This window comes from Eutrigla gurnardus (assembly GCF_963514095.1).
Source record: "Eutrigla gurnardus genome assembly, chromosome: 14".
NCBI classification, from domain to species: domain Eukaryota; kingdom Metazoa; phylum Chordata; class Actinopteri; order Perciformes; family Triglidae; genus Eutrigla; species Eutrigla gurnardus.
The window spans coordinates 16,965,367-17,203,203 of NC_139937.1; the positions used below are offsets into that span (position 1 = coordinate 16,965,367).

At 41.9% G+C, this 237,837-nt stretch overlaps 5 protein-coding genes across 7 annotated transcripts; 2 read left to right on the forward strand and 3 right to left on the reverse strand.

Annotated features, from left to right (window-relative positions):
• Positions 1 to 7,143: 7,143 nt before the first annotated feature.
• LOC311025148 (neural-cadherin) lies at positions 7,144 to 104,367 on the reverse strand (the record flags this gene model as incomplete). The annotated part of the gene is made up of 34 exons (XM_084027896.1): positions 7,144 to 8,439; positions 9,330 to 9,487; positions 10,675 to 10,925; positions 11,004 to 11,184; positions 11,394 to 11,658; positions 11,874 to 12,040; positions 12,828 to 13,008; positions 14,342 to 14,453; positions 14,614 to 14,744; positions 14,929 to 15,056; positions 17,016 to 17,230; positions 18,601 to 18,878; positions 21,998 to 22,233; positions 22,382 to 22,566; positions 24,943 to 25,036; positions 25,936 to 26,932; positions 27,027 to 27,656; positions 29,494 to 29,777; positions 36,458 to 36,601; positions 36,917 to 37,103; positions 37,181 to 37,308; positions 39,048 to 39,297; positions 45,250 to 45,417; positions 46,258 to 46,430; positions 48,742 to 48,912; positions 48,991 to 49,159; positions 49,245 to 49,417; positions 51,001 to 51,143; positions 51,515 to 51,764; positions 52,429 to 52,540; positions 55,659 to 55,863; positions 58,576 to 58,801; positions 60,198 to 60,386; positions 103,410 to 104,367. 34 exons carry the CDS (start codon positions 104,365 to 104,367, stop codon positions 7,780 to 7,782), a joined length of 8,799 nt encoding a protein of 2,932 aa, XP_083884022.1. The 3' UTR covers positions 7,144 to 7,779.
• Positions 104,368 to 116,755: 12,388 nt separating this feature from the next.
• LOC311025150 (atrial natriuretic peptide receptor 1-like) lies at positions 116,756 to 237,419 on the reverse strand. 2 transcript variants are annotated; one of them, XR_014598365.1, is made up of 23 exons: positions 236,759 to 237,419; positions 233,795 to 234,602; positions 211,800 to 211,987; positions 207,416 to 207,529; positions 203,553 to 203,688; positions 191,346 to 191,440; positions 190,648 to 190,783; positions 190,401 to 190,485; positions 189,960 to 190,077; positions 188,817 to 188,891; positions 188,281 to 188,358; positions 187,976 to 188,080; positions 187,723 to 187,794; positions 187,474 to 187,636; positions 187,199 to 187,354; positions 182,912 to 183,080; positions 182,529 to 182,675; positions 181,448 to 181,571; positions 181,277 to 181,345; positions 180,787 to 180,961; positions 180,550 to 180,648; positions 179,485 to 180,470; positions 116,756 to 116,771 (listed from the first exon to the last, which is right to left on the reverse strand). XR_014598365.1 is itself a non-coding variant. In XM_084027912.1 (22 exons), the coding sequence occupies exons 2-22, from the start codon at positions 234,543 to 234,545 to the stop codon at positions 180,325 to 180,327; spliced, it is 3,201 nt and encodes a 1,066-aa protein (XP_083884038.1). In that variant the 5' UTR covers positions 234,546 to 234,602; positions 236,759 to 237,419; the 3' UTR covers positions 179,193 to 180,324. The 2 variants fall into 2 exon arrangements, 1 of the variants encoding a protein (XP_083884038.1); XM_084027912.1 differs by lacking the exon at positions 116,756 to 116,771 and having other exon boundaries at positions 179,193 to 180,470.
• Positions 149,521 to 151,325, forward strand: gbp (glycogen synthase kinase binding protein). The gene has a single exon (XM_084027919.1). It carries the CDS (start codon positions 149,645 to 149,647, stop codon positions 150,158 to 150,160), a length of 516 nt encoding a protein of 171 aa, XP_083884045.1. The 5' UTR covers positions 149,521 to 149,644; the 3' UTR covers positions 150,161 to 151,325.
• kcnv1 (potassium voltage-gated channel modifier subfamily V member 1) lies at positions 162,696 to 169,532 on the reverse strand. The gene is made up of 4 exons (XM_084026549.1): positions 169,401 to 169,532; positions 165,857 to 166,177; positions 164,210 to 164,877; positions 162,696 to 163,269 (listed from the first exon to the last, which is right to left on the reverse strand). Exons 2-4 carry the CDS (start codon positions 166,156 to 166,158, stop codon positions 162,743 to 162,745), a joined length of 1,497 nt encoding a protein of 498 aa, XP_083882675.1. The 5' UTR covers positions 166,159 to 166,177; positions 169,401 to 169,532; the 3' UTR covers positions 162,696 to 162,742.
• Positions 171,536 to 178,495, forward strand: dek (DEK proto-oncogene). 2 transcript variants are annotated; one of them, XM_084026359.1, is made up of 12 exons: positions 171,536 to 171,599; positions 172,699 to 172,836; positions 173,711 to 173,809; positions 173,926 to 174,035; positions 174,326 to 174,420; positions 174,587 to 174,716; positions 175,200 to 175,526; positions 175,824 to 175,988; positions 176,207 to 176,297; positions 176,767 to 176,909; positions 177,422 to 177,490; positions 178,067 to 178,495. In XM_084026359.1, exons 2-12 carry the CDS (start codon positions 172,722 to 172,724, stop codon positions 178,076 to 178,078), a joined length of 1,356 nt encoding a protein of 451 aa, XP_083882485.1. In that variant the 5' UTR covers positions 171,536 to 171,599; positions 172,699 to 172,721; the 3' UTR covers positions 178,079 to 178,495. The 2 variants fall into 2 exon arrangements, with proteins under 2 accessions (XP_083882485.1, XP_083882486.1); XM_084026360.1 differs by having other exon boundaries at positions 176,770 to 176,909.
• Positions 237,420 to 237,837: the final 418 nt, after the last annotated feature.

Consider the following 237,837-nt stretch of genomic DNA (forward strand, 5'->3'; position numbering starts at 1 on the left):
AGGTGTGTCAGGGCATGCAGCGCTCCACCAGCCTGCCGCCCATGTGCGGCCATGTAAATTTCATGACAAGAAACCATCAAGCTAACTAGTTATGCATTTAAAAAAAAATTTTTACGCCCAATTCTGTTCGAAGCACAGACACATGTGCATTCACACACGCTATTCCCTCTTTGTGCTTCCCATCGCCGTATCGTGTTTCTCTTTAGCTCACCAGCTGTCTAAAGCCAAAGGTTCACTACAGCTCTCTATTTTACCCCCTCCTCTCCAGCTCGTTCACCCTGTTGGCCCAGCGTATCTGCCTTGCCTCTGATGTGTTGCTTCTCTGAACCCAGATCCGCTCTCTGGGGCAGGGCTGTCAAGGTGAACTGAGCCCTTGCTCTGCTTCGTTCTGCCTGAGAAAGCTGGAAACTCACTGAACACAGCAAGCCGGCTGAAAAGTCTTCCAACATGATTACTATAATGGATAGTCAATTTTCACTCTTTATTTACACGTTTTTAATCAGCTTCACGTCTTGACTATGAGAATAATTAATTAGTTGGCTTATCAGTGGTACATTGATATGGTACACATTGCTGGAGGCTTTTCGGCTGATTCAACATACAAGGCTGTCTTTATCTCATGCGTTCATTCCAGTATAGAATATTTTCTTAAAGACATGGGCATCTAGAAGGCAGCTAAGTGGTGAGCATTGTGAAAATGGCAGGCAAACACTGCTTTGTTATATCATAACAATGCAGGTTTTCCTTTTTCAATGACTAGGGACTGCTGCCACCTGCATGACAGGACTTTTTCTACATACTAGAAATTTTTGACATACTATACTGTGAAGTTTTTTGATATTTTTTTATGGCTTTTTCCCACAAACTATGATTCTTTATGACTTTTTTGTCAAACTAACTGACTTTTTGGAACTTTTTTCAACAAACTGACATTTTTCGACAAATTGACTTTTTATGACTTTTTTCGACAAACGTACAGAATTTTTTATTACTTTTTTTGACGAACTAAATGACTTTTTTATGACTTTTTTTGACAAACTGACATTTTTGAAGCTTTTTTTTTGACAAATGATACTACAACTTTTTTGTAACTTTGTTTCGACAAACTATGACTTTTTTTAAGCAAACTGACGTTTTTATGATTTTTTCGACAAACTATGACTTTTTATTACTTTTTTTTTGACAAACTATGACTTTTTTCAACAAACTATGACTTTTTTATTACTTTTTTTCCGACAAACTAACTGACTTTTTGTGACTTTTTTTCCGACAAACTAACTGACTTTTTGTGACTTTTTTTCTACAAATAATACTACAACTTTTTTGTAACTTTGTTTCGACAAACTATGACTTTTTTTGGCAAACTAACTGACGTTTTTATGATTTTTTTCGACAAACAATGACTTTTTATTACTTTTTTTGACGAACTAACTGACTTTTTTGTGACTTTTTTTCAACAAATTATGACTTTTTTATTACTTTTTTTCGACAAACTAACTGACTTTTTATGACTTTTTTTCGACAAACTGACTTTTTTTATGACATTTTTTGACAAACTGACTTTTTTATAACTTTTTTTTGACAAACTGACATTTTGTAGCTTTTTTTTGACAAATGATACTACAACTTTTTTGTAACTTTGTTTCGACAAACTATGACTTTTTGGCAAATTAACTGACGTTTTTATGATTTTTTTGACAAACTATGACTTTTTATTACTTTTTTTTGACAAACTATGACTTTTTTCAACAAACTATGACATTTTTATGACTGTTTTTGATAAACTATGAATTTTTAAGACTTTTTTCGACAAACCAAATGACTTTTTGTAACTTTTTTTCAACAAACTGATTTTTTTTTTAAAATGACAAACTAACTGACTTTTTAGTAACTTTTTTTCAACAAACTGACTTTTTTTTCCCGACAAACTGACTTAAAAAAAAAATTCGACAAACTTTACTTTTTGTAACTTTTTTTCAACAAACTATGACTTTTTTTCTTATAAACAATGACTTTTTTATTACTTTTTTAACAACAAAATAACTGACTTTTTTGTAACTTTATTTCAACAAACTGACTTTTTTTCTTCGATAAACTGACTTTTTTTTAATTACTTTTTTAAGAACAAAATAACTGACTTTTTTGTAACTTTTTTCAACAAACTAACTGACTTTTTTTTCTGCAAAAATCACCTTGTCAAATTATTGTATAATGATGAAGATCTTCATATTTCATGCTGGTTTACATTTAGGACAAATTTGAGGGAACATTATTGTGTTTTTTTGTTAATTTTGCACATTGAAACTTTTGTTAAAACTGAGCCAAAGCAATTTGCAATACAATGAATAACAAACTGTCACTGAGTGAAACAGAAAAGCATCAAGTCAGTTCCATCTCACAGTTCACCACATGGTGGCAGTGTCTTCTCATAAATATAAACCTTGACAAGCATATCCCAATTCAATATGATAAAGTAGTTGTATACAGTAAAGTCTCTATATGTACTATTTCTTCAAACATTTTGAGTATGTTCTTGACTGCTGTTTATATTAAAATAGTCTACATAATCATTAAGTCTGATGCTGGATGAGGTTTTGTGGGGTCAGAGGTCACAGTCTGGCTCTCAGAGCAGTTGTCGTTTTCCTCCATTGTTGATTCAATATTTGATTAATAATTCATCATCAATCATAATTCTTGTCAGGGTGAGGGGAAAATGCATAGGAGATTTGAGGAAGTCACCGTGTCAAATTATTGTTGAATCATTACTTATTCTGATGGACATTTTCATATTGCATGCTGGTTGACATTTGTCAAAACTGAGCCAAAGCGATTTTAAATACACTGAAGAACAAATAGTGAGTGGAACAGTCAGTGTCATCTCACAGTAAACCACACGATGGCAGTGTTTCCTTAAAAGGAAATATAAACCTCCTCAATTGTGTCCCCAATTCAATACTATAATCTAGTTGTATACAGTTTGTACTAAAAAGTATCACTTTCATTGACTATCACTTATCATTAATACTTTTTTTTTTCAACTGTGGTTTCCAATGTCAAGAAGGAACTTGCAATCGCACATTTATTAGGCAAACGTTGGATATTTGAACATCTACGTCACCATGGTAACTGGGAAAACTATCTGCTGAGGACATTATTTTGTCATCGTTAATTATATAACAAAAATATTTAAATTATATATTTAATACTTGTTTTTATTGTACTGGCTGCTGCCATTTGTTTTGTTTTGTTGAGTGCAATGCATTGTGAGAAAATAGCATCCATCAGTATCCGTGGGGTGGCCGTCTCTCAGAGGTAGAACGAGTTGTCCTCCAATCAGAAGACTGTGGGTGTACTGAACCCTGTGTCCTCTGCCATCAGTGTGTGATTGTGCGTGAAGGAATTAGATTAGATCCTGATGGGCAGGTGAAACCTTGCATGGCAGCCTCTGTGTGAACAGGTGAATGTTGACATGTAATGTGTAGAGCTTTGAGTTGTTGAAAAGACCAGAAAAGCGCTACATTAATGCAGGTCCAGTAGTACACTCAAACAAAACTTGTCATAGAGGTAATATTTTTCACACACAAATGAAATTTCTTAAAATCTATATTTTATGCCTTCCTAAATTAGATAAACCAACAGATTTGTAAAGTGTAAAACGATAAAAGCCTGTTATTATTTTCATGAATATGTACTTTTTGTTTATTTATTTAGTCCTGTGTGACGACCCCACCACTCCACTAGGGGCCTCTGTGTTCTTTGCTGCTTTGCTCTCCCTTTGCAGGTTCCAGGTCGTGGGAGGGTCATCTTCTTGATGAGACACCTGGCTGGTGTGCTGTCTATATAATGCTCACCCTTCTGCAGATCTGGGCTGGCTCTTGCTGCTGCAGCCATTGCTTTGTTCTATTTGTTTGCCACACACTCACACACATGCTTACACTACTGATTACTGACATTTATATATGTTCTGTTGTTTATGGTCTTGGTTGGTTGTGAATAAATGTTAAGTTAATTTCACTCGATAGTCTGGTCTCCCATCTTTGCCACAGTCAAGAGCTGGGCTGTGACATCCTGTAATTTCCTTTTTGTTTGTTGTTACCACTCTCTGTTTTTCTATTATTAAATAAATAAAACACAAATTATCTTGAATATGACATATTGCCTTTTGCATTAACAGCAACACCTTTACTGCAGTAAAGAATGTAAACCACTGTACTTTTTAAAAAAAATATAAACAAACTCCAAACCTGCCTATAGTTAACATGTAGTTCTTACTTTTCACATTTCTTTTGCTCTTCCTCTGTGAATCAGAAACCTAACCTGAATTAAAGAGCACCAAAACACAGATCAATATTTTTTGGGGAAAAGTCATTTTTTTATTAAAAGTCATATACAAAAGGAATATTCCATGTCAGGTTGCTATAAAACGTCCATATGTACATCATATCACAAATTATAACACTGCTCAGTGCTAAATGACACTTTACACTCCCAGTCGAATAAACACGCACACATACACACACACACACACACACACACACACACTCTAAAAACACTGTATTTACATAAACAACAGATGTGTCACACGTCAAAACTTCACAAGTTTAGAAAAAGACACCTGTGTTATTCCATTTGGATGCATAGCTTTGAGTACAATTCTTTGAGGGCTCACTTGCTTTTTTTATATTCGGATACCAGAAGAGAAATGAAAATTATACGATTGACTGATTGAAAAAAAAAAAAAATACAATCCCAGTAATCCCAATCCAAGAGTTCTGACTTCTTTCATTCCTGTTCTACGAATGTATTCTGGGAAACACTCCAGAACCTTCAACACATCTGGATTTCTTCGTCTGTGTTGCCATTTTTGGCGGCTGAGGATTGAGTTACGCACTTCTCCGGTAGAGACTGGCTTTCATCAAATAACAAGAGTTTATAATAAACTCCCTGATTGTACTCTCTGCCTGCTCAGACTCGCTACACGCACATATAAAACTACATTCATCAGGCGGCGTAACGACGACAGACGTAGCCGAGAGGTAGGCTGGGAAAGAACCGTCGCAACAAACTGCTGCTTCGCATTTTCTTTCTATAATTAAAAAACGTGGTTGTTTGGAAAACGGCAGGAGAAAGTAAGTAAGTAAATGTGCCCAGGTGGGGGGTCGAAACGCATCCTTTTGGTCCTCATCTCATTTTCAGGGAGACTTTTAAGAAACAAAATCAAACTGGATGCTTTTACGCAAAGAAGTGCATTTCATGAAAAGATCTTCTCGTCTATTGACAAAAAGTAGCCATTACCCTGTCAGTTAGCCTGTGAATCACTTATGCTTATGCACGGCAAAATCCAACTGCAGTTGCTGGGTTTTATAAGGAGAGGGCAGTCACTATGCATATTCATAACACAATATGTAGCATAAAGGTTTGGGTTTAGTTTCTCTTTAGCGGATCTCTACATATATTTGGCCTCCGCTGGTCTGCAGTGCTGAAAGCCGACTGAACTCATCTCAAATTGCGCTCAATTAACGTCCGAATGCGACCAAAATAACAAAAACACTCAAAGTGCCGCCACCCAACAAGTTAACACATTAACACTGCCGACTGCAAGTGGGATGGAGCTTTTGGGAGGTTTCTACAAGGGAGTATAAAAATAATCTCTCATCTGAAAACTATCATCTTATTTTACATGTTGAAAACACAGACAGGTTTAAAAGTGTTTCACCCAGAAAGCTCATTAGGACTTTTATTTCTTATTTTTACTAGCGAACAGACTCGTCTGAATCCTCCACTAGTGCAACGGGAAGGTAGATGAGAAGAAATAAAAGCAGGATATTGTGATTGTTGGAGGTTAATCTGTGGAAACGCCGACAGCAGCGACATGAAGGTTGGGAGATTTTCTTTGTGAGGATGGGTTGTGTGGTCGGGTCAGAGATCAGACTGGGAGGTGGAGATAGAAAGATTAAAATGGCCTTAAAGAAGCTGTCTTTGTAAGACTCACATCGAGGCCATGATGTTCTGAATAAGAATCACTCCCACAGTCACCCAAGACATTTATGTGACACAGTGTGATCGTAATATTCCTCCAGAAAACATTAGAAGTTTTGATCTGAAAGTCCACATTTTCAAGAATAAAAGACAGCAACCCGCAAACTGAATGAGATGAACTGAAATTATATAAATGCTGCTTTAAATAAATAAATACAGACTAATAAAGACAATGTTCTTGTGTAAAGCTGGTACATGAACCCTGAACAAGTTCTGGCTGGGCTTTTGTTATTTCAAGCCACTGACCTCAGACCTCTAAATTCTTTGTCCTGCAGCTGGTTTTCAAACCCGAAGAAATGTCCAGATTACATAACGAACCTTTAGCCTTGAGGGCATGGCTGCTCTCGCCGCCATCGCCTATAGCCATCGATCGGACAGAGGGAGCAGAGCTGCTGCGTTCACGTCGCATACACCTCTGAGAGAGAAAATTGTTGGCCGTATTTGTTGTTTGGGATATGGCAGCTTGCCAAACACAAAAAAGGAGACAATCTGTTTCTTTGCCTGCAGGATTTGAACACGTTTGACTGGAACAGTTTGTTCATTTGTTGGGAAAATATTTTGTTATTCCATAAATTCTTCAAGTCATATTTCAAGCGATAATACTTCTAGATTGGAAGGACTTGGTGCTTTTCTTTGTGGGACTTTTGGGATCTGCATTTTTCTCCAACTTCTGAAGTTCGAGTGACAAATTATAGAAACGATACTTGGAAGATTAATGAGAATTTAGCTTGTGGTGTACCAAAACGTTTTCTCACACATTTACACCACCAAAACTGTGCAAACTGGTTAAAATCCCATATTTATGAAATGCATTCTGAATAAATACATAAATAATTACACCAGAAATAAGGACTTGAGACTTGAGACAGTTTGTCTTCTAAGAATAAACCTAATTTTCCTATGAACTACTCTCCCAACCATCAGATTATTTTGAGCCAGATAATGGATTTGAGCAGCTAATTAGATATCAAGCTGATTGGTCTTCAGGGCTGTGTGGGCGGGACTTTTATTTTCGCATTATAGCACATTATTTCCAAACTGTGTACACGTTTTGTGAATTCAAACCTACAAACCAAACCTAATAGACACCAACTAGTTTCTGTGAAGAAGGAACTAAAGTCCACATTTGTTGCATTTTGTGTTTTTTCTTCCTTAATTTCTTCTCCTAGTTTTATACTGAATAAACTGTTTCTCTCATGTCTCTGAACTCCCTGAATACGAACTTCAAATCTGATGTTTAATCAACCAAAAGACCAGAACGTGCTTGGGACGATGTAGGCAGACTTTCAGGATTGACCTTTTCAAAACGTCACAAACTGTAAATTAAAAAGTTATCCTATTCAGGTTTATTTGAAAGCTGCCGAGGACAAGCAGAATATCAGCGAAGAGTGCCCTTCGTTGTTTCCTCACTTTTCATATCTGTTCTGTAAAAATGTCCAACGTTCATATTCATAAATATAGTATGTGTGGAAAAGAATTACCTCCCAAAAAATAAATTACTCCAGGGAGTCCTTGTGGGTAAATGTGGCTTTGACAATGAAGCGGTTTTTGATTAAAAGTCTAGCGTTCAAATTAAATTGAAAAAAAAAAAGCATAACACAAGAGCACAGTTTCTTTTCACTGAGCATCAAGTATATACATGTATTTTTTTTAAAATCTTGTCATGTTTCCTGTTTTGGCCTTTTTTCAGATTGGACATAAATGCGGCAGGCCATATGAACTGGGGTTGTGTGGCGCCCCCTAGTGGTGTTGAGGCAACATATCGTGGCTGTGGCTCCTCTCTATGTAGGCCATGGCGTCCCTGTATGTGAGGCCCAGCTGGGGCCGGTCGTACATCTCGCTCAGAGCCTGGAACTTGGGGCCCCACCGGGACAGCCTGTCGCGAACAAACCCTCCTTCGTCGTCGTCCTCCTCCTCAACAGGGGCGGAGACAATGTTTCTGTGTGACGTCACTGACCCCAGTGAGCTGAGGCTTCCTGCCGATGACCCCGAGCCTTCAACGCACCATACATGGTACGCGTCCGACGGCAGGGCCTCACCGTCGTTGTCCGCCTCCCAGATGATTCGCGCCACGTAGCTTTTAAAGTCCACGCAAGAGCGAGACACCGCCGGGGCGTCCACGTTACCGTCACTCGCCTCCGTGTCTCCGCCTACCTGGGTGGTGTAGTTAGCATAGGTGGCGTCGCTAGGGTAGCAGTTGGCAGTGGCGTGCTGATAGTGGTGGTGGTGGTGATGGGGGATGCTGAGGTAGGGAGCGCCTGAGCTGCAGGAGGAGCCGGAAGGGTGAACTTCCTCCTGGGAGCCGGGTGAAGATTTGATGAGGGGGGCGGTGGTGCAGGACGAGGACTGGGACAAACTGGAGCACAGCGGACGCTTCAACTCTGTGATGTCATATCCATTCTGGAAGGAAGGGAAGGAATGAGTTTGTGGAATTGAATCCTCAGTAGTTTTCTTCGAGACAGAAATCTTCAATTCAAACAGATATCATGAAGATACTTTTTACGATACTGTGTGTGAATGAAAAGCTCATAACCTAATTATTAGACCAACTATGTTTCTATCAAAGACTACAACTCATTTCTCTACTAGATGTCAATGATGGCTCAACAATCCTTTTGGTTTCTGTTAAGTTTCTGCTGGTGAAAATAAAAAAATCCTGATTTTTATTACTAAATAATAACTTTGAAATAACAAAATAACAATGGACTTAATTGTGGAAAATTTATAAAAAAAATGTGTTTTGTCAGCGAGTTTAAGTTTATATAAATATATAATATAAATATTGGACCAAACCAGGACTTAATATTGGAGCAAACCAAAATGAAAAAAATCAACACCACTTTTATGATTTTTATAAGCATGAATGTAATCTGAAGAAGTAAAAAGCTAATGTTATGTTTATAAAGTAACTACTACAGTGCCATTACTTCCCATGACATCACCACTATGCTATCATCTAATTTCAGCACTTAAGCATAAAGCTTCATAATTCACTAGAGGGGAATAGAACAAAACATTTAAATCTCTTCAGCTTGTGTTAAACACAGACCTTATTTCAGGTACCTCAACAACAATACATTAAAAAAACTTTAAGATGAGTGCAAAAATGCTGACTCATTCCCTGGTTTTAGGACTCATTCCTGCAGGAAAAACCTACTTGGGCATGAGCCTGATTCTGATCAAGAAAATGTGCTCGTTTCAAGCTTCTGACAGTGTGCAAGTAAGCTGTTACATAAACATCGTGCCCATCGTGTGTGTGTGTGTGTGTGTGTGTGTGTGTGTGTGTGTACCTGGTCCTGCTCCCCTCCTCCCTCCTCGTTGTAGTTGAGGATGTTTTCTCGGATGTCCTCCCAGCTCTCGTGTTCAGCAGGGATGTGGTAAACTCCTCGCTTCCTGAACTTGTTACGGCTGCCTTTCTGGTTCCACACCGTCACTGCCACCAGCACCGCTGCACACACACACACACACACACGCACACACACACACACACACACACACACACACACACACACACACACACACACACACACACACACAGCCGTGTTAATATACAGCTGGGCATAAATGTGCTTCTGCACCACCGGGACAGATTTCACTTCCTTCCTGCTCATTAAAGCTGCTCTGTGGAGTCATTTAGCCCCAACATATTAGTATTATGTTGTTCAGAAACGTCAGTGTAATTATCATAAACAGGTGAACAACAAACGAGCCCATTAGACGGGAGACGATCTTTAACATCGTTCACTCCTTGAGCCAAATATATCTAAAAATAAACCTCCTTTATAATAATTGTTCTCTTCGGGGGAGAACAGGAAACAAGAGGGCTGATGGGACATGAAGTATTATTAGCATGCTACTTATACTCCATTTACTGTACATACTGACTATGGAGAAGTACCTCCTATAACTCCACCACAACACATCACAACTATCCCTTTATTCATGAGAAGTATTGACTGTTTGTGATCTTTACGTAACTGAAATCTCTCCACCGTGGGCTGTAGGTCCATGATCGATGCTAATGGAAAACCGATGAATCTGTTCAGCACACTAGTTACACAAGTTTGGAACAAAAGGTCTTTAGAGGAGACGTTTGATTTTTCCATCACAAGTGTGGGTTTTTTTCGTTTAGGGTCTGCACTGGTCAAAAATATCAATACGTGTATTAATCTAAAATGCTTGTTGAAAATTATTTTTCCCAATGTTAAAGGTATTTTGATGATGTCATATGTTGTATAGATTTTAAAGTGATATTGGGCTATATAAATAAAATTGAATTGAAGCTTAATTCCTGGATGTGAAATCTTAATTTCCATTTTCTCTAGTCTTCCATGACGTGGTAATATTTGAAGTGTCATATCATGTGACATGGTTAAGCTATGTTAAGACCGCCAATACTCATATACTAAACGGACTGTAAAAAAAAAAAAGATTCTGCTTGGAAAATCGTATTCACACAAAGGTAGATCTCCTTGCTTGTTGCTTGATTGCTTGTAAAGCAAATTAATTATAAAATAAATTAATTATTTATCCACTTGCACACTTCTAAGAGTAGTAGTTGGATTTCACGGTTGGTTTTATGTACTAGAGACGCTTATGTATTCTCTTTAAATGTATAATGAATAATTGTCTTACCGAAGAAGACGAGCAGACACATGCTGATGGCCAGGATGGAGCTGGGGCTGAGGGCGGCCAGCCGGTGACCTTTGACCTGCCCCAGCTCACAGCGCTGACCCCTGAACCCCTCCTGACACCGGCACCGGTAGCTTTCGGGCGACAGTGCCTGGCAGACGCCGCCATTACGGCAGGAAGAAGGTCCGCAGGGTGACGGCACGCAACGCTGCTGACCGGAGTCGTCTGTCACTGTCACCTGACCCCCGGGGCACCTGGGAGAGATATGAGTTCATGACATCGGGATAAAGCCAAACATCTGTGTGTATGTGCGGCATGTGTGTCTCTCTTACTTGCACTGGTGCTTCCTCCACAGGTCGATGCAGCGCAGCGGGCTGCGGCATGGTTGGTTGCTGCAGGCGTCGCTGGAGCACCCCAAGGTGACGCCCCGCCTCTCCAGCACCGTCACCAAGTCCCGGCTCTGCCCGTCCAGAGGCAGGACCTGAGCGTTAAAACGAACGTCCCGCAGACAGCCTGTGGGAGGAAACGTTGGGTTTACTTTGGTTTGGTTTTTATCAGTGTGAGACAGTTAATCCTGGATCTGTCATGACGTGATGATGAAAAAAAAAAAAACACAGGTTGGTTCCCCATTAGAATCCATTTTAATTTCCAGGAAGGGTCAGAGCAGTAATTTAAGAAACAGACATGTGAGCAGTCAAATCCAGATCAGATCCTGGTCTCACCCTGAAAGTCGGCCTTGTCTCCAGCGTTCGGGCCGTTGCCGACCATCAAGCTGGCAGGGTGAACCACAATCTCCCGACGGCTCCCTAGCCGTGCCTGGACCTCCCGCGAGCCCCCACCCTGCTCCAGCCGCAGGGTGAACAGGTTGTCATGGCGACTGAGACTGACCAGGACCCACTGCCCGATGTCCACCCGATGGCTGGGGAGTCGCAGAGCGTGGGCACCGTCGCCCAGGTTGGCTCGAACGGAGAGGTGACCCTCCATGATCTAAAAGAAAGAAAACGATAAGCAACATCTTCTCAAAAGTCTATTTGGATTTGGAATGAGCTTCCCATAATGCAGCATGTTCGTGCTCCGGTTTAAAGATGTGGGTCTAAAAAGAGAACCGAGCCCCCAGTTGTGATTTGTGAATGCTGCTGAAGCTGTGGTAAAGCATCCCGTGTGTGATGTCAAAGGTCAGTTGATGGGACAGCTGGACTGACCTCCAGGACGATGTACTCGCTGGCCTCCCGGGACGTCATGGACAGCAGGGTCCCCGAGGTGGATCTGGTTCGGAGGAGCAGCTGGACGTTCGTGCGCCGAGAGCTGCCGCCTCCTCTGAGCTGATAGCGCACGACGCTGCCTGAGTCGAAGGAGAACTCTGGGATGGCTGAGGGAGAGAGGAACTCATGTTGACTCAGATTTACCAGCAGCTAACACCTTAAACAAACTAACAAATTAGTTCTAACTAGTTTGAACCGTAAAAGTATGTTCGTGAGGAATATAAATTCTTAATTTTATTAAAGCCTTTAAGAAACAAAATGGAGTATTTTTCTGGCTGTTTCTGGCTGTGTTCAGACTGCGTTAAAAGAAAAGTTACCATGGTAACAATAATTTTAACATCCATCTTAATGATTGGAGGTTAACACATACAGTATACGTCATAAAGTATCCATATAATCTGATACTTGATTGGCCGACAGTTTGTTCACCGATAATGTTGTCGTCGTACATTGCAGTTAAGAGTATGAAAGTATCAAATAGGGCAATAAAAGGTGTGTGTGTGTGCGTGTGTGTGTGTGTGTGTGTGTGTGTGTGTGAGTGTCTGTGTGTGTGAGAGAGAGAGAGAGAGAGAAAGCGTGAATCAATGCAAACACATAAATGTCCACAATATGGAGTTTGCCGGAGCAGGATGTGAGATTAGCCGTGGACAGACACACAGATGCACAGTCAGACTCATTATCTCCTGGCATAGACACAAACGTCCCCTGCATTTTGATGATGATGTTTAGATTGTATTCCATAAGACTGACAGGATTTTTTTTTGTTCAAACTTAAAGTCACAACAAAGACACAAGTCTCCATATAGTTTCACACCATGATCACAAAACTGTAAATTTGCTACACTAATAAAAGAAGACACACACACACACACACACACTTTCAGACTCCCTCACCTGTGTCACACTTGTGTCCGGTGTATCCCGGCTGGCACTCGCAGCTGAAGGAGCCCCAGTCGGCGAGGCAGGAGGCCCGAACGCCGCAGGAGGGGCCGGCCACCGTCACACACACCCCGTCCGTCAGCCTGCACCCTGGGGAGCTGTCCACGCTCTCACCTGGAGACGCCAAGTCATACACCTGGGGGAAATACGGAGGTGTGACAAACGTTATAATCTGTAAAGATTATTTTTCTCTCATTTATAAGCATCTTCATCAGTGAAAATCACTTTCCTGCTGCCCAGAGTCATGCGAGTGTGATTAGAGATGGGTTTTTTTTATATAGTTTTCATCCTTTCTGACTAAATTCGACATGCAACAAATGTCTGAACATGCCCATTGTTTTCAGCTGACAGCCGTAAAGTGCTTTCATTTTGTGGTGTGGAAAACTACCTTAGCCGCAAACTGCAAAATGTGTTTTAGATTTCTGAAGGAAACAAGAAACCGGCTCTGATTACAGAGAGTACAGAAACATGTTATGGTGGATTATGTTTTTCTTTCTTTCAGCACAAAACATTTTGCCAAATGAAGTTAATGACATTCCTAAAATTGAAAGTTTCAATCCTCTGGGGAGCAGGACCATTTTGGTTGTTCAAGTCACAGCGAGTCCAGGCGATGGCGAGCTGAAAGTGTGGTTAAAAAAACTGTTGTAGTAGCAGCGTGCAGTTCAGTCTCGAAAAGCATGTAAAAAAAACTAAAATTTGACATACATTTGACAACACATCTGGCAACAAGAAAAGGTGACGATGCCTTCAGGGTCCTCACTACTCTAACCAATTTTATCAAATCAAAATATACCACAATTTAAATGTACAAATTGTAAAAATGAATTGCTTTGCTTGTTTCTAACTCAACAGAAACTCCTTCAACGTTTTTGAAAAGGTGAGTTTTTTGTTTTGTTTGAAACCACTTGAAAGCCCAACACATTGAGTGCTCCGACCTCCATTTGAAAGCGACATGAGTCTCAATCGTCACAGCTGCGGTGAAGCTCATAAGGAGTGAGGATGCGATCCCGACCTCCCGATTTAGTTATGGAAACAACCACCAAAACACAAGGGATTGTGGGTAGAAGGAGGCAGATGAAGTCTTTCCTTCATTTTGAGGACTTGGCTGAGCGGCAGGACGAACCGCATCAGCTCATTCAGTTTCAGGAGGAGGCTGCTTTTTTATATTTTAGACTGTGATGTTGGCCTTGGCTCAAAACCCCATCTGTCCAACCCACACACACACACACACACACACTATATCCACCGAGGAGTACAGGGGAATAACAGTGAATACATTCATGTGCCGATTCAGACTTACTAACATTAATACTGCATTTAAAAACAGGAAACACACACGGAGGAGATGCTAATAATCTATGGGATGGAAACACACGCACGCACACACACACACACACACACACACACACACACACACACACACACACACACACACACACACACACACACACACACACACACTCACACACCTGACTGTCCACGGCCAGGTTACGGATGCAGCCGGTGAAACTGCGGTAGCTTCGATGAGGAGATGTTTCTTTCACTCCTCCCAACTGAAGAGGCTGGAAGACATTCAGATACCTGAGGAGGAGGAGGAGGAGGAGGAAAGGGAGATCATGTCAAATACAGGAGAGGAGACAAACACAGGAAGGAAGAGAAGGGTATAATAGATTAAAGTATCTTTATTAAAACACGTTTATTATATGATGTGGACCTTCAGTGTCTCCCGGCTTGTTCTCACCTCTGGTTTCCTGGCGTCTCTCCTGCAGCTCTGCAGCCGGACTCGTCTCCCGTCTCCTGAGTGTCTCCCACGACACCCTCTATCTCATTTACTGGCACCCCCCCACACTGGTCCAGGATCAGCTGGACAGCCTGGGGCAATGAGACCCACACACAACACCGTCAACAACGTCCACTGAATTTACAGGACAACGTGTCCTTGAATCATACCACTAAAAGAAATTATCAAGGATATGAAACAAAGTGATAGGTATCCACATGTACTAAATATTCAATTTATTATCCGTCCAACCATCCATCCATCATTCTGTCCTACCTTTCCGTCACTGATGATGTCGAGGCGATGCCAGCGTCGGTCGGTGATGGTGGATTTAGGCGGGAGCTGCAAGGTCAGTGTTCCTGATCCGTGGTTTATACTCAGAGCTGGAACCCCGTTCCTCAACTCTGGATGGGAGGACGAGAATCTTAATTTTCTTGTTCCCCACAGTGAAACTACACGAGTGGCCACAGAAGATGTTGATTCTCCCTGCTTTGTTAAGGTTACTCTCAGTCTGTGGAGCCTGTCGACGTCAAGCCAACACACAGAAATATGTATAACAAGTGAGAGGATATGTCAGCTACCTGAACATCATACAATGTCCGTAGCTAAGCCTATGAAAATACTGCACTGTAATAATCCACATAATCAATTCATAATGTTATCCACTTAATTGGGAGCCAGAACAGGTGATGCAATATCAAGAACTTTAAAGTCCACATAGTGTGCAAAACCAGATGCATATTTGTGTGTGTAATTATTTTGACTCAAATGTTGACTTATTTACCACTAACACCACTTCCCCACTCATTTAAACCCAAACCACAATCTTTTCCTAAACCCAAAACACTTTCACCCAGGAGACTACTATTCATGTCCCGTGTGAAACCAGAAGTCATGGTTGACTCATTGTTACGTGACTTTTGTATTTAAGTCATTCTGTAGTTATTTAAATACAAAACACAATCTTTTCCTGAACCCAAAACTCAGGACTTTCACCCAGCAGACTACTGTTCATGTCCCATGTGAAAACCAGAAGTCATGGTTGACTTACTTACTGTACTGTAAAGCGCTTTGAATAAAAGCTCTATATAAATGAGGACCATAGTGTTGTTGCTGAAACACTGAGGTTCTTCCAGAAGTGTTCCATAGTGTTGCTGAACATTTGTAGGAAATTGCATAGAAAATAACAAAGTCTTTCTTAAGTTATAATATGAACTGTATGATGACACATTGACCTGAAACATGATATCATCGAGTGAAAACCTTTTGAAAATCGGTATGCTAATTACCTTTGGGAACAGCAAATGATGAAGAAAGCATATATATATTCAACTGAAAGGGCAATCACTCCTGTGTATCGCTGTGTAAGCTGCTGACTCCAAGCAACAACTGCAGGAATCCACTCAGTCAATTTTGTGTGTGTTTTCCGATAACCCCTCAACTGCTGTGCATATGAGATGGGAGCATGACCCGATCAACCTCACCGCCATGTTATTGAACATGTAAGTGAAAAATGCTCCACAGCGATCAATGACCCGGACTGCACATAGCAACAGTGAGGCCTCAATAATTACATAACTGTAATGCCACAAGATTATGCAAGAAGCGTTGCAAAAATCCATCTGCAGGCTAATCCGTCAACACCACATCGGGCCCGCTGGGAGCTGACATTAAAGTGCATGAAGATTTTTGTCCACTGAGGAACTGTCTTTACGGCGGCGGATTGATTTGCGCTTTGTGTTTGTTGAAAAGGACAAGCGGCAGCACGTTCCCACCAGCACTGTGAGATTAGAGCGCTTAGAAGTTAAAATTAATGTTTAAACTTTTAGCAAAGGGGTGCCGCGTTTCAAACAGAGTTTTCAGCGTTGTCACGGCAGCAGAGGAGCATCCTATAGTAGAAGGCAGCGCGGGTTATAAATGTAGCATGGTGGTTGTGACAGCTTGGGGGTCACTCTTTGTTTGTCCAATCATTTGAACGCTGATAGGCGTTACATATTTCATCCATTCATATCTTTAATTGATGAAAATGTTGCTTTGTGATGAGTGTGAACACCATTAGACACCCGCATTGTCATTTTTATCAGGGACATCCTACATTACCCAGATGAAGATGTCGTCTCCAGTTTGAAAACATTGACTATCCTGTAGTTGCATTGCATTCTGGTCTATTTTCTGCTGGCGTCTGAATTTGTCTCCGTTTTTTGCTTTTTGCTGTACTATTGATGTAAAACAGTATTTTGGAGATGTTGTGCACCGACTGGAATTCTATATGTCCATGTTAGTGCAGTTAGCTGAACGGCGATGAACAGATACCTGAACGTCATTAATGAAGAATATCTTCTGCACCTCAGCAGTAAACTCACCTATGGCGATGAAGTCCTCCTGCTCCCCGGAGTGGGCGGGGCCAAGCGGCCCGTTGTAGAGGAGCAGCCCATTCACCGACTCCGCCAGGAACTCCAGGGAGATGTGGCTCTGGAAGCAAGGCATGATGGGAGGGAACCAGGCGTAGCCGTGACCACCGAAGCTGTGTTTGGTCTGCTGGCACTCGGGCCCGTCGAACATGGGAGGACATTTACATCTGAGAGACAAGAAGAGTTTATTCTGTTATCAAAAGAGTTAATCTAATATGTTGAAATGATTAATAAATCATCTCAAATCTTGTAACCACGATTTAAAAAATATTGAGGTCATTCATGTATACCTTCCGTCAATGACAAAGAATGCTTTCTCCCCACTTTTCATTCACTGAATACATATAATACTGTCTATTATTCTATATCTCTGTGGCAGAAGTTTTTATCAGGCGTTCATTTAAAATTACCTGAGAGACGTACAGAAACCAAATCCAAACAACCTTGACAGAAACGCTGGTAATTGAAAGTAACTGTAGCGTATATTTGTCTGTGTTAATAGGATTTTTCAAGAGCGGAAGAAAGAGAAAAGAAAGCACAGGGAGGAGAAGCATCTGCCTGATTTAGCAGCTGAGGTGTTGCATTCAATATTTAAACCATTAAATGATGTGACAATTCAAAGTCAACCAACGGTACACGCAGCCGAAAATTAGGCTTTGGATGGTTAGAACTCCAGGAGATATTTCCCCTCTTTTCATAAATCTTCAAAATGTTTGACAGATTCACTAATCACTTCACTTATTTTGCCAGCTTCGTACAGGAACGCTAATGGTTGAGGACTTGAATCTGCTGCAGAAGACTAATGGGCTATGTAAAATTAGAGCTTTAACAGTGACAAATGTCAACTTTTTTACTTTTTGAAAATTGTATGTCACTCAAGCTGATCCCGACGATGGCGTATTAGGGCCACTGTAGGAGAAAAAAGAAAAAAAGAAAAAAAGAGTCGAGAGAGGTGGGCAATATTCAGAGAAAAAAAGCGACTTAAATTTTTTTTTAAAGATTATTTGTTTGGCTACAGCGCTGTTCAAGCCTTTTATTACCTTTTCAGACAGTGTGGAAATGGGGAGAGAGAGAGGGGGATGACATGCGGCTGCCCTAACCACTGCGCCACCGGCTGCACCAAATTTGCTACTTTAAAAGCAAATTTGCTAGTTTTAATGTCGCAAATTTACTACTTTATTACGATCACTTTATTACGCAAATATATGCTAAAAGGAAACGGAGAATAACGAATAAATGAATAATGTGACATTCATGGGAAGTGAGCTAGCATAAATGCTATTGTTAGCATCATAATAAAGTAGCAAACTTGCTAGTTTAAAACTAGCAAATTTGCTACTTTCTAAAATCACAAATTTGCTAGTTTTAAACTAGCAATTGTTTTTCTCTGAATATTGCCCACCTATTTCGGCTCCGTCCCCCCCCCTACAGTGGCCCTAATACCCCGTTGTAGATCCCATCTGCATTAGTGGAATATTAAAATAGACTAAGAGAGAACCTGCGAGAGAACGTTCCCGAGACCCCACCCTGCATCTACCTGTATCCCAAGGGCCCGTCCTGGCAGGTGCCCCCGTTGAGGCAGGGGTTGTTGGTGTGGGCGGAGCAGGGCAGGTGGACCGCCTCTCGGCCCCTGCAACCGCATCGCGCCGTTGAGGAGGCCGACACCGACACCAGGGAGGTGTTGCCGGTGCTGAGGGCCACTGGAGCCTGGCTGAATGAAACATCGCTGCTGCAGCCTCCGGACTGACTGCAGTCTGTGTGGGGACATTCGTCAACGCCCACCTGAGAGATGGACACGCCCAACATGGCCTCCAACTGCAAGGGGGTCAAATCAGACAGAAAAACAAGTGTAAAAAAAGATGAAAACGTTTTTACAACAATCTAGTAGGATACATAACTAACTCCAATAAATGTATCCTGAAACTAAAACTAACAATAATTAAAGTAGAAACTAAAGTATAGGAATAAACGAATAAACAGAGTCCTGAACTAAGAGTTCATTTAAAGTGGGATTACAATTAAAGGAAACAGAACACTAAAAACAGACAATAAGACAAGGATTGAACTAAAAGAAACAGTAACTGAAATAAAGTTAAAGTAACAGAGGCTAATTGAAACTTAAACCAGGTTTTAACTGAAAAAACCCCCCAAAAAACAGAGGCCTAAATTAAGAGTTCTAAATTAAAAGAAAGATTTGACGAGTAAAATTAAGCCTTAAAGTAAAAGAGACAGAAGCTAAGACTGGGATTAAACTAAAATGAGCAATAGAAACGAACTGAAATTAAAATTAGGATTACATTTAAAGAAACACACAAATTGAAATGACAATCAAGGTTAAACTAACCACCAAAAATAAGTAGCAACTCGAATAACACTTACATAAAACTGCATTAAAAACTTAATCTGGGATGAAAATAAGATATGAATAAATATAAATCTATGTGAAACTAACACAAATGCAAACTAACAAGTTGGCCTATTACTGACGTTGTGAGCTCTGTTTAAACATAATTGAGAATGACAGCAGCTCTCTTTGATCTGATGTCTACCTGCATTAATGCCATTTGAATTTCACTCTTTGCCTTTATGTTATTTATGCACTTTGGTGTTTCTGTCATTTCCCCCTCGTTAAAGTTTTGCTGTCATTTGTTCTCTGTTGCCAAATTCACCCGTTTCCCCGCTTGTCATTTTGATTCTTTTCTCTCGTTTTGTCTTTATGGGTGAGAGGTTTTCATCAGAGTCCCTCAGGGTTTCCTGTCTCTCCAACTGTGTGTATTTCTTTTTGTGGAGTTCAGTTATTCAGCTGACACTCTTATCTACAGTGACTTCCTCTCCCCAGGCAGGGCTTCAGCTTTTGGGCTCCTGAGCCACTTTCAGCTTATTCTGTATTTATCTGACATTCTTGTTCTAAATCAGCCGAGACGATTTTTTTCATTTGAACCTGTGATAATTAAACACACCTTTCTTGTTCGGGTTATTTTTAATCATACTGTCTGTGCTTCATATTGGTATTTTATTACTTTATAGTGTTCTGATTGTCTTTTTTATGCAATTTTTAAATAAGGTGCATCACAGAATGACGTGCTTTACTGATGTGACGGCTGCAGGAAGTGAACTTTGCATCGTTTTAATAATCACTTTATTTGGCAGATTTCAGTGTTTTAGCAAAGGACATATACTAAGGTAGATATTAAACATAATGGGTAGATAGATTTAAATTCATTGATGGCTTTGTCCGTAAAATGCAACCAGCAAACAATGTGAGCAAAACACAGATATTTAATTTAAAAAAAGCTGGAAACAACAACAATATTTAGCAATTTTGGCATGTTACATTTGTCTTTTATTACCTACCTTTACCAGTAAGACTGCCCATTAACCACACACCAGTTTAATTTTAGCCTTTTGGCAACAACTGGAAATGGATCCAAAATGGTGCCAGAACAAAACCTACTCAATAAAAAAAGCCCATCTGATGCAGAATTCTTCTATCTGATAGAAAATCCAATCATCAGTTAAACGACAATAAACAGTTAGTTTTCTCATCTGTGTGTCTTTATTCTTTAATTAGCTTAGTTTATTTTTATTTGTGCTTGACTGTTTCTTTCGTCTCTTCTCTTTCATGAATCCTTTGGCAATTTTCAGTTTTTATAGTCTCGTTAACAAACAATAATCAGCTGCGAGTTTAGATATTACTTGCATGTGTGTGCGTGTGTGTGTGTGTGTGTGTGTGTGTGTGTGTTGTGTGTTTACATGGTTGACTAACTGTCATCAGCTTCCTGCCTCTCACAGTTTGACCTCAGGTCAGCAGCTGCTCTCATGCTTTTAATAGATGTTAAATATTCATACACGTGTATACAGTGAGTGTATCATATGAGCGGCAGCCTACTGTATGTGACATGTCCTCATTTTAATGTTTAACCGTGGTATTTGACCTCGCGTCGCATGAGGCTTCACATGAGAGTGAAATGGAGCGTTGTATCTCTAAGTGCCGGCTGAAAGGCACGTACCAATGTGTGAATGTTATGTTTAATTAATGTGTAATTAATGTATTATTAAGAATCTCTGTGTGCAGTCAGTTCACCTACTGTCTGCTTTCATAATTCAATCAGCTGCTGAGTATTTAAAGAAAGCCTTTTATTGAGACGCATAACTATGTTGTGCCACTGTAGGAAGAGAGAGGTGGGCAATATTCAGGGAAAAAAAGTCATACATTTGCTACTTCATTACGATGCTAACAACCGGCATTTATGCTAGCTAACTTCCCATGAATGTCGCATTTATTTTTCTAATGAAAACATCACAATGTGTGACAATGCTTTGCCATAGGGTGATGGCTGTTGATGGTTATTGTTGTATAATTTCAAATGGCCCAAATTGTCATCTTAAAGGTGTTTATTGATCGGGCAGTTGGGGTAAATGCTAGCGGTAGCTTTCACTTGTTAACTAACCTAGCATGAACCTAGCATGTGGATAACCCAAACACAACCCTTTAAAATTAAACTAACTGAATGTATGAAACTGAACTAGCAGTTCTGGCTTTAAGTTATCTGATGTTTGGCATGTTGGGTTTTTCTATCATCTACTAGATAACTCTTATACATTATATCTTTGGACATATGCAAAAACAAAAAAAAATGAGTTCAAACAATGTTCTCATGCAAAATGTGTTGTGATTTAATTGCAGATGAGACGAGGTTAAGAGGTCAATACAATTGAATTAAGGCTGTTTTAAAAGTAAATAAATATAGAGCCGAACGTTGCCAAAGGCAGTTTTTGTCTGAACAGTGCTGACGTTCTGGTTTAAAATAAATAGCAGATTGCCCTCCAAACCATGAATGCATTAAAGAAAGCTCGCCATACAAGTTGAAAAGCCCTATTAACCGTAATCATACGATTTCCAGACCTTTTTCAGGTGAAAGCTCTCTCCTCACCTTGGCTTTGTTTGCTGCCACGTAGCCGTGCAGCTTCTCTGCTTTGTAGTACGGTGAGCCGTGAGCAGCGAACCATACGTTTAGCATCTTCTCTCCCCGCTGGCCGGCGTCGCCCACAGAGAAAATCTGAACGTTTGCCGGTAAAGTCTGCAGAAGTTCAGCCAACATTTGACCCAGACGGGAGAACCGACTCTCCTCACCTCGTCTACTGCTAAAGAACTCCTCCATCGTCAGGTCTGGAAGAAGAGAAGGAGGGTTCATTTTATAAACCTTCAGGAGAAATCATCAGCAGGACAAATAGAGACAGATATGCAGCATCGTGGCCCCATCAAAAAAACAGTTACCGTGCCAACCACTGGGGCGTGTAACTTTCAAAAGACTCACTGTTCAGGCGAAGGGAGGCAGCGTTTTTCAGGGCGTCCTGCTGCAGTTCCCTGACGTCCACCTGAGCCGTGGAGGTGACGTCGGGCCAGGTTTGGTCCGACACACGTACCTGCAGGCGGTACGAGCCCAGAGGGGCCCCCTCCCTGATACTGAGCTGACCTGAGCTCTGGTTCAGACTGAACAACCTGAGAGAGAGAGAGAGAGAGAGAGAGAGAGAGAGAGAGAGAGAGAGAGAGAGAAGCTTGTATCAGTTCACATTTCTAGACCTCCTATTTAGTGTATTTCTAACACTGAACTGACGCTGCACATAGATAACGTTGTAATGACTTGTAATTCCAAGGTGGAACCGTATGGTTACCATCTTACCTGGGTCCATTTTTAAACCTGCTGTAATTAGAAGCTATAGTAAAGAGGTTCATATATCATATTGTTTCAGCTAAGTGATTAAAGCTCGCTTTTTGTTTACTTTCACCTACCCTGTCTATAAAAACTATAAAAAAATTTGGAGAGAACAAATCTACAGATTGTATGTGGTTTGCCACACATCAAAATCTGATTTGAGAACATTGGGGAAAGCCAAATGAATTGGTGGAATGTAACTGATAGGCAGAAGTTCTTTCTGCTCAGTAAAAAAACGTATTCATCTGTTTTTCCATGCGATCATTAATTCTTTCCCAGATTGTATTCCTCCGATCTAACTCTGATCCAATTGAGGTCTGCGGTTCAACGTGGACTTTCTGCTCTGCGGCAGAGGGAGTGGATCCCAGGCGCCGTGGCTCGGGTCCAAACCTGGTCCTGAACGTGTAACTGTTCAAACTAAGCTCCGGGCCAGACGGACTAATTGACTGCGACTGATTCAATGCCGCTGCTGCTGCAGGCAAAGCCGTTACGTACCGTCTCCTGGATTTATGTCACACTTTAAAAGATTTCAAACCGTGCAGCACTTCACCCACAGGAAACAAAAGAGAAGGTTAGAATAAATCATTTCTCCTCCTATATGCAACATGTTGCTTTCCTGTGAGGTGACCTGGTGTTTCTGGCTTTACCTCACCTTCTTACTTTCTTACGTTTCTATCACTCCTACATGTAAATAAGTCACAACCTAACCCCCGATCCTGCACTGTGAACAAATTGCCATCTGGAGTGATGACGGTTCAGGATGGTAATTCTCTGGCGATCCCTTTGTTCTCTGCCCGTTTCTAGTCGTCTACTCTCGTCCCTCCTTAAAGGTTCCTCGTTAAAAGAGAAGGTGGCAGGGAGCGCAATCAGGCTCGCCTTTCAACGCGTCCGCATGAGGCCTCGCCTCATCAAACAAAACGAGCGTGCCCTCGCCGTGCTTCACTGGGAATTTTCAATACCGCTAGTTATGAAGTATTAATAGCACTGTTCCCTGACAAGTCAGATCCCCTTTTCTATCTCTGTCTCTCCTTCTGCCCTTTCATTCTCTTTCACTCTTTCTTTTCTTACTCCCTTCAAACTGCCTGTTTCTCTGTCCCAATTTTCCCTTTCTCCTCGTTGTCGCACCGCACCTTTGTACTGTCTCTTCCTCTCTACTTTAAATCTGTCAGCTCTTTTTATTCCCTCTCTTTGTCTCCGTGCGCGTCTTGCTGCGTGTCACATGAGAGGGGACACGTTGAGAGGGAAATCTTTTTTGCTTTAGCTCCGACGCGTCCTGTATCGTCTTCACATCTGCCATTCTCTGGATGCTTTAATCCAAAACTCCTCAGAGCATGAAGAGAACAGGAGAACGTACATTTAAAGTGAAGATGGTCAAGCGTCCTGTCTTGTCTCGCTGCCCTCAGTAAACTCCTAATACAGACTCAGTTTGTGAGATCGTCCAAAAATGTAATTCTAGTGATTCGTGTACGAATATTCCTTTTTGTAGTTTCCTTTAATGATAAGTATCGTTCGTGCCTGCGCCACATCTTTTTATTTTTTTACTGTCAGTCAGGACGACACTTGTTTAGTTTCAGACATTAGATTAGGTTTAGGCATTAAAAGAATTAAGAATTAAGAGAATTAAGTCCAGGCAACAAGACAAACCTGTTTCAGCAACAAACCACTTACTACACAAACGTGTCACTTAACAAGAACTACCAAAAAGAAGTATTTTTCAATATTTAATACTACGTCACTAGCTCTGACTGTTACATAGTCACGTGGATGCTTTGAATTTGTGTCCACCACAGAAAAGGACCCTAGATAACTTTCCATAGTGAAACTGTGTTGACAGTTTCTCAAACAAAGCAGCAGTCAAGTTTTCTATTTGACAAAATAAAGTATGTGTACTGAGAATCTTCTTGCTCTTTGTCTCCAGCATCTAGTCCTCATTACCTCTGTGACTCTCTGTGGAATGTCATCTCTTGACATATCTCTACTTCTATACCCCCCCTTTCTCCTTCTTGTTGTCTTTGCATTGTTGCGTCTCTACCGTATCACCTTGTGGCCTTGCTCTCCTTCAAAGCCTCCCTTTCCCTCAACACCTACATGCCTGACTACTCCCACGTTCATTCTCTTTTTGCATGTCACCTCAGAGTTTTAACTACATGAGATCAAAGTACCTGGATGGTTTGCCTTCGAACCGGTACACCTTCTCGCTCCAGTCATCAAGGTCGGGGGATTGAACTCGTCCGAGCGCCGTCGTCGGGAGAATACCTGTCAGAAGGCAGGAAGAGAAAAGACACGGGGAAAAAAAGTTAAAAAAAAACGTGTCGGCTCTGAAAGGAATTAGTTTTGAGTGCAGGGGATCCCTGCGGTAGAAGCCAAATATTAAGAGTGAAGTGGAGATAAGGTGGCGGTCATGGTTTGACAGCACAGCAGGAAGATGTGCACGTATTAGAATTGCTCGCACAGTGTTTTCCAAAAAAAGCCGAACACGGCGCTGTAATCTCTTTAGCTGTGAAATCAGCCTTCCTTTTTAAAAACGGCTCCTGTTTATGTGCTCGTCAAACCTGGGACTTGAGCTGGAGTTAATTGTTTGCTTCATGGCATGTTGTTGAGCTACGTGATGGATTCGTATTAGCTGGTTAATGTACTTTCATGTGGAAAAGGCCCCGGAGAGGGAATGCACTAAAAATACATTATGGAAAACCTTAGTTTTGCCAGCAAATTACAGGAGGCTGACAGATGGTATGAAACGCTAAATAAGTGATGTGGGCTGGAGCGGGAGGCTGCGAGCAGTCGACTGTGACAAGTAGAGTCTTAACAAACTCGAGCATGGAGCACTTGGGAGGTGGTGGGAGGGAGAACCAGGAGACCTGAAGGTTGGAGGAGTCAGTGTGCAACCAGATACACACACGGTTGAATCCGTCAGACCAGCTGCCGGGACAGCGGATCGTCATCTACAACTTCCACAATGGAGTAGAACGTAGTAGGTTGTACCTTGAGGCTCTCAGGTGTGACATGAAAAGCAGCAAGTGCACTCAGCAAGACCTGGATTCATGAAGGTTTAAAAGTAACCAGAAGCCATGTGCGCATGCAAATGAAAACACAAAATTCTACACTGGGGCCGCTAAATGTTTAATATGAAGGTAACAAAAACCAGAAAAACATACCCTCGTAACTGTAGACGATGAAGTTGGTATGACCTGGTGAGTGAGGATGGTCATTCCTGTCACCGATGACGACCGTCAGTGTGCTGGTGGAGCTCATTGGAGGGGAGCCACTGTCAATCATGAGAATCGGGAGTCGGTACTCCTTCTGCCGCTCACGGTCGAAGGTCCTGAGGGCGGTGATGGCCGCACTGCCGTTGCGAAAGTCCGTCAAATTAAAGTTGGTGACATCTGAGGTGAGCATGAGGAGACGTATGGAGAACGGCCCCCCGTTGGTGGAGGTGTCCCGGTCGGTGGCGTGGAGGAGGAGGGAGGTCTCGTTCATTCGAACTGCCTGGGGCGCCACCATGTTCTCCCAAACAACAGGCTTATAGGAGACCTCGAACTCCGGCCCGTTGTCATTAATGTCAAGTACGGTTACCATGACAATGGCAGTGCCCGTCATTGGTGGACTCCCAGCATCTGTGGCGAGGACCATGATCCTGTGCTGAGAGATTTTCTCCCTGTCGAGAGAATCGGCCACTACGACCCAACCGGACTGGTCCACCAGAAACTGACTGTAGGGGTCCGACTCTTTTGAAATACTGTAAGAAAAGCGTCCGTTTTGGCCAGAGTCCAGATCCGAAGCTGTAACCTGAGCAACAATTGTCCCCACGGGAACGTCTTCAGACATAGCTGGTGACTCGTAGAATTGGGGGAAAAACACGGGGGCATGGTCATTGGAGTCTTCCACCTGAACCAGACAGTAGGCCAGGCTGAAGAAATCAGCATCTTCAGCTTTCAGCGTCAGATTGAAAGTCCTCTCACGGGGCTTCTCGAAGTCTACCTTCTTTTTAAGTTTTACCACGCCACGCCGGTTCACTTTGTCTGTTTCCACGAAGAACTTCCTGTCCTCGTCACCTCCAACGATGCTGAAGGTAACCACGGCGTTCTCACCCTTGTCTCCGTCTGTGGCGGAAACTACGAGAACCTCGCTGTTCACCTCCAGGTCCTCCGTCACCTGATTGCAAAAGAGGTACATCATGTATCGTTGCCTTATTGTTACAAGGTAGCCTACTGTAAAAAATAACCTGGTCTCACCATTGTAGACTCACCTGAGTGGTATAGATCCTCTGGGTGAAGACGGGTGGGTGATCGTTGACGTCTGAAATCATGATGGTGGCTGTCCCTGTTCCCACCAGACCCCCTCCATCCCTGGCCTCCACCACAACCAGATAGCGCTCCTCCACCTCCCGGTCCAGGGAACGTAGAACCGTGTATATGGTACCCGTGCTGGCGTTGATGGAGAACAGGTTGAGGTTAATCTCGTTGCGGACGTTCTTAACGATGCTGTAAGTCAGCACAGCGTTCTTGCCCTCGTTGGGGTCGTCCAGGTCCATGGCACGCATCTCCATGACGGAGGTGTCGGCAGGTGAATTTTCAGGCACCTGGCCAACAAAACATCCGTCTACTTCCAGTGCCGGACACGGGAAGAAGGGCGGATTGTCATTGACGTCTCTGACCTCTAAAAGCACATCGGCAAATCCTGTGAGTCCCGCACCTCCCTCATCTGTGGCAAGGACAAGGAATCTCCAGGCTGGGCGCTCTTCGCGGTCCAGGCGCCGTTGGGCGTAGATTTTTCCAGTTCGCTCATCAATGGTGAACTCTCCACCAGCGCCCTGGCCATGGAGGGAGTAGCGAAGAGCGGTCTGGTCAGCCTCCTGGTCTGGATCTGTGGCCGACACCTGCACATGATGGGCAAGGAAAACGTAAGCCACCAATTTTGGTACTTTTTCTGGATCCAGGAGGTCTACCATCAGGAGTTTGCCTTTAAAACCAGATTTAAAACACATATGCTTTCCATTGATTTTTGCCAAAATTTTAAGTTCTGGTTTTAGGCTAATTTGGGCAACTCCTTTCCATGGTTACAGAAAGTAAGATTTAAGGTTTAAGTACTCATCAAAATGTATTTCTTTTTGGTGTGATGTATTTATAACTTAATGTCCAAAGTCAATTGCTTTTGTGAAATGGTTCCTGATTGTTCTCCACTAAAAACAGTAAATCCCACCTTTACAATGTTTATAGGACTGACGTGTACGAAATGATGTGTAACCTGTGTTTGGTTTTATTTGTATGTGCTTGTGTTAAGTGTTGCTCATCATTTCATTTTGTTTCAATTTATTTTTATAGATACTTTCATGCTGCATTGATTGAATTTAATTGCAAGGGAAAACTCTCAGTCAAGGTCGAAATACCTTTGGTTGTAAATATGTGTTAAGAGAAAACAAAATAATGCATGAGGTAAACAAAAAAAAAAAACACCACCTTCTCTTGGTAATGAAAACACGGTCGCGGACTGTCACATTTTAGCGAACCGGTCAAAGCAGCAACATTGACTTTTAACTTCAATTAAATAACATTCTTCCTCTTTAAAGGAACTATTGCTTTTTGTTCTTTATTTGTTTTTCTTATAAAAAAAATAGTTGAATTGCTTTTTTCCATTATGTACAAATGTCAATGTCAAGCCCAGCGAATGGGACACGAGGCAGGGAGCTGATTGCACACAGGAATAAACATTTCTCTGTTGCTTTGTCCTGTTTGCTTAATTAACCTTCCTGCTATCTCTCTCTGACGCCGGCTCTCAAGTCTGTCGCCCCGACACACAATGCAATTAAAAGTTAATAGACGGCAACAAAAGCAAGAAAAAGAAGTACACTTCTACCCTTTCTTCTGCTCTTTTCTCACCGGAGGGTTTGTTTACAGAAGCCTTTGAAGATTGCCCCCCCCCCCACCACCACCATCCCTCCCCCGTCCTCCCGGCGCTGCCACCTCCCCTCCCTGTTGCATTCCCTGACAACGTGACGCAGGTAGACAATATTGAAGATGAGCAGTCGCGGTGCCACAGAGGAGAGCTGCCGCGCAGGTGAAGTCAAAAAATATTCATTTCAAATTGGATTTTCCCCTCCGTTCGCTATCTGCTGAATTGTATTAACACGCGGGGCTCAAAGCGTTCAGGGAGGAACCATTGAGAGGAACCGAGCGCACATCAAATCAATTCCAGCAGGCGAGGGGGAAGCAGGACTCGGTGACACGCGAGGATTACTCCCCCTGCCCTCTCCGACGCACTTCCACCTTTCTGATCTGATTTAGCTCGGCGGCACATGCACATTACTGTGAATTACCAGCGATGGGTGTGACGAAAAGGCGCATGAAAGCCACAGCAGAAGAAGAAGGGGCGACTAACTTTCTGAGGCCAACTTTTCACTTCCTGGTTCCTCGCTGTCAGGAGGTTGAATTTGATATTGTGTTTAAACAGTGTCACACACATGTGATGTGTTAGTTATGTGGACACTGGATCTGTGCTGAGGTGTCGCTCCGGGCTGATTCACCTCCACGTTGGAAGCGTGACCAATACTGTTAGATGTGTCTGTATTAAACCTGATACTTTTTCCACTTCTACTTCACGTAAACTGACATTTTCAGAGAGGTGCTACTTTCTCGTGTTTACATTTTTTAACAGTTTCATCTGCTTTCATTTAAGCCGAACAGATATAATAGCCATTGACAGGATGACTGACTGACCTCCAGCATGACGACGGGCAGCTGGGTGAGCTCCTCGGTCACGACGGCGTGGTACTCCGTCTGGCTGAAGACGGGCGCCTCGTCGTTGCGGTTGACCACCTGAACCACCACCAGCGTCTCGTTTTCCCACTTCCCGTCGGAGGCGACCAGCCGGAGCTCGAACCGCTGTTCCATCTCGTAGTCCAGCGGCTGAGCCACGAAGATGGTGCCCACCTCGGGCTCCACGTCGAAGGTGCCCATGGTGTTGCCCGAGGTGATCTGATAGCGGAGCTTGGCATTGGCACCTGGAGGAGGAAGTGGAGATCAGTTTACTATATCCTACAGTGTTGGATTAAAGCCACGAGGAGCAACAATCATTTTGTGTAGATTTGGGCGGCCCCTGTGGACAAAAGCGGTAGTGTATTTCCAAGCACCAGTTCCCTTCATCTCTCATTTTAGGTTATGGTTCTCCGTGACTCCCTTTACTCCAGAGGGCCTGGCGAGCATTAAGAAGATATTATATATATATACGAAATAGCCAGCCTTCTCTCTGATGGTCTGGTTATGTAGGTCATATACTGTAGAGGCATCAGTATTAAACTGAGACTGTTTAATAAAAGTCATTTTAAATTATCCATTGGTGTTGAATATCTGGAGGTGAAGGCAGGAGAGTGAAATTTTCTCATTTCAGCATTTAAATCAATCACCTGAAGAGTTGATTATTCCCACCTTTGAGTATAAACACTTACTTCTTTGTCTCCAGTGCACATCACCTTGGTGACCGTTTTTGAATTTAAAACATAAATGAGTTATTAATTTAAAAAAAGATTGAAGCTATATGTTACAGAGACATTTGAATATTTTACTTTAAGAAATGTTTTTTTGCATTTGATCAAATCGAAGCTCAGAATAATCTTCTTATTCCCAAGAAATTACTTTTAACATACAAAAAACAACACAACATCAATTACATTCTCATGTATTTTCAACCAATATACCACAGCATGTGCAAACATTGAGCTGTCCATCATGTGGCAACAGTGGATTATTATTATTATTATTGTGAAAATAAACTTTTTGAGTGATATTGGAGCAGATTTCCATGCAGAAAAAAGAAAGTGTTTGATTGGCAGCAGACACACACACACACACACACACACACACACACACACACACACACACACACACGCACACACGCACACACAGACACACACTGTGATGACCCATGTGGACAGCAGTAGATATCAAATATTTCGGAGGAAAACATGCGTCTCTCACAGTGGAGCTCATTAGATGCCTTCCTCCACACTCCCTCTCTCTAACACACACACACACACACACACACACACACGGACAGACTCAAATCTGTTTCTCTACATTTTCTTTTCCTCGCTTCTCTCTTCCCAATCTCAGCTTCTTATATGGTTACATCTATGCTTCAGAAATAATGAAGGTTCTGTTCAGTTTTTAAGAATGCACTGCCAAAAAAAACATGTAAGTATCATTTGTTTGCCACAGCGATTATTTTTTGCAATAATCCAAAATCACATTGAAGAATCCCATTGGCTGTTTACCCTGACAGAGGAGGTTACATAAAAGCAAAGTCTCATTCTCACACCACAAAACTGCGTTGTGAAATTTGTTTCAAAGGAAACACATTTTGTCGTGGATGACGTTTGCTTTAAGTGAAAGTCCTCCACTTTCAGGACTTTCACCCAGGAGGCTGCTGTTCCTGTCCTGTGTGAACCTAGAAGTTTCTATTTTGCTTCAATTTCACAGTTATTTTAAGCCAAACCATGATATATATATATTTTTACAAAACTGACTAAAGTCCTTTTGTAGAGGTTTTTCTTTCAATTTGAGAAACTACATTTTCCTGGAAACGTACTTGACGGTGCAGTTTAGTTGTACAGGAACCATTTTTGTAATCCTTTCTGCTTATCTCCTTTCCCTTAAGTCTTTTATTATCGTTTTCGTTCCTCAACAGCTTCTCTTGACATTTGTCCCTTGGACTTCCCCTTTTCTCCTCCTATCCTTCCTTTTATTACCCCCTCCCCTTCTTCTATTCTTTTAATTTTTTTGGCCTAAATCTTCCTTTTCTCCCTTTGTTTCTCCTCTTCCTTCTTGTCCTCTCATCATTTATTTTCCTCCTAACCTTAATGCCTCTTTTGTCCAATAGTCTCTTGCACACTCTCATTAATTCCTCCTCCTTGTGTCCTCCCCTCCTCCTCCTTTCTGCTCCTCTCATTTCCTCTGTATTTCCTCTCATCTTCCATCCTCCCCTGCAGCTTTCCTTCTTCATTTCATCTCTTTTTGCTTCTCTCTTATCCCTCCTTCCCTCTGACCTTATCTCCTTGCATCCTCCTTCCCTTCCCACCCCTTCCTCCCTCTGCTCTCCTTCCTCCCTGATGAAGTGAAGAAATGCCGACACACACCAACACATACAGATGCATGTTCAGAGCCCAGAGGCAGGTCTGTCAGGCTCTCTGTTTACCGGCACCAAGGAGACTTTAGGAGACAAACACCATCTGTAGAGACATGTAGGACCTTCATTAGGACACCGTAGAGAGAGAGAGTGTGTGTGTGTGTGTGTGTGTGTTAAGTGCACCGGTCCGTCACAGCCTCTGAGCACGATCGGTCATGACACTGGGCGAGCGGTTGTGCGTGTGTAAATGTGTGTAAATGTGTGTGAGGGGAGCAGCTCCAGTGGTTTTGTGCCTCCGGCTGCCTCCCTAATGATCAGACTGGCCATATGGTGTTGCCCTCTTAACACACACACACACACACACACACACACACACACACACACACTGGGGGATAGGGCTGATTTAATTCGAATCCGAGCAGGAGGCCCAAAATTTTGAGATTAAGGTCAGATCTCTGCTCCTCGTGAGGTGGACCGGAGGGGAAATTCGTCCCTGAGCGCTGACTGCAGGTCGACAATCTGAAGGACTTAAACTCATCACTGGGGGAAAGTTTTGATTTCGATTTAAAACTGCATTACAAAATACATCAAATGTTTTGGCCTAAGATGGCTGTGGGAGATACTGCAGCTTGTTGAAATTCAGTTGGCTGCTCTTCCCAGAAATCCTGTGTGGCGGGTATTTACAACAAAGTGAAGAGAAACAGACACGTGTGCCCTTATGAATAATAAGATGTGCCTTTAGGACAATAAGATGTCCGTCAAAATGTTATACACAACAACTGCAAGCTGAAGGAAGGTTTATCATATTTAAAAAAGGTAAAATGTGTCTAAACATCCTTTATACTGCAATCCAATGACAGGACATCTAATCCTAATTCCCACTCAGATTTTTCCTCTGAAATACCTGACTAAATAAATTAACTCATGTTTACACAGGCACCACCCTCTGGTTCTGAAAAGTTTAATGTCTGAACTTGCATTATCTCTACTGGCCATCAGGGGGCGACTCCTCTCCTCCTCTGATTGGAAGTCTATAAGAAAATTACCCAAATTCTCATTTTATTTATTTAATTTATTATCTCAGTAAACATTCTAAACATGAGTTTATGGTCTGAATCTCTATTCTTCTAAACAGCATGATGTTAATTTAGTAAATTATGGTCCATTTAGAGTCAAATAAAGGAGGGTATGCTTTAGGGCGGGGCTACCTTGTGATTGACAGGACACTATCGTCGCTACCAATGTAATTAGCTACCAAGATGACTTTGACACGTAGCTGTAAAGTTGACCTTGAATAACGAAGCTAACTTTGATAACAACTTCTCACCAGAAGCCAGATGGAGCCAGATGCAGTGAGGTTGGAAAGAGGCCAAAAACCATGACATGGACTCAGAGGTTTGAGTCGTTCAGGACGACGCTATCAGCTGTAAACGCTGTATGACAGCAATGAAAAGTGGCATCCGTGAGCTAGTCATTGGTGTACAGTCACACAGCTCTTTGACCAGTTGCTGGGGCAAAAACAACACTTATTATATATTTAAAATATATTGTTTGACAACGTCTGTTGTAAAAAAGTCCCTAAGGAAACAACGTAACGTGAAAAACCTGTCACAAACGCAGCTTTAAAAACAAGTCATGGACACCGGTCTTGCATTTTTACATCCCGTGTTCATTTGTCCCCTGCATTTATTTGTTAAACGTGCAACAATTTCAGATGGACTTTGTGTGCGAAGACGTTTTTAGTATTGGTAATGTGACATTATGCTGCAGAGACGAACACCAACGTCTTCAGCTTCTGTCCTCACAGTAACATCACGGCTGTTCACTGTAAGATGTCATGTGAAATGAGCAACCCTCATTATCACTCCACTTCACTACAGCAATGTGTGTGTGTGTGTGTGTGTGTGTGTGTGTGTGTGCTCTCACTAAACCCCACGGCGACACTAAACTGAAACACCAAACTCAGCGGAATTATAAAAACGCCTCTTGATCTCATTACCAGACGTACTTTGTTCGGCAAATTTTCCACTCGGAGGACCAAACGGGATCCAAAAAACACGGCGGGCGACAAAAGCTGCTGCACCTAATCAGCTTTAGGACGAGGTAATCTAAACCAACCCAACCCTCTCTCTCTCTCTCACACACACACAAACCGCACACCTTTGATTATTCCAACAAACACCAAATACAATGCAGGAATGTGTGTGTGTGTCTATGTGTGTGTCCAGTTTCTATCAGGACAGAAGGTCATTTGTGCTTTAACACCTGTCAGCTGTGGTCCTGACATACCACACACACACACACACACACACACACACACACACACACACACACACACACACACACACACACACACACACACACACAGCAGGATAACAACTTCAGTTGAGTTTACAGCGACAAACCGCGGATTGGAGCTTTAACTCTTTCAGGAGTTTCTGTCAACAACATATTCTATAATATTAATCAAATGAATGTTTGTTTTTCTTTGTTGGTTTGGTTGGTCTGATTATGGGGCCCCGAGATCTATATGTTAAGAATATGCATTTCTTGTAAAAGAGACACAGACATGTTTAATGCTCCTGCATTACACTCCTAGTGCTGACTCAGCAGGGATCAGGTCTAATGTCTATGCAGGATGGTTTGCTGGGGGGGTACCCCCCAGTGGTTTGGGGTCGGGGGTGTTTGTTAATTACCACAGGGAGTCCCTGACGAGGCACAAACTGGGGATGAAGCGTCTACATTTGGGAGGGAATCATCAGCAGTTTGCTATCTTAGCATTTCTTAATCCTGCGTTCGGCGTCTTCCTGAACCTCACAGGGATCAGTCTGAAGGGAATAAACACTAAATCTGTTTCCGACCACAAACAATAAAATATAGCAACAAAGCACACTCTGGTTTAGTCTGAACCTGTAATACAAATACAAATATGAAGCATTTATAAACGTTGTTGCTATTTGAAGACTTTTTCTGCAAATTATCACAAAAAGGATCAAACGGCATCACCGTCACTGAATTTGTGGTTTGCACTGTTTTGTTTTTTTTACAACAATCAAACCACTTAAGCCATTTTAGCTAATAATTTGAACTCTGTAAGAGGAACATTCTCCAGTTGATACATTGGTGTTTTTGCTTATTATGATCGAATTTCTTATCGTATCTTCAAATATTTCAAATCCCTAAACTTTGTACAACTTAATCTAAAAGATGAAGGTATTGTATATTATAATTGTGTCATAAAAAAAAACCTCTGGGTTCATAACATCATCCAGAAGATGATTTAACAGCGATAAACAGATGAAAATGATGATGAAATAAGTACATAATAATGATGGTTTGTTTTCTTTTTTTCATGAGTGAGAGAAACCTTTTGTGCACTTAAGCTCATGTTGTGACTGTCATGAATCACATCATCTGAGTCATTATTTATCTTTAACTCTCCTACATCTACATGGAGTGGAACAAAGTCTTTGGCCGAAGTTGATTCTGCTCCTTGGTTTTCTAGCCTGACGTCTCGTTAGAGAAGCCTTCACTTAGTCTGGTCCTCACTTCTATTTTTAACACATACAGTAAATGGCGAGACTCCAAAAATCTGATCTGGCCATGAAAGAGAAGTTTGGAGGAAGGAAAGGAGCGACGGGGAAGTTTGTGGACCTCCTGAGGGAACCACAACCAGTCTGGAATATGAATGTGGAGAACAGAACAAATAAAGGTTCAAGGTTTTTTTTTTTTTTTTTTTTTTTTTAAAAGGAAAGTAAATAACCAAACGTCACTCTACTTTCCTTCAGTCAGGGTAAAGAAAACCCCCGAGGCTTGCAGCCGACGCCAGCAGCCGTCATTAACACAGAGAGAGAGAGAGAGGCGCTCGTTTTGTTGTTGTTTTCACTGTTTTTTTGCCTCCTGCTGCTTATTGGTTGGAGCAGAGGAGGAAGAGGAGCGAGGGACAAACAAAGAAAGAGACAAACATCAACAGAGCCGACCTCAAGGGACAGACAGCACTCGCTAACAAGCTGCGACAACAAGAGAGGAGGAGAGGAGGAGATGAGGAGGGGGGAGAGGAGGAGGAAGAGAGGGAGAGGAGAGAAAGGAGGAGGAGAGGGAGAGTAGAGAAAGGAGGAGGGAGGAGATGAGAGAGAAGATGAGAAGAGGAGAGGAGAGAAAGGAGGAGGGAGGAGATGAGGAGGAGGGAGGAGATGAGAGAGAAGAGGAGAAGAGGAGAGGAATAGGAGGGGGAGAGGAGAGAGGAGAAAAGGATGATGAGGAAGAGAGAAAGAGGAGGAGAGGAGGAAGAGGGGAGAGAAAGGAGGAGGAGAGAGTAGAGGAGGAGATGAGAGTAGGAGAGGAGTGAAAAGAGGAGGAGAGGATAGAAAGGAGGAGGTGAGCAGAGGAGAAGAGAGAGAAGATGAGGAGAGGAGGAATGAAAGGAGGAGAATAGTGAAAGAAGCAGGAGAGCAGAAGAAGAAGAAGAAGAAGAAGAAGTAGAAGAAAGGGACGAGGGACAAAGAGAACAGAGAAGGACTGGCGACATCTGTAGGCACACGAAGCGTTGGACAGACTCACCTTCGTCTTCGTCGTTGGCGGTGACGGTGATGAGGACGAAGCCCACCTCCTTGTCTTCCTCCACACTCACCTCGTACACCGGCTGAGCGAACGCCGGGGCGTTGTCGTTGACGTCGGTGACAAAGATCCTGACGTACGCCGTGTCTTGAGATTCACACAATAATGAGGGAAAAATAAGTTTTCTTCAAGAATTCAAGGTAACAAGAAGTGAGTGATTAATATAAAAATTGTCATTTTGGGGGGGGGGCATAATAAATGAATCTCCCTGCAGATGTTGCAATATAGAGCTAAATAAATCAAATCTGTTTGCATCTTTTCATACAAAATGTTCAGAAATATTCTTTATATAATGTATAATATTGTATTTTACCCCTCAGAGTGACTAAAAAATGACCTTTTTCAAGACATGAAGCATCATATTTATCATTCACTTTGAAAAATTATGTGTGTGAATGTTACCAGTGTTGGGTTGGCCCTGCTGGCCCGGTCTGGACGACTCAGAGCCGTCCTGCGACTGGACCTCGATCAGGTACGAGGCTTTCTGCTCGCGGTCGAAAGACGCTCGAGTGACAATGACGCCGCTGCGTGGGTCGATGCTGAAGAACTGAGAGTCTCCGCTCTCATCCTTCAGGATCACATAGTGGACCTGAAGAAGAAGAAAGAAGATGCTAAAGCTGAAGAACAGGAAAACTAATGGCCGTGTGAGTTTAGGCGTTCACTCACCATCCCATGCAGACCAGAGTCCAGATCTGTGGCTGACACCTGAGCCACCGACGTGCCGATCTCTGCCCCTTCAGGGACCGTTGCTTCGTAGGTGGACGACAGGAAGAAAGGAACGTTGTCGTTCACGTCTGAAGGAAAGAGAAGGCAGAAATATTTCTTTCTAAATGTATCTCGTTTTGTTGTTGCAGGATCTGGCAGGAAAACACAGTCTGTCACGTCCATGAAAGCTGATTAAATTGGATTAAAAATGGACAGAGAAAAGGCAAGAAAGACAGGGAAATGAAGCAGCGAACAGCAGGAAAGAAAGCCGATAGAAAGTTTGTGGGTTTTGCAACATTCACACCAGTGGGGAAGATTAAAAAGCAAAGAAATAACAGACAGACAAAAAGAGAGAAAGAGCACTGAAGTCCATCAGAAAGTGAAGTCGGACTCTGTCTCCCTTCGCTAATGAAAAAAACGACTTATTAGTGAGAAATTATCCTCCAAACACCGTGAAGAGTCCACAAAGCAGCTTGTCAGCTCACTTTCAAGCTCCGCTAAGCCAATTACAGCGTCCGATGTGGGTTTGTTCAAAGCCAATCAAAGTCAGGAAGTGTTTTCTCTTCTTCCCTGCTCTCCACACCCGCCTACAGATGCTGACTGGGAAATGACTCACTGTTTAAGTGAGGCGACGTGGAGCTCTTCCACTGCCAGAGACGGCCAGGGATACGAACGACACTTCATTATTCCTCCCCATCACTCATTACGGAGCTTCAGTTGTTCCCTGAACGCCTCTTTCCCTCTGTTGGTCACATCTGAACAATGACTTCTTTCACTGTAGCAAATGGGCTCCCAATTTTAAAACACGTCAAAGGAGGAAAGAAATACTGGACAATTTCAGTTACTTTAGCGCTTTTCTCGTTTCATCCACTGTTACTCTTTTAGGAGAGTTGAAGAGGAACTAAAGCTTAGAGTTTTAGATGTGTCTTTAGATTACAGTGAATTGTTCAGTTTGACTCAATTAGTAGCTAGCCAGTTAGCTAGCTAGCTTAATAATCTTAAATGTCCAGAACATAAAAGGCAACCCATGCTGCTAGACTTGGTCTATATTACTTGAACTTGTAGCTGGACACCGTTTTTAACTTACCGTCAATGATGGCCCTTTCAATAAGCTAATGCTTGCGCCTCCATTTACACCTGACTCCAGATCAGCTAATAGCAACAATCAATTGCAGAAGCTGGGTTTCAACAATATGTAGAATTCAAATACTTTGCCCTTCTATATATTGGACCTGAATCCAGGCACTAAAAACTAGGAGTATAAAAATACACAGATATAACAATGTATGTATAAAAATACATAGATAGGTTTTCAGCCTATGTATGTGGTTGGGGTTCAGGATCTCTTACAGTACAATCAGATCTGACCGTCGTTTACCTGTTTACATGTTGGTTTGGTCACTAATTCACTTGTTGACTCCTCATTACAGCCGGTGTTTGCATTGTGTTGCGCAAAGAGTCACCTCTTAATATTCACAATAAACTGCAACAAAGAGCTGATGTTTGAGGAGCATTAGAATGGATATTGTTCTCTCTGTAAGCCCACACACTTCTGCCGTCTAGACGCACGTCAGCGTGGGTTGACACGAGTCAACGCTGAGTCTGGAGCTCCTCAATAAAAGCAGCCACATTATCACATTTGCTGCCTGAGTCCCCGTTACTGTACCTTTAGAACTTCTCTACAGTTCAGCTGGTGTGTGTTTCACTTGACAGCCGGTTCACACCAAAGTCATGTTTAGTCATCATTCATTCTTCACTCTCCAGGTGTAAAACGTACAAAAATAAAAGGTAGAAGAGCACACACACACACACACACTCCTTCTCTCACCCGTCAAGTTGACGTAGACAGTGGTGAACGATGCCAGCGGCACGGCGGCGACGTTCTGGACTCGCACTCGGAGTGTGAAGAACCGCGTCGTCTCGTAGTCCAGGTTCTCGGCCACCAGGATGGACGCCGAGCTGTCCGCCCGGTTGGGCTTGATGTAGAACCGCACTGGCATGTTGGTCTCCGGCACCTGACCCTCTTCCAGGTTGTAGGTCACCCGGGGGTCGCCGAGCGGGGACGTAGCCTTGATGGTCTGATGGGAGAGAGACAGAGGCGAGGTCAGGTGATTTGTGACTCCGGGTTTCAGGAAGGAGAGGGAAAGCAAATCAAAAGGAATGTGCCACGGGGACAAATACTGGAGTCAAGCAGACACCTGGGGACGGCCCGGTGAGCCGGCCAATGAGATCTCACAGACACGGCGACTTAAATTGACACGCTTCACTCTGAACTTCCTGCTCCTGAGTATCCAGGGTGAGGCGGATATGATTTCAACTCTCTGGGTATGAAACTTTCTTTAAAAAAAAAAAAACTTGCAATGTATTTTTATTTATTGTATTTTAAGTCCTGCTTTTCTATCCGCAAGATAACAAACAACTTTTAAAATGCTTGTTTTCTGAATGGAGTCTGGATTGATGGGTGCTCGGCTACTCTATGCATATAGCTGCTCCATCAACACTCCAAATAAGGTCAAGTTGACATAAATACAGCAGTGACCTTGTTGTTTGTACCATCTACGGTCTCTGGTTTCTCCACATAGCCTGGTTCTGGACTAACATGAGCTACCATCGTAGAGCTCTAGAGGACTCAGGAGACAACATTTGTGAAAGAATGCTTGCCTGCCACAGTGATGTGTAAATAGTGTGTGAAAAACTCAGCAGTAACGCAACAAGAGTGCTCGTTCCAGGAGCATCTTTTAAAAAGACTTTGTGTTTTAATTATTGGGTAGCTCATACACAGGTAACCGCAGCTCCTCAAACCTCTTTGCATTCCTCTAAGGCTTCAAGTTTATAGCTTTAATTCTACAAATCAGATTTATCTCCACGTGTGTAACAATAACTCCCTACGTCTCATTACAATCCATCACGGAACGGAGCCAAAGAAGAAGAAGACTCCCTGTCCTGGTTCACAAGCACATCATGTCAGCACGCAGCTGTTTGCCGTCGACGGCGAGGTCGTTCGTCTTCATAACGGTTGCGTCGGCTTTAACGTCTCCCAGATCCATAAACCATAACACTCGCTAAAAATATGACACGGTAGGATACACAACTGCGTTGCGAAGAATGCATCGTTCCAACGGTCAAAGCCGGCGTTCAGTCCTTCTATGGAGAAAGAAGCAGCCGAGGAGAAAACTAGCACCTAAAAAGGGTTTCAGTTTGTGCTTTGTTGATGCTCTTTGTGTGAATTTGCTAGAAAACGTGTGTGTGTGTGTGTGTGTGTGTGAGTGTGCGTGCATGTGTGTGTGTGTGAGTGTGCGTGCATGTGTGTGTGTGTTGTCCTGACCTGTGCATCCACCAGCAGCATTTAAGACTCGTGTTATTCTCTTGGCTGCAGATTGAGCTGACCTTAGAGAGCGTTTGAGCTTTTAACTCGCAACCTTGCCGGAGAGAGCTGACTGATGCCACCTCGCTTTACAAACACACACACATATATATATATATATATATATAGTATATATATATTGTATATATTCCTGAACCCATGCGTTTTACTGATTCATGCAACTTCACAGCCACAGATAATTAGATTTCTCTCATTTCCAGGATCATCTAACCAGTTATTATCACAATCCACCCTGTTGTTTCTGATTGCTTATTGTGGATATTTTCCACCAGATGCTATGTTACACCCTGAGTAAGAAACGCTGTCCTTAACTGCAAACACTGAAACCCTCTCAGCCTCCTCTCTCTCTCTCTTCCCGTGACCAGAGAACGCCCCCGATTTCATGTCTTCACCAGCCACTTAGCATGATGGGAAGGCGACACACGCACACACATAAACACACATGAACACAGGGGAATACAAAGACACACCACCATCAAAGTTCAATCCATCCATTTGTGTTGCTTATCGTCACTTAACACATTTTTGGCTTGAAAGTCTTTCTAATAAGATAGTTGCACAATCTTCCCACTTAAACAAATGCAATTTCAAAATGATCTTCATCATATCTGTAATTCATATCACAATTAAATTAGGATCAAACAATTGTATGTCTCATACATATTTTTCTCAGGTCAAATAGTGGTCCACTGGAAGGGGCGGGACTTTCTCTATACATTGCAACATTTTCCAGCTCCTCCTGGGGGACAACAGTTCCTCAAAGTGCTCTTTCCAAAGCTCAACAATATGATGTTGCAGCTTCTCACCACTAACGGCTGTTTGACCACAATTCCAGAGCAGCCAACTCCACATGTCCCACTTAGATTAAAGTCAAATTAAAAAAATATTTTTGGAAGCAATGTGATTCTAACGATTATTTGTACTGAACTGTTTTGGTACAGGAAGTTCGGTTTCATGAGGGACGTTTTTCGGTACGCCCTGTGACCCAATTAGCTGTTTATGCTCATGTTTACTCCATGCACATGCCGAAACTCTCGATGTACCAATTTTACCCAGAAAGCTTTGGCATCCCACCATTGTTATCAGCTTCAGCATGCTAATTGTATTAACCTGGTTTATTAAACTCAACAGACCTGATGGAGGTTTACACCATCATACATACTTTATTGATCCCCGGCATAAATTTGGATAATTTTTTTATGATAATAATTATTTATTTTAGCTATTTTTATTGATAATATAATTTTGGAAATCATTTTAAAAATAAATGAACAAAAAGTAATTTTCTGCATTTTCATTTTTGACCCCAAAACCGAAGAACATACTATACTTCTGAAATGTTACACCCCGAGTTTCTATGATCTACCATTTAAGATTTACCATGTGTTGTTTGTACATTCTGTAATTGATTAATATTGACAAATAATTAAATAAAAATGTCTCAGTTTATTCTAAACACGCCAAAGAGGCTCAGTGGTAACCGTCCAGTTTCCAGGTTAGGAGTTGAGTCAGGACACGTTGGTCCTCCTCGGGAGGCGGAGCGTTGGCTCTGCCTCGCAGCGTGCCGAGGCAGCAGAGCGGATCGAAATCATCACTAATGAGAAATCATTTCATTAGACATGAGTGCAGTGTGCTGAAACTAAGCTGATCAGCGTCTGCCATCTTCGCCCACTCAGAGTAACGCCTGTGGAGATGTGGCAGCAGATCGCTCTCAACTGGTGCTGCTGGTGCCGAGTGTGATTCAGCAGCTGGAATACAGATCATCCAATCAGCTTCAAATTCTAACAGTCAGCTGAGGGGGGGGGTCACTGAGGTCAACCACAACAGAGCAGTTGTTTTGAAACTGATGGTTCTCATATTGGGTTTCTTTCATTTTTAGGACATTTTTTAAGAAATTGATTGATGATTGATTGACTGATATTTCTACACTGAGCTGTGACTGACCTGGGGATTGTATAAAGATATGTGAGCATCAGCTGTTTGCATGCAGCTTTTTAAATGCGATACTTGAGCTGCTACTGAAACGCGTTCAACAGAAGTCAAACTCACTAAGCAGGCAGCAAATTCTTCAATGCGAACTTGTTAGCGAACACACAACATGCTGTAACGCTACATGAGCAGGAGGTGACGGCAGCAGATTGAAATGAAGATTTAACACATGCAGGCAGCAGCTTCCACCTCTGCAGAGTCTGCCTCCCTCTACCTCGTTAACAATGTCATCAACAAACCTTATTAACGCTGCTAAATTTAAAACAACAGCTCCTCCTCGGTGCAATTAACACAGCGGAGGAGAGGAGGAAGGAGAGGGATTGAAGTGTTAATCCATGGCATCGCACCAGAATTCTGCCTGTATAAAACAAACCCTTCCCACTAGTTCTTATCAGTTCAGGTGACACTTATGTTGTTTGGTAAGTTGAAACTCTTGGCGTGACCGTCTCTCTTCCCGGCTGCCTCTTCTTCGTAGCTACGTGACTCCGCCCCTCCCCACCTCCCTCACCCCAGCATACAGTCGATGTCGGGTTAAACACAGTAATTAAGCCTCTGTTTTTTCCTGGGGGGGGAATAGGAGTCCATTGTGATGCTCCGGCAGCTCTCTGTTCCCTGTCAATCATCTCAGACGGATGGAGCTGTGGGTGGGACAACCTCCAATCATCATCATCATCATCCCCATCATCATTACAATCAGTCTTTCTGTCTTTTCAGTGATGATGTGGGGTCCAAGAGAAAGAGGACAGATTAAATACAGCACAGGTACACACACACCTCTACACACACACACACACACACACACACACGCCCTAGAACTGTTTGAGAACTGACTAACCTCCGTGAAATCGAGCAGCTGGAGGGAAAAAAACTCCTCCACCTTCTAAACCCAGCGGCTTAGGAAAGGAGAGCAAATTAGGATGGAGAGATCAAAAGATGTAAAAAATCACCAAAGTTATTGAGGCAAACTGTGTGTGTGTGTGTGTGTGTGTGTGTGTGTGTGTGTGTGTGTGTGTCAGTTAGAGGGAATCAGGTGAGACAGATTCGGGGTGGTTTTGTTGTTTGCTCGGCAGGAAATATTTGGAAGCGCTCGGCTAAACGTGCTGACACCGAGAGAGAGGGAGAAAGATGGATGGAAGGGAGGAGAAGAGAGAGGGATGAAGAAGAAGAAGGAGAAGAAGAAGAAGATGAAGAAGAAGAGAGTATTTGAAGTGTCCTCGGGGTGTGAAGGAGGATGTAAACGAGAGAGAGAACACTTCTACTCCTGCAGGAGGTTTAAATATTCCTCTTTTCCACGTGGTCTCGTGTCACACTCGTCCTCTCTAGATCTGAGAGCTGCTACCAGGATCAGAGGAGCAGGACAGGCTTCAGTCGCTTGATCAGCGACCGATTGGAGGCAGCCGACGGTAGGACACTGCAGTAAAAGCCCTAATGCCATGCAGTGGAAATGCTCCACCGCAAGTTAAAATTCTGCGAATTGGATTATTTAGTAAAGCACCTTTCAGAGAACATGATTTAAAAAAGTGTTTTAAAAGTTTAAAACAGAATTTAAAAAATTTAACGATAAAAACAATAATGAAAATATAGGGCAAGTTTAAATAAATAATTGTAGTGAACATTGTTACGGCCTCTCTTCTCTGCCTGTTTGAGTCTTTCTCTACTGCTTTACTGGCAGGTAGAGAGCCTTAATTGATTAACCACACCTTCTTTAGGCGTGGCCTCCAGAAGGCATAAGAGGCCTGCCAGCTGGGAGCTCTCTCTCTCACTCTCTGACTCAGGCCTGCTGCAGCACCACCACCAGTTTCTCCTTTGTTTGGTTTGATGCACCTTTCAACATGCCTACACCATCTTTCCACTCATCCACACACTGCTAACACAACTGATATCATACACTATCATACTCCACGCCTACTAATAGTTAATTCGGTTAATTTTGGTTTAATAAATTACTTGTTGAAAAGTTGTTGTCTGTGTGGCCTCCCTTTTTGTTGCCATCTTTGAGCCAGATGGTAACAATATGTATAAAGTTATGCAAGTCATTTGATTCACTGACTCATTGACTAATGATTTTGGTTAAATTCATAAAAAAAAATACATGAGCGACTTGAGCTAGAAACGTACTGAAGTAGAAGTATAATGTGCAGGAAAAGAAAATACTACCTCAAATTTGTACTATATAGTCCACTAAATAGTCCTCTATATATTCCTCTACATAGTCCTCTCTCTCTTTATATATGCCTCTACATAGTCCTCTATATAGTCCTCTGTTTAATCCTCTATATAGTCCTCTACATGAACCTCTACATAGACCTCTATATACAGTACCCCTCCATTTAATTCTTTACATAGACCTCTATACAGATCTCTAATTAGACCTCCGTGGATAGTGATTAGAAAGGAGTCAGGAGTTGTTTTCAGAAACAATCTTATTGCCTGTAGGGACTAAAACACTGGATCTTAATTCTAAATGCTGTGTTTGTTTGAAAGGTGAGTCTGTAAATAAAATGTTGATTTGTGAGATTCACATACTTTGTCTTAAGTGGTTGAATAGCTGAGTTAATCCCGGAAAGGTATTTAATTTGATTACAGCGCCTCACTTTAAAACCAACAGCTTTAATGTGGATCTCCGGTCTAGTTTGTTTTCCCTGACGTCACTCACCACTATCTTGGCATCTCGCACCGTGTTCTCGGGCACGGTGACCCAGTACTCGGGCTGCTCCCAGTGCGGCGGCTGGTTGTGGACGTTTGTGATGATGACGGTCAGCTCCACAGAGCTGCTGCGGTTCCCTCCATCCGACGCCACGATCTGCTGGTTGATCCTGGACGTCTGCAGGGAGATGCACAGGGGTCTCTTTATTATTTACTGCTTCAGGTTTAAAGCTCACAGCTTGAGAATATTTCTGCAGGAACCTTTCATGACTTTTATATAAATAAAAAAAACTGCAGGAACAAATTTAAGGAGGACTTTTCTTAAAGTTTCTGTCATCAAAGTCAGATTCCAATGATCATGCAGTTTGACAGCTCTTGTAAACTAAGCAAATATTAAAGCAGAGACGAGGAAAATGAAGGAAGAGGAACGGCTGAACCTGCCTGTGCTGAATTATTGACTGAGGTGTCATTGAAAAAAATCAGTGGCAGTGAGAGGCAGAGAAGAAGAACAGAGAGGAGATGACAGCAGCAGAAGAAGAACAGACGGCATCATTCATGTCTGACGTGACAGATTCGCTTCATTGTGGATTTTCAAACAAGTGACTTTGTGATATTTCACAAAGCAGAAGACATACACACAATCACAACAACGTTTCATCCTCTCACGGTGGAAACAACAAAAACATCATCTCCAACATGTGACCATGTGACCTGATGACATCACGTTACAGATCATTCACAGTTGGGATTACAAACGCAAAATAGACACACATTTGCGGCAGGTGTCCCAAATTACGCAAATCTTGTGTGTTCTCGTGGAAATATTCAAGCGAGAAATTTCTGCAACACTTTACTGCGAAAGTCTATCAATTACTGACTAGGTGCGTCTTTCAGCCATATAGGACCTACACTTGTGCGTAGTTCTTCCTCTGTCGGGACTACATTTGGAGTTTCACACCGTGAGAATGTGGACATTTACTAAAAAATGGTTTTCTGGGACGTTTGGTGGGTCTCTGACCTGTGAGATGGGATGGTTGACGTAAATCCAGCCGGTACTGGGGTTGATGTGCAGGTAAGCTGGCTTCTGATTGGACAGGGAGTAGGTGATGGCAGCGTTGCTCCCCTGGTCGTCATCGTGTGCCGCCGCTCGCAGGAAACTAGTTCCTACTGGAGTGTCTTCACGCAGGAAGTCTGAGAGGACAAGAGATTAGCTGTCAGGGAGGGGATGAAATACCACTGGTACTACTATTAGTACTTCTGGCACTACTACTGATATTTCTGACTCCAGGTACTACTATTGTTACTGATAATATAGGCACTATTTATGGTTCTACTGGCACTACCGGTACTTCTGGTATTATAACTGGTACTACTGGCACTACTACTGATATCTCTGATAGTACTTCTGGCACTACTACTGATTTCTGACCCCAGGTACTACTATTGTTACTGGTACTATAGGCACTATTTATGGTTCTACTGGCACTACCGGTACTTCTGGTATTATAACTGGTACTACTGGCACCACTACTATTGCTAATGGTAGTCACTACTGTTACTACAATCCCTAGTAACAAGACTCTTTTACTAGTACTAGTGGTACTGTCATTACTGTTACTACCATCCCTAATAATATGACTCTTTTACCTGTACTAGTATTAGTGCGCTGCCACTATTGTTACTAATTATTTTGCTACTGCAAACACCACTATTTTTTACTTACTTGTTACTTTAAGTTTTGTCTCTGGTTTGCTATTTATTCCAGTGTATCACATGTAAACCAACATCCATCCCACTGTCACATGACACGCGTGCGTCCGACATCCAACGAAGCGGCTACGACTACCATCAGAATCTGACTGAAGCTCGTGTCTAAAGCCCGTAAACACTGGAGCGCATTAAATGCCACGATGAGACCTCATGTTCTGTGATGGTAAGCAGATATTATAATAATGGGAGTGCGGCGTTGTGTGGTGTCAGCAGCGTGTCACCTCATTTTGTCATTTCTGGGTCTCGCTCTGCACCGTCAACAGATGCATTTTTAAATTTATGAATATAACCTCCAATCCTGCTGACTGTGATGAGCGTCACTGCTGATCAGACAACAAAAAAAAAAAAAAAACAACGAACAGAAGGGGAGCTCCGCCGCACATTTCCCTCTGTAATACTGCATTTCAAGCATTATGTCAATAATAATGTCCTTTTGACGTTTGTGGGTCTCAGAATACATTTTAACTGAATATCCCGTCAGATTCTGCTGAGTCTAATGAGTGTCACAGAAAAACAACCAAGGAGAGCAAACACAGAATTGAACTGCCTTCCCTACTTTACTTCTACAGATTTTCTTCCATTGCTTAATTTAACTCAACAACTTTTTTGTCTTTTGGTAATGAGCCTTTGTTAAGATTGAGGATCTCTTTCACAAAGGTGACCTGTCCAAGAAGGCAACAGCACCAGTCAGAACCAGTATCCAAAGACAAGAAGACACAAGATTAAATACACAGACAAGACAAGAGATAAAAACAAATCCAAATGATTTAAATTCAAGGTCCTTCAAGATCGTATCAAAGTCATTTTTTGGGATCAAGTCTAGCAACGGTACATTAAGCAGTTCAGCCTGCAGTTAATGGAGTCTATCATAAACAAATTCATCCATAGTGAACATCTGACATGAACTCAATCAGTATACTTAGGGTTGTTTTTCTGGGTAGCAGTAACAGAAAGAACAGTCAGTAAATCCCAGTTTTCCTTTTTCGAAAATATGGATTTGTATGTTGATACCAAGAGATAAACAGCAGGCAGGCTAAACAGAGGTGGTTTCCAGCTCACTTCCCCCGTCAGTGCAGGAAATCCCCCAACACACACAGACCAATGGTTAATGAATGCACGTCCCAGAAACATTTCAATCTGCCTGTTAAATAGTTAATAAGCCACTGTGCGTTTCCCTAATCTGACGAGGAGAACTTCTGACACGACGCTTATCAAAACACATATTTGCACACATAGTAAACAAACACGGACCCAGGGGAGCCGGCGGCGAATATTTCATCAGTCTTAAGAGCTTTCCAGGATTAGAACGAGGCAGATTCATGGACGACGACAAACAGACGGTTTCCACATTTCACCTGTTTCCAACAAACACACACACCAGCTTTCCTGTTGTACATTAAGAGGACCATGAGAGTGCACAGATGTTAGCAGGTCCACTCCAGAAGTGAAGAAACATTTTATCCCTCTTAACTTTTAGTTAAGTAAAAATAGTCTTAACACGATGGCAGCATTAGTAGTATAACAAAGAGTAGCAGCAGTAGTAGTAGTAGCAGTAGCCGAAGTGATGTTAGGAACAGCAGCAGCTGTGATAGGAGTTGTGCTACAGGAGAAGTAGTAGCAGTATCAATAGCAGTACTTATAACAGTACTAATAGCAATAGCAGTAATTGTAGCAGTAGTATTAATAGCAGTCGCAATAGTACCAATCATTGCAGAACGAAGCAGAAACTCACACTGGTAGCGGCTGTTTTCAAACTTGGGGTCGTTGTCGTTCTGGTCGCCGACGACGACGGTGATCTGACAGATCCCAATGAGCGGCTCTTCAGCCTGATCCGTGGCCGTCACCGAGAGCGTGTACTCCCTCTGACGCTCCCGGTCGAAACTCACCGTTGTGCCGATCACGCCTGACAAACGCAGGGTACCATTTTAATTCATATACAACAATACTTGCAATACTGGCCATTTGTGATTCGAAAACTTACCAGTATCGGGATCGATGTCAAACCCGGACGACACGCCGTCTCGGTGCATGATGCCGTATTTGACCTCTCCGTTGACCCCCATGTCGGCGTCATGGGCCTGGACGCGCAGGACAAATGTCCCTGGCGGTTGGTTCTCCGGGACCACCGCATTCTGACTGTAGTTCTGACACTGAGAGCACAAACAGAACAATTTAACTTTACAAACTTGGTCTTTGATCCTCAACCTGACTGGAAAGCACAGACGTGACAGTCACCTCCTGGAAGAGCGGCTTGTTGTTGTTGATGTCGTTGATTCCTACGATGACCTGGGCAGAGCTGCTGAGCGGGTACGGCCCACCGGACGCGTTGTCATCGGTGGCGGTGATGTTGAGAACGTACTGCGGCCCCCTGAGCCTCGGAGGAGGGCTCCTCCGCAGCTGGATGATGCCTGCACACACAAAAACACTGTTAACACAAGTACAAGTACTTTGTTTGAAGCAGAGGGAGGTCGTCTGCAGAGTTCATGTTTTCTGAAATACAAACAGGTTTAAATTACTTTTCAAGTTCACAGGCACTAAAGAGTTGTGTTTTCTTGCTGCCAGAGGACAGTTTACGGTAAACAGACACCTCTGGAGGAAATATGTTTGAGGAAATAGAAAATAAAGAGAAATGCTCGGGAAGAAAAACACCTGAGAGCTGCTGATTATGCAGAATCCCTCAAAGTCATGGCAAAGACAAACTGCAGCATGGAACTACACACTCTTTGCTCTCCATTTATTTCTGCAAAGTGGTTTTTACTTGGATTTTTAAGATTGTCTCATATACAAGAGACACGATTGTTTCAATTGTTGCAGGTCATTTTTTTTCAGAAGTGGATTCGACCCCATTTTTAACTGTCGTCTCAACGTCTCATATCAAGATAAAGTCCAAACGAACGGAGGTTTTGATTAGCCAGATAGCTAATCTGACTGCATCTGTCAGATAATCTTCCAAAGCCATTCAAATTTGAACATTTTTTTGCTTAAAATACACTCAAACAATTTTTGCCGTTAATTGACTAATTGATTTAATGTGTCTAAAGTTTTCTAGCCTCAATTACAGTGTAAATACATTGCAGATGTTTGCCGCTGCGTGGGTCACCAGCAGATATATCATTCAGCCACATTATTCTAAAACAAACGTCAGATTTTTTTCCGAGCAAACAATCACTTCCACATTAGCATAACAGAGCAGCGGAGCAAGCAAGCAAGCAAACAAACAAACAAACAAATAAGCAGCTTTGGTAGCAACATGAATAGAGACACGGAGGCTGAGAGGGAGCGAACGCATCTACATGAAAATACTTCACAACGCTTTGAAGTGACAAAGCAGAACAGCCGAGCAAGCCAAAGGCCATCTGCTGCCTCTGTGTGTGTGTGTGTGTTTGTGTGTGTGTGTGTGTGTGTGTGTGTGTGTGAGTCTTTATATATAATTTATGTGCAAATTCTCATGTTTCTATCAGTTTGTTTGTGTGTGTGTGTGTTAGAGCAGTGCATGGTGGGTGATAAGGTGACAGAGAGGATTAGACACACACACACACACACACACACACACTCACACATGCAGAGATAAACATGCAAAACATGACTGTGCATCACACTGCTGCACATGAAGTTTATCTTCAAACACACACACACACACACACACATTCACATGTTGATAAAGGTGTGAGTGTGTGTGCGTGTGTGTGTGTGTGTGTGCGTGCGTGTGTGTTTGCTCATATTTAAATTATTTTACTAGAAACACTGGTTTGTGAGCTGTAGTGATGATAAATGTGTGTTTTTTATTTATTTGTGTGTGTGTGGTCACCGGCCTTGTGTGTGTGTGTGTGTGTGTGTGTGTGTGTGTGTGTGTGTGTGTGTGTATGCAGCATGGCGATCGTGTGTCTTGCCGGCAGTGGTTTACAGGTGAGTTATGTTACCCAGCAGCCTGCATCCAGTGCCATTGCTGCTTTAGTTTCTGTTTCTACTAAATACACTTGTGTTTTCTCACCTTTCTGGTTGTCCAGCAGGAAGTTGCTGTCCTCATTGCCGCCGGTAATGGCGTAAGAGACGGCATCTCCGTCCGGGTCGTTGGCGTGAACGATGGCGACCAGCGTGTCTGGACCCGCGTCCTCGCTGAGGAAGGTCTTATAACTGACAGGGAAGGGGAGAGAGGGAGGAAGAGGTTAATCCCAGAAAAGTAGAGAGAGGACAGGAAAGAGACAAGGAGGAAGAAAAGACAGAAGGAGAAGGAATAGGAAGTTAAAAAACACATAACAAAGTGAAGAAAAAGTAAGAAGGTGTGATGGAGTCAGGCGGGGAGAGGAGAGGTGTAGACAGAGTAAAACAGATGGAGATTAAAAATAGATTTGAAATTAAAAACAGCTTAATGAGCAGACTGACTCTGTGGGCGAGAGACAGACAGCAACACAAAGAGAGAGAGAGAGAGAGAGAGAGACTGCCGATGAATGTGGTGAAAAGTTCAGCAGGAAACTTCTAGAAACAAAGAGAAAAGTGACTCCTACGCGCTCTGGGAGAAGACGGGCGCCTCATCGTTGCTATTGGAGACCCGGATGCGGACAGAGGCGGTGCCCGTGCGGGGGGACGTCCCCGCGTCCACGGCGACCACCACAAACTCGTAGATGTGATTGGGTCGCTCGTAGTCCAGGCGACGGGCGGGGCTGACCACGCCCCCTGATGTGATGTCAAAGTCGCCTCCGTGAACAAAGTAGGAGAGCTCCGAGTTCACACCGGAGTCACAGTCCCGGGCCAGAACTGAGGAGGAGCAAAAGAAAGAGAGGATATGAGGGTGTGGAGGGAAGGAGGGAAAGGTGCAGTAGGAGGTGAGGAGAAGAAATGAGGAAAGAGTTGAAGGGGAGGAGGAGGTGGAAAGAAGATAGAGATGGAGAACAGAGGGGATGAAGAGGAGAAGAAATTTGATACATTAGTTTGTACACTGTAGAGTGTGTCTGTCTATGTGTGTGTGTGTGTGTGTGTGTGTGTGTGTGTGTGTGTGTCTCTTGCTGGCTGTCAGCCTAATAAGAGCAAAGCCTCGTTGAAGTCGGACTGTTTGATCTCAACCAGTCACCAGCAGCTACAACAGATGGCTGCAACAAACACACACACACACAAACACACACACACACACACACACACACACACACACACACACACACACACACACACACACGTGATGTGCTGGTGTTGCGTTCACTGACCGAGGGCAAATACCTTACCAGCTCCACAGATCAGCCCATAGAGCGATAGCTATTTTTATTTGTATCTATTCATGGTCAGCTGTCTACGGACATGTGTTGTCACCATAACAACTAACAACAATCACTGTTTTTCCTTTTTGGGGGTCAAACGACCGCTGAAAGCAGCTCGATGTCTGTTCTATACTATTCTATTTCTATGTGCCAGGCTTTGTGTGTGTTACCTTGAAGCAGGGAGGTTCCAGGTGCGACGCTCTCAGGTACGTTGTCCCTGGTGTAGATGGAGTGGAGGAACTCCGGCGTGCAGTCGTTTACATCCGCTATGTGGACGACAACCTGTAGGATGCATCTTTAACGTTACTACTTGATATCTAACACTTTTTCAACTATTTCCACTAATTAACTTCCTCACACATTCAAACCTTTTCAGCATCGAGCATTCACTGTCATTTCTTCAGAAACTGCTATTCTACCTGATAATATGAGCAAGGAATATCTTGGCAATGCTGCTCGCCGCTTCTCAAAAGTTTTGGTTGGAACGATTTTTAGTGCTTCAGCGTTCCTGTTTTCCAAAACAACTCATGCAAACCAGATGAAGACAAATGTCTCCTGCCGGAGGAGAGAAACTCGTTTCCTACGTGTTTCTTTCTCTCTTCTCTCCATCACATAAATCCTGAGCTCCGGCGGCGCCGCTCCCTTCCAGCTCAACCACTATCCCGAGCCACTGGAGCTCAAACCAGAAACATTATTTTCCATTCCCAAAAAGGCTGATTTAACCGGGGAGGCTGCCGACCCGACCACCTGAGCACAGATTTCCTACGCAGCCCTGAACCTTCGACACATCACCTGCTCAGTAATAACGGCACGCCGAGGAGATTTAGATGCACGGCTGCTTCTGCAAACATGGACTGAATATTTAGAGGTTGGAACTGGAGGCAGACTGTTTATTATTGTCACTGTAGACCCAACTGGTAAATATGAATGTTGTTTTTTGTATATCAATGTCAAGAAAGAAAAAAATACATATAACCTGAAGTTATTAATTATGAATCAATCTGCTTTTTCCAGCTGTTTCTGAAAATTATTTTATAATTTATATATTTTTTGGTTTGATGGGATCTGCAGAGTTCAAGTCTTGATGGCATGAAATCAGATAATATACTGTGTACATCGTCAACCATCATCATCATCATCATCACGCTGTAGCATTGGAATACATTCAAATCAACAGTCGTGGTTCGTTTCATTTTTGAAAGCTGTATGGAGCAAAATTTGATGAAACTTTCTAAAATTACACAAAAATGATTTCCGCTCGCTTAAGTTGGTTTTTGCTTTTGTTGAAAAATACTTGATGTAAATGGATTATTGAAACACAATTGCCGAAAAGCAAGGTTAAGCTCCGCCCCTTCTGGTGGACGGTATGACTGTTGAAGTATGAATATGTGTTCACACCAAACACACAGCAAATTTTCAATGCAAAAACACAAATATATACAACACGCAAAAAGTTTTTGTCATGCTGTGATGCAAAAGCCGATCAGCGTTGTCACTGAATCCAGTAAATTAAGAACTGATCCCAAAAATAAACACAACTTTACACAAAAAAGTGACATCATCTATACTTTAAAAAGCACCTCAAATCCTCCCGACTGTCCTGTCCTGCTGCTTTCACTGAACCTACGCTGTCCGTCAAAATGAAAGTGATTTTAAAGTTCTCAATTAATGCAACCCCAGCTTGTGACTGGACCCAGATTTGATTTGGACGTCGTTATGCTTCGTTGGGGCAGTAAAGTGACTCATTTGCGGCTCAGTAACTGTCGGGAGACGGCTGTTAGAGGGCGAAGTGAAGTGTGAAGCAGGCGAGCTCGTGTTTTAAAATGTCTGTAAACGCTGAAGGCTACAGGAACTACAGATGCTACAGTCAGCTGTAACGTAAGCGCTGCTGAGGAGGATGCTTTTCCGACACACCTGGATAACACACACACACGCGTACACACACAAACGTGCACGCGGGGCCTTTAGAGTGAATTAGCCAGTCAAGCTTTTATAGAGCAGTAGAGGCCTTCAGGGGACGCTGGTAGTTTAGCAGCTATTCTCTGTCTGTTCCAACCATCTGGACGCTGAGAGCAGGTAATAATGTGGCTGTGCAGGTGTGTGTAGGTGTGTGTCTGTGTGTGTGTGTGTGTGTGTGTGTGTGCATGAGCATGCGTGTGAGTGTTAATGTGAACAGATGTAGCCATCCGCTGTTTAAAGTCTTTGGAGCTTACTGTGAGTCAAGACTTAGCAGCCAGGGTTTTGCACTTTTGTGTGTGTGTATGTTTGTGTGTGTGTGTGTGTGTGTGTGTGTGTGTGTGTGTGTGTGTGTGTGTGTGTGTGTGTGTGTAGAAACAAACTCAAAAGAGCTCAAACTGCTGATCACAGACTGATCACATCGAGGGTCTGAACGCAGCTTTGATCTGCAGGGTTTTCATCATGAGAGCTTCACAGGACGCCGGTCGAGACGAGGCAAACAGCGCTGCACGTCTGGTTTTAGCGCATGCATAATGAACACACAAGCAGAATAAACAGTGAAACAGTTGCATCACGGCGTCCGATTCGGCGGCAGCACTTTCTCTCATTTGAAATTCATGAATTTTTTTGAACAGCTAGCAGGTCAACGACTTCTTCGGATGGCGGTGTGATGAGTCGTACGGCTGCAAATGTGGGTTTTTTATCAGGGGGAGTGAGTCCCGACCTTCCCGACCCGGGTGACATGAAACAGATCACACGCGAAAACGGTATCATATTAGTAAACATGAAAATATATAAATATGTTGGTTGTAGCTATCAAATTTTACTGGGTCTAGGGACAGGACGATATAGGATGTTTTTTATGTATTCATATTTTATTCATGCAGGGTCGTTATGATTTATGATCATCACACTGTGACCTAATCATGACATCGGCTGTAAAATAATGTGGCCCCCAAACATACATAGCTCAACCTGGCCTCATTTGTGTACGTCATAGGTCTTCAGCGTTTTTCAGGACCCCCAAGGGAACCGGTGGAGGACCCCTATTACATATCGTATAAATCTGTGTTCCTTATTAAACCAGGCCAATAATAAAAATGTGTAGTGCAGCCTATAGTGCCTTGTATACTTTGTAATGATGTATGTATACAATACTAAGCCATTAAAAATAATAATTGTTGAAAGATTCATATTTTAATTCTATTTTGGAATTTACATCACAATTTCTCAACATAATATTAAACAAACAGGAAGATTTATATTTCCTTTATATAAGTTTGAATTCATGATAAGGTGTATTTTTGGACATATTTACATTTTTGGAAGAAAACAAGTTTGGGATCAAATAATTTTGTGGACCCCCTGCAGTAACTCTGCGGATCCCCTAGGGGTCCCGGACCCCTGGTGAAGATCTGTGGTGTAGGTGATCGTGTGAGCGTACCTCTGCCACGCCGCTGAGGCCGGTGTCGGGTTCGGAGGCGCGGACCTGCAGGGTGTGGAGGTTGTGTCCGCTCTCGTAGTCCACAGTCCTGGTGAGGCTGAGCGCGCCGCTCTCCTGGTTGATGCTGAACAGATTCCCAGGATTCACCAGCAGCATGTAGGACAGGCTCTTCTTCTGGAAGGAGATGGCCCGAACCACTGACACTCTACATGGACACAGCGACGGAGAAAGGCAGCAGTTAGAGAGACATTATACCGTGTGTAACATTGCTCAGGACGTAAACATTCTGTTTTCTAGAAATGACAGTTGATAATGTAAAAGGCCTGTCATTGTGAGTGGCAGGAGGTCTTAGTTCAGAGTAAACTAACATGTTGGCAACATCAAAAGAATGTTCACTCTTTCTACCTCCCTGCCAAATTCTGTTCTCAACTTTACAGTTTCTTAAAATATTGATCAGTTGATTTTCCGCCACCACTCCTCACATCGGCATAAATTAGATCCACCGCACAGCAATTATTTAGAATGAAAATGTGTCACAGCTGTTTGCTGACAAGCAATCTCGCATATAAAAGGCTATTTTTAAAATAGTTTGGCGCAGACTATAAAGGTGTCTGTAACACTGCAGAGTGTTGGGTTATGTTTTTTTTAATCAAAAGTGTTTGAAAATGTCTACATTGTTAAGTTAATGCTCCCAAAAAGTTAGGAAAAAACACAATCCAACTTATTTTATTACAGTCGACTTCTGCATTAAGTCAAGTCCATTGATTAAATTATGAAATAATGAAACAGGCAGATATTGTCCCAGACACTGAATGTGAATATAGTTTAACATCATGTTTGAATTGTTAAGAATTGTAGGACTTTTAGATCACATCCCCAGTAATATTGTGGATCTATTTAACAATATACTGTATGCAAAAAAAATACATACAAATTCCACAAAACATATACATTTCTTCATATTTTGATATAATATATTGTCCTATTTATGGTCTCCGTAATTAAATGCTCTGGTCTACAGAGGATTTCCTGATTGCGCCACCTTTGCGGCTGCTGTTGCCTAGCAACCAGCTACAAGAGAGAGCATATAAGAGGTAACTTTATATGATTAAAATGTTGACTAAAGTCCAGTTGGATCCTCCGAATCTGGTAAAAGAAGGCCGCATTTCTCGGCTGCAGTCTTAAAAAGTATTTGGCCTAGAAATGATTTGCTGCTGATTTGCTGTTGATTTGTGAAACAGCTCAATTTTTTATGAAATACATGTTTGAATACAAGTTTTTACTATGATTGGTTGATTATCAAAGGAAACACTGAGATAACGGGTTAAAAACAGGCGTTGACTGGTCTTGCCTTGTGGGCGCCAAAATGTGAATTTTCATTTAATCAACCACATAATTGAAATGCCTGAAAAAAAAAAGGCTCTAATGCTGACAGTTGTGCCTCAGCTGTAAAATGAGGCTTCAGGTCATTTGGACGAGCTAAATGTGGACTTTGAATCTGGATGGCTCTTGGTCTGTGACAGATGGGTCCACGCGAGGACCAGGACGGACAAGAATGCAGACCTGATCTCACAGCTCAGCAGGAAGTTGCTCTACATTTCGGTTTCCAAACAGACTTCTGAAGTGAAGGGGATTTGTGACCTGCTGTTGGAGCTCCAGAAGTCTGCAGCCTTCATGGATTGTTGTGCACTCACAAACCATCACATGACCTGGCTAATCAATTAGACTAAAACATGCACACACACACGCACACACACAAGGATGTAAACACACATAAAAGGGGACATAATGGACAGAAATACACACACAGACACCCACACACGCTGCTCACAGGGTGGCATGGATACTTGGATATTAATACAATGTGCTATGCGCCAGCAGCCCTGAGGGATCCCCACACACACGCGCACACACACACACACACACACACACACACACACACACACACACACATGCACACACACAAACACACGCACACACACGCTCCCCTTCATGTTTATCCAGACCTCGCTTTTAATAAATATTTGAATTTGCCACACTTTCAAATTCTCAGCCTCAGGCCACACTCATACATCTGGGTCCTCTTCATCCCCCCCTCCCCCCACCCGTCCTTCTCCTCATCTCCTCCTGCTCCTCTTCCTCTTCTCCTCCTTCTCCTCCCCTCTTCTATCCCTCTCCCCCGCTCTCTCCTCACCCCTCCACCTCCTCCTCCTCCTTCTTTTGTCTCGCTCTACAGGGCTCATCTCTTCATGCATCACATGACATGCAAAGCCAACTAGCTGGCCGCAGACACACACACAAATGCCATTTCCACACTCAGTATCTGAGGCAGTGAAATGTAAATGATGTTTCTGTATATGTGGACGACAGCGACACAAACAGACACTTGTGTTCGTGAACAAACGGAGAACAGAGAATAGGACATAAAACTACAAGTACTACCATCGCTGTGGTATTAATCAGTAGTAGTGGTAGTGTTATCTAACAAAATATACACAAGCAATGAAAAGAAAACACACAATAGGTGTCTATATTGCTGCAACATTTTACCATGGTGAGGGTGAAAACTCGATTCTGATTGGCTGCAGAGATTAATTGCTGATAATGGACACTTACTAAGAAGTTGGTGTTAAACTTTCTGTTCACAGTTCCAGTTGAATGTGCTGGCTACATTAAATGAACAAAATGTGGATATCTAGCTATTATACTTACTTTTTTACATCTGTAAACAATGTTACTGATGTTAAATCTTGCTAGCATAAGCTTAGCTTTGTGCTAGCATCATCAAGAAAATATTGATATTGATTTAGGGACAATGACATGGATGTTTCACTAGTCTTGTGTGTCTTATATCTTATGTTATGTGAAATGATTACATGTTTAGCTTTCTGATCCTCAGGCGACTACAGTGACTTACGGTTGGCCGACAGGTGTGTTCTCTGGTACGTTCAGGCTGTAGGTGGTGTTGGTGAACTGCGGTGGCCGATAGCCGGCCAGGATGGCCACTGTAGCCGGCGGGCCGTTACGACCACTCCCGTCCATCGCCTGCACACGCAGCATGTACTCTTTGCTGGGGGTCAGGGGTCGTCCCGTGGTCCTGATCTCACCAGAGCGACGGTCAACCTCGAAGCACTCCTCCCCTCCTGGACGGACAGAGAGTGAGAGGGGACAGAAGAAGAATGAAGGAGATTCCGTTTAAAGTGTTAGGGAGGTGATGTCTCCTATATGAAAGCAGTCTCTAAAGATGAGGAGGGGGGATGCAAAGAAGACATCAAGAGGGATGGACAGAAGGAGAAGAGTAGAGGAAGAGGAGAGAGGAAGTAAGATGGGGTAAGGGAAGGAAGGGAGGGATGGAAAAGAGGAATAGCAGAATCCTCAGCTGTTGACCAGAGGGTTTTAAACCAGCAGCTGAACCTACCTGTCAATCATCTCCTTCTGCTCCGTCTATTTGTGGAGATTTTTCTGATGTGGGTTCATCTGAGACTCACTCTCACGCACTTTAAATGTGTTTATTTGCATACATTAACAGAACAGAAATCTGAACTCTGGATCAAGCCACATTCGAAACGCTTGTTTCAGAAGATTTTAGCGTAGCGTTAAAGAATTAGCAAACAAGCTAACGAGCCAGCCGCTTGCTTAGCTAGCTGGCTGATTAATTACACTGAGTCAAAGTTGTCACTAATCTGAAATGATCAACGCTGTTTCCGGTTTGTGTGGATGAAGCAAGGTTTACTTTAAACAGAAGTGTCACGTAAAAATGGCTGCCGCCCTGACTATCCTGCTTCATTGATTTTAGCAGGAATGTCCCTCCTACTCCTGATTTATTCTTTCTTAAAGAAGCACTTTCCCTCCACTGTAAATTGAAGATCTTCAAAGTGAGTAAAATCACATTAATCCACTAATTGGCTTCACACACACTGCGTGAATATATTTCCAATTTTGGCATGATATTAAAAAAACACTTTTAATGTAAATTATTGGATTATTCGTTGGTACACATGTAGTCACATTCTGCCAAAGGGAAGTCAGAAGCTCTTAATATGAAAGCATTGGAAATTAGCTCTCAAAATATCTCTCCTCTTCTCCTCTACAATAATATAAAAAATAAAAAACCCACAGCCACCGGCGCCCATCCGCCCACCCGCCGCCTCTCCAGAGACTTTCCTATTATTCCCGAATTGGGGAGCTTTCTTTGCCCGGGGGAGTGATTAAGAGTGCAGCTCCACGCCGTTTATGTGCGTTTTTCTCTCCGTCTCCCACTTGATGGTAATTGAAATTCAACAAGTCAAATTTTATTTATAAATCACTCCTTTGAACAAAACAGGTTTGTCACAGAGTGCCTGGCGGAGCAGCAGTGGACCTAATTAAAGATACAGGCAGGAGATAAGAGCAGCAACACACAGGTTTTAAGGGTATATGACTTCAACAGAGAGGTGAATTCTTTACTTTAATTTTCATGACCAAAGGGTGGCCGTGCGGCGTCCATGCTCACATGCTATATAATTGTATTTTTATAGATAAAAAGAAAAGTCTACTCACCCTCCAGTAGGAGGAACTGGGCATGTCCAAGCATCCCGTCGCGTTGCCGTGCAGACAGCCGGTAGACTACAGAGCTGGGCGTGGCGTCAGGACCCACGGCGCCCAGGTAAGGCGAGGGAAACATGGCCCACTGCAGCTCGGCCTGGCTGGGCATGCTCAGAGTCAACCTGCACAGGTACCAGTCATCACCTGGAGACGAGAGGACAGAGAAAGAAATGAAATATTACTTACTATACTGACTTCATTATTACAAAGAGCTTTTGAGAGCCACAACATAAGGGAAGGAGAAGAGTTTGATGGTTTTTCGCAGTCAGTTTGAAATGACCCTTAATTGTGGTTCAGATCAAATTGAAAAAACATGAGCAAATGAGGTCGGTGTGATCGGACCCTTTTAAACACCGAAGAGACACCAAATGCTGTCCTTTTTAGTGCAGTTATACCAACAACAAAGCTGAAAACAAACCAAAGTTGTGAAAAAAAACACACGCTTAAACCATAGTCTGCTGCAGGCAGTGAAGTAAACTCGAGACGAGAACAGACCCACCAACCAGTGAATAAACACTTTTACCATTAGGATGTACTATTCTCAGTGTTATCATTGTCATTTTGAGCTAAGGATGCCGGGATGCTTAATGAAAACGGATACTACTGTTGTTTTTTCACTATTAGATGCCGATTCATTGCGTTAGCAACGCAGCTCGTTAGCTTCTTCAGACTGGGGCTTGAAAGATGAGCCAATCTCAGCCGATGGAGACGAGGTGACATTTTTCTGTAAAACATCCGTGTTTTCTCGTCTTTCATCTTCACTTCTCGAAGAGAGAGAGAGAGAGAGAGAGAGAGAGAGAGAGAGAGAGAGAAGCATTGACACAGAGGAAGAGAGGAAGGCAAGCAGCTCCTTCAAAATAAAACAACACAACTTTCAGAAGATCACTCGGCAACAACCGCGGAGCAGCAACTCCCGGTCGCCCAGTCAGAAATACATATGTTTGTCTGCATCTGAGAGTCGACTTCTTCTTTCTTCACGTCTCTCTTCATGTCGTCTGGTTCTGAGGAGGGATTTGTTCGGTTTGAAGGTGCGCCGGCGCCCGATGTTGTTTTGTTACACGGCGGCGAGGAGAGACAACAACTCGAGCAAGAGAGGAAACTTGACTTCTGAGAGACAAGAGAAGACGGGATGAGGAGGAGATAGAGCAGGAGGAGGAGGTGAAAACACAACAGCGTCTTTTTATATCGTCTCTGAAGGTCTGTCAACAACAGAGCAGGAGAAAGAATGAGAGGAGGAAGGAAAAGAGGAGAGGAGGAGGAGGAGGAGGAGGAGGAAGTGACTAAATTAAGTGAGTAGAGGAATGATCGGAGGAGTGGGGAGGTAAAGGAGAAATAAGGATGGAGGAAGAGGAGGCGTGAAGAAGAGGATGAAATGCGGGGAAATTAAGTGAAGGGAGGGAACAAAGGGATTGACCTTTAAAAACACAAAGAGGAGGAGAAGGAGGAGCCGAGAGAAAAAGTGAGGAGTGTTGGGGATTTGTAGAAGAAACCCAAAAAAAGAAGGAGAGGGTCAAGAAGAAATAGAGATGGAGGAAGAGGAAAAGGAGGGATGAGGAGGTGAAAACAGAAGGGAGAATGATGTGAAGGGAGAAAACAAAGATATTGGTATATTTAAAACCCAACGTTAAGATGAGAGGAGGGCAAGAAGAGTGAAGAAGGAGACAGGCCAGGAAAGATGTGTCAAAGGGTTATAGGAGAAACAGCAATGAGGGAAGAGGAGAAGGAGTGATGAGGGTGAAGAGGTGAAAACAGGAGTCAGGAGAAGGAGGTGGAGCGAGGTTGACCTTTAAAAACACAAAGTTGAGAAGAAAAGGAGGTGATGAAGGAGAAGTCTTCCAGTTCAGTGCTCCTCTGTCTGTCTTCTTCTGCGTCGCTGGTCTTCAGTCATAAACTCCAGAATAATCCGGTCTATTCCCGTCTGTTGTTTTACATATGCTGCGCTGTGGGCCGCGTACGAGAGCCAAACTAAATCTTCCCCATTATCATGATAAACATCAACACGTTCAGATGCGGCGCCGCCGGTCAGCACATGTGTCAGCCTGGGCAAAAAAACTATAAAAACTCTACCAGGACGGGGGAGGTAGGAAGGGGAGGGGGGAGGGGCTGTCTCCCTCGTGTCTCCAAGCTAATGAAAGGTCACTGACACCAGAATAATGACATTTAATTCATACTGTGTTAAGATACAGTATAATCTAAGTAGAGCTGCACCACCTCTGGTTACTGCTGCTGGCCTGAATATAAGCAAACGCTCTTATTAAAAAGTCGTATTATATTCAGGACATTTAAGTATTCACAACAGCAGAATGGAGAGAGCTACGCTCCCTGATGTAGAGTTTGCATGCATAATGTTGCTACACCACACTCTTGACTGAAGTTTTACCCTTATTTTACGCATTGGTTTGTGGGAAGTTTCCAGAGGCAGCGGCCATCACCCACAAAAACTTTTATATTTGATTTTATTACACTTTTCTGATGCGTGAAAACATGTCAAAAAGCTAAGTTTTTGCGCAGCACATTGACTTACAAAGACGAAAGCCAATAAGCTTTGAGATTCTTCAGTAACATTTATTTCAGCCATGATCGATGATGAGCCAAAGTGATGTCACATGATCCGACACGGCCCTTCATGGGGTCACCATGCCACAGGTTTAACGTGGACGTGCACATCTAACTATGTGAACGTGGATGGGCGGAGAAATTCGAGAACTTTGAGGAGCTTTAAGAATGTAAAAGATTGAAACATTTGCTCGTCCTGGCTCCATGTCAGCTCAGGTCCGTGCGACCGCCCTTGCGTAAAGTATAACCGAAGCATTAAGGGATGTCTTCCCCCACGCAAATCTATCAGTAGGACAAACTCTTTTGACTTCAGTGACTCCCTGACTTTACCTGTAGTGGACATGTTTCTGCAGCAGATTTTCATTGTGCCACTCATCCAGTTTCCAGATCTGCTGACACTGTTCAGCCTCTCTTACACTTCAGCATTCAATCGTATCCTTCCACTCGGCCTCTTCAGCAAAAGGAAATACGCCTCGCAGCCTGAACGGTGAGCTGATCCCTGATGTGAGCCAGGACTCAGTGAGCACACGCATGCATGCATACAAAACTGCAGAGGAATGTCCGACTCGGGGGGGGCTGCAGCCGGCCTGGAGCGCCGAAGAGGAGTGGAAGAGGACGAAAGGGCTAAAAAGTTGAGCGCTGAGCCGTCATTTCCATACAAGGATGGACGTGTTTGCTCTTTCAGGCGTGACATCATTTTTCTGGCTTCTTTCACATCTCAGCCTGACATGAAATGTAAAATGATGTCAGTACTAAGTTTCTGTCTTTATTTCAGCTTCGGACGGTTTCTGCGTTATGTATTTTTCATTTTGCTGAGGTGATTCTGACTCAAGGTTTGAACGCATGAAGAAACACCTGAATACGAGCTCCGTTTGCTTCCGCTCAGCTTGCCGTACATGAGTAATCGCATCTCTACCCAGAACCCCTCGAGTTTGAGGTAAGTTCCCTGTCGTGGGTTCAGATTTAATTTTTACTCCCAATGAACTGCAGCACAGTTTATGTGAATCGCCACCGAATCCAGCTTGGAAGGAAAAAACTCCCCCAACTGGGATGAAGAGCCGCTTCCCAAAACTTTTGAATGGGAGTGAAGCAGGACTGTCTCCCAAGGTCTCAAAGAGGATCAGTCTTGACGTTCAAAGGCGTTGAGGGAAGCGTAAGATGTAGAAATATCAATCACAGTTCATGTGGGAAGACATTAAGATATTCCACAACAACACACACAAGAAGAAGCCTCCTTATCTGTCTCGCATACATCCTGGTCCCTGCTGAACGGCTGTCACATTATCGTATATTCAGTTCTTCCTTTAAAAAAAATCAAAAAAAGAGATTCACATTCAACTGAAGCGTTTTCTAAACAATGAGAGAATTGATCAGCGTCGGTTGTGTTCTGTTTATCCGCTCAATCTGTTTGGCCTCATTTCCTGGCAGACATCAATAAAGTTTGACAAATTTCTCCACAGTCTGCTGTGTTGAACACTCAGGAAACAGGAAGTGGTGAGAATTGCACGTCCTCTATCAAAGCGGATAAATAGCCCCAGTGAAGTGCAGCTAAGTCCATCTTAAGCCGCCACTTACTCATTTGAATCTGAATGCAGAGCGTGTCACAGCTTGTTATGCAAAACGAGGCTAAAAAGAGAGAAAGGGAATTGTGCTTTGTTTACTCCACTCTGCCGTCATTTAATTTAAATTCATCTGTTTGTTTGGGGAGGGGATTTGTTTGTCTGACACACAGCATATCGGGATCAGAGCGACAGAATCGGGAGGACGGACGGAGACACAATGAGACGAGCTATTTTCTGTCTTTTTCCCCTCCGAGTCTCTGACTTGAATACCGACTGATGTATTCAGCGTGAAGCGGAGCTGTGGCAGCCAAACCCGCGCCGCTTCAGAAATAGCAAACCGCCACCGCCGCCGCCGCCGCTCACAAGAGCTTCAATTAGGGGAGGGATGCAAGATGTGTGGGGATTAAATTAAACTGTGTTCGCACCCACAGGTTGTCACACAGCCGGTGATGAAAGGTGATTAAAGTGCAAGACGTGTTTATTTTTAAAGGTGCTTTTAACAAGCCAGTTCGTCACAAGCTGCGACACAGCGCAGCGAGAGCAACAAACAGAGCTAAAAGCAGGCAATGAAACAAGATGTCAGACGTACGAAAAACAAGCAACTCACCAACCCGCAGGTAACCTCACACACCTTATACGTTGTTTGTGGGCCGTCAGGAGGAGGATCGTGGCGGGGAACAAAGTTTTGGGTGTAAAAAAGAAAGCAGCAAAAAGTTTAATAAAGTGTGAAGTGCTGTGTGTCAAATAAAAGGCAAAGAATAAGAAGAACACAATCACAGTTCTGCTGCCGTCATTGTAAAGATGCAGTCAGGCTGAATTTTTTGCAATATTTGCTAATATCACTCATGTTTGCTAATATCACTCGTTCCCCTCCAGCTGGTAATTTGACTAATTTCACAGCCATCTTGGTGACAATACTGATTCTACTGTACTTATGTGTCATGCTACACAAACTTTATGTACCGACCTCGGTTTTGGGGAAATTGGGAAAACAAAGTAATAGAGAAAATAACTTTTTTGTTCATTTATTTTGAAAATTATGAACATTCAACAGTTGTTCATTGGCCATATTTCTTACTTTGACAGTTAAGGCACTACAATACTGGTATATAATGTCAGTATTAAATAAATAAATAACAAAAATGTCTGTAATGTAAATGGAACTCAATTTTCCCCGGTGATCAAAAAGTATTTCTGGTTGTGTAATCATATTAGTGATGGAAAGTAGCTAAATTAACTAGCTAGCTAGCTAGCAAGTCAAGCTAATGGCTGTGTTGTTGATTGTGTGAGACGAGAGATGTAGTGAGCTGTTTCACACTAAATTGAATGATACTACGACAAACCTACAACAAACTGTCTTTCTTAAAAATGAAAAGTACCTTTTAAATTGACGAACATCATATGTGTAATTCGTGGCACAATTCAATATTTATTCTGAATTAATGCTGCATGCTGGAAGTTCATTACTGGAGCAAAACATTTGAATATTAAATATTCCATTAAATATGAAGTCGACAAAAACAAGGAGGACTTTGAGAGATCAGGAATAAAAAAAGAGGAGAACCAAAAAGAGAAAAAAAAATAGGTTGTATCAGCCCTTTAAAGACACAGCTGTGTTGTCACTGGAGGGACATCAGAGGGCTCTCTGTTACCTGAACGCTACACAACACAGGAGCCTGACTGCCACAATGAAGGTGTGTGTGTGTGTGTGTGTGTGTGTGTGTGTGTGTGTGTGTGTGTGTGTGTGTGTGTGTGTGTGTGTGTGTGTTTGACGGTGCGGGATGCATCTCTGTGGTGACTTGCAGGTGTTCCCGTGAGACCGGTTGCCAGGGCAACATGTTAAGTCTGGAAGACATGTGAAAGCACTCCAGCTTTATGTTACCACCTGTGTGTGTGTGTGTGTGTGTGTGTGTGTTGCATGATGACTATTTACTGTATATTAGCGGTTGAGTTCTTGTGAAATGTTTTTATTAGAGTTAAAACATTTTACTAAATTTAAACACATTTAAGGAAAATTAAATCTAATGATGTAAACAAGAAACATAAGACAACTTTAGTAAAAAATATGCTGTTTGCATAAGGGACAAATGGATGCACAACTCTTTGATGGCCAAAATATTAGAAATCATTGCATGTAAATATTCATTTAGTAACCAGTCCTAATAATCCAGCGTTGGACTCCAGTGAGCTTTTTAAAGAGAGAAACCGTGTGACTTCCCAATAGAAAGAGAGAATAATGGAAAACAAAAAAATTAACGAGTCAAGAAAAGCGAGCAAGCAGGGGACGAAACTTCAGTCTGGATTCAGGATCGGCAGTCGAGTCGAGGTGAAAGTGAGAATATCGTCGGACAAACCCTCCTCTGTTTGTGAACCCGGCTCTCCATCTGGTCCCTGGGAGCCAGCGGACAGAGGCCTGCTGCATCCTAATTAACCACCTTATAGACTGGCCTACTTTACCTCCACACACACACACACACACACACAGAAAGCCAAAGTCCTGCAGGCACACAGTTAATTAAGCCCCATTTTTCAGTGCTGATGAAGAGAGAGAGAGAGGGATGAAAGAGAGAGGAGGAGAACGACGGAGGATGGAGAGAGAGAGAGAGAGAGAGAGAGAGAGAGAGAGAGAGAGAGAGAGAGAGAGAGAGAGAGAGAGATGATTTTACAGCCATGATAACAAGGCAGATAATGATGAAGAATATTAAAGGAAAGAAAAATGGAAATCTGTCTGTTTGGAGGGACAGAACGCACACACGGACAAAGTGACACAGCGGTGAACATCCTTATTATGACTGATTTCTCAAAGAAGAACTGATTAATTTACCAAACACACATTTTTATTGTTTGATGAATCCAAACTTTCCCTTTAAAACACCAGAATAGAGGCAACGTTTGTGTTACTAACGCAAAACCAGCCCTGCCTCTTTGGTGTTTCCCAGAGGGAATGAAAAAAAGCTGGTCAGCAGGTAGAGGCGTGCTTCATCAACCTGGTGAGTAGGGATGACATCACACACGTGGTGAAAGACGAGCAGCCATGATTGGTCAGGGACCGACCTGTCTCTCTCTTTATGACCCTATAATCTGGCATCATGATGACAAACATCCTGTAGTTTGAACCGGGTGTTTTCTGCTCATTTTCCCAGACAAATGTTAAACTATCTTGCATGTATCGCTTTAATTTTACTTGTTGTCCTTCAGTTTGAGAATGTAAGACTTTTATGTGTTGTGACTCTAGAGGACTAAAGTATGACAGAAGCTCAGAGGAAGAGGCTTTCTGACATTTATTATTGCCGAAGGTGCGTTGTTATGCGTCTGTCCTGCTCTCCTCCTGACCACTAACGTCATCTATAAGTCCTGGTGGAGACGTGGACCAGCTCTGGACTCTCAGGAGTGTGTGGGAGTGCAACATAAAAACTCAATTAGGGTTTCATTCTGTGGTCAGAGAGGAGAAGGTGGATGGGAGAGAAGACGACGCAGGAAATGGAGAAAAAGAAGAAGAAGTAGACTGGACCCTGAACGCAACAGAACTGAGGAGATCTGACATAGAAAATAAATTCAGTAAAAAAAACTATAACAAGCATTCAAATTAAAAGCAAAAAATTGTAAATGAAGTTCCGCGTTGCTGTCGTCGTAACATATATGAACATATATAACTATATGAATATTAACGTATTGTCTTATTGTTGAATTTCTTTGTATGATAATGTTTTAATACTGAAGTCCGACTGCTGACACAAACTGGAGGTTTGAAGATCAAAAACTTGAGACTTTAAAGCGCCATAAATTAAATATGGCCGCCGTATCAGTAAAGCAAGCTGATGACATCATTGCATCAGCCGTTGTCGTTCGGTTCCCAGCGAACTGAAGCTGAGAGCCGCTTAGCTCCGGTTGGCAGTGAGGAGCCCCGTTTTCCCACGGAGGGGAATGCAAAGCCCTGAGGGGCCACCGGCGCTGCGTTCAGGAGCCTCAACACCCCTCCACAGGCCTGATTTCTATTGACACGGCTGCAGAGAGGATCAATGACATTGGAGCAAAGGGATGGGGGGCGAGAGAGAAGAACAAAAACATCGGAGGAGAACTTCATCAAGGGGAAGAAAAAAAAAATGAAGAAAGACTAAACTCACAAAAAAGGGAAGAGAGACACAAAAAGACGAGGAAAACAGGACCTGAGGCTAAAATCAAATGAATTCCTCTATCTGATGCCTCTTCTTGATTGGCCAGATGGAAAAAGGCATCATGGGAAGTGGGGCAACAGGACGGGTCGAAAAGGATTTACTGGTAACTCGTAGCGTTTGTTTTAATCTGTTTGGAGGAGCAGACGGGTGGAGCTAGGCAGTACGGGCTCGAAAAAATAACAAGAAGAGAGTTTCGGCAATCAGAGGAATATATTCAATATGTGTGTGTGTGTGTGTGTGAGGGAGAGAGAGAGAGAGAGAGAGACAGTCAGATCGGTTCTGCAAGAGTTACACCAGAAGATGAAAAGACGACAAGAAAGGGGGGAAAACATGAAAGGACGGCTAAAAACCGATGAAAAGAAAAGAAACGAGGAGGAAAAAAATGTAGTGTTTCAGAAAGTGAATCTGTTGAAATCACCTGAAAAAAAAAGATGGAGGACGGAGAGAAAGAAAAGGGAGGAAGAAAATAAAAATACAGCACAAACTAGACCAGGTCAGACCAGACACGAGACCACTATGTAGGACTGAAACAAGACTAGACCAGATGAGACACATCAAACCAGACCAGATCAAATTAGCCAAGAAACTGTACCAGACTAGACCAAATGGGACTGGATCAAGCAGGCAGCAATACACTTGGACCAGAACCAATTATGCCAGGAGCATTAGACCAGATAAGACCTGAGTAGACCAAAACAAACTAGACTAGAACAGACCAGTTGATATGGTATTGGACCTCACTGGAACAGAACTAGACCAGACCAGGCCAAACCACATTGACCATTAAAAACCGAACATATCTGTGGGTTTTTGATGGGTTGGGAAGGTCTTCAAAGGACCTCAACAAGGTTTGGGGAGACTATCAAGGTTTTCTGGGAGTTTTGGAGAGACGGTGATACGTTTTTGAGAGGGCACTGGAGGGAATTAGAGCAAGTTTGGTTTCGGAGAGGAGGTGTTGAGGTTTTTGTACTGGTTTTAGAGGGAGATTAATGAAGACTGGTTGGAAGCACTGCTCGGGCTCCGTTGAGGTCTTGGGGGATGTTTTGAAAGGTTTTGGGGGGGTGAGTGGTGAGGACTCTGGGGACGGGCGTTAGCAGGCTGTGGGATGTTTTCAGAGACCTTGAATGTGTCTCTGGTAGATTTGTTTGGGGAGTCTTGAGCTGTTCAGTTTTGTGTCTCTGACGGAGCGCTGTCACGGCGACTGAAGAAGACGATCCCAGTGTGATGTGAGAAACAGCGGCTGTCGTCTGAATTATGAATATCTGAGGACTTTTGTTGGCCATTAAAAAATAAAGCGGTGAAAGTTTAATGCAGCGCTTCGTTGATTATTGATGGAGGAACTCCAACACTGACAACTGTGGGAGCGCGTGTGCTTTAAAACCCACACGGGCCCGTCTGTTTGACATGTGTTTGTTAATCAGTGGTGTGTTAATATTCACTTTGAATTTGATTTCACAATATTGTTTGAGAAGAAATATTTTGTACTCAGCTGGTGTTGGATGTCCTCAGGTGGGCGGGGCCTTTAAATAGCTCTTGAATGATTGACGGCTCTGTCACCTCCGGGGACTTGAAGCAGCTGTGGAGCCACTGGCTGAACATCTGGGTAACCGTGTAGGTTTGTTTTTGTGTATTTATTTGTGTGTGTGTGTGTGTGTGTGTGTGTGTGTGCGTGATGTTTGAGCTTTCAACCCATGATGGGATTTCCTCATTGTGACTCCGATGCGTCCTCGTGTGTGTTTATGTAAATCCGTTATCGCTCACCATCATTTGGAGTGAGAATAATCAACAATGGCAGAAAGCTGCACTGTGCTCAGCATAGTGTGTGTGTGTGCTCCACTTTATCTACTGTTTGCTTTTATGCTTTTGTAAATACTTGTGTACACTAGTACAGTGTGTGCACTGCATAGATTCCCACTGTTTTTGTTACCAGTTTCATCCCTGTGATGTGCGACTGCCGCAGCATCTCCAGCTCAATATCTCCGGTTGTGTTTGGAAAAACGGTGCTGTTGTAACAGCATGAGAATTTCCTAAGTTTACAAAAAAAAAAAAGGCCTTCAGCCAGAACTGTGTGCTTCAGTTGCTGTTTAAGATGGAAGTCATCAGCAGGCAGAGCTGATTCCAGTCAGCTTGTCAGAGCACCGTGTTCTTTCTAGAGACCTGAAGGGCCTTCAATGTGAGCCCGAGCCCAGTCTGAGTGCTCCAGAGGTCCTGATTCAGCGCTAATATGATGATAGGCTTCAAATATTGATGTGATGTGCTTAAAAGTTTAACCAGGCGATTCTAACTATTGTTAACCCTCTGCTGGTGTGAGCTGCTGGTGTGTGTTAACTATATAACGCAACCATATATCTGAATAGTGATACTGGACCAGAAGTATGTGGACATGCTTGTTTGTTCCTGTTGCATGACGACCAGTTATGTAGATGATAAGGCTTTCAATTAATGTTCCTTATTTGAGTCCATAGACACACCCTCCAGTCCACCAATATGTGAACTCGTTTAGAAAATAATATGTGAATGTAGTCAACGGCGAGAGACAAATCACACAGTTAAAGTGATGAAGAGTCCCTACAATGTGACCCTGTGAGCAGATGTCCCCACAACATCAGTAAAACAAACACACACACATACACACAATAATGACATTTTCAACCAAATGGAATTTAGCCACTTTCTTTCTGTGATAAACTTTAATGTCCTGGCGAATATCTGCACACACACACACACACACACACACCGGCGCGCGCACGCACACACTCTTCCCTGCAGATCTGGCGACTCGGCCTGATGATCAAAGGCTCAGATTTACTCCATTGTGTAGATAAATCCAACAACACACACTCACACACACACACACATTCTCACACACACACACACACACACACACACACTCAGCCAATTTGGTCCAATCTTCCAAAGCCGCCAACTCTGGCTATTTGGAACCGAGGAGGGCTGCTGAAATCAGTGCGACCAAAGCACTTTGTTACGGTGGCGGTGGCCTCCTGAGCGCCCTGCAGCCCTCAGATCATTATAAATCCATTGTAGGCGGCGGCGGGGTTCACTGCAAACCTAATTGTAGCGCGGCAGAGCCGTCGTGAAGCTTAAGACTGTTGAAATCTGTTGAAATATGTGGCGCAAAGTGAGGCAGTGTAATTCATCTGAGGGGTGTTAAAACATCTTGCAGATGAAAACAGCAGAATCGGCCCTTGATGTGATGTTTCAGAGCGGAGCGGCTGCAGAGAAAGGCAGAGCAAAGATCTTTCAGAGATGACGTGACAATCAAGTTCTTGTCTTTAATCTGTAATCTGTGTGACTTTGCTGAAATTCTGCTACTTCGTTTGCACCATCAGTCGTTCTGTCCCTCATCATTTACACCTGGATGCTTTACTGTTGCACTGAAAGGTGAGTTTCCACCTCATCGTCTACTCTAGTTTGGATTTTTCTGTTTAATGTGATGAAGATGGCTGCTAGCTGTACGGGGATTAAAGCTGAACGGGTACCAACAAAAACTAAAATGTACTTTGATCTTAATCATAGAGTCAATTGGTTGCAACAATTCCAAGATGGCGAAGGCCAAAATCCAAGATGGCAATGGCCAAAATGCCGGACTACAGGCTTCAAAACTGTAGTCCACGGACCAATGGGTGACGTCACCATGACTACGTCCACTTCTTGGAATCAGTCAGGTTTGGGGTTTGGTCTTGTACAGACACGATGGTGGAAAGAAAATGTTGAACTGTTCCTTTAAGAATTTTTTCCACTGCGGGTGACGTTAAAAAAAAATGACCAACTTAATTTTTTATCTGGCGGCTGAGTTGAGGAAGATGGTGCAGGTTGAGTTAATTGTGTTGAAGTGGGCTGGTCGATGAGGCTCACACAGCGGACGGCCTGTTTGACTAATGAGAGCATCTGTCGAGACACACACACACACACATGTATGCACACACACACACACACAGTGTGTCCCAGGAGGAAGGAAACTCTGTTCTCTTTTCAGTCTCATCACAGTCTCTGTCATCTTCAATCTGCCTCATCTCCATGACGATGTATCATGTCTCCAGGACAACCGCTACAGCGACCCATGCATCGTCACATCACACCACATTTCAGCAGAGTTCAGAGGTCGCCGATCAACAAGGTGCCATGAGTGGTGTTCAAAGAGTGGCTCAGGGGCCTGTCTGAAGGGCTTTCTGAGGGTCCTTGACCTCTGAACAATCATGGTCCTTTCTGTTCCAGTTGTTGTGGAATAAACATGTTTCCACACAATATGAGAACGTCCCTACATACTGTGTATCTGCTCGCAAGACAGTGTGAATATTAAAGCCCAAGACTTTCTTTAAGAACATAATCATTAAAATAAATAGAAAACAATATAATATTAGGAATGCAGATTTAGTAAAACATCATGGTTTGGCTTACAATAAATATTTTTTTTTCTTTTCTTATTTAAGTGACGGACATGAGTTAAATTAAGTCAACATTGACTTTTTCTTTCACACAGGACACGAACAGTGGTCTCTGTGTGAAAGTCCTGTGTATGATTGACTTTGACTAGACAATTATTTGTGATACATCAAAAACACATAATCTGGAAGAAAATATGTAATTGACAATACAGTTTTTTTTTTCCAGGAGACAGGGCTGCATATACTCATGCTGGAACCTAGTAGTGAACCTCTGTCTCGTCCTTAAACCAAAGTGAAAATGACCAAAGTTGGAGTTCTGAGGTTTTTCCACATGACAAACAGTGTTGTCATCACGTCTCACTTGATGTTCCTGTTGGACTGAACAGGAATGTGAAGATGGCTCACATCAAAGAGACAGTCAAGGAAATGTAAACGCCTGACTAATCTTCACTGACGTGTGTGTGTGTGTGTGTGTGTGTGTGTGTGTGTGTGTGTGTGTGTGTGTGTGTGTGTGTGTGTGTGTGTGTGTGTGTGTGTGTGTGTGTGTGTGTGTGTGTGTTGCTCTCATACAGGAACTCAGGATGGACTTGCATTGCAAGAAAAGGCTTGCAAATGTGACTTCAATGATTGACAAAGTACACTACCAAGTAAGCAAGTATTCTGAAGTACATGTATTTAAGTATATTTAGTACATGAGTCTGGTTGAAGGGAGAAAGATGGAAAGATGCAGGAAGAAGTGGAAACATAAATAAGGAAGGAAGGACAGGAAATATCCAAGATGATAGTGACTTGCAGTGAGATTAGATTCCAGTTAGTCCAGCTGTCGGGTACTTAATAAGTACATGTCATTAATAAAATAAATATGAAGAGCAGTAATGTGTGTGACGATGATATGACTGCAGTGAGCACTGACCTCAGACCAGTCCATCACCGTGAGACCAACCTTGTTGTCTCCTTTATCTTTGCTCTGAACCCAGTTTGTTAAAGTGAAGAGACACTCAAACGGATGTCATTTCTATTTCAGTTTGTGTGCTGAGGAGAACTCCTCCGCTGAGGATTCAACTTGTGAATGCAGTGACTTAAAAACCTGCATCTGAACTCCACCTGCCTGCAGCGGTGTAACGTGACTCAGCATCTCAGGAGGACGGGAGGACGGGCTGCCGTGACACAGCTGCTTTTGACTCCCGAGCAGCAGGTCAGACGCTGAAACCGGGCGCTGCTGTTGCGTTTCAAACGAGGGAGCAGGAAGCAGAGCGGACGGACAGGAAGCTGACGGATGATGGAGACGAGCTGCTGATGCGTCTCTGACAGTTTTATCAGCTTTGGCCAAAAGAAAGCTGGCAGCAAAACACAACTCGTCCTGTTTGAGATATGTTTAAGCATCAGGCTCCAGTAATCACTGTTCATATTGATAATTAAAAGGAGGAGTGTATATATACATACTGTATATGTACATAAGAAGAGATTAGAAGTGATGAAAAGGTGAAGGAGGAGGAGAATGAGAAACTGAAGTTAGAATAGAGGAGTAGAAGAAGAAGACATGAGGAATAAAAGGGAGGATCGGGAGAAAACAACGGGACAGCGACAGGAGGGAAAGAGGAAATGATGGAGGAGGAGAGATGGGGAGGAAAACAGGGTCAGAAGGAGAGGAGTATGTAGAGGGAAGAGGGAAAAATGAAGTGGCACGATGAGGACGAAAGGAAAGAAAATATAGACAGAAACGAGGAGACAGAGAGAGGATGTGACAGGAAGAAACGCTGAAGAGGAGAACATGAAAAAATAAGGAAGGAAAAGTGATGAGGAGGATATGACATGATGAATAGAGGAGCAGAAAGAACGAAGAGAATACATAAGAGCAGAGGACGGCAGGAGGAGAGGAGGCTACAGAAAGAAAAGGAGAAGAGACAAGAGATAAAGGAAGGTTCAGGAGGACAGGAAGAGGAGGAGAGAAGGATGAGGAGGAGGTGAAACGCTAAATGTTGTAAAAGCCTCCTCCGATCAGAGAGGAGCAGAGAGGAGCGCCGGCAGGCAAACCACACACACACACACACACACACACACACACACACACACACAGGAAGAGACTGCAGGGTGTGTGTGTGTGTGTGTGTGTGTGTGTGTGTGTGTGTGTGTGTGTATATGATGCAAGCCTGCTGGGCTCTGCTGTAATCGAGGCCGGATGGACATGAGGGCTAAAAGTTGCAGCAAACCTGCAGGGTATGATGTATAAAACACACACACACACACACGCACACACACACACACACACACAGTCTATTCTGGATCTCTATGTGACTTTCCTTCTTTGTTCTCTTCACCTCCTTTTATGAAGTTGACATTCTTTCTCCTTTTCTCCTCATCTACCTCTCCCTCATCTTCATCTCATCCTTCTCCTCCCATCCGGCTCCTCCTCATTTCATCCTGTTTTTTCATCTTCTTTATCTCCTCGTTTTCTCTGCGTTGTCCTCTTCTGTCTCCTCCTCATTTCATTCCTCTTCCTTCTGCTGATCACCAGTTTTTCTTTCACCTCCTCCATTCATGATGTTGCGTCTGGATCTCCTTTTCTCCTCCTCTTCATCTCATCCTGTTTTCTCCCCCTTTTCTCTTCTCTTACATATTCCCCGATATTCTCCCTTTCTTCCCATTGTCATCATCCTCCTCTCCTCATTCCATCATTCTAGCTTCAGCTTCTCCTCCTCCCTTGTGCTGATTAGATATGAAAATATTATGTCTCTCTAGCTGTTTTCCCAACGCTGCTTCTCTGATGTCTGAGCTCCGTTTCTCTACTCTCCTGATATTCACATCTAACGCCGTGATTTTAGTGTTTATTCAAACCAAACAGAGCTCATGATGAGAAAGATCAACAAGGGTGGTTTTGGTGAGTTTCATTTGTTTTGAGTTTTACAAAACATTAAAAATATTGTGTTTTTTTCAATGCAGTCTTGTATATTTACCGAAAACAATAAAGATGCTGTTTCTGGGTAAACAAAAGGGATTTTACCCTTTTAACTAAAAGGTCGATCAAAGTATTACAATCATTATAAAACAGCATGTGTATATTCAGTACACCTCAAGTAGCTACCATAGGATAGGGTACAAATGCTGTAACGTTAGCTACTCGGCTAATGTTAGCTTCTCTGCTACAGTTAGCTCCTATGCTAATGTAAGCTTCTCTGCTAATTTTAGAACCCCAGGTGTTTAGGTAGAATCTCTGTTTGAAGGGCGGGACTTAGCAAAGTGTCAATTGTCTATTTTTCGTGAATATCCTGCATCAATTTCTGCTCCTCTCCTCGTTCCTTCATCGCCTCTCCCCTCCTTTCTCCTCCACAGGTTCACATACTATTCAGAGGGAAACTGAAGCTAACATTTTCAGGATTTAATGGTGAAAGTGTGATGGTGAGAATACTGGAAAACAAGGCTGATGGGAAATGTAGTCCTCATATAGAGGAAAATGAGCACTCACTGGTTTATAGTCCTTAGAAAATCCTATTCCAATCTGTTTTTCTTTAATTTAATGTTCCAGTGAGAAAATCTCCCAGCATCCTTTGTTTCTCATTAATTTGTTCTCCATTTTTCTCTCTCCCTTCTGCTAATTACGCCACCGGAGCCTTTGATCTGTCCGTTAACCCTCCGTTAACAGAACAATTAGTCAGCAGCCACTCAGGTGAGGATTGATCCGAGCCGCTCAGCGCCTACGAGGCTTTTAATGGATTTAATTAAATGTGTGTGTGTGTGTGTGTGTGTGTGTGTGTGTGTGTGTGTGTGTGCGTGCGCAAGAGTGTTTGTTAACACCCAGAGGGGGCTCAGAACAAAGTGAAACAGGCCCGAACATCAGGGTTGTCAGGGAAACGCAATTAAAATGTGAACATACATGTGGCGCTTTGTTAAACCAGAGAGAAACCAAACGAGGCAGAAACAGAAGATTTTTTGATGAGCTGTGGATCTGGGTTAAATTTTCCACAGTGAAATTAATAGATAATAAATAATATTTAATACATTTATATTTATTATAAAGTGTACAAAGAAAGTGGATCAGAAATATCTTCGCTCAAACACACTTAATAATATAACATGCTGAATATAATTGTATAGAATTATATGTGTTGATGTGTCTAAATGCAACGATCACAGTAAGGAATGCTTTCATTTCGTCAGGTGACTTCTGTACTCTAGTAACGCAGCTTCCATAATTATTCTCATACAAATATTGACTTATTCGTCACGTTACTTCTGTACTTAACTAACGTCGCTTCTGCAATTATTAGAACACAAATGATGACTTAATTGTCATGTGACTTCTGTACTTATTTTATCCCAAACCATAAACCTTTCCTTTTTGTTAAATTGCCTTCCTTCTGTGCATCACAAGAGGTCCTTTACTACACATAAATGCAAACACCACTTGTATCTACTAATGTGTGCCACCCTTAATAAGTTAACCCCTTCTTCTCATCAAGACTCTAGAGACAGTTATCAGTTTATCTGCTTGTTTATCGACTTGAAAAAGGGTAAAACAGAGAACACACAAATGTGGCATAATCAGACAAATTGCTTAAGTATGCTGTCATCATATCTTTACCGTTAATCATTACTCATTTTTAACGCTATTAACTCACATGTTATTGTTTTTAAACTGTCAATCAAGTGACCTGTAATTTGTATTTTTGTATTTATGTAAACGCTCTTTTACTGTACTATAAACTCTTACTAACTGTAAGCATAGCATATGTTTTAATAGAGAGAAGCTTGTTGGCCGCTTACCAACATGAAATCAACTGAGAGTTGCTTATCAGTGTTTTTTCCTCGACTTCACATACAATGCTTTTTTACAGACAAATAATGAACTGTAATTGAACACAAGGGACATAAAATGACAATACATACAAACGATGCTCCATATAGCATAAGATGTGAACAGATGTTTGCTGATGTAAACAGACGGTATAGAATTGCTGTTCTATATGTAATATGCATCCTCTAAATTTCCAATATGGCTTCCTGTTGCCACTTCCTGTGTCCACTTCCTGTGTCTCTTAAAGAGACCACTACCCCCTAGTGGTGGTATTATAAATACACTCCTAATTCTATTAAAACTAAACTATGGTAACAGAACACCCATGCAATAATGGGAATGATCTATTTATCAACTGCTCTCTTTTTGTTTTAAACTAAATGCACGACTTATGACTTATACAATTTCAAATTATTTAGTGGTTTGGATACAGTCTTGGGAAAGAAAAGATTTTTACCACTTCTGGGAGATCGTCTGACTAAATTTGTGTGTAAAGTGCTTGCTAAACAAAGTTGAGTTGAGTTCACCATATAAACAAGTTTTCTTTTTCTTTAAAAGAAAAAAAAATGAGATGACACTAAAAACACAATGATGAATTGTTAAATACCTTCTTCTCCAGCAGCTTGAACCAAACTGATGGGAATACATTTACATATTTAATGTGGCTGCAGAATATAATGAGAATACAATTTGCAGGAAACAAGCTCAACATCCTGCTCCGACAGCTGTCACTCATCCAGCATGAGCTCTGCTATAGGTCAGAGGGCATCTCAAGCACCGCCCTTCCTATGTGTCAATCAACCAGAGGAGGTCCAAAAGCTAAGCAGCATCTCACAGGGAGGTAATATGAAGAGATTACATGGGGTTAAGGTTCAATTCCCTCACTTTTCAAACTGACAAAAACTCACTTTGGGTGAACACTGAATTACTCAGTGAGAACATTTGAAACTTTAATATCATGCTAAAAACAGCAAAAAAAAAACAAACAAAAAAAACACAGTGAGGTTACTTTCTGCATATTTGATGTTTGATTTGATTTTTTGCACAATTTGTACAATCCTGTCTTTCATTTTTGTGTGTGAGTGAGAGAGACGATGAGGTGTGTTGAGGACATAAAGGACATGACAAACAGTGTTTAAGTCGTCTGTCCCGTCAATAAAGACACACACACCTCCCTCCATCAGAACAAGTGCTGCCTGAGGGAAGCCGTCACATACGGCACCTCTTTGGTTTCCCACTCATGTGATTGGCAGGCGGGGTTAGAGACCAGGACTGTTGACTGAAAACAATGATGAGGGCCCCGCAGGCCAACGAAACACTGACTCAATCTGAAATCTGGTTTTAAAAAGTTCAAATTGAAAAGTGTGACAATGAGAGATTTTAAGAAGCATTCTGGTGTTTGATTTCCTGCTTTTATGACACTTTTCCAGATAACGCCATCACTGGTGTGTCACCTTTGTTTAATTGTCAAAGTTATTGTTGCACAAATCAATTGCAAAAAATAATTCAATATAACGTAATTGTCCACAAGAGGAGGAAATTGCCTTGCTCCATCTGTCTGATCATTAAAATGATTAAATAGATTATTTTTATTCGTAGAGCGCCTTTGGGGACCGGAGTCACATGTCTTTGTGAGCTGACACTTGGATAAACGGTTGATTCTAAGGACATAGCTGGAGGCAGGACATGAAGCAAGCAGGGGGAAACAAGAAGTTGCCGCTGCAGGCTACGATCTACACATGGCTGTAATCTGCCAGTAAACAGAGTAGAAGAAGAAGAGCTTGTGAACCGGAAAACTTCTAACATCCATGGATGTACGTCATCGCTTGACTGAGCTGAACATGTATCGATGAACAAAGACATCGTATCATTATTTCCCATGAACATCCTGTCAACTCACAGCTGCTGTTCACTTTAACAACAGTTGTACGAGATGTAATCCTGTTCATATAATCCTGTTTATCTGCTGGATTGAATTAACAACAGCTTTAACACCAGCAGCCTGTTACCATCAGTGATGGTGGACCCGGTTCACGTCCATCTGTTGTTGGACAGGCATCAGGTCTCTGAAGCCTTGTGTACAAACTGACACTGAATCAGCTCTCGTGGGGCTCCACCAGGCTCCTCATTGGGCCCTCTGCCGGACTACCATCTGGTTGGATTTAAAGGGCTGCAGAGTGTGTGAGGCTCATCTGGTCCTTGAACTATTAGATTAACGGTTTAATGAGGAGGATGATTAGTTTCATCTCTGTTATTAATGCAAGCAGTCATCTGTGGAACATGACATGGTTCATTCAGACATACAACGGATCACTAAGGCCTCATTCACTCTCTAAACCTACAAACAACACGGCAGAGCTGGGAGAGGATTAATTATTCGGCTTTCCTTTTCCGTTGTGTTGTTAAGGGCTAATACTAACTTGCATTGTAGTACTTGTAGTACAAGCCGGGGTAAAATACTGTCTGTGAGCCAAATGGCCCTGTGGGGACTCACAAACAACAACCAATGAGTGATAAACACATAAAAGTAGCTTTTTGCCCCCACAAACTTGTTTTCTTTTCTTTTTTTCTTTTTTTCTTTTTGCAAACAGTAGTGATACAAGAGGGTGAGGTACAACCGAACACTGAATGTAGCCACAAGGTAACCACCCCTTAAGGTATACCCTTATTTATGATCTATTGGACTCTAAATGGCCCCATAATCTACTTAATGAATATCATGCTGCTTAGAAAGAAGACTTCAAACTAGCGATAGAGACCAGTAAACCATGTTAATGATGTTTACTGAGATAATAAATCAAGTGAGAAGTAGGGTCATTTTCTCATAAACTTCTATATAATGGGAGAGGTGTCGCCCCCTGATGCCCATTAGAAGGAATGCAGGTTTAAAGCACTTTAGGCTTTACTCTTCAGACCAGGGAGGTTGACGCCTGGTTTTCATTGCAAACTGAATAGTTTTATGTCTTTTTTTCGTCTTTGGGCTTTGGGGACTGATTTCCTTGAATGAAAATAATCATTAGCTGCAACTCTTAAAATTACTCCTTCTTTTGTTATTGTTTCATATTTACGTCTGACAGATTTTATTGAAATGAGTCCATTTTTTTCTCATATCCACGTCTGCTGCATCTTTAAAAGCACTTTAATGCCTCCAACAAGACACATTTCTCAACACACACTTTCTGTCACTGCATATCAACAGTTCCTCAAAGGCTTTCAACATAAACCCATCATGTCTGTGTGCAGTAAACATGAACCCCTCAACCTCTCTGCTGCTTTGTCTTTACCCTTTAAACGTAATGGCAGTTCGGTGGGGGCCCCTGGAGATCTCCACCTCTCTGCTGAAGGGGCCAATTAAGCCGACAACGAGGGCTAAAGAGCGGGACAATGGGTCTATTCAGCGACTCTGACAGGCACCTACCACTAAAAGCATCGTGGCTTTTGTCTCGCGGAGGGCCGAGGTGTCACTGCGTGGGTGCATTTGGGTCTTGTAGGGTGTTGTGGGTCAGAGGCAAGTGGAAGCACAGTCTTTGTGTTTGTTTGTGTGTTTGGAGTGTTGATTGACAGCAATTATGGGAGGGTTCACAGGAGGGCATGAGCCTGTTAATGTGTCGCACCGAAACACATATATAAGACTATAAAACAAATGTGCAGAAAACACGCATAGAGCAGGTGCGCTTAAAGACTAACGGATTCTCACTCTGCTTTATTTGTTTCGGCACTGAATCTCATTGAGCCGTCTGTGATTAGAAAGCTTCATTAGCACATGAAATGATGTTTTCTGATGAGGGAGAGACGTCTTTGTTGAGCGGCTTTTGGAGCCGTTAAAAAGTGAGAAAAGGAGTGTAATTGTCCATCCAGTGAGTGAAGGCGGTGGATAAAATGTCGCTGTGAGGTCCAAAGATATTATGATCTCTGTGTTAGAGATTTAGATGAATCACTTATCAAGATGTCCATCCAGATGTGTGCAGTGGTTCCCATGGATGGATAGATAGATAGATAGATTATGGATGGATGTATTAATGGACAGAGGGATGGATGGATGGATGGATGGATGGGTGGGTGGGTGGGTGGATGATTGGGTGGATGAATGGTCGGATGGATGCATCAGGGGCACAATCTGTGCAGTCAGGAAAAGATGATTGCTATCGTGAAACAGATGTACTGATATTGAAGGTTTTCCATGACACTTTTTGTCTGCGCGGAGGAAGGATGGAGGGAGGAAGGAGCTATGGAGGACAGGGAGAGGACAAGGAGAGGACGGGGTGATAACGTAGGGAGGAGAGGGAAGTCAGAGCAGAAGGGCACAAGCAGGACTTGTGGCACTCTAATGAGGCGTGGAAATGTTATCAGTGACAGGACTAATTATTTCCTCCGCTTCGTTAGATGCAGCGCTAATCCTGTTAGCATAGAGGAATAGGAGGGTGGAGGAGGCGAGAGGATGGAGAGATATGTGAGGAGACGGAGGAAAGGATGGATGGAACAGAAAGAGAATGCGAAGAAACGTAAAGATGAGGAAAGAATAGAGGGGTGATGACTAGTAATACTAACTAGTATATGGATGGAAGTTACATGGTGGGATGGAAGACCGACAGAGGAAAGATGAAGGGGAAAAGGGTGGTGAAAGATAGATGGAGGATTGAAAGGAAAATTGAAGGCTAAAGGGAATGGATGGAGTTGCAGGGATGGAAATGGAGGTGGAGATGGGGGGATGAGGGAGCTGGAGGGATGGAAGAAAGATGGAAGAATGAAGTGGAAAGAATAGGAGATGAAACACTAATGGTGTTTTCATACAAAACATGGGGGGGTGGGGGGTAAAGGAGGAATTGGAGAAAGTTGAAAAAGTGATGAGGGAGGTGGAGTAGTGGAGTTTTAAAAGGAGATGGAGGACAACATGGATGGAGGGATGAAGTCAACATGTAAACAGCAGAAGCCGGACCAACTCGTTTATGTTTCAATGAAGTGAAGCAGGAAGCTATTAGTGTAGCCACGGCGACGCTTCCTGTTCCCCTGATTAGTCCCACATCTGCATTTTTTTCCTTCATGTTTTCCTTTTAAATCTCTGCTGCGTTTCGTCTGATCTTCAAGCTTTATGGAGACAAATTGGGTGTTGAGAGTGTCGCTGTGCTGAGCTGCTGCTGCTGCGACAAACACACACACACACACACACACACACACACACAGACACACACACACACACACACACATTAAAGAGTGTGTGTTTAAACTCCTAAGGTCAGAGACATGATGTATCTACATTTGGGCATTCTTTAAAAAAAAACTTATTCTGTGATCAAAAGAAAACAAGAGAAATATGTATATCCATTCCCTCTGGCTTTTGTAGTTCTTCATCTGTAGATGCAGCGACACGACATGTTGCTAACATGTAAATGTGTACTGAGAAGTATTAGTGCACTCAGTGAACTTCAGGCCAAAGTGCCCGTTAGATTTAAATATTTCTTGTGAGTAAGTTGTTACCTCAGGGTGGAGAGGTGGAAAGGTCACGGGGGAATTACAATCGAGAGGCTTTATATCTTCTTGGAAACATGAAAGTCCTGCATGAATTTCAAGCCGATCGTTAATTAGATTATATGATATTTTGTGTAATAAAAGATAAAAAAGAAACGATTTTTCCCTCAGGGTGGAGCTGATGAAAGGCCACGGCGTGTCCGAAGTAAAAAAGATTTTTAAAATGACTCATAAAATGTGATCTCTAAATTTCACCGACTGCAAGACCCAGGGCATGATGGGAAAAACGCTTGGCTGTCACATGATCAACGAGCTGATTGGTTCAGTAGAAAATCCTAATTTGCTGTGTGATTCTAAAATTTAACACTTCATAGGCAGTAAGTCATGTGTTGCAATAATTGTGCAGATATTTACGAAATATAGAAATGCATTTTTATATAAATCCAAACTACTACATCGGTTTCTTATCATGTTTTGTGTTATTTGCAGAATTTAGGCCACTTTGTAGTTATTTAACCCCAAACGTTGACTTATCTGTGTGTGTAAATAACATATTTGTAATGTTTTGTGATATTTACAGTACAGAACAAGACGCTGACACGGCGTCTCTGTGTGGTCTCCACAGAGTCGTGTCTACCTTTGACATGTTATTTGTTGATGATGTTGCATGACACTCTTTTCCTTGTGTGATCCGTGCTGTTTGGATTTCTCATCTCTGAAACAATTTGAGCAAACATTTTCTTTGTTTGCAGCCTGTTTGCTGAACGACTGACTTATCCGAGCTGATGCCTGAGTGTCAGAGTGGAGATCAGCTGTGTGTGTGTGTGCGTGTGTGTGTGTGTGTGTATGTCTTTGGCAGCATCTTCTGTTTGCTTGTGTGTGTGTGTGTGTGTGTGTGTGTGTGTCCGGTGCCTTATCTCTCCCAGTCGCAGGCTGTGGAGCCCTGCGGAACATTCCACCAGCTCTGAACACAAAGCCAGCTGGCACACACACACACACACACACGCGCATCTGTACATACACACATACACACACACACAGTAGCCTCACACAACCCAGCTTTTGGCCCTCACACATCTGAGGATACACCCGAGGCAGCCGGCTGGAAAGAGAGAAAGAGAATGAGGGCAGAGAAGAAGAAAGAAGGCTGGAGATGCAGAGACAGAAGAAGAAATTAAGAGATGGAAAGAGAGAGAGACGACACGGGGAGGAAGAGCTTCAAATCGTCTCCATCTTTACAAACACTCATGTGATCAAAGCTGCCAAGCGCTCCTTTAAAATATGACCTCTGACCTCGACTACTGCGACCTCGACACACCAGGAGTGTGTCTGTGTGTGTGTGTGTGTGTGTGTGTGTGTGTGGCAGGAGGAGGTGGAGGCAGCGGTGGGTGGTGGAGTCTGAAGCAGACTGTTTGTTGTTAAGAGAAGAAGAAAGGAGCAGTGGGGGGAGAGGAGGATGAAGACGAGGGGTGATGAAAGGACCAAGTCTCATGGCAGTTGGTGAAATAGTCTATTGGTTTCGTGTCCATTTTATTATTATTATACATATATTAACACTTTGGGACACATGGAGTCCAACACTGGTGTGGTAAAGGTGGAGGGAAATACAGAGAAGGTGGAAAAAAGAGGAGAAATGGGAAAGGGGAGGCAGAGGAAGAGGAAGAGAATGGGAATGAGGAGAACAAGGGGGAGACAAGAAGAGGAGGAAGAACAAGAAGAGGAAATAAACGAAGGAAATGAGGAAGGAGGATTATAAAGAAATGGAGGTAACGAGGTAAAGAGGACAAGGAGTAGAAGAGTGAGCAAGAGGAAGGAAGAGAAGGTAAAAGAGGAAGCAAAAGTAAAAGGAGAGAGGGAATGAACGGTAAAAAGAGGGGGAGGAAAATGAGCATGAAGGAGTGGTGGGAGTATGGTGGAGGAGGAGGTGGATAGGAAGTGGAGGAAGTCCCCTGCAGGAGGTGGAGGAGGTCTGCCTGCAGGCTGTATGTTCAGCTTTACTTGATGAAGGTTGTTTTGGGCTCAATGAGATGCCGTGCTGAGTCAGGTGTGTGTGTGTGTGTGTGTGTGTGTGTGTGTGTGTGTGTGTGTGTGTGTGTGTGTGTGTGTGTGTGTGTGTGTGTGCTCCTGATCTGCTTGTTTAAATATTCAGACCAGGACACTTTTGTGTTTGTTTGCTTATTTTATCAGCTGCATCATTCCATCTAAGTTGAAATCTTCGGATAAAATATTTCTTCAATTTCAAAACTAGTTTTCTTATCCTGGAATACCAGCGTTCATTTGAATATTTTGGATTTTCTTCATTTTCTTTTCTTGATGAATTAGGTTTCAATGTGCAGATAAAGGTTTGTAATGACGTCCTGCGGTTTTCCAACCTCAGAAAACAGAAAAAGTAATCACAGATAGATCTGATCATTCATAATCTGGTTCCAATGTGTTTCTGCAGACACTGACCCCGTGACCTTCTAGTTACAGGATAGTCTGTCTGACTAAGCGTCTGTCTCTACATGAACCTGTCTCTACGTGCACACATGGCTGCTGTCGTCCCGGCGACTCGCTCCCATCCATCACATCCCCGCGTCTGTCACCACGTCTTACACTCCTGACACCGATTGTGTTATCGGAGAAGTCATTTCTGAGCAGTGTTTCCTGGGAAATGGAGTCACTGGCCGGCGTGTTGACAAGGCGGTGTCACCCTGCTGCTTGTGAAGTGAGACATTTACTGCAGTCGACACATCAGAGCTCACTGACCTGGTTCGCACGTTGTTTTCTGGGTTAACACTCGGACCAGAACTTACAATACAAGGGATCATTACAAACATTTCAAGTCTGTACATAGAGGTGGATCTCACGCTCCAAAACGCCGCCTGTCATCAGCTGTCTGTGTTTCTGTCACAGTGACAGACGACCCCTCCCATCGCACACCTAAGGGTGCTTCACGTCTCATTTAACAAAGTGAAGCAGGTTCAGAGTTTCCAGTGTAGGCGATGACGGAGCCTCCTGCTGTTTGTTTTAGCCCTAAACTCATCGGCACACCTGCAGCCTCCACAGGAAGAAACCTCGCCAGTCACAGTCGGGGACGACGCCTCGCTCGATCACTCGATACCTCAGTTTGTACCGCAGATGATTTCACATTCCAGGGGAGAACATCTGAAGGATCCTCAGTCATCCATTGTGAATGCCGCTCCTTCGTTCAAACAAACACAGACTGAATGAAGGCGGTGTGATTGTATGATTGGACACGATGACACAACGCCAGAAATCTAGTGGTCGAAACCATTACGAGAGAAGTTACACACTTCTTGATGCCCAACTCGACAACACTGAAAACCAGCTAGTGTTAGGGTGTTAAATAATTCCCTCTCTAATATGTTTTATTATTTATTAATACAATGTTTATTTATATGTTTGGCTTTCTGGGATACGCACTCTGGTCTCCTGGGGGAAAGTCCCATCTTTGAGTTATGTTAACGATACAATACGAGTCAGGAATGCACTTATATGAACCCAAACCATCGTCTTTACCGAATCCTAAACGAGTAACTTTGTTGCCGTTAAACAACGTAGTTTAAGGCTGCAGACGTTGCTTTAAAAAAGGCAACTAACTAACCACCTATGTTGCATTATGGGTTGGAGGACTTGTTGATTTGACTTTGCCGGAGCAGTAAAGGTGTTACTTTTAGAATAAGCACCTTTACTGCGCCTCGCTGTAAAGGTCGGAGGATGACAGCCATCACAGAAGTGACGAGTGAAACTTACAGTCAAGAACAAAGAAGAACTTCTATCAAAAGGTTTTTAAGAGCAGCGACGTGTCGGTTTTATCCAGCAGCGGTTTATGACCTTCACTCTGCAGCGTGGAGAATCACGTTAACAACCTTAGCTTCTCCGGAGCGCCGGCCATCTGTCAATCTCCACCATGACACTCCTCCTCCTCCTAACTTCCTCTCCCCCGGGCTCCGATTCCTCTCGCCCCTCGCCGCGACCTCCCGGAGGAGAACGTCTCTCCGTGGGGTTGAAAGGACGGACGGAGAGAGATGAAGCGATGCTTCTCCGCTCGCTTTTTCCTTCGCTTCAAGTCAAGGTCACAGGGCTGATTTAAAGAGCGCTCCCCTCTTTGGAGTTGATCTGCTCTGAACTCGTCTCTTCAGAGGGATCAGGGGGAGTCAGGAGGGAAATGGTGATCCCTGTCCTCCAGAATTCCCCTCCCATCAACCCCGTCACCACCATATCCCTGGGCAAGTGGGAACTTTTATACTTTGCCGAGAACTCTTGAAGCTTAAATTGCACTTAATGTATACTCTGTCTACTTCTACTTCTCTGGCATGATAGCCAGAGAGCTATACAGCTTTTTCAATTCAGCAATATGATGATATTCACGTTAATCCTAAAAATGGAAATTCATTGCGACCTATATCGTTCCATCCCTACTTCTGGGTGAAAAACAGATGGCGGTGAACAAAAACCAAGATGGCGACAGCCGGAAACCAAGATCACTATGGACGAAAACCAAGATAAGATGAGAATCAAAATGCTGAAGTCGACAACCATCGTCGAGTGACATCATCGAAGAGACATTGTTGTTATTAAATTCTGTCTGTCTGACAGGCAGCAGCAGTTCACTAAGTGTGCTTCAATAAGAAGAAGAGCTTTAATAACAGCTCCATCTACACACACACACACACACACACACACACGTTGCTTACGTTGCTTATCACCTCTTGCCAGTGTTGGGTGTAACGCGTTACTTTGTAACGCGTTACTGTAATCAGATTACTTTTTCAAGTAACTAGTAGTGTAAGGCATTACTCTACTGAAAATAGTAATAATATTACAATTTTCCGGGCTCGTTACTTGCGTTACATTTGTGAGCACAAGTGGGCCGAGTTCGGCCGTGTTCAGCAGTCTGTTTCCCGGCTGGTTTGCGTGCTGCGCGTGTGTGCGTTTCGCGTTCGACCGAGAGTCCGCCTGTGTGGACTCGCGTGGGGCTGGGCTGGCCGCTGTTTGACCGATGTCCGAGGGCTTTTCACCATGGTCTGGTGGCATCAGGGCCGCGAGTTCGGCTGGGTTCTTGTGTCTATTTAACGTCCGGATTCCCCGCAACGCGTCCGAGGGTCTACGGGTCTTTGGCGGAGCCGAAGCCCGGCTTCGCGGAGGTCAATTGTGTCTTTGCGCGGACCTGGAGCGGCCGGAGCTGGACTGAGCTGCACGGACTTTTCGCCCGGGTCTGAGGGCACGGGTCCCGACATTCCGGCCCGGTTCGATTGCCTGTATAGGGGCAGGATACTAGTTAAAAAAGTAACTAGTAATATAACTAGTTACTTTCTCCAGGGAGTAATATAGTAGTGTAAGGCATTACTATTTTTGAGAGTAATATGTAATCTGTAATATATTACTTTTTAAAGTAACTAGCCCCAACACTGCCTCTTGCTAAGCTGTTGGAGAGAAGATATTATAGACAATATTTTCTGCTTCGGTTCCAGCAGTAAAAGCAGGATTTTTGTGCCGGTTCAAGCAAATATTACATTGAATGGATGGGTCACCTACAGCTGAACTTTGGGAAATAATAGGAGGATACAGCATCATCATGGTGGCCACACCAGAAGGGCTGCCTCTGATGTTCCAGTCTGACCAGTCCATCTGCCACACACACACACACACACATACACACACACTGCAAGCTGTCATACAGTGGTCCCAGGGTATCTGTCCCATATGCCTTCTTCAACATGTGGAGACATATTCATACACACAATTATGTTAAACACACACACACACAGACTAGAGATGTCAGTTTCAGTTAATTTTTCGTTTGCTATACCATCACCAACTAACCAGTAACTTACCTATTAACTATGCTAAAAAAAAACATCCAGGAGTCGCGCAACAATTCTGAATTTAAACATTTTTCACACATATTTTTCTGCATTCAAGCTCCTGAGTTTGCTTTGAGAGCCACACAGCTGGACACATGAATGCTCCGCGGCGGCGGGGGCCCTGCGGCATGCTCCGTGATGCTAAGCCCGACGTACAGATCAGATGCACACACACACACACATGCGACATGCAGCTCTTGGCACATACACAAAGTTCAGCGCTGTGGGGCTCAACATCACAGTGTCGTGGTGAGAAAATAATTCTGAACACTTCAATTGGTTAACAATGTGTGTATATATATATATATATATATATATATATATATATATATATATATATATTCTTTTTGAGGTCACAGTGACCTTTGACCACCAAATTCTTTATTTTATAAATGTATTTTAGTTGTTAAAGGAAACAGCCTTGGATATAAAGTAGTTCAGTAGGTGGAGGAGGAGGCTTCACAAGTAAACGTGTTCATTTCCTTGATAGCCAACTAACTGTGGCTTTTTATGTTTCTATGACAACGGCACCACTGCTCAACCCCGCTTTTTTATTTCACGAGATGGACGCAAACTCCGTCCTCAGGTGAAAAACACTGATGGACACTTAAAAGATATCTTTCGCTGTGTGTTGTAGCAACTCCCCACTTTCCAAACGTGTCCTCACACTGCGTAAAAATCAACTGGTCCTCAGAAAGACGTAAGTACCAGACACACACAGACATGACCTACTGGCCTGACAAGTGAAAACACACATGCAGAGGTAAATGTAATATGACAATGAACCTGGACACACACACACACACACACACACTCTCTCACACATACAGACACACACACACACACACACACACCACAGTAACATTAAAGGACTGAACTTTATTTGAGAGTCACACGACGCTTCAGGGACGACCAAGGTGTTGATGCCCACTCCCTCATACACACACACACACACACACGCACACACACACACACTCTTCCTGGTAATCCAACATGAAGCAGGTTTGTGTTTGGGACACCGTGGCCTCAAATCAGCTCTGACAAGCACGACCGTCGCTCGCTCTCTCCCACCCCGAGGGTCCGCCCTCTGTGTGGTTCTGTGTGTGTGAGAGAGTGTGTGTGTGTGTGTGTGTGTGTGTGTGTGTGTGTGTGTGTGTGTGTGTGTGTGTGTGTGTGTGTGTGTGTGTGTGTGTGTGTGTCTGTGTGTGTGTGTGTCAACATGCCAACCAGTCCAGCCACCCAAGTCTGCTAACACCTGGCTGATATGTGTGTTCAGTGACTCCGGTGTTGTGACTCCATTAGGTTTTAGTTGGTTAACATGTGTGTGTGTTTATATTTGCATATTTCATTATATTTCTGGTAGAGCCCGACCGATATATCGGCCTGCCGATATATCGGCGGGCCGATATTATCGGTTGCTATCGGTATCGGCATTAATAATGGCCCATAAATGAATATTTAAAAAAAAAATTAAAACGGACGAAACACTCTTATAGAACTTAACAGAATTTGTCTCCAGTCTTGTTCAAAGTTATATTTATGAAGCTTACCAAGTCTTAATAGTGGTAACTTTGTGTTTGGTTGTTGTTATTGTGTTTTTGTTCAAAGGACTTTAAGTTTTATATCTTAAGTTTGTATTTCTATACATTTTATTCATCAGAACTTTAATATTTTGATGTTCCTCTGTTCCGTTGCAACAATAAAATAAACAAGTTTATTTTTAAACTGCACTATCATATTATTTTAGTGAAGACTCATAAATAACTAAAAATACCTAAAGTTAGGGAAATCTGTTAATGATTTGTTACGCATTTCTGAAGAAAAAAAAAATAATACAATATATCGGAATATTGGATTTTTAAATCAACAAACATTTGTTTCGGTATCGGCCTTCAAAATCCTTTATCGGTCGGGCTCTAATTTCTGGATATTTGATATTAGTTATTTTCTAGATGTATTTTTCATTGATTTGTTGGTTGTAATCTGATGAGTTTGGGGGAGTGATGGAGATGCAACAACTGAACTATGTTCACTCAACTACTACTTGCACAACATAAACCACACCTGCTGTCTTTTACATGTAGGTGGAAATGTTATTCATCATCTCTCTGTCATCATTTGTCACTTGAGTGTCATGTAGAGGTTATTATGACAGTTTAGCACCAAAGCTTTGATGCCTCCATCACGAGGAACTGTGAAGAATTACCGCCTGTCAGTCTGTGTCACCTGCTGAGCTCGGATCCTGACACATCTTGTGTTTATTGCTGGATATCATATGTACGTCTTTCAATATTGGTACAATACTTTTTTTTTGATACTTTGTGTGAATGAAAACCTCATCACCTTGTTATTAGACCAATGTTTCTATAAATGACGGTGTTCCTGTACTATGTGAGCCCGCATGTGGTGGTTGGACTGTAGATGAATAAAATATATGCAGACCCAAACATGGAAGAGCTATGAACACACACAGACACACACTCCCTGCTGAACAGTGATGTACTGAAGGTGTGAGGACATTTCTATCTACACGCCTGCTGACTTATTGATGCCACTTGTCAAATATAAATGCATCATTGTGATCCAGCAGAGACACGACGGTGGAGAAGACGAATGTTCTTCTTTTTTTTTTTTTAAAGAAGACGAGAGAATGTTTCTCCGCCGGTTCTCCCCTCTGGAGTTTGTTGGTGTTTCTGTCTGATGTTCGGGGATGAGGAGGACGAAGACGAAATGAGGAGGAGGAAGAGGAGGAGGATTTCAAAGTGGCTTCCAGGCTGGAGAGTGTTTTATTGAAGATATGTGGCAGCCATTTTGTTGTCTTCTTTGTTGTTGGGTTTTTTCAGCCTTCAGGGCAGCGATGGTTAAACAGTCACACACATGCACACACCATACCATGTTGGATATCTTGACTTTGAATTTCAAAGCATTTGCATTCTTAGTCTTATTGATCAGGGTGAACATGTTTTATTTTGTTAAATATCTGAAATATGTCTCCAAACTTTCCCCATTCAAAATGAACGCGGGGGAAGTTATAGTTGATTTATTTTACATGGACGTCGGTGCTAAAACTGAAACCATAATCTGTCGTATAAATGTGTTTGAAATATAATTGAGGATGATGTGTAGCTGTTAGGCGACTACTTTCATGGAGACGGGGTTGTTTTGGGGAAGTGCACATTTGCTTCTGCATAAGTCAACGCTGCATCTAAAAAATGATGCTCCCATACACTCAAATACGTTTCCAGGGAAACATATTTAATGGTAGCAGTTTTAAATAGTGTGAAACCTGTGATTAACGAAACCACTTGGTTCCAACGGGACACGAACATCAGCGTCCTGGTGAAAGCCCTGTGTTTTTAGAGTCGTCTGCAACCCAGACCTCCTCCCTACACTGTCTGCAGCCAACCATCAGCTTCATCCATCCATCCATCCATCCCTCTATTCATACATCCATTCATCCACCGCCCATCCATCCATTCATGCATCAATCTATTCATCCATCCACCATCCATCCATCCATCCCCTCAGCTGTAAGAGAACAGCAGCAGAGTGTGATGGGAGACAATTAGCGAGGACACGTCAACACACACATGAACAGACACCATGATGTGTAACAGCCCTGAGGGTGTGTGTGTGTGTTTTGGGGGAGGGGGTTAACATGCAGAAAACAGATGTGTAGCATCTCTCACATATAAGTTAACAAACACAGCTGAGCTCATAGTTTACTTGTGTGTGTGTGTGTGTGTGTGTGTGTGTGTGTGTGTGTGTGTGTGTGTGTGTGTGTGTGTGTGTGTGTGTGTGTGTGTGTGTGTGTGTGTGCGTGTGTGTGTGTGTGTGTGATAGCTGATTGGACACAGCAGGCGGAGGCTTTGTTTCCTGTTGTTCAGTTACTGAAGGAGAAGTAAAGTCAGATCCTTTATTCATCCCTCCGTCCCTCAGAAGAGACAGGAAGTCAGGTTGTATTACCCGTGCGTGTGTGTGTGTGTGTGTGTGTGTGTGTGTGTGTGTGTGTGTCGGTGCGGGACGGCGAGGAGAGCAGGAACCGGAGACAAACGACGTCTCTGTTCACTTCTTTTATATAATCCCTTTTCACACTCTGAACAAGTGCTGTCATCATCACCGAGTCTTACTGTCTCACAGGGAAAAACATCTGATACACTTCAACGGGAAAAGTTGTACATGCAGATCGAGGCTAATACTTAGTGTGAAGTAAAAACAGTGGAGCTGCCCACACATATTACATGGAGTTGTGCAAATTCGCATCAAGAGCGAGACGTTAGTGGAGCATGAGCACTAGTGGAGCATCAGCTCGATCCACAGCGACTCTGCTGTGTGAAAATGGACAAAAGGCCTTTTAGAGCAACCAGACAGCTGACAGTGACTTTTATTGATCCATCGTTATAGATCATTTTAATCAATCTCTAACCTTAAACCTCTTAAGGATGACATACATAGTTATGAGAGCTTCTAAGCAACTAATTAATGTATGGACATGAAGCCTCTTCATCAGAGATGAAGAAGAGGCAGTGGTCACGGTGGTGCAGATGTTTAAAATGCCATATTGCCAGAGCATAGATGGATAAGCATAATAAAAACTTGATAGAAACTAACTCCAACTGTATGGTAACAATTGATCAAATCAACTGTGGTGGTTATATACAACTTAGAGTCCATCTACAACAGCCAGGAACTCCCATTGGTTGGACACCGCATGGCGTTGAGCCAGGTTATCTGTGTCTGGACTGCTGCTGCATCGGTGCAGGTCATGTAACCAGGGTCAGAGGTTAAAGGTCAAAACAAACTAGCCCGCAGATGAAAAAAGGGAGAGAGAGAAAGTAGAGAGAGGTATGGGAAATGTGTGTGTGGTCACCATCACAGGCCTTCATCATCATCAGCGCTTTGCTCTCGTCAGCGCATGGCGGGAGACTCTGTGATGTATGTGTGTCCTCTGATGTCTCCTCCAGACTTTTATTAATTAACACATGAAGGCTTCTCAAGATCTGATGCTTGGCTGTCTGTGTTTGAGAGGCAGCATACGTTAGTGTGCGTATATGTTTAATCTTAGGGAAGCTCTAGCTTTGCACCAGTGAAGCAGGTGTGTGTGTGTGTGTGTGTGTGTGTGTGTGTGTGTGTGTGTGTGTGTGTGTGTGTGTGTGTGTGTGTGTGTGTGTGTGTGTGTGCGGACCGTGACACCTCACCGCTTACTGTCACACCTCCGTTTCATAAGCTATCCCTCTGTATGAAGGGTTAATGTGTCATAAAAAGCTCACAGGATCGATTCTCCGCCTCACAATCTTATTAGGTGCATTTCCATTAACTGTTTTTAATGGGTTCTCTCACTTTGTGCACTAACAAAACAGCATCAGCCATCTTTCAGCTCAACTTCAACAGACTGAAGCAGGACCAGCCAATGTCATGTAGCCACAGCATATATCAATAAATATAATCACAAAGTCATAGAAACATGAACTGTATGGAAACAATCATAGAAATAAGGTAAATTAATGCCATTGGTTAATGCAAGTTGTTCTCTGTGTAGACATAATGTCTGTTTACAATGTTAAAAATATAAGATAAGATAATCCTGTTTTAGTCTCACGGCGGGGGAAATGAACAGTATCACAGCAGCAAAGAGGACGGAGCAACAACAAGAGGCTAAACAGAACAAATATCCATAAGTAGGTAACAGTAAGGATCATATTTACACAGCAGTAATGGATGGAAACACACGTGCTACATTTGGATGAAAACCTAGCTAAAGTCCCCTAAATCCAATGTACATGTTCCTACTATAATGTATAAACACATTCTAATTTGGTTCACAAGACATTGTTCTTACAAAAAAATGACACACAACATCTCCAGAACTCAGTCAAACAGAATGCAGTAACAAGAATAGTTCAGGGAAAAATATTGATATGCTTTCTATCTGAGAGTGCAACATGAGATCAATATTAACCTCATGTCTGTGTACGGAGCGCAGAGCTGACGTCAGGATGGGATTTGCCTAGCTTAGCATAAAAAACCGGAAGCAGGGGAGATAGTTTGCTTGTCAGTCAAGAAATAGTTCCAGCATGAATCTCCACCTGCTTTGCATTGAAATATAATCAACTAAATATTGCAACAGCTGCAGCTGCAGAGTCTAGATGATAAGTGCTGATTAATAAATGATTAATGAAGATCATAACAGTGACAACAATCAACATATCTAACAATTAAACACCATAAATAGTTCCACTGTATGCACGTAGCATGTCATGTGTCGCAGTCTCGATGCGATGACCTTGTCCTACTTGGTGATTGGTCTCGCCTGAGGTTACAGCTGATTGGCTGTCAATAAGCTATTAGAGCAACAAATACAGAAACGAAGGGGGGCAGAGAGGAAAACGGGACCAACAATTTAAAGATGTAGCTACCCTAAGAGTTTCAGTTATTCACTTTCTTCCTGAGCGTTTGTGTAAAGATGGATATCAATCTTGTGTCTTTGCATTAAAAGCACACAGTTTTAGTCAGGAGTTAGCCTAGCTTAGCATAAAGACTGGAAGCAAGGGGAAACAGCTAAACATTGAAACTGGATAGATATAGAAATTCAAGAAATAAAGGAAACCCACTCCTGGATGTCACATTGATTTTGTCGTTTTGTTTTTGATTCATTGCCTTAAAAATGAACCGGTTTGTTATCAGTTACTGGATGTCAGGCTAAATTAACCAAAACTAACTATTAGCAACTCAAGTCAGTGGGGAGGTGTAGGAGTTAGGAAATCAATACAAATACTTCTGTGTCTGTATGTAACGAGAGCATTTTACCTCTATAGCTGCGACCCACATTACATGCCTTCGATAATGGCGAGCAGACTTGGCAGTCTCACTAGGCCATAACAGCTGTTTGACTTAGAATTATTATCTTCTCCGTTGTTCTTCTTTTGACTGAGCTAAGCTAGCAGATCCCCCCTTCTTCCAATCATTGTGCTTAGCTAGGTTAATGGTATCCCAGATTGATATCCAACCCAGTGTCATGGCAGGTCATGAAAAAGTCATGAACCCAATCTGTTGGTTTCCTGTACAGGGACACAAATTGGCCATTGTTTCATGTCGATCAGCATCAAAACAATGCCAATGGAAAGTTAATTAGAATACGTGCTAGACACCAATTAAATGCATCGACATGACTATGCAATGTCCAGAGCTAGTGACGTAGAACACTGGACCAGCTCTATACCCTCCGCAGGGTGCTTGAGGGTTCATGGGAGTTTGCCCAACCAGTCCACATGTGTTTTGTGGACCTGGAGAAGGCATTCGACCTTATCCCTCGTGGCATTCTGTGGAAGGTACTTGGGGAGTACGGGGTCGGGGGCCCTCTGCTAAGGGCCGATCGGTCCCTATCCGACCGGAGCAGGAGCTTGGTTCGCATTGCCGGCAGTAAGTCAGACCTGTTCCAGGTGCATGTTGGACTCCGGCAGGGCTGCCCTTTGTCATCGGTTCTGTTCATTATTTTTATGGACAGGATTTCTAGGCGCAGCCGTGGGCCGGAGGGGATCTGGTTCGGGAGCCACTGGATTTCATCCCTGCTCTTTGCAGATGATGTGGTCTTGTTGGCTCCTTCGAGCCAGGACCTCCAGCATGCCATGGGGCGGTTTGCAGCCGAGTGTGAAGCAGCTGGGATGGGGATCAGCACCTCCAAATCTGAGGCCATGGTTCTCGACCGGAAAAAGGTGGCTTGCTCCCTCCAGGTCAGGGGAGAGTTCCTGCCTCAAGTGGAGGAGTTTAAGTATCTTGGGGTCTTGTTCACGAGTGAGGGAAGGATGGAACGTGAGATTGACAGGCGGATCGGTGCAGCGGCTGCAGTAATGTGGTCGCTGTATCAGTCCGTCGTGGTAAAGAGAGAGCTGAGCCGAAAGGCGAAGCTCTCGATTTACCGGTCAATCTACGTTCCTACCATCACCTATGGTCATGAACTTTGGGTCGTGACCGAAAGAATAAGATCCCGGATACAAGCGGCCGAAATTAGCTTCCTCCGCAGGGTGGCGGGGCGCTCCCTTAGAGATAGGGTGAGGAGCTCCATCACACGGGAGGAGCTCAGAGTAGAGCCGCTGCTCCTCCACATCGAGAGGAGCCAGTTGAGGTGGCTCGGGCATCTGTACAGGATGCCCCCTGGACGCCTCCCTCGGGAGGTGTTCCAGGCATGCCCCACCGGGAGGAGACCCCGAGGAAGACCCAGGACACGCTGGAGTGACTATGTCACCAGGCTGGCCTGGGAACGTCTTGGGGTCCTCCCGGAGGAGCTGGGGGAAGTGTCCGGGGAGAGAGAAGTCTGGGCGTCCCTGCTCAGGCAGCTGCCTCCGCGACCCGGCCCCGGATAAGCGGAAGACAATGGATGGATGGATGGATGGATAGTGACGTAGTGTTAAATATTGAGAAAGGCTACTGTTGGTGGACGGTCCAACAATACAGGGCTTACAACCATGAGACAAAAAGTGTTCTCTTTTGTAGACGTCAATTTTGTGACTATTTCACAAACTGCTGGGTCGTCTATCCACTGTTAAAAATATTCACACTGTTCCTTTAACCTTGCAGCTCTTCACATGACTGAATTGTTTTAAAAACATTTCAAATGTTAACAAGCTGCAGTGTTTGTTTGATTTAAAACTGTTGATGCTAAATTTGAGTAATATGGACCATAATTTATGAGCGTGTTGCTGCTTTGCCTTTTAAAAAAGGTCATTCTGGGAGGCTTCAGCGAGTGGTCACAATAATTTGTCCTGCGGCCACATACACACAACACACACACACACACACACACATGCACGCACACACACAGAAATGCCAACAAATAAACATGCATAATGACACTGGTGTGATCAATGTATATGTGACACTGACAAACACGCAATCACTGTGAAGCTCAGCAGCCGCGAGGACACGCAGATCTATGGTGTTTGTCACACACAAACACGCACAGACACACACAGACACTAACTCTCATACACACACATGGCACGATGGCAGGTTGCTGCAGGCCTCGGGCTAAATCCAGAAATAAAGACAATAGAATAAACAGGAGAAAAAACACTGTGTGTGTTTGTCACCTCAGGGCTGCCAAGCACTGAATATCTGTAGGAAAACCTGACAGAATACAGCCACGTGTGTGTGTGTGTGTGTGTGTGTGTGTGTGTGTGTGTGTGTGTGTGTGTGTGTGTGTGTGTGTGTATGTATGCACGCACCAAAACAATAAATAATAGTTAGCAGTGAAGCTGCGGTTTAATGAGGGAACAGGCCCGTCGGTGGGCAGCCAGCTGCATTAATTTCAGCCCAACAGGAAAATTTTTCTCATTTAAATATGCAAATAAACACATTCATTACAGTTAATGGGACAGTAAAGAATAAAGAGTCTTAGTCACAGTCAGTTTTTTTTTTTTGTTCAAGGTGCGCTCACACATGCAGGGATTTGTGCTGTAGTTGGCTTGGTTTTCTTCAAATCTGAATCCGTTCAAATCTCTTATTGGATGGGAGGCATTCTGAGACCGCAACAACCAGTAGGGACGACTTAAAATGAGATTGAACCTATCAAGCACACTGAGCTGTTGGGTTGACATCATTTTTATTATTATTTTTTTTATTTTTAGTTTCGCTAGCCTACTTCTCGAACAAATGTCTGTTTGCAGGAAACATATTTTTTTCCGCTCCTTACTGTGTTTTTTCAAAATAAATTTCTGTTTTAGCAGGAAAGAAACAAGTCAGCTCGATACATGCATTGTCTTTCCAAAATAAACTTCACACATACTAACATGATGTTTAGGTTAACTTGGACATATTGTGGATTGGGTTTTAAAATAACTACATTTGTTACATAACTGGCGTTGGTAAAGTACATTAACGTAGGTTTCAAAAGGACAATAATTCAACATCACACGGACAGCGTTCTCCTGGGTGAAAGTCCTGCGTTTATTTGAACCGTCCATTCTGCTGCTCTGAGCTTCTCATGATGACGCGGGGTTTACGTCGTCGATGTGTGCAAGCATTTTGGTTTTACATAACGTTTTACTCTGTTAATCTAAATGCTTGTTTCCATCTCTCGTGTTGGCTTTCCCGACAGTTCTTTCATTCTGCTCATTATTTTTAATCCAAATAGACCAATTTAAACATGCATTCAGTTTAAATACGTAGAGGAAATGCACTGCCTGAAGTCATGGTCTGCACACATAAACAAGAGGACAAGACTGTGTGTGTGTGTGTGCGTGTGTTTGTGTGTGTTATGTGTTTCCTGAACATCTATTGAATGCCAAGGACTCAGTAGAGTCGCTGCCATCTGCAGTGATGGATGATCTGCCAGTGAGAGACCGACCTCTGTGTGTGTGTGTGTGTGTGTGTGTGTGTGTGTGTGTGTGTGTGTGTGTGTGTGTGTGTGTGTGTGTGTGTGTGTGTGTGTGTGTGTGTGTGTGTGTGTGTGTGTGTGCCACATGTACAATTTATTACATACAGGAGGTGAGGAGTGTGTGTGAGGGATGCTGTGGAGAAGTGTGTGTGTTTTCTTTATCGACCAACCGTGTCTAAATATCCTGTGGACCACTCAACCAAAGTCTATAGAGAAAACGTCAACTTTAAACATCCTACGCTGTCATTACTGACTGCAGATACGGATAAAAATGTGATACAGATGTGTACTACAATATTGATATATTTCATCTGGTAACAAAATTGACCAACTATTTGTAGATCAAATCATTTATTTTAATAGATAACTAACTAATGTACGTCTTTAAATAGTTGATTAATGCCTTCAATATAGCCCATAACCATTAAAGGGACAGCTACTTCAGTATGGATCCTACTTGAAGATTGTTTTATTGTATATGCACAACTCTACATGATCAAATAAGAAATGCTGCTGAGAAAACTTCAAGTTAAGCTAAATTATCTTTTATTTAAATATCATCTTTAGATAAATTATTTAGAGCAATAGTGTAGCTCATGTTTCTTTAAATATGTTTGTGGTGAAAGTGTTTTCTTTTATTCTTTGGACGAATAAAGACTTTTATTTTGCATATATTTTTTATCTTAAAAGTTTTAAGGGACATTGGGAGAGATATATTTCACAATAACAACAAGCGCCGCTGATAAGATAAGATGGAACCTTTTTAATGTCGAAGGACATTCTTGTACCAAACATTGATAACAGAAGAATGAGAAAAAAGTATATAAACATACACAACAGACTAACAGAGTAATAAATATTTTAAAAAATATATAAAAGTAAGATGAATTTAGTAAAATAGTTGAACTAAAATAGAACCCGTAATATTGCCTATGATACTGAAATATTAAAAATAAACAATATAATTAAGTGTGAAGTCCTGATTTTTGTCTTCAGCTCTAACTATTTATATGTATCTTATTAACAGGAACTACTTTGTCCTGTGCTACTGTTCACATAGAAAAATACCCATAAAAGAAGAAAGTTTTTAAGGGTGAGGATGAAACACGATGATCCAGGTCCAGAACTAAGATCAGGTTTTACTGGCTGACCAATCAGAGCCCGGCCTGCTGCGACTCTGACTTCCTCCTTCCCACACATCAAAATCAACAACCGCCACTGCAGACGAAAGACAGGTCGCCTCAATCAGGCGGAGGGTTTACAGCACGCTCAGCGCCGTGGCGACCGCAGAACTCTGCATGAACACAAACACCGCTTCCTGTCGGTGTGTTGAGACCTGGTGGAGCTCCAGGTGAGCAAACACAAGTCATTACTACAAATAAACAGCCCAGATGCAGTTTGGACCGACTGATTAGCCAGATCGGACCAGAGAACTGAGCCACCGCCGCCGTCCAGATGTGGCGAGTTTAGGCTGTTGGCTAAACATTGACTTTGGGGGGCAGGGAGGTTAATCACGCTGCATCTGGACGTCGTTTGATCCTGTCAAACAGTAACACTGGTTCACTTCATATTGACCTGCTTCAACGCTGATTTTTGGTTGTTCAAGTCCACCTGAAGCTCCAGATGTTGGGGGTTCACCTTTCAGCTGGCTCATCGCTGACAGATGAGCATTCTGAAAGTTGTGTTTGGGTGAGTTTAGTCAAGCATCACAATAATTGTCTCACGCACATTTCAACTAAAAACCTATTTCCTCTCTCCCTCGTCTTTTTCCTGGGTGTTGGTTCCATTTATTGAGGGTTTGAGGTCCGTCTGTGGGAATTCTGCTTCATATAAACACATTTTTACATGATAAACTGGTAGAGAAGTGAAAGACCCATATACTTTATTCATGCCGGAGGATTTTATTATTCATGATTACCCAATTTAAGATTCATTGTTTGGTTTTTCATTAAATCAATCTCCACTTTTATAAAAAAAAAAAATTGTCATAGTTTGCTTTTTTTAATGTAAGATAAAGTGTTTCCAGAATCAGTTGCTCATTATTGGGATAATATTGTGAATCGCAATTATTTTGGCAATCGCTATCATATCGTCCCATGCCGACTGCTCAAACAATTCAAGTAATATTCAACCAATGGACATTATTGTAAAAGTGTAGCAGCACGAAGGGTTTTCTCTGTCGATCTCAACTGAGCAACGTACTAATTACATTTCCATGTCTTTTTCAAAACTGTCGGTTTATCATGACCATACGAAAAAGGAGGTGAAGGGAATTAAGTTTGATTAGTATAAGTTTGATTATTACTAAAAGATGACAGTTTGGATACGGAACATTTTTGTTATAACAACAGATTGGTATTGAAAAGCGTTCGAGTCAGATGGAATGAAAGATGCCTTTTTAACCCTTTCCCATCACATCCCCGGTCACATTCTGCATTTGTTTAACAATAAATGCAAAATATATATCGTAGAAATACAGTCATCTTTTCTTTCTGGAAAACAAAACCTGACACGTGTTTACGTAAGCAGTACCGGCCAAGTCCAGTATGTCACGCTTCATTCTCACTCCAATCATGCGAAGGGTTTCATTTAACTGCCTCTTGTCACTACCACTCAGATATTCAGTTTCACTGAGGGATCAACCAATCAGTTTAAAGTATCAGCTTATTGATGACTCATAAGGATTTGATTGGACTATTTGGGGACTTTTTTTTGGTTTGGAAAGGTGAGTATCGTATTACGTCAGGCTTGGAAAAAATGAAATCCATTAAATCCTTGAAGCAGATAAATCATGAGCTTGTTTGGGTATTGACGATCTATTTTTTTATTTATGTTTGACAACGTGTTGAGTTATTGATTCATTAAATGAGAAACTGCAGCCAAGTTAAACAGGACAACAAACAAGCACTTTAAGCATCGAAATAATTAGCTACCAGTCCTGTACAGTGTGTGTGTGTGTGTGTGTGTGTGTGTGTGTGTGGCTGTGTAGTAAGTTGAGGTGTGTTTACTCTGCAGCTCACACACCAAAACACTGTCAATTCTGTTTGTCCTTTAACAACCTGCTGGCAACAAACACACACACATACTCTCTCCTGTGTGAGTGTGTGTGTGTGTGTGTGTGTGTGTGTGTGTGTGTGTGTGTGTAGGTTTGTCCATCTCAGACACACACACACACACACACACACACACACACACACACACACTTGGCGATGATGTGAGGAGGGCTGGATGAAGTGGAAAGTGGAAAGTAGCTGACGGTTGAGGTGCATTCAAACTCGGCTGGATACGAGCCAAAAGACGCGCGCGCACGCGCGCGCACACACGCACACACACACACACACACACACACACACACACACACACACAGACAGACACAGAGACACACGCACACACACACGCACACACCTTAATGAATGAACGCCACTGTCTTTAAAGGACAAAAAGCAGCATTAAACTGAAATCACAGCTGCTGTTGGGAAAACTACAGAAAAGGACAGAGAATAAGACCATTAAAGGGCCATGCCACTTTTTCTACATGTTGCAGATGATAGTTTACATCACTACTGACATTTGACCCCAACACTTGTGAACGAAGCCATGCACAGATGTTAAAGATAAACCCACAATCAAATCAGATAAACATCTCGTGTCGCACAGGTTTCCTGCTGTTTTAGCTGCACAATCTTTATCTGTATCTGATTCAGTTGATGTTTTTAGAGATTTAAACATCACAGGTTTGGGGAGCAGCAACACGACCTCAAAATCAAATCCACACGCAACTTAATTTACTACTTAGTCCGGAACTAACTCGATTACCAGTGGGATCCAAAACACACAAACTGCTCACACAACATTTTTCATTTTCCAGCTGAATCAATGAATCCATCGTGTAAAATGCAGCCGCAAACCGGGACTCGAACAAGTCTGGTTTTCACTTTTACGCATGGAAAGAAAAAGTCGCTTCTCACCTCGGAGGTTGTGGATCTTCACCTGCACCTCTGCGGGCTCCCGCAGGCTGCTCGCCAGGTACAGACGCCCCGAGTCCCGCTCGATCTGGACCGGCGAGTCCGCCTCGGATATCATCTCGTACCACCGCTGCTCGAACTTCTGGTCCGGCACCGTGAAGACCATGTCCCCGACTCGGACGTGTTCCGGGACGGTCACGGTGTAGGTCAGCTCCTCGGTGAGAGCCCGGGGCCTCCGCCGCGCTCTGCTGCCGGAGCGGCGGACGTTGATGAGCAGGAACACCGGCTCGCCTGTCAGCGCCACGTCTCCGCCGTCGTCCACGTAAAGGCGCAAAGTCACCTGACTGACCCCCAAGAGGGACCCGACCAGCCTCACCTGGCCGGTCTGTGGAACCACGTGGAGCAAGTGGGACTCCGGTGACGCGTAAAAAGTGGTGCGTCCGTTCCTCTCCGCGTCACCGTCCTTCGCGTCAAAGCGGGCCAGCTCGGTACCGAGCAGCGTCAGCTCGTCCGCGTCGACAGTCTGGTTCCCGCCGGTGAACCGGGGGATGTTGTCGTTCCTGTCCGACACTTCGACCTGGACCGCGGCGGGTCTCCGGAGACACCGCGGCGGCAGCTCCACCGTCAGCTCGTACATCGCTATGAACTCCCGGTCCAGAGCTTTCGATGACACCAAACCCAGATGCCCCCGGTGGTCCCGATGTCCGCGAAGGTGAATGAGCCTGAAATCCGACGCGTAATCCCCCACCAGGCTGGCATCCAGGTCCACGCCACGGCAGCCGCCGGCTCTGACCGGCAGCAGCACCCCTTCCACCGGCGTCCCAGCCGGGGAGTTCTCGGCTATGTGTCCGAAGTGGCGCGCTGGATGCCCGGGCTGCGCGGACAGACACACCGGTGAGGCGTGAAGCAGCAGCAGAGAGAGCAGGTGCAGGAGAACCGGTCCGGAAGCAGCTTTGATCATGTTTCCATCAAAACCCGTCTCAGTTGGAGAAGACAGCAAAGTGTGTCCGTCAGAGCCTCAAGAGCGGATCAGTTTATTCTAGTTCGGGAAAGTTCCCTGAGGCATGAAGTGATTTATCTCCAATTAACTCCTGAATCCTGCTTTGGTGCGCGAGGGGGGAAACGCGCAAAGTCCATCCAGTGCGCAAAGGGAAAATATCAGTATCAGCATGAATTCCTCTCCAGTTCATTAATAACGAAATCAAAACGACTTTTACGCACGAGTGGAAGAATAACAGTCCTTCTCGTGCTGGATGTAAGCAGCGTAGGAGGCATTAGCGCGAGTGATGGTGAAACATCATATTTCTCTCAGCAGTTCAGTTCAAAATGACTCTCCTGGACGGAAGTTGCTCCCGCGTGCGTCTCCACCGGAGGATGGATCACACTGACGGGCTCAGAGACGCCAAGCAGACTCCATGTGGGTCCGCCGGCCCCGCCCGACCCGGGAGGAGAGAGAGAGACCAATCGCGTGGCAGGGACGAGTCTGAGTGACGGGCTGTGAAGACCCGCCCACTGGCATGCTGAGTCAGCTGATTGGGAGAGAGAAAGAGAGGGAGAGAGTCGTTTTTCTACCATTTCCCATCATCCTACTGACCCCATGTGAGACCCTTTTCAGACCTGATGACCTGTCAGGTCAGGTATGAGACGAGTCCTCATAGAAACCTGCAGCCTGAGATAACTTGAAAACACACTGGAAAACATGTGAACGCCTGTGTTGTGACATGTACTTTAATCAGAGGCAAGTTAATATTCTATCATTCATTGAACATTTCACATGAAACGGGATGACAGAATATGTTAAATAAATTGTACTAGAAATGAATTATGAACCAATCTGAAGCTGCACAAGACGTGACTGATGGCGCTAATGAGGGGAGAGTGTGTGTGTGTGTGTGTGTTTTGCGACTATTGACATGAGCCAGATGGCATCAGATTAAATGTGTAGCCATGCTGGTGGCGTGCCGGATCTCATCAATATCAGAGAGTCGGTATCTCTACGACGATTGGATGGATGGTCATGAAACTTATATATTCAATGTCCAGAGAGAACGATGTCATAGTGTTGTTGATCCTGACTTTTCTTCCAGCGCAGCCAGTTGGCTGGGTTGTCGTGGACAGCTATTGCAGTTCTGAGGGTTCAAGGTTCTGTTTTGAGTTCACAGTATGTAGCGCTCCTACATCGCCAGTAGAGGCGCTGGTGGACCAGGAGACTAATGTTAAACACGTAGAACAAAACGGGCATCCTGCCACAGCCTTGGCCTCGGTAGGAGCGTTGGTTACGTATTTCAACTACTGGGACAGACGATTAAAAAAGGAACACCGTCGTCCACAAACCAACAGGTGACGTCACCATGACAACGTCCACTTCTTATAGTCTCTGTTAGTGACACATGCCGCTAAAACACAAAATGCATCAGATACTTCTGCTAAAGGAGGACGAAGAAGAAGAAATTATTCTCAGTGGGTTTATAAAGATTAATGACACAGTGGAAACAATGACCATACACTATTGTTTCCACTGGACCAGTGTGTTAACCTTTGACCTCCATTGTTTACATTGTGACACATAGTGGACATTAATACATCACTGACAGGAGGCGCCACAATAGTGTTTTTCTTAATTTAGTATTTTTAAAATCATTTAAAAAGTCAGTTAACCCAAATGTATTATACATATTGAATTTATTATTTTTGCTTTTGTGCAGATATAGTTTTATGTTATGTTGTTTTATCGTGTTGTTTTTTATGTTTTTATTATATTTAATTGTACATAATTTGGTCAACTGTTTAAATGAGCTCTATAAATATTGGATGGATTAGGAAAATTACAAAGAAAAACATATTTTCCTACTTATTTCTGATGAAATTTAGCTCTGAAGATAGTTTCATTTTAGATTAATCTACGTCTTAACTTCATCACCTATGTCCTGTCTTCTCCTACCTCTTTTTGTCACCTACATCCTGCCAAACAAAATTTCCATCCATTGGAAGGAGCCAGAAATCACTTTTTATTCATCCATTTCTTGTCATTTGGGTGAACTCGTCCTTTAAATTTTCACACAGACATCATTTCTGCTGTATGATCTTCGTGTCTGCTGTCCATCCATGTGACACCCTTATTGATCTGTTGACGTTCACTTACCAGAACTCATTTCTCTAATGTGCTTCTTCACTGTAGTTTTCTAATTTCTTTTAAAGCGTTTGAAGTGATTGATTCCTCTCATGCTCCGCCTCACAATTTTCTACTGCCATGCATTGAAAATCTGCAGGTCATTTTCTCTTTCTGGTTTGCAGTAATAATGGCTGCCTGAAGCAGCATCATTTATCAATGAGAATTTTTTCAATAAAAGACCAATTACAAGATCAATATGTTTTCCCTCGCTGCTTTGAGGATTTAAAGTGAGGAAAGATCTTTATTTTTCACAGAGAATACACCACTCAAATCAGCCCTGTGTGTGCGGATCATTCAGGAAATCCCTCTGAAGATTTCAAAAAATGGGTCTAATATTTGAGTCTATATGGAGAAGCATGCGATTTGTTCTTGTGTGTTTTATAAAAAGCTAAATGAAAACCACATCAGGCTTTTGATCAGAGTGGAGAAGAGGAAATGGATGAAGTGACGTGACGGAGAAATGACAAGCAGTGCTGCATGTAAGTAATAATAAAAGTAATAATACATTTTATACAAAGGATTTTTGACAGAATTGTTAAACTCCTCTTGAGAGCCGCAGTGTCACCATTATAACCCAACCAACTGTATGAAAAGCAATGAGAAGAGTTCTCAAGAACTAGCTGAGAGAATCTGACCCATAATTCAGTGCTGGAGTCATTTCAATCTGCTGACGTGTGTCCTTCTTAAACTGACAGGAAGCAGCTCTATTTCACAGGGAGATAGTTCTCCGTCGGACGAGTTGGGTAGAACTTTCTCCCCAAGGACAAAGTTGAAATTTAGCTCTGAGCTGCTGCTTCAGGCTGATCGTCTCTGCAGCTCGGCACACGGGCGACATGTTGGCTGCAGCCTCCAATCAATCGGTCACGCTGCTCAGAGTCGTCCATCAGGAAACACTCAGAGGGGGAAGTCATGCTCATGCTGGGGGAGAAGAAGAAAAAAGAAGCTGTCACCGCCTCACTGTGTGGACCAGAAACATGTTCATTCAAAACAAATGGAGGATTTTTGAAACAACAAAGCCTTTTTGTGCATGTTGAGGTTATGAATGACGGTGAGGGACGTGGCGAGCTGGATCACGCTGATGAGCAATCAGGAGAAGACGAACCATGAAGTATGCATGAACATGAGTGTGTTTTACATATAGAACATGTAACCTTTAAACTGGAACCGCATCCTCAACACGCTTTTTGTGAAAGAATATGTCCTCACTTATGAGGGTCAACGATTTTGGACTGTCATTTAGGAGCATTTTTTTCGCCATCGCAATCATGGTTTTTGGCGGTTGCTATCTTGGTTTTTGGCGGTTACCATCTTGGTTTTTGGCAGTTGCTATCTTGGTTTTTGGCGGTTACCATCTTGGTTTTTGGCGGTTGCTATCTTGGTTTTTGGCGTTTACCATCTTGGTTTTTGTCCATCATTGTCTTAGCTTTAAGCCATCTCCATCTTGGTTTTTGGCTGTCGTCGTCTTAGTTTTAGGGCATGGCCATCTTGGTTTTAACCTTCGCCATCTTGGTTATTGGCAATTTGGGTTTGGGTTGTTGCCCATCTGGGCTTTTGGCCGGCGTCATATTGGTTTGTTTTTTCTCTCCAAATGTAAGACTTTAAGAACTCTGAATGCTGCAAGGATTAGGCTGCTTAGACAGAGATAACATCGTCACATTCCACAAATGATTGACATCCAGTGGGGCTCTCTGTAACCAAGGTACTTTAGTTGCATTTTTCACTGCTTGTATGGTCACACACATTTCAAAAAAAAGAAAATATAACTGTTAAAGGCAGAATTTGATGTAAAAATGATTAAATAAACAAAAAAATTTAACTTCAGTATACTGATCCTTGATAAAAGACATCGCATGTTGACCAGGTGCATGTCTGACAGTCAGTAGACAGGCGTCGTCTGTACGTGACCTCCGACGTGACCCCTAGCAGTACAGTGCACCGGGTCTCGGATCATGCTACGATGCCGTACGTTGTCACCCGGAGGCGGCGCGGCTAAATATACCCGCCGTTGCACAAACACCTTGACAACCTGCGATCACACTCATTTCATTATGCTGCATGATGGGATTTTCACCACATGCAAACGAGTTTAATTAAGCCGAAACGTATTAGTCAGTGGAGCGCGAGTGAGTGGATATGTTAATGTGCAGCGGCGCGGAGGAACATCGGATCACATGTATAATAGGATGGAAGGTAATGAGGTTTAATAGCACGGCGTCATTAACCCCCATGTAAACACGATTACCTCTGAGGTCGTCCAGACGGGGGAGATGAGATCAGCTGAGTGAAGAAACAAAATGATGAAAGGAAGAAAAATGTCAGTTTATCAACCCGTCGAAAGTTCAGGATCACTTCATCACCACTCGTCTTCCTCCTCTTCGTCATCTTCTGCTGAGAAAAGGGTGAGTGAGCTGTGATGAAAGAGGCGACTGAGCGGTTTTGACAGGACATTCGACACCGTCGGCTCCGTCACGCTGCCCCACTGTCGGCCTGAACTGCTGTAATTTGGCTTCAGACATCTGTCAAATACAGAGAGGGAGGGGAGACGAGGTCAGAAGTTTGCTGGTTCAAATCCCAGACAGGGAAGAGTCACCCTGGAAAAACACGAACGAGGTAGAGTTTAATATGATACTGATAACCACCATATTTAACATAAACAGTCCTTGACTGAATGAACAGATACTACTGGAAGAAAGAATCATCACAGCCAAATGTTAACATGATTAGTTATACAATTAATGTAATTGGAAGGGAAAAAATGTAGATTACACAATGATTATTCTACAGTTAATTTGCATTTTGTGCAAAAGGAAAATAGATGAATATTATTAGAATATTATTAAAACTTCATAGGCGGAATCGGGTGCTTTTGTCTGAGGTCCCGCAGGATCCCAATACATTGGTGTTTAAATTTAAAATGCAATCATTAATACAGTAAGCAATGGAATTAAGTCTTGGGGAACAAATTGACAAAAAGAGGATTAAAGCAACACACGTGCACAAAAAATCCCTCCACTGGATGACAATCTAAAGACGTGTGTTTAGCAATCATTTTCTGATCTACTCTATAGACTGACTATTCGACTTCACCTTAAAAGTGTTCAACCACTGAAACACAGCGTGGCTTTTATTGTGAAGCAACATTTGGACGTTTGTTGTCAGTGGACGAGCTTTAAACACTGAAAATGAAACAGGAAGGAGCTGCGCTCCTCCGACTCCTCCTTTACTGTCTGCTGCTGATTTGTGGGAAACCATTTGCGCCGCATGCAGCGGGAAGTCAAAACATGAACTTATTTATTCACATTGTTTGCGGGTACAGAAAGACACAAACTCCTCTGGGGAGCGACACAGAGACGGGAGTTACGAGTAACTTTTGGTTGCAGAAACTGGCGAAGGCAAAATGTTATAAATAAAATCCTGACAAGTATAAAAGAAGCATATTCATGCACATCCTGTATTCAGTCCTACCATCAGCAGTCACATGTTTGTGCCTCATTAAACATAATGATTTACACCAACAGAAACAGTGTGTGTGTGTGTGTGTGTGTGCATGATATCATACAAAGAGTTGTTCTGTTCGTTTTCGTACATTTTTCGATGGATTTCCAATACAATCGATCAGTGTGTCCCTGTGATCTTTAGGCAAAAACTACTTGGTTAGGTTTAAGAAGGGATCGTGGTTTGGGTTTTAAAACAAAGTGTTACTTAAGGAAAGAACTTAAAAATAAGCCAATGTTTGTGATAAAATAACTACGAAAATTGTGTTACTCAAGGATGTAAGATACATTACAAATAAGTCAATGTTTGGGTTGAAATTACAATGCAATTGGTGTTACTTAAGTACAGAATATATGTGACACATATAGGTTTGGCTTGATGCTCATGGCTGTGGCGGGGTCCACTGTTCAGAATGATCCACCTCAACAAACAGGACCCGTGACTGTTGTGTCCATCTGTGTGACCAGTACTTAACTGTTTTCACCAAAGTGAATCTCACTTACACGTATCACACCCACTTACACACCAAACCCAGAGATAAGGAGTTTCCATGCTGTGGTAACGTTACGTGAGTGCCAGATCAGGCCAGAACACATGGTTCGGATTAAGAGGACGAAGGTGAGCGACAGTCATCCTCCACCCTCCTCCATCTGTCCAAAATGTCACGCAGCAATCTGAGAACGATCAACCCGACCGACGAGTGAGGAACACATGTTACCAGACTGACGTGTGTGTGTGTGTGTGTGTGTCTGTGTGTGTGTGTACAGCAGATGAATAACAGGCTACAAATGACATTTTCAATTGAGTGGTATTTCCCTTTAAGTACAAAGCTGAACCTCACTGCTCACTGATGACTGACAAGTTTCTGACAGACACAAACTGTGTGATTATAACCGCCCTCTGTGCACACACACACACACACACACACACACACACTTAAAGACCAGCAACCGCAACAGTAATTACACCCGACGAATGAATGAAAAAAGAGAAAACTGGCTGAGTGAAACATTTGAAGGCTGGTGGACTTGGTTGGAAGAGTGCTAGAAACACACACACACACACACACACACACACACGGCGAGTCTTTGAAGGTATTTTTTTCCACTCTGTCTCTAATAATGCACATTTTCAAAGAGCTGTCAATCAATCGGCGCTCATCGCTCACCTGCAGACAGACTGAGTGTGAGACGTGAGATTTCCATGTTAGTGTCTTCGTACAGGAATAACTTTTGTTTACATGGACTGAAAGTAATTGCAAAAAAAATCTATTTTTCTGTCTCACCAAAAAAGTTTTTACAATAACTTTTTGGATGACGAGATGCAGAAATTAAATCAGATCAACTGTGTGACCCAGACCACTTGATCGGGAAATTGTCCATTTTCTCCGCTGCAGTGTAGAATATTGAGAATATGAGTCCTAAAAACCAGGAAATGAGTCAGCGCTTTTGCACTTCCTGTTCCCTTGTATCAAAGTCATTAGCTGTGTCCCAATTCAGTGGCGGCATCCTTCGGAGGCTGCATCTGAAGACCGAATGCGTCACAGATGCAGTGACAAGGCTGTCCCATTTCAAAGACTCCTTCAAATGCAGCCCGGAAATGCAAATTTCTTTTCCTGGAACTGATGGATCCTTCGAGGCCCAACTTATCCCATGATTCATTACTCACTAGTGACGATTGGCTCTTAATCAATATGGTGTCTACATGTGGATCAACAGACGAAGGAACTGCAGAAAACACTTTGAAATGTAAGATTTCAAATAACTTGAATGTCTTGTAAACCGCAGTTAGTTGCACAGAATTTAAATCTAGTGATTTATGTACAGGGACAACAACGACTTTCCAACTAATGTATTTCAGATGAAAGTATTGCTGGTGCCTTAACCACGTTTCTTTTATATTTATAAATGAGGTTTGGGCAAAAAAAAATCTTCGCATTGACTTTGTGTGCAAGCACGTCGCATGAAAAGTTAGTTTCGTGTCTGGCATGAACACACCATTAGCTGTTGGAGTGATGTCTCTAAGTCAAATGACTTTGTTATTGTGAATGTTAAATCAAAGATATTTCATGTTAATATACAAATGTAAGAGCCAAGATAGGTTTTTTTTATCGGAATAAGTACGTTCAGGGAAAGAGAATCTTCAGCCCCAGTTTGACTTTCTGTATCTGCATTACACGGTCTTCTACTGGATTAAATACACTTAATGTATGCACCAGTTCATGTACGGAGACTCTGAAGAATTAGATTTAAATATGTTAGTATTATGTTATTCTTTTTATGTAGTGTATAATGTCCATTTCTTTGTCTGTTTTATTATGTGCAGCAGAACAGGAAGGAGAACCCAAAATAGAAAACACTTTTTTGGCAGATTGGTGAGCTTATTTTTTAATAAAAAAGGTGCAAATTTGGAACACACCATCCATTTGTCATTTGACACTGTTGGGTGTCACATCCATGTCATTTTCTTAAAATTTGTTTGCTTTTTCTATTTTTTTGCCAGGACACAAAAAACCCTCTTCAGGCTGTCCAGTAAACTCATCACTGATGCTAACACAAAATCCAAACACACAAATAAAACCTCTCAAAACATATTTATAAAAAATATTCAAAACACACTACGATAACTAATTATCTGACTGTCTTCACTAATTCATTACAGCCCTCACGCAGTGAGCTGAACATCAGTCCGAACCCAGAGCGTCTGTATCAGCTGAGAAGCAGCACTGCTCATCTAATAAACAGTGAAGCGTGCAGAAACCCAGTGCTGCAGGCTCCCTCTCTCCGTTTTGGGGGGTAAAAGTGACAGAGTCAGTAGATTCTATATTAAGATCTTGTGTTTCCGCCCCGAGTCATGCCTTTCTCCTCTGCAGGCCGTCCTGCTGCTGTCAACACGAGGCCAGACTCAGATATCAGGCTGATACAAATCTGCCCTCTAATTAACTCCTTCTTGTACACATCTTTTTATGATATTCCATGTAATTATTCAATAATTATATTCCGCAGGTCCAGATGTTTGATACCTTAATAACAAGTTTATCCCTGGAGAAGATGTGCTATCACCCAGCAAGAGAAGAAGTCAATGTACAGTAGTCCAGATGTGCCGAAATGTAGGGATCAAAGCCGTTTCTTCTGCGGTCGATGTCAGCGTATTAGCCTTTCTGTTTTATCGCCGCTGTTTTGTTGCTGCTTCTCGTCTGAGCTACAGCGGCCTTGTGTATAAATTGAGCCCAAAAATCTGTTGGTTTTCTTTCCAAGGAATGAAATTAAGACCCAATGTTACTTGAATAGTCTAGAAGATGCTGCTTATGTTTGTTAGTTGGCCATCCCACTCAATCAACCTGCAATGAACCTGTGTGATTTTGTCTGATTTCACCAGAATCCAACCCGAGGACAAGTCGAAATGAATCACTGCTGAAATAACTGTTAACTTTCTAACATAAACTGAAGGTTATTGAGTAAACGCTCAGCTCTAGTCTGATAGAACGTATTTTTACGTGTGGTAAAAACTGGGCTTTGCTACGTAAAACAGTTTAAAAGGGAACTTTATCCCGACTCGCTGGCAAAAATGCAAACACTGTGGTGTTAAACTGTGTCTCACCATCCGTCTCCATTACTCACATCACCTCAGCTATTTGTCAGATTTCTCTCAATAACTACAGTTTTCAGCAGCTCTCAGCAGAGTGTGGAGCTGCAGGAAGTTTAACGACCGTGGCCTCTCTTCTCCTGACTGACGGCTCCTGATGAATGATGTTCTCCGCCTCGACAGACTGAAACCAGCGCCAGGCAGGCGGTGGGGGGAGGTGATTCAGCTGCTAAACATCAGCTCACCGTCCTCTCAGGCCCCTGCCGCTGTAATGAGCCCGCCGCTCGGTTCAGCGGAGGGCCACGGGGGCCGAGGCCGAGTGATGAGGGCCGAGCGTGACAACGTGATGGAGCGAGAGGGGAGCCGAGCTGGTGAGGAAATGAGGGAAAGGAGCATGTCCCCGCTGTCAAGAGGAAAAAGCTCATTTTCTCCAGGTTTTTCCCATCTAACCTTTCTGTAAGCAGTGCAGCTTCAGCCGTCCTCTCCTGCTTTATATTCACACAAACACGGGAGCTGCTGCCGGTCCACGAACGCACCGGATCACAACTTCCTCTTCATTTAACACCAACAAAGTCTCACAGCAGAGCGTGAAATAGTCACGAAATTGAAATCTACTGACTTGTGTCGCTCACCACGACTTTCAATCAAATTTATTTCAATTGGAAGTATCGTTTGTGCCCGGACCATGTTTTTCTTTAGTCGGACGATGTTACGCTATAACACGAAAGTCAGGTTCAGGCAACAAAACCACTTAGGTTTAGAAAAACATCATGGGTGGGCTTAGAATAACTCTGTACGGTTAGGTTTAGGCAACTAAATTAATGTTAGCTTCACTTTGGGACATGTGGTGTCCAATACCCGTCTTGTGGTTGAAAGTTCTGTGCTGTTGGACCCATCCATCTCCCTACAATGAGTATTCTCAATATGTAATACTACGCCCTGTGTAGACAAATCAGATTAACTGTAGGTTGGCTCCAAAAATCTGCAAAGAACTGCATTCAAAAAGCTCCAACGTCCACGTTCCAGTACAAAGTTAGCAAAAAAGTTAAGCTTTCTGTAACCAAAGGTATTCCTGCAAGTACTTCTAGTTATTCCTATTTTTTATGACGTCCCATGCCTCCGCCTTCAGCCACTGAGCTACAACTGTCCTGGCATGAAATATTTCCATCCTTGAGTGCTGCCGAGCTGTAAAACATCTCCGTCGTCGACATACGGTGTCACCGCTCATCATCTGACTGTCAATTCTTCACCATCTGGCCTTGATCGGTTCAGCATCAGTCTGTGACCTCTGAGAAAGAAGCAAAACTCTTTAATCTACAACAAATGGGATTCAAATGACCTGTCAAGAACAGCAGAAGCAATTGATAAATGAGTGTTGAATAATTAATGAGGTAATGTCTTCTGTCAGAAGTTAGTTCCAGCCAGGAGGTCGTGAAATAGTTACAAAATGAAATCCATTGTTTTAGTGTACACAAATTGTTTCACGTCACTCAGCATGGAAACAATGCTGATAGAAAGTTAATTAGGATCCTTATTCCTGGTGCACACACAGATTAAACACACCCATGTGACTATGGAACAGCAGGAACGATGTAGTATTAAATATTGAAAAAGACTATTTATAGAGGTGAATGTGTCCATCAGCAGGATTTTCAACCACGAGACTCATGTTCAAAGTGTTCATTTTAGGTAACGCATTCCTGATGGTTTTCCTTAACCTAATGTTTATTTTCTTGCCTAAACCTAATTTTAAGTAGTTATTTTAACCCAAACCTTTTTGGTTGCCTAAACATTCTTTTTGTAGCATAATATCGTCCCAACTGGCAAATAAACAACGTTGCAGGCATAAACTATACTTCCAATTGAAATACATTTGTTTGAAAGTTGTGTAGGGTGAAGAAAATAAGGAAAATTTCTACACAAATGTACTTGAGACCACAAAATGATGTCCAAGATGGCGGCAGCAGGAGAATGACCATGGCTAATGTGAATTGGAGACAGCTGAGTAGACAAGCTAGTGAACAGTCGGTGGCAGGTGGATTAGGATATGGAGATGAATGGAGCAACGGTCAGGATATCCTCACTTGACAACAAAGAGTAGCAGGGAAATCATACAGCTGTCATAGCGAACCATGACATTAAGTGAGTAGAAAGCATTGTGGTGTGCCTCAAAATGAGAATAAAATTGAAAGAAACACAAATAAGCCCAAAAATTACCATCTCCTAGACCTCCAACCTGGACTTCTGCAAACTCATTCAAAACAAATTCATGATGAAACTTTATCTACAAAAAAAATAAATAAATGACATTCCCTTTAAACATAATTCACAATGCAGTTTCATTGTGTAGGGCCGTCATTTTTTTGGATAGGCTGAATCAGACGAAGTGGACTTTGGGGACTCGGATCCCTGATATGAAAGCCTCCTAAATCTTTCAATAAAACCACCCTGGGTCCAACCAGGTGGTGATTAGTCTGTGACACTCTGATGTTTGTCTTGGCCCTCAGCCTCAGCTCACTTGGACTCCTGAATGACTGGTTATAAAAACACAGCTCCCACACCAACACTCACGGACAGATCTGGGCAGAGTTTTTGGTGCGGTGACATCTCTTCAAAACCACTTTGATAAATGACTTCAGGAAAATGGTAAAATCTTCCAAAAGGCGACGTGGACATGAAGCGAGGGAAATATTTTCTCCCTGCTGTCTGCTGAGTTTCTGATGGGATGCAAAATGGAGCTTTTAACACCATTCTGGGACTCATTCAACCCTCAACAGGTTAAACGGATGATGATTTATTGGATGGTGAATGGACCTTTTCTAGTCTTTTCAAACACTCAGGGTGGTTTTCACTACATGTCTACACCATTCACACACATTCGTACACTGATGGCAGAGGAGCAGAGGAGTCTAATCAAACTCATTCACAGCCTTAGGGGGCAATTTGGGGTTCAGTATCTTGCCGGGCTATCGAACCACCGATCTACTGATTGGAGGACGACCCGCTCTACCTCTGAGCAACACCCGCCCCAATGAACAATAAAAAATAAATTTGCAGTTTCACGCTTTCACTCATGTCATTGCACTCTGCAGCTGCAGTGGGTTTTTATTACCCTCTGTTATGAGAGTGATGGCTGGTCACATCCAACAGAAACTCAAATGTTAAATGACTGAACAATCAAACGTGAGCACCGGTTCATCGACTCCCAACACTGGCGAAGGATTAATGTTTCATGTCTGCGATGCTTGGAGCGAAGGCTGCTGGGTGTACACACAATTATGTTCCTGAGTTCAGGGTTCCTGGTTGTTGTGAGGTTTGCTATAATTGTGTTTAATGTTGAAACAGGAGATTCAATTACATGTTGTAAAAGGATTAAACAGTTAGCTTATGTATATTATGTTTGTGGTGTATGATTTAATGCTTCCATCACAGAAACTGAACGTATTTGTGTCATTAATCAATGTCATTGCAGCATAAATGGGCTTCATGCTAAATCCACTTTGTGGGAGGTATTCATGGGAATTTATCACAGTTTTGTTGTACTTAGTTCAGGCCTTTCTCTAAAAAAAAAACACTTGAATTCATTTGTAATTGAAATGTTTTACAGAAATCATCAATGAAACGTACAAATACATTTTACATTTTACATTTACACACAATAAAATCATATAAACGTAACATTCTGTTCGTGGTGTTTCAGTTGTGAAAATCCAAGAGAAAATCCTAAATGAAAGACATTTTTTGAACATTACAAGAAAATCAATTGTCCATGCCACAAGAACTTTGCTGTTGTACAAAACAAAAATGCTGTTTTTTACATATGAAAGTCAATCATGACAAAATAAAAGGCAAGGCAAGGACGGTTCTCTTTGTGTTTCGGGTTGAAACTATCGCTGTCTTAATCCCTCATTCACTTTTTCCAACGGTCACATTGTCTGAAACTGCAGACTCCATCTGTTGTCCTCGACACACACACACACACACACACACACACACACACACACACACACACACACACACACACACACACACAAACTTGCACTTCTATCTTTGTGAGGACAAATGCATGTAATGCATACACTAACCCTTATTCTAATCTCAAACTTAAAACCAAGTCTGAACCCTCAAACAGGCCTATGAGTATTATGTCCATCCCAAGTGATGACTGGCCAAAAATGTCCTCACTTTCCAAAATGTCCTCACTCTGAAGGTCTAAAAATCACTGATCCTGACAAAAGTTAGTTCTACTAGCACACACAAAGGATATATCAATATCAAATATCAAAGTATGACGTACAGCGGTGCTAACAGGAGGAAGGAAAGGAAAGGAAGGAAATCACACGCGATGTCTGCGTCATCAACAACAGTGTTAGTTAAAAAAAATGCAACATACACATTAATGCAGCAGTACTACTACTCTAACTACAATTATACACTTTTATTTTAATAATGGTTTGTATGCAGGAATTTTACTTGTAGTGGAATACTTTCATAGTGAGCTATTAGTACTTTAACTTCTTCCATACGCTTCAACCAACTCTGATCCTTCAAACAGTCCTTTGAAGTAGTGAAGACCTTCCTCATAATGCAGAAATGTCCTCACTACGATGGTTTAAAACTCAACAGGTCCTCACAGAGATGGCGGTACATATGTTCACACACACACACACATAGAGAATGAAGGGCAGCAGGAAACAGACTGACAGGCTTTAACCTCACCAGTCAGGACCACATAGAGTATGTGGATCACCAACACATGTAGAGTCTGACTGACTGACTGTTAATCCTTCAACCTCCTCCTCTTCCTCCTACAGCCATCAGCTACTCGTCTCCACACTCCTTTAACCTTCACCTCCTCCTTCCTGTCATCTCCTCCCACGTTGGCCTCTTTCTTCTGCAACCTTCACCTCCCCCATATCCTCCTCCTCTCACTTTCACCTCCTCCTCCCCTCCCCTCCCCTCTGGATAATTGTCCCATACCGTCAGTACTACCATGTCAGATGCCACATGTACACATGGAGGGATAATGAGACAATGGACCCCTGGCAACAGACATGTGAGGGGCTCCCAGGCCCCCTACAGAGGAGTAAGAGGCATATTTAGGTAGGTAGTTGTAGTTGGTTTATATCTCTTTGTAGATGTTTAATTTCTCTTTATAGTTGTTTTGTGTCTCTGCAATCAATCAATCAATCAACTTTATTTGTATGGCACTTTTCATACTTAAAGTAGCACAATGTGCCTTACAGAAAATAAAATAAAAACAAAAATGAGGAACAAGCAAACACCATAAAAACCCAGACGTCCCACCCCCACAAATATACACACAGAGATACACCAAGACATACACACTCACACACATACGTAGTCTCACAGACATTCACACCCACACAACCACACACATTAGCTCTTTGCAGTTGTTTTATGTCTTTGTAGTTGTTATGTCTCGTAATTTGTTGTTTTTTGTCTCTTTATATTCGTTTTGCATCTCTCTGTTGTTGTTTTATGTCTCTTTGTAGTTGATTTGTGTCTTTGTAGATTATTTTTTTTTATCTTTGTAGATGTTTTGTATCAGTATTTGATAATTTTGCATGTCTTTTTTAATTTTTATCTTTGTAAAAGAAATTTTTGGCCAGTTTGCATTTCTTTGTAGATGTATTTTATCTCTTCATGGTCTTTTTTGTCTGTTTTTGGTTGTTCTCTGTCACTGTGTGCTCATTTTGTGTGCATTTGTAACTTCCTTGATACCTTCTTTCCTCTCTCCTCCTCTCCACTTCCTACTTTTTCCTACTCTTTTTTCCAATCTCCTCTCACCTCTCCTCCTCTCTTTTTACCTTATCTCCTCTTCCCTTTCCTCCTTCTCTCCCCCTGCTCTCATTCTTCTCTCTAGCCTCCTCTTTCTCTTTTTTATCTGACTTCCTCTTTCCTTCCTTCCATCCTTCCTTCTTCTTCCTCCCTCCTTCTCTTTTCTCTCCTCCACCCTCCTTTTTTATCTCATTATTTTCATTCATCCTTTCCCCCCTTCTTGCTTTCGTCCTCCACCTCTCTGTTCCTCCTCATCTTTCTTTCATCTCTCCTCTTTCCTCCCCTCTGAACGGATCATTTGTTGGAAGTGAAGCATTAAATGTAGAAACGCTTCTCTTCTTGTTCAGCGTCCACGCCGCTCGGATCAAACACAACAACTAACTTACACACACACACGTCGAGAAATATAAAATCAATGCGTCTGATCCACCATTGCAACACACCAAATGTCTTAATAGGCTGTAATATGAATGATGTATCAAACAATATTGGCTGTGTTGGATGCAGCTTTGAAGATGATGCAACATGATGGACAACTGAGAAGATACACTTCGGCTTAATTCAATGAATTAAAAAAGAAAGAAAGTCAGAAAAATAGTTTTATGTGATATGAATAAGGAAGAGGAATTTTATTTTTTAAAGATATTTTGTCTAATTAACACTGCAGTTGGTATTAAAAGAAAAAATATGTGTGTCATGGTGTTTTCTAAAGGCTCAGGAGGAGCCAAAACACTGGATTTGGGATTTGGTGCCCCCTAAAGGTTGAGGCTGCGCTTGTAGAGCTGACAGGTATGATTAAAGTAACATCAAGTCTTTCTAACATCAAACCCTGTTTACTTCACTTAAAGCTGCATTCAATTATTTCATACAAACAGAAAAGCTGAGCAGAGTCAAACTTTGTTTGTGTAGCACAAGAACAACCGCAGTTGTGCTGAACAAGCATAAGATGCAAATATATACAAATCAACAGAATAAGAACGGAAGAAAAATCTAAACATAATGTGAACATAACAGGAGTGCAGCACAACAGAGGATGAAGTCCACCAATGCTAACAAAAGGTGATTCTTCAGCAGTGATTTAAATATCTCTGGATTCTTCTAGGCAGTCTGACCCATATGATTGGTCGACCTCAGTGCTCTAACTGAAGTATAGAGTTCTGCTGATAAACCTTCAAAACAGGCAACAAAATCTTAAAATCAACCCAGAAACACATTGGAAACTAGTGAGGTGGTGAGAAGTCGAAATTGCAGTCGACGAAGAGACGACTATCACTAACTCTGCAGCACTGTGACGCGTTTCAGCCTCTTTTAGCTGCGTGTCTTTGTTTTGCATTACATTAAGTGTTTGAAGTACAACTAAATGGTCACCAAAAGTGAATTCATTTTGGTCCTTAAGCCTGTCTGGTTCAACACCCTTTTTAACATGCAATGTAATCAGATAGACTTCAACACAAGATTACCGCTAAATGTATAATAAGATCATGGTTTGGGTTAAAATACTTACATTTATTCAGTCTGGTCTCCTAAAAATGATGTTCCCACACTGAATTACGTTTCAAGAGAAACTTATTTTGTCGTGGATTATGTTCACTCTTGATGTATCACAAATGGTTTGAAACAAGTCTGTAGAAGTCCATGTAGGGAGGAGGTCTGGGTGGTGGACGGGTCAGAAAACCCAACAACAGTCTCCGGCATCGGGAACTGCTTCATCAGTTCAGTATTTAACCCTGATTCACCTTAAGTCTTCTCTATTCAGCCTTTTCAGTAAATCTAACTTGGTAAATTAAATGATGGACGCTACTTTGCAGATTGTTTTGTCAGCTGCGTTCTCTTTTATGGGAAACCCTAAACCCACTCGGACGTTCTTGATGTGGATTATAGCGACTTTACTGCTGCATCACCATCATACAACCATAATCGCATTAAAAATCGCCCTCTCTGGTGTTGTTGCCATGAAGCTCAAATGTGCCCTATTGTTCTGAGGCAGCCAGGTGGAAGCACGGAGGAGTTTCTTCCACATTATGAAGGCGTTGGAGGTGTCGGCGGGTGACGGAGCCACCAGGCCACCGGCATGGCTGATGTGATCAGAGAGACAGGAAGGACACCAGCTCTGGGCCTCGTTACTTAAGCTCCATTAAGCTTCATGCTCAAATTATCCTCTAATACCTGTTGTCACTGCGATGCACCGGGCTGCAAGCCTTTATTCAGGCCATTGGGGCTAAAAAAAACACTCATGCAAGTTACAGGCTTTCTGCAACCAACAGGCATCAGTGTTAAACCCTGCAGGTCACACGCATAGACATCAAATAACACATTATGTATGCACATGGATAGTAGTTATATAAAGCTCGAAGCCATAAAGCAGATTGGTTTTCCAAGAATCTATCCACCTTCATTCTCTCCGCCCACTTAAAACTAAACTCCCCAAAACCAACTTTTTTCAGCTAAAAACGATTTCTCTGAGTACATGACTTCTACATATTGTCTTATAAATGTACAGAGCAACTGCCCTGGTTGAAACCTGTTGACAGAAATTTTTCTATTAGGTTGATCTGTTGTCAGTTGACCATTAGTGAGGAGAATCCCTAAGCCTTTCAATTAACCTGTAAATGGCTTATGCTAATTGTAATGCTAATTGCTAGCATACACATAGGCCGATATCCCAGCCTTGAATGCAAACTGAAATTCTCAAATGTTTATAAAAGTTTAAATTGTATTTTGTCACTACAACAGACCTCTACAGCACGCTAACGATTTTTATGAGTGATTAGCATTAGTGCTAGCATAAGCTGATTAAAAGGGCCATCATGAACTGAAAGTTGAAAACAGTGAAGTCTGGCTGACCCGTTACTTTGCCGTCCTATTTTTGAAGAAAAGGCTGAAAACGACATACCCAAAGTAAAATGGTTACTGTTTTTGAACCCCTATGAGTACAGGCACAACGCTGAGCATTCCTGAAAGATAACCCTTTGAATCTTATTCTGCAAGTGTCAGATTTACTCTAAGTGTTACTGACACTGAGTTACTGCAGCTCAAACATAGTGGAAATTTCCTAAATTATTTTTCTTTTTGAATGAAACAAGTTAGCTGTGGCTGTTATATATAGGCCTAAAAGTTGAATGAAGCCACAGCCACAAGCCTGACCAAAAACTGGTAGAAAGTAGATAAAAAGACACCCAAAAATGAGCTTTGCAAGTGCAGTGTTGTAGGGCAATGTCAGACGGAGCTGCATCTGGAACAAGTGTTCCAGATGAGATTATGGGTATTTTTAGGTATATAATTCTACTTTTTTTTGTTTATTTCACCAGTTCTACAACTACTACTAATAAAACCAACATTTTTTTTTATGTTTTTTGTACATAACAGCCTTCTGTAATGAGACGCTGCATAACTATCATATCTGCAGGTCACAGTCTGATCTTTCTGAGCTGCTGCGCTCTCAGCCTCAAGCCCCCTCCCCTCATGTAACATACCGCTGGGATCGTAAGCTCATTGGCTATAAGACCTGTCAGTCAAAAATGTACTCCTCTGCCTATTGGCTCTCTGCCTGGGGATTCTCGTGGTTGGTCAGCCGAGAGGCAGTGACGCACTGGCTCTCTTGATGGACAGATTTTTCAGCCAATTGGAATCGCAGAATCGTGGAAGGGGGCTTGTTTTGTCGCCAAGAAGCTAGCGGATCCGGAAATCGAAGTGTTGTTGTTAGCCCGTGATCGAATAGCGATATCTAGCTATGAACAATCTTTTGTTCAGAAACTCACAACGTCAACACATGGCGTGTTATGAATGACTACCGGAGTTACCGTGCTCGTGGGACTAAACGAAGTGGCTACTTTTGTTCGTTGGACTCTTACCGTTCTCTGGATATAAGGATTAGCATGCTTCCTGTTGATTTTGGACATCCAGACAGCTCGAAAGGTAGGGAACGCTGGTCTTGTTTCTGTGCACTCCTTGCACACATGCTGTGTTTGCTTTTGATGTGTTTTCCGTGAGCCTAAAACGGCTTACTTTGTTCGATTTGCGAGACTCGTAGCTTTCAAATGATGTGTACTATGACGCAGACGCATTTAAAATAATAATACGGCATGCGGGCCGCTGCTGTGGGCAATGTAATGTTAATGTGATGTAGACGAAGCCCAGCAGTTCATGTGTTGCCTTTTATGGAGGCATGTTTTGAATGTCCATGCTATATTCTACAATGTGAAACACCATGATTAAAGCAGAGCTAAAGCCATTGCCCCCTACAGGCTGCTTTGTTCATTACAGCTACGATACGGAAATGTTTGACAGAACGAACAACATGCTGGTGATTTATCTTTTGGTAGTGTGTGACCTGGATAAAGTTTGCATCTCTTATTTGTAATACGTCAAGAGCAAACGTAGTCCACGACACAATACATTTCCTTTTAAATATAATACACAATACAGCATGAGAACGTATTTTTTAGGAGACCAGGCTAAAATGAGGGTCCCCACAAGTATAGAGCTACATATGCGTGTGAGTGTGTACATGGTTGCATGTGTGCGTGCATATGTGTGTGCTGACAGTCAGCCAGTCTGTTTTATCAAAGCTCAGTCTTTCATCTCTGCAGCAGGCCTGAACGCAGCAGACAGACTGGGTGACGCTGATACCCAGGGGTCCCTGAACACATCAGCACCCGTCCTATACAGCCCGAAAACCCTGAAATCCCAGGATACCACCACATCTGTGTCTCTCTCTCTCACACATCTCATCAGCAAATCATCTCCTTTCATTTTTCAAGAATGAGAATATACAATATACGCCATTTATATTTTCCTTATAATATAACAGTGTATGTATATCTATGTTTTGATTGACTTTCTTTGTTGAATTAAAATGAATATACTCAATATGCTCAATATCTGATGAAAACAAAAGAAATATGATACAAAATGCCAAAGAAAATGCAGAAGGAAAAAAAAATACATAAATTGCATGATAATAGAATCAAAGGCAAAAATTGGGGTGGCTCCATCCAGCACATGAAGCCACCTGACTGCTCCGCAGTCAGCCGGGCATCGGGCTGACAGCGGTGGAGGCGGGAGCCTCCATAAACTGGGTCGCGGAGGGTAAAAGCGTCTGAGGGCAGCTTGGCTGACACCCCAAATTTAAATCAGCACGTTAAGCACTGGTACACGACAAAGAACTACGCGGGGAAAATGCAAGAGAGGGAAACTGCATGCATTATGTGTTTTAATATTCAGAGTTTGGAGAGTGGATGAGATCAGCGCGGTGGAGCCGAGCCATTTGGCTTCCCTTCAAAGCATTGAACGTGTAAAGGGTGTTGACCCGCTCAGGTTCACGCGGAGCTGCTTTTCAGTTTGCAAATGAATCGTCACCTGAAGGTCGTCAGCCAGGAACAGACGGAGAGCTTTGGTGTGTTTGTTCAGCCGGCAACTTACTCATAAAAGCCTCATCATTTCATTTGGTTGAATCATTTTATTAAGAGGAAGAAGAGGAGTGGGATTTCCCCAATTTAAAGTCACATAAATACGATGCTTTAATCTACTGAATTATTACTCGCAGCCAGTTGATGGTGTTTGTGGGGTTATTTTGTCAGCAAATATCACTAATAAGGTATTTCATCAGTCAAAAATCACCAAGTTTATTTTCTAAGCTTCTGTATTTGGCACTAAAGAAAACCACAGAGCTTATAAAACATGTATTTATTCTGCTACGATTAATTCTGTATCTGTGTCTTTGACCACAAAAATGACAGCTTGTTTGGTGATATTGTTTTAACAGTATTCTCAAAATCCCACCAAATGTTAACTTAGCAGCCCAAAGGTCATCTACATATTCAATCATATTTTTCCCAGTCCAACATAATCAAAAGCCCAACTGGGTGGAAACCAATGCATACAAACACTGATTGTATGCATTCAGTTAGGTGGTATAATAACGTGTATAAATAGCAAAAAGGAATGGTTTGGGGATTGATCCAACAAACTCAGGACTTTCACCCATGAGACTGCTGTTCATGTCTGGTAAGAAAGAAAACGTAACCGCTGACGTTATGCTTTCAACATAAAATTGTGTAAGAAATCTGCAACAAACTAACACTAACAACAAAGTTAGTATTCTGAATATCTAGAAGTTGAGAATAGGAAAACGACGTATATATAACATAATATTTGGCATAATCAGTTGCAGCATTGAAGGAAATGCGATTCAATGAGTGAAGAAATATTGAGCCCAGAGAGGCTGTGAACGCAACCGGTACAACTTCATAGACTTGCTTTCTTACACCTGCAAAGCAAACATAGTATTAAAGAAAAGTGTGTGTGTGTGTGTGTGTGTGTGTGTGTGTGTGTGTGTGTGTGTGTGTGTGTGTGTGTGTGTGTGTGTGTGTGTGTGTGTGTGTGTGTGTGTGTGTGTGTGTGTGTGTGTGTGTGTTGAAAATGAGGTCAGCTGCAGTGTTTCCAACACATCGTCTCTGTGTCTATCTAACCTTTAGAGAATCCTGCCGACACTCAGATTAACTCTCGCTGAGGGTAAATCCTGGACGACAGCTCACACACACACACACACACACACACACACACACACTTGAGACTACATAAAGTAATACCTTAAACACACACACACAAGCTCTCAATCGGTCTTTAACTCTTGTGTGTACCCACAACCACACACACACACACACACACACACACACACACACACACACACACACACACTGCTGCTCTTTTACCGTCATTTTGTAAATATGCATACACAAGCTCTATCTGGTTCCCTCACACACACACACACACACACACACACACACACACACACACACACACACACACACACACACACACACACACACGGGCCTATCCTGAACTTCTGCCATCTGTGGGTAAAAAGCTTGACTTGATGTGACGGGCGGTGTGCAAACTCTGCAGAATTGCGGTTCTGCAGATGGTTGATGTGAACCTGCAGCAGCTGTCAGATCTCTGTCAGACACCGTCGCCATGCTTTTTATTCTACAAGCTCATCCTCTCCACCCTCCACCTCGCCCCGCTGCAGTTTTGTTAAACCTCAACCAAGCCTACATGCTGCCACAAGGACAAACCAGCCATCTCAGCTACTCGGGTTACCTAGCAGCTAGTGGCAGCAGAGGGCCACTTTCACCATCTCACCAATTAAATAACTATCCGACCTTGAGATGACATTAGTAGCAACACAACTGGATCAGCTTCTTAAATTAACCTTAAATGCCAAAATGGCATTTTATAGTTTGGATATGTGGAAGAATGTGAAGTAGATTTTCTAAGTTGTGAAACGCAATATGATATTGTATTCCTCTGTAAATACAGGAATGGATGCAGTAATGAACCCAGATCAGCTTCAGGAGGATGGTCAGACGCTCCCATATATTTGGAGGATGTATGCGAAAAAATACGAACCTGAACAGAGCTTTTCCAACCAAATACTTTCAAGAGGAATTGGTGTTTTAATACAAGCCGTAACACATAAACGGACAAATATGAAAGAAATTAGAATAAATCATATAAAAAAAAAACAATATACAGCTGAACTGCTGGGGTTACAATCACACCTTATGGCTAAAAATTCAGTTTTTTCCTATAACAAACTTTAAATAAGCATTGAATAACAAACTATTTGATTGTTAAAACCAGACCTTCACCCACATTCCTCTTCCTCTTCCTCCTACTCGTCTTCCTCTTCTGATTATTCCGCCCGGCGTTGAGTCTGCTGCCTCTCGTCATTATAAACATGGATTTCTGTGTCGGAGTGTCGGGATTTTCTGGCTCAGACTCCCGTCAAGGGAAACGAAGGATGTGTTAACCAACTACACACACACACACACACACACACACACACACACACACACACACACACACACACACACACACACACACACACTATGAAGTGCCTTCATCACACAATGTACCAAAATGTAAATGGCCATATTCACATATCGAGGGTTAATGTGATACTCAGGATTTTGCTCCTTAAAAAAGTATCCCTGCAAGAGAGGTGCAAACTTCTTTCTAACACACACACACACACACACACACACACACACACACACACACACACACACACACACACACACACACACACACACACACACACATTCAACACACATGAATATATACACACACATCTCACACATAGAAAAGAGGATTATTATTACCACACACACACACCTACACATTCATACACACACATACACACACACACACACACATTCAACACACATGTATACACACATATCTCACACATACAAAAGGGGATTATTATTATCACACACACACACACACACACATACACACACACACATGCAGTAAGCTTAAAACTGTTTTTAAAACTCACACAGTCAAATACACATATCAAGACACACTATAAGGCTTATATGTGACATCCACACACACACACACACACACAGACATCCACACACACACACACACACACACACACACACACACACACACACACACACACACACACACACACACACACACACACACACACACACACGTATCCCCTGTGTCGTCTAATCTCAGGGAAAAGGGGAGCAGGCTGAGAAGCTAAAGCAGCAGCAGAAGATGAGGATTTACGGCATCGTCTTCCTCCTCTTTCTCACAACAACTGACAACACACACACACACACACACACACACACACACACACACACCCACACACATCTTAACACAACGCTTGTTCAGCATAAAGAAAAAGACCTAAGCTCATGCTGCTACTAGATATGCACCTTCTGTCAGGTATTCTGGTTCTGCCGTGGCATGAAGAATATACGACGAAACACTCACTAAACACTTGCCTGTGAATGTTATATGATCTGGGCTTTTATTGTGAAAAGTGAGAAGAAAAGCATTGGATCTGGGCTGCCTTTGTCAAGGTTGTCAAGGAGGAATAAAATTTGTCATCTTAGGTCTGACTATGGAGCCTGTTGTTGTTTTATAATCCTTCAACCCCTCCTCGGGGCAGTTTATGAAATGCAATCTATCGGGTTTGTGTTCAGGGACCTGAATCAGTCATTTGTTTTCATGTTGCTCAGCAAGAAAACAGAGCCAATGGAAATACAATTAGGATCCTTTTCCGTGGTGGACACGATTAAATGCATCAATGCAACTATGCAAATACCACAGTAGTATTAAAAACTGAGAAAGACTACCTTGTTGCCCCAAACTAACCTTAGTTTTATTGTGTAATGTCGTCCCGACTGACTTTGGGAAAAATTGCAGGCACCAACGATACTTCCAATTGAAAAACATCAGTTTGAAAGTTGTGCTGAGCAGCACGAAAAAATGGAAAATTCCTGTCCACATATTCACCCCAGTATGTCAAGGACTTTAAACGTCTCCTCAAAGCAAAAGTGTGACATTTTCTGAACCGTTTCATCTTTATGTGACCTTCCAGGACTATTATAATCCGCTATGTTAGACCGAGACTGAAATCAGAGGGAAGTGTTGGCTTAGTCCATCAGATGGAAAGTAACAGTATAAACTTGACAAACACTGAATAAGACTCATTATTATGGAGTAGAACCAAGCTATTATTATTATTATTATTATTATTATCATTATCATTATTATTGTTGTTGTTGTTATCATTGACATGTCATGAACACACACAAGTGTCACCTGAAGCCAGATGTTCTAACCTGACAGAAGTGACTCTGAGAGCAGAAACATCGGATCTGTGCGATGAGACGAGACAGACGGCCAGCGAGACACACACTCACACACACACACACACACACACACACACACACACACACACATACACACACACACACAAACACACACACACACCCACACACACACACACATTTGTGACATCAGGCATCTGAGCTACACGCTTGATCGCTTGTGTGTGTGTTTATATAAGACGAACTCCAATGTGACACGTTCAAGCAGACGAAGCCAAATCAGAGAGAAATTTGTCAAATCAGCTGTGTCTGATCCTCTGTGTGTGTGTGGTGTGTGTGTGTGTGTGTGTGTGTGTGTGTGTGTGTGTGTGTGTGTGTGTGTGTGTGTGTGTGTGTGTGTGTGTACTACAGAAATGAACACGTTAGGTTGTATTCATGTCTGTATTATTTTTTTAAATAAGAAAATAACTTGTTTTTATTTGTATTGTATTTGTTTGTATTTTAATGTTCACTAATGAAGCACTTTATATATCTTTATATTGATATCTTACTTCATTATCAGTATTTATTTGGATGGAAATCATAAAAAAAATCAATAAATCAACAATAATTACTATAATTTTTATTATTATTTGGGATCCAAACACAAGTGATGTTTGAAACAAATATCTTTCTGCAGGTTTGTTTCATTAATATTTATTATCATTTATTTATTGATCATTTTGGACAAATTACCCTCAAGTTAGGATTCACATTCAGACCTCAGCGAACAGATTTACATCAGAACAAGGACTAGAATAACGCTGAACTGGTTATATCACAACTCCAAGTGCAACATTATAAGTCCCTAAAAACACTAAAACAGAGAGAAGTGAATTAGAGGCTTGTCTGTATGGCTTTAAGACAGAATGCACACCGGGCTACTTTTATTTAGTTTTGATGTCTTTACCGACCCAGAGAAACTTTGGCTGTTTTTCTTTTCTTGTCACTTCCCGTCTTCAATGAAACAGTGAAAGAAGAACAACTTTTATATAACACGCCATCCAAATGAAAATCACCTTAAATTATTAAAAGTTAAATTTTTTTTCTGAGAACTGGTAAAACCTGAAAGCAGGAAAACCTCAGTGTCTCGCGTGTTTGTGTGTTTTATTTAACAATGTGTGAGGGGCTGCGTGTGTTAAAACCAGAGTGTGTTCGCTCGAAGGGAAATGAATCTGAGCATAAAGGTGTGTGTGTTTGTTTGTGTGTCTCGTCCCTCTGCTGTCACACCAAGCCCTTTGATTCACCCCCTCATTACCCATCAGCCCCATCACACGGCCGACCCGGCGATGGTTACACAGCCGAGCGGGCGGCCTTGTTGAAGATGATGCAACACGATGGACGAGCGGGCTGCTGCTTTTAAAGTAGCGAATCCGATGTTTTTCTTTAAAAAAAAACCCTCTGTGATGGCAGCGCAGCGTAAAACATCCAGACAGGAGGAGAAGAAGAAGAAGAGGAGGGTTAGAGATGTAGAACATGAAGAAGACTGCAGATACCATCAGTTCATATCAGCTGAACACGTATTAAAGGCACCATGTTGAGTTTCTATTCTCTGCCGTTATCTACACTGTTCTGGATGAGATTAAACTCAGACAGCTGGAGTTTGAACTCCTCCTTCACAAACAAACTAAACGCCACTAGAGGTCGCTGGAGGACAAGAGAACCAGAGACACTGTGTGATTGTATTAAATGGCCATGTGGCTTTGTGCAGTTTAGCAATTACCGTGTAGAAGTGTAGCAGGACATATCTGTAGGATAGAGGCTAAATGGTTCCATAAGGCCGAACACAACGGGAGAAAAACTGATTTATTGCCAAATAGGTCTTCCCCTAGTGACGAGTTTGTCCTCGTGTTTGGTGCATGACAATAGAACAGCAGGCAAAAGTCAAGAGAAAATGGAAAAATGTACAAAAAAAATATGAAAAGATGTAAGAAATAGATTAAAATGTGTGTGTTCTGCAGGTCTCCAATTTGACTGTTTGACTCTATAGGTCTAAAAATGGTCCTCACAAAGATAGCTGTACAGACAGAGACACACACACATTTTGATGAATCCCAGATGCAGCCCTTTATATTTCATATTGACATGCTGCCCTCCTGTGGCAGCGAATGTTACTGCTGAGTCACATCATATGTTATCATCAAGAGTTGTAAATATGATTAAACAAATCAATATAATTAATGAATAAATAAATACATAAAAAGGTTAATACATAAATATTTGAATAATAATGAATAAGTTGATATAAGTTAATTACATACAAACATTACATGCACATTATTGTATTATTATTATTATTATTATACTACAAAAGACTGATTATAATTATTTGTAATTACTACAAAACGAAAACATGTTTTTATTTGAGAAAAGCCATATATAGTATGTAGTTTATGTGTGTGGGTGTGTGTGTGTTTGTGTGTGTGGGTTGGGGGGGGGGGGGAGGGGGGAGGATGTTAGTGTGTGCACTGGAGTGACCGAGGCACATGCAGCACACACATTCTCACAACTGCAGTAACTTAGCCAGCCAATAGTGTCGAGGCATGAAGAACCAGCCAATCACAGCAAAGTGTGGATATGATACTGCTACTGTAAGCGCTGTGTGTTTGCATGAGTCCAGAAAACGTGTTCATGTTTACATCAAGACTTCTGTGGGCGTGTGTGTGTGTGCGCACGCTCCAGGATTTCTATGTTTCTGAGGACAGTTTCTACTTTTGGAGCCAGTAGGGGAGTGAGGACATTATGTCCTCATGTCCTCAAACGGCGGTTTCACTGCCACGGTCCAAAGTCTAAGTTAGTATTAAAGCATTATGTTATATTTAACACCACAGATATTATTGACATTACAAAATGTACCGATCTGTTGCTTCGTGAATGTTTTCATTCATATATTGCTTGATGATTATTACTGACTTTTATATGATAATAACTGGGGATTTTACGTATGCTTTTATGAATCTGTGATGTTTTTAATCATATTATGTGTATTTAGTAGAAAAATAAAAAACACATAAAATCTTTGAAAGCTTTTTTCATAGGCAACTGGACTTTTTGTTTAAATTGCCTACGATAATGCTTTCAAAGATTACCATGACCTGGATGACCTTTACAGACACGGAACGTTAGAGGGCCAACATGGTTAATTATTCCTCTATTTGTAATACATTTTCAATCCATGAAGGATTGAGGAACTTCCCACTGAGCCTGGAAAGTGATTTTAAAGTCCTTCAGACATCCAACATATAAGGTGTCATGCAGGGAGGCTGGAGAAAAGGTTAAAAAAATGCAGGAAATGGTTCGAACAGGCTGGCTAAACATCAGACCAGATCCACAACTCTTTCTCTGCTGTCTCTACATTTTGACTCACCATAGCAGGAAAAGCACAAGTGTAATGGATCACAATTTTAAACGACTGGTTCACTGGGACACTTGATGGAACTTAGCCGTCCATAACAGTTTCACCTGTGCTTTTCCTGCTACGATGAGTTAGAATGTTGTTGGTGAACAAAATATCTACTTATGGATAAGTTTTGTGATAAGTGAAGCTGATTAGAAGATTAGAAAGAGGAGTGCAGGTGGGTGACTGGAAGTGAGGAGGACTTTGGACTGGCAGGAAATGACAAACTAAAAAACAGGAGTATGTAGATCCTTTTCTGCAGTAAAAATACTGTGAAAGTGAATGTAGTTAAAGTAAAGTGTTGAAGGTGCGTTAACATGTTTAACTATTATATCTGATGTTTCTGAATAAGGTTATTACTAGAGGATGATGTATCTCTAAAAGGAAAATAGTTTCCAGCTTTGTGACGATCCAGCTGATGCAATTGCTATTAACTTAAGAAGTAGGAGAAATTTGGACAATGGATGGACAAAAAACTAAGATGGCACTGGAATCTAAGATGGCAATGTACAAAAACAAAGAACGAAATGGCCAAAAAACAAAGATGTCGATGGGCAAAAAACAAAAATGACGCCTGACAAGAAAACCAAGGTGGCGACAGACAAAAACTATTGTGACGACCATCCGATGTCCGTCTCCGTGTAGCAGACGTTTACAGTATGAAACACTACACTGGGACACATTAAACTGTTGCAGACAGAGCTCAGCTCAGTCAGTTGAAGGCCTTTGAGTTCATTCATATCAGCACATGTGGTGGAGCGCTGTAACAGCTCCCAGCTTTAGATCAGTCAGTGTGTGCATACTGTATGCGAAGAACGGTATGTGCACACACATGTTGCAACGTTTCAGCCGGAGTCAGTTACAGTCGCTGTACAAAGGGTCAGTTCACCCAAAGCAACAACAAGCAAAATCGTGTTCGCTGCACGTATCTATTCTAGATGAGTTTTTCAGAAGAAAGAAGTCAGAGTTCCTATTCTCTCCTCTTTGTTTGATAAAAACTACAGTGACCAGCTTTTTTAGGACATTACTGAGCCTCTTTTAACCATGATACAAGCGTTAGCATGAGTGTAAGTGTTGAGATACATTGTCCGGTTTATTGACAAGAAAAACAACTCCAGCTTTGTCCTCTCCAGCTTTCCTCCGACCTTCAGCAGGTCACCTGTCAAGACCTGTAGCCTGTATATTATCTTGAAGCAGGTATTTAACCTATGTGTCTGTTTGAGACACTGCAGGGGAGTTTGTGACCCCAGAACACAATAAAACTAAAAAGCTTTTTAAGATGTCAGCCAAAAGCCTGTTGTAAAACATAATGGAAACTATTTAAATGTGGTCATAGTCAAATGACCAAAGGCCTTTACTCAGTAGTGTGACGAGTTAAAAATATCTAAACTATTCATACCAGCATGCATATTTGCAACACTTTTTCTATAAAAGATTTGAATAGATTTTTGAATAGGTAGAGGAACAACTAACAGGATCTTATTGGCCCAGAGCTTTATCTGTCATTCTGCCTGATGTCAATTATAATTTAGATTATGAAAGCCTTTGTCAAGGTTGAAAGAAGTAATAAAGTTTGCTGTCTTGGTTCGGATTACGGAGTCTCCGTGTAGCTCTACGCTAAAATATACTTTTTTATTTTTTATTATTGGAACTGACCATAAACCGAGATGATGATTGACAAAAAAACAACATGGTGACAAAAACTTGGCACAAACAGACCCTTGTCCTTAAGAGTGTACTGTAACATGTATGTACACCTGTTTGAGTATGTCTGTAAAAGGATTCGAGCATGTCATGTACCAGTGTGTTTGTGTATGTGTGTATGTGACATTTCTGCTGCAGCTATACATCACTATCCACACACACACATAACCTTATGTAACACTCAACATGTTCAGGCCAGGCTTCCCTTCCTGCTAAATGTTGTCCTGTTCTTATGAACTATACAACTATACATTTCCAGCTATATTACTGCAAAGAATAGATGAATCATCAGGATGCCGTTAGTTCTCTTCAACACTTACGTAATGTGGCTGCAGTGAACTTTTTGTCTGAACAGGATGTGACAAACTGAGAGCAGAAAAACACGTTAAAATCACAAACAGGACGACAACGGTGATGTATTAGCTGCAGAGAACAAAGTGCTGGCTGATAATGGTCCAACGGGACAGTTGGAGGGTGGATATCAGTCAATATGTGCTTACGTCTAAGAAAATGACACCTGAATTCATCGGGTGGACAGTTAGTATTCATTAGCCAAAAACAGCCAATGAATCTCCAGTTCCCTGTTATTTATTTCCTCGCAGTTACTCCCCTTTTCCCTCTCGTTACACATTCACACTCTCAACTCATCAAAACCGACGCTTGGCCAGTGGCCCTACACTTCAAACTACAGTGCTTTATTTATTCCTACAGACGCTAAAACATGCCTCGGTGTGTCTGGATTAGACGCCTAGCAACACTGTTTGTTAACCAAACACATTCATATGACCAAAGTTTTTGCTCAACTTGGAGTTTTTGCGTCACTTGGATCCGTGCCGGGCGAATTTGCGTAGCCTACAATCCCCCTTTTCTATTGACTTTGTAAGCAACAGCACTGCCTCTAATATTGGTTGAAAGCTTAAGCAAAGGAACTGGACTTTGAAAGCTTTCAAATATAGCTAGTTAGTTTGTTAGTTAGCTAGGTAGCTAGGTAGCTGTGTAGCTAGGTAGCTGGGTAGCTACGTTGCTAGGTTGCTAGGTAGCTCGGTAGCTAGGTAGCTGTGTAGCTAGGTAGCTGGGTAGCTAGGTAGCTGGGTAGCTACGTTGCTAGGTTGCTAGGTAGCTCGGTAGCTAGGTAGCTGTGTAGCTAGGTAGCTGGGTAGCTAAGTTGCTAGGGAGCTTGGTAGCTGGGTAGTTAGGTAGCGTGTTCTTCTCCGGAGCAGCGAAGGGTAAGTGGAAGGACAGTAAGAACCAGCACTGCTACTGTTCACCAGCCTTCTGCTTTGCTCATTATCTGTAATTAGTGTAGGATTAAATAATGACAGAATTAGCAAGCTGGCTAGCCAGCTTCCGCTATTTAGCTAGCAAAAACAGCCATCTGTGAGCCTGACACCTGACCAGTTTGAGTCGATTAAAAAAGCTGCAATTTGTGCAGCAATTGAGATAAAAAACAAACAAACAAACAAACAAGACAATGAAGTTTGGAGCATCACGTTGTTAATGTGCTCAACTTCTAAATTTGGAGTCCAAACGGTCAGCAGTGTGAAGTTTCAGTGCTGGAAGCGTCCCAGAAGAAACGCAGACAGTTTGAGAGACAGAAATAGCCTCACACGAGGTCTGCTGCGTGGAGACGAGACAGGTCGATGGCAGCCAAAGCTCCGTCACTGTTTGACCTCGGTGTGTTTGAGATCGTTGGACCCAGGAAACACGGCTGTTTTACAATGTCTCTTTAATATCTTCAATGTAGGGTGTTGCATTTTATTTTTTTATTTTTTTATCTTTCTATTATGCACTTCATCGTTTTATTGTGTTTCTATTGTGCTATTATTGTGTTTTATCTTGCACTTTGGAAAACCTTGTGTTTGTTAAAATCGTGCTATAGGCTATAAATAAAGTGGATTGGATTGGATTGCAATGAATCACACTTTGTTGTGACATGAACCAGGATTCACCATGGCAGACACATGCTGACGGAGGGTTTACGTGTAGAAATGCGATCCAAATCAAAGTTACATCTCAGATGTCATTAACCGCCTTAAAGTCTTGGATGAAAATGTGTTTTCATCCACCTCTGCAGACTTGTTTCCTTAATTAGCACCACACTGTCTCTCCATGCACTTTCTCACAAGTGTGTCATAAATAATGAAATGTTGCGTCTCAGAAATGAAACGCTGTTCGTGGAACCACAAAGATAGACGTTTGGACTAAAGATATCCACTTGATATTTCTAAACCAGACTGCTGAAGCCTCATATTATCTTCACCTGAACTTTCAAATACAATTTGTCACACATTGTGGATTTTCTCCTCAGCCTTGTTATTGTGGTAGAAAAAGAAAATCTGGACTCCTACAATGTTGTCACGTTTCAAGTGTGAACACGTTATCGAAACCTGCTTAGAGGCTGTGTTTATTCTGGAGTCAGGGCGGAAAGCCAATTGGCCCCTGGAGGGACATTTTCAAATATCAGAGGCCAGCAGGTCCATTTATCTGGGTGTGTGTGTGCGTGTGTGTGTGTTCTTGTTTTCTTGTTTCAACAGAAGTCAAACCAGCATAAATAGTATAAGCTTTGACTCAACACACAAGTCTATTACACTAAAGTTTCTGGTGACTTCACCAAAATACGGCACATTTGATCTGAAATCAGGTCCAATGGGGACACTGATAGGGGCGGGACTTAGCATTTCTACATGATACTATTCTTTAAATTATGTCTTGGACTCATCACGTGTATATTTCTCAATACAATGAATATAAATTCACAAATATAAAACTGCAGAAGAAGTCATTACAACCAAACATGGCTGTTTAAGCTGCACTGAGTGTAAAGAACGAACACACCTGCAGCAGTTTATTCTTAGTTTATTCCTTCTGTCAGAGGGTTGAATCTCGCTGGATTCAACTGGATGGCTGGCGTCACTGCAGCTTTACTATTACTATATTAATATAGTGTGTTTGTGTTTTCTCTCCTCCTCCACCTCTCTCTGAGTCGTGCTCTCTCCTCCACACTCCACAACAACAAAAACAACATTAAGCCCTTGGGTGTTATTACCAATCGAGAGAGGAGAGGGAGGAGGGAGTTATTCTCAGAAATAGCAGTTGACTGCCACAAGTGCATCGTCCATCAACAAGCAAACAGAGACGAAGTCAGAGATCTGCAGGTCAGAGACACTGAACTGAAGTCAGCTGCAGAACTGTGGATATAAAGTTTGTGTAGCGTTTCGTTTATGTCAAAAAGAAATAAGATGCTTACGCCGCATTAAAAGCATGATTTATATGCTGACATTCGGAGAAAAAAAATACAAAAATAACATCAAACACAGCAAAAATAAAGTCAAGAGAAAGCACACACCTTTCACCTCTCTGTACTATTTCCTCAACAAGCAGTGGATTCACTCACATCTGTAAATATCAAAGAATCCTAGAACAAAGCACCTACAGTACTTTAATAACACAACATCACAATTAAACATAAAATTACTGAATGAATCAACAGTTTCATATTTCAGTTAACATTCGAGACTAGTTTGATGATCTTCTTTTGGTCACCTTCCACTTTTTTATTTCCCTTAAATACTCTATTTGGGGGAAATATTAAAATCATAATTGATGTATAATCATGTGCAATTTAAATATTGGACTAGAATTGAACATCAACCATTAAGTATCAGGTCTCTGTGAGTGAAAAATGAAAGGCACACCCTGTCACTGGTATTTAAGATAAATGACTACAATAGGGGCCCAACAGAGACTAGACCCGGGTCCCTGACAGGTTAAACCAGCTGAAGCCGTTCAAACGTAAACATGGGTTTGTAGTTTATTTGTTCAGTTGTAAACAAGTGAATGTTGAACAATAACAAGAGGGCGGGGCAACACGCACATATTTGTAGCAGCCCCTGGCAGATTAGGTGTGTGTCATATCTCTCCTCCTCCCTGGAGTATTTCCCATGATCCCCTGCTCCTGGAGGGTTTTTGTTTTGACTGCTGCTCTGAACAAAGAAACACCAGCTGAACTAAACATCCAGATGTCTGAATGACGAGGAAACTCCACACACTCAGTGTTGTTGTTATAAATTTACTAGAGTCTATTTTCATTTAAATTAAAGGTTCATGGAACTAATGGTGGATGGATGTTAAATGGTAAATGTCTCATATTAAGTTAAGTGATATTAAATATTCCTATGGATGGATGGATAGATGGATGCATGATGGATGGATGGATGGATGGATGGATGGATGGATGGATGGATGGATGGATGGATGGGTGGGTGGGTGATGGATGGATGGATTCAAATCTGTGTCACCACTGGCTTTACACCATCTGCTGAGGAAGCCCATGACATGTGGTTGAAAGCTAGTAGGTGAAGCTTAAATTTTGACTCTGTCTTTCTTTCTTTCTTTTTTTTCTCAAATGGAAGCAACCAATTGGCCGTCAGCAAGAAGCAGTGACACAGGTTAGCACAATAAGTGAGTCAACATAGCGAGGTTTGAAAATGACGGTTAGTTCAGATGTTTTGCCTTGGGGGTGCGTGTATAGGCAACGCCTGTGTTTTCTGAGGTAAAATCACTTGTTTTTGTGAATGAAGTCCGGTGGCTTTAAGACAGCGACTTAGTTTCCCAGCTGTCTGATGGCGAGGTAAAGCAGCTGTTGGTAACTTTTGAATGTTTGCATTTGGATAAGGCCCGACCTTTGATTAGGATTTTACAATTCATAATACTTTATTTGTCCTTCACAAGTGGGTTTGCAAAAAGAAGGCACACACAAAACATATTGTAGAAATAAAAACTGTATATGCAATACATACAATAGATTAAAATACAAAGAGGGAAAGACATGAGGCAGTGTGAGATATTATAAATCATACATTTTTTCTGGGTGGGAGTGTGTTTTATATTCAGGTCAACAGGGGAGCACGTCACATTTTACACATTTCTTTAGTATTTCTCTCTCTCTCTCTTTCACTCTTCACAAAAAAAACCCACAACACACACAAATATAAACAAGACTCAGACGGGCTGCTTGCTGCTTGATCTGCAGGCTTGCTGTTGTTTTTTCCTGGCAACAAGCCGCACCCTGCTGTGACCCTGATCTACTGAATCATACACACACGCACACACACACACACACACACACACACACACACACACACACACACACACACACACACACACACACACAACACACACTGTGTTTCATCACAAGGATGTTTCATTGACTTACATTCATTTCCTGGAGACTTTCGCTCACCATAACTAACCTTGCTCTAACTTTAAACAAAGTCTTCATCCTAAAATGTCATGTCCCCACAATGTTTATCGATCTACCAATATTTTCGCTGTGATCACTTAATGATCTGACAAAAATAGAGCAGACTGAATGCACACAGTGTCCTCCAGAGTACATCAGTCGTAACAGTTTGTATTTTGTCTTTGTACTGCTATGTATTCTGTGTGAGCTCAACATCCTGCAGAGTATGAGGCCATGAACAACACACACACACACACACACACACACACACACACACACACACACATACACCAACCACCAGGGAGTGAACACAACAAGCTCTGTGTGTGTCTGTGCAGGATTATCTCCCGGGTTACTCGGTACATTTCTACTCAATGTTTTGACAACAATGACTCTGCGAGAACTGAAGGATTTTGTGTGTGAACATGTTTCACTGCCTCATGCTCTGAAAAAAAAAAATGTCCACGTTACGAATCTTCATGCATGCAGTTTAGTAGTAGTTAGTAAAAAGCAGGTCTGAACCAGTGATTTTACATGGAGTTCAAGATCTAGGTTGGGATCAAACTCAATAGGCTGAAAGAGTTCAGGGGATGTGAGCAGAGCCGTGAGAATTTCCTTCAAAGCCGCTCCGCACAACCGCTCACTCCATAAAGAGGCAAGAACGCTACGCATTTCAACTAGGACTGCTTTTTAGAAAAAGGTCTGTCGGCTTTTCTGCGTTTAAAAGCGGCGGGCACTGAACAGATGGTTGACTCCAACTCACTCAATTGTATTCATTTATTGAACTCAAAACTGTTCCAACCCCGTTGGAACTTAACTTCACAAAGAAACAAAACAGAATTAAAACATGTCACACAGTCAAATAGTATTCAAAAGATGACATTTAGCATTACCTGCCTGTAATAATGAAAGATGGGGTGGAGCATGACAGTGTGTGTGTGTGTGTGTGTGTGTGTGTGTGTGTGTGTGTGTGTGTGTGTGTGTGTGTGTGTGTGTGTGCGCGCTATGCAAGTTATGTCTTATATAACCATCATCCAAAACCACAGCAGGTCCAACGTTAGTGATTCAAACCTGCTCAGCTCAGCAGAACACCAGACAACAGCTGTTTGTTTTGTCTGAAAAACCACTGCAATATTAACCTGAAGTTCATCAAACTCTGCATGTGTACAAACAGATGATCTCAAATAATATATCAGGTCTGACATGATGTATTATGTCAGCGTTCCGTGTTTGCCTTCCAGGGAACAATAACAGCCTTTATCTTCTGTAAAAAACAAATGATTCACTGTTAGTTAATCAACTTTTATCAAGTTATACATTCATTTTACAGCTTTCATAGTGAAAGCAACCTCGCCATTGGCTTTTGCTGTTTATACACACACTTTAAAGCTCTAATGGTGAAATATTAACTTGTTAATCTTAAAAAGTTTATCAGCCTCATTACAGGATGTAATAGATAGAAAACTGGCCACAGTCTGATTTGCAGGTCCTATCATGGGCAAACACCAAAACAACTTTAAAACAATGAATCACACATGGATGGTAAAGGAAACCTTGGGAGTTAAGAAATGAAGATACAACATTAGCCTGTTTGACAATGAATTGGACAGTTCGCCAGACTATCACAGGGCTGACATCCAGCCAGACAACCATTCACATTCACACCTACAGACAATTTAGACTCATCAAGTAACCTAGACCTGCATTTTGCTCACTCACTGTAAACCTGATCTGGATGCCGGTGAAGCACCCGACTGCACCGTCACTCTTCTGCAAACAACAACAGATTGATAATTGAGGTGTCATCAGTTGTCACATCCACCACTAACAGATGGCAGAAAGATGTGTCAGACATTACAAACGCCTCTTGTGTGGTTGAGTCGTTGCTCTGTGGCGCAACAATCCCACATGTCCCTCGAGGAACGCTAGTGCTAGGAACTAATGGCTCCTCTGGGAACCAGCCAGCTCTGTGAGTGTTGGTGGAAGCTGAATCAACTGATGAATCAGCAGGACAGATGTTTATGAATATCCATGTGTTTTAAAGGGAGCGTGACTTTAAAATACTTAATATAATGAATAAAGGAAGTCGAAATGAGACATCATTTAAAAATACATATTTCCTCAGTTATTACGCTGTGACATACATTACAAGCACAAGTCCTGAATTCAAAGTGAAATACATAAATAGTGTCAAGAAAATGTACCTCAGTATCAAAAGTAGTCCAGAATGGCCCTTTTCATGGTGTCACATTAGAATCTAATGTTCGTAAAATTACAATTAGTAATTAACGTGCATTTTGATTTTAAGATGGTCACGGTGGTGCTAATTTTAATACTTTATATCCTGGTTGTTTAATCTGTAACGTGGTCACCATTGCTGCCAGATAAAGCAGAGTAAAATCTACAGTGTGTACTCAAATGTAATGAAAGAAACGTGTAAACTATAGAAGTATAATATATCATAAAAAGGATAGTCAAATTACCTAAAACAATAGCTTGAAACTCCATTTTTGATAAGACTAAGGTCAACCATGTCCCCATACAACTTAACTGCACATTCAATTACAAAATAATCTTTCTTAGAAACCCGAATTCACAATGCAGTTTGTGGCAATGTAAATATTAGGGGACCAGGCTACTCTGGTGCTCACGGTAGAGCCCGAAACAAACAACATTGTTTTTATATTCATTATGAACAATAGTTCTGAAATATATTAAGTGACACCATGGATCTACAGCTTACGTTGTTGGCTGTTTTCACTTCTTTTATTTTAAAGGCAAGTCCCATTTTACACAGTTTAACATGATCTGCCTGCACGTCCACCAGTTGTCAACATACCACAGATAAGTGTGTAGGAAAGGACAGAGGAGAGGGTCAGCATTCCAGGAATATGAGAACCCTATCGCTTGGTTCAAAACAAAGCTGCCACGTTAAAGCTCCTCCACTCCAGAAGCGGCCTCATGGATCCAGCCACTAGATAAATAGCTCCGCTTAAGGAAGCGGGCCCATGTGTGCAGGGTGGGAGGAATGCTGGCTGCTTCTTAACACAAAGATCCCCAGTCAGCAAAACCATGAACACACACATTTAAAACACAGTTATGTAACTCCAGTCTTCTGTACATTCAGAGAATCAGTAACGTGAGGTGAAGCGATCAGGTCGCTGCGTCCAAGCAGGACTTTTCTGAACTGTCATTACATAATCTCTGTTTATCAATCCCCACAATGCCGCAAGGGGGTGGGGAGAGACTTGGAGGGGGAAGGAGGGTTCAGACATCTGTATCACAGTCAAACACATACGAAGCACATGGTGTCTATCACTTAAAGAAGTGTCCGATTATATAATGTTAAAAAAACATGAACTGGTGATTGCCTCCTGCAGGAGGAGAAGCAGGAGAAGTACATTGTGTGTACTTCTTGTTTTATGATTGGAAGAAACCACTGCGATGTTGATCCGTGACGTGTTACAATGTAAAAATAGAGAATGAAGTATGAGTCACCAACATCACTAATATAAAGTTAGCTAACAATTGCCACTGATTATACCCAACCAAGAGAAAGGCTGAGGTTCTACTCAGAAGAAGCCTTTTGAGGAAGTGGTTTTTCAAAGAATAAGGGGCCGATCACACGGAGACACTAGAAACACGCCTTCGAAACCATTGTTTTCCGATGGTACCAGACAATCCCAGTCGTAGTATTTTTGTACATGGGAGAAGATGGTCTTCAGTGCTTCCTGCCAGAAAGGGTATACTTGAACCCAAACCATGATATTTTCCTAAACCTAACTAAATAGTTTTGTTGCCTAAACCTACAGAGATTTCTGTCAAAAATAACCGTGTTTGTTTCCTTGAGTCTGTATCGTCAGGGCAGTGATCTGTCTGGAAAATAGGCGTTTTTGGGATAATGGGCTGTCGGACAAGTGGGCCTTCAGTTCAATGGGACCATATTGAACTACTTTTTCATGCCAATATGTGTGGAATGCTGGACATTTCTCACACTCAATGGTCTCCATTTTGGCTATGTAGCGGAAGGGAAAGGACCAACAATCTTGCGAAAAAGGCGGTTGAGGAAGCCGCAGAAGTTGCGATTGCTCCAATCAAGTACAATTGTGAAATGAGCCAAGAAACCAGCAGATATTTTGTCTCAAATGACAATTTACCATTAAAAAGAAGAAGTGGTCAAATGTTCAATCGTCAATTCCTGAAAAGGCTGTGTTCGATTTGAGAATACACTACCCTGTTGAAATCCTCACCCTTCCCAAGTAAGTACATATATTGTACACAGTGTACTAATGGAGGTATCCAAAATGAGATACAGCACATGTTTATTTCTGGCATCAGAGGCATGTCTTATTTCTTTCCCATAGAAGAGGCATGTCTTAACCTTTGAGGGCAGTGTCGGAACATATTAGTTAAGTTAGTTATTTGGTTCACATCAGCTGAGTGCCCCTCAGTCAGGTTCAGCAGCATGTTTGTACGGCACAACAATAACTTTTCTATTCAATTTGCTGTTAATAATTGAGACTGTGATTATGTTTACAACACAGGCCTGCAGGCGCACAGCCCAGCAACAAATAAATCCTTTGATATTACTTCCTGCCATGTGCAACCTCCTCACATTCCTCTGCGAGAGAGCAAGGGGTGTGTCTGAGAGAGATATGGCCTCTCTCTCTCTCTCTCTCTCTCTCTCTCTCTCTCTCTCTCTCTCTCTCTCTCTCTTTGAATGGGGAAACAAACCCGGTGAACCCACGCTGCTGGCGGCCCGCCAACTGCTATCAAAGTTGATCCCGTGGCTGAAAGGCTTGTTTTCTTTTCTGCTCGCTCTCCATTCAGCTCAGCCGGCTTCAGTGGCACCACAGCCCGTTAAAGTAAAACACAGTCAAAATAATGGCCACAAATGGAATGTTTAAAAGGATTTGTGGCAGGATCCACATTTAAATAAATTAGTCACAGTGCCCAAAACTTCATGAAATAAGCTTTAGAAATGACTCTCACAAGAGCTGGGTTTTCCCCCTTTAAGCTGCATTCAGTAGTTTTCTTCCTGTCAACAAATCCCATGTGCTGCTCCGTCTTTCAATACAGTTTCACTTCCTGTATGTGTCTCTCATCTCCAAGGTCATTGGTACTAAAGATGTTAATCTTTGAAAAAAAACAGAAATTTCATGTTAAACGGAGGAACTATTGGATTTGTTGGGGACTATTTTCAGAAGTGGATTAATCCCCATGGGGCTCTAGTGAGTAGTTTTATGTGGGATTGAGTCAGAATAAACTCGTGTGTGTGTGTGTTCATGATGAAGGAACATGTGAGCCAGTGCAACAGTGGGGCTCATTGATGTGTTTTAATGGCGCTCTTAGAAAGAACAGAGATATCAGGCAAATATTATCATTGTGCACATGTTAGCATGCTGATGTTAGCATTTAGCTCAAAGCACAACTTTGTCCAAATACAGCCTCACAGAGTTGGGAACATGGCTGTAGACTCTTGTTAAAAGTCAAGCAGAAAGGAAAACCCCTTTTAGATCACATCCAAGGTCATATTGTTCACCTATGTAACAATATATGCTGAAGAAATACAAAAAAAATCAATCAGGAGTCAACGGCGAGAGATAAATAATTCCTTGATCCGTTTAAATTTTTGTCAAGTAAAAGGTGATTTTGTAAGTGAAGGTCTCATTATGTTGCATAACTGTTGATTTGAAGTATAAGACTGTGAAAATCCGACGACACACCCAACAGTGTGGTAAGTGGCGTCTCTCTCTGAAGCAACAGCAGGTCTCGCTCCCTCTTTCCTTGTTTGCATTTTAACACCAGCTGGAAGACTATTGTTGGTCTGAACATGACATGAATGTGACTTCCACAGTTTACTCTTTATTTATACCCTGCCTCTAAATACAGAGGAGCCTCCACAGCTGTGAGTGACAGGCCTTCAGATCCTTCAGGACCAGAGCCCGACCCCTTCCTCCTCCCAACAGTGTTTTCAATGTGTTTTGTTATTTGTCAGGATTATTAATCTCCTCTTTGGCTGAACTGCTGTCTCTGTTTATTTTACACTGAGGGATTACAGAACGTCTCACACATGCACAAACAAAGAAAGAGGAAGAGGTCTCTCACACTGGCGTTCCTGTTGTGCTGGTGCGTTCAGGGAAAATGTGAGAACTGACAAACAGGAATTGTATTTGCGGGGCAGTGGGGCTGTTTACCACCACCGCTGCTGACTCACGTACATGTACAGAAAAACATGAAAGACAAAGGAAGTTTGTGACCTAATTTCCTGCCAGCTCACTTCCTCGTGTTGTGGACACAACTTTTCAGTGTGAAGTGTCCAGCAGCGGAAGTTGGACCCGAGGAAGGCAGGAGGGCTGTTGAACTCAACTGAGGGAGTTCTGCCGATTGGACAATATTGTTAGTGCAGGTTTCCTCATAACAATTCTTCAATTGGTGTGAATGGTAGTAGCATTTTGTCATCTAACTCCTTCCACATTTTTCAACATAGAAACCTAATTCAAAGAAGAAAACGTTCAGCTCAATGAGGACATGTGTGCTTTTATTTTTCTCTTTAATACTTTCACAAATATGCAAGATTTTCAGGGGAATTGTTGCCATTCAAACGAATGGACAAATGTTCAAACCTGACACAAATGATTTGCATCGCGCAAGCTAGAGAGGAACAAACAATGTTTCATCCATCGTGGCTTAAATAACCTTAAATAACCACTATTGCCAGATACGCTGGTTAACCAAACGCTGTCCTGTCTGAGTTCATAAAATCTAATTTAATTGCAAAAAACATATACAAAGAATGCTGAATAAACTACATAATGAGGGTGATCAGTAAAAAGCATAACAAAGCGAACAAACTTTTAAAACGCTTGTTTTCTGAATGGAGTCTGGATCGATTGGTGCTAGGCTATGCTAACATTGTAGCTGCTCCATCGACACTGAAAGTTAGGTCATCTGGACATAAATACAGCAGTGATATTGTTGTTTGTAACATAGACAGTCTCTGGTTTCTCCACATAGTCTGGTCTGGTCTCTATGAGCTACGATAATAGAACTCTGGGGGACAACATTTGTTTTCCATTTCTGGTCCACCAACGTCAGGACAACAGGACGACAATCTCAAAGCTGATATCCTGTGAATTTCTTTCTCGAGTTGAACAATTTCAACTTGCATGAATAATCCTCATTCGCATCTATCATGCCACTCGGCCCAAATGTGCATCTTTACATTGACTTTTTATGCAATCGCATCGCAAGTAGAGTGGAGAGAAACTCCAAACTGAAAGATTTGATAAAAAAAAAAACTTTTTAACTATGTCTCGTGTTCGTGGTTGTGTTCTTTCGACTATGTCACTGTGGAACACAAACAGACTTACACACTTGACCACGGGAGCCTGAACGTGAGAGGATCTCCAACCCACTGCTGCGTAGACTCTTATCTAAGCTGACACCAAAATACAGCACTCACGCCGCAATATCTTCAGAAATTGCTTTTGTGGATTTGCTCCTGATTTTGTACTTTTGTGAAGATTGTAAACACAAAAGCAGACACAGTGCAGGGCGTGGACACACTCACAGGAACACCTTAATGCAGTGCAGTACAGCAGCTTACAACTTATTGTTTTCCCATTATTCACATTCAGTGAGGGTGTAGCTTCATTGGGCTGCTGTTTTGACTTGTTAGGTGTTCATAAGAAGTAACAGGAGTCTATTTTGGGCTTTTAAATGCCTCAATTACCTCAACTAAACCAGCCCTCCACACATTCAGCGTTCATTCTTCAACTTGGAGACACACGTTTCGAATGTATGGCATGGTCTTCCTCAATAGATGGATTTTGGCTGAGTTGTTATAAATGACTATTCCACTGAATGCTTAAGTAGATGTACATGTATATCATCTGGTTTGGAGCGAATTTACTGAGCTACAGAGTAGTTTGGTCACAAGTTGGCCCTGCAGGCCAAACGTGGCTGTAAACTAAACAGAGAAACAGGGATAAAACAAGTTGGCCTTCCAATCGAACCATCTATGAGAGAAAACTGGACAGAGGTCTCCAGGAATTGTTCGATTTAGGCAAGTTTTTCAGCAAGTATAAGCCATGTTTCATGCTCTCTGGGGACAAATATACAATGTAGATACAAATTGAGAAAGACGCCGGCAGCTCAAACAGATGATCAGTCCCGTGAGTTAAATGTTTGCTACGTCAAAATTAACTCAACAAAGACGTTTTCTCAACCCAGTTAGTGCACCAACTCTTCAAGGCAAAAAACACTGCATCAAACATTTCTTTCCGCACAATTGAGGACGATTTATGGAAATCATTACAGATTTACTTTCAGCCTGTTTGTGATCTCTAACTTGTGTAAGATTGAAGTATTTATTTTCTTTGAGTGTCAAAATCTGTGGACGGCAGCTGTGTGCAGTAAAAATAACGTGTGTATGGCTCTTTAAACTGCAGCAACAAATACAGTTTGATTTATTAGAATTACAATTCTTGTTCAGCACTTTTACAACCAGACAGATAACAGAAGTAAAATAAATTCCAGACACGCCCCTACTATGTAAATATCATATTTCACATATTTGAATCCCAAACACACTACAAATGCACCACTGGTATAAATAGTACGTGTGGTAATACCCTTGACTTCATGTGCATATTACGAGCTGCTTATTCAACCCTCATCTAAGTGTTTTCTGTTGCAGGAAGCGATGACAGTTTATCTTACTTTCACATGTCGGTATCACTCTCAACTGCCACAACCTCACTGGATTCCAGTATGACTGGACTCCTGCTGCTGCTGCCATTGAGACACACAGGAAACCAGAACTGAGCCCTGTGATTGGCTGACGTACCACGTGGCGGCAGTGATAGTAGCTCCTTGTATGGTCATGAGGGCTCTCTCTTTGACTGGAGCATCAGGTTTAGCCCGGCTGCTGTTTCTCAGAAACAGAAATGTACACCGTGTTCTCCCACAGACACACACCCTGCCTCCACCGCTATTGTCAGTGTGGACACGCTGGATGCCAGCAGCGACTCCACACATTCACACATCACACTCACAGCCAACTATTTCAACCTCTTGCATGGATTTAGACCTTGTTAATTGCTGATTACGGAGTTATTTAGGTGCCCAGCCATGGATATATAATGTTATCACACGGTATATGCAGATATGTGTCTCATTCAAATTGATATGAATCAAATAAATAATTATTATACACATTGTGTGATTGCAAATGTTTTATCGTCCTTCAATAAATAATTTATTTTCATAGCCAAGCATGCGGCATATTTTTAGATATGGCAGCACATTTGTATAGCTAGTATACCAAAGATTATGTGACTGCATTAAAAAAATAAAAAAAGGTGACGTGTCACATGTGACATGTAAATAACCCACGACTGAACATTTCTACCTCTATGGGGTCAAATGTATTTTCTCTTGCAGCTGTCACAATGTGCGAACCTATCTTAATAATGTACTACATTTGACGTGGCAATATGGCTGAAATTCCTGCTTGGGTCTCAGAATTTGGTGCAACACGTTTTGATTCGGATTTGCACAACACACCTCGACGATGATAAATATATACATTCGGATTCCAACATGTGCTCATTCACACAAGAACACTTGACTGAAAAAATGTTGAGGTTGCGTATAGCTACAACGTGATCTTTTTTTTTTTTTCCACGAAGAACTCGCGCTTTGTTTGTTTTGCCTGGACAGACAGCAGCAGACAGTTACGAGTTATGTAATGTCCGTTTGAAGGGAGCACTCCAAACGCCGCATCGTGGTCGGGCTGAGGCGGGAAACCGGAACACCGGTAAAATAGCATATATGAGCATTATAGTTTAATTTTTGCGTTGAAATTTTTTTTTGCATAATTTACAGATTTTAATAAATGTCGAATCGACAATTCGTCGAGCGAATTATGTATAAACGTGTAATTTAGTTTGGTTAAAAAAAAGAAACGCCCCCTCCCCTTTTAGAGAACATGGTACAGTCCAAGACGCGTCATCCATTGTTTACAAATCAACTCTGGCTGTTGGTTACTGCCAAGCGGCGTGGGGAGAGCGAGGACCAACCCGGCGGCTCTCAGTCATACCGACAACCGAAACACTCAGTTAATCTCTCGCCGAACCCGACAGAATACCCGCTACGATGCCTTGTCGGAAGGAGAACTACATTTTTCTGGAGCAGTCCGTCACTGTCGACTCCAAAGAAGTGGACGCGCTGGTGACGAAAATCGGCGAAGCGTTGCAGCTCCACAACAATAGCGGCGGCCACCAGAAGACTGTGTCCGTGTCCATGTCCTGTCTGCACGGGCTCAACGGCAGCAGCGCCGGCGCTGTCAAGCCGGCGGCCACCATCGGCGGCGGCACAGGAGCCCCGGCGCAAAAACGCAACGGCTGCTGTATGCGGCTCCGGAACCGGGGGCACCGGGGGAGTAGCAGGGCAAGCCCGTATAGCATCCCCGGATCTAACGGCGATCAGGACTGGGACCAAATCAGACCGTGGAACAAAAAGAGAATCGACGTGGAAGAAGACGATCCGCATCGGCTACTACAGGAGTTAATTTTATCGGGGAACCTGATCAAAGAGGCCGTGAGGAGGCTGCAGTTCTCTGCCGCAGACTGTGGAGATTTCCCCCAGGCGGCGGACAATGTGCCGTGCTGATAACGTAACGGATGAACCGGGGACGGGGGTTTTCACCGCAGCGTGTCTCCCCCCCTTACCCCGCACGGACACACAAACTGAGACTGTTTAATATTACATTTCACAGGACTGGTAGCTATGTTTTCTAATTTCATCCATTGTCATCAATTTTGTCTTTCGCGTTTTTATACGCTGTGTCGGCTAGTTGGTCCAGCTAGCTTGCTGGGCTAGCCACCCGGCTAACGAGCCGTGTTTATGTTTGAATGTCTCCTTGTGGGTGAGACGCTCGGGGGGAGGGGGGGCAGTTTGGGGTTTTTGAAACGCCACATGTAACCGACCTTTTCATTGACAACGTTTATTTCACCCCTGTTTCACGGCTAACGTCGTGTGACGTAAAATGAGTATTTTTATGTGCGGTTCTGTGAACATGGAGACCTGAACAATGGGGGTTGATGAATGGTTGAGTCACAGCGAACGGCAGCAGGAAGTGAGAGCTTATTCATTTCTTATTTACCACTGCATCCCGGAATGTGTTCATGTGTTTCGGGGGAGGGGGGGTTGGTTTTCTCTTCCCCGCTGTGGCAGACCATTCTAATGGGGGGGGGGGGGGTTGGGTGGTTTAGTAGTGTTTACAATCGAATGCTGGGTGTTAATAGCTGCTGTGTGGAGAAGGAGAAACACAGAGGAAGTCCCCCCTTTCCTTATTCTCATTCATTTTCAGTCTGTTCAGTGGGTTGACCTTCACCCACCCTGGGAGCAGCTCACTCCCCAGTTTACTCACATCAGAGACATGAGCTTTGTTCGTTTTTTTGTTTTTTTAAAGCTGAACACACTGCTCCTCTGTCAACGGCAGCTACACATTTCTCTACTAGATTTATACATCAAATACGTGGGAGTGAGAGAGAAAACACGCCCTTTTCCCACAGGGCTTTTTTGTGATGTGTAGCTATTCGTCTGTAATGTTTGGGGGGGTAAAAGGTTGGCCGTCACCTGACAACACTTCTGTGGTGCTTTCACCTTTTTGCAATTCCGACAGGGAGTTCTGTTTGTTTTTTTTTTTGTATTAGTTTCTTCTCTGTATAAAGAAAGATCACAATGACCGCTTCGTAACGAAGTATCTGATAATGTTCCTGAGTATTCAGGGTATTTTTTGTTGTTGTTGTCTTAATAAACTCACTTTTGTTTTTCCAAACTTCTGTAGAGTTTTATTTGAAACGTCTATCCTACGCACTCGGTGGACAACGTGGTCTTGAAGGACACATGGTCATTATCAGCCTATAAATACCCCCCCTTCCCTCCCCGTGCTGGATCCCAGCAGGCTGGCATGCCACCAGCTGTGAAAAACATGTTTTGCTCCAGCGGCGGAGCTGTGAGCCAGCGGAGGCGTTGTACATTGTTTATGGTGGCTCCCTCTGCCGTCGCCGCTCAGCTACGAGGGTGTGTGTCGTCATCCAGCATCAGCAGGTGGAGCAGGCATCATGTTTTGGGTCTCTGAGTCTATGATTGACCGTCATGGTCATGATACAAATTAATCCTGGTTCAGGCTGAGATCGCATGGCGAGACAGTTCACGCTCCCCTGCTGTATCAGACTATCAAACTGCACTACACATCACAGTCTTCAAGGTTCAACTCACTGTCATCATAAAACAGGGATGATTACAAATCTGTTTGCAGTAGGGATGGGATGATATAGGGTTTTAAAATCAGGATAATTGTAAACATCACCTCGAATGACTGGAAGAAGCTGTCTAGCTCACTATCATAGGAGAGAAGTGAAAAAATAGAGCCTGATTCATGATATTATAATTCATTATTTATATATTAGTTTCACTTTACATAAGTTTCTAAGTGTAAAGTGATTCCAGTATGTTTACATGCCACTCAAACAGTTTTGATGATACACTGAAAAATATAGGGAATTGCATTTTGGCCAGGATTATGCTGACATGACATATTCATATCGCCCCATGCCAAGTTTGCTGTCCTGTTATTATCACAGAAGAAGACTATCTTATTTGGAGATGGGTGGATCATGAGGCTCCCTAGCCTTGAAGTCTGCTGATCCTTGTGTATCTATCGCCAAATTTAATCAAGTCAAGTCAAACTTTATTTGTATAGCACATTTAAAAACAACCACAGTCCACCAACGTGCTGAACAAGCAGAAGATGTAGATAAATACAAAGCAAACAACAACAACAGAACAAAAACATAATGTGCAATCCTCTTTGTTGTGTAGGGTTATCTCTAAAAAGTGACAAGGTACAAGTGAAACTGGTTCTGATACTGACACTGATAACAACTTCATGTTGACTCATTGTTTAGTTTATGAGGTGGCGGCTGAATTATCGTGTTTGTTTTTCCCAACCATCATATTAAAACCCAAATATGTTCATATCACACTTATATGGAACAGAAAAGCAGCCAGCTGGCTGCTGTGCTTTGAGATTATTAATAAAATAGTTGCCATTTTATTTTGGTTAATTATCTCACCACTAATATCACATTCATATTTAGAATTAAAATTTTCAAAACAATTTATTAGTTGTCTATTAAAATGTTTGTGTGCTGTCACCAATGCGATAGAGTAAGGATAATCCCACATAAGAATTTAAAAATAATAAATACATAAGATTTTGGAGGCCAGAGACCGATGGAAAGTCATTCCAAACTTTTTTAATTCAAAACTTTTAATGATACTGATCATTTCTTTAATGGATATATGATTTTTCAAAGTAATAGTGATTTAAAATATAAAGACAGCTGGTATGACACATATCCTCCATTAATAAAACATTTATAACAAAAGCAAAATAGAACAATTAAATAGAAAAATGTGAAAAAAATGTGTACCCTGCCTTCGCCCAATGACAGCTGGGATCGGCTCCAGCCCCCCCCCCCCCCCCCCCCCCCGTGACCCTGAATACAGGATAAGCGGTAGACAATGGATGGATGGATGAAAACAATGTTGGGGGCATGGACATAATATCAAGTCGACCGCCTAAGGAGGAGAGATGGAAGCGCTAACCCAGCTAGGACCTAAGGCCACTACACTACCCAGCATGCTCCTGGCTGTCTGATGTCGGCATGGAATCAGACTTCAGGCTAACCCAGCAGCGGGAGGTCGCTGACTGTTGGTCTCGGACCTCGGTACCGGACCTCGCTGAACCGGCTGGTTTACATCATGATCAGATCAAGAAATGACTCGGCAGTGTAGTAACCATGTGATTCCACGAGAGGGCAGTGTTGCTGCAGGGCACAGAGGACACCTTCAGACCGGGCAGCGGTAATTAAGGTTGGTGAGTATATTTATAATCCGTAATTCTAAATACAGCAGAGTGTAATGACTGGTTTGGATTAGACATTTTTTATTTTTATTTTTGTTTAATGTTTCAGAATGTAAATCTATTTTGCGTTCAATCATGATATACTGTGAATCCGATTGAAAAAGAACATAGAAAAGTATTGAAAATACACTTTAAATAGTATTATTATTCAATAAGTGTACCCAAAGTGTGAAAACTGATGCATTCAGGCATACTGTATATTCATCACAATTTATATGTTTCAAATTAGCACAGCTTCATGTGAGTACTAAAATTATAATTGTAACCAAGTAGTTGTTGTTTTTTGCTTAACCTTAACTGTCACTTAAAACTGAAAATTTAAATAGATATATAAAATAAAAATGAGAAAATTAAGTGTATTGGGCTTTCTTATAACCAGACTATATGCTTATTCTACAAAAACTATAAATAATGAAATAAATACTACTACTACTACTACCAAGGACAAGATATGTTAACAGATGAAACCTCCATTGCACAACATGAGTCTCTAATCCAGCGTTAAATATTAGAATTACACAGAAGATTAGGATTTTCTACTGAATGTGTTTGTTGTCAAAACTAAGAGCCGATCAGCTCTTTGATCAGGCGACAGCCAGGCGTTTCCCATCATGCCCTGGGTTTTGCAGTTGCCTGGCTCTAAAGTCTAACCAGCATGCATTGCGTTATTCTCTGTCATTGACTCGTCATAGCTAGCTCACACCACTGGCATGCACATGAAAATGATGATAACGTTTTGTATTCATATGGTTGTTGATCAGTAATCGTATTAAATGCTAGATTATAAAATGTCCCCAAACGGGAGAAAACAGGGTTTGTTGAAGCTAAATTAAGACTAAAGATTGGAGCCAAAGAGAAGAGAGAGATTGAGGCGGGGATGGGTGAATTTATTTCACCAAATCTATTCCTATTTCTCATGACTCACAGGAGCGGGGCTTCTGCTGGAGGCTTGTTTTAGGTTTGTATCGGTGTTGAAGAGCTGTGTTACTGTGATGTCCGTGTTATACTGAGGAGACATTACCTAGCCTACATGGTTCACATCTGTTTACGTCCTTCATCAGGTGATCTTCATCGCTGTTTATCGCTCTAGGTCTAACATTTTATCTCACTTCAGCTCGACATGATATCTGTCAGTCATGTTTATTAAATGTTATTCTGTATTTTTTGTTTTTCATTTTTCTTCCGTGGCAGCAATATGCTTCCATAGGGATCCAAACCCATCTGTAACAAGCTTCAGAGTGTAGATCAGAATGAAATTGGAAAGTTTGATGAAAACAATTGCTACTGAAAAGGAGATTTCTGGCTCAAATGAGAGCAAAGATATGGAATGTAAAAGTTATAGGTAGAAGAGGTTATAAAAAAAACTAATAGATATTGCCGTGAACATTTCCCCAGATATTTTCTCAAAACAAGTTCTTTTTTGTATTACAAGATTTATGAAATGTTATGTTTAAATATGCAAATGAGGCATTATATTATATTATAGAAATCCACAGACGTAAGTAGACAGTTGACCAGCGCATGAAAAACAATATTTTTGTCTCTCCATAATTGAAGTGAACTCGTTGAAAATGTCACTTTAATATGGAATCCAGTTACTGTTGAAGCTTTTGTGTAAATGTCCCTGGCAGATGAGTTTTGTTGAACATCAAAGACGGTTTGTGTCCTCAGTGTTCAGACACAGCTGATGTAACGAGGCTCTGATCAAATCCACAACGCTGCAGTGAACCTGCTCATTTAGTTCACTTAACTAGATTCACCTGGAGCCTCAGGCGTCACCGACCAGACGTCGAGACAGCCCTAGTTCGATTATCAGTCAGGGAACGCATCTGTTGTTATAAACTTCTCACTGACTTTTACTTTGAGCTCTTTGTCGTCACATAAAAGTTAATTTGCATCTTTCGACAACAGGAATTCAAAGGTCTTTATAGGAGACAGGAAGACTTTAACAAAAGATACAAAACACTGTGTAACAAACATTTCCTTAAAACTGTCAAACTAAATAAAATAAGCTGCAACAGTAAAGGCAACATCGAAGCAGAAGAAGAGGGATGATGAGTACGGTGGCCCTGAAGGACGAGATTTCTGTGGCGTGAGTCGTGGTTAGATGCGACGAACACGAATGAGGCAAAATGTTTCATTCAAATGTTTCATTTCAAATTTGCGTTGACGCTCTGATGGAAGCCAATCAGGAGGCAAGTACAGCGTAGTGGTCTGTGGTCATCCGACACCATGAGATAGTACCTTATGTTTTCAGACAGAGACCAAACCAAACTATGAGTACAAACTAGAGACTGTGGAACAAACAACATGGTCGCTGCCGTATTTATGCCGAGACAACGTTATTTTAAGTGTTTACGGAGCAGCTACGGTGTAATTCACCGAACCTCCTCCGGGTAAAGCTATAAACTCAGAGAGGATGCCGTTTAGTTTAGTTTTGTATCTGAGACTTGCACAATATATACAAAGCAGTAATAGTGTTTATTTCAACCAGGAATGATGAAAAATTATCGGTGTCTACATGTGGAAAAATGGCTGAAAATTGTTAAGAAAGTCTGAGGAAAATATTTGAAAACAATTTAAACGTGACTGAAAAATATATTTAAAATATGTGGCGAAATATCCGAAATATGTCCAAAAAATATATGTAAAATATCAGAAAATTAGTTAAATCTGTGTGGAAACAAAATCAAGTTCTTGGGACAGATGATTCTGAGCAGTTTGTCTTACCTCACCTCGTTCCCGGTGTCTGGATTAAGTCCCACCCAGCGGACGGTCCCCCTTCTTTGAGGTCGGGTTCAGGCCCAGACGGTGAGGGGCACCCAGCAGGCCGGGTTTAAGTACTGCGTTCAGATTTCTGTTCTGGAAATTGAGCATTTTTTTTAATTAGCCAATGCATGATTTGCATATTTAAACATGGGATTTCAGAAAAGTAGTGGTAGATCAAAGAATAATTGTCTTAATCTAAGTAACCACCAGCTAGAAAAGTGCTAAATGAGGTTTTTCTAGACCCTGTAGTGTCTGACAACTGACCCACTTTGCTCTTACCAGGACTCTGGAGTCTGTAAATGTCCTCGTTTCCTCACCTCCCATCGCAGCTGGGAATACCTGCAGCCTCGACCTTGGAATGATTTCCGTTCACCTCCAGCGGCTTCTCGCTGAGCAGAACTGGGCTAATGATGCATCCCAGACTGGGAAATCTGGGAAAACAGGAATGATCCATATAGAGGAAGAGGTGTTCCCTCGGCTTGCTCTCCGGTGTGGTCGTTATTCCGGAGTAGCAGACGTGAGTAAAGATGTTTTAAAATACGGTTGTAAAATGTGAAATATATCAACTGGTTAATATCCTGTACATCTCTCTATGTAAATCCAGCAGTGATGCAGTGTTGAGTAAAGCTGAGACGCATACATTTGATGCAATTTGTATTTTCATTGACAATGAAAACGATCATTTCTGAAAAACATTTCTGATTTTTGAAAACGCCGTTTTCGTGTGTACTGGGTCAAACAGAGTTTTAGGATAGATGACAAAGAGAGTCCCGCCTCTTCCAATAACACAGAAACGGTGAGAGACAGAAAATTATTAATTATTAAGGCGTATTAGGGGCACTGTAAGAAAAAAAAAAGTAGCAAATTTGCCACTATAAAGTCGCAAATTTGCTACTTTATTGCGATGCTAACAACCGGCATCTCTGCTAGCTAACTTCCCATGAATGTCGCTTTTATCTTTCTTACGTGTGACAACGCTTCGCTAAGGTCCTTAGACTGATGGCTGTTGATGGTTATTGTTGGTTAATTTTATATGGGCTAAATTGTCATCTTATAGGTGTTTATTGATCAGGTGCTAAAATGCTAGCGGTAACTGTCACAACGGCAAACATCCGGTCAAGTAAGTTTACTTTCTCTCTGACCGCTATAATAAAGTAGCAAATTTGGGACTTTATAGAGAAGCAAATTTGCGACTTTCAGCTCCTTTTTTTTTTTTTTTTTTTGTCCTACAGTGGCCGTAATACGCCCTAAGGTCCTTAGTAGTAGGCTAATAATCGTAATACGCCATTGTAGAAAAAAGGGTAAATTAATGGTTAAATTTAGCACCACATCTGTGTAATAAACGTTATCAACTCCAAAACTGCCGCAACAAAGACACAATAAAACATGGGGATGGTCATCACATACTAACATCATCATGTTCTAAGATTAATACATTTTTATTTCTGATTTGTAATGAAAATAATTTGACACACACTGCTGCATCTCACATTAATCTTCAGGTTCCCAGCTTTCACATGATGTATACTTCTATGTGGCATCTACTATTGACCTTTAATCAAGCCCTCAACATCTCCCGTCCCTCACCTCTAAACTTCTAAAAATGGAGGCAGAATGACTGACTATTTGGCTGACACTTTCAATAAAAGGACCTTTTCTTGAGATTTTTTTTACATTGTTGTATCGGTGCTTTTACTCGAGTAAAGGATGTGAATATTTATTTCACCATTGGACAGATAACTGCAATCAAACCAGAAAGAACATACATTAGTATTTAATGTATTTAATTATTAGTTATGAAGATGTTAATGTGAATTTATGTTAACTGTGTGTGAAGCTTGTAAATGTGGGCTGGAAGCCTCCCGTAAGAGGTCAGTTCAGTTGAAGGATCTGTCTTTTGTTACTGCAGATTTTCATCAGAGCAGAGGAAGAGGAGGAACCATTAAAATATCTTAAAGGTAAACTGTTATGACAAGCACATATTCTGATCATCACACCGCCTGAAAACAAACATGGAGTCTGTTAAAATGTCTCTGATACACTTCATGTTTTAACTTGAATGGCCACTTCCAAGAATATTCGAATGAATTTAAAATGAACCATAAACTGAGAACAATAATATCCACATCATGTACAATATCACGTAGGCTGTCGAGCGTTAAAGCACCAGAATTTGAAAAATAGGGATGCAGGGACCACTTTTTTCCAGACAGCGTACTTAAATCTCAATACTTGCCAATACTGGGTACTAATATGAGTACTTAAAAATACCATTACAGTTCTAACCATGATGTGAAGATTTTGGAATCTGTTTCATGGTATACAATTGTTTTTATCTCACTGTGTTGATGCTTTAAAACATGTCATCTTGTGTCTGACTGCACTTGTAAAATAAAAGGAGAACATGAGGAGACCGAGCGGTAAGTTGAGGTGTAACATGGTGGAAAAAATAGGGTTCTCCAGGGAACCACAACAAGCCTGGGGGGGATCACAGGCCTGTCTAGACTCAGACAGCGTTAAGTAGGACAGGAGATTTCACTGCAAAGCTCAGAGCAGTTTTGGTGTTAACAAATCTGTGAAACATGTTGTGATATGCCAACTCTGTGGATCAGGTCAGGTTTAGTTTATTTGAGGAAATAAAAGCTCAAGTTTGGGAAAAAATCACCATCATCATCACAAACTTACAATCTGTACTTTAACCTTCAAGCCAGATGGATCCAGATCTAGTAAGGTTGCTGCTCGGGGTGCCTCTTGTGTTCATCACAGTCGCCCCTCGTTCCGTGCACGGAAATATGGTCACTTCTGTTCAATGGTTGCAAAAGTCCAGGATGGTGACGGCCAAAATGAACAAGTAGAGGCCGTCACAATGACTACATCTACTTCTTTTAATGCTTTGCTGAGCACGAAAGAAATTGCAAATTTGTGTCCGTGTAAATGAAACCATTAGATCTGATCCTGTGACTGTTACACAACCTGACATGAGCCTGGGTGGGACTGAACCACATCATTCACACTGACAGGGGAACACCTTGGAGGACGTTGATCAAGCTTCAGAACACTTAGAGCGAGAGCGAATATTAGGTTAGGTAAGAGAGGAGGCGAGGCTTAACTCTGGTTGCTTTGTACATGTTGTGAAGTCCCAGATACGCCGGGAAACCAAACACCGTCCTGTCTGAATTCATAACATCACCCAGCTCTCACCAAGCTGTATTCACTGTGAATAGCAAGATACACACTGGTTTACAGCGGTATGCACTAAAATCAAACAACTTTGTTTTGATTTAATTACAATAAACTGGTTAAAATTACGACAAAGTAACCACATAATGACGATGATTGTAAAAAAGTCGGAAGTCGTGATTTCTTAAGTCTGCAAGACGACCAGCAAATAACTTTTAAAATGCTTGTTTTCTGAATGGCGTTGGGATCGATCAGAGCTAGGCTATGCTAACGCTGTAGCTGCTCCATAAACACAGTAACGTCTCTGCATAAATACGACAGCGACCTTGTCTTCTTCATTTCTGATTACCTGATCTCTGAACTGAATCTCAAACATATTGGCTTTCGTGTCAAAGTGTTCAACTCAAGCGCATTAAAAAAGTGAGTAATTTGCGGCGCCCGAGGCCTCCAGGCTCGAACTTTGCATTGACTTTACTCATGCAAAAATGTACTTCGCGCTTGGTGTGAATGCCCCTTCGGATGGAAAAACAAAAAATATGGAGACGGCCGTCCTGGTCTCCCTCCTTTTTATTTTATCGTATTTTTTATTTTTGACGGGCTGCACATTCACCACAGCTCCTTCAGATGACTTCCTGCCCGACTGCGTTCACAGCTGACCTGAATTCAACATTTGATGCCTCTGGCTGCACAGTAAAAAAAAAAAAAACCTGGAACATCACATTTGCATTTTATTCATAAGGAGAAAAGATAAAGAAGCTTTATCCAGAGGGACCTCACAGTGAGGACACTGTTCAACTCCACATCATTGGGAGCATCACAGCACCCTGACGTAGACTAATTATTGGCAATAAGAATCTTTTTCAATTCAAAATACTTTGTTACATAATTTGTGTAGTAGATATTGATATTAGCCCGAGTAAAACATCATGGTTTGGATTAAAATGACGATGAAATCGAAACGACATAAAAACACAACATCACTTTGGTTCCAGTGGGACACCATTATCAATCTTCTGGTGAACGTCCTGTGTTTTTTGACCTGGCTGTAGTTCAAGGAGACCAGCCTGTATGGAGAGGTATATTTATCCCCCTTTACACTTCTCAATGCCTCAGATCTGGACAGTTTTTCACTGTGCGGTCAGCTGAAAGCCTGAAATAAAATGTGTAAAATGAAAAGTGTAAATGATTAAATATTCAGTGCCAAGCAGAGAACAAGACAACTTGCTGCCTCAGAGCTTCCTGTCAAGACTAAAAGTGCATATTAAACGCTTGTGTTATATAATTACAGACACACAAACATAAATAGCTTAGAGGAGTCAAACGCTGCTAGGTGGATGGAATATGTCACTGATTTGTGAAAAGAAGCGATGTTGACAAGATCATCTCACCTCCACTGACATGAGTGTGTGTGTGGTGAATGCTTGTATTCATTAAAAAGACATTGTGGGGACACAGATTGGTTCCTACATTTTGAGGTCAGGACCCCACGTAATTCACATGATACTGTATATTGCTGTTTTGTTGCCTTTAAATATTTAGTTTGACCTTATTAAGTCCTAATGATGGTCACTGTTGAAAAATAACATGATTTTAATCCTGAAACACCAAATCATTTTCTCAGCGATTTAAGCCAATTTTTGAAAGAAATTCCAACATTATCTCAAATGATAACATTATTATTATTATTATTATTAGACTTCATTCGGGAAATATGACTTTTTCTTAAACATGAAAGTCTTTTGTAAAGAGTTGTCAAGATCTGATAATCTTTGAAAGCTGTATCGTAAGCTTCTAACTGACTAGTTGGGAGTGTTGTACTACCGCCTATACCTGGGGGAAGCCATCCTACACATTTATGGCCTTCTGAAAAAAAAAAGAGGGAGCCCCAATTGGTTGGCAACAAGATCAAGTTCTCCAGTATAAAATGGAAGCGACGACAAGTCAGTGTAACAACAAATCACTTAATGTTCTTATGCTTCGATCAGCTTTTGGATTTGAGCTGTGATAAAGGAACACTTCAACAAAAAATACCCTTGGAAAAGAGAAAATAACTTATGTGAAAGCTACGCTCAACAGTGTGTTTTTATTCAGGCCTTCGGCCACCGCTCTCATATTTGAAAAGACCACTCTGACCCACAGGAGAACATCCTTTATTGCATGATGGAGTCAGTGAGAAGAGAAATGAAGCACCAATGCACAACGAAAACAGCCTGCAGGGTTTAATACTGACTTTTAACAACACCAACTAATGCATGTGTACTCTGTGAGAAGAAGGAAAGAGGTAGCAGCATGAAAACACAACAGGAGCACAAAAACCCAGAAGAGTTGTCAAATCCTGTTGTCTGATAACACACGATGCACCGTGAATTTTGGGAAATAACTCACAATGCTTGAAGTAAAATACATGTTAGGGTAACGACATTACGTTTATCTGAACAACAGCAACTCCTAATTATTATCATTTTGATGAATGTATCGAACATCAGGAATCAGTGAAGAGTGTCCATCACTGTGACTTAAATTGTCTTCTTTAACGTCTTGTTTCGGATCGTCCTGGTCGCTGAATTTCCACGGTTGGATTCCAGCTGCTGTGTCTCATCTCATGTCCCAGACTGCTCTCGTAAACATTACAAAACTGCATTGTCAAGTATGTTTCAGTAAGTCTTACATATCACAAATGTCTGTAGTTCACATAGGGAGGAGATTGGTGTGGATGGGATGGTCTACAAACATAGGACCTTAACCAAGAAGGCCGGTGTTTTTGTCCCGTGTGAAACCAAAAGTCAACTTTTAACTTTAACTTTTTAACTTAAAGCTACAATAAGGAGATAAATCTAACATTTGTGAGGCTCAAACAAGATATAGTTTTCGTGATATATTATTATTCAATTAACTGAATAATTCTATATTAAGCAATTCATAATATAACTATTTGTTACAGTTCAAACTGACATCAGTTTGGAATTAATCTTTGGGGTGAAAATAGAAAAGTAACTAAACTTGAGAATACTGCCGTGGCAGAATGTCTATATTAGCTATTTCTAAGACATTCTGGTATTTTTTCATTGTTTTACCTACAAGACTTTCGCAATTAATCGACTATCAAATTAGTTGCACATTAAAAGTTTGTAAAGGGGTTCTGGTTAGGAATAAATGGACTGGTAGTCCTCATTTTTTTAACTTTTGGTAAGAAATATAGATTTAATCGGTGCGTGTCAGGAATTCTTTTTTTTTTCACCTCCAGAGGTGTCACAACATCAAGTGTCAGTCCATTGTTCAGGTCTGGACCAGGTCTCAGTCTCCTTGGTCTACCACCACAGTTCTTCTCCTCTGCTGCTGCGGGTGCTCGCCCTCCCTCGCCCGTGCAGCCTCAACATCTCCAGGACGCTGCGGGCGTAAATGTCCCTCAGGTTCACGCCTCCTCCCATTCCTCCCTCGCCTGCCTCGCCCACCGAGCCGCGGGCCAGCCTCTTTAGCATCTCGCCTTGCCGCACCGCCGCCTCCTTCATCTTCAGAGTGAAGTAGCAGGCGGAGAAGCGCTCGTTGATGATGGCGATGGGGAGCGCCAGGACCAGGATCCCGGACAGGATGCAGAGGAAGGCCAGCACCTTCCCCACAGCTGTGTCGGGCCGGATGTCGCCGTAGCCCACCGTGGTCATGGAGGTGGTCGCCCACCACCACGCGGCCGGCACGCTGGTGAAGGTGGTGGCGGGGAGGTCGTGCTCCAGAGTGAAGATCACCGTGGCGAAGATGGAGATGCCGACACTGAGGAAGAGGAGCAAGAGGCCGACCTCCTCGTAGCACTGAGCGATAGTCAAACCCAGAGACTTGAGGCCTGAACACAAACGAGGAACATTTTAGGAACACATCACGTAGACTCAAGGGGCCATTGGCCCCTCCACTTCACGACCTCAGCCCGATGTGATCCCATCACCAAATGGTCTGAAGTATGTCATGAAATGTGTATGATTTACTTGTAACAAAGAATGGATTTTTCATTATAATGCTAGAAAGGAATCTCTTCACACAAGAACATGAGTTATGATTATAAGTCGTGTGTCAGTATTCGGTCTTGGGACGTTTGTTGCATGTCTCTCTCCCATTTCTGCTCTGTCGTCTGACAAATAAAAGGAGAAAAGAGCAAAACAAGAATAATAATAAAAGAAGATTTGACGCTGTTGAAGCTACCATGCATGAACAGGACTAACATTTCGCCTTCACTCCTTCACTTCTCCGCCACTGCTTCGTTATTCATGAGTTGAGTCCAGGGCTAATCATCCTTCCTAAAATCACCTAGATCAAAGCACTCATACCCCAGTCTGACACTAGAACATAAATATCCTCGCATATAATCACACACATACTCTCCTCCCTCCAGAATTTGCCAAAACATGAATCAATTTTCTTTCCCGCTCTTCTTTGTCGTCCTCAGAAAACCTCTCGGCTGTAATCTCACAGCAGCAGCTTGTCACCGAAGAGAATTTCAGGTTCTTTTCCGTCTCTGGCTGCTCACATCATGTACCTAAAAATCCCCTGACAGGCCGGGAACACATGTGGAGGGAAAGTGAAGGGGAAACAGTTGTCTCACTGATAACGTGCCCTTGAGCAAAGTACGTCACCTGCTCAGACGAGGATTCAGAATTCAAATGGAATCAAAAATCTTTGTTTTCCTATTGACAACACCAGAATACGGTCTCATGGGGACGAAGCTTCTCGCTTAAAATCAAGATGCGGAATAACTAAAATGTTGCACTGCAGAAGTACCATGTGTTTACCTGTTGAATGCCGTCCCAGCTTCAACATACGTAGCGACCTGAGGAGCCTCAGCACCTGCACCACGCGGCCCATGTTCTCCAGCTCTGTGGAGCCTCCGTGGAGGCTCTCCACCGCCAGCGTCACGTAGAACGGCAGGATGGCCAACAGGTCGATCACGTTGGGAATACTCCGGCTGAAGCGACACTTATCCCTCACACAGACAAAGCGGAGCGCCAGCTCGCCCGTGAACCACACCACGCACACGTACTCCAGGGCATCGAACAGCAGCGGTGCACCGACACCGACGTTGCTCACGCCAAAGTCCTCCCCCAAGTCCAGCGAGATGAGCACCATGTTGATGACTGACACCACCACGAAGAAGATAGAGAGCGAGCCAAAGGTGCGAGCAGCGCGGGAGGATTCAGGTTTTTCCAGCAGGTCCCACAGGTGGCGACGGAGAGCAGGGCAGGCGGCACCCACAAAGTCCTCATCGCCGTCCTCGGGCTCAAAGTCTGGCTGCACATCGAGGTTCTCCTTCTGCTCTTTGCGGCGGTAGTAGCGCTCGCGGCAGCAGGGGTTGATGCTAATCTCCTCGATGCCCCAGTACTCGATCTCCTGCAGGAAGGAGATCTCACAGAGCTCCTCCCTGACATGCAGGTGACCCGTCCGGTAGTAGTTCATCACATACCTGTCAGCAGAAACAGGAAGCATTAAAAGACGACATTCAAAGAAATATGGGTTTACAGATGAATTCCACAATTCTGAGCAGTTTGTCTCAATTAGTCACAAGAAGAAGCTGTTCTATATCTCAACATTTTAACATGGAAACGCAGGTATTCAGATTTTTAAATAACAGGAAGGAAGACAGACATTATGTCTAATGGCTGTGCTGTGCTCAGGGAGTTTATTTGGGATTTGTGAGCAAAGACTAAGTAGACATTTGTCATTGTCATTCTTTTTGCAAGGAGTCGCCCCCTGATGGCCATTCGAGAGAATGCAAGTTAATCCGGCACTTAATCGTTGGCTCCATTTTTCAGAGCAGCCTGTTTAAGAGCTGTATGGCAAAACAGTCGTGACTGTTTAAAGGCCACCAAGACATCATCGTGAGTTAACGAGAGCTGACAGGACACCTGTGAAGTCGACCTCCAGTTTGAACGTCAGCTGTTGCCGTGACTCAAACTGATGTTTGACTCGAGGCAGAAGCACGGTGGAAGAATCAGGTAAACACAGATGAGATGTGCTTAATATACCCTTGTCTAATCTAGAAAATGGTAGACATGTTCTTTCAATTGTTAAGTGTTGTATATTTGTCAGGGACTGTTGTAAATCAAAGCACCAGTACCAACACCGAGACCAAGTCATGACCAGAGTGTATCGAGACCAAGACTGTGAGGACTTGAAACCAAGTCAAGACCAGTGCAAGGTCCTGTACTGCTGTGTGTTTTAAGGCAGTTTAATTGTTTATTAGAAACATCGGTGAATGAAAAGAAGGGTTACTTATAAAAAACAAAGAAATGCCACGAAAGAAGGTTGGAGGTTCTATATTTCTCTGCTTAAGAGCATCGGAAAGACGCTGATACAAAGCCATGGTTACGAAAACAGTTGGTTTCCTGAAGGTTGTGTCATTCAGTACCGTCTCTCAGGTACGAGAACAGGGCGCCACCTACTGGAAGGTCTGTGAGTTTCGGTCGAAGAAGAACTCGTTCTCCAGGAAGTTGGCGTCATCGCAGAGCTCCAGCGCCGAGTCTGGACTGCAGCAGGCCAGTTTCCCCAGCCGGGTCTCCGGGTAGGACGCCAGCAACTTCTGAGACAGCACGTATCGACTTCCCCCAACGTTGATGACGAAGAAGTCGAGAGGATCTCTGATGCAGGACGCCATTGTCTCGCTGAAGAAAACACAGGAGTCCAGAGACTCTGAGGAGGCGCTGTCCAGCTCCGTTCCCGCCACCGAGCTGGAGGGGAGGCTCATGGTGGAGGGGAGGGGGGGACTGGTGGGAGGGTTCAGAACAAAAACACCACTTTATTAACCAGAATTATTCAAGGAAATGTCCAAGAACAGAAGCGTCTAAAATGCTAGCCGTGTCTCTTTCATCCTAATATTGTCTCATATTGTCACAAATGTCTTAAAAAGTGAAAAATATAGCTTAAGTAGATAGAACAATGACCTTAGATTTATGATAATGTTATTTCAGATTATTTGATTGTTTTTCACTAGAAAAAGATTTTGTTCCCTGAAAAAAGTTGTCTTAGCAAGCAATAAACATAAAGTATATTTTAGTGCCATTTTAAGATTTTTAAGCATATTTTGATGATTATATGTGTAATTCATGGTGCAGTTCAAATTGAAAACTTTTTTTGTATCTCTCGGCGGTGACCAGTAGGATACATATTTTTCCCAAAATAGGGTTCCCACGGCGCTCCATTGGAAGGGGCGGGACTTTGCCTCTTTATTCATTATTATGCTTTCTTGTCAAGCACATGTAGGTATTAAGATGAGTGAAAAGTAGTTAAAGTATTGTGATACTGCTGTTGCTTATGTTTTGAAGGAGTTCTTTTCAGAATATCCTCAATTAACCTGAAAACAGCAGCAGGAATGAATCCCGAGGGACAAAAAAAGATGGAAGACAGGAGAGGAAAAATTAGAGGAGAAAGCTCAAAGACAAATCCGAAAAATGAGACCGAGAGAGAGACGTAGAATTGAGAGAGCCGAAGCCTCGTGGTCGTGTCCTACTTCTGGCAGATCTCTGGCTGCTGCAGTTTTTAAATATTTTAGCTGGCTTACTAAATGAATCAATGTAATGTGACTGTTCCTGTGATCACTCATTCTCTTTTGCAAGGTGCTTCAGTCTATCGGCGTCATCTCACTAATTCTCACACTCTGCATATACACACAAGGCTGTTTGAGCAGAGGCCGAGGTGGGAGGAAGGTTTTGGGTCAGTTGATGGGAAGCATAGAAACTTAAAGCCCACAGTGTTGTGCTTCTGACATGGTGCTGAATTAAACATGCAGAGAATTAAGATTTTTACTCTCTCAGGGCTCCCGAGTGAGCCCGCCGTCAGGGGCCCAGGATTTGTAGCTGCTATGCGGAAGTCTGCTGTTTATCAGTTTCTCCAAAACATGAAATATGCATCAGCTGCTCTCCCGTGTTTGATTGTGATGTGTGAAAATATAAACATGGTGTGAAGCAACATGCTCCCCTTCTGACGGTAATGGTATTAACAAGCAGCGGCGACACAACAACAATACGAGCGTGAGACATCAATGCATGCTGATGTAAACCAAATGAAGCACTTTGACAGCGATGTGACGCAAAACAGGGGCTCCTGAAGTACACAGATCCTTTAGTTAAAGGAACAGTGTGCAGGATTTATAGGCAGAAATGGAAAATAATATTCATGACCATGTTTTCATTAGTGTATTCATTTGAAAGTAAGATGTTGTGATGTTGATGCTGAAACCATATTTCATGCAACGTGAGGTTTAGCCAACAAAACTACTTAGTAGTAGTTTAGGAAAACCTTCACAAAAGCATCACAACAGCAACACTTTGGTCCATGCAGTCTCAGAGCAACAGTCTTGTTCTTGATGGTTCTTTGTTTGTTTGACCCATCCACCTCTCCACCGTGTGGATGCATTCCATATGTGTATCCCTGCACCACTTTCCATTGGCTGAGAGCTGAGCCAGTGGCTAGCAGCTAACGTGGCTAACAAGACTGCAACCTCCATATGAGAACAGTGTATAGCGACGTCAGTGAGCTAGCCAGCAGGACTCACATAAACGAACATGTCCTGTTGCTATGCCAACAAAGCGATCTTCTACTCATTTTATGTTGTATTAATGCTCTGAATATTGAATATTGTACATTTACCCTTGCTCCGAATTACGGTCGTAGTATAAAACATCAACAAAACAAAACACGCTTCAAAATTACATTATTAGGTTTAAAAACATCAGCACTATGTTGTAAAGGGACACTAACTACTCACTGTGCAACAATATATATTTGTACAAAATGTTTACACATGCAACAAGACACATGAATTAAAGCAGCCTTGAATTGCCCATCCAGCCCTCCAGTGAAAGTAGACTCGGGAGTCCAGAGTCCCTGAGGTGGATCATGACATTCATACATGCACTGCCGTCCTCCTGCTGAGAATAAATCAAAGGAAACTGAGGAAATTCACTGAAAAGCTCGACTCCATTTCATAAAATTACATTCAGGACTAAACCCACCGCTAATTGTCTCTTTTGTTGAAGGGAATCCCTCATTTCTTTTCTTAATATATAAACAGAATGTGACAGATTTGAACATAAATCTGTCGTCACAAACCTTGTTGGATGAGTGTCACTTTTAAAGATGAAAGCAAAACCCATACATATGCATTATACAGTATATGTGAAATATATAAATAAATGTAAACTGGTAATATGGCCAGATGAAGGTCATAGAGGAGGTGTGTATGTGTGATTCATTCATTTATGTGCATGTTGAGCTTGTTGTTTTAGTTTGTTGATCCTAAAACTGAAGAGCTTTATAACACAAACTAACACACTAAATCAAATGATCACTCTGTGCTGAGGAGTTTCAAAAGATGTTTTAGAAATATTTAATCAATTTTGCTTTCCATTTAATTAAGTTTTTGTGAAACGTGCCTCCGTTTTACATCCACTGAGAAGTCATATTTAGTCTTTTATGGATTTTTGTTTGTGAAATGTGAAATTACTTTTCCACATCCATTAGAATGTATTAAATTCTCATTTAACTGATTTCAAACATCCCACTAATGAATAGTATTGGATTTAATATATTACACAACAACATGTTGGATTTGGTATTATAAGCATTGTTAAATTGTTAAAATCTATTTTCTTTACCATTGAAAAGAGCCATGATTACTGTATTTTCACAGATGGTAACTTTTATTATAGTTCTGACACTGATACTAAATTTTGATTAATGTAATGAATACTTTACGAAAGTGCTAATATTACAGAAAGGTAATAAGGATAGAAATATGTATTGTTATTCTATATAGATTTATTGTTAACTAAGTCATGACTTCAGTGAGGTTGAAAAATAAATGTAAAATTAACGGTTCATACGATGAAAAACAATTATTATTATTAGAGAGAGAGAGAGAGAGAGAGATAACATATGAGGTTCAGATGACAAAAAAACAGCTAGAAAAGGCAACCAGGTGAATCTTACCTGCTCTAACTGGAGAGGATCTCTGTTTGATGGCAACTCCACATTTTCACAAAATAACTGCAAAGTAGAATCCAGTGCAAATCAAGGAATGATCACATGGTGACAGCAACAGCAGGAAGACGTCTCCTGTCAGACAGGCAGACAGACAGACAGACAGACAGACAGGCAGAGAGACAGACAGACAGGCAGCAGGACGGAAGGATGGAAGCAACTGCCGGAGCCTCGTCTCTCTGCTGCTCTCTGAGCTTCGCGGCGCAGGTTTAAAATAGAGTGGTGGAAGGTATGAGAGGTGATTAATGACACACGGGAGGAGGAGGAGGTGTTACAGCTATAACAGACAGCCTCACCTTTATCTAGAGAGAGCTGAAGTCCAGTTTCTCTATGTGCAAAATGTTCTTTTTTAATTGACAAAATGGACATCACTTTTTAAATAATTAGGTCCTAAAAGTCGTCCTTCCCTCGATCATGTGAACAAGACTGAGGCTGGACCATAAGTGGACGTATGGCATCATAATCTCACACATTGGTTTGTGGACTACGGGTTTGAAACCTCAAATTCAGAATTTTGGCATCTTTGAATTTTGGAATCCAGTGAACAGAAGTGACCATATTTGGACTGCAGAGCTGCACCAGACACCTTACTGGATCTGGATCCATCTGGCTTCTGGTGTGAAGCTTTTAACAAAGTTAGCTTCATAATTCAAGGTAATCTTAACAGCTTAGAACTAAAGGAATCTTAGTAGCAACCTGCATTGGCAGCGTGGTAGTGACCTGTCAGTCATAAGGTAGCCCTGCCGTAAAACATATCCGCTTTATGGTCTCTTTGACTCTAAATGGAACATCATTTACTATGTGAACATCATGCTGTATTGAAGAAGACTTGAAACTAGAGATTGAGACCATAAACTCAGGTTTACAATGTTTACTGAGATAATACATCAAGTGAGAAGTGGGGTCATTTTCTCATAGACTCGGACTTCCAGTGTCTCTTCAAGCTCTAGGTGTTTCATCTTCCTTTAATTGTTTTTCGGATTTTCACATCTGCCTGATGCTGCAGCTGCATCTTCTTGTGAAGTGTCTCCATCTAGTGGCTGTACCAAAGGACAACACTCACATTTTGTCTTCAGTCTTCAATGACCCTTCGGGTCACGGTTTCTGTTCTCAGCAGCTGGAGCCTCAGATGCTGCTTGGTGTTGTTTTGATTCTGACAGAGATGAAAGAGGCGAGCTGCTAATAATGCTACAGCAGCACATTAATGGTCATGATGTCACAGCTACATACTTTAAAGTGTAAGAGGAAAACATCACAGATCAAACTGGTCTGAACCCAGTAAAAGACTGACAGGACACAGGAAGTTCAAACACAAATGCTGGTCTGTAGAACTAGGGGAGAACATGCAAACTCCACACAGAAGGAACCCGAAGTTGGTTTGGAACCCGGGCTCCTCCTGCTGTGAGGTGACTGTGCTAACCACTACACCTTTTCATTGGCTGACAACGTTGCTGAAGAGAACTGTGAGACACATTTCACAGAATTAAATGTCAGCAGGAAACAATAACCACAAAGTTCTTGCTCTCCAGGAAGACTGATCTACAGGTGCGACAGATCATATCACTACAAACACACCTCACACACACTTTTACCACTCACCATTTCTCTGCAGCAAACCAATTTCTAGTTTAGTCCTGTGCACCGGCACACACACACCAATGTTTTTATTCTTATTTGTTTATTGTTCTATCATTTTACTTTAATATAGAGTGACCCATTGTATTTACCAAACCAGACCTGTGCAAATAACTAAAGTCACTTGAACCTGAACTTTGTGTGTTTCATCCACTAACTGACCAGTGGAAGAAGTAAAATATATACATATTACTACATGTTTTTAATTTAATTTAATTTAATTTAATTTAATTTAATTTAATTTAATTTAATTTAATTTAATTTTATCTTATTTTATTTTTTCAGACAGAAGGAGCGGTAATGTGACGTTATTTCGGACAGAAGGGGCGGTAATGTGACGTTACCTTGGTGGATCCACCATTAAAAAACACGAGGAAGGGTTACGTCATCCGTCCTTGGGCCAATCAGTGGAGTGGGCGCTGCAGTAATCCCCGCCCCCTCCGAGAAACCGCCATCATGAAATTAAAATCTAGAAACGAACAGATGTGACACAGCCCCCTGCTTCACAACAAGGTAAACTTTTCATAGCTTCTCAGCTAACGTGAGCTAATTTGGAAACATGGTGACATTTATGCGGAGCTTGTTGCAGCGGTTTATGTCGTTATTTCTGTACTGAAGTGGTTCATGTCGTTATCTCTCTCTAAACTGCCAGTGATCCTTACGTTACGGTAGCTAACGTCACTGTTAGCAGGCAGCCGGCTAGCTGTGTGGACTAGTAAACGTTAACGTTGTTGTTGTTTTTTTACTGCCAAATAGATAAGAACGGTTAACTAAAGACGTCACGCAGCAGGGTGGCACGAACGAGAATGTGGACGTTGTTATCCCCCGAAGTAGCATAGCTAGCTAACTTAACGCGCAGTAGCTAACAAGTTTGCAAGGCGTAACGTAAAGTTGCCGCGCGCCAACACGCACGGACGTTTGTTGTGAAGGGATTGAGACACAACCGGCATCAGCCTAGACAGCATGGGCGACGAGCGCAACATAAATAGTAAGCAGAGTGTTTCCCGAAACACCCGGAAAGGTCCGCTCCTCGGGTTTTACTTCCAGACAAAACTTGGAGGTTTGATTGAAGACAATATTCCGCTCGCTGTAAGTCGATTCACGGGTCGCATTCAGCTATTAGTGCTAGCTGATCGCATCCTCCCGTGGTGCCAAACGCCATTTGAAATTCAGGTATTTTCATGCACTACTACCTGGTAAACCACGAGATTACAATGCTTAATTCTTAGACTCGATAGACTTAATTCTTACAAGTCAAATTACTCATCGGCATACGTCTAATACACCAAACTACACTAACTTAACATGTATATGCTGTTGAACGACCTGGATACATACATCCCACGGGTTAGGATAATATAGATCCTGCAGTATTGTGACAAACCACCTCACGTTAAAGTGCGTGGGGATATTTGTAATGTTATTAGGCCAAAATGACTGTGAAGATGTGTGAGATTAGTGTTTCTAATTCATATCTGGATGCAACACTCCATGAACTCTTAAGATAGGGCATTTGACTCGGTCTGTGCGTTAATGAACGTGTATGTAAAATGCATTCATTCATATATACAATGTGAACATGTACATCTTTTATTTAACTTTTTTAACTTAGCTTGATACTCAGACAGAGCCGATATGAGTGACGTGGCGGAGGAAGCGATGGACAGCTCTGCGTTGTCGGAGGAAGAAGTGGAGGAGCCGTCACAGGAAGACCAGTCGAGTCCCAACAATAGCAGCTCCAAAATAATTGGTACAGTACAGTACAGTACTCCCCCTGAGTCAGGACATAAAACCTGTAATACCACAGAGCAATAATTTATTAACACGTTTTCATACTGTTTGGACTGTCACCTGTTGAATCTTGATTGTCATATTTTATAAGTTTACGAAGTTATGTTCCCATTCAACTAAACTACACTCTCAATTGTTTCTTGGATAGACATGGGACATTATTAAAATAATTGTGATTCACGATATGAAACACATAATCATCATAAGTTGTTTAAAATTAAACTAAAACATAACTTTACATTATGTTAATAAACAAAATGATCAGAAATCATGAAGTTTCCCTGCATACATTAAGGATAAAAATGTTGTGTGGAAACTCATCTCAAATGTTTTTTTTTTTATCCTGTATTATTTTTAAAAAACCTGGCTTATATTCACTTCTCTACCATAATAGTGAGCTACACAGCCTTGATAATATTAATGTTATCATCACATTTGTGATAATGAAAATTCACCATAATCAACTTGTGTTTTTTTTATCGCTATCACATTTACATTCTATAAATGAATGTATAAAATGTTGCACTCCACGCACAACCTTCTTTATCATTAATGTTTGTTTGATAGATGGATGTCATGATATTTGTGGTTAAACTTGTTTGGTACTTGCTGATGTAAGCACACACATTTTGTTTTAAAGAAAGACATGATGAATGGATTTTGATATAAAAAATACAAATTGAGTTTTTGTCATTTTGTTGTATATAATGTTCAACAATTGCACAATGTGACCAGAGATCAGATCTAAAGGGGTTTAAAAGGAATTGGTCATTTAATCTGGGCTCAAAGAAGCCAGTAATTTATTTGTTTTATCATTGTCACTGTTGTTGTAGCTGCTGGTGAAATCGTTGAGGGCAAGCGCGCAAAGAAGACAGTCGAGAGGCTCGACTTTCAGGCACCGAAGCAAATGGAGAAGCTCAAGATTGGAGATGGTAATGTAACGTCATCAAATAGCTGTTACATATTTGTAATATAAAGACCAGTTTTCCAGGAATATGCCTATGTGTTTATAAAAAACTGTCGTCTTGTTTATTTCCTATATTTTCAGGTAGCGGAGATAAGTTAGGAGACATTGCACGCACCGGTCACCAGATCACCAAGATGAAGCCAGCTGACCTTAAACCTCTGCATGCTATCCTATTCGACAGACCAGGAAAGGTACAAACATCTGGATGGTTTAAGATGAACAGAAACTGAAAAGTTCACAGGCAGTGAAGTTTAGTGATTCAGGCATTTTTTATATATTAATTCATGTTTTTTTCTGCAGGAAGCATCAGGGAAGAGAAACTATTTTCAAAATTATATAAATGCACATTGGATTAATGTGTGCTGTAGTTATTGCAGGTTATTATTCTAGTCTTTATTTTGAGGGTGGGGGGGGTATATATTTATATTTGCATGAAGCAGAGAACAATAACTTATGACTTTAATGTGTAATTATTTCTCAGATGGCCACATTAAAGAAGAACTTACGGCTGTTCAACGGCTTCCCTTTTGACGCAGACAGTGAGCAGTACACAAAAAAACGAGAAAAACTTCTCAAGTAAGTTTCTGGGCTGGACTTCTTTTCCTCCTCAGGCAACATCTTACTCGTCTCTCCTGTCTGTGTAACATGCGACACAACTCAGCGCTTATTATTATCAGTTCCTCATAGCAGTTCATCATCCAGGTCTTTTCATCTCTGTCTCTTTCTGTGTTTTTGAATGCAGGAATTCAAGTTTTACCAACGCCAAACTGAAGGTTGTCTGTGGTGTTTTGGATCTGGAGAAGAAAGGAACCCACTCAGATCTGGTGGACCGGATCCTGACTTTCCTCATCGCACCGAAGAACAGTGGGAAGGTGAGCAGTTTGCTTCCTGGCTCTGATTCCTCATCCTTTTCTCGTCATTGAATAACAGATTCAGTACAGAATAGTTTATTATTATGTCTGTCTGCCCCTGTAGAGGCTTTCTGTGTGTGTTTATACAAACCATTCATTATTCTTTTATGACTTTAGGGGGAGGAGGAGGAGCTTTTTGGAACATTTTGGTTCAGACTGCAGTAAAGAAATAGAAATGAGATTTGTTTTGGAGTGCTTGTACAAATTATCATGTTGAGGCAATTCGTATGATTCAAAATAGGTTTGTTTTAACCCACTAGTTAGCCTTTTTGCATTCACTTTTCAAGCATCTTCATTTTTCTACACAATGTGGTACTAAACTTCATCAATCACAAACGTATTATTTGTCTGTTATGGAATTGTTAAGAGAGAAATGTAAGACCTTGAAGTTTCCTTTCCTCCAGGAAGTAGCGTCTTTATCTCGGCTGTTTGTCTGTTTGACAGCGTCTGCCCGTGAAGAAAAAGAGGAAATCAAAGAAGAAGCTGTCGGGCGACGACTCGAAGGCCAACACCAAGAAGAGCAAACCCAAACCCAGGAGCTCGTCGTCCAGTCCCAAGAAATCCAAAGCAGGAAGCAAGTCCAAAGCCATCGTCATGGACTCCAGCAGCGACGAGGATGAAGATGAGGAGGATGAGAAGGCGGTGGCTTCAGCCGAGGCTGAGGGATCGGACGCAGAGGACAAACCCTCGGAGAAAGAGGAGGACCAGTCTGACAAGTCAGAGGAGTCTGCAGACGACGAAGAAGAAGAGGAGGAGGAAGATGATGATGAGGTGAGGTTGTCTGGAGTAGAAAAACAGGGAATTTTTTTTTAGCATTTTATAGCATTTTATCGACCAAAGGACAAAATAATCAGCACGTTATTGATTATAAACACATGCCTTAGATGTAAGATGTACAATACAGATGTTTACCATCTCAAGTCCTTGTTCCATTAAATGGAGGGAACATTTTAAATCCAGCATTGTTCAGACGCCTGAAGTCTTCTCACTCTGACAGAAACTGGATTCATGATACTTCTTAACGAGAGTTACTGTCTCATTTTCACACTGTTAAACATTTGGTTCCAGTCTCCCAAATCAAAGTCGGGTAGAGGGAAGTCTGCGCCCAAGAAATCAGCCCCAGTCAAAAGACCGAGGACGCCAGCGAAGAAGACGGGTCCTCCTAAAAAGAGAACGAAGAAGGACGTTTCAGACGAGTCAGAATCTGATGCCGACAGTGAAGCTGACAAGAAGGTAAAGAATAATACAAATGTTCACCGTGGCATATAATTGGATAGAAAATTGAATGTGTATTTTTCCTCCCAGATGGTTGAGCCTCTTCTTATCTACACCGTGTATTGCCTTCTTCTTGCTGCTACAACTGATTTTTCTACTTGTCTTTTAAAGCTTTATAAATGTTTGGTTCTCAGAAGTCTTGTAATGTTGTAATGATTTGTCCTTTTGCTTTACAGCCCAAAAAGAAGAAATCGGCTCCGGCCAAACCCGCTGCCAAAACCAAGAAGGCCGACAGCAGCAGCAACAGTAAAAACAACACAAACGCAGGTGAGCTCATGCTTATCAGGTGATTCTAGATATTATTTTAAGATGACTGTTGAGCTTTATGATGCTATAGTTCAGAAAATAACAACTTTGACAAAAGGTCAGTCACTGTTTGGGAGGGGAAAAAAAGATTTGTGTGTCATAAATGAAAATACTTAAAACACAATTCTAGTTCCTTTTTAAAGTAGATTGTCTATTATATTTTATACACTTTGGATAAATGCCGTCCAGTCGACCTGGAGGTGTCATCCAGTGAGTCACACACACAATTTATTAAACACTCTCAACAAGCATGTCTTAGTAAAACTGTGCTTGTGGCTATAATTTGTGTTTTTATTGTAGAAGAACAGGAGGTTTGGTGATTTAAGCGTAAATAAGCTGAGATCTAAGTGTGTTACATCGGTGACATTTGAGTTTGAGGAGCGTCCCCTCATTGTACTGTTTTTTTTATTTTATTTTTTTTAACTTGCAGCAGAGGACAGTTCGGACGACGACGAGCCGCTCATCAAGATGATCAAAAAAGCGCCGAGTGATGAGCAGCTGAAGGAGACGGTGCAGAGGCTGCTGAAGGAGGCCAACCTGGAGGAGATGACCATGAAGCAGATCTGCCAGAGGGTAAACAGCAGCAACTCCTGACTTTCTTCTGTGTTCACACCAAACGCTAAGCAAATGTTTGCATACAAAGTCGACGCAAATCTTCGCTGGTTGGCACCAATGAGGTGAACACATGAATTATGCATAATTTTTGCTACAGTTACCAGCTTTGTGATTCTCCTCCTGTCTCCACTGACGTTACTGAATCTGAACTATTTGTAGAAACCAGAGACTGTCTGTGGTACAAACAACCTCACTGCCGTTATTATGTCCTGATGACCTTATTTGGAGTGTTGATGGAGCAGCTACAATGTTAGCATAGCCTAGCACCCATCAAGCCAGACTCTTTACTGATCACCATCATTATGTAGATATTTCTGCATCTTTTATATTTGTTGATTGCAATTATAGCAGAGCTAAATAGTTTATTTTGGGTTCATCCAGCTGTAGTAGTAGTAGTGCATGAAAAAGATCAAAATCAAAAAGATGCATTAAGAATAAATGAGTCCTTTCTTTTGTCTTGTGTGTTTTAGGTGTTTGACACCTACCCAGAACACGACCTGACCACCAAGAAGGACTACATCAAACAGACCGTCAAATCTGTGAGTACACACGCAGAAACATGCATATTTGTGGACAGACCTCCTGTCTCAGTTGGTACACGAAAAGCTCTTCTTCAGGGTCATTTCATTTGAACTGCTCAAATGTTTAGTCATTAAATCAACCAGTCGGCCAACTGAAGCAACAGCACTTGTGATTGGGGTCGGGTGTTGTTGGCACCAACTGAATTATGTCAGTCCCACCAAAAGTTGGTGCTCTACGGTAGTTTCCCGGTTGCCATAGAAGCAGAGAAAACAACATTTGCCTGCAAGAAACAGCGGAAAAGTTTCAATATGAGATGAGTTTCCTCCATTATGCAGCGCTGATAAAAGTTCACACAGTCATTAATATGATACACACACACACACACACACACACACACACACTTGGACATTGGAAGACTGAACTTTGGACTCATCATCATCAATAATAATTATACACCAATCGATCATTGAACCTAACTATAATGATAATAATCATTAGCTGCTCCCTTTTAAATATGAAGTTGAGGTGAGGTTTAGTTTGATTCCTGCTGTGACTCAAAGTGGTTTCTGTTTGCTTTGCATGTTTCCTCACAGCTCATCACATGAAGACTAATGAAGTTCATCATCACATCCGGAAGCTTCAGTAGAAACCAATGAAAATCTCCGTTTTCATTAATTTCATATCACTTTTATACATGATATGTTTTTCTTATTAATGTGTATAGTTTTTCAGATTAGTGGCCGAGCAAAATGACATTTCAAACTCTCCTCTGTGTGAAGTTTGTAGGACGACTTTTAGTCGTCATGTTTAGGCAGAAATGCAAAGTCAGGCAACGCCAAATCACACGTTTGCTTTTGACCCACAGGACGTCACAGTTTGATTTCTGGATTAAGATTTGTACATATGTTTCTAATTAGCCGACGCTATTTTTGCATTATTTTGTTAACGTTTTGTTTCTTTGTCAAACATTAACTTACAATTTCAAACCTACTGATAATTAAAATTGTACCTTTTTGAACAAAGTGTGGTTTGAAGTTTGTGTGAACATTGGCTCTTAATTCTGCTTTCACTTGTTTTGCCTCAACGTGTCAAAAAACACAGATTTAGACACAAGATTCTCAAAATGTTAAAATTAACAATATTTTTAATAATTGAATAATCTCCCCTGGCACGATCATGCCAGGAGATGGTGGGGAAGTAATGTATAGACATTTCTTTTTTTTATAATTTTATTACGTTATCTGAACATAATTCCTCAGCCAATCAGAACAGAGTATTCTCTGTATGAGCTGTTATATCTTCTTTAAATCTCAAAAAAGAAAACACATCAGATTTGAACATTTCAGCCAAGCGAACAAACAGCTTAGCACAGAACTTTATTCAGGTCGGTACAAACAAACACGCTGCTGGTTTGATCAAAACAAACGGCTCCGCTTCACTTTTCTTGAAGTTCAACATCGAGTTAAAGTTCAGCGTGACGAAAGAACAGATGTGACGACTGAAATGTGTCTTCACCACAGTGACGATGATGATAAATGACATGTCCCACTGTGAGCTCTGTAGGATCTTTCAGGATCTTTCACTTTGTGGTGGAGACCACCACGCGTCCGGAAAAAAACAGTCTTATAACCGAGACGTCACAGGTTCGATTCCCTACAGCTAAACGGATGTGAACATCATGTCATTGAACCAAAGGAGCTTCACAAACAAAACGTCACAGAATATCAACTTTTTATTTAAAAACAATAGGGAAACATTTGTATATTTACAGACAACTTGTATTTCCAAAAGAGCTGCAACCACATGTCATGTTTTAATGATTTGAGCAACTTTAGTGATGTGCTTGCTAATACTGCAAGTTAAATGAGTCCTGCCGCAGCCCTGTCTCACTGAGAAGCAGCTGTACGCCGCTCTTAAATGATGGGTGGGATATATTTTCCTCCTTCAGATGTGTAATATTTCTTAAAGACGGTCCCAAAACATGTACAACTGTGGGTTTTCATTTCTAAACGCCTGATTTGAACGTCTGCCAGGCTTTTTGCCTTACGAGAGGTGAAATGATGCATTTGCTTCAATAAGCCAAACTAAATGCTGATGAAAAGAACCGGCTCTGTAATATCAACTCCTGCTTGCATTCCTCTGGTTTCACGTGTTTTATGGTCTCTCTTAAATCCTTAATGTTTGTGTAAATGTTGTCTTTTAGCTGCGGGGTCCCCGTGGTAACCCCGTGTTTAACGACACAACGCTATGATTTGTGGGTAATTCCCACAGCTAAAGTCTGCAGGAATGTGGACTTACAGAAAGTGTCCACATAGGACTCTGAGAGAACTCTGGGTCGTTAAAGATCCTTGCAGCCGGGACTCCCTAATGGGATGAAATCGCCTGATCCTGTGATCCTGCACCATCCGCAGCAGAGACTCGGATCAACTGTCCAAAGACCCAAAGGATCATTTTCTCTGTAAAAACGGACTGAATGTGGATCTCACAACATGAACGTAACTTCCTTGCATTTCCGTCTCTCATGTGTACAGTTGACTCCTGGTCCTGCAGATCCCAGACCAGGTTTTTCTCCATCGTTTCTGCAGGCTGGTCGTACATGTGCGTGGTGAATGTACCAATGTTTTGTGAAGTCTGAATCCGTCCAGGTCCCTCTTTGATCAGGAGTGTGAAACAAACAGGAAGTGATGAGTCCTGAGACAACGATGGACAAGCCTTCTGCTCTCTTCCCTCCTTCACTTGGTTTCCTTCTCTACCTCTCACATTTCCTTTCCCCTTCTCTCATCCGTCCCCTCACTTCCTCCTCGTCTCTTTGTCCCCTCCTCTCTGTCCTCCGTCGTCCTCCCGTGTTTTCTCATTGGCTGTCGCTCTCTCCCAGCAGCCAATAGGTGGTCATCTTCCCTTTGCCCTTGACGTCGATCTCTCCTCTCAGCTCCAGCTGGAAACAGTTGAACTCCAGCAGGACGTCGCGAGTCGTCGCCGACACGTGGATCTTCAGCGCTGCACAGACACACACAGGTAAGGTCGGGCGTACAGTACATGCAAGACGTTGTGTTCAATGTCGGCGCGGAGTTCTAACCTTCTCCGCTGGACTCCATACGCGACGACGTGTTGACGGTGTCGCCGAACAGACAGTAACGTGGCATCTTCAGACCCACCACACCTGCACACACCGGACCTGCAACACAGTCTGAGTGAGTCGATGTGTCTGACATGCGTCCGTATCTTCCACCTCTTTTTATCTGACTGGAGATGTTTGTTTCAGTATCAGATGTAATAATTGTAATTGTAATAATATATATATATATTTTTTTACCGCTGTGTATTCCTATCCTCAGCTTCAGTTGCTGTTCTGATCGGTGGCAGATCTTGAAGGTGCGGACGGCGTCCAGCAGGGCGAGGGACATCCGGGCGATCTCTCTGCCGTGCTGGTTCCCATTCCTCACCGGCAGCCCCGACACCACCATGTAGGCATCGCCGATGGTCTCCACCTGGGGGCGCCACACCGCCACAGACAACAACTGAGTGCCTGAGTGTGTCATCAAAGACATCTCACCTATATTTTAATATATATTTGAATGTAAATGGTTTTAATTCTATAACAATACCAGTAAGATTGTTTTGTTCTTTTGATATTTTGATACCATATTTAATTTGGATCAATAACATTCAGCTTCTCTCCTTCTTCTCCTCTAATTGTAGATCTGTTTGTCTTTGAAGCATAAATGATTTGGGCCGTTGCTGAATGCGATGATCTTTCTCTTTGTCTATAATAAACTAAAGAAGTGAGTGTTGATCTTTCTCACCTTGTAAACATCAAAGTTGTCGATGATGGCATCGAAACAGGTGTAGAGATCATTCAGCAGAGTCACCACCTGCAGAGTCACAACATTCAGCATCTCTGGACTCGTGTCTTGATTTCTCACAAGTACAATAATAATAATAATCACCACTATAATATTTGTGACTCTGCTCACCTGCATCGGCGTGCTCTCGGCAGAGATGGCGGTGAAGCCCACAATGTCACTGAAGTAGATGGTGACAGAGTCGAACGCTTCGGCCTGGACCGTCTCACCTCGCTTCAGCTGCTCCGCCACTGAACTGAAGGACGAGAGAGAGACAGGTACCAAGTATGTCAGGCCGAGCAGACATGGGAAATATGTGTGGTACTCACTGTACAGCACTGTATGTAAGACTGGATTACTTTGACCTTTTTATGACATATTATACTATGAGCAGTTTGACCTTATGACCCTCCATACTAGGACTTTTTGCAACTGGCATACGTCTTTGTGACATGATTTTATTTTAAAGAACTTTTTATGACCTACTTACTTTTTTTAAAAGTATGACTTTTAATGATTTTTTATGACATACTGGAGTATGGCTTCTCTATTACTTTATTTGGCACTTTTTTTATGATTATTCTCAACATACAAAGATGTTTTTCTTTCTATTTCGACATTTGTGACGACCCCTCCTATCCAGTAGGGGTCTGTGTTTCTTTTCCTTGTCTCAGAGGTCGTTAACAGCTGATGAGCCACAGCTGAGCCTGATTGTGGCTCCAGGTATAAAAGCTCATGTCAGCAACATGGATCCCTCTCACTTCTCAACTCCTTTGTTGCATGGCTGCTGCTTTGTTTGATTATCGTGAAGGCTCTTTCACACAGCTACACATTACCGACCACTGACCTTCCACATTTGTTTGGTTTAGTGTGAGGAAAATTACATTTTGCTTGTTGAGACTGATCCTTTTGTGAAGCTCGTTTGGTGATTGACTTGTGCATTGTGGTGAGTCGGCTGTTCTTGGTTGACATGTGCAGCTGTAATGATGATTGTTCTTGGGGGGGGGGGGGGTCGTGTGGTGTGAACCTGGCCAGAGCGGTTGTCTCGGGAGCACATCCGAGGCTGCAGGGGGGTCGCCAATTGCTGGTTGCTTCACCGGGCTTGCGGGTTTCAGATTTTTTTTTCAATTATACTATACCATGATGGTACTCCTGTTCTGCTGTTGTAGTACTCACTGTGGCAGTACTCCTGTTCTCCTGCTGCAGTACTCACTGTGGCAGTATCTGGTAGAGTAGTGCTTCAGCCTTGCGTTTCTCCTCGTGATAAGCTTGTGTTCGTTCCTCCACCAGCTCCTCCAGGTTGTTGGCGTACTGCTCCATACGGGACAGCAGGTTGTCGAGGATGTTGGTCCTGGACTCTCTGAAAAAATACACACACACAAACCCAGTAAACTTTGTTACTTATATTTATGTATCCTACTTTTTCATATTTGAAGATGATGATCTAACATGTTTAACTTTCATTCGATACCTGCATAACATGAGCCCTGCTGAAATGTCGTGAGCATACCGAGGCAACATAACACTAATATTTAAGTTTGTGTGAGCAAATTTCACTCATTCAGGTTTCTACTCGGCTCTTATCTAAAGCCTCACTTGTTCTGTTTGCGCAGCAGCACCCGGATGTGGTTGAACTCCGGTCTCTCCGTCGGCTCCTCGGCCCAGCAGCGCTGCATCAGCTGACCCATCTCAGGGCTGTGACTCTGGGGGTCGAGGGTGGGTCTGAGGCAGGGCCACTCGCCCAGAACCACCCGGTCCACGATCTCTGCAGAGGACAGGGAGAGATGCATGAACGCTCCTCACATAGACAAACATGTACAGTGTCATTTTAACCGATGAAATCCTGTCCTTTCAGACACATTTCACAAACTCCAGCATTTGGATGGTAATAAATAACTGGAAGGATGGTTATTAAACTGGTGAACATGTGGGGTGGGGTGGGGGGGGGGGGGGGGGAGCAGCCAAACTGAAATGTTGGGAAAAGCTGCCAAAAAGACAAACTAGAACAATAATCGACCAGTCTGAAAAAAGAAATGTGGAAAGAAATAAGTAATTTTCTTCTTTTAATTTTCGCAAAAACAGACTTTAATTATTTGGCAAACTGAAGTCAAAATATTATTAATCCATGTAAAAGCAACACTAAAGAGTATTTAGTGCCTTAAAATAATGTTTCCAAAATTGTTTCAGTGGTTCATCACCTCAAAACTTTGTGAAGGGCACTTCAGCATTCGCTCTGCAGCCCTCTATTGGCTGTAACAGCACTATGTAACTTTGCCTCGTCGGGTAGCGGTTTTGTAGTTCTAACAAGACTACGAATTTGACCTGCTTTACGGCAAGCGTTACAAAAGCCGGTAGGTGGAGGCTCTGCGTGGAGATCAGTGGGAGAACACCCGGCAGGTGCATGGAAGATGGAGGCTACAAAATGCAAGACGGATGGTGACTCGTAAGTAAGTAATACTGGTAATATATATTTTTTTCCCAACAGTGTGCATCTGTGTACAATACATTGTTGATTATTTTATTGGCTCATGTTAGCTAAGGCGTTAGCTATTGTGCTAATATGTATGTAACTATCGCTATGGCTCATGTTAGCTAATCTTAGCTAAGGCGTTAGCTATTGTGCTAATATATATGTAACTATCGCTATGGCTCATGTTAGCTAAGGCGGTAGCTATTGTGCTAATATGTATGTAACTATCGCTATGGCTCATGTTAGCTAATCTTAGCTAAGGCGTTAGCTATTGTGCTAATATGTATGTAACTATCGCTATGGCTCATGTTAGCTAAGGCGTTAGCTATTGTGCTAATATGTATGTAACTATCGCTATGGCTCATGTTAGCTAATCTTAGCTAAGGCGTTAGCTATTTACATTTACATTTACATTTACATTTACATTTAGGTCATTTAGCAGACGCTTTTGTCCAAAGCGACTTACAATAAGTACATTTGTCAAAAGAAGGAAACAAAGAAACCACGACGTATCATTGCCGATGCAGTAAGAGCTAAAAATAGAACAAGTGCTAGGTCCTCATCTGAGTAAAGTAGTACTTCAAGAGTAACAGTGCTACGATCCGAGTTTTTTTTTTTTTTTTTTTTTTTTTTTTTGCGGGGGGGGGGGGGGGGGGGTCGAGGGAGGGTGTTAGTGGGTCATGCTATGTAGAGTCGAGGTGAAGTCTGAACAGGTGAGTCTTGAGCCTTTTTCGGAAGATGGCAAATGACTCTGCTGTCCTGACATTGGTCGGGAGTTCGTTCCACCACTGAGGCACCAGAACAGAGAAGAGTCTGGACTTTGCTGAGCGACATTTGTTTGATTTCAGCGATGGTGGTACCAGCCGGCCAGCTGAAGTAGAGGAGCGGAGTGCTCGCTTCGGGGCATGAGGTTTGACCAGTGTTTGAAGGTAGGCAGGTGCCGTTCCATTGATGGCCCTGAAGGCCAGTGTCATCGTCTTGAATTGGATGCGTGCTGCAACAGGGAGCCAGTGGAGGTCACGGAGGAGGGGGGTCACGTGGGAGAATTTGGGTAGATTGAAGATAAGGCGTGCTGCAGCGTTCTGGATACGCTGCAATGGTTTAATCGCATAGGCCGGGAGTCCGGCCAGGAGAGAGTTGCAGTAGTCAAGGCGGGAGATGACCAGTGCTTGGACCAAGAGCTGCGTTGCATCCTTTGTGAGGAAGGTCCGAATCCTGCGGATATTGTAGAGGGCAAATCTGCAGGATCGGGCCACAGCAGTGATGTTGGGGGTGCAGGATAGTTGGTCATCGAGGATTACACCCAGGTTCCTCGCAGTTGAGGAAGGAAATACTGTGATGCCCTCAACAGTGACCGACAGGTCCATGTGAGGGCAGTCTTTCCCTGGGATGAAGAGGAGTTCGGTTTTATTCAGGTTAAAAATTGCTATTGTGCTAATATATATGTAACTATCGCTATGGCTCATGTTGGCTAATCTTAGCTAAGGCGTTAGCTACTCTACCTTGTCACTGGACATCGTTCAAATCGTTCATCGTTTCCAGAGCCGGTTCTGCATACAAACAAATAATGTGCGTGCTACGGTAGGCCGTAATGGACAATTCCCTTCCAACCTGTAGGGGGACCGAAGAGGAAAAGTTCTTAAGTGTTGCTTTAAGGCTAACTCATTTTCAATATTGATATTAATGCTGAGTTTTAGGTGAAATCTTTGTTTTCTTTTCTCCATAATTCCTAGAAACACACTTCATCCTCGTCCTTTTCGTCCTCTGTGGTTTGGAAACGCAAACTTTTCCATGTCAACTTCAGGTTTTCTCGGTTGATTCAACCACCAGCCTTTTTAAAATAAATGAGGCCTTGGCAGAGGGCAGCTTGACAGCTCTGAAAGCGTTCAACACTTCTAGCACTGGAAAGCGTTTGTGGAAATAAAGCTGGAGGGGAAGAAACCCGCTGGGTGATGGAAGCGGCATCCAGCTGGCAACAGGTCGGACAAAGAGAGGAAATAAATGTCCAGTACTTCTCTTCTCACCCTCTCAATCACAAAGTGTCTCTCCTCCTCCATCTCTGTGTAATTACTGGGTTCAGTCTCATTGTGCTTTATCTCTATCTCCCCTCATTCAGTCGCCGTCACGACTCAGACTCAATCTCCCAAAATCTCTCCATCCATTCACCGCCAACCTCCTGCTTTGTTTGCCTGATCTACCACAGCAGCAGTCTGCATTCAGCTCAATAATGCATCATAACACTGGGGAGGGAGACGCGACTCAACTGCCAACGCTTCTTTGCAGATAATTGAATCATTTTTTTATCATGGTTTGATCTTAAAAAATCGTTGCTTTCATTTCTGCTTCTTTGTTCTTTTCATTTTTAGTAAAAGAAAATGTTTCATGAATCCAGATAAAAGTGCGAGACGGAGTCCATCTAAGTCAAGCCAGACTGGCTAGGAAAAATCTGCAGTCTGGAACGAAATGTGGCCGCTGTGGTGAACTCCAGCCACACCTCACATATATACTATGTTTATTAGTATATTGGTCCGATCCGGCAGCGATGCTGGTCATCAGCTGTTTTACATACATGGATACCAGCTTGAGATTCAGCTCAAGATGTGTTCATTGAGTCCATGACGAAAACAGTCTTTGATAAACGTATTAATTCATCCATTTTTCACATGATCTATATTCTGGTGTACGAGCTGTGCACTCATAATGATTCTGAAGGGTCAACACTGAGAATTTCAAACATCTTTTCTGTGTTTGTAAAAAGTAATGATTTATATTGTGTCAGAAGAATATGGATCATCTGGATGCCTTCTCTGATTGTTTGACAGGTTTTCCAGCAGAAGACGGGCTGTCTGAGCCACAGAGCCACTTACCCAATACCTCTACAAAAGAACAACCAAGTATCTCTATAGAAGAAGAACTAAACAAAATCCCCTGAACTGCAGTGACGTAAACGTGACGTCCTCTCCAAATTGGTCTGTTACTGAAGGACAGTCTCCTTGGACAAACAGATGTCTGACGAACTGGGACAGACATCCAAAATGTCCTAATGAGGGGAAACCACAAGTAAACAGAAGGAAAGCCACAAACAGTGTTGAACTCAAACCAGCGGGTGGAGAATCAGCCCGGCGCTGTGGCGTCTCACTTCCTTCACTGAGGTTTCTGGGAAGCAGAGCGACTGTTTCTGTTTGTTCTTAGGGATCCACACAAACCAACAGAGGAAGCATTAGGAAGCCGGACTCTGCAGGATGAAGTGGTTACTCATTGTGTGGTTTGGCCGACAAAAAGAATCCCTCATTTATTCCTGCATCCAATATTGAACCAAATAATGTGTTTAGTCAGGGCAATTAGACCCTATAAAAGCCCTTAGATCCACTGTTTTTATGAAGCGTCCACATGCTCTGTCTCTACTGTCCTACCTTTGGGGCTGAGCGGGTATCCCTCCAGGAAAAAGGCTCCTCGGCGTAGCGCCACCTCCTGGAGGACGATGCCGAAGCTGTAGACATCTCCTTTCTGAGTTCCCTGAGGAGGAGGAGACTCCATTCTGAGCAGCTCTGGAGCCATCCACAACCTCCCTGCAGCAGCAAGACACAACGAAGATACATACAGTATATACAGTATATATATATATTGTGTGTTAATGTGGTCTGGAAGTTTAAATCGCACAGAGTTAAAAAAGTTAAAAGCGACTTACGGGCGTAGTAGGCATGTGCGTCTTTTCCTGAGTCGCACTCGGATCTAAAGCTGGACAAACCGTAGTCTGTGATCTTCAGGACGAAGCGGTTGTCAACGACACAGTTGGACGACTTGAGTTTCCCATGAGAGAGCATCACGCTGTTGTGGAGGAACACCATGCCCTGCAGATAGATAGATATATATTATCAGATAGGCAGGATCTCGGTTGGATATGATGGGATTATTAACATGACGACAGAAACTGCACCTTGACGATGTCATTGATGAGAGAATATTTGAACATCCAGTCCAGAGTGATGCTGTCGTTCTCCAAGATGTCCTGAAGGGACAGACAGACAATCAGACAGAGAGAGAGACAGACAGACAGAGAGACAGTTAAACACAGACAGACAGACAGACGGACTGTTAAGGGACAATCGGATAGACAGAGAGAGAGAGAGACAGACAAACGGAGAGACGGTTAAACACAGACAGACACAGAGAGAGTCAGACAGGTGTACCTGCAGACTTCCTCTGGGACAGTACTCTGTGATGATACAGATGTTGGGAGGGTCGATGCACGCTCCAATGAACCTGGTCAGATGTTCGTTCTGGACGTCTCGCATCTACACAAACACAAAGTGTTGAGGATGACTTTACCCCACACCCTATGACACCCCTCGTTTGGAAGTGTTGTTCTTTTGGTGAATGATGTCATCTTCACTCTTTGCTCTCTCTTGACATGTTTCAACTATTTTAAAATCTACCTTTATGGTAATAAAATTAAAAATAAAATGAACTAAAAGGAAAAGAATCAGATGCTTACATGTTTGAGTTCAAACAGGACCTCCCTGTTCAGCTCGATGCGTTTCTTATTGGTGTATTTGATGGCTGCGATGTTTCCCTGGAGAACACAGAGAGAACGATCATTGGACCACAACACACAAATATAAACCCCTTAACTCCGATCATAAACATACGGTAATCTTCATTTCAACTAGGAACCCAAATCCTGAAGACGTGACTTGGCAGCTAAATCTTTTCATATTTTTTTCTGTTTGCAATCATTAACATAAAGATATGAGGTCCTGCCCACACAGGTTGCAGTCCATTCATCAGTTCATGAATATGTTTTTAATCGGAGTGGAATATGAAGTGGGGGGGAAAAAGAGCTTTTGTGAAACGACCCCTCTGAGATGTAAAGTGCATCACTTCCTGTGTCAGAGGAAAGAGCTTTTAGACAGCGTTTTGCGGAGCTGATGAAAGATAAACAGGCTTTGAGGAAACGGCTGCAGACAGACAGTTATAGACTCTCTCTGCACCTTCACATTCAGTCAGACTTCTTCAAAACATCACACTGACCTTGTAGTATCCCGTCTTTGCAAAAACCTGCATGTTTCCATCTCCAGTCATCAGCGAGCCGTAGTTGGAGCCCCTCTGGAGACAGACAGGGGTCAGTGTGGGAGTGTGTGGTGGAAGAAGTATGTACTGCACGACAAGTACTCATACCACACTGTGAAAATACTCCACTACAGGCACAAGTCCTGCAGTTAAAATGAAATGTAATGAGTGTTATTTGTGAATTCTTATGCCCGGTCTCCCAAATTACATTCCCAAACAATGAAAACATATGTTGTTGTGGGTTTGATCTTGACGTATATCAAATCAGTTTCAAAGTCCACAGAAGTCCACGTAGGGAGGAGGTCTGGGTTCGTCTCCTGGCGGACTCAAGTGGCATTCTTACATCATCTATTACTTTTTTAGTGTTCTTATGTTGTTTTTTTTTCAGTTTTGTAGTAATTTTAAGCCAAACCGTGATGCTACTTACTGAAGCTAACAATGTAGTTGTGTTGCATTTTTTTGTTTTGTTTGGTTCGTTAAACACTAAACTGTTTAAAACTGCGACTGTTCGGTCCAGAAATAATATATTTCCTTGGAAACGCATTTGAGGGTGCAGTTGAGTTGTATGGGAATGTACTTTTGTAGGAGACAGAGTTGTACTATAGGTAAAAGTATTTAGTTGAAGTAAAAGTGTTTAGTTGAAGTAAAATAATTGATGATCTTGGAAAGTGTTCCCTGTCAGTGTTTTACTATTATATCGGATATTTCTGGATATTACTGCTACATTAATGTGTTGCGTGTTTTGAAGTAGTTTCATCTGCAGCAATACGTTACATTCTATAAGATCATCATCTATCCCGTGAGAACTACGTATCTCTAAAAAATAAAGACAGTCACAGTTTTCAGCTACTCAACACAAAAAGGAAACACATCATCCTTCAGTTTCTAATTAGAATAATAATTCATATGACTTATATAGCACTTTTTAAGGTACTCAAAGACACTTAACATTAGATGCTGGACAAATACAATTACAGAATACAAAAATAAACTACAATGACGAGGTAATTATTTTCGTGTGTGTGTGTGTGTGTGTGTGTGTGTGTGTGTGTGTGTGTGTGTGTGTGCGTGTGCGTGTGCGTGTGTGTGTGTGTGTGTGCTGACCAGGGACAGTGTGATCCTGCTGCCGCTGCGCAGCACCTTCTCCATGTTGCTCATCTGGATGTCGTCCAAGGTAATCCTCCAGAGCTGAGCCACCAGCTCCTTCTCCAACTTCATCCGCCTGCAGACACACACACAGGTTACACACCAACTCCCTTTCCAGCGAAATACTTTTAATCACCTGCAAGAGGTCAGAGTACAACAGTATGATACTTCATGTGAAAATGCACCATATGATGCCTTGTGATATAACATATTTATTGATTTGAAGAATTTTATTTATACTCGTCTGGAATTATGTCTATTTATGTTAATTTGATCTTTCTGTGCAAAGCAAATTCCCATAAAGGTTTCATAAAGGTTTCATTCATTCATTCATTCATTTGTTCAAAAAGTCAAGAGTAATAGTAATCAGTCATGTAAGATAGTTTGGTGAGAACAGACCTGTAGATGAAGATGGTGACGGTAACGGTCATCATAAAGATGAAGAACAGCACGATAGAAACCATCTGGTGGATGGTGACCGTCTCTGTCACAGAGAGAAACTATTTAATAACCTACATCCACATTCTCTACAGAGAAACCATCAATTACAGTACAATATCAATATGGTAACACAGGTACCAATGAACCAACACAAATATCCTGTTGTCTGAACCAGGCATTAAGCAAACATGTTTTGTCCACTGACTGGTGAGGCAGATTGGGTTGTCGTTCTTGAAGCCACAGACGGGAACATCCGGAGGACACACTCCGCCCAGCCAGTGTGGTGTCGTTCCAGGTATGGCAGTCAGCTGCTCCTCGGAACTGTTGTACACCAAAACTATCTGGAATAAAACAAACATTACAAGATGACGTCACACGTAACGCTTTAAGATTTGAGTTCCTGTCAGTCAGAGTTAATGCGGACGACACTCTTCTTTACCTTAATAAACAATAATTGATCACGCTAAGCTCGCAGTTCAATGTTGTTCATTACTATGAATGTGTGGTAATGATTGAAAGCAACATTTTTATAACACATTTCTACTGGATTTTGTCGATTGTAGATCAGTTTGGATATCTTGTGTAGAGAGATTTTAAATAGTGAGTAAATAAATACCAGGATGTTTAGAGGAACATAAATTGGACTTTGTAAAGTGAGGTGGATATATCCGCCTGTTCCCAGAGGACATTAAAACGTTGATTATGAATAAGGTCATTAGTTCCACCTGTGCTTCTCCTGCTGTGACAAGTCAAAATATAAATCGTGAAATTTGAATCATTTGTGAACAAAACATACTTAATAGTTCTAAGTTTGCTTATAAAATCACTGAGCTGCGCATGTAATATTAATATTAATTAAATATTTACATTCAAATTATATTATAATTAATTCTGAAGGTTCACCTGGAAGGCGCTGGCATTGGTGTCGATCATGTCCCACAGAGCGAAGTCCGTCTCTCTGTCTCCCATCTCATCCAGGTGGACGAGTCCTGTTACACCTGAGGAACCGAGACACGGAGTTGAAACAAGTCTGAACTAGATTCATACCAGTATCTACACTGAACATTCAGTATCACTGTCAATGTCTGATAACCAATGTACTGTGTCTCAGGATAACCTGCAATATTTTCTTGATTTTATTTACTGCTAGTGTAATTCACCAGTTACTGAGTTGTTTAACAGGAAGCAGGTAGGAAAACATGAGTAAATTAGCTGCAGTTCAGGGTGGCTGTGGCATCTTGGTGCTGTTTTGTAGTTCCTGCAAGTGTTTTTTCACTCATTTATTGTCATTTTATGTTAAAAATAAACAAAAAAATAATAAATACCATTGGATATTATATTAAAAGGTCCTAAAAAATAACGGAAACATTGGGAATAATCTGTTATAAATTCATCCAAATTCATTCTTGTTTACAAAAACTTCCTGAGGTGCTTGCAAAAACAAACCTTTTAGAGACTAGACAGTAAGGGGCTTGGGGGGGGATTTATGGATGGGCAAAATTAAAATAGCCAAAAGAGGTTAATTACAGCCAATTAGCAGGTATGCGCTGTGTGTGTGTGTGTGTGTTGGGCAAGGGGAGAGGGGTTTATCGCCATAGAAACAAGGCAATTCGCAATCAGGAGAGAGCAGGCAGTGAATGGTCATTGAGGTCCAACATAAACACATGAAGTATAATTCTCACTACATAGAAGAACTGTATGCAAGTATAGTATATATAGTATTAAATAGTACTATTTAATAGAGCATGTAATATTACTTGTTAAAATGTTGTTAATGATTGTAATATGGAACAAGACATGAAGAAGATAAGATACTTCATCGTCATTACATGTTAAACAAAAATAAATTGTATTTGGCAGCCATCAACTCCAATATATATACTGTATGAGGTGATTTTGTTCTAATGTGAGCCGGTGATGTCACTAGGGGGCGGGGCCAGATGATGAGGGTGTCTTTATGTTGCAGGACGACATTTAAGGGGTGGGAGAAGGGGCTGCTCCTGCCACTGAAATGTCAAAAGCTCTAAGAGCTCATTAAAGTCATAAATATAACACACACACACACACACACACACGTAATTGAACCATGGGTGCAGTTATCACTGACCAGTGAGTTTTATGTGTTAAGTGATTGGTTGCTTTCCAGGAAACAAAAGACGAGCGAAGGTTACAACATTTGAAAAAAGGCCCCAATCATCTGAATCATTGACTTCTGCCTTCAGCAGAGAACACAGAGAAAAATAGTCAGCTGTTATACTGATGTTTTTCCTTCAATAATAACTCATTTTATTAGAGGTTAAAGAGTATGAAACAAACATGTAATTGATATAAATAGTTTTTGGATTAAATCATTGAAGCTTGATTTTGTGTTGTGATGTGCCCACAGTGTTACATGACAGGGGAAAATACTGTTATTCATTATTGAACCACAACAGTGCAGCTGGGCTATAAATATTGAGTTAAAGTCCGGATTGTTATCTGAACATGAACAGTATTTATGTTCACATGGGTTTACTTGAGTCAATAGACTTGCCAAAGGGGGGGGGGGGGGCGTCTACATTTGTTCATGACATGGCATCATTGTTGCTTGGAAGTTGAATGTTGTAGAAGTCCTAGATATGCAGGAAAACTAGCCACACATCGGCTGGTTTACCACAGCTGGATGAACTAATTTAAACAAAAAATCAACAGTTAAAAATGATGCTGATTTAACATGATGGTGATTTGCAGCTAAAATGCATGAAAATGAATGAAGTGTAAATGCAAGCTATCAGTAAAGACTGTCAATGGATACACATGTTCCAGATACAAGAGAGCAAATGGAATCCACAAGAAATAACCTTTCATTCCGAATGCAGTTTCGTTGGCAACATAGTATTTAGGAGACCAGGCTGCAAGTTTTTTCAGGTTTGTCTCAGCTGAGGCAATCATGGCTTCTCAGCTGCACTCAGGAACACAGCATTTGATGTTTTTTACAGGATCTGGTTGGTGCAAACGGTTTATTTAGGGTGAACTGAGAAATGTAGAATTAAGCGATTTTGATTAAATATTACCATTTTAAGTTTCATTGGTTTCTTTCCCCTCAGAAAGTTGAACATTTTATGATAGTTTCACAGATTCTGGCTAATACATTTTTGGGGTTATTAAACATCAATTGTAATACAAAACAGGATGAAGCTCCACTGGCAGCTCAAATTCAGAAGATTACAAGGATAGCGTTTTTGTAATTTTATCTTTAATGATATCTCATTAATGGCAGTTATCACCTGATTGGAAATAACTATTTCTGTGTACGTGATTGGGGACAAAATCTGAAGTCCTCATTCTGTGAAGAAGGAAAAAAGAGATTAAAAATCCACCATTAAAGCAACACTAAAGAGTATTTAGTGCCTTAAAACAATGTTTCCAAAATAGTTTCAGTGGTTCATCACTTCAAAACCGGGTGAACGGCACTTCAGCATTCGCTCTGCAGCCGTCTATTGGCTGTAACCACACTATGTAACTTTGCCTTGTCGGGTAGCGGTTTTGTAGTTCTAATGAGACTACGAATTTGACCTGCTTTACGGCAAGCGTTACAAAAGCCGGTAGGTGGAGGCTCTGCGTAGAGATCAGTGGGAGAACACCCGGCAGGTGCGTGGAAGATACCTTGCCGCTAGGTAGTTTTTAAATTGGCGTCATGGCAGAGCCTGCAAAGAAAAGGAGGAGTATAATGTCCGATGAGGCGAAGAAAATAAAACGGGAGCATGACAAAGAAAGAGCTCGTACGAGAGTGAATATCGGACCGGCTCACACTCGTTGGCGAAAGCTGAAGGAGGCTACAAAATGCAAGACGGATGGTGACTTGGCTTTGTTGCTGCTGGACTTGTAAATAATACCGGTAATCATTTTTTTTGTGTGCATCTGTGTATAATACATTGTCGATTATTTTATTGGCTCATGTTAGCTAAGGCGTTAGCTATTGTGCTAATATGTAACTATCGCTATGGCTCATGTTAGCTAATCTTAGCTAAGGCGTTAGCTGCTCTACCTTGTCACTGGACATCGTTCAAATCGTTGATCGTTTCCAGAGCCGGTTCTGCATACAAACAAATAACGTGCGTGCGACGGAGGCTGCGGTAGGCTAAATTATTTACGACGGCAGTAATGGACAATTCCCTTCCAACCTGTAGGGGGACCGAAGAGGAAAAGTTCTTAAGTGTTGCTTTAATATGATGGTAAAATGAGGCTTCATTTTGAAGTAGTCTGAACCATGGCTACTTACTGAAGCTTTTTGAAGCAAAAAAATGTAACTGCACAGAACTAGAACTGTGGATTTTGTCCCTAATCACTTTCATTATAATGTCTCCATGGGAGTCCAATGGGATTCTTAATGTCCAGTGTATTCAGGGAGAAAGATTTCAGCAGTTGAAATGATTGCATGGACTAATGAAAAACCTTTTTTTCAATCTCTGAATTGCAGTTTGAATGTGACTTTTAATTAGTAAATGGACCTGCATTTATATACAGCTTTTCAAATCTTCTGACCACTCAAAGCGCTTACACTACATGCAAGCATTCACCCATTCACTATACACATTCCTACACTGATAGGAGAGGCTTTGAATGTCTCACAAGAGCACATTCCTTTTGCAGAAAGGCAGCACAAAAACACATGAACATAAACGCAGGACAAAGACAAGACTTTGAAATAGAAGACACTGACTGCTTGTGTTCATGTTTTCAGTTTGGTTTGTTGGTTCGACAGCAGTATTATGGAAAAACTATTGGTGCAACTTTCATGAAACTTGTGGGCCACTACCAATTAGTGATGTCATGATGTCCACTTCTTATATACGGCCACACACACAATTCATCTAAAAACCCTTTTACTCACCATTCTCTAAAACCTTGTACTACAGATTGATTCCCACTCAGATTTGTAATTTCCATGACTTCCGAGGTTAACTGAAAAGAGCCTCCTGTCAGAGTCAGTGAACGGGAGCCGCAGTAAAGCCGGTTCATACAGATGGATCGAACAATCAAAGCAGCTGTAGGAACATGAGACGCTGTGATAAAAATTGGCTTCAGGCTGTGCAGGGGAAAAATCCACAGGGGGCGTCATGATGGGCTCTCGAAATCAAGTTCATCACATCTAAAATACCTTTCAGCAGAACCTGCCAGTTTTCGTTAGAACCAAGTCGTTTTGTTGGGTTTTTATTTTATTTTAAACCAAACCATGATTTTTTTTCTGAACCTAACCTAGTCATTTTATTGCCTTAAGCTGATGGTGTAGTTCATTAACCATGTTTCAAACTGTTTCAAAATTAAGAGTGCAGTTTAATTTCATGTAATTTTATTAGTCAACCGTTTTGCACACCGGCTTAGATGCTGAACTGTATTTCATTCTCTCTGTGACATCATCTAAAGGACCTCAGTGACATCACGCCACTTCCCCCTTCGCCTGTGAAGCACAAACAATCATAACTCACAGCTCCCGACAGTTAAATCCAATCAAAGGTTTTACATAAGGACGTGGACAAATGCCGTCATTTATTTCCCTGGAGGACAAGTCTCTGTGGGTCGGTGCATTAAAATCAGTGTGATCAAACCTGACAGATCTGGTCTGATCCCGATCCATCTACCACGGTGAGAAGTGGCTGTCCATTAGTTAATGGAGCGGAAACAGCAGACCGAGCTGTAATCTGATCTCCCTCCAGCTCCTATTCGTTGGCTGTACAGTCCGCCTGCCGCCTCCCTCTCATGTATGAATCATGGATATTATCTCTGATGAAATCGTATTACCCTGCCCTCATCTCTCTCTCGCTCATTCAAGCCTCCCTTTCATTCTGCCTACTTTTATATTATTCTACTCTTTCTACTCACTGTGTGACAAACACACTAAGCAGTTGATCAACAATCAAGTGGGCCAGCTGACCAATCAGAGCACACCAGGCTTTTTGGGAGGGAGGGGCAGGAGCTCAAACAGAGTGTTTCAGAGAGAGGCTGAGAAGAGCTGCAGCACAGCCAGGATGGGAAAATAACGTGTTTTTTGAGCATTTAAGCATGTAAAGATGTCCGAGGAGTAACCTGAAATACAAGTATGCACCATAAAAAAAAAAAAAGAGTTCTCCTTTAATACTTGCAAACAAAACTGCCACAGGTCTGCTTTAAAGGGGCCTGTTTTGGTCATGAAGGCAGACACCTGTTGCCTAGTAACCCGGATCACCTCATCTTCGGTTTATCCTGCTTATAAATCAAAGATTAGAAAAGGCTGACAAATCTCATTACAGTGTCTTTCATCACACGGCGTCAGGTCAGACTCAGTTACAGAGCAGGAAAACATGCTCATCACGCGGCAGCAAGAAAACATATCTACAGCAGCCAGGAGGCGACCCACAGTGATGAATGACTAGCCCCCTCCCCCTGCAGGTGCACCTTTCTTTCACTTCAAGCTGATGATAGAATCATTTGTGAAGCCAGAGCTCGTCTCTGGGATCGACTGGGTTTCAAATGAAAACTGGCAGTGATCCTGGAGGTTCAGCTGAGGAGGACCCCCACAACTGTTCTACACGTTACATGACTGAGACTCCCAGCTAATCAATGGACACAGCCATAGACTTCAGAGGATTAATTAGTTGAAATAAAGAAATAAGCCCTGTGGTCCAGCCCACATACACTAGCTGTCAAAGTTTGAGTGTAGCAGAGGTTTTCAGGCTTTATTCTCTGGAAATCAGACATTCTATGACTGTCTCCTTTGAATATGTTACTTGCCAAAAAATATAGTTTACCTAAATGTTGTACCATCCAGAACAGTCTAACTGTAGGTACTCACTACACTAGTCAGCCTTTAGCTTGATGGTGGTGACATGCAGTCATGTGTCCGTGGTGTAGTTCCTTTACAGCCAACCTAACTTTAATATGAATCATAAATGTCTGTTTGCCACATTTATTATTTTCTTCAGTCTCAAGACTTTTCTGTTTGCCGCTGCCTTTCAGTAGACAATACTATCTATGAACGTATTATACTGCTCTGTGATTTCTATCTTTTAATTTATTTTTAAATTGTATTTTATTGGCTTGTTTTAATGTGCTGTTAATGTTTTACATAAAGCACTTTGAATTGCCCTGTTGTTGAAAGGTGCTATACAAATATAATTGCCTTGCCTTGAAATAATCTAAAATCTAATGGATGCTTACTTCCTGTTGGACTCCAAAAAATGTCATCCCTGCAGCTCTCGACAAAGCCACATTTCATGCATGAATGAAAAACAATCTCTGATGATTTCCCACTTTTCCACCCTTTCTTATGTATCATTGAAGTGAAAACATCTTTGAGTTATAGACCTAACAATTATTCAGTTAATATTAAGTATACTGAGAGAGGTGTTGATATAGTATATAATAGAAGTTAGCAACCTTTTCTAAAGTTGTCTGAAGCGGTGTTATCCATCAGGTGGAAACACGTCACCTGTAATTATCAGCTGCTCTACAGACATGGTGGGGAAGTGATGCTAACAGAGGCTGTGTAAAGGTCACCCAGTGATGGACGTCCACGTTGGCAGGCAGAGATAGCAGCACAGCCGGCAGAAGGATGGAGGAGAAACAAGGACCAGAGCTCAAGCTGAAAGGCAGCAGGGTGACTGGAGGCTCTGGCTTTTAATTATCAAGGCTATTTTTACCAGGGTCTCCTGTGCCGTCCCACAGGCGTACTGACAATGAGACGCAAAGAGAAGAGTGATTGGTAAAAAAAAAAAAAAATAAAGGGAGATGGATGACAGGAGACACAAAACTAACCTGATTGAATGACAGAAATGAGAAGATGGAAAATCCTGACAGGAAATGACAGAGGAGATTGAAAATTAAGGACAGTAACTGTGACGCTGACAGACAGTCGAGAACATTATCTTCAACACACAAGGTAAACTAAAGAAAAAACAATTTTCTAGTTGTGTTGGCTCCATCGTGTAAAGCCACTATATTTGATATGCTGCAGAATCTTATTTCCATTTAAATGTAACATTCAGGAAAAGACCTCAGCTGTTTAAATGTTTCAAACAGGTTTCCACTTCACAAATCACACAGAATTAAATTATTATCTCAGTTACACACCGATGGAATCTCTGATTGTTAGTCCTACTAGAGATCAAAAACTCAAACTCAAAAAGGTTAATTAGATGCTAATTATAGTGGAAATAATGGGCTTTAAGGAAAAGATCAATTTAAATCAAAATAAACATTAGTTCATTATGTATTATTGGAAACTATATACTTAAATTATGTATAAATATATACGTGTAGGTTTAAGACTCTGGGCGCCACACTATCAATCATTAATAATAAAGAAAAAGTTCAGTAATTTTTTCCCCTAGTAAACTTCTTAGAAATTATTCTGAAATTACGGATATTTATGTAATAAATAAATATCTAGAAATACACAACAGCTAATTTAAACTAACTTACTCACTTAAACTACCTTATCAGATACCACAGTAATGGACACATGTAGCGTCACATTGTATTGACGCCACATGAAGTAACATATTGAAGTGTTTCCCTCCACCACTCCACAGTTTGTGTTGAAGGTGGTTTCTTTAACCTGGAGGTCACAGCGAGCGCTGACAGCAGAGACACTAATGGAGGAAAAACAAAGAGGTGGAGAGCAGAACAAATAAGCTGCTTACACACATCTGACCTCCAGTGTTTTCATGAGGAGCAAAGCTTGGTGAAAGGGACATGATGCAAAAAGCTGCAAATTCAAATTCATACATTTTTTGGGGGGATTTAATATGAAGACATGTTCTGTGTAGATTTTTAACGGTGTTTTACCCATATTTGTGTTGAATTGTGGGAGCGGGGGACCTTAGCTAGCACGAAGCCTTAATGAGAGTGGACCAGATGAACGTATGTCCGATGGACTGATAACGACAAAAGATAAAATCCTATGGCCACAGTCGTCTCCGCCGCGCAGGCTTTATCTGGAACGCTCGCTTCAACAGTGAAGCAATGAAACGTGTCCATCGTCATACTGGACTGTAGCTCACACTTAACACCATCAATACTCTCATTATCCGTCACCACGTCCTCCTCCACCCTGATGACCCCTGAAACTAAATAAAACACCTCCTTAAATCTCAGGCTCAGCCAAGCAAACAGCACGGAGACAGAACCCCTGAGATAGATCAGTCAAAGCTGCCGCTCCTCTCTGATGGACAGATCAGATGAATGGTGAGTCGTTGGTGTGGTGCAGGGAAACGAGTCGGACCTGACTGGCGGTGCAGAACCTGTGAGATTGTGTGTGTTTCAACACGTGTGGTTTATGTGTTTTGGACTCGTTACACCAGAGGAAGTTGGTGGAGTTTCGTCTCATTCATCAACTGGACCTGCAGGCTGAACTCACCTCTGATGCACAATAACAGCTGTGGGTCAGCCGTTCCAAAACCCACAACAAACCACCCTCTCCTCAGCCCTAGCAAAAGTGATTTTAGAGCCGCTGGAGGAGGAGTTTGCTGCTCCCAAACAGAGCCACGTGCCTCCAACCTGCATCTTATTAATAGATTCCTGAATGAAGCGCTACATCAGGATGAAGTGAGATCTCCTGCAGCCAACGGAAATGTGATCTCTGCAGCAACGAGACAAGGAGGCAGAGCGCCGTCATTTTATTTCTTTCGTTTCCTCTCTAGGACCCTAAAGAGACGTAGAGGGGAAACATCTGCTGAGTCTTTTCTATGCTCATTGATTTTAATCCCCACACATTCTCGTTTATGTAAGCTTTTGTTTAACAGCTTCGTCTGTCAGCTGCAGAACAATGCTAACACTGTTAGCCCAATGTTATAAGTACTTCTGCTACCTCACGATGGACACAAACATGCACTGAAGATATGAAGATATGTGTTCCTTCATATTAATATGTACAGTTGGTCTTGTTTTGTGTTGTAATTTTATTCTTGTACATTTTGTTTTGGTACAGCTACTCTGTCTGCACGCGATTGCCCCCAGGGACGAATAAAGTTTTATGAATTGAATTGAAATGAATTGAACCAGTAAGGGCCATTTTTGTAACGCTTGAAATCGCACAGTGAGATGCATCATTCTCTGAAGTTCCAGCTGAATTTGATCAATGACAGCAGGAATATTGTCCAGACAGATGGAAGGACAACAGGGCTGAGACGGATTCAAAGTCCCTCAGTCAACTCGTTAACAATAAAACTGTCCAGTGAATTTTGAATCTAGCAAAATAAGCATAATGAAGGCCAGACGTGGACAACAAATCTCTTCTTCCACTTAAAATACAGATATTTTCATTTCTGCAGGGAATTCACTCACTCACTCTAATTTAATCACTGAGCTGAGTCAGCAGTGAAGAAACACTTCAAACGTTTTTTATTGAATCAGTGGTGAGAAGGTCAGGGGTCAAAGGTCACAGCGGCAGATGGGTGGAACAGTGAGACGATGGAGGAGGAGGTATGAAGATCCCAACAGAACAATCTTGCATGATAACCGTAACACCCCACCTTTCTGGCCTTATTTATGGCTTTTATTGAAAGGAGGTCTAAGATGGTGCAATAAAGGTCAAACAAATTGAAGTACATCATTTTTTAAATAGCAACATAGAGAGGAACGGTGATGTAATATGGCACCTTTTCAAAGTGTTTTTGGTGAAACTGCTGACATCATCTGGTTTGTTTTTGATGAATCACACGGTGATGGATGAGTTTTGTTCTGGTAAATTTACCACTTCTCAAACACTGTTGAGTTTTTTTCTCAGAATATAACCCCCTTTATTTATTCATTTTAACCAGTGATGGTATACAGGAAGTATATAAGAAGTTGTCATTGTGACACCACCCATTGGTTTGACTTTGGCATTTTTGACCATCGCAATTTGGGATTTTTTAGGCAACCAAAATGGTACAACCCGCATATCCTGATTCATGGTCTATTTGACAATGAAGTAGGACCATAACTTAGTAAATGAACATCATGCTATATTGGACAAGACTTGAAACACTTCAGCGTTGGCTTTACATTTCAGAACTGGAGGTTTCAGGCTTTCGGCCTGTTTTTAACATGCAGTTGCCATGATTACTGTGCCTTTGCTCCAAGTTCACTTTGTTCTTGTTGAACAAAATCATCAAAGTGGCACCAGAAGCTTAAAACCAAAGTGTCGGAGTGCTGCTTGCTGCACTGCCACATAAACCATTCTATAAATGTAGACCTGAGACCTTCGCTGGTTCTAACAGCTGCAGAAGAATGACTTTTGATTTCCTGCCTCGCTGCTATCAGAGCAGAACATACTGTACATTCTTGAGAGGTTGCATAGAAAACTGGCATCAGCTGAGGGTGATATAAGTTTAAGATAAACTGTCTAAAGAGGGAAATAGAACACAATGAGACCAACAGAAGCTGGGCGAAGCAGAGAGAGAGAGAAGCAGGACTGAGGTTCAATGTGCAGATTTACCACAGATCTCAGACTCAAATGCATCAATGCAGACTCACATTTCAGAATTAATAATGCATCTCTCCAGACATTTGTTAAAAACATACCCACGATGTAAAAGTCAAAGAAAAGATCCTCTGAATGATTATTACTTATGATCCTAATGTAAATGCATTACACTGCCCCAAATCTCAGATCTGCTGGAGGAGCTTCTAAAATTTGTACCAGAAATGTATGTTATGTTGTCGTTTACAACTAAAAGAACATATTTTGAAAGCTACGAGTGGATTACTGCAGCAGACTGATGAGGATTTATCAATGTTTGTTGAATGTTAAATGTAGGGATCTCAGCAATTCATAACCTTCTCCAGCCATAGTCGATATCAAGCCCCAAATCAACAGCCTTAGAGCAGCCAAAAGCTCCTCATTGCATTGCTTATAGAATTATTTTGAAAAAAAAAAGTAATAAATGAGTAGTGTAGCTATAAAGGGATACTTTACCTGGTCGAGGTAGCTTTATATTTCTATTACTTTAAGCGCAGGAAAAATCTTTCATAATGTGTTTGTGGAATGATTAGTGGAAATAAAACATCCAAATACACATTTAGGTGTTATTAAAAAAATGGTGTTCATGCAGGTCTTGACTTGTGATTGTGATATATGTTAGTCAAGTGTCTTTAAAATGTATGTCATTATAAAATCCACAATTTTCTCAGACTTTTAGAAGTTTCCTCTGTAAAAAACATATCACTCTCTCTAATATGTCAACAAAGTAAAACAATAAGTTTGAACCTGGCTTCATCCATATTTGTGTTTTGGAAATGTATGCAAATGTCAGCGTATTTAAGGCCTCATTTGCATATTGAAACATAATATTTCAGAAAACTTGTAAGAAACAAAATAATTATGTTAATGAGTACTAGGGAACTGGGATATCTATGAGTTACATTTTTATAGCATATCCACCTGTAGTGATCAGAATAAAAGGATGACAAATCTGAACGTAAACTACTCTCTGTCGTCTCTGATGCACAAACAGCATCACCTTGTGTCCTCACGTATAAAAGCCTGGATTGCATCCCATAATGACTTTGACCTCAGGGTCAGCAGTGTGCGTCACAGACGAGGATTTAAGTACGACGGTAAATTAAACTCTCACTGGATCCATGAAAGGTGAGTGTGCTCAGGTGGAGTGGTTGATAATACAGCTGCAGTTAAACTCCAGCTCTCTATTAAACACACGCCACAAAGTCTCAGCAGGTATTTTAAAGCTGAAAAACACCAACTTGCATCATTTAGAAGAAAAAGAATCGCTCACTGCCTTCTCTTACTTTGATTGATTGATGGATGTCAGGTTATTATTGATTGAAATGAGTTGGTACGAACTGATGTAAGCACGCGTAACATTTTCTTTTCCAGGAAGAAACGATCTTGGATTTTGATATAAAAATTTGAAGAAATACATTTTTTGGACATAAATTGTTAAATACAGATGCACAATACAACTGGTGATGTCATCTCAAAGGGTCAAAAAATGCATTTTTCATTTCAGCTACTTAAATGGTACCCTTCCTGTGACTGGTTGAAACGGTGTTCACACCAGAAATGAACCGCTCCAGAGAGCAGTCGCTTCAGTGTTCGGTTCAACCTGAATATCCGAGGCTGGTGTGAAAACACAGAAAAAATGCACTGACCGTGGAAGGTTCGATTCCACATCCTCTTGGTGACGACTTTTCCCTGAGGCCGACCGGCAGACACGGACATGGTCTCGTTCAGAGCCTGAGTGAAGAGCATCAAACCGTCATAAAATCCTCCGGCTATGATGTTCATCTGGAAGACAAAAAGAAAGGCGCACTGAGAAACAAACTAAAATCCCCTTTATTGTTTTTATTCACATAATTCTCTTTTTAACTTGCTCTCTCTACAGTTTATTTATGTTTCTATTATATGGCTTCCAACGTTCTGTCTTCTCTAACCTTTCATTTTCATCACATTTAATGCCGAAACAGCTCAACTGAATGTCAATAAGTGTGACTGTATTAAGGCTGGATTATGCTTCCGCGTCGACACAACGCAAGGGAGCTTGCGGACCCCTTACGTCCTTGCGGACCCCCCTTACGTCAACGCAAGGGCCTGACGTGTGCCTCCCAAAAATCCTTGACGCGCGTCGAGGCGACGCAACGCCAACGCAGCGGCTTTGGCTGTGATTGGTCCGCTAACTACATCCGCTGGAGACCGCTATCCGGTTTCCACTCATAAACACCGCCATTTAAACTTTTAAAAGGCTACTTTTATTGTTTTCACCTCGTTTTATTGTTTGCACCTTCTCGCTTTTGCACAAAGAAATAAAACACCAAGTTCTGAAAAATTGTGGACGTTTAAAGCCGGAAAGTAAACAAATACGCTATAACGAGGCTACGACGATATACGCCAAGAGTCTCAGTCGGTCGGTCAGTCTTTACAAAAAACATAGCGCCCTTTACCGGTGTGGCTTTGAATTGCATTTCGACACGTAAACCCAACGCAGAACCATCACTGTCTCCAAGCAACTGCGTGGCCGTTGCGTTGCCGTTGCGTTATCACTACGCGGAAGCATAATCAAGCCTTTAGGGAACATCATGATAATAATTCTCCCTTTTAATAGCTCGCCACTGAGATGAGTTTAATTCGCCAACAGCACAGTGAAACTAGCCTCCTGCTGACCCAACATGTCAGTCCGTTCTTCCAATTGATTCGAATTTAAATGCATTTTAAACGGATGGCATGAACAGTTCAACTGGAAGCAAACAAATCGCTTATAGTAAAATCAATGCATGATTACCCACAATCCTCCCTGATGCTGGCTGCTTATACTGATGGTGTTCTGTTTGTTTGAGTGTAGAGTTTAGACAAACAGCCGTTATCTGCGCTCTCTTCAAACCCACCAGACTCCATTCACAAAACTAGTAATTTTACCTCAACACGGGATGCACAAGTTATTCTTCTTCTGCTGTTTTTGATAGTCACCAAACCAGCTCCAAAACTCTCTCTTTTATTTATTAGCTATTGTTTTTTTTAACAGCGATAGAGCACATAAAGTATAAACATTACTGTAAATGTGCCAGAGTTAGCCAAGAGGCTAGTTTTCATGGCAGATGTAACATCGTCACCCTAGAAACAGAATAACAGTCATTGAGATCATTTAAAAACATGCAACAGAAAGACTCCCAATAGAAGACAAAAACAAAACAAAAAACGATGAATAATGTTAAAATATGGACTCGATGACATTGAGCTGCATTATGGGACGCTGTAACAACAAACAAAGCAGAAGCACAGACATGAGGAACATGCAGAGTATATCAACACAATGAGTTAGTCTGACACAAGAAAAGCAAAAACACAATATTTCAGTAGTGGAGGGAGCTAGCAAGACAGCAACTTGTGACAACAGACAGACATTCTGTCAGGCAGTTGGGATTTAGTGCTGACAGAGCTGAGTACTAATAAATAATTTCTTTAAATAATTTCTAAATAAACTGCATGAGTCCCATCCTCTAATACAGAACGTTTTCCAGGCCAAGGACCCCCTGGCTGATAGTGACACAGTGGAGGGACCTCCCATTACATATCATATTAAATTGCATTTGCTCTTCATACCGGACCAATAATAATGTGTAGTGCACCGTATAGTGCCATGAATAAAGGTACTTTGTAATGATGTGTGTAAACAATGCGAAGCCATTAAAATAGTAATGGTTGACAGATTAATATCTTTACAGAACATATTTTAATTCTATATTAGCATTTCTACATCACAATTTCACATTAACACAACATTTAACATTTATATTTGCTTATTAGACGTATTTATGTTAATGTATATTTTTGGACATATTTTAATGTTGAAAAAAGTTTGGGATCATATCATTTTGGGGGACCCCCTGCTGCAACTCTGCGGACCCCCTCGGGGTCCCGGACCCCCTGTTGAAGATCTCTGCTCTAATAGTTGGGGGGAGGCATTGTAGTGCAACTACCCTCGTGCTGCACATTTTGTCAACTGACATTCAGTTGTACATATAGGAGCATTTCCATATTTAACTTGCTAGTTATATATTTGGTCAATGATGAAAATTAATTATCTGAGTAGGAGAGACACATCGATTTAAAAGTGTAGAAGGGGTCCGAGTGGGCTGCGTACAAAATCTATGGTTTTGAATGATTTGCTGCAGCTGCTATACAAATTGGCGTCTTTGCTTTGAGCTTTTCACTCCTTTTAAACTTAAACACAGATTTTTCTGCGGTGTGGACACGTTTAATGGATGTAAAGGGTTAATGCCACAGTGAACCAATGAACCAATTACTCCACCAGAGTTGGCGGTCAGTCCCACAAACCGCTTTCCTCCAACTTTCCTCTGAGGTCGATGAAGGTCAGATCTGACACAGTGACCTGTGGACTTTAAATGAACATAACGTATGCAAAATCAATCGTGGAACCAGCATGAAGACCTCGTTAGTGCTTCAAAACATAAAGCCTGGAGAGGACAGAAGTCATGCTGTGATGGTTGTACAGGTCAAAGGTGGCCTGGCGTTTATAAGGAACATCATGATGGTCATGTGACTGCCATCTGTCTGATCCTGTGATGTATCCTGTTTCTCTTCGGTGTCTTCATTATATTATATGTTGGTGTGTTAACGTCCCTCAGCCGTCAGTCTGCTGCTCATTAACCGGCTTCATAACACACACACACACACACACACACACACACACACACATACAGTATCTAGTGGCTGATTTCATTTGAGCAGATTACTCTCTAAATTAATATTTATACATATTTCTGACATATTAATGTAGATCTAACTGTAAATAGTTCAACATGCTTATGTGAACTGATGGACAGTTCTTTGCAGGCTTCTTGGTCACATAATGAGAATTATAACAAAGACTTGAAGTTGCAGCTATACTCAATAAATGTATGTCTGCAGATGACAGCATTGAATATGAGATAAATCCCCAGATACATGTTTAACCTCTTTTTTTCCCCCTGCAACACAATAAGATTAGTCAAACCTTAAAGGAGGTTTGTGGTGTTTTTGTGTGAGTGTGTGTGTGTTGGTGGGGTGGGCAGCGACAGGATGAGTTCAGAAGTCTGAATGAGCTAATTCGTCATCCAACTCCAATAATACTAATTAAACATTTGCATAATTATGCCTTCTTTTATCTATACATCGCTGATATCTCCCAGTGTTGAGCTTGTCAGGTAATTACGTTTAATAACCTAATTTCCTGTATTGATAGTGAACCAAATGTGTCTTTGTCCACCAGCGATGAGGACGGGGATGCTGTCTTTATCGAGAAGAAAATCATCAGAATCATAGCTGATCCACAGCTTTTTAATGGGAGTGAAAACAATGAACAGAAATGTGTGTCATATTCCAGCAAATCATTAAAAGTGAACACACGTTGATATTATTCTCTTTTTTTTTTTTGCCATGAAACTTGAAAGTGTATTCATGTAGATGCTCGTTTGGTCCAAACCACCAGCAAAGACACACACACACACACTTGTCTCACCAGCGAGTCCTCGATGGTGTAGTTGAACATCTTCTTGGCGTCCGTCTTCAGGTTGGTTACAAACTCTCTGTACTCGGCGTTCTGAGGCTCTCGATACGTCAGGATCTTCACACTCTGGAAACAGCAAACACGTTTTAGATGTTAGAAAGATATGGCTTGTAAAATATGACAAGTAAAAATACTTCAAAAACGATTATATCTGCTATTACACAATCACTTATGAACTGGTGAAGCGTCGAGTTCTTCAACGAGGCAATTTAAAGTTCTGAAAAAAGCAATTTTCAAGCAAAACAGAAGGAAGATCAGCAGCTTCACACACACAGACAGATTTTACTCTGGAAAAATATCACAACATGGCTGGAAGAGACAGGCAGTTTACAGTCAGTGAAAATGCATTAAAACTTTAGTTGAATAAAAAAGTATTGTTGGTTTATATTTTTGCTTATGCTTAAACATAACCTCTCTTAGTCATAAGCAAGACATAGCTATATTAATACATTTGACTTGATTTACAGTAATGAGTGAACAAAGACAGTCTCCTGGTATTTGTAGTCTATTAAAAGCATAATAAAAAGGTAAACACATGCACTTCGATGTTGTTCTGGAAGACGATCTGAAACAAGTAGCCCTCCATGTCACTTTCTCGTCTCAACACGAAGCCAGACAGGATGTTAAACATCATGTCGACAAACAGTCTGATTGAGTTCGTCAGACGCAGCAGAGAACCGGCATCACCTTTGGTGTTTAAACAATATTAATTTTGCGTCGTATCGGTTCAACGTCAGCGAGCTGCTCCTTCTGAGAGAATCAATTTGATTGCAAACAGTTCTGTGTTTGAGCTGAATTTACATATTTCCTGAGGAATTTAACAGATGAACTCTGTTTCTCTGCAGCTGACAAATTCCTTCGCTGTGAGAAACAGCTGGATGTTGCTTCACTCTGTCGAGCTGCATGTTGTCTCTCTAAACACACTCATGTTATCCGAGTGCAGCTCCTCTTGTTGTCTTTTGTCCTGGTGACCGGTGAGACACATCACTGTCTTTATTTACCAAAGACGACCAGCAGCTAGCTCTGTTAGCAACCACACTAACACTGCTCTGCTGCTAAAAGAGAATTCATTAACTATTAGATGTCACCATACTTCCCCGTTTCACTATTATTATTTTTTGTATTACAATAAATTTTATGTTTGAATATATAAATGATACATTAACTCATAAATATGTGCTTGATGAAAGAAAGAACCAAAGAGGTAATTAAATAAAGAAGAGAAAACGAAAAAGAAAGCAAGGGTGAAATAAATAAAGAAACAAGGAAAGAATGAAATAAAGAGAGAAAGGAAAAAAGTAGCAAAGAAAGTAGAAAATAAATGAAGAGACAACAAAGGAATGAAAAAAAAGAAACAAAGAAAGAAGAACATAAAGAAACAAAGAAAAAACAAACAAAGGTTTCATCTGCTCTACCTTGTTCGTCAATACCTCAGACAAACAGAAGAGAAGCAGTGTGTCTGTGTGTGTGTGTGTGTGTGTGTGTGTGTGTGTGTGTGTGTAGAGAAGGGTTAGCAGAGAATAAAGCCAATTTGGAGTCCAAAAGAGACGAAGATGGAGATGCGAGAGGAAACACTTGAGAGAAACCTGGGAAATCAGGTTCTCCGACCGACTGACGTCAAACTGTCACAGTGTTTAACCCCCTCGACCTCCAGACATAGCAGCATCGCTGAGAGCTGTGTGTCTTTCAGTAAACATGACCATGGGTGTCAGGAAAATAACCGTTTGAGTAGAAATTTGATTTGAAATATTACTACTCCAAGACAAGAATGAAATGGAGAGAATAATGTTAATGGATGCTGAAATTGTGTTCCAGTCCAGAAAAGCATACGCCTTATTGCTCTGTCTTGTTCATAGAAAACAAAGGGAATGACTATTGTGTCCAGACGTTTCACGCAGTACACACACACACAAAGAATATGGGGTGATAACAGAGGTGAAGCGGAATTGTCATTTCTTTTTCTGTGGTGTTTTTATGGGACTGTGAATCAACCAATCCAGACTCCATTCAGATAACAAGCGTTTTAACAGTTGTTTGCTTGTCGTCTTGCAAACAGACCTAACAGAGCATGACTCCAGTTTGTTTTGTTGATCTATTTTACCTTCCTCTTCTGTTTACATCCCTGTATTTGTTTTGTGCACTTTTTTTTACACAATACATAAAAAAAAAAAAAAGTTATACATGGAATGAAATCAGTAACGGCAGAAATAATAGCAGAACATGATTACTACTAATGATAACAGCAGCAGTGGAACTATTTCTGCTTCATTATTATGATAATAATAATGAAGCAGAAATAGTAGGGGATGAGGAGCAGGTACAACCCGGTCCAATCTGCATATAAATCTACTACAATCTTCACTGAGTTATGAGGAAGAGAAGAACGGAGACTTTTCACTCTGATTCACCTCCTGCAGGATCTGGTTTCTGGTTTGGCAAACTACCCACCATCGTTAAGCTTGGAAATCACTTCATCTGTTTTTTTATTTTTTTTTATTACAAAGAAGTGCCGAGCAACATATTTAGGTAGCAGGCTTCTCGACGGTCTTCAATTTCACCAGCAGAAGTCACGTCGCCAGCAGCAGATTACATCAGCAGTCGCTAATTAACTTTCATTGTGCAACGGCTAAAATGAAAAGTCCTGTTCGTCGTCTAGTTCAAGTCGTCTCCGGTGAACAATGAGGTACAGACGTCAGCGGGCTCCAGCTGTTATTTCAATGTGTGAACGCTTTGCATCCTCTGCTGCTCACAAAATAACAGACGATCACTGATGAGTAATACTTTTGTGTTTCTGCTGAGGAGCTGCAAGAGCATGATGTCCACTTTCTCTCTTACTCCATGGAAGGTTGTTCATTGTCTTTGGACCTCATGGCTCAAATGTCTTTTTTAAAGGACAGCAGCGCTCAACAATAAAGATTTCTGAAAAACATTAATTGTCCCCCCGAATAAAAACACCCTAAATTATTCAAAATTGAACAAATGTATTGTCAAACTTCACATTCTTCACATTTTAGATTGACATCTAAAAAGAAATAATAGAAATAGTGGGTTGGAGGGAGGCAAAAGATAAGATCATGAGTAGACATTACATGCCTGAGACCCTTAAAATTATGATTTTACTAATATAACAGTTAAATAAGCAGTGACGCGCTGTTGGCTGTTTAGAACAAATAAACAATAACGGTAAGCACAATAAATGATTCCCTGTGCCTTTCTGAATGATATGGCGAGCCTCTACGGAGTTGTGATTTATGGTGGCATGGTATGAGTTGCATACACAGTTACATTTTGTAACCCCCCCAAAATCCTGACATCGGATCTGCACCCCTGAGCATTGGGCAAGTAGTTAAAAAGAATGAAACACATTGTTTCTGGAGCTGATGTTAGTTTGGAAGTAGCTACAGAGGGAACCAGGCCAACAAGTCCTCACCGCCAAGCCAACTGAAGATAATCGCTTACATTTTGTCAAATCAGTAGTTAATAACGTGAATTGTAAAGAGTTCATGTCAGTCAAGTTAACGTCAAACACACTCTTTACCTACACCTACATAGGTGCTTTTTTAAGCCTAACTTCCTGTGAAGACACTATGCATGTCGAGCGCCGAGCGGCGTAGTTTGAGGCTTTGGAGCTCTGACCAAAGTGCATTATTTGATGCGTTGGACTGAGAATGTGTTGACCAAGTAGCTGAGGAGTGAGCCGTCTCGCTTCATTCTCATCTCTTTATCTTCATTATTTTCCGGGGACCGGGCTGCTGATTCATACTGGGCATTAAGAGACCAGTTTTTACTTGAACTTTTCATTATGAAGTAAATGTTGGACGACTGGCTATAGATTAATGACACAATCAGTGTTTAAAGTGGTTCCCTGTAAGCCTCAATTTCACTATTTAGGTCCGTCTGTTATCGAGTAAGATCTTCCAGGAAAATTAAGGCTCCATTTACAGCACAAAGGAAGTGCGTCAACCATTGCACAAAACAGGAAGGTAGCTATCGGTAGCTCTCTCAGTGGAAGTTCTTTTCAGCTACATTCGAGGAAATGGTTGGCAGTGGAACAAGCTGCATTCGAGGGAAAGTAACTCAAAGAGGAAAATGAATGCATATATTGTGAGTTTTATTCTCCATCACTTATGTGTAAAACATGCAAGAAAAGACTCTCTTAATATCACATCAAGTAAAAACTGTTTCATTGTTCGTATGGGCAGCTGGCTATAAGTGTGACCCTCTCAGTTAATCTGCAGAAACTTCAACTCTTCCTGAACCTCTGTCAAACCCATTCAGTGTGTGATATTGAGCTAAACTGGTTTTATTCAATGCGTTTCAGGAATGAATGTTGTACCTGGAAGGCCTCCCTGGCGATGGCGTCGTCCTCGTCCCCGCGGGCCCACGGCTGTCCGTGTTTGGAGTCCAGACTGTTCCCGAACACGTCAATGTAGAAGAAGACATACTGCTCGTGAGGAAGATCTGCCCGCCGAAACTCAACCATCAACTTCCTGAAGATGTCGGGTGAGCAGCAGACAAACATCACTGTAAAATAACGAGACACAATGTTAGGTGACTGGTAAACTTGTCGGACCTATTACAGCCGACGTCATGATTACATCAATGTTTTAGCTGGAGACAAAACAAAGGACAGACTGGAGACAAACACGACTCGCCTCAGAGTAGTGGGCTCAAGTTAGACGTGAAAATGTTATCACGCTTTCTTGCTGGGTGCCAGGATCGATACCACATATGCTTGTGATGATTAAAAATTGTTATTCTTGGCTCTAGTGAGCGACGATATAAGATGTATTTTATCACTATATCTCAGCAATACAACTCGTGTTATCTGGTGATGGTGAGGGGCGGGACCTTTCTGACAAACACACTTAGTGGTGGACCAATCATAACAGAGTGAGCTAGCTGACCAATCAGATCAGAATGGGATTTTTTGGGAGGGAGGGGCAGGGGCTCAAACAGAGTGTTACGAGAGAGAATTTCTGCAGCACAGCCAGGATGTTAAAAAAGAAAAAAGAGAATAATAGATCCTCTTTAAGACAATTATTTTCTACAATACAAGTTTTCTGAAATGTCGTGTTTACTGTTTAAATGTGCAAATGAGACAATCTAGAGACACATATAGATATCCATCCATCCATCGTCCACCGCTTATCCTGTATTTTTTAAATTAGTTTCTTTTCACTAGTCTGAAAGAAGACATGTTGTAGAAGATAAATCTCTAGACTGACCAGTGCATCAAAACAGTCGTTGCAAGCAGACAGTGTTGAGTCTCTACGGCTACAAAGACATCCAGCCTGCTGACTCAGAACAGCAGGACGACGGTCATCAAGATGTCTTTTCTAATTAGAGTATACAGTAAAGATGCACTCAGGAGCAGATGTCTGTCTCACTGTTCTGCTGTGAAATGAGTCCTCGGTGTGCTGTGAATGATGCCGTTGATCTGAAGTACAAACAATAATCAATAACAACATGAAGGAGCGACTCACACAGCTGGAGGCGAGATTAGCTGCCACCGCCACTGCCGCTGATTGCACTGACTCATCTGTCAGAGGGGACATCAATGGGAGTGTGTGTGTGTGTGTGTTTCTGTGGAGCATCAGCTGTTCCACTTAGACTGAGAAAAATCCATTAAGCCTCTCCAGCCTTGAGTCTTCAACAGCTGATATTTTGAATCGATATTATTCTATTGATGGAGTTAAAAGACACTGTGAGGCTCTGATGTAACTAAATCCTGCTATGGTGAAGGACTCTGATTGGCTAGTACACGTTGCCTTCTTTGGTTGAGAGTACGAATATCAGGGACATCATGGATGATAGACCTTTTGTCTATTAAAGGAAACTCTGCTCTCGCTCATTTACTGTTTGTTCCAACTAAGAATGTTACTTTTGCCTGATCCTCATCGTTCTCAAATCAAAACAACTTCCGGAGGATTGGAATCATTGCTACTTAGGCTATATGAGCCAGAAAACAGTGCAGAATTATGGCGTGTGGAGGAAGCTGCATCAACTGCTGTGTTTCTGGGATCCTGTGTGACGAGACTTTCTTTACTTCCCCCCACATCTGAGTCTCCGTGTCGGCGCTCCAGGAAGTCTCCAGAGGCGTGATGACATTCCTCCGGCCTGCCGTTCCTGTCCCACCGCCTCTATTGTTTCAGGCTTTAATAACCTCTGTGCAGGAAGTGAACAGTGAAACCACAGAAACCACGCGGGGCTAAAAGCTTTCTTCCGACTGACACTGAGCCGGGATGACTTTTACAATCGGATGAAACTCAATCGCTGCACTTTGTTCCCCTCTAAAAATACCGATCCAAAAATACTCACTAACCTCTCATCTCTGAATCTCATGTTGTTCCCAAATATCATCAACCTTTATTCACTCCATTTATATTTACATTCCACACATCCGCAAAAAACACCTGGTCTGCACCAGAGTTTAACACCCAGTTTAGAGTAAAGCCACTCCTGATTGGCTGCCCCCCCTCCATCTGACAGCGCATGTTTATTCATTTAATATTATTAAAAGTATCTTACCAACTTAAACCTTGCCTAACCACAACTGGGATGCAGGAAACTCAAACTGGCCAGCAATTACTTTTACCACCAACAAGAACACAACTTTCAAACTTAGGAGATCGCAATGACTTTTACCAGCGTAACACTCAATTATTTTAATGATTGGTTTCCGAACTTGTCTGTGCTCCCTGGTGGCAACCCTGTAGAAAACACGATTATGTTTCCAGGGGAACATATTTAAGATGATTAAGATTGACGATGGCGACTCAGAGTTTCCATTTTTTATAGGGATGTCAATTTTGCTTTAAAAAACCAACACTAATTGATGTGAAGAATACAAGAGGTATTTCCTTTTACTTAAACTGCATTTCCAAGAGCTACATCCATCCAGTTTTAATGTTTTGTGATTTTTCTGTTGACGTTGCTGAGGTTTATTGTCGCATTTTATCAGGCTACGGGTGCAGCCACCGATCAGCTGATATTTGGACCCAGTTAGCTGATTTGTTCTAAATAGTTTGACCGGTGCTAATGGTCTCGCATATTTGATTGCCACCACCATCTGCTGCTTTCAGTCCACTGATGAGTTGGCACTAGTGATACCCGCTGTTTGTGTGGCCAGGGAATACTAGATGGAGGGAATATTGAATTCCACCTCCCCAAGCCCGACATACACCACCACCATATGCTTTATTTCCCGATGCAATATCAGGAAGGTATGATGGTATGAAAAAAGAGATACTGCCCAAGGCAACTACTTGGTTACGTTTCATACCCTTTTCTTATATGTTACTATGGATGTTTCTGCATTAAGCTGGTGGATATATCCATCTCGCTCTACTCTTTAAATGAATGAACATGTTTTCAAAGGACACAAGCTGGTAGTTTTATAGAAGTGTGTGCATGAATGTGCTTTCCTGTCTTATTTGGCGATGAAGGCGTTGTTGTTATTATCTGATGAGGTGACAGAATGAGTCATTCCCCTGCTGCTGTGTCAGGTGGACTCAGTACCAAAGGTCAGAGTGCAGACGCGACCCTGAAACCAGGAAGAGTTGAAAGTCCTACAGGAGGAGCCTGGAACACGGCAGACCTCCCCCTGACCTCTGACCCCTGCACACTTCCTGACTCACACAGATGAAAGGAGACCAGCTTCCACTTTCCACTTACAGTGTGACAGCTCTGGAGATGAAAGCATTCTGTTTTTTTGCTCGTAAAAAGCATCCGCGCTTCCATCACAGCCGTAGCGAGGCTGCACTTGTGATGGTTGGCGGAGAAGAAAAGCAAAGGTCACGCAGGAAATAGGATGTTCTTCTCTTTTTAATCTCCTCTTTGTACCTTGTTCCTATTCACTTCGTAATCTGCGTTCTTAATACTGTGCTTTAGCTTAAAAGGTGTCAAAGTGTCAAGATGATTTAGTTTCCTCGCAGCCAGGAGAAATTATGGGAATTATATCATTTATATTTTATCTTGCTATATCTCGTCACATGCCACTCAAATGTTTTTTTTTTTTTCGTTTTTTTTAGGGGGGATATATATGAATAAAAACTGAATTCCCCACTTGCTTCATGTGTAGTTCTGTACACTATCTTAGCTGTCGCTAGATGTACAGTATGTTTGTTGTATATAAGTACATTCTCAATGTATTTTTTGCTTGATAACATTTACAAATAAAAATAAGTGTCTGACAAAGTGAAGAACGCTATAGAGAAATCAAATATTTTTCTTTTCAAAACACTTGATCCGGTCTGTCTATTCCAGTCTGAAATCTGGCACTGAATGCACACTGTTGAAATCATCTATTCAGCCATGACATTGAACATTTTTGAGATAAACGCTCACGCTGAACCTCTGACAACACCAGGACTCCTCCTCTCTGCAGCTTTCAATACTGGACCAGTTTAAAAAATGCCGTTCCCATGAGTCTTAAGACATTAGAGAATAGAGTCCAGGGTTAAAAAACACCAAAGTTACACTTTATGTAAAATTGCAGCAGTATTAACACTGTATTAATATGTAAGTGGTATTTTAATGCTGTCATCAATTGACCATATGTTTTGTTTGATTTTGATTTGAATTGCAGTTAAATTAATGTCGTGAAGAGAAGCGTACAATGCTTCTAATCATAAAATATCTCAACATGGAAATAGAAAGACTTCATGTGTGACCCTTACATTAGAGATTGTGACATGCATGAACCCGCAAACAGACTAATGGGAGAGCCTGTGTTGCAACTTCCTGCTGTGTACATACTCTTTATGTTCGGTAATTACACTGAGGCAACAAAACACTGGATGCTGTTAACCTGCAATTAACGAATCAGCAGGCAAACACTGTCGGTGTAGGAGAGGAAAAGCTTGTTTCAGTCATCAAGACAACACGCAAATTAAAACAGGAGCAGGACACAGGAAGACTTCTTACTAAAATATGACCTTCTATCCCTCCTCCCTTATAAGCCTGTTTCAAATACAGGCCTTATTCTTTCTGCTACTCGCCATGCTGTCATGCTAGAGTGTCTCGGATTACATCCTAGACAGAAAGAGCGAGTCTGATTGATTTATAGATATTATATTGTAAACGGAATTGCATATAACAAGTATTGTATATTAATCCGAAGAACATCGCTGAAATTAATCAAATATATGTACCTTTATATATTTACATATAGAACAATAATTATTCCCCCTCGCCCCATGGGCGGTCTTGTGTTTCCTTTTTGGCTTCTTCTTGTGTATCTTCAGTTGTTATGTGCTGGATTGTCTCAGGGGCATCTTTGCACAGCCTGCACCTGGGCTCCTGTCTGGTGTGGTGGACCCCCGCCTCTATTGATCCAGTGCTCCGTGTCTGTTCTTGTGCTGCCATGATTAGTGCCTCTGTGCTGTCCTTTATACCATCCTTTACTAGCCGCTGGTATTATTTGAAATAGATTTTCTCCATATCAGCCACTTCTGCCGTGTACAATCTCAGCGTGCTGGACTTTGGGTGAAACCCTACATGCATGGTGAGGAGCTTTCTTGTTTTGATATCAGTGGCCTCTATCTCTTGCTTCGGACTTGTTATTATACCAGACTGTCTGATGAATGGCACCATATGGCTCGGATCTTGTTCTTGCCATTCAGCTGACTTTTCAGGACTTGTCTTACTCTGTGTAGGTATTTGCCTGTGGCTGGCCTTCTTTTGTTTCCATTAGCTTGCGGGACTTCAAGGTATATAGCCGTCCTGGACATCTGCTAAGTTGTCTTCTTGTAATACAACCCCTTCATTCTTGCCTCTCTTGGATACCATTCGACCACACTTATTTAGCCCGAATTATATCCTGATGCCGTTGCTGTAGATCATGGTGATCAGTGAGTCGATGTCACGCTCATTCCTAGCATACAGCTTGATGTCATCCATGTAGGTAGCTGGTGGCTACGGATACTGGTATCCGTAGCCACTGATCTGGCTGAGGGTGTTCAGGTCTATGCAGAACAGCAGCGGAGACAGAGAATCTCCTTGGTATGTGCCACTCTCAAAGGAGTTGAGAATTAATTTTGCGTTGGCCAACGAATCAATCAGCTGTAAGCATACTAAAAACACTCTGCAAGCAAAGGCTCCTGTGATTAGAATCCTAATGGTTTTGAGGTGTCTCGACTACATTGCCATCACAGAAGTAGCAAACATTAAAGATCATGCGAAATATCACTGCTTCTAACCTTTCACACTCCTGACTCTGTGATCTTTCCCTCCATTACATTAATGTTCACTGATTAGAAGTAGAACAGTAAACATCGCATCATTAAAGCTGCTCAGTGAAATGTCAGACGTCTCCTTCTGAGAAGTATTGATTCAAAATATCTACAAACACACGGCACAATATTCAGAACCTTGACCTAAGTACAGTGTGGCGGTTTTGGCTACCCAACCCTCTTCTCTCCTTCTGAGACAGCTTGGGGAGCAGTTATTCACATAAATATGATTTTATTTTATTTATTCAGTGTTTAGCGTAGCAATGTTCTCACTTTGGTTCTGATAATAAATTATTATTATTATTAGTCTATATTGTAAACCATAATTAACCTTCTCGACTGAGTGAGTGAGTGAGTGAGTGAGTGAGTGAGTGAGTGAGTGAGTGAGTGAGTGAGTGAGTGAGTGAGTTCACCTATGTGTCCGTCCATGGCCAATCTCTTATACTGCTGGAGCAATCTGCATAATATTTTCAGTGGTCAGTTATGGCTGCATCCTCAAGGACCTTTCCCAAAACAAGACCTACCAGTACACACACTGGCTAACCGCAAACAGAATTACCAGTACACACACTGGCTAACCGCAAACAGAATTACAAGTACACACAATGGCTAACCGCTAACTGAACTACCAATAAACAGACTGGTTAACCGCTAACAGAACTACCAGTACACACAGGCTAACTGCTAACAGAATTACCAGTAAGCAGACTGGTTAACCGTAATAGAATAGCCAGTTCACACACCGGCTAACAGCTAACAGAACGACCAGTAAACAGACTGGTTAACCGCTTACAGAACCAGCAGTACACACACTGGCTAACCGCTAACAGAACTACCAGTACACACAGGCTAACTGCTAACAGAACTACCAGTAACCAGACTGGTTAACCGCTTACAGGATAACTAGTTCACACACTGGTTAACTGCAAGCGAATAACCAGTTCACACACTGGTTAACTGCTAACAGAACGACCAGTAAACAGACTGGTTAACCGCTTACAGAACTACCAGTACACACACTGGCTAACCGCAAACAGAACTACCAGTACACACAGGCTAACTGCTAACAGAACTACCAGTAACCAGACTGGTTAACCGCTTACAGAATAACCAGTTCACACACTGGTTAACTGCTAACAGAACGACCAGTAAACAGACTGTTGCATGCCACATTCATAACACGCTGCTCATGGGCCAACCAAATCTATAGTTAGCTCCACTTTGACATTCAGGTGACATGACAAAACCACATAACCTTAATGTATCTCAATGAACTGTAAAAATCTCCTGCAAAAAAAGGTCCGTGGGGCAAATCTTTTTCAAAGATTGCCGGTATGATCTGTGCATCAAAAAAACTACATTTGTCACATTTGCAAGATGGCTAGATGAAAACTTGCTTTGTACAAAAAGTACAATTTGTTGTGCAGATCTGATGAGTTTCACTTCAAAGAGAGAAGACGAGAACAAATAATACATGCGTAATTAGTAAAGTGCTTTTTCCACCTGGATGCTTACACTGACGCACTGCCTCATTCGAGGATAATCATTCTTTCAACTTTGGCTGTGCAGGAGGATCCCGTCTGAAAGGTCTGGACCTGAATCAAGTCATTGTGTTTGCAGGAACGTCTACAGAATGGACGCAGTCGATGAGTGCCTGTTTACAAAACAGGAAGTGGTCATGATGCTGCACAGCTGACACAGCTGGACCGGAGCCAGAATTCATATATATATAAAAACTTGTAAAACATCTGACTTACCCTCCTCACTTTTAACCTCGTTAATATGGTAAGTAGAATGTAACCAATAATTAGAATCAATGGATCATCAACTGTTATTTAATTGTATTACTTTTTATTACTGTAATTTATTTCACATTTCACTGTTTTTGTACCAATGATTGAATGCTTCTTTACATCTTGCGTGGTCTCAGTGTGCTGGGTGTTCATTTAAGAGGAAAAGAAATGGTCTTTGTTTGATTAGTCTGTAATTAATTGAAAAGCCTAATTGAAAAGACTCAGTCTCAATAGGAGGCTGTATTATGTGGCTTAGTCTGATGTCAGCAGGATGTCTGGGTTTGCAAAAGTGGAAGAAAATAACTGAATGTCACATAAAAAAATGTGACAAAATATCAGCATTTTAGTCTTAGTTAAAAGAGTGTCTTTTAGATTTAGTACATAATGTTAGGCATCTTAGTCTATATGTATTATATATTTTGGGTTATACCAAAACCTCTACACAGAGGTCCATGTGGACTCTCATGGACTCTCACTGGTTACACATGAAACAGCAAAGATGTGGAGTTAAAGCCACTACTACAAACCTTTATATTGTGTTGATTTTGGCAGTCCCTGTGGACAAATGCAGTAGTGTTTTTTGAGCACCAGACCCCCTTGAGAAAACCTCACATTTTTTTCGGGTCTGAGAGTCTTCCCCAATCAGACTGCTTCCGATTCTCTCGTGCCTCCCTTCCACCCAGCGGGCCCAGCAATACATCCTGGTCCTCCAACAGCGTGGTGTCGGTGTTAGCTCTATCTGTATTGTTTCTGGAGATGATTACAGAGCTAGATGTGGCCACTGAAAGTCTCCAGTGAGTCTTAAAATAACATTAAAAGCATTTGGTTTATTGTTTAGTGTCTATTCACTAAACAAACTCACATCCAAGAGCAGGAAGTGCCTCAACGAACTTCCTTCCATCAGCAGCAACATTGATTAGTAAAGACAGACAGAATAGTGAAACAGACCCAGATCCAGTCCACTAAGAAATTACATTTCTTATTGACTGACTGAAGGGAACATTTGGAAATAACAAAATTTGATGTTCTTATGTGAATTTGGCTTCCAGCACAATTTAACATAAACCTTGGAAGACGTTGAATCTTCTTTCTCTGTAACAGTTTGTAACAAGTTGCTCTTCCTTAATGTTTGAGAGCGGAGACAACTTCATCTTCATGAGGAACATTTGCTCTTACATCGTTATTACCTTCATGCCTGCCAGAGACAGCTAATTGGTTCTGCTTGCTGCCGTAAGTGAAATCTGCAACCCTTTTGTTCCTGAGGACATCGCCACGCTGGACGCTGCTTCACAAGCACATCAGGTTCCCTCTCCGGCTTTTTAATTAGACGCTTGTGTGAGAGAAATAAGAAGGCTGTCAGCTTCCTCTTCCTTCACCCGGCCTAATCAGAGCAGGAAGTCGACTCAGCTATCACCCTCACCACCAGCTCAGCATCATACAGAATGTAACTCATTAAACGCACATATATTTGGGGGTTATTTTGGTCTCACTAATCAGCCGTTTGAGCTCTCCACTATCACACGTTTCTCCAGACAGAGACAGAGTATAAATACAATCCTACATTCAGATTTTTAACCAAAAGTACAAAAGTACCATCATCAAAATATACTTAAAGGTCTTATTGATAAAAATGTAATTTAGAAAATCACTAAAAAAACACATCACAAGGTGGTTGGTCCTAAATGAATGTTTGGTGTATCTCTTCGGAAGACATCTGATGTTTGCTTGCTGCTATAAGATTTTAGTCAGAAGTGTTACGCATCACATGGTATCTCTGTATCTTCAGCAATCAAGAGACTTTAATCGTTGCCAGTTAGTGTGGAAGAAATGGCTAAACTGACTCCGGGAACAATCCCAAGTTCTCAGCGACAAAAGGAGGAGCACGACCAGTAATAGACACTACGGAAAAGGCTTCTTCCCAAGCGGCAAAATAAGACGAGCCAGGATGAAATCACGTTGTCAGACAACAAAAAGCAAATTGCTACTGTAAATGAAGTGTTTTAATCCTGCCAGATAACCAACACAAATTCTTCAACTTAATTTTCAGTTACGATAAATGAGGCAAAAAGGAAAAACACATAAAAGCTGCCTTTGTATATGCCTACCTCAATGTTACGGTATCAGTTCTTCCCCTTCAAAGGTTTAGATCGTTAGTCAGGTTTTGTAAACCAGTAATTTTAGTTGAAACTGTGTTTGACCCACTCTACTGTCATCACAGTCTGCTGCTGTAATACATACACACACACAAACACCTAATATAGACATATTTGCTCAGCAGAGTTGTTGAGTTGGAGTAAATTAAAACTGGCCCATGATTCAAATATCGTTATGTATTTCAGCATTCCACTTCTTTATTTGGTCGTGCTTCGAATCGTTAACTGCATGAATCTGCAATCATGTGTAATATGTCTGGGGCTGAAGAGATTGTTTTGAGAGGTGGAGGTCTTCAGATTCCTTATCATTTCTGTTTGAGTATAGCAATCCTAGGTTTATTATAGAAACCTCCTGTCAGCACTGCATTCAGGAGGCTGTTAAGGCCCAGATGGACGATCTGCAGATAAAGAGAAGCAGATGAGGTTCTGAGGACGTGTTCATGCAGGTTGGTCAAAAGTGGCGGCAGCTCCATTTCACCTTCGCATGTTGTACAATCGCTGAGCGTACAGCCGCCCGGGGAGGTAATTGGCCGAGGCGAAAGCTGCGGGAGGAGAGAAAATGAAGTTGTGCTGTGAGGTCTGGCACAAAGGCGTGCTGTCATCTGCTCCCTCCAGAGTCCCAGAGGACCCTCCTGCCGAGAAGATCATGACCCAGCAGAATAACAGCTGGCCTCATTTCTACTTCAACTCACACACAGTCCAGGTCAGAGTCTCAAAAGGGTTCTTTACTTTAGTGTTGTTAGAAAAACACATTATCGGCGGACCAATACAGGCAGTTTATATATAGTAAAACAAAGTGAGTAAGCCATTTCCCAAGGTAGATGAAAATTCCTTGAGAACAATAAGCCCAACATTCAGGACAAACAGGTCACTACAGTAGATGACAGTTGCCTTTTACTTAGTGCTGATGTCTTCATGTCTTCATGTCTTTGGTCCAGTTTGACATCACTGCTGTCTCTGCCCGTCTCTCTGCCTGGGTCAAACCGACCATCTTCCCGGCTCTCAGATTCCAGCGTATTAATTTTTAACTACTGCCAGATGGACGGGAACATCGACGAGGAAGAGGAAAAGAGGCCTGAAGCACGCTCTTGTGGGTAGATTTGTTCAGGTTGATCGAGTGCCCGCTTTGCCGCCACGGCGACAGGAGATGAGGCGGAGTCGTGACATCACGCGCTCCTGTGCTGCAAGACGAGGTCAGGAAAATGGTGATGGTTTTGAGGATTTTAGAGATTCTGACGCCACGAGTGGAAGAACGCTCACGCATCCAAATTTGATCTATTCAGCTGTTCAATTCTATTTCCTGTAAATTTATCGACACAAAGGTCTAAATGCTGTTCACATTGCATCATATAGGACAGGATATCAAACCTGAACACAATATTTTGTGTATTGAAAAATGGTGCTGAACGTTTGATTGTTTGATCAGATAAAGTTATATACGAATCACGAAATTAAACGTAATCCCTTGTTTCAAGTCATCTGGACTCTTTAAATAATTTTCCAGGATTCTTTGATCAGTTTCCTTTACCTCCTTTAATGGCTTGATTTTAATTCCATGTTCCGTATGAGATCCAACCCAGTACCCATTTTAATAGAAAGGCCTTAATTTATCTTGATAATCACCTTGACAACATGCAAAGTTATCAAGGTTTTGTTTTCCTTCAGGACTGAAAGGACCACCAAACACACAGTGATTGTTTGATAAATGTGCAGCTACAAATGTGTGTTGATTAGTCTGGAGGCCTCTCCCAATGCTGGCCATCTTTTGTCCTTGCCGTGATTAAACGCCCCCATCGGCGCTTTCACGCCAAGTGTCTTTATCAGTGATTACCGAGTGGCATCAGATTGCAGAGAAACCATGAAACGATGACAGAGAATACTGAGCGGACCTCGACAGGAGAATAGATCTAGAGTACAATCAACGACAACATCCGACAACCAGATCACCATGAATGCATCTCACAGTCTGAGTTTGACTGACTCTATTTAGACATCAACAACGTGACCATGGATATATATATATATATATATATATAATGTCTATCACATAGAGAGCACTATCAAATGCTTCCATCCACTGGCGCTTTTTCCTTATGTAGGAAATGGAAGCAGTGTATCTATATATTATCGACAGCTGGCTGCTGGATAACAAAGCTGTTTGAAAACTTTTGCAGGGCTAGGATCCGAATCTGCATTACGTAATATCATTCAGAGGGACCTGGTGGCTCAAATGAGTCATGGTTGGCATGGACAAAGGCACCTCGTGTGAAGAAGAAAGAGATTGTAATGCTGCTGGGTAGTTTGTTTACAGGATGTGAAGACTCAACGGAGAGATCAAAACCAGGTGGAATAAACACTGAGCGACACTGGCATGAGCCGTAAGTCTGTCGGCACGTTTGGCCACCAACCGGACCAAAGCTCAGTCTGCGTTGTCTGCAATCTGACTGCCAAACACACACCGCTCCGAGCCACGTTCATGTGCTACTGGTGGTTAGATAAGACCAAGACCTCCTGGTGTCTTTAAGTGAAACAAGAGTCACATTGTGCCCATATAATTACACAATGTGTGCACGAAAGCAGCTGTTATTAATCATTCATGCATTAGGTGTCTCCTCAGGTCCTGGTCCAGGGCTGTCTACAACAAGATCTGTGTGTTTTCCAGTTGTTCATTTAAGTTACTATGACAAAGTTGTGTTATTGGTTAAGTGTTAAAAAAAAAATCAACATTGGCTTCAAGCCCAACTCGTAAAATACAGCAAATACAAATTCCTCAGCAAACACAGGGCCATAAAGTGTGACTGTTATCTGAAATATCAACTCTTCTTTCCAACTTTTCAGCCGTAATCTTTCAGGACCTTTGACACTGACAGAGTGACCTTTGACCTCCAGAATCTAATCAGTTCAACCACTTTGACTCAAGTGGTTATTAGTGCCACATTTGAAGACATTTCCTCCAGGTGTTCCTGGGATATCACTTTCAAGAGAAAGGATCAGACAAATGTTATCAAAGCGAGCAATAATAGCAGGCTCATGAGCTAAACACTAAGAAGTTATCATCCACTTGATCACAAATAATAACTGACTGCTAAAAATGTTCTGCTTTGCCATAGAAGTACTGCTTGAAACATCAGCCAAAACAGTGAAAAAATATAGACTTGTGTCTGATCAATGATTAGAACATTAAAGAAACTTTCACCTGTGATCAATACATCACTTGAAATCCCTTCCCTGCTGAAGCCGGTTTGGTCGGTGATCGAGAGTGAAAGGCATCCTGAAAGCCTTCCCTTAACACACACTGATGCCAGGAAATGCCCTGAAGCACATTCATCTGCATTATTAGATCTGCATCAGATATTCCTGACTGGATGAATCTGTCTGAATCTGAACCGAAGCAGTCAGGGAGCGGACTGCCAGCAGCAGGACACTGATGGATGGATTTCGGCTGCTGAGGCCAACGTATTAGACAGCATATGAACCCAGAGAGGCTGCAGGCTCTACTGGTGCTGGTTTGTGAGTGATGGGAGAGCAGACATATGGAAGAGGCTGGATTGGCATGAGGAGTGTTTTAGTCAGACAGGAAGTAGATATACGCACCGATATCACTTTTTCAATCCTGGTAGTAATACCAGTTTTTAATTTTAATGATCTGTATGTCTCACGGTTAGGAAGGAAACACCAGGCTTGACTTAAATTAAAAACTTAACAGGACTTAAAATGTTTTAACACTGCAACAAACTGATCAAAGGTATAATGGTGGATGGCAACTAACTATTGTTTTCATTATCTCTAAGCAGTTTTGTCTATAAAACATCAGGAAATTGTCCATCCCAGTTTCTCACAGTCCAAGATGATGTCTTGAAATGTCTTGTTTTGTCAGATAGTGAGCTGCTGTAAAATGAAGCAGCATTGCACCAGGTTGGGATCATCAAGAGGCTCCTCAAGTTATTTCTTGCATTCATTTGCAGCCGTTTACGCTGTTTGGAAGCATCATACCTGAACATAAAATACCGTGCTATACCTAATGAGTTCATACTATTTACAGTAATTTCAAGTAGTGGCTGCAGATGAAGGTTTGGTTTCTTTTCTCGCTTCTGCCTTCTACATATAGAACACAATTAAAGCATGAACAACCACAAAACAAATGTTGTTTCCCTCTTGTAGTAGAAGTACAACACAGTATCTGCATTTAGTATATTGATTTAGTTATTCGTACATACTAGAAAATGGATGCATTTTGAGGGTAGAGGTCCAGATGTTCATGCTGTATGCTGCAGTCCTGTCAATTTATGTAGATAAGAGCTGGAGCTATTTCCTGTCAATTATAACTGACTAATGAAGGCACTTAAGTCTGGAACCTAAACTTCCTTAAAACAACAGTACTGCATTACTATTAGTACTCCAATCCCAACATTTCCTGTACAGGGACACAAACTATTTGGAGAAAATGTGACATCAATGGTGCAGCAAAGGTATGTTAAGGTTCAATATTTGAATAAATAAAAGTATCATATATATGAAGTGAAGCTTAAATCAATTCAAACAAACTATTTCACATGTAAACGATCTCTGAATTTATCTGTTCAAATAGTTATTATCGAAGGAAAGAAGACAAACATCTCAATGGCAATAAAAAAGAGATCATAAGATCTCTAAATCAAGCTGAGAGACTCACATGATCAGTTATATTGACAATCCAGAAATTAAGGTATTCATTACAGCTTAATGTGAGTCATTCGTTTTAAATGAGAATCACCGGTTCAATGGAATCGCTTCACTGCTCTCACGGCCTCCAGAGAGCCTTCATTTAGTCCTTCAGCTGTCAACTCCTAATTAGCATTTGTTAGCTGTGAGAAGCTAACTTAACTGCAACCATGGCTTCAGTTAATGAGGGCGGAGCTGATTAGCTTAGTCAGTCCTGTGAAAAAGGAACTACTGTTAGTCTCTGGAGAAACAGCAGCACATTGAAATCTCCAATTAGCTTCTCCTGTTGAGGCTCAAGTGGATATTTTCAGTCAAGCACTGAGAAGTTTCTATGGCTCTCTCACCCTCTTGTCCTAATTGGTCGGGTTGTTGTTGCCCTTACGACGTTGCCGGAGGTGACAGGCCGGAGACCTCAATCAGCAGGAGTCATGTTAAATCCCAGAAAGCATCTCTTCCCTCCCCCACTCAAAAGGGCATCTTGTGTACAAGTCGAGCTGAAAGAGCAGTTTCAGAGTATCTAGCTTCCGTAGCGTGACAGATTTCAAAGAGAAACAGGATGGGCAGGCGGGATGTAATGTTGGGAGGAATTTGATGTGATGGCTGAAAAGATTAATTCAAGACCTTCTCTAGCTCTGTGTTGCTAAAAGGTGCAGACTCATTGATGGGTGGATGTCATGATGTCCTGAGTTGAAATGGCTTGGTACTTGTTGATGTTAGAGCCCGTCACATTTGCTTTTCCAAAAATTAAGCTTCCATTTTTCTTGAAGATAACAATCTGGTTATCTTTCAAAGACTGTTGAAGGTATTTCCAAGTTAATCTGTTGTCAGTCCGGAAAATAAAAACGATTGTTTGTGTTTTTTTGGAGGAGTTATCATGCTGGAACTATTACTACACACGACTTTCTGCATGTCGCCTCCTCCACCTCAGAGCCGACATAAAAACTTGGATTGGTTCTGTTTTGTTTTTTGTTTTGTTTTTTAAAGCCTATAAATTGTTCCACCCAGTTTTAAATCCAGAGACTGTCCCACACAGTGTTTACTTTACCTTATTTTATCCAGGAACAAGTCGCCTACAACATAACAGTCCAATGCAACTAAACTGCACAACAACATTCAAAGACTTAAAATGACTATGAAATTAAAACAAAACAAAAATGCAACAATAGTACTTGGTTGTGTTGGGGGGGGGGGGGGGGGGTTGAGTACTTGCATGTTAAGACAACAAAAGTACTTGATTATGGTCACACACAAAAAGTCTAGGGAACAAAAGTACTTGGTTCACATGAACAGCAGTCTCCTGGGTAAACACATATTTTTTTGCCCGTCCACCATCCAAACGTCCTCCATATGTGTATTTGGCTGACTTGTTTGAAACTAATTTGTCATAAGTCAAGAGCAAATTAAATCCATAAGTACTTTTCCCTTGAAACCAACTTCCAGGAGACCAGGCAGCCAGCAGATGTGAGTTTTACATGTACATTATCCAGCCTGAAGCCATATGATACAGAAATATGAAGCTCAGGAGAACGATAACCACTAAAATTGAGGAGTTTCAGGACAACTGCCTTGCACAGAGGGATTTCCACACGCAGTAATGATGCTGCAAACCCACTAAATGCTATTATTTCTCATGTGAAAACTTTTCACCAGGTCACTGCTGTTAATTGGTTGTGTCCACACACACAGCCACCGTTTCACCTCTAGCTTCGCAGTACAATCAGCTAAACCGGCATTGATGAGACAATAAGAAACTGTACAATTCTCTCAGCATCTCCTTGCTCCTATTTGTGTGCATTAAAACTAGGTAATGAGAAAAAATTAGGTGCAGATTTGGCTCATTTACCCGAAGCACATTTATGTTCGCAAAAGGTGTCATTCCAAGGCAGCAGTGTGAAACTCATTTATTTTGTTAACTGCTTTCTAATAGTGGTGAGATTTCAGCTTTTTTCCCCTCTTTCTCTTGACTTTATTTGCGTATTTGGTATTGAAAGGGAATCCCAAAAAGTAATCATTTTACGTAACTTTAATTTTTTGATCCTCCGATGATTAATTGTATCAGAATACATTGTTAAAGTAACCCTCAGAGATTCCCACACTAGCCTGTACTACTGCTACTCATTCTATGGTTTATACATCCAAAAAAAAACAGTACACTTGACCAAATAATAATACTTACTATAGGATAAGATAAGCGAGAGGAAAATTGCTGTGCAGCGGTTGCAGTGCAGAGTGGGAAAGAGTGCAAATAGAACAATATATAAGATTAGCAGCACGGTGCACAAACCACTCTGCCAGACGTGGTTCGTAATGTAAGTTTCACGAGAGATGCAAATCTAAAATACAAAGGGAAAAAAGTACACGGCTAACGAGCAGGTGAATACATATGCAGGTTAATGATAACTATGCAGAGTCTGTGATATATAATTTCAGACAGGCTTCATTTCTTCCATCAGCTTTGATATCCATGAGCATCGACCTCCTTAAAAGGATTAACTCATTGATATATTTTATTCTACTGTCATAGTCTTTCCAAGCAGCTTTAAGAGTCGCTGCATGCTTGATTAAGGAGACACAAGGTAAAATTAGCCTGAGTGTGTTTTGCAGGAAATACCTACAGATCTGATAGGCTGACTGTAGTCTCCATATAAGGCAGCAGGTTCCTGACCTCTGTTAATAAATGCCCTGTTGGGAGGTTTTATGCCTCTGTGGGAACCAGAGAGGGAAGTGTGTTTGTTTGTGCCAGTTAACAGATTGATACACCTCTGCAGATAGAGGAAGCCTGAGACTGTGTTGAATTTATGACTCTGTTACTAAACTTCAGCACAGTGAGGGTGAAGTTTTATTACTAAAGCTGAACTGAAAGCAGTGAGGTCAAATCATAATCTCTCACATTTCGACCATGTTTAAGTTCCTTTGCTTTCATTTTATCTGGTTAATATCAACTCTACGAAGAACCAAACCTTATTTCAATCACACAAATGGTCTTACACACTGCAGCTGGTTTCCATTTGGATGTCAAACATAAATCCTGTCCTGAGTATATCTCAATATATAACGTATTTTTTACAAGTGTTGCAAGTAATGACCACTTTATTTTACCAATTAATTGATTTATTTGATCAATAAAATATCTGAAAATTGTGAAAAGATGCCTGCAGCCCAAAGTGATACCATGAAATTTGAGAAAGAAAAGCAGAAAACCCACCAAACTGAGAATTACAGTGACCACATTCCAATGATTAATTTGAATTATTATTAACTGATTATCAAAATAGTTCCGGACTCTATCTACCAATAGATTATTCCACTAATTGTTAAATAGTTGTTGTTGTCTTTGGGAATCAGACATTAATTGACAATATCTTAAGTCTCTTAAAGCAGCTAACATTTCTCCTTCTAATATCAAGCTATTATATCCTTTAAAGTTTAAATGCAAATTACCGAAGTTTCAATTACCGAATGTATCTCTTATCGAGTGGCTTAAAGTCTGTTTAAGCCTTTGACACTTCGAATTATTAAGCAAATTATAAGGGCTGATTATGTTGATATGAAGTTGTTTGATTCTGTGTCCTTGGGGGTCGATTTATGTTGGAGTGTTTTTGCCTCTTCCTAAATAAAACATGAGATGTGCACATTGCTGCTGAGCACCTTTCTCCATGCTGCATCATTCCCTGCTGCAGACTTTTCCACCGTGTCCTCGGGGCAGAGTCATTTAGCTCTTGTCTGGCCTGTGGACGCATCGATTCAGCTCGCATTTCTGGCTGCTGTTGCTGCAGTGATGGCGCCCCGAGGCAAGGAGCAGCGGCTAATGTCTGACTTAACAACCTGAGCTGCCAGGCTCGCTGGCAGGGGCAGAAAAAACAGATGACAGTGATAGGCAGGAACCATGACGAGCAGGCAGTTTGTATAACTCTGTTGACATGAGCTCAGAATATCTGTGGCTTCGGTCCGCAGCTGAATCAACAAGAAAACATTCAAACCACACTGCTGTGCCTCTGCTTAGAATGGTGACTGGCTTATTTTGTTTGTGTGTAATGATGTGCATAGGCTAGATAAAAGGCTTTATTACCATCCTTGTTAACCTCATATCTACTAAATGTCAGCTTTTTCAAGAAGTGAGCTTCCTCTTTATTGATTTTACGTGTTTAGCTGTAGACTGTACGATTTGTCCGAGATTATGTACAACCAAGACTTATTTACAACCCCAAAGTTTGTCATTCAGAATTCTTCCATCTGATAAACTGGTAATAATATATCAACATGAAGAGTTTTGAATATTATTTAATTATTATGTAGTTTCAGATGTGAATGCTATTAGAAATCGAACCTACTTGTCAGAAAAAGAGTAGAAAGAAAACAGTTGTATCTGCTTCATGTTCACGCTAATAATGACGTCTTAGGACTTCCGGACTTTCACACCCAAATTCACACCCAAATTCACACCTAACCAAACGAGCCTTGCTGCAACAAAATTAGGTGTTCTCAGTCTGGATCAAGCTGAGCAACGGTTGGGGTTTGTTTGAAGTGAGAACCATTCTTTTTGGTTGGTTCAGACCTTCAGACCAATTACTGCGCGCTTGTGTCAGAACAAATATGAGCAGCAGTAGTATGTGAGAAGAGGACAGGACCAAGTGTTAAACTGATAATTGGTGAGAGTCAAACAAATGACAATGTTCAATTATTTTCCAAGAGGATGAGAAGAGGATTCGAGAGGAGGTGAGAAACAGATTCATCCCAATGTATAGATAATTAATAGACTTGTACAGCATACCTTTAAATAAGTTAAACAGGAAACAGGAATATTTCAATGATTTCACTCCTGTCTGGTGACCAAGATGAAAAAGTTGAAAATCAAAGGTTTCCTTTTGAATGTTTAATTAATAAATTAAGACCCAGTCCATTAGAAAACGCTACCTATTCATTTCTTGAACCCTGTGCCTTTCATCCCTATGATAAGCATCACAACCTGTGATTATGTGCAGGTAACTCAGGGGAACTGAGTGACGATTAGACGTACGGCTCCGCTGCACTGATCGCTCATCTCCTGCAGCGTTCTCATTCTGTCACTCTGCAGTTTGCCTTTTCTGTTATAATTTGTTGTTTGTATTAGAAAGGAGTATATTGCCAAGTACGTTTTCACATGCAAAGAATTTGCCTTGGTTTTCAGTGTGCACAATAATTACAAAGAATAAACAATAAACAAAGTACTGCAGTCAAGAACTCTGATGATAAACCTGCAGCATCAAAACACACGACTGCATGATTCAAAAATTAAACACGTCAGTTTGAACTAGAAGGTAATGGATGCTGTCCTGATTCTCACAGCCGACAGTTTGTTTCTGAAGGCATCTGTTCCTGAATTAAATCCTGAATTGATTTACTGGAAACCGTAGACCCCAAGAAGCTGAGACGAAAGGGAAAAATTGATTCCCTTTGCAGAAAGTGAATTCTCACTCGTCAATATCAGGCTTAAAAGAACGTTGTTCGATAAAGACAGCTTATTGATCGGTTCAGTTATAAAACATACTGCAGAACAGACATGCTGGAACCAATTAAACTGAAGTGTTACCACCTTGATGGTATTGATTAAAATGGATAGAACACACTAAGGGGAACCGATAAAATAGTTTGGATTCATGTGCTATTATAAAAGATAAGTTCAGGTCCAGATTCGATTTCCAATTCGATATCTATTAGCTATTTCAGTGTTTATTAGCTATCGATAGCTATTTCAGTGTGAATTGAGAAAGAAAAGAAAAATAATCATTGAAATGCCGTTACTAACTGAAGTAGAGAAATAACCTGAGAAAACACACAATCAAACTACGCAATTTTACTGTATTTCTGTATCTGTTACTCTTAAAAAATGATGTCATGATTAATCTGTGAATAAGTCAAATCAAAACAGGCAAAAATTGCTACACTTAAAATGATTACAGTACCAATTTGAATGTAAATCTGTAACACAACAACAACAGAACAAAGTATTAATTTCTGTGCCAAGAGTTCAAGACGGAGTTCATTAAACTAAACTGAGTGGACTTTTTTTTTTTCAGTGAGGACTTAGTCTCGGTACATGGGGCCGCACCAACTCGGGTACCCCCAAATTTGAGTTTATTTAAAATAATTCACCACGGGCCGAAGTTTAGCAAACCAAGGACTTAGACCAAGAATTATTAGTTGCAGCCTCACAAAGCTCAAGGAGGCCTTTTTGGGGCGAACATTTTGGACCATGGAAACTGAACCCTGCAAGCACACTTCATTTTCATAAGACAGTATTGGCCCAAAGTTAATTGGACCACCAACAAAATACGGTCCATCCAAGCAGAGCCAACCAGAGAGAGAACAGCAGCACCGACAGCTTCACCAATCAACAAGCAGCAGCTTTACGGCTGAGTGGTTCACACATATAACCATATACAGTTACCACACAACCCGTCGGACGTTCGGTGCTTGTCTTTGCTCCCTGTTTCCTATCAGCCTCTGCTGTCACTGTCAATGAATGCTAACAATGACCACCTACAGAATGAGCCGTAATGCAAGTTATTTTTCCTGCGGTTCACACTCTGTGATCAGAGATTTCTCCCAGCAGACATCCTGTCAGGTCACAGCGCAGGTGCATTTAATAACATAATAATAATAATAATAACATTAATGCTGGCAGCAGGTCCTGTTCTGTGCGTGCTGGTGCATTGAAATAGTTTACTGGAAGTGAGCAATAATGTAATTAATGATCCCGTTTGTGCTTTTCCTCCTACAAGTCAACATGTCTGCTGTTAAAAATCAGACATGCTGCGACCCTGTCAGACCTGATGAGACTGAGGCCCAGTCGACACTACTTACTTTGGAAAACTTTCCTGTATGTTTTGGCCTTTCGTCTACACACAAACAGATGTAGACCTTTTCAGGTGCCGATGTTAAGGTGACGTTTAGCACCAACCCCACTTCGTCTTCCATCCATGCATGCAACACTTCAGTTCCGCCATAGCACCTTGCAGCCATGTTCCAAAAATATGTTGTATAAATCATGCATGAATAAAGAAATTATTGGCGACTTGTTTTACTATTGTTTGATTCACTAATACAGTGTGAGAAAAATAAGCTCACTACGCTTCAAAGTGTTATACTTCAACAGTTATACGACGAAATTAGACTTTTTTTGACATGCAAAATGAGCATTACTTCATCTCTTGCCATTGACTACCATACATTCTATCCTAAAAAAAGGTCTTCACCTCTCTATATATATGTATGTGCAGACAGGGCCTGAATATACAGCCCCAGGTTACGTCTCAGATTCTCGGAACTGAGTGGACTTGTGAAGGCATCTAGTTTGTAATGTGCCATGGAAACATCTCACAATCTTTTAGTTCCTCAGTTTAAAATCTTTGAGATGAACTGCAAACTAAATGTACAATGATTGAACCAACAATCAGTCTGGCGACTCACCTCTGCCGTCGTTCTGAATGTCGGAGAGGATTTGGGAGTAGTTGACCGGCAGCTTGTTCTCTTCGAACACTCTGTCCACGAGGGTGATGTTGATGTTCTTCAGCTCACTGTACAAACCCTCCACGGCAAAGTAACATGGCCGATCGTCCACATTTTTGTCACTGAATACGAGCATCACGTGCTCCCACCACCCAAAGTGCTCACAGATACGCAGGGCGAACTTCCCAAGCTTCTTGTGGGTGGGGCCCGTGTTGGTGATGGATGGGTAGCCTCCGCGGTTAAAGGCAACGGCCGGGGCGCCCGCCGTAACCATGGGAATGTCCCAGTGGGTGGTGAAGAGGCCGACCGGCGAGGAGCTGTAAGAGCAGCCTGGCCCGATGAAAGCCCACGGTTCGTATGCCAGTTTAAGGTCCACCGCCATGAGCGGGGCGATGGAGTCGGAGCAGATGCCATCCTTGTCTTCGCTGTTCTTGAAAACGTAGGTGAGGTGGTAGTCTGGGAGCAGGGTGGGGTCGTCGTTGACGGTTTTAACAGCTCGTTCCAGGGCGGGGCCAATACGAGGCCAAGCCCACGGGTAATCTGTGTTGCTCTGCGGTAGAATGACGGCCAGCGTGATGTTCTGGGCCCGGTGCTCGTGGTGCCCTCGAGTTTGGCGTCTCAAGCTGCGGTGTGATCGCGCGGTGGCCGGCTGTAGGTCGAGCAGAACCAACAGAACCAGCAGGAGAATGGTGCCCTCCTTCCGACAGGCCATCCTCCAGCCCAGCAGGTAGTCCACTTCCACCACAGCTGAATAATTTATCCCCGTTAGCTGTAGAGACACACACGGGAGACATTAAGAAGACATGCAACATAAATGAAGTCCTGTTATTGAACGTTGTGCGAGTGCTTCCTCCTGTGACTTATATCTAATAACATAGTCAGGAGGACACTAAAAACCTGCTTCGGTTGGTCATGGTCTGATTCACTGTAATAATTAAGTCCACGTCAGACCTGAGTGGCCTAAGTGAGTTCAGAGCCATGCTGAGCCGTGGGAGAAAAACTCCCCAAAGCGAGAAAGTGAGAGGACAATTTTCCTGGCAGTCCTGCCCACCTTATACAACACAGACGTAGCATAATACACTGAAAGTGTTGAGTGTTTTCTCAAGTACAGACTGCCCTCGTGAGTATCTCAGACTGGGGGAAACACATTGTCATCCTGTCATAACAATTGTCCAAAAGAATATTTGCTCCAACATTTGACATCCGCCTAAAAAAGGACAGATTTATTGACACCTTCATGACGGACTGTCGACTGATGACAAAGTTTTTGTAACTACTGCATTTAAAATGATGCATCCAAGAAATATTATTAAAGGTGACCAACTCAACCTCTGCTTTAGGTAATCCAATGATGTACCTACATGTTATCTGGTGTTACACAAGATTCAGTGGGAGGAATTCAAAGAGTCAAATGTCACCAAGAAAAATGTTCTTATTAAAAGTAAAAGCATGCAAACCAAAAGGTCGTTTTAATTAACTTAAACAGCGGAGGAGTGTACAGACTGTATTTGGAGCTGCAGACACCTGAATGTGTCCGACTCATATAACATTAATATTCTATTATTCATGAACTGGAAAATAAACTGGATGTGAATTTGATCTAAATTTGATCAAAGCAAGTCACTCATAATCACAGTCATCACATTGCAAATCAGTTTGAAAAATTGGGCAAAATCGAAGTACATTTACTTAGAAATATTACTTTAAATACCACTTCTTTTGTAAATGTGGCATATTTTACTCTACTGGCTGTGGTTAATAGTTACCCATTAAGATTTTACAAACACACAACTATGGCAAGTTCATAAAATATAATGCCTTGCATTCGAAGAGACTAGGGTTGTCAAATAAATCGATGAGTTGACTTGTATCCAGTTATTTACCCAGTTTTAGGTGATATATATTATTAAACACTTTTAGATCTTGGTCATTTTAAGCACATCAATTAACTAGAAAGTGGATTTTAAAGCCATTGCTATTCACTACTGTTTAGCAAAACTCGTATTTTAACGCTGTTCTTTTACCGCTTTTGTCTAGTTGTAAGTTTTCCATTTCGACATTGGTGTTATGAGTTGTTCTAGGACTATATTCAGCTATAATGGAGTTAAGACAGAAGGATGAACCAACCGAGAGCTTTGTCTCCATAGCTGCTACCCAGGGTAAACACATTTTTCAATATGTGCTGGTCCTGGCGTCCCCATCGCCTTCTATTCTGGTGTCACAGATGGTCTCAGCCCCGGGGACCACCCTTCCCTGGCAGTTTCTCCACAACCTCCCTTAAAATCTCTAACTGTTTCATGGTCCTGCTGAATGAGGCTGCAGTCAATCAATGCCCAAGTATTGTGAGCAAATTGAATCGGAACAATACGTCACACTCCTACAAACCATACTGACATAAGTGTCTGCTTTGGACTTTTTGTTCTGGTTAGATTTCCCAGCTAAAGTAACAGTCTGCATGAGAAAGACTTTCCACCCAAAAGCGTGGTAAGTGGTGTCTCTCTCTGACGCTACGATGTCTGTGTGTTCGGTACCAGGATGCAACATTAACAAGCTAGCAAGTCAAGCTAACTGCCATGTTAGTGACGTACATTTCACGCTAAATTAAATGATAGGCTACTTCGAAACCTACAACACACATTTTTGACATGCAAAATTATCTTTTAATTGTCTTTTATCTTTAAAAAAAATTGCCTCATTATTGACTAGCCTACCATTCACATTTTTTTTTTACAAAATAATTGTCAAATTGACGGTTCATAGATATGAACCTGAGTAGGCTACATAATGTCCATTTTTAATGGATAGACAACCCTTGAAAGCATCGTTTCCCACACAGACAGAAACATGCAGCAGTCAAACCTCGAATGTAAATCAATACATGCCATTAAATACGATATCTGATATTTAAAATTGACCTCTCTGTACCTCAGTGGGTGTCTGCCTTCCTCTTCAACTTCTTCGTAAGTCGCTGCTGATTTTAATCACGAATGATGAACTAGCTAACTATGCCCGCGAAAATAAGCCTGGCGCGTGCCGAGTGTTCTGTGACAGACCGTTAAATCCAAGTGTTTTCTTTTTTCTTGCTCTGGATGGAAGAAAAGTCAAAACAACGGGAATTTCACGTACGTTTGTACCGTGGTAAAAATTCTAAAAAATAAAATATCTCAGTCAGTGTATGTTTTTTCACGGCAGTCCTTCAGGAATGTAAGCTTCAGGAAAGTTTAAAATGCTGTCACAAAATACTTTATGTATCCATCGTCACACAAACGCAAGTTGAACGTGTTCACCTATCACTCCTTCACGTGGTCCAAAACCGGTTACAAAACACAAAAAGTAGGGTGAAAGCGGTGGGAATCCACATTATCAACCGTGAGTGACATGTTAACGGAACTGGTCAGGACTTCCCATTCGGATTTAACGGAATCCCGACAGGTAAAGTCCGTTAAACAGCGTTTAGGAGGCTGCTCGGCTGCTGTCTGGTCCAACAGGTGAACGTGCCGAGCCCCATGTCTTTAAATCCTTCCATCCAGGTGAACGTGAACGTGTGATGATCTGTGAGGGTTGTTGCCGGTGGACTGACCGCCCGACTGAGCGACTGAGTGAGTGCGGTCTGTCTGGGCGGAGAGCTGGGAGAGAGTGGGGAGGATGGAGGGGGAGGGAGGGAGGGAGGAAGGAAGGAAGGAAAGAGAGAGATGTAATAGAAAAGAACGGAAGCAGAGAGGAAAGGAAGGGAAGGAGAGAAGGAAGTAATACTTTAGGTTAGTTTCAAAATTAACCAAATTAAATGGACAGACTTTAGAGAGCTATAATTTGATCTTGTTTTTAAACAATTGTTATCAAGTGGGCATTTATTTCCATCTAACTTTCTATTAATTGAACATTTTCTATTTTTCCCCTAATTGTGAAGCAATTTGTGCTATTATTATTATAATTATAATAATAATAATAATTATTATTATTATTATTATTATTATTATTATTATTATTATTATTATTGTTGTTGT

What these genes read in the sequence shown, in the direction of transcription:
- dek (XM_084026359.1), top strand. Translation starts at nt 172,722, where the DNA reads ATGAGTGACGTGGCGGAGGAAGCGATGGACAGCTCTGCGTTGTCGGAG. An exon ending in GAAGCTCAAGATTGGAGATG is followed by an intron (nt 173,810 to 173,925) that starts GTAATGTAACGT and finishes CTATATTTTCAG; the next exon opens with GTAGCGGAGATAAGTTAGGA. An exon ending in CACCGAAGAACAGTGGGAAG is followed by an intron (nt 174,717 to 175,199) that starts GTGAGCAGTTTG and finishes TCTGTTTGACAG; the next exon opens with CGTCTGCCCGTGAAGAAAAA.
- LOC311025150 (XM_084027912.1), bottom strand. Translation starts at nt 234,545, where the DNA reads ATGGCCTGTCGGAAGGAGGGCACCATTCTCCTGCTGGTTCTGTTGGTT. An exon ending in TCGCCAGGGAGGCCTTCCAG is followed by an intron (nt 207,530 to 211,799) that starts GTACAACATTCA and finishes TGCTGTTTCCAG; the next exon opens with AGTGTGAAGATCCTGACGTA. An exon ending in ACACCATCGAGGACTCGCTG is followed by an intron (nt 203,689 to 207,415) that starts GTGAGACAAGTG and finishes TTTGTCTTCCAG; the next exon opens with ATGAACATCATAGCCGGAGG.
- gbp (XM_084027919.1), top strand. Translation starts at nt 149,645, where the DNA reads ATGCCTTGTCGGAAGGAGAACTACATTTTTCTGGAGCAGTCCGTCACT.
- kcnv1 (XM_084026549.1), bottom strand. Translation starts at nt 166,158, where the DNA reads ATGAGCCTCCCCTCCAGCTCGGTGGCGGGAACGGAGCTGGACAGCGCC. An exon ending in CGAAACTCACAGACCTTCCA is followed by an intron (nt 164,878 to 165,856) that starts GTAGGTGGCGCC and finishes TTCTGCTGACAG; the next exon opens with GTATGTGATGAACTACTACC. An exon ending in GCTGGGACGGCATTCAACAG is followed by an intron (nt 163,270 to 164,209) that starts GTAAACACATGG and finishes GTTTGTGTTCAG; the next exon opens with GCCTCAAGTCTCTGGGTTTG.